The sequence below is a fragment of the Xyrauchen texanus genome, chromosome 45 (assembly GCF_025860055.1).
Source record: "Xyrauchen texanus isolate HMW12.3.18 chromosome 45, RBS_HiC_50CHRs, whole genome shotgun sequence".
Classification (NCBI taxonomy): Eukaryota; Metazoa; Chordata; class Actinopteri; order Cypriniformes; family Catostomidae; genus Xyrauchen; species Xyrauchen texanus.
This window is the reverse complement of record NC_068320.1, coordinates 24,068,940-24,356,751: the sequence shown is the minus strand read 5'-3', so window position 1 is coordinate 24,356,751 and position 287,812 is coordinate 24,068,940. Positions and strand designations below refer to the sequence as shown.

At 38.2% G+C, this 287,812-nt stretch overlaps 13 protein-coding genes across 19 annotated transcripts in view; 8 read left to right on the top strand and 5 right to left on the bottom strand.

Annotated features, from left to right (window-relative positions):
• The first annotated feature begins 5,651 nt into the window (after window positions 1-5,651).
• ntf3 (neurotrophin 3) lies at window positions 5,652-31,221 on the top strand. Its single transcript, XM_052118639.1, has 2 exons — window positions 5,652-5,783; window positions 26,731-31,221. Exons 1-2 carry the CDS (start codon window positions 5,766-5,768, stop codon window positions 27,514-27,516), a joined length of 804 nt encoding a protein of 267 aa, XP_051974599.1. The 5' UTR covers window positions 5,652-5,765; the 3' UTR covers window positions 27,517-31,221.
• Window positions 31,222-33,672: 2,451 nt separating this feature from the next.
• Window positions 33,673-39,847, top strand: LOC127637193 (DDRGK domain-containing protein 1). Its single transcript, XM_052118138.1, has 5 exons — window positions 33,673-33,714; window positions 33,974-34,096; window positions 34,318-34,386; window positions 39,165-39,257; window positions 39,702-39,847. The coding sequence occupies exons 1-5, from the start codon at window positions 33,673-33,675 to the stop codon at window positions 39,789-39,791; spliced, it is 417 nt and encodes a 138-aa protein (XP_051974098.1). The 3' UTR covers window positions 39,792-39,847.
• A 4,747-nt stretch (window positions 39,848-44,594) lies between these two features.
• Window positions 44,595-99,894, bottom strand: ano2b (anoctamin 2b). The gene is given in 28 exon segments (XM_052118549.1): window positions 44,595-47,465; window positions 48,779-48,884; window positions 52,516-52,697; window positions 53,444-53,496; window positions 53,601-53,753; window positions 55,488-55,583; window positions 55,586-55,632; window positions 60,916-61,016; window positions 61,152-61,209; window positions 62,515-62,626; window positions 66,540-66,741; window positions 67,121-67,195; window positions 79,585-79,671; window positions 82,485-82,565; window positions 83,115-83,197; window positions 84,929-85,089; window positions 85,639-85,773; window positions 85,876-85,940; window positions 86,026-86,073; window positions 86,152-86,207; window positions 89,385-89,436; window positions 89,678-89,732; window positions 89,908-90,065; window positions 90,303-90,401; window positions 97,117-97,452; window positions 97,804-97,836; window positions 99,205-99,359; window positions 99,813-99,894. Coding segments are annotated over 28 exon segments (3,201 nt in total). The 5' UTR covers window positions 99,844-99,894; the 3' UTR covers window positions 44,595-47,084.
• A 3,815-nt stretch (window positions 99,895-103,709) lies between these two features.
• Window positions 103,710-113,898, top strand: cd9b (CD9 molecule b). Of its 2 annotated transcripts, none has more exons than XM_052118795.1 (8): window positions 103,710-103,878; window positions 109,826-109,928; window positions 112,118-112,215; window positions 112,323-112,397; window positions 112,500-112,601; window positions 113,010-113,099; window positions 113,204-113,287; window positions 113,428-113,898. In XM_052118795.1, the coding sequence occupies exons 1-8, from the start codon at window positions 103,810-103,812 to the stop codon at window positions 113,491-113,493; spliced, it is 687 nt and encodes a 228-aa protein (XP_051974755.1). In that variant the 5' UTR covers window positions 103,710-103,809; the 3' UTR covers window positions 113,494-113,898. The 2 variants fall into 2 exon arrangements, with proteins under 2 accessions (XP_051974755.1, XP_051974756.1); XM_052118796.1 differs by lacking the exon at window positions 103,710-103,878 and adding an exon at window positions 106,900-107,067.
• A 155-nt stretch (window positions 113,899-114,053) lies between these two features.
• Window positions 114,054-115,408, bottom strand: LOC127637635 (small lysine-rich protein 1). 2 transcript variants are annotated; one of them, XM_052118798.1, is made up of 3 exons: window positions 115,119-115,408; window positions 114,822-114,869; window positions 114,054-114,707 (listed from the first exon to the last, which is right to left on the bottom strand). In XM_052118798.1, exons 2-3 carry the CDS (start codon window positions 114,822-114,824, stop codon window positions 114,450-114,452), a joined length of 261 nt encoding a protein of 86 aa, XP_051974758.1. In that variant the 5' UTR covers window positions 114,825-114,869; window positions 115,119-115,408; the 3' UTR covers window positions 114,054-114,449. The 2 variants fall into 2 exon arrangements, with proteins under 2 accessions (XP_051974758.1, XP_051974757.1); XM_052118797.1 differs by having other exon boundaries at window positions 114,054-114,869; window positions 115,119-115,395.
• A 753-nt stretch (window positions 115,409-116,161) lies between these two features.
• Window positions 116,162-149,083, bottom strand: strip2 (striatin interacting protein 2). Of its 4 annotated transcripts, none has more exons than XM_052119046.1 (22): window positions 148,998-149,083; window positions 143,316-143,385; window positions 140,017-140,091; window positions 138,251-138,385; window positions 137,194-137,314; window positions 132,023-132,091; window positions 131,330-131,436; window positions 131,070-131,197; window positions 128,772-128,960; window positions 128,269-128,319; window positions 126,391-126,623; window positions 125,837-125,902; window positions 125,639-125,702; window positions 125,221-125,292; window positions 125,064-125,138; window positions 122,591-122,688; window positions 122,304-122,430; window positions 118,610-118,710; window positions 118,455-118,521; window positions 118,225-118,329; window positions 117,956-118,160; window positions 116,162-117,634 (listed from the first exon to the last, which is right to left on the bottom strand). In XM_052119046.1, the coding sequence occupies exons 1-22, from the start codon at window positions 149,022-149,024 to the stop codon at window positions 117,384-117,386; spliced, it is 2,436 nt and encodes an 811-aa protein (XP_051975006.1). In that variant the 5' UTR covers window positions 149,025-149,083; the 3' UTR covers window positions 116,162-117,383. The 4 variants fall into 4 exon arrangements, with proteins under 4 accessions (XP_051975006.1, XP_051975004.1, XP_051975005.1 ...); XM_052119044.1 differs by having other exon boundaries at window positions 148,908-149,053; XM_052119047.1 differs by having other exon boundaries at window positions 117,431-117,634; window positions 117,945-118,160; window positions 148,908-149,053.
• Window positions 149,084-161,474: 12,391 nt separating this feature from the next.
• Window positions 161,475-206,795, bottom strand: LOC127637216 (putative adenosylhomocysteinase 3). The gene is made up of 17 exons (XM_052118166.1): window positions 206,438-206,795; window positions 173,835-173,943; window positions 171,551-171,694; window positions 171,019-171,119; window positions 169,881-169,983; window positions 169,695-169,789; window positions 169,493-169,599; window positions 168,776-168,892; window positions 168,519-168,582; window positions 167,682-167,770; window positions 167,391-167,461; window positions 165,781-165,875; window positions 165,455-165,553; window positions 164,434-164,502; window positions 164,139-164,217; window positions 161,951-162,071; window positions 161,475-161,860 (listed from the first exon to the last, which is right to left on the bottom strand). The coding sequence occupies exons 1-17, from the start codon at window positions 206,753-206,755 to the stop codon at window positions 161,854-161,856; spliced, it is 1,788 nt and encodes a 595-aa protein (XP_051974126.1). The 5' UTR covers window positions 206,756-206,795; the 3' UTR covers window positions 161,475-161,853.
• Window positions 206,796-207,035: 240 nt separating this feature from the next.
• On the bottom strand, window positions 207,036-216,363 carry LOC127637217 (transmembrane protein 209-like). 2 transcript variants are annotated; one of them, XM_052118167.1, is made up of 15 exons: window positions 216,304-216,363; window positions 215,770-215,947; window positions 214,027-214,085; window positions 213,805-213,936; window positions 213,404-213,624; window positions 213,084-213,288; window positions 212,825-213,000; window positions 211,625-211,696; window positions 210,655-210,751; window positions 210,448-210,573; window positions 210,208-210,305; window positions 208,929-209,043; window positions 208,575-208,672; window positions 208,421-208,494; window positions 207,036-208,249 (listed from the first exon to the last, which is right to left on the bottom strand). In XM_052118167.1, exons 2-15 carry the CDS (start codon window positions 215,904-215,906, stop codon window positions 208,195-208,197), a joined length of 1,665 nt encoding a protein of 554 aa, XP_051974127.1. In that variant the 5' UTR covers window positions 215,907-215,947; window positions 216,304-216,363; the 3' UTR covers window positions 207,036-208,194. The 2 variants fall into 2 exon arrangements, with proteins under 2 accessions (XP_051974127.1, XP_051974128.1); XM_052118168.1 differs by having other exon boundaries at window positions 215,770-215,928; window positions 216,304-216,356.
• A 15,979-nt stretch (window positions 216,364-232,342) lies between these two features.
• Window positions 232,343-244,354, top strand: LOC127637220 (G1/S-specific cyclin-D2-like). Its single transcript, XM_052118170.1, has 5 exons — window positions 232,343-232,843; window positions 233,578-233,794; window positions 236,272-236,430; window positions 237,674-237,822; window positions 241,859-244,354. Exons 1-5 carry the CDS (start codon window positions 232,649-232,651, stop codon window positions 242,018-242,020), a joined length of 882 nt encoding a protein of 293 aa, XP_051974130.1. The 5' UTR covers window positions 232,343-232,648; the 3' UTR covers window positions 242,021-244,354.
• A 2,404-nt stretch (window positions 244,355-246,758) lies between these two features.
• LOC127637221 (fructose-2,6-bisphosphatase TIGAR B-like) lies at window positions 246,759-248,709 on the top strand. The gene is made up of 6 exons (XM_052118171.1): window positions 246,759-246,855; window positions 247,159-247,196; window positions 247,299-247,420; window positions 247,583-247,660; window positions 247,762-247,872; window positions 247,969-248,709. Exons 1-6 carry the CDS (start codon window positions 246,824-246,826, stop codon window positions 248,386-248,388), a joined length of 801 nt encoding a protein of 266 aa, XP_051974131.1. The 5' UTR covers window positions 246,759-246,823; the 3' UTR covers window positions 248,389-248,709.
• Window positions 248,710-268,516: 19,807 nt separating this feature from the next.
• LOC127637224 (fibroblast growth factor 4B-like) lies at window positions 268,517-270,797 on the top strand. Its single transcript, XM_052118174.1, has 3 exons — window positions 268,517-268,865; window positions 269,334-269,437; window positions 270,621-270,797. The coding sequence occupies exons 1-3, from the start codon at window positions 268,517-268,519 to the stop codon at window positions 270,795-270,797; spliced, it is 630 nt and encodes a 209-aa protein (XP_051974134.1).
• A 9,089-nt stretch (window positions 270,798-279,886) lies between these two features.
• LOC127637222 (fibroblast growth factor 23-like) lies at window positions 279,887-281,421 on the top strand. Its single transcript, XM_052118172.1, has 3 exons — window positions 279,887-280,133; window positions 280,259-280,362; window positions 280,913-281,421. Exons 1-3 carry the CDS (start codon window positions 279,893-279,895, stop codon window positions 281,342-281,344), a joined length of 777 nt encoding a protein of 258 aa, XP_051974132.1. The 5' UTR covers window positions 279,887-279,892; the 3' UTR covers window positions 281,345-281,421.
• A 2,166-nt stretch (window positions 281,422-283,587) lies between these two features.
• The window catches only part of rad51ap1 (RAD51 associated protein 1), a 4,983-nt gene continuing 758 nt past the window's right edge, over window positions 283,588-287,812 (top strand). The window contains exons 1-9 of the mRNA XM_052118169.1: window positions 283,588-283,783; window positions 283,993-284,036; window positions 284,155-284,299; window positions 284,425-284,531; window positions 285,957-286,034; window positions 286,199-286,267; window positions 286,400-286,552; window positions 286,679-286,861; window positions 287,012-287,143. Of these exons, the coding sequence (XP_051974129.1) occupies window positions 283,767-283,783; window positions 283,993-284,036; window positions 284,155-284,299; window positions 284,425-284,531; window positions 285,957-286,034; window positions 286,199-286,267; window positions 286,400-286,552; window positions 286,679-286,861; window positions 287,012-287,143 (928 nt within the window). The 5' untranslated portion in view covers window positions 283,588-283,766. The remainder of the gene's footprint in view (window positions 283,784-283,992; window positions 284,037-284,154; window positions 284,300-284,424; window positions 284,532-285,956; window positions 286,035-286,198; window positions 286,268-286,399; window positions 286,553-286,678; window positions 286,862-287,011; window positions 287,144-287,812) is intronic.

Genomic DNA, 287,812 nt, shown 5'->3' with positions numbered 1-287,812 from the left:
GGTAGACATCCCATCTATCAAGAGAAAGCAGGAATTGAAGGAGCAGGCACATTGTTGCAGACTCAGAAGACACAAGTGAGTCCACACAGCTGTAAACAACAGACTCATTGTAGATGAAGATGAAAGTGCTGAATAATAGGACTAAAAGACAGTCTGCAGGGCTTAAAGTATAAAGTCAATGGCTGTGGAAAAGTAAGCAATGTATAGTAAGTCTCCTGCTGTTCTGTTCAACCCTAGCCCATAAATGTGAGACGAATACACAGCAGTAAATTCCTCCGTGTTCCTGTGATATATGTTAAGACAAGTTATGTAATGATTTTGCAGAAACCTCATATTAAATGTTCAACAAAGATAAATCACCCACGCATTGAAATCTGATCTTTAGCACATAAATCAGTTTATACATCTCAATTACTCACCCATGTAATACCTCAAATCTCTCTCGGAGAACAGTTCAAATAAACGCAGTGCAAATAGACCATCACACTTTAAAACTAAAGTATATAAATATTGAATTTGGCAATAAGCGAACTTTGCACGGGCTGTTTAATTCAAGGCATATCAAATAGGAACTCTTCATTGAATGTATATACTCAAACAGTCTGGGTAAAATGCTGTTTTGTTACACTTAGTTACAGAGCTGTCAGCAGGGAGATTTATTGCATAGACCGTTCAAAAGTTTCCTCGTCATTTAAAGCAAAATAAAGGAAGACACTTAAACAGGGAACTCCTTAACCAACCACCGGTACCTGCTTTGTGTCTTTTTTGTTGCTCTATTTGAATGGCAGCAGCAAGCTATGTACACTGAGGCTAGCATAAGCTACAATTATTGCCAGGAAGGTGTGTCTCACAGTCCTCTGTAACAAAAAAACACACCACCTGGCCCAACATGAGGGCTGTGGTGTCACTCTCTTGTCATTACTATTCAAAGACATTTTGTACAACTTCAAGGTGACTCAGTCATTGGCACACAAGAGGAAGGAGCATTAAAGGAAAAATGCACGCTTAGCAGTTGGCTCTTCCACAACTGTCATTTACCTGTATGTCTCTTTCCACAGGAATGAGGATTTTATGAGGCTTTGGAAGTGCACCACAACTTCCCCAATTCATCATATGACTGATCATGCAAATAGTCTGATACGTGATTCTCAATCAAGCTACGGCAGTATCTGTTGTGATTTGTTTATAAAGAATTTCAGCCTACTCATTTGAGTACAGCTACTGTCAAGCTGTTTGCGATTGCCAAATAGAAAAGTATCAGTCATCATTATCAACATTGAGTTTTATTGAGGAGCCATTGTAAATCTTAGATGTTTTGTGGTGAAGAGTTTATTTTGATTGTCTTAAAGTCCTTATGAATCGCTTAATATGCAGTTTCTCCTGTGTTGACATATTTCCTATTGAAACAGGAACATATCGGAGAGATTATCCTTTTTAAAAAATAGGCAATAGGCTTTTGTTTGTGTCACAGCCATGAACATGATTTGCTACTTGTTATCGCTTGTCAAAAGCAGGTGGTATACTGTAAAACGTTTTAGGAATTTTAATGGAAAAGTGTTTAAAAACACTTCAGGGAAAACTGTTCATTGTTTATATTTTATTTAACAAGACAATGCATGTAATTTTACGGTAACATATTGTAAAAAGAAATTACAAGTAAAAAGTATTATTTATCTTATAGTTAACTGTGAAAAGTTATATTATGTTTAATAAGACAATACATGGTGTTTTAATGTTAAACTATTGTTAAAATTACAGTGAAAAACAAACATAACTATAATGTGTGACCCGTCAGATTTGATTATATTTTTTTTTTATATTTATGTTTCTTATTGTTGATATTAGTTATATTGTGTTTATGTTCAATTTATATTGTGTGTTTTTTTTTATTTTTATAAATGTAGCATTATTTTAGTGTCACGTGTGTTACTCAGATGGTGTTTTTGTGTTTGTGTGAGTGACATACAGTATTTATAGCTACATATTTATTAAGTCAACATGTGGCCATCGTGTGTTGGCTATTGTGTTACTATGGTAATTAACAATACATTTAAAAGTGCAAAGCAGATTTTTGTTGTTCCAGTATATTAATATTATATAATTTAATGATATTCACTGATAAGCCAAAACATTATGACCACTCACAGGTGATGCAAATAACGCTGATCTTCTCCTAACAAGGCCACATTTCAAGATCTGTGTAGATTAGATGATAAGCGAACAATCAGTTCTCGTAGTCAACATGTTGATCGCAGGAGAAATGGGCAGAAGTAAAGACCCGATGACTTTGACGAGGACCAAATTGTTATGGCCAGACGACTGGGTGAGAGCATCTCTGAAGAGGCTTGTGGGGGGCTCCTGGTCAGCAGTGTTGAGTACCTACCTACAGTGGTCTGAGAAGGGACAAACCACAAACCGGCAACAGGTTTTTGGGCGCCCAAGGCTCATTGATGCGCGAGGGCAACGAAGGCTATCCCATCTGGTCCAAACCGATAGAAGGTCTACTGTGGCAGAAGTCACAGAAAGTTTTACTGAGTATTACGGGAGGAATGTGTCACAACACACAGTGCATTGCACCCTGTCCACCATTGAAAGCGGCTACAATGGGCATGTGAGAGTCGGAACTGGACCTTGGAGCAGTAGAAGAAGGTTGCCTGGTCAGATGAACACCATTTTCTATGCGCCATTTACCTGGGGAAGTGATGGCACCAGGATGCACTGTGGGAAGACAACAAGCCAGTGGAGGGAGTGTGATGCACTGGGCATTGTCTGCTGGGAAACCCTGGGTCCGACCATTCATGTGGACGTCAATTTGACATGTGCCAGCTACCTAAACATCAGTGCAGACCAGGCACACCCCTTCATGGCAATGGTATTTTCTGATGGCATTGGCCTCTTTCAGTAGGATAATGCATCCTGCCAAACTGCACACATTGTTCAGGAATGGTTTGAGGAGCATGATAAAGAGTTCAAGGTGTTCAACTCTCAGTCCAGTTGAGAATCTGCGGGATGTGCTGGACCAACAAGTCCAATCTATGGCGGCTCCACCTCGCATCTTACAGGACTTTAAGGATCTGCTGCTAATATCTTGATGCCAAATTTCATAGGACACCCTCAGGGGTCCTGTAGAGTACATGCCTTGGCGGGTTGCTGCTGTTTTGGTGGCACGCGGAGGACTGACAGCATATTAGGCGGGTGGTCATAATGTTTTGACTCATCAGTGTATACAGAAGAAAACTGTAAAATATGCAGTACATGCACCAAAATGACATCCTGTAATGCCCTAAACATGGTTACTGTATTTTTAAAGTAAATTATTGGCAACCACAGCTGCCAGTTTTTTTACAGTGACTTTTATAGGATTTTTTTCTTGAGGATAAGTGTATTGAGAGTCATCAATATTTTGGCCCATTTATATTGCAGTGTGTTTATTTGTATTATTAGCCTCTATATGCATGTGTTTGTATTTGTGCAATAAAAATAATTACATCAGCAGACAGTGTTTATTTTCAATTTGAAGGTAATTTCTACAATAAAGCGTTAGAAATACTGTTTTGGCACAAGCACTTAAGTTCTTTAAATAACCATTTTTGACTTAGAAGACAAACATGGGAGACAATTGTCTTTGCTGACTGCTGGGACAGAAACGTTTCAAATGTGTGCCATGTATAGAATGAGACCGGGCATGGGAGGTACCGTCTCGAGAACACAAACATGACTGTTGTGCCTCTTATTTCCCTTTGAATATTGATTGTCCTAGTTTGTTTGTTGCTTGGCAACATACAGCTGGCAGTTAATGTTTTTTATAAATACTACTGTATGATACCCGATTGTCATCATTGCAATGCTTGCAGTCAGAATGTAAAGACCTTTAAACTTCTGCTAAACAAACATCTTAAACAAAGAGTGAATGAAAGAGTGACTAACAGAAGAAAAGAGAGGATTAAAGTGGGGTCATGAATGTTTCCTGTCACATCAGCCTTGCCCATTATAAAATAACACACTTTGTCAAACTGTACTTACACTAGACATATATTTTAATGATTTTGAATCATACAGTTTCTAATTTATACTGTATATACATGGTCTTCTGCTGTTGTAGCCCATCCATCTCAAGGCTCGACGTGTTGTGTGTTCTGAGATGCTGTTCTGCTCACTACAATTGTACAGAGCGGTTATCCGAGTTACCATTGCCTTTCTGTCTTCTCAAACCAGTCTGGCCATTCTCTGTTGGCCTCTCTCATCAACAAGGTTTTTCAGTCTGTTATTTGGGGTTAAAGGGAAATTGTCTAAATATAGAGAAAATGGTTATAGGGCAAAATTAGGCAAATATTTTTGAGACCGCAAATTTAGATGATCCATATTCAACAAACCCACTCCAGAAAAGGGTTAAACGTTTCCTGTCAATATCACATTCAGCATTTCATAACAACTCAAGTATTCTATGAATAAATGAATCTCCTTTGTGATTGGATCAGTCAACTGTGAGCCCAATTTGAACATGACAAATGTATTCGCCTTGAACAAAACTGAAAATGATAAATAAGTATTTTTAGTTTAGTTATTTAGTCATAGGTACAGTCAGGGTTGGGAGGATTACTTTTTAAATGTATTCCACAGATTACAGATTACATGCTGTAACTGTAATTTGTAATGTATTCCGTTAGATTACTCAAGGTCAGTAACGTATTCTAAATATTTTGGATTACTTCTTCAGCACTGGTAGATTTTTTCACTTGTTTTGACTATAAAATCTCAAAAGACAAAATACACATGTTAAAAATACATTCTCTGAAAAACCTAAATATCTTATGTAGTGTTGCTTCTAAAACAAGATCAATCAAATTGATCTTGTTTTAAGGATTTGTAGATATTTTTATAGGAAAACAATTCAAAAATTATGATCCATCGTGAATTTCTTTATAAAAAGATATGATCGTACTGGTAACGTGCATGTAAATGGCTAGAAATAGCATTTTAGCTTAGCGTAAAGCTAACAATTTACACAAGGTTTATTTCTATTGTTTCTGCTCCAAACTTACTTCAAACTTACTTCTCTGTCTGCTCGTATGAATGTAGCACATCATAAGAAAGTGTTTCACCGCTGTTCAAATGCAATTTGGATCCCATCATTTATAGGTACATCTGAAAGGACTAAATATTAAATGTAACAAATGCCACTAAATGACAATAAAATGTAACTGTATTCTAATGACCAATTATTTAAATTGTAACTGTAGTGGAATACAGTAACTAATATTTTGTATTTTAAAAATGTAATCCAATTACATTTATTTCGTTACTCCCCAACCCTGGGTATAGTATATCATATTTCTGTATGGAAAGTTTCATACCATATAAATATACATGAACTAAAGACCATTCAATTATTAAGCATGATTACAGTGTTTATTAATGTTATTAACGAAAGTATGAAAGTAATTATAAAGTAAACAAATGCATGAATTTGGCTAAGGAGAACAGCATAGCACAGCAAACCTATAAGCCATCTGTCTGTGCTGGATGCGTACAGGAGAGTAGAAGATTAAGTTTGTTGAGATAGAGAGAGAGAGAGAGAGAGAGAGAGAGAGAGAGAGAGAGAGAGAGAGAGAGAGAGAGAGAGAGAGGCTCTGCGCGCGCTCTGCTCGTCATTAAGAGTCTCAGCACCCACCGCGCGCTTTCTATGTGGAAACTTTCAAAAAAAGGATTCTTTATAAACTCATCACCTTCATGTCGGCACTGCTGAATATTTCCTCACCGATGCTATGGTTACCTTTATTACGGTATGTATTTTGAGAACTTTGTTTGGTCTAAATACTTCCATGGGTCGTTTGGTGTGAATCTGAAGGCTCTTGGCACGGTTGCGCATTTGCGCTTGTTCCCCAGTAAACATTTTGCGTTCTTTGTCAACTTTTTAACTTTAACAAGTTATTCGGTTTAAAGGGACAAGGGTCCACACTACTGTTTCTTGCAAAAATGTCAAATGCATTTGAAACCTTATGGGGGAAAAAATAATAGTTTAAAGGTTTATTGTGTATCTGAAACTCTCGGTAAAGTGTATTTGGGAAGAATGTGAACAGCTATGCGCTGCTCTTAGCCTCGAGCTGAATTGAAAACCAGTACGTGCAAATTCATTACTTACCTTTCACGGAGAGCTCTTCTTTTTTACGCAAAAAAACAATAGATTGCCAAGACAACTCTCCTTTCACTTCCTACAGTCTTTTATCACGATTCTTTTAGTTCATCTAACTCTATATAAAGGTATGTATGTCTGTCTAGAACTGTATATAACTTCTGTAATCTATACTTCTGTAAAACTAGATATCTGTATATACATGTATCTGTAACCTTATATATTAAGACAGATTTGTGTGTGTGTGTGTGTGAGTGTGTGTGTGTATATGATATACAAATGCACTAGTTGAAAATAAGATGCATTGATTGACACTAATTAAAGAAAAAAGTTGAATGTGAAGTACTTTAAATCAATCAAAAGGAAATGGCATTAAAATAGACTTAGATATTGTCTGAGAAATGTTTTGTTCTTTGGTCATTCCTCTGAGCACTGACTGAGATAGGCAGGCAATCCCTAAAATAGATAATCCACATAAATCTGTGGAGGAGACGGGACTGTGCCCTCTGAACCCTTTGAGTTTGTCTTTGGATTCAAGTGATGCTTCATATTGCTCGATGCGTTTGTTTGGAACAACTCATTTGGAAGTCGCAGGCATATGTTTCCCACTTGTGCAGTTGTTAGCCCTCTCAGTGTGTGTGAGTGTTTTTCTGCTTATGTTAGCAGTGTGTGTCTTGTGCAGACATGCTCCTCAAACAAGCATCTGTCAAATAAAGGATTTGACACAAGACATCCACCAACGAGGAGGCTAAAGTTGAATTCAAATGTGTTACTGGTGAGCGTGTCCAAATAAATTTGGGACATGATTGTGGAGAACCCTTGGGACTATTTGAGGATTTACTTTTTCCCTGGTCTGAAATCATTATGGGATTTACTAAATGGCACACATTCCGATTTTTCTCTATCCCACAACTGTAGAAGCTGCTATTTTGACTGCTTGTTAAGTAAGATGGATGTTTATTTTATTTTGACTTGTTGAAAACCAGTGGATAGGAGCAAAAAGCTAGACTCTTTATTTAGTGTATGTGAATCAATGCCTTTGAATTTAAGATTAATTTAATTTAGTTTATTCATTTTCCTAATTTTGCTATGTTTTTAAAGGAATATCCTGGTCCTACACAAGTTAAGCTCAACCGATTATTACAACCTATTATTGATTACCACAAAATGTATTTCGACTTGCCCCTCCCAGGGGCGGAGCCAGGAGTTTTTCAAAGGGGTGGCCAGGCAGGGGCAAGCGATCAGTCTGTGGTGGCACAGAAATGTTCGGGCAGCATTTTTATATCGTCGGGGTGTGGGGGGGATCAAATGACACCCTGGATAGAGAGGCTTGGCAACCTTGGTGTGCGCACATGTTAAGTTTGTACATTTGTACAGAGATGATTTCACCTCTAAAGAACTAAATTGTGCCAAAAAATGACCAAAAAAATTACTAAAACAGCGATTGCGAGTGGGGTGGCCAATGGTCTATCGTTGCTACGGCCACTCCTGGCCACCCCCTAGCTCCGCCACTGGCCCCTCCTTTTCTTAAAAAATAAATAAATAACTTTACACAATAAAATCAAGTTAACACACATATTGTTTACACCTTGTGGCTATACTTTTGAAACGGTGAGTATTTTAATGTTTACGGACTGGCATCATTCACTTCCATTGTAAGTGCCTCACTGTAACCCAGATTTTTGCTTTATTATTATTATTATTATTTTTTTAAGGAAAGGAGTGACGAGTTGAAAATAATTTTGTGGTAAACAACATTATGCCACAAATGCTGTCCATTGAACTTAACTTGAATTGATCCTGGAATATTCCTTTAAGAGTATCTATTTGCTGAAAATGTAATTAACCAGTCCCAGACACAAACTGTAGCACAGGTCACACACAATATTCCACTAACAGGATAATCAATTCAATAATGTGATTTTCTCCTTTATTACTGCTGCTTTGATGCTCAATTCTACTTCCAAACTCGTGGTAGCACTCTTTAGTTTTAGTGGGTAGCTAAACTGCCATTGCAGAATGTGACTCAAAACAACAGCAAGAAATGTTGGCTAGATATTCAAGCTCCATTAAGGGGTCTCATCATCTTTATCATAGGTCACTCATACCCAAAATCTATCTTGGCCTTTTTTGGTCACTGTGTCTAAACTGTGGGAAATTCACTATTGTGACCATATATGGCTCTCTATGATGCACTTATTATACACTACCATATGTATCCCACCAAATTATGTACATAGCATAATCGGGGTCTAGGTTGCATTTGTCATTAACAAATTAAATGATTTGTTTCGTCTTTATAAACATGTTCTAGCTGTCTCTCATATTTGAGAAAGCATGCTAGCATACACTTCAGGGTCTAAGCTGTCACCATACTGCATGGAATGTCCCATCATCTAAGTGACAGATGGCAGCCAGGCCTAAATACATCATTTATCATGGCCAGGTTAAAAAAAAAAGAGCATTTCTTTGTAACTTACATTTCTTGGTAACTCTTAATTTTTCACAGTATTTGTTATTCTATAGTTAAAAGTGATAGTTTAACAATACGGCATACAGTTTAACAGAATTTTTAATAGCTTCTCTATCTCGTTTATTGTATTATAACTTTGCATTGATATTGTCTGACACTCAGACTACTATGGAGCTAGAACAATGACTAAAGTATTTCAATCTGAAATTTGTTAATTGTAAAAATTTCAAACAAATATTTCGGGTTCAATACAAGTTAAGCTCAATTGACAGCATTTGTGGCAAACTACTGATTACTAAAAAAAATAAAATCACAATTCTGGGTTACAGTGAGGCACTTACAATGGAAGTGAATGGGAGCCAATCCATAAACGTTAAAACACTCACTGTTTGAAAAGTATTGCCGCAAGACATAAACAATATGCATGTTAACATGATTTCAGTGTGATAAAATCCCTTGTATAAGCTTTAGTCAGTTTTACAACTTCATTGCCATGACGGTGTCTAAAACCCTTAAATGATTGTAAACAATATGATTTAAACAAATTTACAGCTCAAATAGAGTTCTACATTTTTCTTAATCTGATTATCAAATTTCCGATTCAGATACTTTAGTCATTGTTCTAGACAGGGAAGCATAGTACTGTTTGCTGGAATTCCAAGACTAGGAAACTAGTGCTTTTATAACGGAAAGAAATGTTGTGCTTTGCCAAGTGACAAGAACAACAGGGCCTGCTTTGACACGTCAAGGAAATATAGCAGAATTTGGTTGCACATTTCTGTGAGGCTATAAATATTATTTTGGGTGAAATCTTTACTATTGATAGAAGTCTAGAGTAGTCTAGGTAGTGTAAAAACCTACAAATTGGCCCCAAATATTGGTCGTTAAGAAGCTCTGTCAGCCAACTACTATAACTAATAAATTATTACATGAGATATTTACTTAAAGTAGAATAAAGGTACCAGAAACATTCAGCAGCTGGCATGTTAATGGTGTTTGATATGTTGGCCCCATTTTAAAACCACACCCCTCCCCAAAACTGAATGTTCTGCTGAAACTTTAAAAAATATTACTTAAATATGGATTGGAGTCATGAGCTGAGTTTTCATTCAGCTGATTTGTCTTGACTAAGGCTACATCCACATTAATCCAGATACATTTCAAAACTGTGTTTTTGTTCTCAAACGCTCTCTCTCCAAACTGCCGTTTTCAAGCATTTTCCAAAAGTTGCTCTCCACACTAAAATGTATGAAAATGCTTAAATCCCCTTGCTACGCATGTGAAAAATCGCCATTCCATGTACAGGCTGAAACGCAATTGTCCTCGTTTTTCAATGCGGGACAGCAATTCTTGTAAACTTTGTGTCGCCTATGAAGGAATGCATTTTCAAGGTTGTACAAAGTAACAATTAGGTTTAAAAATGCTCTCAAAGTGAATTACAGGCACAATAACGCAGCCACAATGTGGGCCGCCATCTTGATTGTTTTGAGTTGAATAGAACACATGACTGTGTCACATGACAACAATGACATCTCCGTCATCCCCATCCATATTACAATGCAAAGTCTGTGTTTTATTCAAATTTATCCTCTTGGAAGAGCGTTTTCGAAAAGCTCAGATTTTGCTGTCAAAAATGGCATTTCAGTGTGGATGAAAGGCCAAAGTTAGAGAAAAATATGTGTTTTCAAATGGAAACGTATTAGTGTGGAAGTGGGCTAAGGGCATTTACAGATCTGTAGCTTGTTTGATTTGTTCTCAAAACAGGTGCTTAAATTGTTACAATGTTGTGTTTACTTCTTGGTTTGCTTTCACAAGGCAATATTTAAAAACCGACCAACATTTTGTTAATAAAATTGCATATGTGAGCAAACTGTCCCTTCATTGTTCAGAATGTTTCTGCGCTGTTCCGGGATTTAGCTCATACATCAATATACCTGTTAAAAAGATATACCTGTAAAAATGTGTCAACCGGTACAAATTGTCGAGTATTGTTTATGTCACGGTTATGCAAAACGATGTTGCATGCTACAGAATGTGCGTTCCAGTCTGAGGTTGTGCTGCAAATTAACACTATATGTTACTGGAATGGATAGAAGTTGTAAAATTTACGTATGGTTATTTTTATGTCATTAGTAGCTCTTCCATTATTTCTGCATTGAAAAGTGCCTGTTCTCACCATCACAGAGCTCTCTCTCCCGCTTTAACAGTGTCCTACCCAGGGCTGGACTGGTAATCTGGCATACTGGGAATTTTCCTGGTGGGGCGACGCACTTTGGGGCCTATCATGGGTGGACTGGCCATCGGGAGATCCGAGCAGGCAGGTGGGTTGGCTGCAAAACGGGCCGAATGGGCAGCGATAAGCTAAAATGAGCTGGCGCGTTATGCAAAACGGACCATGAAATTGGGCCGTGATATGCAAAAAAGGTCAGCGAACACCAACCCCTATCCAAAAGAAAGAAGCGATCATACAACAATTACCTCAAAAAAGATTAAACTCCCATTTAAACCTGTGCTATATACACATTTTTATAAGGAATTGCAGTGACATGCTGACCTAGAGCTTTCTTCTCCACAGATCCATCAGGTGTGGTTTTTATTGTGATATTGTTTGGTCATTGGGTCGGATTGCATTGCAGAGTTCTTTTTGCAATCGGACCGAGACTAGGTACACTACTACACTACTGAGTGGGAAATGGCTACACCTTTGTATCATTGAATCCCTGACAAAGTGCTGTGGCCAACTGCCAACCCCCAGTCTATCAGTTTACATCAAAACAACTGTCTAAAGCGATCATGTTATCAACTCTTAGATGTGTTAATTACACTAACTGTTGTGTTTAGCCAGTGCCGCATCAAAAGCGAGAGATCATTCTGTATTTATTTGTCTATAAAAGGCAGCTTAATTGCTAATCATTCCCAGTCTTTACACTAATAGTCCGAGTTCTGTTTTGTGGCACTAAGACGGAATATGTGTTTAATAAAGACACCTGACTGTACATCATAGTCTCGTGACAACTCGTAATAATTTGTACGAGATGGTGAAATCGTAAGATATCCTACGACTTGGTACATTAAGTTACGACTTTTATTCCAATAGACACCAATCAACAAACAGAATTACAAATCGATACAATACAGGCATCACATTTTAGCTAGCTAGTTAATTTAAGAAAGGAAACATGTGTGAACAAACTTAGTAACTCATTCCATATTTATTGGAATATCATACATGATTTACTGATTTATGTCAATAAACTGAATTACATTTCAGTCGCTTTGTTCCAAACTCAATGTTTTCTTTCTTACATAGTGCAAAAAAAATGTCCCGATTAAAACCATGGTTGGGTTGAATGTTTGGGTAAGGGGTTACACTTTATGGCTAGGTCTGTATGGGAGTTACATTTGATTTTCGATTTTTCTCGATGGGAGTAAAAGTTGTTTTAGTATGACAAATATGTATACTAATATGTTTGCCATCTCGTACTATTTTTATGACTTTTGATGAGACTGGATTGACTAGAGTGGCGGTGGCGTAGTGGGCTAAAGCACATGACTGTTAATCAGAAGGTTGCTGGTTCGATCCCCACAGCCACCACCATTGTGTCCTTGAGCAAGGCACTTAACTCCAGGTTGTTCCGGGGGGATTGTCCCTGTAATAAGTGCACTGTAAGTCGCTTTGGATAAAAGCGTCTGCCAAATGCATAAATGTAAATGGATTGGACTAAACAATAATTGCTCTCAACAGTTTCATGTTGTTGTTTTTTTATTGTAAAGAAAAAGGACCTTATATTTATGGCCGACTTAGGAAAATGTTCTTTCGCCAGTTGTGATACAGATGGTTATTTATTGGAAGAAAAATCCTTTCCAAAGTGTAAAATTGGTTGATTGTTGTTTATTAATACTCTTGAGGGACAGAGAGGGAAACTATAACAGTTACAGATTGCTCTGAATGGAGTTGTTATTGGTCTTACAGTGCCAGCAAATTCAAGGCCAAAAATAGCCTAGCTAGGCATGATGACAGTTGAGAATGCATCGGCTGCCGAAATCTGACATGCACTTTTTCCAGTTTTGTTGTATTAGTTTACACTTGTCATAAAATGAGCGATTGAATGTGCTGTCAGATAATCATAACTTTCCAGAAATACATGCTGTAAACACATGCATACTTAATACATGTTAAGGGAGGTGTTTACTCCAGCTGCCAAGAAGGTCAAACAGCTGCAATGTGTCCCCTACACTGAACACTCAGTAAATGACACACACATGAGGCTACAGGCAGTGCTAACGCAGCAATCCCGAACTATAACTTCCTTGATCATCCAGGAGAACCACATAATTACACATATCTGTCACCTGTCGACAAATTTTTTTATGTACATTGTCAAAGTTCAGTTTTGTCCAGCCCCTTTTGAATCTGTCTGTAATTTGAACAGCATGGAGTCACACTTGGTTGTATACGGTCTCACAGAAAATCGATATGTTAATACCGAATGTTCTAGTACACTGACATCGACCACTTTCTGCTGAGTTACTGACAAGCGCTATCTCCCATCAGACATTTTTACATCAGTTCAAACTTGTTTTCTTTTGATTGTGGCACAACTGATACCAGGAAGTAATCAGGAATTAACATAAACAATTATGAGTGTGATTCGGAGGTTTCCCTCTAAAATGGCCTTTTTACTTCACTAACGGTTAGGTTTAGGTTTTGGGGTTTGGGTTAGGGTTAGGGCATATGGTTAATAATATATGCATTCCTTTAGACTTTATTACATGCTTTGTAACTAAAAACAACCTGCTTTACATTTAGCTTTTGGCCACCACTCTGTGCTCACATGTGCTCATATGTTCAACAATACTTCCAGCTTTGGCCACTGGGGGCAGTGCTTCAAATTCCAACAAGCACAGATCTATTTACGCTGAAGAACTTTTAATCTACTGTTGCCGAATTCACAGTGAGATCACTGTTATCAATATATGGAAATACGAAATGCTTAGTGTGAACTGGAGCTAACTAATGTGCATGTGTACGAAATTTGTGCTGAAAGTTTACATATTCCGTCAAGCTTTCTATATTAAAAGACCGAAAATCTCATTGCACATTTGACAAAACCCACAAAAAAATCTTCACAGCGGAAAGGTTTGTCTACTGAAAGTAATATGCAAAGTGAGCATGTTATACAGAACATCTGCATACGTTTCCTTGATTGTAATAAATGCCACCACTTGCTCTTGATGGCTTTTCAAACACTGCAGGTCACGTCCTAGAGTTACAACCATTCTTCACATCTCAGAGTGTAAACCAAGATGTTCGAGCAGTGTTCCTTTCACTCGCTGCATAACTCCAGATGGAAATGAGTGTATGGTGTTCAGTGGTCAGAGATGGAGTGTGTCCAGACGGGGGGTCTAGTCCTTCTTTTAGGGGAACATCTGGAGGCAATTGCACAGCATTAGGGTTTAGACGCTCTTCTTTGAAAATCCCGGGTGGATTTCGTCTGCTGGCATGCTGCCTCTTAAACCATCCTGAGTCCATCAACTTGGTTAGCTCTCCAGAAACTCTAGGAAATATGTTCGTCACAGTGTCATGTCCTCTTGATTGATACCACAATATGTGTTGTGTGGCTTGCCATTTTGCATGACAATTTTAATGTGCTAACAACACATTCCTAAAATTTCTTAAAAGAATAGATCATTGTGCCCCAACAATAACCGTGTGCCTAAGGGGAAATTTCTTTGATTTAGTTTCTATAATACTCAATAAGCCAAGATCTCGCTCCATGTGACTGAATTGTTTAAAGTATACCAGTGTCCATTCATTTAAGGCAATGATTGACTGTAGATTGTATAGCTTTAGGACACATGGCCCATGCATATGCTTGAGTTCTAATACTTCTCTCAAGATTACAAACGCAGTCTGAACAAAGCTAATGCCCTCAAGAATGGGCAACTTATCTACCCTTAACAGTAAAGGTGTGCTAATGTAGAGTGCCTCGATTTAGCTTGTCGTGTGCCTGTGGTTTATTCTGATTTGAACATATACCATATTTTGACCATATGAACCAATAGACCTACATCAAATATTTTGTGTAAATATATCAATGTGTACATTTACATGAACACCACTTCGATGATAACTACCAGAAATCAGTTTATTCGAAAAATCCGACAATGGAGGAAAACTGCTTTTTTTGATACTTAAATTCATTGAGTTATTTTCTGCTTTTGACGTCAAAACGTAAACAGGCATGCACACAACACAAAGCCGGTAAGAACTCTGGTAAATGTTTACATTTAAAGTGAAATCGGGGTAATGGGAAAAAATGTACATTTGTTGATTGGTTTTTGCTTAAACCGTTTATGTCCTTACCCCAATAAAGCAACGCCGTTTAAAGGAAAATTCTGGATTCAATACAAGTTTTGCTCAGTCGAGAGCATTTGTGGCATAATGTTGATTACCAAATAAATACATTTGGACTCATCCCTCCTTTGTTTTAAAAAAAGCAAAAATGCATGTTACAGTGAGGGACTTAAAATGGAAGTGAATGGGGCCAATTTTTATTTTTGGCAGATTTAAAGGCAGAAATGAGAAGCTTATCATTTTATTAAAGCTTTTACATGAATTCTTCTGTTAAAAATCATATGACGTGAAGTTGTTTAAATCATCATTTTTGTGGGATTACCTCATCATATCAATGAAGTTGTAAAATGAACATAACGGTACACAAAAAGGGTAGTAAGCGATCATATTACACTAAAATTATGTTAACATCCATATTTTTTATGTCTTGTGACTATACTTTTAAAATAATGAGTATTTTAACATTTACAGATGTCCCCCATTCACTTCCATTGTACAGTAAGTGCCTTAAGATGTTTGAGGGACAAGTCAAAATAGTTTTTTGTGGTAATCAACATTATGCCACAAATGCTGTCGATTGAATTTGTATCGAAACCGCAATATTCCTCTAAGACGTTTACATGACCTCACACGTTGTCAGCTTATTAGGAATGTTCAGTATAAGAACGTGCATGTAAACACACTCAGTATGTCACAAATCATCCAAAATAATGTGCGTGTTAACCGTCCAACTGTAGTATCTCTCGGTATCTTCAAGTTGAGGTGTACAGTCAGTGGATCTGAACCATGTGTTTAGTGGTGCAGTGGGTGGTGTGAATGCCATTGCTAATCTCGAGGCAATCCTCTAGGAGTTAAAAGCTCAGGGAGTCGTAAGCCTCCTTGGCCAGTCTTAGATGATTTGCGTAGGTGGTGAAGAAGCCCCAATGTCGAGGCCACTGACACAGTGCTGTGAGAGATTAACACCTGTCGTACATTAACATGGTCCTTTTCAGATGCGCAACTAAGAACTAACTTTATTTGTAGTTGAAAACAGACCATATATGCTTGCGAATTATGTCATATGTTATATTGCTACTCTAAGAACCATTTGGCATGAGGAAAGGTTTATTAGGAAATGTTTTTGCTGGAGTCAACGTGCCTAGATTCAAACCAAAAACAACAAAGCCAGTTTTTATTCAGACTTCTTGCAAATTTTTGGAATGACTTCGTTGGTGTATCTAAAAAGAAGGATACCTAAAGTGTTTATGAGGATTAGTCCAAAGGCAAGTGGAGAGCTGTGCATCGAATGGCCTAAACAAGTTAGATAAGGCACCGGATTTTGACGCCTAATGCTTCTGTGTCCTGAGATATGGGTTCACAGGAAGTGCTTTTTTATGTAGTTTGATATTATGTCATTTTAAAACATTGGACTGTGGCCTGATTAGAAATAAAGACCCTATTTTTCCAATGGCAAGAGCAACTGCTTAACAATCTTAAAGAGATGGCCCAAAGGTTCATGCATTGATCACAAGATTCAGGATAAATAAAAAGTTAACTGTGTTAGTAATTGCTTAGCTCAAACATATGGTGGGGGGAAGAGTCAGTTGTTTTAAATAAAGGGAATTTCTTTAAGTGTTATTTCAGAGGTAAATTTCTTCTCTGAGGCAATGGATCTGTGAGTGCTTTAACAATGCTCTCCTGTGTTTGGCAACCACGTAACATTTAGTACAGAAGGTATTCTTTGCCTTAACCACGTCAATGTTGGTTCTCGGCTGAAGAGGAGCAGTTGTACAGTAAACACGTCCCAAGGTGATTTAAGAACAGTATCCCACTGATCTGTTGAAGATCATTCCACTCCTTGAGCAATTCAGACATACCCGACATACTTGTGATGGCATTAACAGCAGAAAATATCTCGTATATGTTATATTGCATAATTTTCATAGCCCAAAGTCATCACAGATGTGTCGTACATGGTGCTAACATAGCTAACGCACTGTAGAACTATTACGTATTAGCACAGACGCAAAAACGACTGGCATCCACATTGGAATGGCTGAGCTTGTATGCGCCCAACAGCTAATCATTGTGATTTGTGTTTTAAAGGTAAAATAGTGTGTAAAGTCTTATTTCATTATCTTGTCTCTGACTTTTATGCAATTTCATAATTATTCAATGTACATGGACCTTCCCTGACCATGTTTAAATGGATTATGGCATCAACAAGTTTCCGAAGAAAGCAACCTAGAGTCTATTAGCTGGCCTACCAGCTGACCAACTCCAATCACATGAACTTACGAAGAGTCTCATTCCAGGCCCTCAAAACAGTCTGGTAAGGCTTGGCTAGAAGGTTGTCTGTGGAATTGCCACTAAGGAAATGGTCACAGTCATTCACCAGTTAAGCGCATCCATTCATGTCCCACTCGATTTGGATCAGGCAGATTAACAGCAGTAGTTTAGAGTCCATGTTGATCACAGGGAATGATTTATAATGCAAGTGGGCCCTGCAGTCACTTTGCCAATTTACTCCGTTTATGACCATGACCGTTGTACCAAATGTACATTTTTTATCCAATAACAAACAAAATGTAATTTAGGCTAGGTTCAGTTTGAGGATGTTTGCTAGACCAGAGTGCATTGGGTACTTAAGTTTGTTATTTTTTCCTGACTTGAAATTGAATTGAAGGATTTATTGAAGTCCACTGTGAGTAGGGACACTTTATTGAGTTTGGATTATGCTTTATTGTGTACTTCATCTGGTTAATGATGAGAGCTGTAACCGTGAAGACCTCAAATATCCTGTGTACTTCTGAGACAATGCAATATTCATTTATTTATTAGAAAGCTGAATAACTTCTGTAATTGTGCACTGACCATTACCATATGTCCAACAAAATTATTTAAAAAACGTAACATTGTTGACATAATGCATAAAATATTACCATGAATAAATACAGTTACACTAGTTACCAATACTGGCGCATACTGTATATGCCATTATGTGACAAAAAAGTAATGTCACTATCCAAGTGTATATGTATTTTTAGAGATGTTATATAAATAAGGATTCTCCCAGATGCAAATGTGGAAAAAAATGGTTAATAACCATCCCATTCTCTTCTCCTTTAAATGTCACCCAAAAATGGAAATTCTGTTTATATATATATATATATATATATATTCCGTATTCCGTAAACATTCTCTTTTTGTGTTCCTCTGAAAAATAGTAGCGTATGGGGTTGATACGACATAAGGGTTAAGGCTGTCAAATGAAAATTCTAAATTCTAATTTTCACCAAATTTAAAATAAAAAATGCACATAGCATATATGCACAAAACTGTGCAACCGAATTTTGGATGTGTGCCAAGCACTGACAATGACTTCAGAGCAATCGCATTTTTGCACTAAAAAAGTCTGGATGCAGTGCAACAACTACACTTCAACAGAACGCAGGTGTCTCGAGACCCGTTTTTAAAGGTTGAAGTTTTATTTAACTTGACACAGCGTCTAAAAAACATGTTTATATGTATTCATTGAGCATTCTTATGGACTATGGAAACAATTTAATACCAAAAAGTTCTTCAAATTTGGGTCATATTTAAGAGTAACAATTGGAATTTAGTTACTCATCCTTGCTGAGTAAATAATGACAGAATCTTAATTTTTGGTTGAACTTCCCCTTTAAAGGTTGGTTGACTGATGGTAAAGACAGCTTCTCTTGATATAATCTGGCAATTTGTGACCAGCTGTATTCATATCTTAAAAAATCATGGAAAACCTGGAAACATAAAGGAATTTTAATATTGTAATTTTATTGAAAGTCATGAATTTTAATAAAATTCAATATCTATAAAATGATATATAAAGAATATCTTTTTTTTAAAATCCATAAATAGTAGTCACAAATGATTGGAAAAAGTCACGGAAATACATTGGTCAAAAGGTGTGGGATCCCTTTACATTACGAGTTTACGTTAAAGTTGACTGGTGAAAGTACAAAGCCCTACAGACTACCTGAAGGAGAGTTAGCATGCAGCTTTGTAACGTATTTTGAGATATAGCATATGCTAACTTTAGCATTAGACTCTGGGTCAGTGATCTTCTATGATTTGTGATTTTAGAAGATGCACAAAACTACCATTACATCCGTCTCCCCATCTCGAGCTTCTTCTTTGGCACCTTTATCAGGAAGTTTGAGCTGCTGTTCATCCAGGCGAAGACACTTAACCACATCTGTTCCCCTATGAAATCTGAACTTCCTGCATTTATGCAGCATGACAGAGCGAGAGAAATATGTCACGTTTTGTAAGGTCTAAGAGATTTTAATGTGAGTTTGAATGTATTGTTAAAAGAGAAAAGCATTTGGAATGGCCCTGTGCCCGGATCAAACTTTAAACTGCTGTTACTTTAGCGAGGGATCGCATTAGCTGTGCCTCCCAGAAGGTCTTTCGCAATGTTTGTAGTGCATGAAGACATACAGCTAAGTATATGAGAGCAGTTAAGAGGATGCAACGGATTATCTCTTCAAACGTGGTCGAAAGAGAATCAAGTGCATGTGTTTCTATCAGATCATTTGTTGTGCTATATATTACATTTTAAGAGAGCTAGGTAGACTTTAATGTGACCGAATTGCTCATTATGGGTAATTTTTACAGCTTAATGAAAAGGAAACCTTTTAAAAGCTTACAGGGCGTATACAAACATTGCCAAGCATTTGATCGCACTTAAGAGGATGAAAAAGATTACAGGTATCTGTTGAACCCTATTCTAGAGTTCCAAATAAATTTCCACCCAGCATTCACCTGAATGAGCCTAAATGGGAAGAATTATTGACGTATATTCCAGTATCTTCTGCTTTTGTACACTTCCTCCTGGAGACATGCATTTAATGGGGATCAAGATGCAAATCAGTTGTGGATTCATGAGCACTATACAAGAGCCAAACGGTTTGTTGATCGTAATTAAAGCGTGCATGGGAATGTTACCAAGAGAGACAGCTTGAAGTAGTTCACTGCAAAGGCGTATAAACATTACAGCAAATCTGTAACCAATACACACCTTATGGATTGCCTGGTGTAGTTACGTACTTCTTACATTAACGTCATGTATGACCACAGCAAGTTTGGGAAGAAGCATTTATTTATTTTTTCCCTAATAAAATTCACAGTTGGCTTGCCAATTGTGAAGCTACAGACCTGTAAACCTCTTTAAGAGGGTTTTATCACAATCTAATATGTAGGCTTATGAAACAAATGCTTGTGCTCATTATTTTAAATGTATACTTTCATTATCTGCAGGTTTACTGGCTGACAATTAAGTAAGAATTGTATCTATTTTTGATTAAATAATTTTGCTTTTGGACTCCTTGCTCTCCCCGTTACAGCTCTATCAGTTTTGCGAATATACTGATAATTCCTATTCATGGGGGGGTCATTTTCTTTAGTCCCAATTTCCTGACATTATCCTAGCAGTGATGCAGTGACTTTCTGTATGCTCCAAGAAGTTGCTGTAGAGTCAGTCAGCCGGTCATTAAAAAAATTTAACCGTAAAGGCAATAAAATCTGCTGCTTTTGAGTCATTTTCTACTCCACTGCCTGCAAGTTGACTTTGTCGCATTGCCCTCTTTTGATGCGTTATCTTGTAATTGCAGTCATCTTTTCAGAGTCATCCCTGCCAAAAAAAGTTACATTACTGACGCTTACTGACCGATAATGAGGACGGAGTGATAAACCATCTCTGAGCACCGGGGGTCAGATTCACACCCCCTCATACACACACGCTTCCTGACCAAGAATTTATGCGTGGACTAAAAAAAATCTCAATTTCAGTCTTACACATCTACAAAACAACAGATGTGAGGTCAGTTATCAAATGCTTAATTAATTGCACTGCTGAAAGGATGGCTTTAACTTCCTGTCATAGACAAACATTTGGCTACAACTTAGTGGATCTTAGTCAGGGTAGATGCCATATTGATTTTGACACAAATGAAACCTTTGTGTTCATTGTTTAGTTGATGAAACTTTGAAAATACATCTTTAAAAAAAAACTATTGTTAGTGGACAATTGTTGTAAAAATTAGATGTGACCTTTGACCTTAAAACAGTACAACCCATTGAATGGACTGCATGTGTATCCCTTCTCAAACTAAATATGGTGTCTATCCTGACTAAGCACTATTGTAACTGCATCGGCAAACCAGGGACAAACAATTTTTCAAGAAATGCAGGTGAACTATTAATAAACTCGATGTCATCAAAAATTCCTGCAGAACAAGGAGTCTTTGTATTCATCACCAAAGTATAATTCAATACCGAATGATTTATGTAACAAGCTGAACATCTTTTATAGTCCCATGACACTATCATCCACCCAACCCATCTCTTCCAAAGCCCAGTATCCCTTGGTTTCTTAAAAGAGATGCATTAAAGGCAGCTTAAAATATCACAGAGTACAGTGGATATTTATTTTCATTAGCCACCAGCGTAACCCGAAATCTCTTACAAAACAGCCCTTTGATGTAACAGTTGTAACCCCTGACTGTCTGCAACACTTCTGCCTTCCTCTATCAGTGTCATCATTAGTCTTCATTCTGTGCACTTTACACTGGGGTATGTAGTTTACTGCCACTTACAATTTGATCACTCTGGGTTTGATGCTTGGATGTTTTCATTTTGTTTTCTGGCGCCATTGCTCACATTTTCTGCAGATTTGCGGCTGCACATACTGGTGATTCCAAACACATAGTGAAAACAGCTCATCTGAAGCAAAGGATGAAAGCAATAAGTGAATAACTACATGCACATGCAAGATATTAAAGAAATATTCTGTTTTCAATACAAATGAAGCTAAATCGCATTTGTGGCATAATGTTGCTTACCACAACAAATTATTTTGACTAGTCCCTCTTTTTCTTTTAAAAAGCAAAAAGCATTGTTACAGTGAGGCACTTACAATGGAAGTGAATGGGGCCAATTCCTGGAGGGTTTAAAGGCAGAAATGTGCAGCAAATAATTTGTTGTTTAAACCTGTAAAGGTATTATGGAAAGGAGGAGGCGAGAACCGGCTTGACAATATAAATTATATTTTAATGTAAATCTGAAACCAAAAGACACAAACACACACATATGATGGACAGCTGCCCGTAAATGCTCTCTCACTGTCGCACCACTGTCCGCGAGTCGGCCTTTATCCCTCTCAGAGGCTTAATTAGCCTGAAAAGGAACCGGTGTGTAGAATCATGACCCGGCCCGCCCTCCGCCCTGTCCCAAAACCTTATTCAGAGCATCCACCAAAACTGAACATTCATTTATATCTGTGTGATGAGGAGGAGGGTGGGGCCGGGCCGTGACTACGAATACCCGGCCCCCAATCGGGCTAATCAGCCAAGGAGAGGGATGAATGCAGCCTGATATGGCAGCTGCGTGTGGCTCTCTCTCTCTATCCCGAACTGCCGTATCCAGCTGCATTTATTCCTATTCATGGGGGGGTCATTTTCTTTAGTCCCAATTTCCTGACATTATCCTAGCAGTGATGCAGTGACTTTCTGTATGCTCCAAGAAGTTGCTGTAGAGTCAGTCAGCCGGTCATTAAAAAAATTTAACCGTAAAGGCAATAAAATCTGCTGCTTTTGAGTCATTTTCTACTCCACTGCCTGCAAGTTGACTTTGTCGCATTGCCCTCTTTTGATGCGTTATCTTGTAATTGCAGTCATCTTTTCAGAGTCATCCCTGCCAAAAAAGTTACATTACTGACGCTTACTGACCGATAATGAGGACGGAGTGATAAACCATCTCTGAGCACCGGGGGTCAGATTCACACCCCCTCATACACACACGCTTCCTGACCAAGAATTTATGCGTGGACTAAAAAAAATCTCAATTTCAGTCTTACACATCTACAAAACAACAGATGTGAGGTCAGTTATCAAATGCTTAATTAATTGCACTGCTGAAAGGATGGCTTTAACTTCCTGTCATAGACAAACATTTGGCTACAACTTAGTGGATCTTAGTCAGGGTAGATGCCATATTGATTTTGACACAAATGAAACCTTTGTGTTCATTGTTTAGTTGATGAAACTTTGAAAATACATCTTTAAAAAAAAAAATATTGTTAGTGGACAATTGTTGTAAAAATTAGATGTGACCTTTGACCTTAAAACAGTACAACCCATTGAATGGACTGCATGTGTATCCCTTCTCAAACTAAATATGGTGTCTATCCTGACTAAGCACTATTGTAACTGCATCGGCAAACCAGGGACAAACAATTTTTCAAGAAATGCAGGTGAACTATTAATAAACTCGATGTCATCAAAAATTCCTGCAGAACAAGGAGTCTTTGTATTCATCACCAAAGTATAATTCAATACCGAATGATTTATGTAACAAGCTGAACATCTTTTATAGTCCCATGACACTATCATCCACCCAACCCATCTCTTCCAAAGCCCAGTATCCCTTGGTTTCTTAAAAGAGATGCATTAAAGGCAGCTTAAAATATCACAGAGTACAGTGGATATTTATTTTCATTAGCCACCAGCGTAACCCGAAATCTCTTACAAAACAGCCCTTTGATGTAACAGTTGTAACCCCTGACTGTCTGCAACACTTCTGCCTTCCTCTATCAGTGTCATCATTAGTCTTCATTCTGTGCACTTTACACTGGGGTATGTAGTTTACTGCCACTTACAATTTGATCACTCTGGGTTTGATGCTTGGATGTTTTCATTTTGTTTTCTGGCGCCATTGCTCACATTTTCTGCAGATTTGCGGCTGCACATACTGGTGATTCCAAACACATAGTGAAAACAGCTCATCTGAAGCAAAGGATGAAAGCAATAAGTGAATAACTACATGCACATGCAAGATATTAAAGAAATATTCTGTTTTCAATACAAATGAAGCTAAATCGCATTTGTGGCATAATGTTGCTTACCACAACAAATTATTTTGACTAGTCCCTCTTTTTCTTTTAAAAAGCAAAAAGCATTGTTACAGTGAGGCACTTACAATGGAAGTGAATGGGGCCAATTCCTGGAGGGTTTAAAGGCAGAAATGTGCAGCAAATAATTTGTTGTTTAAACCTGTAAAGGTATTATGGAAAGGAGGAGGCGAGAACCGGCTTGACAATATAAATTATATTTTAATGTAAATCTGAAACCAAAAGACACAAACACACACATATGATGGACAGCTGCCCGTAAATGCTCTCTCACTGTCGCACCACTGTCCGCAGTCGGCCTTTATCCCTCTCAGAGGCTTAATTAGCCTGAAAAGGAACCGGGTGTGTAGAATCATGACCCGGCCCCGCCCTCCGCCCTGTCCCAAAACCTTATTCAGAGCATCCACCAAAACTGAACATTCATTTATATCTGTGTGATGAGGAGGAGGGTGGGGCCGGGCCGTGACTACGAATACCCGGCCCCCAATCGGGCTAATCAGCCAAGGAGAGGGATGAATGCAGCCTGATATGGCAGCTGCGTGTGGCTCTCTCTCTCTATCCCGAACTGCCGTATCCAGCTGCATTTATCCCTCTCCTCGGCTGATTAGCCCGATTGGGGGCTGGGCGTGCGTAGTCATGGCCCTCCCCGGCCCCGCCCCCCTCCTCGTCACAATCTGCTTAAGTCAAAACCAAGTACTTCTAGGTGATAATAGATAAAGATAGTTGTGAAAAGATATTGAAAGGTATTAACAGTTAGTTCTGATCTTCGAATCTGATTGGGCGAGAGACATTTCAGGAGTACTGATGTCTCACACCATCAGCACTCAGACGGTTAACTCTTTCTATCACTCTGCTCCGTTCTAAACTAAAATGTAAGAGCAGCACAGATTCATCACACTTTTATGTGTTATTAAGGATATTAATGATAATTATTGAGATGATTAAACTACAGTCTAAAATGACTAATATGCAGCTTAATAAATGGTAAGCATTTCCAGAAGAAAATAACAGGAAAAAAATCTAAGTTTATCTGTATTAAGCTGATTACATGAAAACAGGGATATTACAATAGTTGTGGAGCATTCATATGTCTTTTTAGGATAAAGGCTTAACAAGAATATGGACCTTAACAAGAAATGTATGATCATGTCCACATGATCTGGTTATTCATATAGATGGTTCAGAATGGAGGATGAGTAAATACTTGTACTGATTGTATAAATGATTTAAAAACAATTGCCACCCATGTCATACCAAGAAAGTGAAATTAAATTAAAAGGATAATTATTCAACTGATAATTGCCTAGTGAGGTATAGTGAGGCCTAGTGGTTGGATATAGTTAAAAGACAAGCAGTTACCTGTAATCACTAGCATTAAATAAATAAAAAGAACCAACTCTTACCTTATTTAGCATGACAATCCTAACCAAAAATCCCATGCTACATATTAAGTACAGCTATTTTATCTCAGTGCAATATACAAAATGACACAAAACTTATTTTATAACATCACTATATGTGTAGTGCAGGGCTGGATTGGCAATCTGGCATACCGGGCATTTTCCCGGTGGACCGACGCACTTTGGGGCCAATCAGGGGCGGACTGGCCAGCGGGAGAACCGAGCGGGCCGGTGGGTCGGCCGCAAAACGTGCCGAATGTCCGCGATCAAAAATGCCACCGCGTTATGCAGAACGGACCACAAAATGGTGCCGTGATATGCAGAAAAGGACAGCGAACCAACCCCCAGTTTGGCCCAGTTTGGCCCAGTTGTCATGTAAAAACCAGTGCAGATTTCTCTTCCCAGTCCAGCCCTGGTGTAGTGTTCACTAATGAATATCTATTGCTTTAGCAGACTCTTCTTATCCCCACACCGTCAAGGTTTCCACAAGAAATTTAGCACTTAGTGGTTTTGGTCTCATGTTGTTGCGCTCAGTCATGAAACCGAATGTATGCACCAGGCGCTCAAATAAATATTCCATAAGGGAGGCCCCTGCATACTTCCTCATGTAATATTTTTGGATGTTACTGCAAGCCATCTCTTTCCGCACTCCCATCAACCAATGCTTCTATGTGTCTGATGCCATCCAGATGCATTGAAGACATGCCACAGCAAGAATAAGCATGTTTACATGCATGTTCTTGCACCAATGTGCTCATGTAAACCAGTTTTTTGAATAAGATGATTTTTTGAAGTTATCAGCATAGTGGTGTGCATGTGAACACACTTAAAGGAATACACCAGGTTCAATACAAGTTAACATTAATCAACAGCATTTGTTGCATAATGTTGATTACCTCAAAAATACATTTTGACTCGTCCTTCCTTTCCTTTAAAAAAAAGCAACATTCAAGGTTATAATAATGCACTTTCAATGGAAGTGAATGGGGCCATTTTGGGGCCTTGCGTTGTCATGGCAACAAAGTACACAAATAAGGTTAGTAAGCAATTTGTATCATTAAAATCATGCTAACATGGATATTGTTTACATCTTTTGGCAATACATTTGAAACAATGTATATTTGTTCTGTAATGTTTACGGATTGGCCCCATTCACTTCCATTGAAAAGTGCCTGACCCAGTATTTTGCTTCTTTTTTTTTAAAGGAAAGGCAGGACAAGTTGAAATACATTTTTGTGTCAGTCAACATTATGCCACAAATGCTAACGAGTGATCTGAACTTGTATTGAACCTGGAATATTCCTTTAATTAGAATTCTGTTTTGTCACTGGATCAAAAAAACTCAAGTTGATTTGTTTGCCAGTATCAGGACGCTGAACAAAAACAGAAACTGTTTTGCCACTGTGTTCTTACAAAAGTGTGTCTCCACTGTCTCCACAGATCTTACAGGTGAATCTAGTGATGTCCATCTTGCTGTACGTGATGTTCCTCGCGTACCTCTATGGTATCTCAGCCTCTTCGATGGACAAGCAGCAGCCGACACAAGATCCCATCAATGCGCTGATCATAAAGCTTCTACAGGCCGACATCAGTCGCAGCCGACAGAAACAGGATGAGGGAACCCTGGATGCACGTCCATCCACCACTTTGAACACACCTGCAGTGACCAACTACAAGGAGAAACTTATCTCACCCACTTATGAGCCAGTGACGGACATCTCCTCGGAACTGCTACGTCAACAGAAACGTTACAGCTCGCCGCGTGTGCTACTAAGCGACCGACCACCTCTGCAACCCCCGCCGCTCTACCTCATGGACGACTTTGTAAGCAGCCAGGATGCTAATGGCAGCAACAAAACGCGACAGAAACGCTACGCTGAGCACAAGAGCTACAGAGCAGAGTATTCGGTGTGCGACAGCATGAGTGAATGGGTGAATCGGAGCACGGCTGTGGATATTAAAGGACAGCAGGTCACCATTTTAGAGAGCATCAATGCGGGACGCACAAACCTCAAACAGTACTTTTACGAGACAAAATGTCGGACGGGCAAGCCCTTTAAGGGCGGCTGCCGCGGTATTGATGAAAAGCACTGGAACTCACAGTGCAAAACCACGCAGACTCATGTGCGTGCCCTCACTCAGTATAAATCGTGGGTGGGTTGGCGCTGGATACGGATAGACACATCGTGCGTGTGCGCGCTATCGCGTAAACACCGCAGGACGTAAAAAATGCGCAAACCGACATATTGCGCAACAACTTCACTGTCTTTCTATTTTTCCCTGGTGGGGAGGGGGGGGGCTATAAATATATAAATTATTATTTAAGTTATGTGGAATGCATATAGTTTATACATGTCTGTGTATAATGTATAACATGCTTGTTATTTATTTTAGTCGTCTGCAAAGGAAAATCTTAAAAAAAAGAAAGAGACTTCTCATGCAATGCCACTAAGCTACAGGAGCATTACATGGTGAATCTATGTGCCTTGCTCAAGTATCAGAGTCATACAACATTGGGAACAGTTGCAATGAAAAAGTCAATATCATATTAACTTCAGTATTGTTCAAGAAAACCAGTTTTTCTACAGATACAGGCTGCCAGTATATAGTATCCTCTTCATGTCCGGGGAAACCAATTACAGTCGAGATATTGTCATATTTTTTATGCAAAATAATATGTAAACATACAGTATGTGTATATGAAAACTGCATGAAATACCTAAGAAATATATATTTTTCTATCACTCATATTTTACACTGTGATGTTAGTGGTTCGTACAGAACACAAAGACTGATGGATAAATCAGTGAATTATCACTAGCAACACAAACCACTTTGCATCACTGGAATATTTGTCACAAGTCACAATCCCAGCAAGATAATGAGCTCAGCACCAAAACAAAAAAACAGACCAAAAAGTGATATATAAGATTTTCGTGAGAGTCTGTGAGTCTGGACCGTATTTGTTTCTAGTTTTGATGGTGGACTAAGAGATGGCCTTTTGAAGTAATGTATTTAACAGGATAGTTCACCCAAAAAGTTGAATTCTGCCACTCACCTCATTATTCTAAACCTTTATGACGTCTTTTATTTTAACATGAGGGTGAGTAAATGAGAGTTTTCATTTTTGGTCGAACTATCCATTTAAACTAGTGCAGTGTTGGTGAGATCATTCACAACAATACACCAATCATAAGCTGTTTTAACAGCTCAGAGCATGTCCATTATAGAAATGTTATCGCCTTTACCAAGTATGGCACTCGCTGACATAGCATAGCAGCAAAGACGTGAATTAGTGCGATTACAGCCCAGCAATGCAGAGTAGGGTAAAGTGGAGACAAAGCATCCCTCATTGTCTCTAGTTCACCATTGTGCTGCCTATTACTCTTAAAGAAAGCTCCTAAACAGATGGAGGAAAGTCTCCTCCTACAAGCCGCACCTTCTAAAGCTCCGCCCATCCTACCAGAGACCAATCTGTCCACCACCAGCTTCAAGATAGTCAGACCCACCTATTTTCAATTGTACACCACAAACAACTGTAAATTTGGTGTGAAAAGAAAAGTGTAAACCAACCCAAGGATGAATAAGAGTTGCAAGTAAACAAAAGGACAGCAAAATGGGCCATTGCTAATGACACTGTAGACTTACACAGAGGTAAAGCTGCCTTAAGATGATGTACATACGTGCAGAGCTGGGATTTGAACATGTAATCTCCCCCTTAAGAGGGTTTCCCTCTTGTCAGACTCATCTTAGAAGATCAGCATTTCGCCGGTGCACTATAAAAATCTTTTCTCACTATAAGTTTATATAAGGAGACCCACTCAAACATTAGCATGCTAGCAAGTTATGAGACAAGGGATTTCTGTGCATAAGATTTAAATTCCTGGAAGGTTATATCTGGAGTAAACTTTTATTCAAAATGTGTGTCTGTTAAACCAGGGAATCAATTTTAGATATGTAAGAGTATATAAGGTTTTTTTGTTTTGTACAGGTGCACAGTGGATATTATATACCCAAGAAAACATGTTTGTGAGAGGCGTAGAGAAAAAGAGTTTGCGGTCATAAGAAGAGCAATTTAAAAGGCCAGGCATCTGGTATCGGTCACAACTCGACGTTTATTCAAGCTTATCTTTGTGCTGCATTACCCAGGTCACTTCCGATTGGACAAACTGTCCGAGTCTCTCCAAAGAGTGTCACGTAAAACCTAAAGCGTAAATGGTGTTATTTTAGGTCACTTTCAGATCATATTTATTTATTAGCAGGATATGCAAGAATTAAGTCAGTGTGCTGTCATACAAGGTCAAAATGCAGTAACTATGGTAACTATGAACTGAGAAAAATGGCTTCACATTTAGCCAGTTGGCTTTACTGCTGTTTTAACACTCTCTGAGCATAGTTGAGCCAAACGCAACTTGGTCTCATAGAATCGTGTTACTATACCTACATTTTTAAAAAAATATTGTATGTGTCTTGTACGTATAGCGGTGAAATAAATACTAGAGGTGCTACGACAACAATGAAGTTTATTCCCTTTAACACATCACAAGTAAAATGGCAGATTATCAGGTCATAAACACTTTTCTCCCTGTTCCTCAAACTATGCTGTCTTCTGACATCTAAACACTTTTACTATATTGTATGACTTGTAAGGCCATTTTGGCATTTGCATTACATGACCAACAACATTTAAAAGCTTGTTTAAGTGTGTTCAAATTGCACAGTAGCTCAACCGACCGGGGTACAAGTCCTGAAGAGCACACGAGTCAACACGTGAGCCGAAAGTGTCATAGTAGCACCAAATATTATATGGTTGCTTCAGCAATTGGATTTGTCATCTCACATTTGCTTTTTATGACACTATTGGTTAGGTTTAGGTTTAAAGGAGCAATGTGTAATATATTTACTGTACTAAAGCATTAAATTATAATAATATGTTATCAGAGATTTAGGAAACATGCTATGTTGAAATACTGACTTCTCCTTCACATGAGACATAATGGTGCATTTGAAAGTAAAAGTTGTGTTGGACTAACATAAGGCACTAACTAATGGACATCTGATTGTTTTAAAAACTGTGATTGACAGATTTAGTCAGAGACCAAATATTGGGTTTGATTTATAACAGAACCACAGACCATCAAGGACACAAACACACCTACATTTGGATTCAATATTCCGGCTGCTTCTTGCTTCTTTAATTTAGCCCTCCATGGAGACATTGTAGACACACTCGGATAAAACACAGGAACTCAATATATCCCACATCTCCCAATTGGATTCTGCTGGGACTGTCCCACGCAGTTTTCCAAATGCATTGCCTTTTCTGTAAAACAGATTTTTACACTGGATTGTGGAAACAGAGAAACCCTAAATGATTTTGACATGGCTCATTCCTGTATGATGTTCACTGGAACATTCCCATGTATGTTATGCTGTCTGGTGATGTATTTATGACCTGCTGGTGTCATGCATACTGTGTAGGAGTCTTGCTGCTTTAAACCACTGCAACCAAACCTTATGATGGACCAATGGCCATTTCTGAAACCCAAGGACATGTTCTCTGTTTATGCTGAAAACAGTGCCAAAAACACATCAACTTATATTTAAGGACTAAACACTTCTTAACATCTAGACATGAAAAATTCCTCTTCGGTATGTTAAACTATGAGAAAAGACAAATCATTACTTTAGTAAAAAAGATTGTTTGATGGTCAATGTTTAGTGAAGTAGTTTACTTTGGCTGTACCCATAACCCATTGTTTGTATTTGTTTGTTTTTGAGAGTGGGAGCGAATTACCTATTCCATATTGGTAATGTCTATTCATTTTTCTGTTTTCTCATGCTGATACTTGAAGGAGTGCTGTTTATCTGACCAACAACATCTTTCTCTTTCTCTGCAAGGGCCTTGCAGTCTGTGTGAGATTTGTCTGAATAAAGTGTTTTTTTTTTTTATCTTCCTGCTGATTACGTCCTTTTGGAAATCCATGGGATTATTTCCCACTTTGAAACATTTCAATCAATCACAAATGGAAAGAAATTAGCCACAATATTTTTCAGTGTCAGGCCCGAAAACCATTTTCTTAAATTCTCATGAGATCAATCTGTGTGTTTCTAATCAAACCAAAATAAGCATTGATGGGTGCTCTTCAAAAAGTGACCTCGGGAAGGCACGTATAAAGGCTTCAGCAGCCTATAAATACAGCAAATCGTTTGCCAGGGCCCGCAGGAAGAAAATAGTTCTGGGCAATGGTTAATTAGCATTTAATCCTCTTGCAATGTGTTCTGAAGAGCAAAGACTCTCCTCTGAGACAGAGCGATCTTGTACAATCACTGGTGAAAAAGAGGTGTAGGGATAGTTAAACAAGGATAACAAATTCAAACTGACATTTTGCTTTGAGTCAGTATTGTGGCAAACTGTAATGGTGAAGTATACAAATAGAATCCCAACCAGATTTGTTGTAATGAAAAACTCTGCTATCATTGCATTAATGTGCTCGGATAAAAACAAATGCAATGTTCAATCAATATGTGATTGATGGTAACACTTTACAATAAGGTTGCATTTGTTAACGTACAATGAAACTAACAATGCTTTAACATCACTTACTAATCTTGGTTAATGTTAATTTCAACATACACTGATGAGCCAAAACATTATGATCACTCACAGGTGAAGTGAATAATGCTGATCTTCTCCTAACAAGGCCACATTTCAAGATCTGTGTAGATTAGATGATAAGCTAACAATCAGTTCTCGTAGTCAACGTGTTGAATGCAGGAGAAATGGGCAGAAGTAAAGACCCGATGACTTTGACGAGGACCAAATTGTTATGGCCAGACGACTGGGTCAGAGCATCTCTGAAATGGTAAGGCTTGTGGGGTGCTCCTGGTCAGCAGTGTTGAGTACCTACTGACAGTGGTCTGAGAAGGGACAAACCACAAACTGGTGACAGGTGTTGGGTGCCCAAGGCTCATTGATGCACAAGGGCAAGGAAGGCTATCCCATTTGGTCCGAACCGACAGAAGGTCTACTGTGGCACAAGTCACAGAAAATGTGAATGATGGTTACAGGATGAATGTGTCACAACACACTGTGTATCGCATCCTGCTGCATATGGGGTTGCAGCGTGAAGCATTAACATGTTTCCATTGATCATGGTATAAATGGGGGTGTACTTGCTTGTTTTGATTATTGGGAGGATTACACCCCCCATCCCCCTGGAATCTACGCCCCTGCCTACCTCAATGCACATATTGTTCAGGAATGGTTTGAGGAACATGATCCCCAGATTTCAATCCGACTGAGCATCTGTGGGATGTGCTAGACCAACAAGTCCGATCCACAGCAGCTCCACCTCGTAACTTACAGGACTTGAATGATCTGCTGCTAATGTCTTGGTGCCAGATATCACAGGACACCTTCAGGGGTCTTGTAGAGTCCATGCCTCGGCGGGTCGGTGGCAACAGCATATTAAGCATATGTAAGCACATATAGGGTCATTATGTTTTGGCTCATCAGTGTATACTAATATATTTTTAAATGAAAAGTTGTACATGTTAGCATTAGTTAATGCACTATGAATTATTATTATTTTGTTTTTCATAAATTAATAGTAAACAAGTTTAATAAATGCCGTAAAAATATATTTTTCAATGTTAGTTCATGATACCTACTGAACACTGAAAACAGTGAATTAGGCTGATCCCACATTTTGAACCTGGTATGGATTCCTAAGATTCACTGGCATCACTGAAAATAACTGTGACCTCTGCAACATGATTGAACTTGTGAAAGGGATATGTTAAAAAAAGAACTGCACACATTAATGCTGATTTGTGATCAGTCTTACGGTTTTTACACTTAAGAGTTTAGGTCAGGGAAGCTGACTGTCGATCAGTATAAAAAGAAGACCTGTTTCAAAAGTGTGAAGAAAGCATATTGACACAGAATGATTCAATTAATCAAAAGTGAAGGGACACTGGATTTTATTAACACCACTGTGGTTGTTTTAGCAGCCCTGTGCAGAAATAGCTATGATGTCTTTTGTACTTCGTCAGGGTTTATTACTATATGTATGAGGTTTACCATCCCAGAGTTTCAGAACAGAAACCGAACAAGAGGATTACGCAAAGAAACTGGACGCTTTCAGGACCCCTTCAGTGCAGGTGAGCTAGCCGAGTTATTCTCTTTAGAAACACAGGTAAACATGGGATTGCATTTAGCATGAAATTGTACTTCAAATGAACTTATGTTTGTGCAGCAATGCAGATTTATATGAAAGAAAAGGACTGATGTGCAAATTACTTAGTCTAACATGAATCACCCAAAGATGCCCTTTATTTTCTTTAACAATTTGAATTTCTCTTTTCTACATCTTTAGGATGGCTAATGGGAAAAGGTTTGCTCAAATTCCCATGTCTAAGGTACACTTGGGGATGGGCTGTATTTCTGTTTTGTTATGTCTTTATTTTATACAGTATCTATTCCAGAGAGGATGCAATTGACAACATGATTTAACCATTTGTGACAGACCACCTGTAATTAAACTCATGAAGGTTTTGACTGCAAAATTAGCTTGAAAATACTTGTCTACGACACTGGATGTGATATGTATTATGTAAACAATGAAAAAGGCTCAATTAGTGTCTCATCTTGTACTTTTTCATTCTATCCATTGTGCAGTGCATGCGAGACATTTGTAAAGAGGAAGACTATGCTTTCTTAAACAGCCTGGGGAAACAGGACAAGAGTCCAGAGGACAACACATTTCAGGAGAGCGAATGGCAGGACAAGAAAGAGGAAAGGGTATATTTCCATCTGATTTCCTACCTTTTCCTATACATTCTCCTCTACTGGCTTAACATTTGATTCTCCTGAGAAGTGTTGAAAATTATGCATCTGTTGTATCAAAACAATGCATGGCAGATTGGGGGAGTGTTCACCTCTAAATCAGGTTTTTATGTTTATTAATGTTGACTGTCTTATTCCACAACTTAGCTGTTCTGTGTGTTCCAAAAATCGGTCAGGTTCACCGTCGTCAGGAGCGAGAGCAGCTGGAACGAGAGCAGCAACTTGAGATAGAGGAACAGCGGAAGGTACGTTGACTTTACAATGTCAAAACGTCTCTGCAGGCCGTCTATTTTGATAATACTAACCAGATCTGTGTCCACCAAACGCAGCCTGAGTCTGTCCAGGGTCGACATGCCCGCCTCATCAGACTTACATTGTCATGCTAATTTTGCTTGAGGGTATTATGTCTGCATCGTTCCTAACTTTGGTTGCACATGCAATAATCTCTGCTTTGCCAGGTAATACAGATGGCCCATCTATGCACAGGTAACAGATAATGTGTCATTTGTGAAAGTGAATACTGTAAAAGTCGTTGTTGTAGTGCATCTAGTGTCCATTTCACCTGTAAACTGCCATGATACAGTATGAACAACAAGCCACAATCAAATCATTTGGCAAAACTGTAGGTATGCTAATGTGATTTTACGAGACCAGCTAGTCTTTTTCAAGTGCTTATAATATCAATCCACCACACCATTTTGTTTCACAGTGGACTGTTAAAAATCCTGTGCACCCTGACCCCTGGAAGTTAAATTACAGTCAGACAATGATGAGAACTTACAATTTTCAGAAGTGCTTCCTAGTTTTGTGGGCAATATGCATCAGTTGGTCTGCATATGGACTAGGAGTTCCTACAATGTAGCTCTTATGCAGGATGCTACACACGTGTTTTTGTGACCGATTATGAGCTCCCAGCTGCACATGGACTACTGCCAGCAAAGCACGTATCTAACAGCCTAGCATGAGGTCACTGACGGACAGTCGTGTTGTTGTTGTGCACTTAGCTGTTGTCATAATTTAACAGCTTGAGGAATTCCTGCAACGCCTTTTTTTAACAAGGTGCTTACTATGAAGAAACCCCAATGGGATTGTGTAAAAAAACATCTAATTGATCTACCACGCTCAAGCAAGTATTTCAATAGCCTTGGATTCTGCCCTACTAATTTCTTAAAGCTACAAACGGACAGTCCACCACTCTCCCTTCCTTCCTCTCCAGCTGTTAGGGTCTCTCGGCGAGTTTCCAGGTTTGCAGAGTGTCCATCCGCTGATTAATATACGACAAGGTCAGGGGAGAAGAGCTTACCCTTGTTTCCCATGTGCATCTTATTAGATCCTGTTATCATTCATACATCTACAAACAACATAAATAATGCAGATCTCAACAGATATCCCCTTTCTACATGGGTTTGTGAGTGTGTTACCAGAAGAGAACAGTCTGTGACTGTTTCAATCCTCTTAGGATGAGATGATTGAGCCTTTTTTCCCCCTTATTTGTTTGAATAGAAGGCGATGTCTTTCAACGTTTTCCATATGCTTCGCACATCAAGGTTTAGTGCATGGCCTATAGGAGCAATAATCACTTTAGACACAGGAAGTAGCACCCTCAGAAGATCTGACTGAAAGCTTGGATAGTTGGATAGGTCAGATGTCAAGCCCAGCCTCATACTTTCACCCTTACATAAAGCTCTGCCTCAGCCTGACACTGAATCAGCCTGACATGGATAGACAGGCATGTCTCGAAGCAATCCAAGAACAATTGTGTTCTTTTTTTAAAAACATCTGAAAGGAGGCCTCTGGGAATCTGGGTAGCTCAACAAGTATTGACGCTGACTACCACCGCTGGAGTCGTGAGTTCGAATCCAGGGTGTGCTGAGTGACTCCAGCAAGGTCTCCAAAGCAACCAAATTTGCCCGGTTGCTAGGGAGGGTAGAGTCAGATGGGGTAAACTCCTCGTGGTCGCGATTAGTGTTTCTCGCACTCAATGGGGAGCATTGTAAGTTGTGAGTGGATCGCTGAATCGGAGGCAACTGAGACTTGTCCTCCGCCACCCGGATTGAAGTGAGTAACTCTGCCACCATGAGGACCTACTAAGTAGTGGGAATTGGGCATTCCAAATTGGGAGAAAATGCGATTTAAAATATATATTTATAAAAAAGAAAAGAATGGAGGCCTCTGGTCTTTGCTTTTGGGTTCTTCTCTTGGGTGAACCCAAGAAGAATCTTTGCATATCTATTGGTAGGTAATGTGAAAGGGTTCTATAGTGCGTCACCGTCTGGTTCCAGAAGTAAAATCCCATTCATTTTTTCCATAGGGGAATTGATTATTAACAGTAAATTACAAACCTTTAAAGATTGACGTTATTTTTTTAAATATTGTGTTTAATAGTAGAATTCCTGCTGAACAACTACTCTACCCATGATCTTTAGGGAGAAAATCCACCAATGGACCCTTTTCACACATCTGCATGCAGCAAAGTCGTCATTGTTGGCTAAACTTGAATGGCGGTGAATGGGGGACCACAGCAAATACAATTTTTGCTTGCCCATTTGTTCCAACAGCAAAAGAAAAAATCTACAATTATGCTTTCACAGCTTTGCAAAATAAGATAATAAATATAGAGCACTGGACAACATCAGTAAGAAGAGAGAATAGACCAAATTTTCTGTCACTCTCTCAGCATCTTTTCAAAGTATTCCATGGTAATATAATACAAAGTATAATGTTATTAATTTACACTAAATATTTTTTTAAATTGGAAATATAAAAGTTTGCTACATTTCTGTTAAAGAAGGCAGAAACTCGTTATAAAAGGTATTTTAAAAGGGTCCATCAGAGAATTGCAGCAAACAAACCAAGGAAAAAGCAGCGATCGCAGACTTCCATGACTTACTGCAAATGACGTATTAGAGTCTGTCTCCTTATGCCGAGTTTACACTACACGATTTTAAGCCTGATTTTCGCTCGCCAACAGTTTTGTGGAGATTGCCGACAAAAGCATGAAATCATTGGCAAATCAGAGCTCGCTCCAGTGAGCAAAGATTGCAATGTATGAACTATCAAAGACACGATCTGAGAGAAGCGCCGACTCGTCGCCGATGTAAGCGAGATATCTAGAATGTTAAATATCTGGACCTGTCTGCATTTCCAAATCACACAATGGGAAATGTGTTTTGCATTTACATTTATGCATTTGGCAGACGCTTTTATCCAAAGCGACTTAAGAGTCCTTATTACAGGGACAATCCCCCCCGGAACAACCTGGAGTTAAGGGCCTTGCTCAAGGACACAATGGAGGAGGCTGTGGGGAACGAACCAGCGACCTTCTAATTAATAATTGTGTGCTTTAGCCCACTACGACACCACCACTCCATATTTTGACTGAATACGACTACAGCGTTGACATACAGCCAATGAGAGAGCAAGAAACAGGGCACGGGAAGTTTCAGTGGGAGGAGTCCTGATGTACTTACAACAGAACATCAACTAGCATGGCTGCGGTATCAAGAAAGTCTCATTGGACTGAAGAAATGGAGGAAAAATTTGATGTTTCCTCTGAACTGTACCACAACCGGGTGGAGAAAGAGAAGAGTTGGAGAGAAACTGCCAATTCTCTTGGACAGTCAGGTCAGCAAATAGGAAGATATTTCAGTAGGAGGAACTTTTTCATATTTCAAACAATAAAATATATGATGCCTTTAGGTGATTAAAAACATACACATCATATTCTGAAATGCATAACATATGATCATGCATTTGTTTTCGTATCTCGTAGCACTTCTCGCGTGTACTCTGTTGTGAAACGTAATTTGGAGTCCAGTCGTCGGGGATTCGTCAATAGTGAAATATGTGTTCACCCCTGTTGCCGATTCGTCGGGTAATTTGAAAATGCTACGATTTCCATGACAAGACAGACAGTTGTGTAATATGAATGGTACCGTGATCCGATGTCTTTGAAAGTTGTGTAGTGTGTAGGAGGCATAACACTCTCAAGCTACTTCATTCCCTCATTAAAGATGGTAAGTACACAGTCTTGTACCTTTTTGTCAGATTATACTTTTATAATACTTTTTAGCTTCAAATAAAAGTTTGTAATGTTGTGATCAGAGCTAGTTGGTTTGGTCCATGGCTTAGTATGAAGAATTTTTAGAAGTCCCAATGGAAAATGAATGGGTAAAATACTTCCGGAACCAAGACGTCTGGGGAAAAATGGGTGGGCACTGTTGCGCTGTATTATTGGTACATTTGAATTGAAAATTAAAAACATATGATTTTGAAATACAAGAATTAGACTTACTGTAACATTGTACTGACATACATTTTATTAAATTGTATTTATTAATTGTCACTGTAAAATGACACAAGTATATGCAGGGCCGGACCTAGGGTTTTGGGGGCCCTAAACAAAAATAGTGTATGGGACCCTACAGGTTTCTAGAAAATTCTAGTTAATTTAGAAAAAATATATGAAATGAAACATACTACGTTTCATTGATACGGTTGTGTGTTTTGTTGATTTAGAGTAATTGATGGGCAAAAAATACCCCGAACCAATCACGGGCCCTAAACAAATGTTTAGGTTGTTTATTGGGTCGGGCCGGCCCTGAGTATATGAACACATGGCCATACACAGTTAACATGTTAATGCCTATTAAGTATTTATCAATTTAGCCCACCCTAATGAGAAAAAGTGAAGTAGTTTTCACATGTGACAAGCAAATCATAAAAGAGATGATTTATGGTACGTACATTATGGCGTACAGTAGCAAAAATTGCCTGTTTGATTCTAAAGATCAGAGAAAGATTGGAAATGGTTACGTAAAACCAAAACTGCTGTATTTAGTGCAGAGATACCAACATTTAATGTGGACTGAATACACACAAATGAAAAATAAGAACCCTTTAAAATTAGTGGTCTCATAACAAGAGACTCATCCTATTGCAGAAGCATTCCCTCACAACACCTACCACACAATGAGAGTGTCCAGCTGAAGTGTAAACATGTAGTGTGTCATATCTTTAACAGAAGAAGCATGAGAAGTGGAAAAGTCATGTAGCTGAGCTAGCAGTGCAGCGTGAGGCCATCCATGCAAAACTGCACCGACTACGAGAATTCAGGGTGAGCTAGTTCAAACAGACAGACAGACAGACACAGACACACACACACACACACACACACACACACACACCCTACCATTGTTCACAGTTGCATACATATGTGAGACCCAAAATTAAGACTAAAACTGACCAGATGTTGAATGTCTAATGCAAAGTATGCCAACCAATCCCATACTTACTTGACTTGCAGCAATGGACACACACAGATTACATCTAAAATGCATTGTTTTCATAGCAGCTATGATAGTTATTCATATTCCTAGCAAATAAAAACAAAAAAACTCTTGATATATTGATTAAATGATTAATAAACTGGCTTCTTATGTCTTGAAAAGCCTAGCGCTGTTATCATGTGAAAGTCGAGTAAGATTTATGATATTCAGCTGTTTCTGTTAAAGCACAGAATATATGCCTAACTAATGCATCACTCTCTGTCCCTTTCCAGGACTTTCAGAAGAAAGTTCTGCTGCAGGATTTGGGTCAGGATCCTGGTTCAACAGACGAAACAATCAACCACCTCCTAATGAGACTGTAACTGTAACTTTAATAAAAACGACTTACTATTTCTGTAAGCAATTTGACATGTATATTGTCCCTACTAAAAGACAGATGTCACTGAAATAGGTGTCCTCATTTTGCACGTTTGGGATTCCTGACATCAGACTGACAACATGTTTGTGGAGGGCGGGTTACGAAATGAAGTTGTGCGGTTAAAGTTTTACAAGTGGCTTAAATTGCTTACAGCACCTTTAAATAATAATAATAATTAAAAAGCAATTAACTGTCCTCGCTCACTTCATATATTTATAGTGCTAACAGAGCAGCTTTATTTGATATATTGCAGGTGTGGACTGGGTCAAATATCTTCTATAGATGTGTTAATCTGGTTAAACCTGAGGTGACAGAACATGTGTAAGAATAACTTCAGTGAAATCTGATCTCTACCTCTTCTAAGATGCTAACTGGTGTGAAACTCATTGTCAGACAACAAGAGTTGAGTGAGTTATGGCTTATTCAATGTGCAAAATGATTAAATAACAAACTCACTGACCCTTTGGCAATAAATCACATCTATTGACATAATCTGTGTCACATGTCTGATATTATTCTGCAATATTGTAGTATATTGTAATCATGTATCAATGGACTGTTAATCACATGACATTTTGGAGAGGGGCAAAACTTTTTTTATTTATTTCATCTTTGATCTCAAGCACAAAAGGTGGTGATGGAGACTGATATAAAGAAAAATAGATAAAAAGAGAAAGGAAGGAATTGAAAGAAACCAGTGGTACAGGTCTAGGTCTAAAGGGGAACACAGGAGAATCATGTTACAGCGTGTCTGACCCTTGAGGGCAGGAAAATGCCATAGTCTCCAGTGTCCCACATTGTCAGCAATACACACAGCTTTGCCTCCTGAACAACTATACAGAACTGTACATCACCTCCATCTGCTCTGTTTATTTCATGACAAACACACTAAATGGACTACGTGTAACGGGGCAGTGCAGGTTTAATTTATCCTGTCCTCAATGCATGCTGCGAAACACATTTAAATGAAATGCTGCTTGTTGAAATGCTACGTTAAGGTCGATTTGTGCTAGAGTACTTTCCAAAACAAGCATTCCATGAAATAGTTACAGGCAATTCATTACGCAATCCTGCAGCACTCCATTAGAAATGAAACATGCATTTAAGATTGTCCTGCCAGCTTTACCACACATCCATCTCGCTAGAGGTGATGCATGTAATGTTTTGAAGTTGTTATTGCTCATTTGACTCTTTATTTTTATTTTGTCCACATTGTGGCATGATGGCTATGTGTTTCAAGGTTGTGACCCTACAGTATGTAAGACTATGTTTAGTATAGCATACTAAAATCACTGCATGGTGATTTTTAAACATCTCATTCTTTACAAATTATTGCTTGATAGGACTTGCAACAGTTAACATACTGACATGCAAAATTAAAAAAAAATGATTTGCAAGATTATAACTGGATCACTCACTTGCAATGTGATGAGGTCATGCGACAACAATATATAAAATGGTTTGCAAAGTTTATTGTTGTATGATGCATCTTTCACTTACTAATTAATAAAAAGAATAGTAGTATACAGTGTACAAATAGAAAGCTAGTGTACATTTCTGACTAAAAATACCTATCACTAACAAATCAGGTCGTCTGAACGTTTTGTTGAGTTGACTATGGAATGTGCCATTGGCAGAGCTTCCATAGAAAGGCACAATGGTGCGATCTTTAAGTGTAGCTAACACCTGAAACCATGTGAATCCCTGGCGTGTAGCAACACCAGATAAAAGCCAATGCTTCAGGCCATTAAGGAGAAGAGAACCTGCATGCACCCCTCAGTGCCTCTTTAATCCTCTTACACTATGCTTTATGTTAAGTATCTCTAAACATAAAATCTGCATAAAAACAACCATTTTATGACAAGCAAGTGGTAAAAACGCAGTAGAAATTGAAATGTGCAGGCGAAGAGTAATTATATTGAAATTACACATGAAACTATGTTTAGGGGGCCCTGCTGTGTGCAACTTGCCAGGCCTTCTGTTTCTTTGATAGTTTATTGGTGCTTGCTCAAGCTGATCTTGTCAAGAATTCTTCACATATTAACAATGCATCGGCTCCAACATGTTAAATAGCTGCCCTGTGCATCACCTCACCCGCCCTGTGATGAATGCCCAGTGGGATGGAGAGAGGCAGGTTTGTGTCACTGACCTCATTCCAAGTCCCCTGCTCATCTCCATGTGCAGATGTTTAATTCAGAAACCATTATATCTGACATCACACTCCCAGCATGCTCTAATGCAGCATTGCATGTCTTCGGTATTACTGATCGCTTATATTAGTCACTATTACACACTAGCCAAAGCTTCTGTGCAGGCTGAACGGATGTCATGCATAACAAAGATGAAGAACACTGGTTCGCCAATCTGTAAAACAAAGGCTTTGTTACTGAAGTCAGAGAGAAAGAGAACAAATCCTAATTACGGAGTAAATCTGTATCACTGCTCTATGTGATGAAGAGAGGCTTTGGGGAAGATTACGCAAGTCATCAACAAGACACTTCCGCCTGAAGCATGTGGCAGGTGGGATTGCTATTGTGCAAGAGGAAGAGTTTTTGAGGACACTTTAATGACAAGAGAATGCTTCTTAAACATTACACAAACATTTCTTATCTGAACGTTCCATCAGGAGCTTAATTTGTTTTGGGATTTTTTGCGTGCGCGCGCCAAGTTGCATCACTTTTGATTTGAAAGTTTCAGATATATTTATGACTCATACCTCTTTATTTGGTCACAGAGTGTTATAGGCTATTGTTGCTGCATTTTAGGTGGTTTTACTCGCTGTAAATATAGTGGGGTGCAAAATTATGAGACCACGTTTATATTCTGGGATTCAAAATTATTTTAAAACAGCAAATACAACTTTTAGGATTTAGAAAAAATTAACGTTGGACTCCAAAAACTGTCATGTTTTGGGCCGGGTTCGGATTGGTAATTATTTAATTATTTTTTATAATTATTAATATTTTCATAATGCATACATATATATATACAAACACTATATTTATATAGTCCACATTTATTTAATATATGTTTTTTATTTTATTTAAAAGTAACTTGTTTCGCACACATGCTCTAACTCACAGTCACGTGCAAACAGACTATTTAGTCTTTTGTGCATCTACGCTGTTTTTCAGTTGCTTTTAAATGTAAACACGCACTGGATGGACGTTTTTGACATGTTTTTTTCAGAGTCTCATGCAGGACCGTTGCATTTAGACACTGTGTCTAGTACGGAAAAAAGCATCTCGAAACACCTGCGTCTCTTTTATTTGTTGCGCTGCATCAAGCGCAGTTGTCGATTCGATGTTCAGCTGAAGATCAGGTTGCAAAGAGTGACTGTGACACAGCATTACAAGTTGTTCTTCACCCAATCAAGTTTCAGCGCTTGATAAACACTAGGCCAACATTTCCCCCCTTTTTAAAACTGTATGTTTACTGTTACTACACACTTACGAGCAACAAATGTACTTGATTACAGAAGATATTATAAAGAGAGTTAGCGACTTCAGGTTGAGTTCTATCTTAAAATTTGACGGTATACAGCTCGGGTCGGGTCACACGGTCTCGGGAAATACCCCTGCAAACCTCTAGTAAGCTACTTACATCACCTCTGTAGTGGCCAAAGGAGTAACAAAATACTCCTTAAAGTGTGATATTTCACCCCCCAAAATATTCTCTCATCATTTACTCACCCTTATACCATCCCAGATGTGTATGACATTCTTTCTTCTGCAAAACACAAATTAAGTATTTAGAAGAATATTTCAGCTCTATAGGTCCATACAATGCAAGTGAATGGGTGCCAAAATGTTGATGCTCCAAAAAGCACAAATGTAGCATACAAATAATCCATAAGACTCCAGTGGTTAAAGCAATATCTCCAGAAGTGATGATATAGATGTGGGTGAAAACAGATCAATATTTAAGTAAATTGTTGCTATAAATTCTTCTCCCTGCCCAGTAGGAGGCGTATGCATGACGAAAGTGAATAACCAAAAACACAAGAAGAAGAATGTGAAAGTTAAAGTGGAGATTGACTGAGTAGGGAGGACAATTTATGGTAAAAATGTACTATAATATTGATCTGTTTTCAACCCACACATATCATATTATGATTAAACCACTGGAGTCATATGAATTACTTTTATGCTGAGCTATGTGATTTTTGGAGCTTCAAAATATTGGCACCATTCACTTCCATTGTATGGACCTACAGAGCTGAGTAATTCTTCTAAAAATCGTAATTTGTGTTCTACTAAAGAAAGACACATCATATACATACGGGATACCATGAGGGTGAGTAAATGATGAGAGAATTTTCCTTTTTGGGTGAACTATCCATTTAACCTTTCAGAACCCCCTCGCACCAAAAAAAACAAAAGGTTGCATATTCCATTCTGGTAAAACCAAACTTTGTAAGCATGTATGTCAATCTGATTACAACTTTGTAAAGGCATTACAACTTTTCCGTATAAGGGGCGTTCACACTGGTAGCGATATTCAGATAAAAAGTTGTAAGAGAAGTAAGAGTTGGCAATTCTCAGTGACACAAGCGACTGTTGGTGATGCAACAAAGAAGATATACTTTTTTTTAATAAAAATTAAAAACACAATTGAAAAAAAACAAACTATAAAATAAAGTAAACTAAAATACATTTTCATGAATCCAAAACTAACTTGAATAAAATGAACCAAATGAAATTACCAAGATTCAATTTTAGTTTTTAATTCCCAGCATATTTATTACATATAAAAAATGCACAACCTGCCTTCATTAAAAGGAATATTCTGGGCTCAATACAAGTTAAGCTCAATCGACAGCATTTGTGTCATAATGTTTATTACCACAAAAAGTAATTTCTGCTCATCCCTCCTTTTCTTTTAAAAAGCAAAAATCAAGGTTACAGTAAAATACTTTCAATGGAAGTGAATGGGGCCAAATTTTGGAGGGATTAAAGGCAGAAATGTAAGTCTTAGGATTGTATAAAAGCACTTAAATTATTCATCTGTGAAAACTTGTATATTAGCTTAGGCAATTTGAGCTGTAAAGTTGTTTTAATGGTTGTTTTTACGTCATCAAGGCAATGAAGTTGTAAAATTGGATAGAACTTTACGCAGCGAATGTTAGCAAGCAATTTTACCACACTAAAATCGTTTTTAACCTGCATATTGTCTTGTGGCTATATTGTTGAATCAGAGTATTTTAATGTTTATGGATTGGCCCATTCACTTCCATTTTAAGTGCCTCGCTGGAACCCAAATTTCTGCTTTTTTTAAATAAAAAGTAGAGGCCAAATCGAAATGCATTTATGTGGTTATCAACCTTATGACTCAAATGCTGAAGTTTGAGCTTTACTTGTATTGAACCCGGAATACTCATTTAAACATGAACATTTCACTCGCTAGCCCCAAAATCCTAAAACTAAAATAAAAACAAACTAAACTGAAAGTAGAAAACACAAAAAAAAAGCTAAAAGTGAAAACTCGGGATTGGCATTTCAAGTAATTTTGTAGTCGAGTGTTTTGAATTAACACATTCAAAAAAGTAATTCTTAAATTCAACCTTCAGCCTTATAAAACATTGATGCATAAACAACAACGGCTAGATAAATAATACAAAAAAAAAACATTTGCACTCACACACAGAATCAAACATTTCAAGTCTTCTGAATTGATAATCGCTTTAAATAATGACAGAATGTTCTTTTTGGGTGAACTATTCCTTTAACAATGTCATGAAACCACAGCACTAACCAGTCAATCGAGTTTTAATGGCAGATTTATTCAGAAGCAGTTTCATCATTACCCATGACAGGCAAAGGTAAATCAAATTGCAATATTCGAGTAGTGTTTTTACCAGTCAATTCTACTATTGAACTCAATTACTTGTGACATCCCTAGGGAAAACTAACAAAAACTAAACTAAACTTAAAGTACAATGCAAACAGAACAGTGTGAACGCCCCTTTAGTCTAACAAACAACCTGCGCAGCTGCTAGAAGTTAGGAACACAAATTAATTGACCCCAGGGAATCGTAGTACAAGGCCTTGAGGGCAAGAATGAGAATCCACCTGCGCATAATTGGGATTAAATATTTATTTTTCTGCATGAGTATTACGTCCTATGAGGCATAGAGAATGATGATTTGATGGCCAGATGTTGGCACACAACATCCATCCCTGCTTCCCTGTTTTCCTCCCTGGATGACAGTTACCCCCCACCCTCCCGCACTGGTGACGGCAAACCCACAGGAGGATAATAGTTGACATGGCACAAAAAGACCAGCTGCTCCACAATCAATTATACAGCTAACGCTGTGTGATCTGAATCTACTGTAGCAGCCCTGTACATCAGGAGGGATAGCATAAATATATGGATTGACAAAATGTATGAGTTTAATTACATGTTGCCTTAATCGTGCTTGTACATTGGAGTTCAGTTCATGTGTTACATTACGAGAGGGCTGTATCTATAAAAAGACAAAACAGTACATTTCCGCCACATGTTTGAGATCACAGAATACGTTGTAGTTTCATTGCACGTTAAATTTGTGTTCTTGCACCTTATTTAAACTAACATGTATCATACTCTTTATTAAATCAAGAACGGTCATATTTATTAGAACAAATACAACCTACAAGTGATGCTGTTACCTGAGAAAATGAAAGGTTATTATTTGCCATTATATGCTACATCTCATGAACATGTGCAAAGCACTTTGCTTTTGGACAGCATTTACAGATTATGCAACGTCTGTATGTGACTCCTATGAGTTTGTGCCGACAAACACTCATTTAAGACCAGATCAGGAACAGATCAGGGGAGAAAATATTCCAAGGACTTCAAGTGGCCCCCTGGATGTGAGACCATCAGATTCCAGCATCCGTTTGCATTCTGGTGCTTGTCAAACGCCAACGCGTATGGAAAGATTGCATTTGCAAGCGGTCCTATTGAAGCTCAGCTCTGTGGCAAAGTTTATGTGTCAGATGTCCCTCAAAACAGACATCCGAGGGTTCAAAAACCAGACATGGAGCCTGTAGACAGACATTGAAACATACAGTTCAGTAACCAAAAGAAGAGCGACCTTGTTCCACGGAAAAGAGGGCACCATATTCCTAAAACTCCAAACACAGAGCCTCAAACTTCCCTCCCAATCCAAATCCTCAAATCCAGCGCTCAGATATTCTTAAAGTCACTCCACCGGTAGACTCACACCCGTCCTCTCACCCGACCTCCCTCACACGGCTGTATGCTGGGTGATGTCACTGCGGGGAGACATGGACATCTGACGGGTGAATTGGCTGAAGCTTGCCGCACGAGGTCGGGTGCGAGGGGCTGTGGCGGCCGGGGGTGGGGCTGGGGCGGGTGCGGGAAGGGCCGGACCAGAGTTGGTTTGCTGGAAGAGCTGAGAGGCTTGATCTGAGACCTGCAGCTCCTCCTGCTGTTCTTGAGTCAGGTCTTTGGAGAACAAGCTCTGAATAAGCTGTAGCTTCTCCTTTTCCTCATTCAAGAAGACATCCACTAGAAGGGTCTTCTCCTTCTTCAGCTGCTCACTGATGTTCTTGGGCACGTCTGGGATCACCCAGGCCACCAGCATGCTCATGGTTATCACGAGGTTCTGGAAGTGTGGGTGGAAAAAAAAATATCAACCACATATGTGTGTGTAATACATATATATATATATATATATATATATATACACATACACACACACACTGTACATTCAGGGTGAATTCAGGTGGGGCAAAGGAGGTCATACACTTCAGTGGCCATGAAGCTTCCCAGGTGTGAAAAACATATATATATATATATATATATATATATATGTTCCATTCATTAGATGGAAAGAACTTCTACACACCAGATGCTTCTAAGACATATAGTGCCTGCTCACAAGGCACATACTGTATAGTCATGACTGGAAAAACAAATATAAAACCACAGACTAAGTAATTATCACTAATGGATGCTCTTGCAAAAATGTCTTGCTGACTTTAACAACATAATCACAATAACCAATAGATTATCGGGTGAAACCCTTAAAGGTATAGTTCACCCCAAAATGAAAATTTGCTGATAATTGAATTACCCTTAGGCCATCCAAGAAGTATCGAAATTTCTTCCCTGAGGTTGAGTAAATTATCAGCAAATGGTCTTTTTTGGTGAACTTTTCCTTAGTTTCATTGTCTTTTCATAGAATAGTTTCCACCCACAGCTGCTGACAGCAACATTTCTACTGAATTACAGCATTTATTTTCACCAAAATATAAATGATTAATCCTAACGTGCAATGGCTTAAAGCATGCATTTCCATTTATATGTGGTTAAACCGTTTACAGTATATTGCTAAGGAAGCTATTCCAAAGGCTTTGCCATTTTTCTTTGGTTTTTGTGACTTTCATTTGTTAAGTTGTTGTTTTTAGTTTTTTTTACCATTAATGTTCCTGGTTCAACACACATTAGTTCAATCAACAGCATTTGTGGCATAATATTGATTACCACAAAAACATTTAGACGTCAATTTAGACATTGGGCCGGCTGTGGTTCAGGTGGTAGAGCGGGTCGGACACTAATCGCAGGGTTGGTGATGACTCCACATCCTGAAGTGTCCTTGGGCAAGACAATGAACCCCAAGTTGCTCCCAATGGCAGGCTAGCGCCTTGCATAGCAGCTCTGCCACCATGGGTGTATGAGTGAGTATGTGTGTGAATGGGTGAATGGGACATAGTGTAAAGCGCTTTGGTAACCACTAAGGTTAAAAAAAATGTGCTATATAAGTGCAGACCATTTACCATCTAAGTTCCTCCATTTACCCCAACATTTTCTATTGTAGATTTCTGGTGTTCATTATAAGAACTAAAACTATTGCATGGAGCATTCAGGAGCTTTATGATTTAAGGGTAGCTGTAAAATAAAAAAAACATTCTGTACCTGGAACAATATGACGAAGCCTAACCGAGCCGCTAGCACCGACCAGTACTGTTTGGAGAATTGGTAAGGCTCAGACGACCACGGTGGTTCTCTGTAGTCCTTGTACCTAAAATGAACAATAAGAACAAGACTCTAAACATTCCCGAGTCATTCAAGGCATATTGGTCTCCAGTGAGGATCTGTGTGCTGGTTGGCACTACAAAAAAACAGAAAATGTAAAACATATGTCCAACACATTCTTGCAGAAGGCCACAAAGGGCAAGACAACAAAACGCCACTATTAATCATGAGGAGATTTGAAAAAGATGTTTTTAATGTGGAAAGGAGGAAAGTTCTTTGTCTTGGAAAATGCAATGTTTTCCAATTTGGGATGCACTTATTATGTGAAAGTAATAAGACAAGTTATCATCCTAAAATTTAAAAAGTGGCAGTAAATATTTTGACATTTTTGAACACTTAAAGTTAAAAGTATCAGTATTTGAGAGCATATTATGAGGTCTGCTTCGGGACAGCTTTTCCAAGAATAACAACGTACGACTAGTTAGGTGCCGTTCACAATGACGTGTTTTTGCGTGCGTCTGCGCTAGGCTTGGGATCAATGGCTTTTTCACACATAGATAATCAGAAGAATTTCCTGATGATTATCAATATATCTGGGGATTTTTTTCAAATATATATATAGGGCTGCTCGTTGCACAATAGTCTCTTTAATAAAGTGTGAGTGGCAGAGTAAATTAAAGGGGGTCGCACACCGGATGCGTCTGCGGACGGCATGGCGCATTCTAAAATTAGAAAAAAAAATATTTTCTAAAATGTACGCACACAACACCAGCGCAACTACGGTGTGCAACTCGCACAGTTTTCCATTAAATTTGAATTTTATCCCCCAAATCATTATCAAACAACATTTGTTGAGACATCTGCATTCGGTTTCATTCACAACTTTTGTATTTTCTTTCAGCTCAAGTGTCGATTCGGTGTTCTGAGGAGTTCAGTTTGCAACTTCAGAGGACTTTGTGTTACTGTTGCGACAAAGTTAAAACGCTTGATTAACGGTAAGCCAATGTGTTTTCTCCTATGTGATGAGGGGCCACTGTGCCTTGTTAAAACCGCTCCAAATGTTGCCTATGATGATTGAATAAAATACAGCCTAATGCAATTAACTAACATGCTTGGAAAATAAATTATAAAGAGAGTGAGCAATTTCGGGTATGGGCTTCAACTAAATGCCCATGCAGACCTCTCAGCATATGCTTGAAAAGTGTGTTTGTGCTATAATACATTTGATTTCATTTTTTCTTATATATAATGCAAAAGACATTAATACATTTTAAAGTGTGGCTTAAGTGTCCAAATACTTTTTGGAGCCACTATATTTAATATTGACATTTATTTATTTACATTTCTTGGTACATTCTTGGTAATAATGATTGAAACTGTAGAGCATATTGAGACTATTTATACAAGGTCAAACTGCATTAGCCTTAATTCGTTAGACCAGAATGTTCCCCAAAGTTTTTATTTCCTTTTTTCAATTATGAAAGGTAAACTACGTTTTCAAGACTTCATGGCCATATACAGTAATCTAGCTGGAATGTGTTGGTTTTGATTTCTGCAGACTTCTTCAGTTATCTTCATCTAAAGACTTGATCCCTGGGCTGAAGTCCTTGTTTGGTTATAGTGGTGCAGAAAGAGCAAATATGGTGCAGTAAAACACAGGCTTGATTTGAGTCTTCATCCCTATTTTAGAACACAGACAAGCTCGCTTTCTTGCTCTTTTTCTATCTTTCCTCCTCTGAACAGACAGACAGAGGGTCACAGGAATCCAGACATCAGATTGCTACTTGTCTCTTTGGTCAGAACAACTGGTGTCCACTAACAAACGAGTGTAATCTCTTTCTCAACTGCCTGGACCAGAAAAAGCAGACATGGTCTGATAACAGCACTCTCCTTGACATGCTTCTGATATGAGTTATGAAGGCCGCTCAAGATAATCACTGCAGTGTTGAGATGTCACACTTAAGGGTGATGGATTCCCATTTAGAAGTCCACCCTGGAGAGATTTGGATGTTCTCAGTCCTACTTAGTTATCTACATGATTTGGATGTTGGTTAAATGGGGTTTGCTTTTGTGAGATTAACAAAGAGAATTCTTTCCAGAGAAATGATTAACACAATTACAATCCCCATCAACAACAGGAATAGGAACAGGAACAACAGCGTTGCTTCACTGGAAAATTGTTTGCTTACAAAACCATCTAGACCCACACAGAATCTGTGCATGCTTTTTCACTTTTCTTGTGCAGATTGTGGAGGAACATCAGCTGACTTCTGAAGAATGGACTACACTCTTTGGAAGATTTATTTGACAAAAACATTTTGAGTGCTACGCCCTTATTGGTAACTGAAACATCTAATAAACAAACACTAAAAGGGGATGTGTAGGTGCTTTGTGAACCGTTTAAATTCTGCAGAAGCCTAGTCAATATTACCAGGCTTATACAGAATCTGTGTCCGCAAACTTCCATAGAATCGGAACGCCCATCATTCATCAAATTCTACATTATGCCTTGTTGTATATTTAATATTTTGTACCAATTTTTTGGTAATTTCTTTTACCAATAATACTTAATTGTTTCTGTGTTTTCAGACAGCAAATTGTGTGCCCTTTTACTCCATTTGCCATCTGAAAATACAAGAAAAAATATGGTTGTTAAAAAAACCGTGGTACTCACGGTTAAAATTGACTGCCCATTGAAAATTAATGGGAAAGACCAAAAAAAACAGAGCAATGTTTTTTTTAAATCTGTCAAATACAAATAAATAAATCAGCCACAATGCAACAGACAGAAATTACAGGGTAAGACTCAGGACAAAACACACGCACACACACATAATGCACACACAGAACAAGGGTATGAATAAGTGGAGCGTTATCGCCTATTTTGGTCATTGTTGGCATTGTTGGCCCCCCCCCACACACACACACACACACACACACACACCACACACATACATGTTTACAAAATAAATGTTTACTAAAGAAAGTTTGAAATTGCTAAATATTTCTGATTTATACTCTAATTGAATTTTCTGAATTTTGCAGTTAGTTTCGGTTTCTTGATGTTCATTTTCTTGACATTATTCTGCATTTACTTTTTTATGATTTTAATTAATTATTCATAGAAAAATGCTTATTCTGTGTCTTCTATTTGTAACACCATGGTCAGGTTTGATGAGCAGCATAATGGCATAACTTCAACTTCAAAATACGTTTTAAAATGTTAAACTTTGACAAATAATAGTTTGTTAATGACTAAATCTATATCCAAATACATATCTTGTAATAAAATATACAATTAGGTTACAACAAGCCATCAGACTACACAGTACAGCAGGTGGCTACAACATCTACTGGCTGGTACTGGTATGAAATGGTTCAAGGTTCATGGTTTCAAGTCATGTTATTTATATTTTGTTCACCAGATAGCAGCAATCTGCCTCCAATTTCTGTCACATTCTCATATTTTCTTCATGTTTCAATTTATAGAACCATAGGAGGGTTAATTCGATTTCAATGTACTACTATAATAAGCAAAGTAAACAACTCTTCCGACAAGCACTCTTGTTCATTAGCCTAACTGTTGGTCGTTTATGGCAACACAAATCTGGTGCAATAGCATAAAATGTGCGGTAACAGATGTATGTTTACAATAACAATTATTACAAGGATCTTACCTGCAGACTGTGATGTCTTTGCCAAGACTGGAGATGTTTGGTATAGTTCCTGCTTTAAAGTTGCTGACATTGAAGAAAGAGAGTGTGTGGTTGATGAAGCCATGCATGGTGCCCGTCTCGCTGTACATGTACTGGTAGACCAGGCGAGGGATAAAATCTGACGTGAAGGAGATGACAAATGCCTGAAATGATAACACAAGTTTCAAAGAGCGAGTGGGGAAAAACTACCATTAACTGCATCTAACGGAGTACATTATGTAAGGTCACTGATAGATTCCAGACCACTAAGGAACACACAAAACTCAAGGTAATCCTCACAGAGAGTAGTGCCATTCACAAAGGGTAGCATTTAATTGGATTAGAAGGGCAATTTCAAACTCTCACATTAATCGAATGCTTGACTTGTGAAGATAAACACAGCTGGAGTCAATCAGATTTCGGGCTACTGAGTAAATATGGCTTCCTTAATAAAAGTGAGACTTACTCTCAATACTCTTCTCATATTGGTAACATCACATCAATTAAAGTAAACCTGCTGGGGCTTTATAGTTCATTTTAGAGTATGAGAGCCAAGCACGAAAGATGTCTGCAGAGGAACTGCCTGAAATAATCTTACAAAACACAGTTTCACCCAGTAAAGACTGTGACAAATCAACTGTGGAGGTGGGGAAAAAAATGGGATATGAATTGATTTCTTTTATCAATAGCGTACAAATGATGTATAGAAACAATATTGGAAACCAGGCTAGGCCACACTAGACATTCGTTTATCCTAAGTTCAAAGAAATCATATGAACACTACAGGCTAATGAAAACAAAAAGATCTCTTGAGAATTGGTACAACATGGGGCTTTTTGGATCCCTCTTCCATAAAGAGGACTTGTATGACTAGCGTGTCTAAAGTAGGAGAGTAATAGCAGAAACTCACATTGATGATGACTGAGAATTTGCCCATACCACTCAGAATGTTGTACCAGATACCTATGCGATGAAACATGATTTCAGAGGTTACATTAGAGGATACAGGGGGTAACTCTTATAGAATTGACAGAATATATAAATTGCTATGGTGAAAATATGTTTACCAATATCTTTAGCCCTCACGGCATCCGGCCTTCGAAGCTCTGTGACAAACTTCTTGGCATCAAGACGGATCTCAATGACGTTGTTTAGGAGGGCAAAAAGTGGAGCCAGTGGGAATGAGGCCACAAATAGTGACACAAAACCAAACTGAATAACTGCAGAACGATAAACAAACAAGATGAAGTTTATTTCATGTTTATTTGGTCAAAAACAAGAAAGTAGCAGCACATGAACACACTCACTAAGACAAACCCTGAAGGGAGAAATACTCATACATTGACAGGACAGTTCACTCCATGAACTGCATGCTGATTTGGACTCTTACAAATGTTTATATGGGGTGACGGGGGGCGGGGGGGGGTTGCGTGATATGAGCATGAAGCGATCATCTGTGTTCCGCAACAGCTTTCGGGTCCTTGAATAATATACAATGTGTGAGTAAGTGCAGACGGTGGACTTTCTGGTGCCCTCCTAGGGTAAGATGGTGCCCTAAGCAGACTGCGTAGACTGCTTATAGGGAGTGGCGGTACAGTATGCAGACAAAATAACATCTCCATATATTACAAAATGCATCAGTACAATGGGGAAGCGTTAACTAATTTGATGCAGTGACTGTGTCGAATGTTCAAGGAACACAGCCTTACCTAGAATGGGTGTCAAACATACAGCTGATTATCTGTCAATCATCAACACATGCAACATAAGCCTTGTGGGAAACAGCATTTCCTTCATTGGCTTGATTGACACTTGGCTTTTTTTCTTTGCAACAGCCAAACAATGGCTGAGAGAGATCATGCTGTTGGGTATCCTACAAAAACATCTAACGGCGTGTCAGATTGACCAGGTAGACACATTTTCTCGTATCTTTAACAGTATGTAAGTGGAGCTCTCACTAAGGGTCTTCAGTTCTTCTGCTATCCTTCCAATCATTTCTTTGTTCAACAAGCATTTGTAAGTGCATCTTCAATGGGCAAACATTTGCAAGCTATTTTACTTGGCTGTGGATAAAAGCATCAATATATTTTTCAGAAAAGAATCACAAGTGCAGGTATTCACACGAACAGGTTCTGAGAGGCAATTACGCAACTCGCTGGCACTCTAGAGACTCAACTTTAAACAAAATTCCCACATCAAACTAAGCTCAACCTCAAGATAGTGAACCACAATCTACTTCTCAGATCATACAAAGAAAAGTATTCTGCATCAGAAAATTAGTTCATATAACCTGTGCACTATATCCCAAGAACATGTGTGCTATATTCCAAGTCTTCTGATTAGGGATGTGTACTGATCTGTTTCTCACCAACACCTATCATATTGCTTCTGAAGATATGGATTTAACCACTGGAGCCACATGGTCTAAGTCACCTACAGAGCTGATACCTATCTGGGATGGCATGAGGATGTAAATGATGGGAAAACTACCCATTTAACGCAATGTTGTCATTATGGGATTAATAATGGTCATTCAAATTTGCATTGGTGTTCAGATGTTTGACATGGTGTCAAGTGGCTGTTTACCCACTAGAGTTTCAGATCTTTTGCAGGTGCCTTCATGTGAACTCGCATAAACACTGAGTCAGTTGTGTATCACTGTATTCCACATGCTAGTGAATGAAGCCCCTTTTCCGATTGTACACAGCTGGACAACAAATGGCGGGCTATTGGTCTCATTCATAGACTCATTCATAAGTTTTACCTCGAAAATATTTGTGAACTTTAATAACTATGCTTTAGCGTCTTTCGTAAAACAACAACACTGGGACGTGTCAAATGTAGAGATGTATGCATTCCAACAAGCTGCGACAGGGGATGATTTAGATTAACCAGATGAGTTCATCCTGGGGAAGCTGTACTTTCACTTTCACACAGAGTCATGTGACACTCACTCATCTCCATGTATTCAGGTGTGAGACCGTCAAACGGCTCCAGGTCGTAATCTTGGTACCACTGTTGGCGGCGTCCCGGCTGCTCCATAATCTCCTTGGGGCCCGTTCCTTGTCCTTCAGGGTGCGACACAGCTTCTTCAGCTTTCTAAAGCAAGGCATTGGAAAAAAAAAAAAAGGGAAACATACTGTAAACAAAACTAAATCTTGCTGTAAAACTGGATATTTTCCAAAATGGCCCAGATTTGATTGTGAGTCAAGTGTCTTGTTTGTTTTCCGAGAACTAGATATGTATCTTACACAAACACATGGTTCATCTAAATGATGTGTGCTTTGTTTATATTTACTTGTGCTTGCTCAGGCAAGCATGACTATTATGATTCCTCATACTTAGGATTGGCGGATTTTCAAAACCCCACCCTAAGTATTAAAGTTTAGTGCTTCACTCATCCTGCACTTGTCTTGTTCCGTCATCAATGACACCTCAGATCATGTTCATTAGGTGGTCGATTAAATGGGCATATAATCCCATAGATTTAGAATGAAGGTACCAAAGCCATATCTAGGGACCTGAATATCAGACTTGGGGTTCTTTTGACCTGCTGACCACCCAGAAAACCCTAGCAACTGGATAGCAAAGCGCTTACAACCACTCAGCACCACAGATATACATACATAAATGCAGCATTAGCGCTTGTTCCCATGGACGATGATTTGTCGTCAAGTCCGCCATATTGGAAAGGTCAAGAGCCATCGGTCAACCCATGAAAGTGCATTGACAGGTGAGGTCTGCAACAGTCGGGAGTCTTTTACAGGCAATTGATTGATTTCACAAGATTTGATTTATTATAAACATCAGACAATATTGCAGATGATGTAAAATTTCCAAATTAAACAGAGTATTGATCAAATTTTCTTAAACTGTAATAATGTCGACGTAACACTGTGAACCCTAAAGACCCTAAAACGACCAAAAAAAATGTAGAGCTCAAATAATTTATAAAAATTAGTTTTAACTGAAAAATGTATGCAAGTGTTTTTTTTATTTTTATTATAAGCTTAACAATTTATGCTTTTAAACCATTCAACAATTGGCCATTCACTTCTTTTGCAAGTAATTAACACTAACCTCAAATATTTTTTTTAAGAAAAGAAGGGACGAGTCAAAATAATTTATGTTTTGTGGTAATCAACATTATGCCACAAATGCTGTCGATTGAGCTTAATTTGAATTGAACGCTGAAAATTATTTTAAGTCATATAGCACAGATCACTCACATTGTAAGTACTCTCCAAATTGCAAACCATATTAAACAAGTAGACTAAACTTTTGATTAAAATGAGAAATAATTTCGGTGTCATTTGTGTAGTGGTCTAAACCACATAACTGGTAAACTGGTAATCAGAAGGACGCTGGTTCGATCCCCACAGCCACCACCATTGTGTCCTTGAGCAAGGCACTTATCTCCAGGTTGCTCCAGGGGGGATTGTCCCTGTAATAAGTGCACTGTAAGTCACTTTGGATAAAAGCATCTGCCAAATGCATAAATGTAAATGTAAATGTATTGTAGTCTATAGTTGACACGCATATTCATAAAGCCCTTAAATTATTTGGTATTGCACAGATATTAAATAACGTCCACTATTCATAATTGCCATTAAGTGATCCAGTCTTCTGGTCATCCATTGATATTCAGAGTTTTACAATAGTTACTACTGTAAATAAATCCTTCTGGATGCAAAATATATGATGTTTCCACACTAAAGCATCCTTTGCTGCACTCTGAGGCATCTCCTCCATTGACTCACATACAAACAGGTCAGCTTGTTGATCGTACCAAGATGGCAGCGTAGCTGACGTATGCTCACTAGCCGAATATGGTAGCTATGTATATAAGAATATGTATATATCTATATAAGAAATTGCATAGCAACGCACTAACAACCACCCAGATCACCTTAACATTGCGACATGTTTTGCTTGTTCAAGCACCAAAATGTAAAAAGTTTGTGAATTCTATCATCACATAAAAAATCTAAAACTAAAAAGATTTATAAATAAAAGGTTAATTTTTCTTTGTGTGGTTCAATTCAGTAAATTCAGTCATGTGAATGAACTTGAAATAGCAAGAATCTTGGCCAGACATTTCATTATTTGTATGGCATAAACACACACAAAAGCCAGGAGGATGCCTGTCAAATCTCGCTATTTTAGGACACATCTGACCACAGGCAATGTTCACTTTTTTAAGTGTCTGTTCCAGCCTGGTCAAATGGAAAGGAAACAATTAAATCAAGATGAAACCCCAAAACACAAACAGAACGACTGGAAGCCCAACATGTGTCACTCAAGTCTCAAAAACACCTGACAATATCATAGAATCAGTGGAGATCACCCTAAGTAACTCCCAGAGTGTTTGGGAGCTATTCCACATTTAAAGAGCCTCTTATTAAAGACACAAAGGAAAAGTTGCTTACATAAGCAGGCAAATGCCTAGGTTTAGGAAAACAAGGAAATTAGAAATAAGAGTAATAAAAAGTCGTAAAGCTCAATAGCTTGATGTAACAGGATCTATTTGACCATTGATGCATGCCAGCAAACATGTCCATAAATTTGCCAATTACTGCCATGCTATCCAGACCACAAAATACAATTTAACGTAATTTTATATGAGGTTTAATTCCACGTCATTAAAACAGGATGGAATGTGAAAAAGCCTCGCTCTGGGTTATAGTCCTTAAAGTCCTTAAAGGGATAGTTCATCCAAAAATGAAACTTCTGTCATCACTTGCTCACCCTTATATTATTCAAACCTGCATGACATTGAGCATTAACATCATTCAAAAGTCTCTTGTGTTCCACAAAAGAAGGAAATTCATACAAGTCAATTATGACAGAATTTTCCTTTTAGTGTGATTGTTATGTTAATGTTAGTTTGGAGTCATTGGAAGGCCAAATAAAGTAGGGAAAATGGTCCATATCTCTTTAGTATATTAACATTCTGAATAAAACCCTTCAAATGCATCTGCTGCATTATTTAGTCTCCAAAACTACAGCCCACATTACTATTTAATGCACGCCTTTGTATCATAAGTGCTTTCCTCCATCCGTGATAAAGCGCTCGTTTACCAGCTGTTAAAATGCATTTGTATTCAGGAATGCGTTTTAAGACACACGCAGAAACCCACTGACGGCAAGGACTGATCAACGCCAACTCAAGCGGACATTAAAAAGGACACAGCCCCCTTTTTAAAACATCTACAGCTCTATTTTGTGCATTCACATTATTATAATGTAGTTGGATGGCATGACACTGCAGTCTGTTGGGAGATTAGATGTGCAATGTAGGTCAGGTCTCTGTGTGGAGGGATATCGAGAGCTCCCGTCCCCTCTGGCCTTTATCGTGGTACATTTGCACCAAGCTCAGTGTGCTTTTCCCATGAAAAAATTAAAAGGTGAGTATTTATAGAACTGGACGGAAGAATGACTTTGTTCTTTTTTCATGGGCTGTACTGCTTTTTTGATTTGCATTCTTAAAATGAACTACTTTGTGTTTGGCACTTGTTCCTCGTGGACTAGCCACTCAGAACCACCCAGAGCATGACAAAGACTTCAGCGAGGTCAAACAGCGCCACTCACGAGAGATACCAGCCAATGGAAATGGCACACAAGGTCAACTGCAATGACAAGTTCATGGAACATGGAAAATACTTATCTTTTGCACTACAGCTGTGTTTATGCATGATTATAAATAAATGAAATCATTAAAAAAACTATACAGTCATGACATGAATCATTAAATCACTAAATAAACTAGTTGTTAAAGTAAAATAGTTTGTGTCCATTTTCAATTGAGTTGAGTTTACAAGAAATATTTTACTGTACCAAGCTCAGCCAAAGATGAAAAACAACCCCTGCCTAACTCACTAACCAGAAAGTTCAAATAAATACACTTTGAAAGGTGACTCCCACTGTTGTTGATTGATGTGCCAAAAACCACAGCCCTGAAAATAAAAAAAAGACACTAAGCTCATGCTTAAATGAACAATAATCCCAAAGATAATGCTAAAATGAAAATGGCCACAAACTTGTGCAAAAATAAAATCAAAATAACGGGGGCATTTATTGATTTAATGATTTTAAAGTTATTTAACTATTTATTTAAATGATTTAATTTAAGTAATTTGGCCCTCCTTCATTTAAAGCAATAAGAACCTGCTTAAATATATTATGCTGTTATCTAGTTGCATTGGCAGCATTTAGTGTAAATAGTTTTGCTCAAATGCTGTTTAATGCGGTTGCTCTAATTAAGATCCTTATTGTTTTTGTGGCAGAAAAATACAGCTCTGATTTAACAAAATACATTACATGCATACATTACATACATTACATGCTGAGCCGCAGGGAACAAAAGACACATGCCCAGAGCATTTTCACACACCTATACCGAGGGAGGTCAGCTCAGTTTACAGCAGTCGCAGAAGTTAGAGCAAACCGCCTGACAAAGATTTGGAAATAAAGTCAAGCGGTAGCATTCTGAGTGAAATGCTGAATTATAAATAAGGGTTCTTCTGTTATCAGATAATGGATCTGTCACGCAGTATTCGTGCACCAATGAGATTTCTTAAGAATAGAGTGAGTTTTTGATTTTTAAGGAAATAGATAAGGTAAAGGAACATAGAAAACAGATTGTTTCTGGTGTTCTTCTGAAGGACGAGAGGAAATGGGTTCAAAGGGATTTCCAGAGAACAAGAGTCCACTCAGAGGTCCATTCTGCAACCCAAAGGAAATCACATCCTAGATTTTTTTTTATATAATTTGGTATGCTCAGGCATTACAGTGGGCATACAACACACACAGCAAAATACTGTATATACAGGCCTATGACACCACACCTAAACTTCTCTCACTCTCTTATTATTAAGGTTTGTCTGTATGCGTTTTTATCTGTATCTGTATGCAGCTGAGATTCGTCCTTCACCACCCGGATTGAGGCGAGTCACTACGCCACCACGAGGACTTAGAGCGCATTGGGAATTGGGCATTCCAGATTGGGAGAAAAAGGGGGAAAAAAAAAAAAAAGAAAAGAAAAGAAAAAAAATCATTTTTTTGTAATTTAGTGCTGACGTGATCCATCACTTGTGCAAACATGCAAAAGGAATCTAGCCAATTAGACAACAAGAAGAGGCATGGGGATAAAGTCTGAGGGCATAGAAAGAGTGCAATAAAAGGAAGTGGAGAGAGGCAGGATTGGGGGGAAAAAATTATAAAGTGATGCAATCTAATGATTTCCTGTCAATATATACGCCTACAGTAGCTGAAGTAGGATGTAAAATATCTACCGTTTATATGAAAGAATGATCTTTCTAAGGTTTCCTGGTAAACAAGCTTTTGGAATAACGTAATCGGACCAGTATTTGAGGAACTTACGGAATGCCAATCTCGAAGATGTTATTCTGAATAAGCTGCTTCCCCAACATAATGATACTGAGCTGAATGCAGAGTTCAATCAGGCAGCCTCCAGGAGCACACTGAAAGAGATGTTTTCACAGTTACATACTACTGAAATTATGTCACAACCATCCATACTGAAGAAATAGTGCTGAAAATGACATTGGACGCAGCTGGAATTCTAAAGGGACACATGTATGCAAACCCATACTCACCTCTTCCATACGGTAGTCATTGAAGACATAAACATAGTCACCGGGGCGGCCTGCAAACCTGTAAAACCCCAAGAGCAATGGTCAGTGCTCCCTAAGGTCTCTCCCTAAGAATGAAAGTGTCCAGGGTCACATTCCTGTCTTATTTGAGGTCAGATGTGTGTGCTGCAATAAAAAAACTTGCAGAGGCAAATGTGTGTACTTATAACCAGAAAAAGAAAGCCCTGGCTCTAACTCACTCAATATCTAGCACTCAATTCACTTTGTGAATTGTCTTTTTAGTACAGCATTTGTCCCATAAAATTGACAATGCAATAAAATTTGTTAGAAATTAAGGGGAGCTCAGGGCCACCAAAGTGACAAAAATGCCATAAAATATCAGATGGTGTTGATTTAATTTTATGGGTAATAGCGCATTCACATACAACACAAACGAGCGTTTCGCGCAGCAATGAATGGACACGAATTCGCACTGGGCAGCTTGAATGACGTGACTCGAACATGCAAAATCGCTTTATTTGCAAGAAATTCGCTTGATGCGTGGTTGCGAAAGTATGGAAGCCTTAAAAAAATTGTTTTTCTCTCTTCAAAAAAAGGAATGCTATACCAACCTTGGCCACCAGGGTCCACTATCAGTAAACATGTAATCTTATGCATTTAATGCTTTCTCTGTTGATAGATATAAGATTACATGTTTACTGATAGTGGACCCTGGTGGCCAAGGTTGGTACCGCATTCCTTTTTTTGAAGAGAGAAAAAAAAAATTTGAAGAGAAAAAAAAAGATTTTGAAGAGGAAAAAAAAAAACATTTTGAAGAGAGAGAGAGAGAAAATAAATTTCACCGTTTTTTTTTTTCACCTTGCGGTTCAGGGCTTCTGTATGAAAGCCTAACAGCATTGAGATTGTCCGGATGTTACTGACGTAATGACATAGTAGCAGAAGAAATCTGGAAAAATGGATGAAAACCAGGCACCCGGAATTGTATGACACAACGTCATTCATGTACAAAGACCGGATGAAAAAAAAGACATCGCTTGGAGGAAAGTGCGCGAGGAAGTTGGACTACCAGGTGAATTCTGAAAATATGCGCGTCTACTTGATTCCAGCTATTGGTTGTATTTTACTATGAACCAAGTCGTAGAAGCCCCGCCTCCTGTCCTTTTCCGGAAGAGAATTGGGAGTTTAAACACAAATGTATAATCCAGCGCTCAAACTCGCTTCACGTTGTATGTGAACGCACCATAAGATTAAATATATTCACAGTCTAATTATTAAAATGGAGAACTAGGTACATTTATTTATTCATTAAAAGTACAAAAATGCCCCTTAATAGAAAAGATAGTTTCTGACACTGCTCTCCACCTACCTCCCTTTGAAGAAGGCCACGTAGAAGATGGGTGCATAAGCATTCATGAACTTCAGGAGGAAAGCCTTCAGAATCAGACGCTCCTCAAAGTTCGTCTCTGTTTTGGGGATCTCTGTACATGAATTCAAAAGCAGTTGGGGTTAAGACACGAGGTTCTGAATGAGCTGCCCACAGTTTCAATAGTCTTAAACCTCCTTTGATGTTCTGACAAATATAGTAAAAAGGAGTCGCTTGGAAATGTCTTTTGACACTTTTCACAACATCTTTCTCTTTAGCAATTTCTCTTAGGTGGGGTTGAAAGTTGTGAAATTAAGCTCCTCAGAAGTGTTCCGATAAAATGTTGGGTCAAAAGGCATAAACTGAGCCTGGATTACAAGGCTTTTTCCTTCTAAATCTTTATCTGCATCAGGACGGGGCTGTGCCAAAATAACATTGCCAATAAATGTACCTTATTTCCATAATGCATTCATTAATAGGTTCAGATAGGGAAAGCGCCCAAATTCCAGTTGGCCTCATAAAATTTAATCAGGCTTGAAACCGTGGGTTTGGAAGTAGGTTAAAGCACCAGGGTGAGCCGTACTCAGTAGATTGATTGTATGTGGTCAGACAGTGAAGTGAGAGTGAAAATCTATGTCTTATTTAGAAAGCGATAACACATGCTTCCGCCCTTTCCTTCCCTACACATCCACAGAGACTCTCATATATTAAAACATCTCTTAAGAAAATCTCTGTGATGCTTAACTGACAAGCAGAGTTTTCTCCAGCGCTCCTGGAGCGGCAAAGATGAGCTCAATCAAACATTCATGCCATGTGGGTGGGTGGAAAGGGGAAGAAGGGACATCAACAGCAGATGTGCCGTTAGGAAATTGACCAAAGTCACCTTTGAGGTTTATTTAACCTTTTCATTGAACGTATGTCATGGAATGAGGAGCGCCGCCGTACAAAGGCAAAACTGCCCAAAAAAATATTTTTTTTTTAAAATGGCTTCAAAGTTTAAATGATTGTCCAGCCAAATGGGAATTTTAAAACAGTCTCACTCCATTTTCTCTGATTCAGAGTAAAGTTGAGCCGAACCTGACTTTCGGAAGACGTATCATAGTCTAAGGTAGGGCTGGGTATTGATGCAGATTTCCCAAATCAAATTCGATTCACAAACTCTTGATTCAATAATGTCCATTTTGCTTATATATGAAAGTAATTATCTCTCTGCTAATGCAGGTAATTATACAGAGGACCTTCTAACTAGGTAAATTACGAAAATATTCCATCCATCCATCCATCTTCTATAGCCATTTGTCTGGAGCATATCCCAGCGGTCCAGGGACGGATTAACCACTGGACCGATTGGGCCGTTGCCCAGGGGCCTCTAAACCCAAAGGGCCCCAAGCTCAAAATCAATTATTTATTTGTTTTGAGATACCTATTATAAATCCACATGAATGTCAGCCTTATGTGAACTTCTATTTGTTCAGCCGAATGTGTGCTGGACCGCAGGAGCACAAGCACAGACACTCGAGAGCACGTTCAGGGAATCACAGATGCAGCACATTTATTTGAAGGACTACAGAGAACAGCGTCTGCTTTACAAAACACTGTCAAACAGAAAGATAAGGTGCAGTTTACCGTGGCTGTGTACAAAGCTGATGGTTTAAATTCATATAAGCGACAGCATTCATGCAACAGTATAGAGGACTTCAAAATGTTGAAGTCCTACATGCATTTAATGTGTAATACACCAAATATGTGCAGGGTAATATTTTGTAATATTTAGTTAACCGTGAGAATTCACGAGCGGTTATTGTGTTATTTGTCGGGAGTCAGGACTCGGGAATAAAGAGCGTTTATTGCCATGGATCCATCAAACACAGTCTCAGACCTCAGTGAGCTGCAAGCCTAAATAGCACAATACATAGATGTTCAAATGATAAAAATCACATTAAAGTTGAACAAAAATCATCTCCGTCACTGCCTGCAATATAGTAGGCCTATTCTTAATAAGTGGAAAATGCGTAATTCTGCCAGGGCAGGTTATGTTTCCATGAGGCAGTGAACGCTACAGATTATAGGACTTCTTCGTGATGCTTTGATTTTTAAATGATTCAGCATTTAACTTGGGTAGGCCAATTATTGTCTGCACAACAGAGCAAAAGGGGGAAAAACACATTGGCTTACTGTTTATAAAGCGCTGAAACTTTTCCAGGTGAAAAATCTGGAATCTGGAATCATGTGTAACAGTCATATTAAGTCCTCTTTGCAACATGAACTGAGCTGCAAAAGCTTGATGCAGCGCAACAAATGGTGAAACAGAACACAGGTGTCTCGAGATGCGTTAGTTAAATATTGAAATGATGTTTAATTTAACAGTGAGTTGCAGCACAACGATCAAAGACATCCGACCAGTGAGTGATTACATGGCCTTGACACACATGTGAACAGCCCGTAACTCGCCCTCTAGCCTACTTGAAAGACCGACTCGAACCTTGCCCAAAATCTGTAGGTTTGTCGGGTATCATCAGGTTGAAGACACGTGCAGAATAATCAAATAGTGATTTTGATATTTGAATACCATGCACATCCCTATTAATAATGCATGAAGGTAAGCATCCTGTAGCGCATAAAAGTGAACGTAGTCACATGACACGTCATGGGGGGCCTCCACAGTGTACCGGCCCATGGGCCTCTCAGTTCTTAATCCGTCCTTGCAGCTGTCTCAGGCCAAAGGCAGGGAAACACCCTGGACAGTTGGCCAGTCCATCACAGGGCAAACACACACACAGACATACACATTCACACTCTCACTCTCAACTACAGGCAATTTAGAGTTTACAATCCATTTGTTTCCTGCATGTTTTTTGGCTCTGGGGGAAAACGGAGACCCGAAAAAACCCACGAAAACACAGGGAGAACATGCAAACTCCACACAGAAAGGCCCTGGGTGAGCTGGGACACGAACTGGGACCGTCTTGGGGTGAGGCGACAGTGCTACCCACTAAGCCACTATGCCACCCATATGAAAATACAAAAATCATTTTGGTCACATTTTAGCTTTTAAAAATGTACATATCCATGAATTCCAGAAATACAAATTAAATTGCATATATCATAGTGCATATATACATATACACCGATCAGCCACAACATTAAAACCAGCTGCCTAATATTGTGTAGGTCCCACTCGTGCTGACAAAACAGTGCCAACCTTTGTTTTTGGCACCATTTGGAGTAAATTCTAGAGACTGTTGTGTGTGAAATTCCCAGGAGACCAGCAGTTACAGAAATACTCAAACCAGCCCATCTGGCACCAACTAATCAGCCAATCATGTGGCAGCAGTGCAGTGCATAAATCGTGCAGTGCATAAAATCATGCAGATACAGGTCAGGAGCTTCAGTTAATGTTCACATCAACCATCAGAATGGTGGAAAAATTTGATCTCAGTGATTTGGACAGTGACATAAAAATATGACAAGATAAAAATTATACTGCAAGATATAAACAGAAGGAGAAACACAGATAATCTGTATATAGAAGAAGATATAAGATAGATTTATCTAATCCATTAATTCAGTATGTTGGGGATTTCTCCGCTTGAGCTGTGTTGAGTTGAAAGCACAAATACAGGCAAAATTAACCACTTAAAAATGGAGTGAATACCTCATTTAAATACATCCTAGTTATACATGAGTTTAATCACTATATTCACAACATATATGTAATATAAATACTTGTACTTTACCCTCAACAACAAAACTTTACCCTCAACATACAGTGAAAGGATCTCAGTGCTGAACCGTTTTCATCCAGTGGCAAATCACAGACATTTCTAGTAGCAAAATGCTAAATTTGGTCGCATATGTAAGTGATTTACACACATTGTAGAGGGTTGCGCACAGGAACAACATCGTTCATATGATGCATCGGAAAATATATTTTTACCCAGTCCTATTCCAAAGCCTAGAATATGCATCATGTATATAATATATGGATTGGTCCATATTTATATGGACTATGTTGAATAAAATCTCACCCAGTTCTGTAAGCCAGACAGCCACCATGCCGTATATCTCATCTAGAATGAGAATGGCCACCAGATTGATGATGACAGCAGTGGTTGTGACGGTCACCCGCACGTTAGACTTGACCTCTGGATCTGGGCTCATCGCCATGAGGGCGGAGATTGTGATGCGGTAAATGATAACACTGAACACGGCAGAACATGTCACTCCAAACTAGAGAGAGAGAGAGAGAGAGAGAGAGAGAGACCAGTAACAATGTGGAGTGGTGGTGGCATAGTGGGCTAATGCACACAACTGTTAATCAGAAGGTCGTTGGTTCAATCCCCACAGCCACCACCATTGTGTCCTTGAGCAAGGCACTTAACTTCAGGTTGCTCCGGGGGGATTGTCCCTGTAATAAGTGCACTGTAAGTCGCTTTAGATATAAGCGTCTGCCAAATGCATAAATGTAAATGTAACAATGGGGGCAAATAAAAGAAAAAGACAAATAGAAGAACTTTGGTGATGCACAAACTTGCGCCAATAATCTGATTTGTTAATATGTCTGTGTAAACATGAATCCTTTGCACCAAACAGAAGATACACTGCTCACCATGAAGAGAATGGAAGAAATGTTGATAAAGTATCCAGGTAGTCTGTCCCTCCATGTTAGCTTCTCGTGTCCAGGCTGTGAAGAGAAAAAACATTTAAAATCTAGGTGAACTGGTTTGATGAGGGCTGTGTTAATTTTGTTCCTACTGAAAAAGGAAGTTTGGGTGGGACATATCGAAGGGCTTGTCCCTTTTTCTTTAGTTACATTCATATTTTTGGTCCACTGTCCTGGGAAGAAAAAGCTTAAACTGAGTTTCTGTTTTACTTCAGTCATGTTAGCACGTGAGGTATTTGGATGGGGAGGGGAGGTATTTGGATGTCTTCATGTAAAAACATGACAACATTAGGGCCATTAACATATCGCCTTCCACTAATGTGAATAAATCCGGCCAATCCGAGTGACCAAAATAACCCAAATATCGCTTTTAATTCTTTCTGCCACCTTTGCATTAGTAACAAGCCAATTCAAGCCAAAAACAAATGCAATAGCCAATAGCACAGCCTACATAAGCAGCAGTGGAGTGAGGGTGGTCTGTTCCCATAGGGGAGAGTCTTTCTTCATTGTGAAGGTTAGGACAGCTGACCAAGACATATGCGTCTCTGAGGAATACACGTTGAATTGACATGACAAACAAAAGATATTCAGATTCTGTTCAGGGGAATTTGCAAGGAAAAGAATTAGCAGGCCACTGGAATGTTAAGAGCTAGGTTGTATGCCAAGTTGAAAAAAAAATCATTAAAAAATATCATTACAATTTGTTTTTCTCAGAATTTCAGAAACATGCATAAACTTTTTTGAACTCCATCGCTGCCTCGCTGTTTTAGTAGCTACCTAACTAAAAGGGAACCATCTGAACCCTTCATAGGGAGTAAGTCTGTTGACAGTCACTTATATTTGCCAAAAAAATGGTGATCATCACTATGGAGTGGTGGTGGCGTAGTGGGCTAAAGCACAGAACTGGTAAGCAGACACCAATGTGTCCTTGAGTAAGACACTTAACTCCAGGTTGCTCCAGGGGGATTGTATAATGGATATGGATAAAAGCAACTTTGAAAATTCAGCAGCAACGGATGCAAAGTTGAAACTTCGAGCTTCGCTTTGAAATCTTGATGGAAGCGTAATGCTAAAGCTTCACTCCATAGACTTCAATGTATTTTGAAATGCTGATGCAAGTCATGTGGAAGCCCCTTAACACTCACAGATGATTTCAGAAAAGTTTGAGATTAGAATAATGCTAAGTGGTGCTTTATCATTTAGCTCCCTCCATTAACACCTTTGTTTGGCGCCCATATGCATTGCATAAATTGCATATATAGTTTGTGTGCCTTTGGTGCCAAGTTAACAACTTGATACATTAATATGCACAAAAAATACATAACACAAAAATATATTCAATACTGAAAGTTTTCACTTAAAATAGTTCCATCTATTCAAAAATTATTCTTAACATTTTTCTTGATGCCGTCTGCCATCTCATATTAGAGGTTTTTCTGTGATGGATGCATGCAATGCTAATTCATTCAAATATGGAACCGCCTTTGCGATGGATGCCGTTTAGTTAGTCAACTCAAAGTTTAAAACAAAGCCAATCGCTTACATTTTTGACAAATAAAGATTTGGATAGTTTTGCAAGGACCCGTTATGAATTGCTGTCAGTATATCAACACAATAGACCAAAAACATCCTACTCATGTAATTGTACTCATTAAGAAGCAAACACCACAACCTAGCACTAAGTAATACAGTGCATGACTAAACCTTGGCACCCAAGAACTTAGAACAGCGCAACACCCAGACTTTAACCAGGCACAGATCTCAAGATGCCACAACTTTAGGGTCTCCAGAAAAACGATTGTAGGTCACGCCATGATGCCACTAATCACTCTTTCACAAGCCCTCACCACATAATGAGAGCAGTTACTGCTGGCCTGTGGTCTCACCGGTTATCTACTCTTCATCTATATAAATGACTTTATTTGGTGACTCTCTTAAAAGGAAAATCTGAGAGCGGTTGCGCTGTGTGACAGTAAAAGAGTTCACTGGAAGTCTCACATTATTTGGAACAAGGACAAGCAGTGGCAACTGTAAAAACTATGGCCACAAATACACAGAGAGGTACCACAAGAACAGTACGTAGTAAGAGGTTAAGTGTAGTTGAGAGAACTACAATCTTATTGGTAGCCGAATGTGTTATAAAATATTTTTTATAAATAAAGGGGGATTTTTAAGAATCTGCAAAGCCTTCTAAGTATTTCCACAGGCGCCAATTCTGAGCAGGTCTAAAAATAAATAGCCATAACAAAAGTTGCCTGACAAAAGAATACAGAGGAACGGCATTAACCATTTATGTAATCATCCCCATAATGACAACTGTAAAACAGGAAGAGAGAGAGATAGAGGAAAGTTTTGAGATTTTAAATTAACACTTTTTTAAATTGCAGACTTACGGTATCAAAAATGCATATTAGCATTCAGACAAATGCAAAAAATTTAAATAAGATTAGTGATAAAATTGGAGCATGCAAAATGTAGAAATTCATCCATATGATACGAACAGGCCCAAGAGTTGTTTCTGCCAATTCTTTTTTCCTTTAAAATGGCCTATTTCTTCCGTTTTATCTATCTTCGTATCAAATCACTCACTTTAAAAAAAAAAAGGTATAAACTCCAAACCTATTGCAAACGATTGCTTGCGTGATAGTGGACACGAGGACACGTCTGTAAGTAATATGGTAGATGTAGATCATTGGGTTAACTCAAGAGCTCGGTGACAGTGCAGGGTTAAACATTGCACCGATGTGGGTTACCACAGACACCCCAGTGTGGGACAGCTGTTAAAGGGAGAATATCACTTTCTTAAGCGTCCTGTTCTGACACATCCAGATATCAGTGCTCCGTCATATCCTAGTTCATATCCCGATTCCCCTCTTTGATCACTACTTTTATTTCAAATAAAGACTAAACTGATTAAATTAAAGTGTTAATCTCGTCAATGAAGTTCGCTGACATGAAGTTTAACGAAGACAAGACCAAAAAGATGCATCGTGACGATGTAAAATGTAAAGGGGCTATAAGGCACGAATTAGGATTCAGCCAATAAAGGCCTATTATATGCCTTATAATGGCAAACAAGTCCATAAATAGTCACTTACAACTGCAATTAAAGTAATTAATTAAGGTCTAATTTCTGATCCTTAAAGTAAAGTGTTACTGTTTATTTTTTGTTGTTTTTGGTCAACAACTGACTGTAAAAAACATAAAATATTTAAAAGACATTATTCAATGACAAATGGATTGAGAGGATCTCATCTTTGGACACATTACACGAGTGAGTCAAATCAAACTCTCAACACACCATAAAAGGATTTCAGTGCTAAACTTCTATGGCCACTATACTAAATCACTGTGACCAGCTAATGGCTAGCCACAGATATTTTTTAGTCACATAGTGCGAAATTTGGTCACATATGCAAGTGATTTACTGGCATTGAAGAGGGTTGCAACATATAGATAGATTTTGTGATTTAAGAATCAAATAATTCAGATGCATCAGACCATCTATACTTTTTACCCAGCCCTGTTTATGACATCAATGAATCTGATCTGAAAACATTCTCAAAGTTTGAATTAACTTCATTGAAGAGACGTCGTCTTCACACCAACATGACAGCACCCACACTCATCTGTCCAGTGGTTGGTTGTAAATGTCAATGGGCTCAGGTTTTGTTGAGCATATTTACCATACGCTCACTCACAAACACGCGGATACACACGGTAGGATGACACTTAACCCTCCATTGGGCCCACGCTAAGCCCTTTGGAAATTAGTGACAGGATCACCAGTGTGGGGATTTCTTCTATGGCCATATGTCGCTTTGCAGAGATTCCATGTTCACATTGACATCACTGTACAGTCTGTTCTGTCACCCCCCCACCCACACCACCATATTCTAAGCCACGAGGAACCGGAACCATGCCAGCGCCCACGCTAGCCTCCCAGAACACATAGCTTTGCCCCTGGGAGTCACATTCAAAGCTTTAACCAATACAAAAATCATTACTGGAAGGATTGCATTTGTTTTCTGTACACACACAGATATACATCCGGTGAATTTCTCAGGCTGGTGAACTGACAAAACAACTTCTTGGGTCATTGAGTCATGAAAGAGCCAGAGATCTTTTACAAGTGGCTTGGCAGGGCATTGTATTTTGGGCGTCAGGTACAGAAGGGAATAATCTGATGTGAGCCCCTTCTGACAGATTTTAAATCCCTTTAAAACACACTCATCTCCTTACAACTCCAAGAGACCACCACACCAGGATTAAATACAAAGAAACACTCACACACATACATACACAAGTTGGTGCAGCTATCCTGATGAGGACGCTCCATAGACATAATGTTTTTTATACTGTACAATCTACAGATTCTATCCCCTAAACCTAACCCCCACAAACGTTCTGCATTTTTACATTTAAAAATTTGTTTTTGTTTAGTATGTTTAGCGATTTGAATTATGGGGACACTAGAAATGTCCTCATATACCACATTTATAGCATAATGCCCTTGTAATTACCAGTTTGTAACCTAAACAAAAATTGTCCTCATATACCACCCAAACCCGCACGACACACACACACACACACTTTGATCAGTGGTGATCTTTCAAATAAATGGTCTGCTGAGAAGCACTGGAGGCTTTAGATTAAGTATAGAATGGATGACATTTAAAGACAAATGTAAAATTAAATTATGTAAAATCATGTATTAAAGGTCTCAGACTTCCTGCTCAGACCTTGATATGATCATGATGATCAGTCACTAATAAAATCATAAAAATCCTCCATCACCCCCATCACCATGGTCACAAAGCCACTCTGAGAGCTTGAGACTTTTGAACCCTGTTCAAAACAGCCAGTTATAACCAGGATCAACATTGAGATTACGCATTAATGTATCTAAAACTACAATAAAGCTCCAGAAGGGAACATGCACACTAGTTGTGCCAGTCAGACTAGACTATAGCTGCTTCAAAGAACCATTGAGAATCAACTGATTTCAATTGGGATAGTGTAAAGACATAACCAGTATTCAGGGGCATAGCATTCGTACAGACCCAACACATATTCAGGGTTGGAGAGTAATAGAATACATGTAATGGTGATTACATATTTAAAATACAAAATATGTATTCTTGATAATTTTTGTATTGTTTTCCTGTACAATAAAAGAAGGATTAAAAGAAGAAGGATTGTCCCTTGCATTTTTAGGCAGGGCATTTTACGTAATGCTGCCAATCAAGAACGATATGCCGATAAATAATTATCATTTGTCATATAAATTATCAAATATAACCTCATCTCCAGATTATTATTTTAATCAACATCAATGCCGATAAAAAACATGGATATATATGAGCATTGTTGAAAGAAACTTTGTAGAAATGAACTGAGCCATGTTGATTAGACTGTCTGACTGATGGCCTGTTATGAAAGGGTTGTTTCGGCTCATGAAACTCACCTGTGATTGGCTGGATGGTCGCTCAATCAGCCCAAAATAACAAAACGCAAATAATACTATATACAAATCCACCATTTGGACTTGGTATGAGTTTAGCTTGGAAAACTGCGGGGGACAAAAATCACCTTTTAAAAAAGTGTGGGGGACGTGTCTCTCACGTCCCCCGTGGCTGCTAGGCCCTTGCAAGTAATTACAGTAATTTTAGGTGGACCCTTATAACACATCTTACGCATCAATAAAACAATCCGTCAGAGCTTCCTCTAACATGAAAGCGGCCTTAAAACCTGACCATAGAAAAAAACTTTTTGGTAAATAAATAAACTTCTGAAGAGAAAAAGGCACAAATTAATATCTTGGTTTTAGCAGTAAAACTGTTTATCTTTCCCTCACAGGACAGACCCACACATTCACATTGGAGGAAGCAAACTAAACTATCCTTTCCAAAGATAATGAGTTGATGAAAATATTAATATGTCTAAAATTAGCCATGCAAGGTTGTGCTGAATTTAATTAACAAACGCCACTAATGTCATATGTCCTAAAGATAGATGCCAAGATGATATAGTTATGTGATCAAGGCTTTTAAAGAGGGAAATATAAGTGAAAACCAACCCAGGCATAAAAGAGAAAGGGTTTGAGTGTCCTGTGTCTCCAGGAGATGTGAGGACATTGGTAAATTTAGAGGTTTGGCGCTCGGCCCAGCATGAGAAAATGCTTCCATACACTCCCTTGCCTGGAGTCTAGCGCTCTCTGCTGGTCATCCTGTGTAAGCCAAGCAAACAAACATTGTAGACGTGGAGAGAAGTGTTGGAAAACTGCACAGAATCAAATTCCCATCTTCTAAACTTGGCACAGCAAGTATTCATCAGGCCTGTCTCTTTTAATCTCCCACAGAAACCGTCACAACCAAAAATGTTCCAGTTGAAGCATTTGATAAACATACTCCTCAGCTCGTGTTAAACAAAATAAGCAGTCAGATTCTTAAAAATACATAAAACTCCCTGACCCTAATAACTTTCATCACCCGCCTGCTTTGCCGTCATCCAGAACCGCACACACAAACACACACCATGTGGCCCTCATGTGCGCCTCTTAAATGAGAGATAAGGAGGTTTTTGCTAGACTTTCTGCCTCTCTACTAATTATTGGTTTATTCAGAGGGGTTTTGGGACCTTGTGGCACACAAATGAGCAGTGTAACATTGAGAGGGGACTGACTGTGGTCTGTACTGATGACTCTTCCTTATTTGGTTGGTGGTGAAAACATTCTAGGTTATAGACTGAAAAACAGTGGCATGGTTTAATCTTTAATTACTTGGGCTATCCTGCAGGATTTATCACCCACATAAAAATCACCTTGTTTACAGCTTCTGAGGGTGATAAGAATATGCAATTATCTAGTTTTTAATAACTTGCATATCTAAGACCAAGCTTAGAATATACAGTTGAAGTCAGAAGTTTACATACACTTAGGTTGAATCAATAATACTCATTTTTAAACCACTCCACAGATTTCATATTAGCAAACTATAGTTTTGGCAAGTCGTTTAGGACATCTACTTTGTGCATGACATGAGTCATTTATCCAACAATTGTTTACAGACAGATTGTTTCACTTTAAAATGACTATATCACAATTCCAGTGGGTCACAAGTTTACATACACCAAGTTAACTGTGCCTTTAAGTAGCTTGGAAAATTCCAGAAAATTATATCAAGCCTTTAGGTAATTAGCTTCTAATAGGCTAATTTGTGTCAATTGGGAGGTGTACAGTACCTGTGAATGTATTTTAAGGCCTACCTTCAAACTCAGTGCCTCTTTGCTTGACATCATGAGAATATCAATAGAAATCAGCCAAGACCCCAGAAAACAAATTGTGGGCCTTTACAATTTCCAAATGCCTGAAGGTACCATGTTCATCTGTACAAACAATAGTACGCAAGTATAAACACCATGGGACCACGCAGCCATAATACCGCTCAGGAAGGAGACACATTCTGCCTCCTAGAGATGAACATAGTTTGGTGTTAAAAGTGGAAATCAAGCTGAAGGACACCATCCCAACAGTGAAGCATGGGGGTGGCAGCATCATGTTGTGGGGTGCTTTGCTGCAGGAGGGACTGGTGCACTTCACAAAATAAATGGCATCATGAGGAAGGAAAATTATGTGGATGTATTGAAGCAACATCTCAAGACATCAGCCAGTAAGTTAAAGCTCAGTCGTAAATGGGACTTCCAAATGGACTATGACCCCAAGCATAACTCCAAAGTTGTCGCAAAATGGCTTAAGGACAACAATGTCAAGGTATTGGAGTGGCCACAAATGGATTATTGGCGCTCCCCTACCCAACCGGCTAGAACTGTACACATCCAGAGTGATGAAAAGGGCTGGTAAAATCACTCTTGACCCCCATTCATCCAGCACAATTCCTCTTCGAACTGATGCCCTCTGGCCGGCGCTACAGAACACCAGAACATCCAGGCACAGTCTTTTCACTCAGGCCATCCATCATGAACAGTTAAAACTGCCCCCAAAACTTTCCTTTGGTCAATACAACCATGTGCAATATTCAATCCATCCATTCTTACTTATATCCATATTTAATTTATATTATTTTATATATACTACCTCTTCAATAGATTACATCACCTGCACATAACAGTATATCTGTATATAAAATGTCATTTTTATATTTTACATTACATTGTTGCGCTATTGTACATTTCTCTTTTTTATCTTATTATTTTTTACGTCACTATATGTATATGTTTGTATACATGTATTTGGATTCTCTTGCACTGGAAGCTTCTGTCACCATGACAAATTCCTTGCGTTTGTAAGCATACTTTCAGATTCAGATTCTGGTCAATTTCTGACCCACTGGGAATGTGATGAAAGGAATAAAAGCTGAAATAAATAATTCTCTCTGCTATTATTCTGACATTTCACATTCTTAAAATAAAGTAGTGATCCAAACTGACCAAAACAGGGAATGTTTTCTACAATTAAATGCCAGGAATTGTGAAAAACTGAGTTTAAATGTATTTGTATAAGGTGTATGTAAACTTTTGACTTCAACTGTACATTCTTGATTTAAGATTCTGAGTAACATCTAGGGCAGGACTGACCGTGGGCCATGATATCTGGGACAGAGTTGCTAAACATAAGAATGAGAAAAAGCGCCATAATGCAGGTGACAGATAGAAATCTGTGACTTTTGGGCAGAAAGACCCTAAAAAAAAAAATCACAAAATAGGCTACAAATTAGGTCAGTGGTACCTAAATATGACTTGCGGTCTAAGACTATCCAATATAAAGTAAAAAAAAAAATAATTTGTGTTAATAAGAGATATAAATAAATTATGAAAACAGACAACATCACATAGGCAACAATTAATGTTATAGCTGAACATTTCACACCAGAGCAAAATCAAGTACATGCATTTAAATTGCACTCAATTCAAGGATACAACTTTTTTTTACCAATCAATCGTGACAATATAGGTTTAATACTATACAAAACTGAAACCCTCGCCAAGGGAGAGTTTTGACTATTGGCATAAAGTCTGGTCCACTTCATAGCGTATTTTGACCAAGAATCACCATCCGAACACAATGTTCCGAACAAGCTATTTTCTGTGGCGTTTAGAGCAAGCCAATCTCAAATCGGACATAACTAAAAGTGTATCCTGACTCCTAGAAATTGCAAAAAGCCATCCAATCAGATTGGTGGTCTAACCACTCAATTAAGGCAATAAAAACTCATAGTCAGACTTTAAACCAGAATTAATGTTCTACAGACAGTGGGTTACCCTGAGGGGCCATTAGAAGCTTGAACTAGGTTCACACCTCACCTACTGTATGTGCAGAAAGAAAATAAATTAACTTGGAAAAACACACTTATTTACTGCATTTTATAGAAATGACTTGCAATATACAGTGGAACCCAACTTTCTGAGATCACTAGTGAAATGTATTCTATAAAGCCTTGTTCTAATTTAATATGAGCCTAACAATAAGACGGAAAGATTTCATTATAAAAAATGTACATGAATTTCTTAGTGTGATATACAGGGTTGGGAGGGTTACTTTTGAAATGTATTCCACTACAGATTACATGCTGTAACTGTAATTTGTAATGTATTCCGTTAGATTACTCAAGGTCAGTAACATATTCTAAATATTTTGGATTACTTCTTCAGCACTGGTAGATTTTTTTCACTTGTTTTGACTATAAAAACTCTGCCAGTACAGTAAAACAAAATACACATGTTAAAAATATATTCTCTGAAAAACAAATATTTTATGCAGTGTTTTTCTAAAACAAGATCAATCTAACTGATTTTGTTTGAAGAATTTTTAGATATTTTTACAGGAAAATACAAAAATTATTATCAAGAATATGATTTATGCCCTAATATCAAAGGTGTTACTAGAAAAAAAGAAATTATGATCCATTGTGAATTTTCTTGATAAGTAAATATGATCGTGCTGGTAACATGTGCATGTAAATGGCTAGAAATAGCATTTTAGCTTAGCGTAAAGCTAACAATTTACACAAGGTTTATTTCTATTTCTTGTGCTCCAAACTTACTTCAAACGTATCTCTGTCTGCTCGTATGAATGTAACACATCATAAGAAAGTGCTTCAACCGCTGTTCAAATGCAGTTTGGATCACATTATTTATATGTATACATGTTTTCCATGTGAAAGGACTAAATATTAAATGAAACAAATGACAATTAAATGCAAAGTAATCTCTTCAGTAATCTAATTACTTTTTGAATGTAACTATTCTAATTACCAATTATTTAAATTGTAACTGTAGTTGAATACAGTTACAAATTTTTTGTATTTTAAATACGTAATCCCGTTACATGTATTCCGTTACTCCCCAATCCTGATGATATTTCCCTTTTGGCTTTAAAGGAATGTTCTGGGTTCAATATAAATTAAGCTGAAAAGACAGAATTCGTGGCATAATGTTGATACCCACAGAAATGTTTTTAGTAGTCCCACATTTGTTTAAAAAAAAATAAATAATAATAATATATATATATATATATATATATATATATATATATATATATATATATATATATATATATATATATAGTTTATTAATAAACAAGAGTTAAAAAATATTTTGGGGTAAATAAACATTCTACAAATACTGACATGATCATGATTAATATTAACCTGATCAATGTCACAAATTATTTTTTTTTTGTCAGTGACCAAGAAATACCGCAAAATCTCTACAGTACGTTTATTTCTTTATTTTTGCATTTTTTTTAAATCCCAATACTTTAGTTTATTTCCAAATTTAAATTAGGCTTCATTTTAAATCCCAGATTTTCAATTTGGACTTTTGAACAGCACTGCATTTACTACTGGGACCTAGAAATGTTAAATATGTTGTTATCAGCTCCAAACGTTGGCGAACGTGAATCCAACATGCCAGACTCTGATAAACTAAGGTGCAAGCTAAACTATCTAATTGTATTAGCCTGAAATGCTCCGTCCTGCCCCAAGAGGATTATAGCAGTGAGAGAAGAGAGTATTGCTAATGACGACGACCTCATAGTGACCACCCCACACCAGCATCCACCCAGCTGAGCCCCTCTGACAGACACATGGGGCTATTTACAAATTAAAAGGGGCTCAAATTCTCTCACCAAAGGTGTCTGTCCGTGTGTGCATGAATGGGCTGCAAGTCATACTTTTAAAGTTATTGACAGGAAATGGTAATGTGATAGCAGAATAGAGCAGAGTAAGATATCATAGTGACATCATTTAAGTAAAAAGAACTTTCGGAGTAAAGGCAGAGCTGGATTGCTGGGTCTTCTCATCTTTCAGGGGTCACAATGCAGTTCAAAGAGATAGTTTACTCCAACGAAAATGCTGTCATTATTTACTTTGAAATAATAAGATTGAGGCTGTAAACATTCTAAATGACATGCAGAAAGCACAGACCAATCAGCTGTGGGCTCGTGTAGACTTCGGCAATGGCTAAATGTGTCCTACTTTATTTTCAACGGATAGCCATTGGTATAAACATCGACATACATTTTTTCTAACATCGCTAAAAAGTGCTGAGTGACAGCCTAGTGCGTCTTGGCAGGTAATTATTGTAAAAGCAGTTTGTTTTAAGTGAATGTAAACAGGCCGGACAAAAAAACGGACATGGTCAAAAGTTCGGATCTGTACATTAAGCATTGCAGTGTAAATGAAATAGATTAGTAGACCAGATAACTGAAACCTCACAAGCTGGCTTTAATGTAGTAGTCAGAAGTCATTTCAATATTCACGGAAGAAAGATTCACACAAATGGTAAGTAAAATCATTTTAAGACTAATAAAGTGGCTGGAGTAGCTCTGCTGCATGTCGTCAATACAAGAGGCCATTCAACCACTGTCTGTGCTATGTGACGTGGACACAATGTAGATAGCTTCATTGAATAAAATGGGATCTATTTGCTTTTGACGTGCCACACCGCTCACGTCTGCTGTACAGAGGGTGTTAGATGGCTCTTCCTGCCCAAGTGGGTGGTTCTAAGCCAATTTAAGCTGCTATACACTCTAGACCTTTGCAGTTTTAGTCAAAGGGAAAGCTACATGAGACTATTTTGGGGCTTGGCAGCCATACTCACAATGAACTGCGTGAACATTCTTCAACATTGCTCCTTTAGTGTTCCATGGGACATATAACAGCATATGGGTTTGGAACAACATGATGGTGAGTATATAAAAGCTGAATTGTCACTTTTGGCTGAAATATTCCTTTAACAAAGACCAGAAAAGATATTGGAGAGCATGTTAGGGACAGGGGAAAGAACCTTACAACCGCACAAAAAGGTAGTATTGTGGAGTTGAACACAAGCAGGTGGAAACAAGGCTCTTGAGATATAGAGGCGAGAGAGAGAGAGATAGAAGCATTTACCGGATTCCCAGCAGCCATGGCTGACAGTAACCTCTGTCTCCATTTGTCCTTGCCCAGCTCTCCGCTCTCTTCCACACCTCTCTCAGACTGGAAGACACAGATCCTAACCATCAAACAATCGCTGACAACAGCCTCTAGCTAACAATGCAAATCAGACACAACTATAAAGATTTTTCCTAAATCACACCACCCTCCCCTCTTCATCACCACCTCTTTTGCTTTGGCATCACCATGCAAAGCCTACGAGCCCCCAATGCACTGGTGCCAAATGCTTAAGGCCACAGCTATGCATGATGGGAAGGCTATGCAAAAAGCCCTCATAATTTGGCACCCTCTTTAATGTCGCAACAACCATGGCAGTTCCCATTTTGACTCTTTTCAATAAAATACAAAGCATATATGTACAGTTGAAGTCAGAAGTTTACATACACTTAGGTTGAAGTCATTACTTTGTGCATGAACATGAATCATTTTCCAACAATTGTTTACAGACAGATTGTTTCACTTTTAATTGACTATATCACAACTCCAGTGGGTCAGAAGTTTACATACACTAAGCTAGCTGTGCATTTAAGCAGCTTGGAAAATTCCAATAATGTCAAGCCTTTAGGCACTTAGCCAATTAGGCTAATTGGAGTCAATTGGAGGTGTACCTGTGGATGTATTTTAAGGCCTAACTTCAAGCTCAGTGCTTCTCAGGGCATCATAGGAAAATCAAAACAAATCAGCCAAGACCTCAGAAAATAATTGTGGACCTCCACACGTCTGGTTCATCCTTGGGAGCAATTTCCAAAGGCCTTAAGTTACCATGTTCATCTGTACAAACAATAGTATGCAAGTCTAAACACCATGGGACCATGCTGCCATCATACTGCTCAGGAAGGAGACTCATTCTGTCTCCTAGAGATGAACGTAGTTTGGTGCAAAGTGCAAATCAATCCCGTAACAACAGCAAAAGGACCTTGTGAAGATGCTGTTGGAAACAGGTAGACAAGTATCTATATCCACAGTAAAATTAGTCCTATATCAACATAACCTGAAAGGCTGCTCATCAAGGAAGAAGCCACTGCTCCAAAACAGTTACTAAAAAGCCAGACTACTGTTTGCAAGTGCACATGGGGACAAAGATCTTACTTTTTGGAGAAATGTCATCTTGTCTAATGAAACAAAAAAATGAACTATTTGGCCATAATGACCATCGTTATGTTTCGAGGAAAAAGGGTGAGTATTGAAAGCCGAAGAACACCATCCCAACCGTGAAGCATGGTGGTGGCAGCATCATGTTGTGGGGGTGCTTTACTGCAGGAGGGACTGGTGCACGTCACAAAAAAGATGGCATCATGAGGAAGGAAAATTGTTTGGATTTATTGATGCAACATCTCAAGACGTAGGCCAGGAAGTTAAAGTTTGGTTGCAAATAGGTCTTCCAAATGGACTATGACCCCAAGCATACCTCCAAAGTTGTGGCAAAATGGCTTAAGGACAATCAAGGTACTGGAGTGGTCATCACAAAGCCCTGACCTCAAATCGATAAAAAAATGTGAGGGCAGAACTGAAAAAGCGTGTGCGAGCAAGGATGCCTACAAACCTGGCTCAGTTACATTTACATTTATGCATTTGGCAGACGCTTTTATCCAAAGCGACTTACAGTGCAATTATTACAGGGACAATCCCCCCAGAACAACCTGGAGTTAAGTGTCTTGCTCAAGGACACAATGGTGGTGGCTGTGGGGTTAGAACCTGTGACCTTCTGATTAACAGCCCTGTGCTTTAGCCACTACACCACCACCACTCCGAGTTACATCAGTTCTATCTGCAGGAATGGGCCAAAATGCCAGCAAGCTTGTGGAAGGCAACCCAAAAAGCTTGACCCAAGTTAAACAATGTTTAGGCAATGCTACCAAATACTAACAAAGTGTATGTAAACTTCTGACCCACTGGGAATGTGATGAAAGAAATAATTCTCTCAACTATTATTCTGACATTTCACATTCCTAAAATAAATTAGTGATCCTAACTGACCTAAAACGGGGAATGTTTTCTATGATTAAATGTCAAGAATTGATTTCTAAAGGTATTCAAATCATGTAGAAAATGCTATATATGCTTTTCCCCTTTAAGTACACTCCAAAAAATGTTGTCTTATGTTCCAGTAAAAATATAGAAACATCTAACCCGATCTCATGAGAAGTCGTTTGTGACCAGGAGGAGGGCGTGTTCGGGCAGTGATGGAGCATGGTCGCCGCTGAACCGGCTGATCAGCGGGAGAGCGAGATAAGGGGCAGCCGGAGGCACCGGTTCGAGAGAGAGACACAACCGCGTTGCATGTGTGTCTGTGTTTGTTTTAAGTTAAGTTTCTGATTAAACTTTATGTTGACTGTTCAGCCAGTTCTCGCCTCCTCCTTGCCGGTCCTTTTACGGTTACATCGTAATAATAGTAAAAGACAGCAAACTCGTGAGAAAGTTTGCTCATGCAAAAACATACAACTTTTTATTCAAAAGAGAAAAATAAACCATCAATCAATGAACCATGATATAAAAATGTATCTTAACCTTTAACCCTAACTTATCTATTATTTAAATATTAAAATAACCTTTGTGACATACATCAGTCATTTTTATTGCATAAATACAAACTGATGTTCCCTTTCTTAAAACGAAGTGTTAGGTAAGAGGCTAGCTTGTATCCATTTGAAATTCTGTTGAAAGGTTGAAAAAATGTCCCAGGATATTTAACGATTTCGCCATTTCGTACGAATTATTACGAGACTATGAAAACTATCGTTGAAACATCCTTAAAACAATATACATCCATACAACATACCCCATTTGCAAATACTATTTTTCGGATATTAATAGGGTGTTTAATTATTTTTTACTAGAAAACTAGACATGCCCACCTCATTTTTGCTCTTCTTATTTTTCTTCTTCCTCTGCCTCTTCTGAAGCAGTATCGTTTCATATTTGGGTCTGGGGTGTTCCTAGAAAGAAAAGGACAAAGAGCAAATTGCTTTCCTACTCAGTGCAAGACCCAGTGGACAGCCAAAGATAGAGCAGTTTCAAAACATTCAAACCGGTGAAAAATCCAGGTCAACACAAGGACAAATCGCAAGGGCAGACTCAACATCTCAAAGAGCAATATGCAAATCTCAGAAGAGAGTTTCAAATAGAAAACGCAAACCTTCGCTTTTTCCTGGCGGGAAAGATTGCATTTAGAGAAACAACAAGTTGAGACAACAAATTGGTGATTCCATTGTTTCTTAAGAACACAGAAGGTGACATTCACATACAGTGTTGGGAGATAAACATCAATTCTAATAGATAGCGATGTCACCATTGTGTCACATCATATAATAGTCAGCATTACTCATTTTCAGTTTTGTGACGGTCAGTGTGGAGGAAACGCGGTGTCATTGTAAACGGCCTTGTAATGCAGGTTTGACATATAAACACAAACTACTGCCTTCTCTTTGGTTAGAGCTCTGATGTAATGTGACTGTGTACATGTGTGAACGTCCTTGTGAACGCACCTCCTCCTCCTCCATGCCTGTCAGATCCCAGCTATAGTTCAGACTGATCTGTCTGCGCTTCCAGTGCTCTAGAAACATTGCAGCTAAAAGAGAGAGAGATACAGTATGAGCACTGACAACAAATAATACTCAACTGAATTTGCCAGATATGGCCTCACCGGAAAAACAAAAGATGAATTCAACTAGGGCAAGATTAATATCCTTATATAGGACAAATCACATCTACAAAACCCTTAAATGGTTAGTTCACCCACAAATGAAAAGTATGTCCCTCATGTTGATTCAAACCCATATGACTTACTTTCTTCAGTGGAACACAAAAGGTGTTGTTCGGCAGAATGTTTACGCTGCTCTTTTACATACAAAGCATATAGTGATCATGGGCTGTCATGCTTTCAATCAATTACAATTTTTAAATAAAATTACTTTATATGCGGATTAATAGAATTAATCACAGTGAGTCTCATATATCAATATTCGCTGAAAAAGGCCCCCAAAATGTAAGTAAATATATAATAATCAAAATAATTATAATGTATAATAGTAATTCGGATAATTCAAAGACTTAAGATTGAATTGCTTTGTTGGTAGGACAATTACGCAGGCATGAATAATTGCAAATTTTTACTTGTTATTTGCACTGAATAAACAAGTTAAATCTACATCCGTAATAAAAACAATGAAAAATGCCACACGACTGCTTTATGTCAGGAACACACTGAAATTAAAGTAATTATTCATGACAGAATTTTCATTATTGGGTGAACTATTCCTTTGAATCCTCATAAGGCCAAAGAGAAAAGACATAGACAATGTCATTGGATGACTAATTAATATATGACATCCTAATACCTACATACAAACAGATACATTCTCTCTGCACTCTGCTGGAGGTCACTTTATTAGTATTAATGTATAGCTTCTGCTACCCCACACAGGTGTGAAAGACAGGGCAGTGTCAGGGATTGAGTGGCTTCACAATGCCACTATCATCCAGGCCCGGAGACAGGGACAGTGAAAGGAAGAGGTAATATTACTCTCTGGCCATTCAACAACTCTTTATCTCCATCACTATGGAGACCGCAGCACTTCTGCTCATTAATGCTACCCCTGCTTGAGCTGCTCTCATGTTCAACAATCTACAGAATACTATGTATGAGCCAGCACTGCAAGTAAATACAGTAAGTATAGCATTGTACTAAAGTGGGTAGTCTCTAAACATACAATACCATTTAAAGAGTGGACACCTGCTCATCCTTTATTATTACTGGTACAACTTTCAGTGATTTGATGTCATAACAGGGTGAAAAGTGTTTTAGAACTGATAATCTGCTGTTTTATTTGTGACATGTGAAAGGTAGTAAAAGTGCCTCTAATGTTTATTGCACCGGGAAACTGCCGCAATACATACAACAATCTTTTAGCAAAAAAGTATAGTAGCGTGATTCTATGAGATCAAGTTGTGATAATCATAATGTCATAAACACTATGAAATAACACAAATGGAAAAATGGAAATTATTCCATTTCACACTTGGTCTAGATTACAGCTCTCCACATCGTCTCTCAACTAACATCACGAGGAGCAGTGGGAGTATTGAAGGAGATCTCATGTATGTTGGACACTTTTCGGCTGGTCATCCATTACAAAATAATGATAATTATAATAGCTTTGTAAAGCAATTCATTCCATTTTCACTGGTTGTGTATGAGAAAAGAATTGAACTATTGCTTCCATCTATCTATCGCTTGGCTACATTTAAATAAGGCAAAGCTGAGCAAAATAATGAAATGTGAGGGCTTTTCAGGCCGTACCCCAGAGGGACATGAAGATGGCAAAGAACACGGTGGCAGGGTTGTCAAAGAGATGGCTGGCACGCGCTGTGCCACACGCTGTGCTCAGATGCCAGTAATCACATGACCGATCACAGAGGGGACACATGGTGAAGTTCTGATCTTCGTCACACATCTCCTGGCTGGTAGAAACACACAAAACACACAAACATATACTCAGATAGGGCTGTGCAACAGTCCAACAGAATTAATTAATTACACCTGTGATATGGTGTAGCATGTTTATCCATCAACGTCCCTCCATGTCTAAAGTATATATTAAAAATGCAACACTATTTTATCTTGCAACGCTAGAAAACGGTTACTGCACTGGAATAAAAGGTCTCATTGCAGTCTCAAAAACAAAATGGACTGGCTCACCATGCACTCAATAAAGACACAGTTTTCCCCTGTGTTTCCTCTGGGATGTTTTCAGTTACAACTTATGCTGATTGCATTTTTAGATCGCAAAACTTCCTATGTTGTCACCTTGTTGAATTTCTTTGAATTGCAATTCAAATTCAATGGGGTTTGGCCAGTTCTACTCTAATTCCAACACATGAATAGGAGCCAAGTCTAAAATTCAGAATCTTTCCCAACCCTGCTAATCACAGTCTAGTACTAGTTTCAACCTGGAAGCTTTCCTTTGCCCACTCACAACAGTGCCCTCTGCGGGCATCAGTGGTACGTACCTGGGTATGTTCGTTTCCACAGTTGCCCAGCCATAGAAGAACACAATGATGCCCACCACAGATGCAGGCATCAGCAGCTGAGTATAGAGACCAAGCCAGGCAAAGTAGAGACCAATCTTCTCCCCAAAGTACTTCCTGAAGTAAAAGGTTATAACACAAGGAAAACATGAAAGTGTCTAGGTGTGTACGGCATATTGCTGTTAATGTAATACAATGTGTTAAAGTGATTATGGATACCTGATAAGATCAACAGGCTGATACTTGTAAAAAGCACCATATCTCGCCCATTCATCTTGTAACAACTGAAACAATGAAAAATACTGAATGTAAACAAACGGCAAGTTTAATTTGATATATTAAGCAAACGTAAACACAATAGCAATGTACCTGTCTGTCATTCTTTCCATCGGCTTGTCCAGTGGGCCGAAAGTCTCCCTGTAATCACACAACACAGGTAAGTGGACAGGTACAAAAAAGAAAGGGGACGTAAAGGAATCAATAAAAACAACTTACATCATGTAACGGGAATGCTGAATCATAAACTCCATTAGCTATTAGCGTGGTGATACCTGGAAGGCAAAAAAAGAGAGCACCTTAAAATACTCAACATCACATTTGGGAATAATGATTGACTGCTATTACTTTACAGTGACCCAACTTCTTTGCTTTTGGAAAACCGAAAGCCTGAGTCCTCAAGGCGGAAGACAGCTGACATGTGGAACACAGGCTTTAATCAAAGTAATTAATCAGTCCTCAAAGGAACGACATGTACGTTCTAGTGATTAGCCCTCAATTAATAAAGTAGCTCCCCAGCAACAAGCTGGAAAGTCCTATACTACCCATCAGCACCCCCCCACCCCTCCTCAATGGACCCGGCTTCAATTTGGATCCCAATCCCAGAACTTTTTGACCCAATTTAATGAGCAAAAGTATGAGAGATGGAAAGAAAAAGAGAGATGGGAAAGGGAGGGGTACGAAGAGAGAGAAATAAAGAGATCCCTTCTGCTAGATAGCCTCGATCTCCCAGTAGCCCCTGGCGGTCCGTCTGCATGGTGGAACAGTCCAAGAGAGCATATGGCATGGGCTTGAGCTGCACTATGCCCCCATCCGAAGCTAGCCAATTCCACCATCGGGCCAGTGCGAGCCAGAGCTATCAACTGCTCAGCCGGGGCCAGCAGCCTCGGACCTCGAGACCAAAATCGATCTGCATTCTCACCATCGGGCCAATAGCCCCACAGTGTTGCCCTAAAACCCGCTATTGATACGCTGCCCTGATGCTAACGTAACACAACCTGCCCATCCAAGCACTCAAAATGAACACAGATTTGTACTGTGACTGCAATTCTTTTGACTTTTTCCCGAACCTTTACCATTACGCGCTTGTTATACAACTTGGCAACTTCAGCAACAATATACTTAACTACGTCGTCACACATTTACATCAGCCCAAATGTTAAGACTCTTGATTTTGTCTACTGACGATTCTCCAGTTTCCATTGATTTGTTGAGGATGTTTGTCTGTCTTTCTGTTTTACTAAAATATGCAATGTAGTTTTTTCAGGCCATAAGCCTGTTATTTTTGGTGTCTCTTTCCCTTATGAAAAAAGTAAACCCTTGCTCGCTTGTCTCATGATATAAACCTTGCAACAATTGAGCATTTTGCAATTTCATCTAAAAAAGCTTCAACCACTTTCACACTTGAAAGCCCCCCATCTCACATGAGTGCAGAGGCTCTGCTCACTCCGTTTAACTCCTCTTGTTCCACTATTTTAAACTCTGTTGCTCCTTGTAAGGTTAAGCGTGATAAACCCAAATCGAAACCTTGGTTGAATGATTTTAGTCATGATCTTAGACAGGCTTGCAGGAGAGCGGAGCGTAAATGGAAGAAAGACAGGCTCCAGGTGTCTTATGAAATTTTAAGGGATTCTTTGTCAAATTACCAGAAAACAGTTAAAGAAGTATTTTTCAGACATAATTGCTAAAAACTGCCCTAGGCCCAGAGTTTTATGTAACACTATATATGCTGTTATTAATCCCATTGATACTGTCTGTCTCGATATGTCTTCAGATACCTGTGAACATATTCTTATCTTTTTTTGTTAATAAGGTTACTGATATTAGATCGCTTATCTTATCTCCAGCCCATAATACCTCCATTCCTTTTATATGTCCAGTTGCTTTTACTCAGTTTGAGACTATTTCTTTTCTAGCACAAATAGTTGACCATTTGAAACCTTCAAACAGTCCATACAACATTATTCCATCTCGGTTTCTCAAACATGTTTTTGATACTATTGGGACTAGTATTCTGAATATAATTAATAGTTGTCTTCTAACAGGGTCTATTCTGGCATATTTTAAACATTTTATACAAGGCTCTCTCACCTGTGAGGTTCCCCAAGGGTCCATTCTTGGTCTCATTTTGTTTTTGCTGTATATGGAGCATTAAGGTAAATTTTTAATAAACATGCCATCTCTTTTCATTGTTATGCAGATGACACACAAATGTATCTGCCACTGAGAAAAACTCTGAAGAGTGCTTTAGATTCCTTACTGGCCTGTTTGGATGATATTAAAGCTTGGATGTCTATGAACTTTCTAAATCTCAATGGAAGTTAAACTGAGATTGATTTGAAGACTCTGGCATCATCAGATCTGGGCCCTTTGTCCCCTTTATATAAACCAGTGTACTGTTTTACAAAAAGAGCCTAGGTGTACTGTTTGATAACAGATTAATTCAGCTTTTTTCATTTGAGATTATTGGCCAAAGCCAAGGCTTCGCTTTCTTTTATTGATTTTGAAAAAGCAAATTCGCCTTTGTTTCCACACAACTGGACTACTGTAATACTCTTTACATAGGAGTAAACCAGTCATCATTGTCTCATTTGCAAATGGATTAGAATGCTACAGCTAGGCTTTTGACAGGTACATGCGAGCAGGATCATATTTCCCACATTTTTGTCTCTTTTTACTGGCTGCCGGTCCACTAGAGAATAGATTTTAAGCTCCTAAAGTTTGTTTTTAAATCGCTGAATGGGTTAGCCCCACCCTACCTTTCCAGCCTCCTACATATACACAAGCCCTCAACGTCTCTTAGTTCCACTGAAGAGAGAACGTTAACTGTACCCAGGTCCAGGTTAAAGCTAAGGGGTGACTGGGCTTCTGCAGTACTGACCCAAAACTTTGGAACAGATTGCCCTAGTACATAAGAACTGCCCCTTCTATATCCAGTTTTAAACACATTTTTAAGCTGTGGCATTTGGTCCAATATAGTTTTGATACTAATTAGTGTTATTAATAGTTTTACTGTTGTATTTCCTTTTCTGTTTTGTATCATTTTCTGTATTTTAATACCTTGTTTTATATTTGATTATTGTATAACACAGTGGTCAACCGTCTGTTGTTTTTAATCATGCTTTATAAATAAATCGACATTGACAAGGTAAGCTGGTAGCTAGATATGAAAAATTGGGGAATGAGTTTCATGTTGCTGAAACATCTGACGTGACTCAGCAAAACTCCACTTTTGACATTGACCCCGACTCAATCCTCTGTAGGCCTTATTTGGTCCAAGGGTAATCGGCAGGCCAAAGTCTGAGGTACGAAGAAGCCCTTAAAGTGACAGTGGGAACGCACTCGCACAACCTCATTTGGGCCCGATGGTGGAATCACGGCTATTCTGGGCTTGACTATCCTCAAGATTCCCTCAACACTACTCTTTGGATATGGATTAACGCATTACTAACCCATGGTTTGGCAGGTCCGTGTGCAGGCTGTTCTCCTGAGGATTTCATACACCTAGGAGAGAAAAAGAGACAGAAAGAGTGAGAGAGATACAAGCAAACAATATACCTGAAAATTGTTCCCGGAAACCTCTCGGAGGAATTTGTTTCCTAGAGCGTCGCCTAGAGACGGCAATCTCCTGCTGGTAACAAATAACTTTTGTTCCCTCTTGTATACCGTGTTCTCTGCTCAAATATCACATTGTACCTGGCCAGATGAACAAAACCACCTTCATGACAAAGCAAAATACACTCACTATTCGGCTCCTTGTAGCATTGTCGAAGAACGTGTCCTTTGAGTTTATGTTGTACCTAAAAATAAAGCCAAAAGCTCATGAGTCATAAACAGTAATTACAAAGAATCATTTGGCAATCAGTCAAACAAATCTCATTCAATCCTCTAAGAAGAGTGATGCCAGAAAATCCCAAGTGGCCCTTGGTGGCATCCCAAGTAATCCCAAATACCCCAAACAAGTGAGATTCTCACAGGTGGAGCTTGTCCCGGGAGAAGCAGTGTGAGAGGAACTTGGTCCGGCTATGCTCTTGCTCCTGGTGGGGGACATTTGGTTGAAATGGTTGATTTATCTTCCTCCACACTTCATTCATGGTGGCAGCCAGACCTTTATCTTCTCTTAACTCGTAACTCTGATTAAGAGACACAAGATCCGTTTTTTTTTTAATAAGCAAAAGGGAATTTAGCACAACAAATACAACCAACAAATAGCATTGTACATTTCCCTCTCTCCCTTAAATACATCACAGACACCCTAAGTAATACATGCAGGGACTTCTGAGGGGTTGTGGAGAAAGCACTCAAGGATATCCCAAGAGAGTCAGGTCTTGAGACTAACAGAGGGCTCTGTAAAGCCTGCTGTATCTCACCTTCTTGGTGGGCACCTTGATCTTGAGAAACTCTGCCTCTCTACTCAACACGTGCCAAGGCGCATGAAGTCGGATAAAGGCATGACCATGGACCTTGTTCTGGGGGAAAAATTTAAGAGAAAGGTCTTCAGAAGTCAATATCCTGCACAGCTATAGTTACAATCAGAGAAGCTTAAATAATGCTACCTGTCAACTTATCAATATTACAATCAAAAGCAAGAGACATACTTAATTGATTAAGGCCAATTTAGTCAAGATACAAGTTCTCACCGCCCATATTTCAAATCAGTAAGATTAAAAGGCATGCTTAAAAAAGGTTATTTTCTTGTCTCTTAATGTGTTAAAGAGTGTTTCTTCAACTGTGGATTTCATGAAAGAAATTACTTGTTAAAAAAAAATAAAAAATTACCATTTTTATCATGTACTGTATGTGTTTAATAGAATTCTGGGGTGGAAGTGACAGTGATGGAAATACATTTTCTTAAATTATTTTAAATAAAATAGCTGATTCCTTTGTCTTTCTAAGGCTATTTAATAGATTACATTTGATCTACCCTAAAAACACACAATTAAATAATATTTTTAAACTACTTGCCTCATTTGGCAAAATTAAGCTTGATTGGAAATGACGACCAATATACATACTCAGCTCGTAAGTCATATTTACCTTGAATATTTGTTGTTTTCTTCGAATATCACTTGTCTCATATTTCATCTAAAGAATGCTTTTCTCCAACACTTTTGTTGACTTGGTTAACAAGTACACTTACTTTTGGAAAAACTTTATAAGGAGAAAAACAAATTTGAGGTGGAAATGACAGAACAATTCTGGGACAATAGATAGACATTTTCACACAATAGATATTTAAATGGTTTATGTATATTTCACTCAGTTTACATTATCATAGTTTTAAACATGTAATGTTTGGGAAAAGGCTAAAAAAGCAAATATCTATAAATAAGTCATTGCAAAAAGTACCTAAAATAAATGAAGGCATGGTCAAATGTTTCCAAATCAGTTGTTATTAGACTTTCATATAACAAAAAAAAAAATAACAAAAAATAAAATCAAACCCTGGGGCATGAAAGTGCCCAAAGTTGAAGAAACACCCCAAAACTAATGGGGAAAACAATAACAGCAATACACTAAAATTGGAATCCAAGCAAGAAGTTAGATTTTCAGTGAAGCTGGCTCAGTTTCAGGATCCAAATTTTATATTTTATATCAAGGGCGACCCACAAAGAGAACCACAATAGTTTATCATAAAAAAGTAAATAAAAATGTAACAAGATGTCTATTCTGACACCTGCCTAATTTGGCTAGCTTCTACCAATTGACAGATATTTATTTATTTATTTATAATACATTTAATGCCATATCAGCATCAATAGCTATTGTCATGGCAAGACCAAAGTAGTTTAAGCCAAAAAGTCGAACAAACTTTCAGTTTGAAATTTTGTCAAACCCACATCCCAGCCTTTTTGAACACATCCAGTAAATATTTTTTTGAATAATACCTTGGGTATACAGTTTGATCATGTCTAAATTCAAAAGGAAAAAAGGCTGTGCCGATTGAAAAGTTCCTTTGTCGTGCACTCTCTATCTGTTCTTGAGCTAAGAGCGATGCATGGGCCTCGGCTGTAAAAATTTAGCTTTGTCCTAGAATACGGATGCTTGGGTGTTGTTGTCCAAACACTATTGCTGCAGACACACGACTGTCCATCTTAGACCTATCTGTATACAGGTTTATTGAGTGGAAAACTGCATCTTAGCTCTAAGAATTACCAACTGATTACATTTATGCCAAAATAATGCCGTTTGATTGGACGCACAACCTTTGACACCAACCAAAAAAGTAATATGGCAATTGTTTTCTCCTCGCTTTCTATACATGATAAGCCCATTTATTCTGCCGTCCTAACTATACACAATTATATGACGATATAGCACTGTCAGTACAAACTGCAACCTATTGTGTGACCCACCAGTTGAGAATCACTGGTTTAAATCGTCCTTTTGAGGTGGGACTATTCTAGTTCTAGATTCTATCACGCCAGTCTCATGCTAATGCATTTAATGTGTGTGATAGGGTTATACTTGTATATCTGAAACCTTTATACACAATGCTAGGCTTCCATTATGAGTGCATTACTGTAGTGTAAATGTTTGTTTTGGTTTATAAACACCGCCCATAAAAAAACAAGACTATTAAGACAGCATCGATGTCAAAAGAGTGGCAGATTGTCATTAAGCTCATCAGAGAGTCCCTAAAGAGGGACTATATATATTACATAAACTTGGGGGGGTATGAAAATGATCTCGTTTTGCAAGTTGTAGTCATGAAACTGAACACTGAAGCTCTGTCCAGCCCATAGAGGGATGACAGTAACTGTATCTGTCTGACAGTGGTCAGCAAGGCCATCTAGAGAAGCAGTGTAAAGAAAGGGGGATGAAACTAAAAAAAAAAAGAGACAGAGATGAGATGAGAGTGATGAGACATATAGAGATGATGGAAACCGGAGGACATCTCCTGTGTTCCAACATTCTGGGTGCTTTTTGCTCTGCTCCCTCCACACACACATACACACACACACACACTCACACTCACAAAGGAGAGATAAAAATAACTTGTGGATCTAAAAAGGTTAATTAGGCTAAGATATTCCAATTAGTACTTTATCTCAGCAGGGTAAGGCAATTAGGTCGATTTGAGCACAGTCTGAGTGGGAGCCATTGCTATGGAAATCGACTGCGACTGACATTTGAGGGGCATTTGAGACCCCTGAACGGAAACGGCTCCTCATGGCAGGGTGAACCCTGTATTTGACATTTGGCATAATTAAGTGAAGCAAAGAGCTGAGAAAAAGAGCTCTCGGTGTGGCAGCGATCCCAAGATTAAGATCAGGATTCAGGCTCACACCCTGAAAAGTGATGATGATTCAGATGTTGTTACTGACAGCAGAGATGCTCATAACATACTGACTTTTTAATCACTCCTTTCCACAAACTGTCTTTACAAACAATGCACACATTTTCTGACCTTTTTTGGCAAAAAAGGTGTTTCTTCCCTAGTAAAGCATAGCCCTTACAATGCCAAAGTTGTGGATTCAATTCCCAGGAAACATACTGTTAAAATGTATAGGAGAACTAGACACTAGTTTGGAGTGGTGGTGGCGTAGTGGCTAAAGCACAGGGCTGTTAATCAGAAGGTCGCTGGTTCAAACCCCACGGCCACCACCATTGTGTCCTTGATCAAGGCACTTAACTTCAGGTTGTTCCGGGGGGATTGTCCCTGTAATAATTGCACTGTAAGTTGCTTTGGATAAAAGCGTCTGCCAAATGCATAAATGTAAATGTAAATGTACTTAAACTAGTAGTTTTGCTGACAAATATGGTTGTCCGATGTCATAAAATTAAGAAATCAAGTTGGAAAAAATGTACTATCCGTCCGTGTTGGTTTAATATATTTTTGAAAAGCTTTTTCGAACAAATTTTTTTTTAATGATTTAAAAAAATGTCAAGTGGTGTAACCATCGATTAAGGTATTATAATACATTACTTGCTTCTTGAATACATGCTAGTGTACACAATCTTTTTTTTTTTTTTTACAAAATATTAGTTTTGTAAATATTTTTGGCAAATATCCAGAAATTTTTAGTCACATATATGAAGAAGTTTTCTTAAGATTACTCCATTTGACCTGAACAAAACATGACATTTCATAAAAATGTCAAAATATCTGATTTATTTTTACTTTGTACACCGGGTGAGGGTCTAAATGGTTTGTTGGTTACGCAGCATGACTTGTTGATTTGGTGGAGAAAGTTTTTCAAATATTAATAATTTATCTATTTTTTTTAATGGTTCCTTTAAAAATAAATGGTCTGCACTTATATAGCGCTTTTTTAACCTCAGCAGTATTCAAAGCATCTCATTCACCCATTCACACACACATTCACACACCAATGACGGCAGAGCTGCCATGCATGCCGCTAGCCTGCCATTGGGGCAACTTAGGGTTCAGTGTTTTGCACAAGTACACTTCAGCATGTGGAGTCATGTGGGCTGGGAATAGAACCACCAACCCTCCGATTAGTGGACAACCCGCTCTACCACCTGAGACACAGCCGCCCCAAAAATGTCTACTTTTAATTAGACTTTTTTTTTTACTATCTCCAGATGGTTAGACCACTTACACATTTTTGATTTTTCCATGTATTCTGAATGACTTAAAAGATACAAAGAAAGAAAATAGAAAAAAAACATGTCATTGAAGCTAAATCACCATAAACCGTAGGACTTATATTCCCAACGGTTTTGTTATTATTTTTATTATCTCACTAAAAAGCAATATGTGATCCATCAGACTGGATCCGTTCAGACAAACAAACATTGCAAGCACTGCCACTGGAACATGATGCCAGCTGCATAGAGCATCCCCTTGAGCATTCAATATATTCAAAACAAAAATTCACTCCCTATAAAGTCAGTCCACTTAGCAGCTCAGGCATAACATCAGACACCAACATGAGGCCAAGCCTTTTCCACAAATGCTGAACACGACCGAAGTTATCCAAGACGGTGTATCCGTCAGGGTGACCGTAAACTGTAACCATGTACTGAGATAAGATTGTGAAGACTGCCAGGTGAGAAAAGCTTTGAAGGTGTGACTTGACTCTGTGTCCCAATTCAGTCTGTCTGCAATCAAACTTCACTTAACAGCTGAATAATTCAGAGAGCCTGATCACAGGTATTTGTAGCAGTCACAGAGCACACCTCAAAAGTTCAGCCTGGGGCAAAAGATTATGTAATGACACTAATGATTAGCTCAGCAGTTTATTTAGGCTTATGAGTTATGAGATTTAAAAAATATCAGCTTTGGCGATCAGACAAGACAGAAGATGATTTGAACTGCTTTTATTTAATGATGTTGATTATAGAAAAAGCAAGTTTTACAAAACTTGTCACTACATGTACATTTTGCCACCTTACTAGGTTTCCCACAGGGAAAGGATGCTGCAGAGTACATCTATCGAACTGTAATAATTCCAATCATTAAACTTAATGACATGAAAAAATGTCAGTCTTAAAAAAGGGGTTGCTGTAAAATTAAATGATAGACAATCTCAAATAGACAACTAGTAAACCGTTATATTTAGAGCAGAGGTTTTCTCCTGTCCAAGCTAGGGTACAGTTAACTCTGTGTGCTGTCAAAGGCTGATTCTCAGCTCATCGTGAGAGAGTAGACAATCACTACTATTACCAGCCTGATAATCTTACTTGGCTTCACAACTCAAGTCTTAGATCCTAGTCACCCTACAGATACTCAGTGCAAAACAACACACCAACATAGGCCGTCTGACCCCTTACCAAAACACTTAACCCAACAATACATTTAAATAGAAAAATAACTTTGTGTACCATGGAAGAAAGTAAACATCAGGGTTTGGAACGAGAAGAGGGAATTGTATTGCAGGTTATTGACATGCATCAGTTTTTTGTACAACATAAATAAATATAGAATGACTAACCAAATTTGTTCAGATGCTTTCTTAAGATAAAATGTTGGAATGAGGCTAGCTAAAATCTTGTGCTATATGGATAACATTCATACATTTTCATATTGCAACGAGTTGTCATGAGACCAAAAATAAGTCGCAGGTCTGTTCTAACGCTAAACGATGCCAAATACAATTAAAAGTGCAACCATATAATTTTGCATATTTAGGCTAGCAAAACAAATATGCACATCAACCTTTAAAAGCAAGGGAAAAAACATGTCCCTCTGTCAAAGGCTGTACATCAATTCAAAACGCTGTATTTTTTCATAAATGTATCTGTCACTTGGTAACATGGCTAATATAGATACAACATTCTGCCCAGTATTGGCTCCATGTGTTAGGCTGGTAAATCACACTTCTGCTGTTGTGCATTTACAAAACAGCCAATGTTAAAAATGTTGCATCCTGTTGAGAAATACATTTCATGTTTGATTTTGAGGACATTTTTGGTACTTTTGCACAATAAACCATTTTGGTATTGTGTTTGGGTCCTCACTTGATGTTCAATGTAAAATCACGGTCCTGAAGAAAACCCAGTTGCATAAAGAACGTTTTTGATAAGGCAGGAGTGAATGCCAGTTAGCTTTAAGAACTTAGAGAGTTCACCTGGTTCCCAAGATGGAAGATAAAAACAAGATCACTAGCAACAGATGAAGAGTTCATTTGGGACCATTAATAATACTAGACAAATACACACAAATTACTTCATAATGGGCCATCTTTAAGAGTAATGGCTTACATAAGAAAACAATAATACTTGGATAATTCCCAAGTTGGTCTGATGTCCTGTGAAATGGTAAGTCTTTCCAAAACAACGCTGCATAGTAGAACATGAAAAGAGTCCTGGATCAGACAGAAGAGGAGACCCAAATATACACGTATCGTCAACTTTGATAGTGACACATAGATATAAATAAGAAATCAACCTTTTGAACTGCACTGAGAAATTAAATAATCATTACAAAACCACTATCACAATCCTTCTTTCCTAAGACTCCTTGGTTAAGGGTAACAACAATCACTCTTTAAGGTCATGATTGATATTGTTTTTAACAGGGCTCCAATCATCTGATCTAAAGTGTCAGCTTTGTGTGCAATCTGAAACAGATGTGGACCATACAAGGATCAACCATCCCAATTGGATGCATGTGTCAAAAGCCAAGTCCATGTGCATCATAACACACCATTTAAAGAAGCTCAACAGAAATGTTCCACTAAAAGCGCAAAAAAGATCTGCTCAGCTTCCGCTCACCTCTTTATCACTCTCAATTTCCAGCCCTGCATCTTTTAATTTGCTCTCAAACTCCTCTCGGATCATGATCTTCTCCCCATCGGCTGGGTCTGTTGGTCCAATGTTCACCACCACCTCCGCGGGTTCATCCTTCCCTCCCTCTAGGTCTTTGTCCTCCACTCCTAAAGGATAACTACCATTGGAGATGATGGACAGTCTATGTTGACTAGGGGACCCCCTGACAGAGGAACGTTTTCGGTAGTGGTAGACCAGCACATAGTCCACTTTTCTTCGGCCATCAGCGAAACACAGCCGTTTGCGAGGGTCCTGGTCCATGTCCATGAGGTTATTGGCCACCTGTGCAGGTGAGAGGAGAATACAATGTGCCCAGGCTCAATTCATCAGCAGTGTGTGGGCATATCAAATTCAACTCAGGAGAACAGTGCTGGGGGGGTGTATGGTGAGGACAGATGTAGGTCAGACTATTGCTTCTTAATTTGGCTGCTCTCAATACACTTACATTTAGATTGAAAGTGTGGAACTAATAGACACTGCATTGATGCCTGTTACTTCTGGGTTATCCTTTTTTTTTATCATTTACTAGCAGTAAAACTAATACTAACCTGTCTGTGTATTACAACTAGCAGTAGTAGTAGCAACAGTTGTTGGTAGTAGTTCTTGAAAAATCAAATGCATACTTACATGTACCTTGTTGTCACTTGTTTGAAGCATGTTGTCACACTGAAGGAAAAACACAAACACTCGATGAAGCATCAACAGTTCCTCTGCGTTTCCAGCAAAGTGTCTGTTTTACTGGTGACATGCCCGTTTCTCGTGCCAGCCTACGTAGACACCAGCATCCATCTTTCACAATGTTTATCCATCGATCTCGCAAAGCATGAAATCCATCCGTCTGTCTGATTTTGGCACCGTTGGTTGGGAAGCGCAAAGCTTTGGTTCACGCACAACAGAACGCATCTCCACAGAAACTTCTCATTCGTCTCTTTCTAATTGTCCCTGGAGGGATACCTGCACGTCTCCAAGCGCCAGTGCGCATCATTAACACGCCGGAGAGGCGTGCATGCGTGCGTAAAGATGGATTTGCTAACAGGTTCAAGAGCCATAACAAATACACATCCGTTTTTGGGACTACACTATGGACCTTTATCTACTAAACAGCGTTTGTCTTTTTTGATTTTTATATGTAATTTTGAGCCATATATGAATCCCTGAAATAAAATAAAATAAAAACATGAAATTATATTTGACAAAAAAAATATTAACCTTTTTTTATTATTATTGGAGCATTAAGATTTATGACATTATTTCCATGACAAATTTTCAAAACCATAAATGCGTCTGCGTCCCTAAATGCGTCAAATGGTATAATAAAGATAACTGCTTTCTCATTATTGACATAGGCTACAGTTTCACACTAAAATAAATACTGCCATACAATGTTTTTAAATTAGCAAAATTGAAATACAAGACACTGCCACATTTAAAAATGCACCCTTTTTTTCTTTAAAAAAAAAAAAATATAATAATTTATGCATTTCAGTTTCAATTCAAATGTAATTGTGTAATTCTGAACTAAATTAAATTGATAAAACATTAAATGTTAATTTTTTTTATTCTACTTTGTTTAAGTTTACTTGATGGAACTTTATTCAATTAAAATGCATAAATCTTAAACTAAAATAAAAAAGCAGATGTATAATCCTAAAAATATTACCTTCCATTTAAATAGCTATTTTGTCGCACCTCATTACAGTAATGGGAATTAGATTTGTATTTATTTATTTATTAAACGGTAAGGGGGCACATCTGTCATTGGAAAACAAATCTCAATCACAGAAAATTTGCTTCATTTACTTAAAGCTACGTTTCTTTGTACTTTTGATACACCCTATAAAGTAGGCCTATCCTTAGTGGTATATGTTCTCTTCTTACTTTAAGTGAATATTCAACATATAGCATTGTAGGTATTATTATAGGCTTTTAAACCCGTTATATTTGTCAGAGCCGTATCTACAATCACACAACACATGAAGATTGAATAGGCATATGAATTGCTGTATGCATGGCCAGGTTCAACAGGCTACTTACATGATCCAAAGACTCTTCGATTATGTTAAATGGATCATGAGTGCAGCTGATGGAGTCACTGTCAATTGCAGGTAGTTCCTTAAAATCACTGTAAATAGAGGAGGACTCGCTCAAGGCGGTGCTGATGACTCCATTCACCACACAGTTACGCGTCTCTGTTGATAGGAAACAGTCAACTTTTAATGGGCTAGAAATTAATATACCTCCATTTGATATTTACGTTTATCTAACTTTGAGAATACATTATACTACATATAGTATTAATGGTGCAATTACATCCCCAAAAAAGTCATCAAAAGTTGAAAATCTTACAAATGTAACCCATTGATCACAACCTGGGTAGACTACATTACGCAATAGGCATATGAATAACTGAATAATCAATAACATCTCTAGACGTCTAGTTCATCCATTTGCTCTCCATTTTTATACATATACAATCTGGAAAGCTAATTATAGTTCAATGTTGTGTTGTCAACAGCATGATATCCGTTCCGTCAACGCGTGGTGCCTTCGGGTGCGATCCATAACTCATGTTTGGAGTTTTTAAAACACTGTCGGACGGTGTGTTGCCAATTATCTGTGGACAAGGGGTTGTGATGACTTACCGGCATACGAAGGGGATCGACACACGGCCATGTCGCCAGCGAGCTGAAGCGCAATCAGGTGTGGGAAGATTTCTGGTGAAGGCGTAAAATCCCCTCCAGGCTTTGGCCAGGCTTAATTTAATACCATGACTGGTTGAGAGAGGGCTTATGATTGTGCCAAACTTTGACTAATTTCCAGGACCTTCTGTCACGGATGAATAAAGCCCACTATGACCACCCCGGTGCACCAGGAGAGAGGATTCTGCATTGTGTAATTATGTATTGCTGCTGTTGCCATGTATTGATAAAGTAGAATGCTGTCTTATTCATTGCAATCATGTTGCACATTATAGGCCCACCAGCCTTTAATATAATGCCGTTTCATATACAGAACCTCGGAAGCCAAGTGAAACATACGTTTGAATGCACAATTACCATGCTTTTATACATTTCCAAGCTGCAGATGGTTCTACACTATACAGTAGCCTATATAGGAAGCCTGCATATTCTGATCAGTGAAGACAGGAATTTCCTCCATTCAGAAACAACACTTATATCCCTCACGAGCCCACCCACACAGCTGCTCTCGATTTGCTTGATTTCTTCTGGGAAACAAAAATGGGGAGGATGTCACGTTTAACTCCTCAAAGCATGCCCGTTAAATCAGCCTTGATGCTCTCCTTCATTTCACGCCCTCTGTAGACATATGATTTTGGAGGTTACAGTTGGGGTGGATTTATATATGCATGCATTTGTATTAATTCATTATATAAAATACGCAGTGTTGTGCATAATACACAACCTGAATGAAGTAATGATCCTTGGGGCTTCCAAAACACTGATGAAGGGCTCTTATTCATAATGCATGCGAGTCAAGGCTATGTCTTAATAATAAAAATGGAGTGCAACCAATAGCTGAGTGTTTCTTATTGACCCATGTTTAAACCAACATGGATGCTTTAACTTTGTTTATTTGTGGACAGTACTGAAATAGCTACCATATAAGTCATTGGCGCCCTCTTGTGGTATTAAATAAAAACACCATTTGGACTTGCTTTGATAAATTCATTTGAGTTTTAGCATTGTGGGCCCTCATGTGGCCAAACAACCAACCTTAACCATCCTTAAAAATCTCCCCTTATTATTGGGGGGGTCTGACGACCACAAGAGGGCGCTAACGAACCACTTTGACCCAGCACCACCCTCCAGTGCAATGTCCTGTACACAAAAGACCCAGTTTTCAAAACGGCTTTTGTGCAAGGAGGAACAGTGTTGTGTTGAAGACAGAGATCCATTAAATATTTTCACATGCGGCCTCAAATCGACCTTTATTTGTCATAATGCCCCTCTCTCTCTCTCTCTCTCTCTCTCTCTCTCTCTCTCTCTCTCTCTCTCTCTCTCTCTCTCTCTCTCTCTCTCTCTCTCTCTCTCTCTCTCTTTCTCTCTCAAGGGACAGTTTTAGGACCTTTCTCATACTTCTAGCACTTTGTTTTTATGAGTGTGAGAAGTCATGGTCACTGTGTGATTAGTATGTCTTTTGTAACGCCAGTGTATGACTAAAACTTATGCAATATGTCTCTTGTACAACTCACAAGAGCACGTTTCATTATGTGACATAGATGTCGAAAGGATTTCATTACATTGATAAAATATGTGCACATATTCCAGATTGCACAAATGTACCAAACATGAAAAAAATGAAAAAATGATGTATTGTGTTTACAAAGGTATTGGTTGTTTACTCCAAGTCTTGTGTCCGCAAGGAACTAATTGTGTGGAATTTCATACCTAAATGATTTGGCTCTATTTGTGTGCAGAGGCTATTGAATAGAATGAGCATCTGGGATGCTGAGGTGAGAAATATGCACTGTAAAATCATTCCTGAGTTGTGACTCAATTCAGAGCCATCTGTCTCAGTTCACCCTTTGCCATTATATCGACATGACAAGAGCCTTTTAAAGTGTACAGACATTCATTTTCACTTCATTCCATAAATGTAACTCAAATATTCGTATGTGTCCCTGGAAGTTTGATTGACAGGCATTGTGTTCTGGTTGCAGAGGGTGCAGTACATCACGGACAGAAATGGATGAATGTCAAAACACTGGGGGTTGAAGGAGTGTGCTGCTCCGACCGTGACAATAGGCACCATTCTTCTGCACCAAACAGTGCTGCTCCAAACGAAACTGTCATTGTCACTGTACTCGCCTCTCCAAAACAGGCATCACCAGCTTTGGGAAAAATCAATCAAAAGAAAGAACTTCTATAATTAAACAGAGACAGCTTCACAAAGATGTTATAAACAGAACTGCAAGTTTTGCAGTGAGTAATACATTGCATAAGGTAGCTGTGCATGGCAATTATCTGCATTAGTGTTGGCCAAAAATGCCACATGTGGTATGTGATGTATTAATAAATATGATTTAAGCCATCCGCAAGTTTTGAAGATTTAGTACCTAGACATTATACACCGTTATAGAGGAAGAAACAGCAATAATGATGAGATGTTCTACTGTTTGGGCCTGAAATAGCTGATGTTTGACTGTGAGATGTGGACAACATCCTGTAATTATGCAATCATTTCTGGGAGAGGATAGAGTGTCTGCTGTTCTTTCACGAGACACTTGTCAGTGTGAGGTTTTGACAAAGTGTAAACATTTATTTTAAACCTCTGATGCATGAATCATAAAATCACAAAAGAATGCCAGGTTCAATGCAAGTTAAGCTCAGTCGACAGCATTTGTAGTATAATGTTGATTATCCACAAAAAATAATTTAGACTCATCCCTCCTTATATATAAAGAGCAAACTTTGAGGTTTCAGTGAGGCACTTACAATAGAAGTGAATGGGACAATGTTTGGAGCATTTAAAGGCAAAAAATGTGAAGCACTTGCATTAGCTCTTCTGTGTTAAATTTGAGCTAAACCGTTACATTGTCATGGCAACAAAGTTGTAAAATTGGATATAAGTTTACACAGAAAAGGTTAGTGAACTATTTTATCACATTGAAATCATGCTAACATGCATATTGTTAACAGTCAGTAATTTAATGTTTGCAAATTGGTCCCGTTCACTTCACTTGCATTGTAAGTGCCTCACTGTAACCCTGATTTGAGCTTCTTTTTTTTTTAAAAGAAAGGGATGTCAAAATGTATTTTTGTGGTAATTAACAAGCCACAAATGCTGTAGATTGAGTTTAACTTGTATCGCACATACTTGAATTGTAATATTCCTTTAATGCTTTTCACTTAAAAAAAAAGTCCCTGAACATTAATGGTGAATGTAATAATTATTCCACCCCCCCTCTCCTCCAAACAATGATGTATTATGAGAGAGTTTCACATCTGCACACTGCAATAGATTGCAAAGAAGATATGAAATATTCAAGTGATACATGGCGCATCAACATTAGAAGAATTCGTTATTGCACTGTTGTGTTGTGCTGTCAAATATCTATAGGATTATGATTGATTACCAACTTAAAATGAAAAAATATATATACAGAGACATGTCACAGAAAGGTGTAAAGTGCCATGTTAATACTCTGATCACAAGACCACCAACTCTTCTTGGCCATGGGCCATAATCCTGTGAGCTCCACAGACTAAGAACAAGCACAGAGGGAAAGACTGAGGTCATGACAGGACAGACTGGCATGATCAAGCATGTGTTATCTGTCTTAATTGAGCGTATATAAAAGTACAGTACAGTTGTTGATCATTTCAGTGCCACTAAAGCATAGGCTACCGACATGAAATGATTAACGAGGAAAGAAAGAAAGAAAGAAAGAAAGAAAGAAAGAAAGAAAGAAAGAAAGAAAGAAAGAAAGAAAGAAAGAAAGAAAGAAAGAAAGAAACTCCAGAGCTTCATTCTCTCACAAGAGGTGGGAGTTTACCGATATAAACAGTCACAGCCCCTCAGGGCAGCAGCAGTAGACACAGACGAGCAACAAGTACACACACACACACACACACACAGCTCTTTCGGGATTAAACATATACAGACTGCATTTAAATCATGGCAGCGCTGTCAGGTGGAGAGCAATGCATCAAATACATGTTATTCGCCTTCAATTTCGTGTTTTGGGTGAGTTTAATACACTTTGCTTCTGATTGTTTAGTTTGCTAATGTTTATTTAGTGCCTTACAAATGATAGCTTTTTAATTGTTTTCAACACATTTCTGATAATTGTGTTCTTTTTAATTATTTTAAGCTTAAAAAACCATAAAGTTGTAGGCTGATATCGGCTAACGTCGAACGTATTACATTTATTTGATACTTTTGGCGTTTTGAAATAATAACGGTTCACTCTCAGAAGCAACCTATTATGGTAAATTATTGGCTTATTAATATTAATATTACGTAACGGAACATTCGGCCAGTAGGCCCATTTGATTGGCTGAGAAGAAGACATTGGACTGTGAGGTTACCAAGTAACGGCAGTATGAGATCATTAATATTCATGAGGCAGGCCTTTGCCATAGTACGATTCGCAAATCGTTTACTGAGCAGCAGTGTCTGTATGTGTATGTAAATGTGTCGGCGAATATGCTGTTTGTGTTGGCGCTTGCAACAGTGGGCGGGGTCCAAGCTAAACGTTACAAGAACAATTTAGCAACTTAGTGGCATTTATTTCCAAAGAGCATATATGACACATTTGTGCGTAATAGTAATGAGTCATGAAATATTTTGAGAAGTTCGTGACCCAAGAAAACGGAACATTCATACAATATACGCAATGTGTCACGAGAAGAGGAACGTGACTATGTTTTTCATATTAAGCAACTACAGCACTGAGCCATCACATAATTGATATAAATAGTTAAAGAAACATTCCGGGTTCAATACAGGTTCAATCAACAGCGTTTGTGGTTGATTAACCTATGCGTAATTTTAGGTAGGGATGAATAGATGTCCCTATCAACTTTCAGAAAATCAGAAATGTCCCGACCAACATTTGGACAATTTTACCACACAGAAAATATTTTAACTTTATACTACAGTTTGCATTTATTTTTATTAAATGTTCTAAGTATAGTCATTAATCTGTCGATTATTGTCATACCTCTTCTAAAGTGGTGCGTTAACGGTGTTGTCACGTGTCAACTGTTACTTTTCCCAGCGCTGTTCAGGATACATCAACCACAGTCGTTTGTATGATTTTGTTTTCATTTATTATTATTTTCTGGAGATTACACGGGCAGGTTTCCATTGGTATTTTACATCCAATCCTGAAATTAGAAGATTTAAACAAGTATACTTTTCGGTGAATCCAGGGTGTGCTTAGTGAGTCCAGCCAGGTCTCCTAAGCAACCAAAATGGCCGGTTGCTAGGGAGGGTAGAGGCACATGGGGTAACCTCCTTGCTCTCGGTGGGACAGGTGGTGAGTTGTGCATGGGTACCGCAGAGAATAGCGCAAAGCCTCCACACGCGCTACGTCTCCGCAGTATCACGCTCAACAAGCAACGTGATAAAATACACGGATTGACGTTTCAGAGATGGAGGCAACTGAGATTCGTCCTCCACCACCCGGATTGAGGCACTCACAGAACTGAGTCACTACGCCACCACAAGGATTTAGAAAGCATTGGGAATTGGGCCTTCCAAATCATTGTTGTTGTGGGATTACATGGTTTAAATTGTTACGTCGTCATGGAAACAAAGTTTTAAAATTGTATAGAACTTACACAGAAAATTTGGTTAGCGATTTTATCACACTAAAATCATGTTAGCACACATATTGTTAACGTCTTATGGCTATACTTTGGAAACATTAAGTATTTTAATGTTTATAGGTCGGCCCCAATTTTAAATTCCTCACTGTAACTCAGATTTAGTTTATTTTTTTAAAGAAACATAGGGGTAAGATGAAAAATAAATTTGTGTGGTAATCAACATTATGCCACAAATCCTGTTGATTGAGCTTATATTGTATTGAACCCGGAATATTCCTTAAAAGGGGTCATGATATGCCTTTTTTATTATTTCAATATGTTTCTTGAGGTTTATTTATAATATTATAAAACCAAAAAAAAATTTATAACCATATTCAGTCATATATTTGTAAAACATGATGATTTTTCACCCTCATTCTGATCATCTGTCTGAAACACTCATTTTTGGGACTTGATGGCCACTGTTATGATTGGCTCTCTGCTCTTCATTGACCTGCACTCTCCTTTCCATCTCACTGCTAGTGGCGAGCTACGGAAGTGATAATGTAAAGTCTGCGTTAATGTGTTGTTGTGGAGGCAATTACATGTAAACGTCTACCACAGTGTGATATCACAATGTGGAGGAAGAAAAGAACAAGTCGTTTTGGCAGCTCGGTTTCAGCAAATGCTGTTTTTGCAGCGAGGACGAAGTTTTCATAGTACAATGACCTCTTATATGTCAAAAGATTTGATTCCTTATGTCATGACCTCCTCACTTTTGCCCTAGGAATGAAATTTGATAGCACATATAAATTACAAATATCAGAGAAGCCAAGTCAAGTGAAGCAAATCCCCTGCTTTACCTTAGAAACTCTGAAACAAGTGTGTTCACTTTACATCCAAGCAACCTTATCCCTAATGTGCATCTCAGACACTGTTGGATCTTTTGGACTGTCTAGACTGAGATTCTAAACCACACCCATCCTCAACGGGCTGCCTTCTACCTGACCTCTGTCTCTAAAACCTGTTTCTTCCCTTCTTGAGAGAGAAAAAGACATTAAGCAAAGGGACAATGACTGTGTTCTGAGTTCCCAGTGGTCCTGAGGTGCAGCTTGAGTTACTTCTCACACAAACAAGAGAAGTTAAACCCGATCAGCATGCTGTTGGTGCAGGTTTGGCAACTGAAGTGCAAAAATATCTAAAATAATTTGTACTTATCCATCCCATGTATATAGTCTGTGCATATGTACTCCTGGTTTGACTTTGGATTGTGGTCAGTGCTTTTCCACCAGACCAGTTATTTAACTAAGCGGTTTGTAAGCACTCATCTGTGTCCTGCCTCCACACTTCCCACTGAAACAGTAAATCCACCCCTCCTTTTTGCTCCTCCTTCCAGTTCCTCACAAATAGGCCAGGTAAGGCAGGCCATAGGAGGGTGTGACCTTCTGGAATTTTTTTTGTTCACTCGCCCTGTCTTAAAGGTGGGAAAGAAGCACATTTCAGGCACTCCATATCACTTGTTTTCTCTCGATACTGCACTGAATTGTATAGTTGAGCCATGGCCTCAGGTGGACTTCAATGTATCAAATACTTGCTCTTTGTCTTCAACTTCATCTTCTGGGTAAATATTTTTCCAAACTTACCTCAACACATGTTAATTCAGGTGAATATTTGAGGAATAGGTGTGTAGATCCTAAAGAAAAATGTAAGAGTGACTTGACTTAAAGTGTGTAAAGCCTGCTAAAGATACTTGTTTGGAGGTTTTATATTCTCTTTGTTTGTTTCCTTGCCTGATGGATTGTTTCGTTTTCAAACGCCATATATCCATATCAGAAACCGTTCAGGTCAAACTTTGCTCTTTAATAAAAAGTTACTTGAGGTACTTTTCTTATCTTGGAGCTCTTTATGTTGTCTAAAAGTTTTAATTAGGCCATGAAATATGGCTTCCCTTTTACTTCTGTTTAAGCCTGTTTATAAAACTAGATGGAAAGAAGCTGTGGTAAAGGGTGTATTTCCTGAATGATAGAATCTAGGTAAGTCAAATATAGAGTGATATAGGGCCTAGTTGTCACTTAGAAAATGTATAACTCAATGGTTGAAGAGTTTTAGTAGTGACTGCTTTGTTTGGACCTGTCAAACCTTAAAAGACTGAAAATATGTTCAGGAAATGCAAAAAAAAAAAAAATTAAAAAGCTGTTTTGAGCTTGAATGCAGTACATTTGCAAACAAGAGCTGAAAGATGGAATGGATTGAAGCCATTTCAGAGAAAATGCGTACATGCTGATGTAAAACTAGAAATCACATTGAATCAAATCAAACTGATAATGGCAAAAATAAGGTTCTTTTATAGGCTAATTGTACCACTTGATATTTTGGGTTAAACGGAGATTGAAAACTGACCTTCGTGACTTGACTAAAAGGTGTCTTTGTGTTTAGGCCTATGTTAGCATTGTAGTGAATGAGCAAATACATAATGCTAAATCCACCTATCCCAACTAACTCCCGTTCTGTGGAAACATAAAGGAAATGTTTGAGACTAGCCACAACACCCCTGACATTGACTCACAGTGACTCAGAGCTCAGGTTTGTGACTGCATTTTCCACAACAGAAAATGTTGGGAGGGGGGTTAGCTAGTTTCTGTGGATTCATTTCATAACTTTCTGTAGATTCATTTCATCACTGTTCAAAGAAAATGCACAGACCCACCCTTTGCAAAAATTCCTAGAGTGTTGTACGAGAATGAAACGTTGAAGTACGTGCTCACAACAGTTACATTTATGTAGATGCATAGTGGCTTCTGACCTGATATAAGAAATGCCTTCTCTTACTGTACATAAATTGAAAAAAATGACAACCTATAATCAGTGCCGTAGCTAACTAGACCCAGGCCCACCCAGAATATCAGAGATATTTTTTTACTTCAATATAAAAAATAAAAGTTGGGTGAAAACTTGTTCCATCCATTTTTAGGCCCACCCAAAAATAATTTCCTGGCTACATCCTTGGCTATAATTAAATTATTTACTAAAGCTGTTAGCACCCCTATGTGCAATACAGTGAGTACCAAGAATATAAAACCTTAATCAACTTCATGCTTATTGCTTGTATAACATAAAATCATTATGATAAGACACTGAATAGGAATTAAAGAAACTAATCTAACACAAAGTAATGGAGTTTTTATGGCCACATCTGAACTAAAGCGTTTTCAGTTTCCTAACGTCATTTTCCTAAGTTTACGGTAATGGTGAGCATCTTCGAAAAGCTCAGTTTTCGGTGGAGGAAAATGCTTTTCCAGTGTGGATGAGAGGCGTAAACGTAGCGAAATTTAAGTGTTTTTAAATTAAAAAGTATTAGGCCATGTCCACACACATTTTATGTTTGAAACCTTTGTTTTCAGTGTCTTTAACCACATCGTTTGCAATAATGGAGATTGTTTTGGTGTTGGAAAATGGCATTACAATGTGGATGAGAAGCAAAAACATATCAATTTAAAAACTAAAACGTATCAGTGTGGACGTGGCTTTACTGAAAGAGCAGTCGGAAATAAAGTAGTTACAAGCACTTAAAGGATCGAGCAAAGTCATATTTACTAATGGGAAACTCCAAATTGTAGATGATACCAGAGTTGCCGACTTGTAACGTTGGAAGTGGCGCATCGACATGAAAGATAATGGAAAGCAACAATTTAGCAAAATTTCAATTTCCGTGCTATATTTCATTAGTAATAATTTGTTTTGTATGACATTTGTGGTTTCCAAGTGAAAGACACCTGGCACATTAACATACATACGTGCGTGCGTGCGGTGTGTGTGTGTGTGTGCGCATGCGTGTGTGTGTATCTGCATTTTAGATCTGATGTTACAAGAGATTTGAACACCGCTCATATAGACAGAACTGAATGTCAGAAATATCTGTTTTAGCTGTAAAGAATTATAAAGGGTTTCTGTTAGCCGTGGGTTGTTGATTAACTTTAGGCTGTGAAAACATGTAGGAACACCATGATTACAATGCAGTGTTTGGGGTATTAATGGAGCGTGACTAGATACATTGTGTATTTTTGCTTATCTCTTATCATCAGTGTTTGCTCCGTGGAAGTGAGTCGGTGCATTTGGTAGAGGGCTAGCAAGACTATCAGGTTGATCAGCTCGCATGGTTTCACAGTTGTTTGATGGCATGAATGCATTTTCTCTGATTCCTTTTGGACTTGATTCTCTTAGAACGAAAGTAAAATATCCTCACTTCCTGTTTGTTATGCCCTAATGCCAAGCTTGGCCTGCCACTATGCTTCCTTTATGTAAGTGCTCAGGTTGGCAAAGACTGTTATAAGATGGAAACATTGATTCAGTTCAAACTAAACATTATTTTCTTTTATCAGCTTGCAGGTACAGGAGTTTTGGCTGTTGGAATCTGGCTGCGTTTTGATGAAAGAACAAAAGGACTTTTCACTGGAGAAGGCTCCCCGTCTGTGTTCTACACTGGTAAGATCTGGCCTCCCAACGCCCTCAAAACAAAATGTCTAAATCTGTTCCCCATCCTGAGTACTGCATAGCCCAGTTTTTTTTTTTTTTTTTTTTTTTTTTTAAACTGTTATCAGTGTGACAGAAATCAACACATGAATCTCTGCATCACATGCCTACCCTTATTGGCTGCATGTCTTTGTTGGCTAGTGTTTTGGTATGATGGTAGCCATGGGAACAGGCCACTCCCATTTCCAGATCAAACCTTGTCATTTGAATGGTGTGCCATAACACCTTGATATATGAAAATGTTAAATGATGGATGTGAATTTACAAGTGTAAAACAGAAAGCCAAGAGAGTTGTACCAGTTAAATGTTTTTATTTCATGATCTAATCCTTTTGACTCTAACGTTAATGCTAAAAGTCATGTGTCTTTACAATACTTAAATTTTTTTGTTTTAGACATATTTAACCAATGCTTAACTTCATACCAAATAGCTTTACTGCACTAGACATGTTTTTGTAGACCATTGCTAAAACATGTCCAACATGAAAGCATGAAAGGCCGTCCTATTCTTCTGTAGGGTGTGTTTGTGTATATATATATGAATGACTGAATTCCTTGCCAGCGTCGGTTGTTAGCTGAGAAAGACCACAAAATGGCACCCAGCAAAATATAGTTTAAAATGAAAACCAACCCTTTAATAAAACGCATCACTCTAAGAGAGTAAAGTAGTGACAGGAATGGACCAGTGCTGCTGTTTATTTGTTTCTCGTGTTGAGTTTGTTAGGTTTGTGTCTGCATGGTTTATTTCGGGGCAGCTCTGTTCGAGTTATAATGGCAGTGTTGTTTTGGATGAGGCTGTGTTTGGCCCACACGATGCCAGCTCTCTGCGCCTTCCCATCATCCATCACAGAGCTGCTTTTCTTCTCTTTGCCAACAGAACCCACATTGTTTTCTTCCCCACATTCTTTTGTTTTGCCTTTTTGTTTATTTTCCATTCTCAAGCATTGTTCGAAGGATGCTTGCCCATTACCATCCCAGAAACATGATGAATTCAGTCGGCAATGGTCTAAATGCAGAGGTCTGAAAAATGGTTTGAGTGACAGAGGGCTGTTCTGCAATGCCAAACATCCTAATGAAGCAACTACTGTATCCATAGAAACGTTGCGACATCAAAGTGCAGTTTTTGCATATTTTGCATACTTCTGTTTTCACTGTTCCCATTTTCTGAGTTCAGGCCTGAATTGGACATACTCCATATTAATGGCTGTAGTTCATCACCTCTTTGTATTACACCCATAATTGTGGTCTGCTTTGACAGAAGACACTTGTATGTTTGTACATTTGTTGCCCTGGTTTACAAAAAGAATGAAATCTACTCAAATACACACAAAAATGCACTCCCCCTGTTTTTTTGTTACTGGTGCTCACTATAGTCAAGGATAGCATGCCAACTAGCATTAGTGCTACGGATGCAGCATGTAAACATTACAAATTCCATATTATATACTGCATACATATTTCAATTATCATTGAGTGGTTGCAACAACGTTTTTACTTTAAGTAGTTTTCATTTTTTGAATAAAGCAGAAATCAAAATATTTCTAGAATATGCAGCCTGAAGCAAATGACCATTTTAGTGACAGATGCAGAACTATTAAAGTATAAAGAGCTCAAACCTATAACAATAGGTTCGATCGCTTGAAAAATATACACCGCATATATTTTCATAATGGTTTATTTATTCACCTCTCATCAGTCTAAATGCCATTATTTCGATTTACACCGTTTATAGCATACTAATCCTACTATGGTAAGGGATGAACACCTGCCATGTGATCTCTGTAATACCCTCCTCTTCTACAGTCCAAATTTGAATATTGGAAAGCAATTATATAACACTAAAATCATGTTAACACATATCGTTTACGTCTTGTGGCTATAATGCAAAATACTCCAAACAATTCCGCTTGTATTGTACCTGGAAAATTCCTTTTAATGAATTCCAATATGTCCCAAAATATGGGAAAAACAGAACTAAATGCCCCAGATTTCTGAGATACCTGCTGTATACCCTAATAGCAGATAGGCTATAAGGGTAAATGGTAATAGTAAAATATATATATATATATATATATATATAATGTGTGGTGTTTTTATATAATGATTTTTCATTATTTATTTTTTTTCTCTCTCCTACTTCAGGGGTTTACATCCTTATTGTGGCAGGTGCCGTCATGATGGTGGTCGGGTTCCTCGGCTGCTGTGGAGCAATAAGAGAGTCATCATGCATGTTGGGACTGGTAATTAACAGATCATTTTGCTTTGCACGTGCAAAGTCTTTGTAGAGCGACATTTCCATATTTTTGCTGATGTTCTTTTAATATTATTTGTTTCTTTCTGTCTCCAGTTCTTCATTTTCCTGCTGATCATTTTTGCAGCAGAGGTGGCTGCTGGAATCTGGGGATTGTCCAATCAGGACAAGGTGGGTGATGTTCATACAGATGCTCTATGAAATGAGTCTTTTTGGGGGTTTTTTTTCCTCCTGTTACTCAGTGTCTTCTGTTCTTTCACTCTTCCTTCTCAGATTGTGTCAGATGTCCAACAGTTCTACACGGAAACATTCAACAACTACAAAGCCACTAAGCAGGATGCATTGAAAGAAACCCTGGTATTGATTCAGTTTGGAGTAAGTATCAGTGTTTTCTCATTAAAATCTAAACAGAAATGAAACTAAAGGAAAATACTACTTTTGTGACTCAAAATAAAGTGTGTGTGTGTGTGTGTGTGTGTGTGTGTGTGTGTCTTGTTTATTTCTCATATATCAAATAATATAACTGGATATATTACTTGCATTCAGATTTTAACTCTGAAAAATGTTTAAGGTAAAGAGAGTGGAATGAGGGCCTGGGTCACTAAAGACCCAAGTTATGCATTTAAGGTTTAGTTTTATAATCAAGATCTATAATAACCCTGGTAAGTGTTCCTGTTCATGGTTTTTATAAACCAAAACAGTGAAACCATTTTTAAAAAATCATTAGGTAAATGATCAATCCGCTTAAGTTTATCTGAACAACCCTTTTCTGTGTCATTTTAGTTACAGTGCTGTGGGCCAACAGGAACGGTAATTGATGGAGCTCCTGAAACCTGTCCGAAAAAGGAAGGACTTGAGATCCTTGTCACTACGGTACCAGAACCTCAATAAACAACAAAATAAGACTCCTCAGAAAGTGTCTTTCCATGTACAGTACTGTGTAGACTGACTTTATTGCTGCTTTTATTTTGCCCCAGAGCTGCCCAGCTGTTATTAAGGAAGTCTTCACTTCGAGGCTTCACATCATCGGAGGAGTTGGGATTGGTATTGGGGTGATCATGGTGAGTAAATGTTTTAAAGGTGTAATGCCCTGCTCCCATGTACATTTTCACTGATTCTGTTAGTTTTGAACCGTGAAGCTTTGAAGCTCCAGAGCTCGTTGTGGAGAAAGATTGTATTTTTTTCTTTCTCTCATTGGCAGATCTTCGGGATGATCTTCAGCATGCTACTGTGCTGTGCTATCCGACGAACCCGGGACATTGTATGAGCTGTCCTTGGCACAACAGCCTGTTTTCTGCTATGTATTTATCTTTTTGTGAAATGTATGTGTGAGTCACTCCCCCTTTTATCTTCTAACAAAGCCCAGCATTAAACAACCAAACTAAATCTGTTACAGACCGGGCATATACTGGGCAGAAGGATTAATTGCTGTTGAGTACCTACATATTAATGGCCTTGTTTAGTCCATTTTAATTTTTTGGGTGTTGATTTAATATTCACATTTGCCTGTTTGAATGTGTGTGCAAGCTTCTGATTGTTTTGGTAACATTTTATGAAATGGCCTATTTTATTGTTTATTTTCTCAATGTTCCAACATTGGTGTATGGAGCAAGAGAGAGGGAGAGAGAGAGAGTAACAATATGAAATTACAAATAAAGTAGTTGATAACCACTCTCTGAATGAAAATGAATGATGCACCACATTGCCCTTTGCTGTTTTATCCCAATTTTATTGTTCATAAAATTTTTTTCAAATATCAAGATGTACCTCTTCGTTTAGTTTGTAAAACATTATTGCCAGTAAAATTCACAACATAAATCCTGTAAATGAAACATTTTAGTGTAGCAAAGAACCAAAAATACCATTGCAATAATGGTACCATGAAATTAAGCCAATAGATTGCATTGGGTCACTAAAAGTGGATTATTGCATGACTTTGAAAGTCTTTAAGAACAGACATTATAACTGAATCTTTGACACTTTATACAAAATGTTCATCCATTTATTAGTGGCACCTTAGAGATCAAAGAGAACTCAAACAGCTCCATAATTAATTTGCATGATAAAACTAAAGCTTCTTTTGATAGTTGAAAGAACTGAAAATGTTTTGTCTAATCCCACTGTGACTTTTTGTTTTGTTATATCTACAGTTTTAAGAAGCAAATATATATATGCAAAGTGAATCTGCACATAAAAAAAGCTTGATTGGCACAAATCTACATTTCATGTTTTGCTTTTTCGTTTTTTCCCTTTTTTTCCTTTCTTCGTGTTGGCTCCAGGCCAGCCAAAGCCTCTAAACTCCAAGCAGTCCACAGCATTATGAGAGATGTAGTAGACGTTCTCCATTGCAGCAGGACTCAGAATATCCGCCTCCGTCTTTTTAGATTTGGCACTTATAGACCTTTTCTTGGAAGATTGCTTCTTTTTGCTTTTGATGGCAGGTCTGGCACTTTTAGACCTTGACTTTTTAGAACCTGGAGGCTGTGAAATGTACATTATGAGGGGAAAATGTTGGTATATAGAAGATCTGGTGTAATAGAAATTATAAAGGATTTTCACCCATTTTTCTCTTTTAGCAAAAAAAGTATTTCTTACCATTATTCAGTGCCTCCCTCTTACACAATAGTTAGATGCTTGAATACACTGTGGGGAAAAAAGTAATTTAGTGGAATCAATCATGCTGTCAAATGTGATATCACCTCAATCATCCAAACCAAGAAATAAATACAGTTTCCTTCTTGAACATTTTAAAGATGTCTGCACGGGTTGTACATGTGATCATTCCACATGCATGCTAAACTGGCCCTTTGAAGTATGCATCAGGTTTAGCTAGATTTTAAACTTTGATTAGAACATTTTTGAAAACCAACTGTAAGAGAAAGACTGTCCTACCAGAGGATTGCCGTTCCAATTCAGTGAGTCTCTCTCTCTATTTGGGTCTTCGGCTGTGTTTATTTGGGGTTGTCCTGGTGATCTCAGCCATGGGAGTTTCTGCATGGAACTCGTCCACCCACACCGGCTTTTCGGGTTTGTCAAGGATTGTTTTGTTTGTTTTTGGTGCCACATCCACATAATGTAAGCTCCTAAAACACATAGAAAAACCACTTGGTAATGTATTAGTACTTTAGATTTACATTCATATGCAGATTCGTAGCAATACCTTCCTTGAATTATGACAAGCCGGTTAAAAGTAACGTTTACATTTTTTTTTAATTTTTTTTATTAACGTTTATTTTATAAAATGCTGTTCTAAAACATTGGTCGGCAAATGTTGCTAGCTAACCAATCAAATATATTGTCCCCAAGGGGGCAAATGGAGGAAGAAAGCTGAATCCCCGATTAAGCTACATTAAAATCTCAGAACGCTTATACACAACGTTTATAACTATAATCATATAAAACTATTAATTACAAGAATTTGTTACTGACACATTTTTTATTTATTAAATATGCGTCATTATTGTCTATGAATTTATTAAATAAACCCCCCATACAATAACCATAATTGATTGTAATTGGTCCACCCTGAACAGCGCTGAGAAAAACAACAGGTTCCACGTGGACAGTGTCTACTGTTGGGTATAATCTTAAAGTGACATGCATCGCAAAGAAAGCTGAACAAATTTAGGATTCCAGGATTGGTTTTAGTTTGAAAAAACCCGAAAAATCCAATCAGACTTCATTATGATTAAGTAGCGTTAAGATCTTTCTTTATCAACTCCCTAATTTGATCCTGATTTTATCATTAGTTGACAAGTGGCAGTGGTGTAATTCACACAAATCACCACCGGAGGGCGTTTGTAGGAGTGTAATTCACTCAAAGCGACACATCTTGTGGCTAGTGAAATCAATTGTATGCCATTGTCCAATTTTGATGGATCTTTTTACTCATATGACAATGATACCAAACTGTAGACCAAGACTGGGATTGATAGACCTCTTTATAATTTATTAGACTTTTACATAAATTCACAACAATCACTTACAGTGTATTTTGTACAGGTACAACAAATCAAGTGTACATATAAAACGTGGTGGTGCTGTATTTGGCGTGATTCATCATAGGTAGTTTAAATCAACAGCACCTTAATTTAGTACAAAACAATAGGAATATAAAAACAGATAAGGAAATGACATTGCAAGACAAAACCCTGTACAAACAAACCCACGAGTGAACACTGAAGTGCAGTCTGTGTGAATAATCTATATTTAACACTGAGAAACAGAACAACTTGAAGTAGTGTTGCACAAAACCTTGTCATATAACCTTGACAGAGAATAAGACACAATTAACAAAGAGAGTGTTAAAAACCAGCACCGTTTATTGAGTGACGTATTTTTAGTGTGGGCAACGGTAAAGTCACCAAGGACACTTTGAATGTGTATTGTGCTGCTCATGGGTCTCTGTGTGTGGTGATGTGCAGTGCTACATGTGGACAAAAAAGAACACTAACACACTATAATTATAACAATCTAATAATTAACACATCAACTCATCAATTAAACTGTGGATGAGTAAATTCATCTGCCAGAGACCCTGCCTCAGAATTATGGTAACAGGTGGAAAAGGTAACAGTACCTTACAAACTCATGAACGTCTTTATATTTAAATCATGTTTAAGCACAAAAGCTGACACATATTTTTAGAGTTCTACACAATGAGTGACCATATAAATAAATATGAACAATTTCAGGATAGTTTATACGTTAGAATACTGTATTTGTGTAGATATAAAGTGTGCTTCAGATATTGGAGAAGATACTTTCATTCCATAAACAGGATTTCATATATATGCTCTTTACACATACTTACCAATCGAGAGTCACCATTCCATATAGCGTATTCACGTATATATCTGTATTTACATGCATTCATTTACAGAACTGGAATGGTAGGCCCGATGCTTTGAGTATTTGTGTGTTAATTATGAGCCCACAGTAATTATGTCAGTTCATTAAGGACCAAAAGTGTCTTTCTCACACAAACAGCACATCATTAAAGGGATAGTTCAGACAACAATGACGATTCTGTTATCATTTACTCATCCTCAGGTCAAACAGGTCATTCTGTTTGGAGCAACGTGAGTAAATGGTGACAGAATGTTAATTTTTGGGTGCACTGTCCGTTTAAATCTGTGATAGTTGTTAATAGCTGCATCACTGGGCCTGTAGCAGACCTTCCCACTGGATTGGCTGGGAAAACACCTCTCTTTCTAGCCACATCTCGTAGCTGTAATGGAAGTCTTCCGGCAGGTCGACACGCTGACCCAAAACACTTTGGAGGCAATTGTCTACTGGTGTAAACTCGCTGTTCTGATTCTTATCGTAACGGCGTGTGTTGAATTTCTCTATGCTCTCTCGAAGCGCACACTCCTCTGCCTGGAAGTCCCATGGCCGAGCATCAATGTCTGAGAGAAGAGAATAAAATATAGAGAGATGACAGGTATGAGCATAGAAAGCAATGGGAATATATAATGGGGAATATTATGACTCATGTGTCACAATAGAAATGACTGGCTCAATCAAGATGCTCATTCGTTTTAATTTCTTATCCGATACTTTTATACAAAGTAACTTAAAGTACACCTATAACATTACCTGAAGCTACCAGAGGTATAGTATCGTGACAAATGGCACAATGGTAGTTCATGGATCAACCCTGCTAAGGGTTCCACGTCACATCACCCCTAATTTGATTATTTACAAGTTTCAAAGAACCTGATTTTTACCATTCCCATACGCCCAGTCATCGTTGAGCCGATGTCGTACTTTCTGGTAAATGGCAGACATGGTTTTCATGTTGCTCTTTCTCCACTGGCGTCCCAAATACTTAGTCTGGATCTTGAGGAGTTTGAGAACGTAGAGTTGCATCATAGCTTGTTTGACCTTTAGTGCCCTCTTGAGGATTGGAGCAGACTTAAACACCACAAGCATCTGTGAAGGAAACAATGATTGTATTATTTGTCTTATTTCCAATTAACTGTCAAATCTCTCTCACCATAGTTCTGGAGTGTTTCCACTTGGTGATTTTGTTTAGGATCCGAAGTAGGTTGATGCAGGAGAAGAGATTACGCCAGCAGAATTGATTACAGTCACCAGCTTCCTGTTTACACATATACACACGCCTTCAAGAATTGTCATTCAAATCTCTTCTGTGACCTTGTTTACAGTCAAACAAATGCTAGAAAATAAAAGTAATGTTTTGTAAATGATGTGAGAAGAAATTACCAGACTTTCAGCTGTAAGTTCAGGCATTTCGTGAACCACACAATGTGGAAAATCCAGGGCACATATACTGCCAACAGAAAACTTGACATGTTTAAAAACATCATGTACTCATACACATGTTGGATTGATTGAGTGCCGATCTCAATGTCCTCTACCTGTTCTTGGCACTGATGTAAGACATGATGTTCTGGTTGAAGAATTTCAGGATGAGAGGGATGCAGTTGGCAAAAACCAGATGTTGCGCCACATATTCAAACTATTCAAGACCAAAACAAAACAAGACACATTCATTACATCTAATCATTTCATCTAAATCTGTGGCGGCTGTGGCTCAGATGGTAGAGCGGGTCGGCTACCAATTGCAGGGTTGGTGGTTCAAATCCCGGCCCACACGGCTCCACATGCCGAAGTGTCCTTGGGCAAGACACTGAACCCTGAGTTGCTCCCAATGGCAGGCTAGCACCTTGCATGGCAGCTCTGCCACCATTAGTGTGTGAATGTGAGTGTGGATAGGTGACTGGGACACAGTGTAAAGTGCTTTGGTAACCTCTAAGGTTAATAAAAAAAGTGCTATATAAGTGCAGACCATTTACCATAACTTCCCCCCATCTCTGATGGGCAGGAGGCCTGTTTTCATTTGTACTTTCCTCAAATCCATTCATCATTTTTCACAGCTGAATCTGATACGCACACTGAAGTGTGATTTGTTTACGGATGTTCTCCCAATGATCGCCACATTCTCAGTTCATCACAGCTTTAGACGTTAATGGGCACATTATGCCAAAAAGCACTGCTACAGAAGCAGAACAGGGCTCTGTTACCCAGAATTAATGGCACATCAGCTCAGCAGGATATCTGTCAGCACATCAGCAATGCTGACTGCAGTTCTTGTTGTTTAATTTGAGCGAATGAGGGATTGAGTAAATGAGAGCGAGGGAAAGGAAAGGTAGATATCTGTGATTTAATTTTAGTAACTGATTTTTTTAGTGCTGAATTAAAGCGTTCACTGGAAGACCGAAGACTTACTGTGATCCTTCAGGTCATGTATGAGAAAGGGAAAAAAGTCACAGTGCAATCTAATGATCAAGACTGATCCCACTGTTATTTTATCAAAGTAGGGAGTTCATCTCATTACTAAGGACAGGTTTTACTCCTCTTAACACCTGCAGTGATCTATATTGCCACTTCCAGTCTCCTCGAATTGAGGGCACCACTATGCCCCACTTAAAACCACCCACGTTAATTTTTCATAATCGTTGTCGCGCTCATCATAAAGGATTAGGCTGTGCTGACAAGATGAAGCACATCACACTTTTGAACACTCTGTTCTTCACAGTTTTTTTTCCCACTTTATCGTGATGTAATGTTTCTGTTTCTTAATTCGTTCTGCGTGGATTTAATAAACATGCATATCGTTTGATGTAAGAGGAGAAGCATCTGAGAGTGGGTTTTTCTGGCTCTGCTGAAGAAGATGGTCTAGAATGTTCTCTGCGGTGTGAACTGCAGTCGGTACGAAACAGGAGGGCCCTGAAGTCTGAGACCACTTGTGAAGAAGCTTTGATTTGGCATTCTTTTCATTGCAAATTTGAAAAAGTGTAAACGCATAAGAATTTTAGCAATACTGGACTAAGCAGATAAGGCTTTGGAACATATAGTGATATTATTTGGAGAAATTAGCTTTAGCTAAATAAATCAATATGTCATGAACAGTTCCAGGTATTTCCTAATTCCTCATAATTTTCTACTTTGCAGTATTTTATAAAGGTTTTATCAAATTTTTGGAGTTTGCACACTGGAGCTTGCAGGCTTCCAGATTTGCACGTAGATATAAAAAATGTAAGCTTAGCATGGCATGAACTCCACAAGTTTATGCAAATCCCGATGATCCACGTTCAGTATTGGTTGTAATCTGATTACAAACTATTTTATTGCTGTAATCCAATTACCTTTTAAATTATTGTAATAAGATTACAGTTACCAACTGTGGCAGGGCGGAGTGCGGGGCCGGGTTGTGATTATACACACCCGGTCCCATATCAGGCTAATTAAGCCTCCAAGAGGGATAAAGGCCGATGGCAGACGGTGGTGCAACGAAAGAGGGAGTGTCCCCATGAGTCGCCGAGAACGCTGAGGGGCGTTTTGACCACCGGGGGTCGTGAGTCTGACTCCAGTCCACGCGGGGAGAAGCGGCTGTCGTCCGCCTGATAGGGTGGAGAAGTGATCGAGGACCATGCGATGGTGTATCGGAGAACTGGCGAGTAGGTTTTTTTTCTTCTTCATCTCTCTCTCCTCTCTGCGTTGGCCTTTTCCCTCTCGTTTGAATTTGACAGTGTTTTTTTAACTACACCTGTTACAGGAAGTACCCCCTCCCCCCATTTTAATTATTTCTGTTTCCCTCCCATTGTCCCCTCCCTCATCCCGGTGGATGGGGATGACCTTCTGGCAGACTGGGCTTAAAGCACATCCTCCCCCAGGGAAAGGGGGGGGGGGGTGTACGTTAGGCCGGGGGCTCCCCAGCCTGAGAGAACGAGTCCGGTCCCTTATCAGGCTAATTAAGCCTCCGAGAGGGATAAAGGCGGAAGACAGACGGTGGTACGACGAGAGAGAGAGATCGTTTACGGACATGTCCATCATGTGTGTGTTTGTCTTTTGTTTCAGTTTTATATTAAACTATTATTTATATTATCAAGCCGGTTCTTGCCTCCTCCTTTCCATTAAACAGCGTTACACCAACTTTATAGGGATTGTTCACCCAAAAATGAAAACTCTGTCATCATTTACTCACCATCATGTCATCCCAGACGTGTATGACAACCTTTCTTCTGTTGAACACAATGCGTTATGATAGGTGTGGCTGAGAAACAGATAAATATTTAAGACCTTTTTTTACAATCAATCTCCACTTTTACATTCTTCTTCTTTTGTTTTTGTTGATTCGCATTCTTCGTGCATATCGCCACCTAATGGCAGGGAGAAGAATTCTTAGTAAAAAAGGACTTATATATATATATTGGTCAGTTTCTCAGACACACCTATCATATCATTTCTGAAGACATGGATTTAACCACTGGAGAATTATGGATTACTTTTTTGCTGCTTTTATGTGCTTTTTGAAGCTTTGCATTTTTGGTCACCATTCACTGGCATCGTGTGGACCTACAGAGCTGAAGTAGCCTACTCAAATCTTTGTGTTCAGCAGAGGAAAGACAGTCAAACATCTGGGATGGCATGAGGCTGAAGCATAAGAGAATTTTCCTTTTTGGGTGAACTATTTTAAGCACATCATTTGGGTTATACAATTTTCCTAAATAATATTATGTATGTAGAATACATTTAAAACATTAAATGTTTATATAAGTATGTCTGTTTGCGTTCCTGTGACAGCTGAGGAGTCACTAACATGTCATTGTAAGTGGGAAACGTGGGGTGCTAAGAGTTTAAATAATGCTACATCTAAGCAGCTATGTGTCAGTGTAAGTCCAAAATGACACAAAGGTAAACGTTACTGAATGCTCCTTTAAGGAGGAAACAATAGACATTATTTCAAATGGTGTTCTCAGTCATTTGGTCCCCATTGTAGGTTCAAAACAGACTCTAAATCCCCCCTTCAATTTCAAATAGCCTATGAAAGATTTGCCTTTTTTATGTATTCAAGCTATCCTGCTGTAAGTGCTTTGCATGTCTCATTATCGTCTCTCTCTGGTTCTCTCTTTCGTGCTCTTCTAATGAATGGTGTGCTTTAACAGTGAGCCTATCAGCAGAGTGCAGGGGCAGTTGAGTACAGGAGATCAGAGAGAAAAGAGGAGAGAAAGGAAAAGGAAATCAAGAGAAACAGAGGGATGCTCTGACCTGGTATATGTGGTTGAGTTTGAAGTGTTTGAGCAGCAGTAGCAGGAGAGCAGAAATGGCTTTGACGATAATCTCCTTGTGTCTGTTGACATCAATGCCCAGCTTCATGCTCTGGAGGACAGTGATTCTGTTTTAACACAAACACATGAAGGGTTGCCTGTATGCCTGAGAACAAACCACAAACCGCACTGATCTTTTCACACACCTTTTAAACACACAAATGAACATGTACACAAATAGACATCGAACACAGAGTCCCAGTACTGTGTATGTGTGTGCAGACTTACGGCATCTCCTCGGGCAGAACATCGGCGAGGATGTTGATTGAATCTGTCTTTGCTTTAGAGGTTGGGGCAGCAGCCAGAAGCAGCTTCAAAAGTGCGATCTAAAAAGAGACTAACGTTATTACAACATTCCTAAGAGGTTTGTCTGCAATGCACCACTTAAGCTACAAAATCCTCCTTTAAAAAATACAAAATGTTAAACCATCAAGAATGTTATCACATTAATTACATGACACCCTGAATAATCAACTGAATTAATCACAAATAATCGCAAATATCAATATTTGCTCAGAAAAGCCCCTAAATTAAGATAATTCAAAGACTTTCTAGTATTGTGGCAGATGAGTAAAGCATTGAATAGACTTTACAAAAAGTTGCTTTAGAAGTCAATATATTGTTTGTTTGAGGGATTTTTACATATCACTGGACATATGCCTATGAGTGTCCTACATTCCTCAGCAATTCATTTTGCAATCAAATTTACCAATCTGCCGAGGCAGAAAACTAGATGTAGGTGCTGTTCACACAGGACACATGCCGTACTGTATGTAATGGTGTCTGGGCTAAAGTGTCATGCTCAAGGCCACAATGGGGATGTCTCATGGCTTGTAACACTACAAACTTTGATTTGAAGCAAAAAGTATTTGAAAATTGGACAAAAAAAAAAAAGGTAGAAGACTGTATTTTACGCATGAGGCAATAAACTACAATCCCATGAAGCATGGCAAAAGACAATCAAATTAAAAGAGAATATCAAAAATTATTAAGTATACAAACAATACATTTTAATTTCATTATTCAGATATGCTATGCAATAATATTTTGGTAGTATCTCTCAAGTAGTTGAGAGTGTAGGGAGATCGATTCGATCACGTTATTCACAGTGTGTCATTTTGAAGAGGAGGTGGGTGGGGCTGGGACGTGAGTGCGAACGGCCGCTCCCCAAATGGGCTAATCAGCCAAGGAGAGGAATAAGGCCGAGCCGGATGCGGCAGTTTGGGAGAGAGAGAGCCAAACGTAGCTGCAGTTTATGTTTGTGTCTTTTTGAGTTTTAATTAACCTGTTGATACGCACCACCTTTTTGAGCACAAACCATGAAAATGGCATACCTGAACTTAAATGGTTGTATTTTCTGAACCCTTTGGAGTATGGACACAGTTTTAGTATCTTTTGAAAGAAGACACGTTGGGCTTCAGAATTAAAAATGTTGTTATTTTTTAAAGTGAGAAGCTGAAGGTTATAGAAAAAGACATATAAAAACAACCCAGAAATACAATGTTCTCAAAGCCACATGTCTAAAGAAGTTATGTTTCAAATTTGAAGATGATCTAACAAAAAATGAGGTTCCTGCAAGATTTTTTCTCTGAAAATCGCTGGAAGTGTTCAGAGTAAAATTAAGGTGCCGCCTAACAAGACGACACAAAATCTGACTGCACTGCTTGGCTTTTATGAATAAAACTATGCTGCATTTTTAAAAATAGACTTTGGAGACGGGCTTGTTTTGTTTATGAGACTCTAATATATAAGATCATATACAGTTTTACAACATGAATGCTGCTCAGATTGCAGTTTGTTGAAGAACGATGACGAAGGGTAATTCTTTCAGGTGAGATCTCATGTAAACAATGGAGAATATATCAATATTTCTCAGATTTATCACTTTTATGGACAAAAAGTGCTATTGGATGTTTTTCAATGAATGCTTGTCATGGACAATTGACCCAAGTGTGTTGAACTGGATTCATCTGGCGATCGTGTTTTCATAATAAAGATATGAAGTCCCGTTTTGATATTCCATGTTTTCATTTGTACTCCTGCACAAATAACTAAATTGCTGTTTCTGGAGCATTGCTATCATGAAACAGAGATTGGATATCAATGTTGAACCCTTAGACCTTTGAAAAGATGTATCATTTGTAAACATTTATTACATTTATAGATGGTAAATTATATATTAAATGTAAGCAGTGTGACATCACTACCGCGTGCGGGGGAATTGCGTATCAACAGGTTAAAGATTATTTTGACTGTTCAGCCAGTTCCTGCCAACTCCTTGCCCATTTTAAACCCTGTTACAGTCATTAAAGTGTGCGGTCGCTGCAGGGCTCGTTTGGTGCACTATGTTTACTGCGATTCTCTGATTGGTAGAACATTCTCTTCAGGATCATGGGTGGTGTAGTTCTTCACCAGAAAGTCTGTTATTCAAGACGATTTGTTTTTATTTTTAGACCAGGTATTTTTAAGCTTTGACAATCGATAAACACTTTGCAGCTCACAGTAAGTCTGTCTTTAAAGGTTATCGTTAATAATCAATTCCCCAATTGAAAAAAACTAATGGGATTTTTACCACTGGAACCAGACTGTTGCGGGAATATATAATGGGAACTATGAGCACTATGATGCACTTCAATTAACCAGTGATATAGTCAAGCACAATCTGAGTGCATTAAAATCCATTAAACAAAGGACCACTTACTACATACTGTGAGAGGCTGGGCAGCATTCCAAAATATAGAACCTCTGCAGGTGTCTCTTGCACTTCCTCATCCCCCTAGCCAATCAAAAAAGTAGATGACTTAGATTGGCAGCTGAATGAAGCAGTAATAAATGCAAATCAAATCTGAGCAACTCACCATAGTCATGGGGCACTGCTGTAGCTCATCCTCTCTCTTGATCTGGACCTCTGCTATGGAGACATACTTGTGCTTGAGAGAGTGAGATAGAGAGAGAGTGGTGACCGAGGAGGGTCTAATCTAGACTGTGATTGGCTAAAAGAACCCCAATAGAATATGTAGACCACTGGATTCACTTCAGCTGCATATCTGTGGCAGCACAGCTGCTTATCCAATTGTTCAATACATATCGAAAGATAATTAAAAATTGCCAACGCACAAGTAGCCAAGAGAGAATTCATTAATATTGTCTCTTATAAACAGAAATGGCAACAATTTTTGTTTATGTCTCTACTGACAATTAATCTGCTAGTCGACTACAAAGGAGGAAAACATAGGGATGAGATTTTTTAAGGAAATGTGTAATAGAAATCCTTACCAGTTTAAGAGTCTTTACACTTTCGTGTATGGGCCGGGGCAACCCAACCAGGGTCTCAGTGTCACTGTAAAATAACATCAGAAAAAGAGAATACACAGTCTAGAGTTAACAATTAGGCTAATGATGATGGTGACCATCATCATTATTATTCTTTGACTCAAATCACTAATGGGATAGTTTAAAGAGACAGAGACTTACTTTCCCAAAGTGAAGCCAATAAATTTATTTCTGCTGGTCTCCAGGAAGTGTTCAATGTCTTTCTCTCTGTTGGAGAAAGTGGGTAATTGACTGCATGTGTCTGTTCAGCTATAGACCTTATTCAGGGCAGATGGGCAGAAGCCACAGAGGTAAAAACCGCATGGCTTTTCAAATTATCAGAAGCATTCAATAGTATGTTCCTGTTGATCCGTCTCTAAATTTTTGGTTGGCAGATAGGGTATTAAAAATACAGATATGTATAATTTATGTGAGCATCTAGGGTCATGTTTCTCTGGACTAGCCAGTTCAAATTAAAATACAGATTTGCATTCAGATTAAAATTCTGACTCAGATATAAATTCTGTAACTTTTAAAATACCAAGGGGCTCAATGAATCAATAGATGTATGAAATGCAAATAGTCAAAGTAAAAACAGTTTATTGATATTCTTACCATGCAATCGAAAAATCTTCCCCTTGACAATGATCTTCTGTGAGATCTTCTGTGCTGAATTAGCTACCAAAGCTGCAGGCATAAGCTTCTACCTGTCTTACCTGACTTTGGGGGCCCAAGGCAGTCCCTTGGGGAAGGATACTCTCTCAGTGGGGGGCCGCAGTGGTGGTGGTGGGGGCGGCGGTTGGATGATGACGTCTCTGTCGAGGGGGTCAACCTCTCCCTCAATGCCACTGTCCACGTCCTCTGGGTCTTCCTCCTCATCCCGGGTGTCATCATTCTTGAAAGGGTCCCGTTCATTGTACGTGTCCAGACTGTCCTGCTTGACCAGGGGCTGCAAGAGAAATAGGAAGTGTAATAAAAGATAAATATGCATTGCTTTGAAACCTAAAACTGAGTCTCTTTGGGGGAATAAAGCCATTTATCAAGGCCCAAATCCATCAATTAATAATTATACTTTAATTACGCAGAGTGAATCTGATTTACTATTTATTAAATAACTGCTTTTCTGAGAAATTTAATTGTAAAGACTCATATTAAAGGAATATTCTGGGTTCAATACAAATTAAGCTCAATCTACAGCAAGTTCAGCGAGTAAAGACGCTGACTACCAGGGACTACCGCGGACTCCAGCCAGGTCTCCTAAGCAACCAAATTGGCCTGGTTGCTAGGGCGGGAAGAGTCACATGGGGTAACCTCCTCGTGGTTGCTATAATGTGGTTCTTGCTCTCAGTGGGGCGTGTGGTGAGTTGTGCATGGATGCCATGGAGAATAGCGTGAAGCCTCCACAAGCGCTATGTCTCCATGTCAACGTGCTCAACCAGCCGTGTGATAAGATCAGTGGATTGACGTCTCAGACGTGGAGGACAAAATCGCTTACCTTTTCTGTGTAAGTTATAACCAATTTTATAACTTTGTTGCCATGACGATGTAATGTCAACAAACCCTAGAACCCTAAAATGACTGTAAGCATGACGATTTAAACAACTTAGCTCAAATAATACATACCTTTTCACAGAAAATTGAATGTAAAAGCTTTAATAAAATTATAAGCTTCACATTTAAACCCTCCAAAAATTGGCCCAATCTCTTCCATTGTAAGTGCCTCACTGTAGCCTAGAATTTAGCCTTTTTTAAAGAAAAGGACGGACGAGTTGAAATAATTTTTTGTGGAAATCAACATTATGCCACAAATGCTGTCGATTGAGCTTAACTTGTATTGAACCCAGAATTTTCCTTTAAGATCACACAAAATAATTTGCAAGGATTCCTCTGCTATTTCTTATTTTTCAGCCAGCCAAGTATAAAACTGAATATGTTTACTATCCATTGCTTAGAGCTTATCACTTAAAACTACTGTTCCTTAAACCTGTAAAAAAAAATAAGCATCACAAAACCTTAAAGAGTCCGACACATTCAAGATAAAACACTGCAGCTTCTTTTTTAACATTCCTGTTGTGCAAAACATTTCAACAGTCACAAAACAATAGTTCTTAACATCGCTAGTGTTTCTTCAAACGGATGTATGGCAAGATTCAGAGCAAGCATCAGGCATGAGGTGCATTAGTGGAGTGCCATCTTCCCAGTGCAGTCAATGTATGAGTATATTTGTGGGCAGCACTGAGGCAATGAGCAAAGATGACTCAGCTGTGATTGAGAAGAAGCCATTCTGCTAGCTAGTGGGAGCAAGAGTGTGTCTATATGGATCTCATTGACTGAGAATATGTGGAAATGGAAAGAGAGGAAAAGAGCAGAGAGGGAGAAAGTAGGAAGGAGAGAGAGAGAGAGAGAGTCCTGCGTTCACCATGTCCAGTAGCCCTCATGGCCAGCTGCATCTCTTGGAACCATTCTCTCCCCCAAATAAAGTTGAACAGAAAAAAACAAAATTTAACAAATTGTTGTGAAGGAGAAGAGAGTGGAGGAGTGCAAGGCCAGCCCACAACAAAGAGAATGCACAAAAGGGTTTTTTGGGTAAAGACCTGTTTCTTGGCATAGGGACTGTCTCCTTCCAAGCTATCAACAAAGGCACTCTGTAGGGACACAAGGAAGAGACGGGAATGAGCAAACAGGGAAAAGAAAATCCAGAGAGAAGAAAAGTATGAAAAGGGGAGAAATGAGAAAGGGTTATAGAGACCTTACAGAGAGAGAAAGATAGAAAGGAAGGAGAGGGGTAAAAGGTCTGAAGGCAAGAAACCCTGACCACAGGCATATAGTCTTTGTGCAAGTTTTGCAGATTGAGTGTACTGTAGTATTAGTACAGTGATAAGCACAGATTGGACAACTTAAAATATTGGCTTAATAGTTTTATACACATAAGAGTTTGTGTGTACAGTATAGAGTGTGTGAAGAGACCTGAACTCATCCTGGTATCTCCACATGGTATATGATATTAGCTTTTATTAATGTTGAAGCGTATTGAACCATTGCTTGCTGGTGCAACTGCTTTGAAAACCATTTACATATGAATGTGTGTTTCTCATACCCTGCGACTCCTGCGTCCTCTCTTCTGCTGCTGCTGTTGTTCGATGAGTTCCATGGCCGAGGCTGGAGGGGAGGCGGCTCGCATATTTCGCACCACCTTAATGCTGTCCTCAGGGGGGGGCAGTAGATTAAACCGCTCTCTCATTCTCACCTTCATCTCCTGCAGCTCCTCGAAACCTCCCAATGTGAACTGAGAAGCACAACAACACACACACACATGCAACAATCAATAGACAGAGCACTATTGGTATGTATGCAGGTTTGTTGCTAACTAGAGCCACACCATCTGATTTATAGTGGAAAGAGTACATGGTAAACACAGTGTTCGCATTAAGCAAATGTGCATACCAAAATTGTCTACAATTATATACATAAAGATTATGAAGTATCTTTTGTAAAATGGAATAGAATAGAATAAGCAGTCATTTATATATGGAATGAAAAGTAATAAAATAGAATAAGCAATCATCTATCAATGGAATGAAACAGAACAGAATAAAATAGAATAGAATAAGCAGTCATGCATCTATAGAATGAAACAGAACAGAATAGAATAAACACTTATCTATCTATGGTATCTTTTGTAGAACTGAATAGAATAAGCAGTCAACTATAGAATAGAAAAACAGTCATCTATCTATGGCATAGAAGCAGTCATCTATCTATCTATAGAATGAAGTGGTATAGGGAGAAACTTTGAGTCACAATTGCTCATTTCAGGGGTGTGCAGAAATTAGTACTTAAAGGATTAGTTCATCCCAAAATAAAAATTCTCTCATGATTTACTCACCTTTAAGTCATCCCAGATGTGTATTTCTTATATTTTTATAAGCACATTTCAGCTCTGTATGTCCATAAAATACAAGTGAATGGGTGCTATCAGGCTGCTGGCTGTTTGACGTACACAAGCCATATTTAGTCAGCATACTCCAGTCGATCAATTAATGTCTTCTGAAGCAAATCAGAATCTGAAGGACAGATCCTAGCTGCCTCAGGATATGCTTCAGAAGACATTAATTGATCAACTTGAGTCGTGTGGATTACTTATATGCTGTCTAAATATGCCTTTTGGACTGTCAAACAGCCAGCGGCCTGATGGCACCCATTCACTTGCATTGCATGGACATACACAGAGATGAAATGTGCTTATAAAAATCTTAATTTCAGTTCTGCTGAAGAAGGAAAGATACACAAGACATACACATCTGGGATGGTTTAAAGGTCAATGTTGAGAGAATCTTAAATTTCTGGGTGAATTATTCCTTTAAGTAGTGGTTAGCACTGAAGCGGTAGCGCCAGCCCTTCTAGTGTGTAGCCCTAACACTGGTAAAGACCTGAGTCTAAATGCAGGAGTCCAATGAGCAAGGACCCTGACAAGGCAACATGCACTACACTAAGTTTTCCTTTTTCTCTTCTTTTCTTATTCTACTTCTATTTCCTTTTAATTAATGCTTGTAAAATATATATTCAGTTTATTCCTGTGGTTTACTCTAGGCGAAAATCTATACACACACATGTGGGAGAGGACGTACTCCAGAGCACCTAAGATTGCTTTGTACTGCCACATCATAGCCCTTCTCTTTCTCAGTTGAATTCTGGAATTGCCAGTCAGCTGTCAATAAAGCTGACGTCATCCCTGCCTTTGCCAGTCAATCAAAACTCAATGTTTTAGACAAGGATCAACGCAGACAACACTGTGACTCCCTCAGTCCTCTCTATAGACTTCGCTTTCACCCACAATCCTCGTCTGTCTGTGCGGGGTGGAAATTCACTCCTCTCAGACCTCTATCATGCCATAACTGCCACTAATCCTGCTAAAATTCACTTTTTGGTCATCCATTGTCCTCCAGGACAACAAGGCAACTTCATCAAAGAGCTAGACATGCTGCTATCCTCATTCCTTGAGGATGGCGTTCTGCTGGTGGTCCTTGGAGACTTCAACATCCACCAGGACAAACCTCAAGCGGCTGACTTCCTAGCTCTTCTGACCTCATTTGACCTTACGAGAATGCACACCCCTGCAAACAGAGCAGGAAAACAGCTAGATCTCATCCTTACATTTAACTATATCTATAATAATCTTCTTGTTAATCCTCTGCACATCTCGGACCATTTTTTCCACTCAGCCCTCCTCTAATTGCTTTGGATAAAAGCATATGCTAAATAACTAATTGGAAATGTAGAATAGAATAGAATAAGACGTCATCTATGGAATGAAACATAATAGAGTGATTATTGCTTCTATATATAGAACAAAAGAGAACAGAATAGAATCAGCTGAAATTCTGATGAGACTGACCAAAATGGTCTTCCACAGTAGGAGCAGCACTTTCTTCATGGGGAAATGGGGCGCATTCATGCTGCAAAACTTGGTTACCATGGTGAAGAGGAGAAGGGCAAAGGGCTCGCCATTATAAAGGGGTGAACCTGAGAGAGGGAAGGAGGTTAATCACTGCACCATAGAGAAGGTCAACTGCCAAACACTGTAAATACTCTCTCTCTCTTTACAGAATATAGTCTCTAAGACTTAAAGACACACTGACTTCAAGTCTTTCTCACCCAACTCTGTTTTGAAGGCCTCTCTCGCTGCCTTCCTCTCTGGGTTGTCACCCTCCATTTCCACACGAATGGTCTCCACCATCAAATATATGATGCTTAGTAGAACCCTTCATAACACAATACAAAATGCATTTATTGTTTACTCTGTGTGTTTGTGTATGCATGTGTGTGTCTTTATGTATTACTTTGACTGAGAGTGAATATTATCATAGTCGCTTTATGGCAAGCCATTTCACTTAGCGGTCACATAGCGATTGGCTCTTTTAACTGTATGGCGGGACTACAGCTGCCATTTTTGGAATTATGATTTCTCCCATTCATATGAATACAAGTGGACAGTTCATACCCTTAAAATGTCACTGATATTATCACCTCTACAATCAGCTTATGCAAGCAGTATTACAGAAAAACAACATATGGATTGACTGTATAGATTTAGTCGAAGTGAGCAGTTACAGCAAAATGGCACCAAGATATTGAGTATCACAGTAAAGCACTCAAAGATATGTAGCCAGGTGAGGCTGCCCAGGTCTTCTCTGCAAGTCTCCCACAAGACGCCAAGAATACATTTTGATGTAAATGTGATAAGTGGATTGTGGGCTGGATGAGGTGAGGTGATGGAATGAGAGTGCATGTGTGTCTGTGTGGGAAAAATGATTGCAAAGTTTGAATTAGTCCCAAAGGGAATCTTACCTAAGTTCAGTGCTGTCTGCCAGAGATATAGCTGGTTTTCTTACCGCGCTGCTGCATGCCTGGTTATTTCTGAAATAAAAGGCAACAATAATAAATCAAAATGTATATTTAAGAGCACTCTCTGGACTACCTTACATAACAACTGCGTCAACAGACTCATTACAACCAGCCTATCTTATTGCAAAGCCACAAAGAGCACCTGATAAGCTACCTCCCAAAGTTAACCATGAATAAGGTGTGCTTGGCTGAATATGAACCAATGCTAAGAGTAGCCAGAGGGCTCAAAACTAATTATTCAAATTATGCTGTTGTAAACCAGAGAAGAAGCTGAGCTGCTGAAGAGACAGCAGTATGGTCTCTGTGTGGGCTGATGAGAGGAAGTACAAAGCCATGAAATCCCCCAGGCAGAAGCTTGAGAGAGGAGAGGCAAGGTGGCCAGAGTTTCTCTGAAGCAGAGATCACAGGCAGACCACACTGCTGCTCTCTTAACAAAAGAGAAGACAAAATGAGAAAAAGAGGGGTGGTAGTACAGGAAATAAAGAAAGACCTTATTATGAAGAAAAGACAACAGGTGCGAGAGGTATTAACACATTATACCTGTATGTGCATTATTTTGTTTTTAAATGATGTCTTTTTACTTAGATACAGTGGATGAAAAGTGTCTATCATAATAATGTTTAAAATTTTACATGTTATTGTTACATACACCTAGAATTTAATGTTTTCTGATGAATTTGTAAGTGGTGTTTTGCATGCAAAATGTATTGCCTTCGTGCTAGGGTACAGTGGGTGGTTACCAGGGTGTTGCTATGTAGTTGGTAAGGTGTTGCTTACTGACCCAAACCAAAAAAGCCCACCCCGTAGTCTCTATGATATCCTGGTTACAGTTGGAAATCATACGAAATTTAACGATTCCAGGTCCAATAAAGATTACTCTTAGCGATTCAGGCTCTTTATTGGTTCCAAGAACAATTCCTTTAGTATTTTTTAATAAAGAAATATTTGGAAATAAAAAAATCATTTATTAATGGATTTACTGCCCTTGTAGCCTGTTGCCAAATGATGAGATGATTTCATATTTCAACAGAACATATTTTTGCAAAAGAAGGGTTTACAGGCTTTTTAATTGTGTTAATTCATCCTTTTTTTTTTTTTATCATAAAATACCACTAATTACAACAAAAGTCTTAATGTGCATCTTTAACTACAAATTGTCATATCAACAACCATCCAGTGATCACTCTGATTTAAGTCATATTTTTTTAATGAATTACAGGCAGAAGAGCGTCAATTTAAGAGTTGTCCAACTGTCACGTGAGAACGCTGCTTTGCTACCGTTGCTTTTGACAACTAGCGTCCTAGTACCTTTGCTGACAGCAAATTGTATTTTTATTTTTATTGCATTTAGATAGAGTCGCTTGTGTCCACTGCAGCTGATTGTTCAATCATTAATCATTAAATCAAGTTATTATAGTTACCAACTTTGTTCACTTTCCTTACATGCTTCTCAACAAATTTTGTGTATTGTTTTCTTTTGTAAGGGGATTTTTGGCCAGATATTCACTTAGTTATGAAGATCATGGCTATCTGTTAGTAAGTACATACAGTGCATTCAGAAAGTATTCAGAAATCTTCATTTTTTTTTTACATTTTGTTATGTTGTAGCCTTATGCTAAAAAGCTTTAAAGGGTTAGTTCACCCAAAAATGAAAATTATTCCATAATTTACTCACCCTCAAGCCATCCTAGGTGAATATGACTTTCTTCTTTCAGCCAAACATAATCGGAGTTATATAAAAAACATATCCTGGCTTTTCCAAGCTTTATAATGGGAGTGAAGGTACCAATATTTTTTCACAATATTTTACACTCCATAGCCCATACTGACAAAGCAAAAAACAGATTTTTGATAACTTTGCAAATTTATTTGACATAAGCATTCAGACTCTTAAATCAGTACTTAGCTGAAGCACCTTTAGCAGTGATTACAGCCTCAAGTCTTTTTGGGTATGATGCGACAAGCTTTGCACCTGGATTTGGGGATTTTCTGCCATTATTCTCTGCAGATCCTCTCAAGCTCTGTCAGGTTGGATGGGGACAGTCAGTAGACAGCCATTTTCAGGTCTGTCCTGAGATGTTCGATTGGGTTCAAGTTTGAGCTCTGGCCAGGCCACTCAAGGACATTCTCAGCATTGTCCTTTAGCCATTCTTGCATTGTCTTGGCTGTGTGCTTAGGGTCATTGTCCTGTTGGAAGGTGAAACTTCCAGCCCAGTCTGAGGTCCTGATTGCTCTGGACCAGGTTTTCATTAAGGATATCTCTTTATTTTGCTGTGTTCAGCTTTCCTTCAACCCTGACCAGTCCCCCAATACCTGCCGCTGAAAGAAAAAAACAACCCCACAGCATGATACTACCACCACATATGCTTCACCGTTGGAATGATATTGTGAAAATGATGAGCGGTGCCTGGTTTCCTCTAGACATAACGCTTGGAATTGAGGCCAAACAGTTCAATCTTCATTTCATCAGACCAGAGAATCTGGTTTCACACAGTCTGAGAGTCCTTGAGGTTTATTTTCATGTGTCTTTCACTGAGGAGAGGCTTCCGTCTGGCCACTCTTCCATAAAGCCCAGACCGGTAGAGTTGCAGTGATAGTCGTCCTTCTTCAAGTTTCTCCCATCTCCACAAATGATCTCTGGAGCTCAAATAGAGTGACCATCGGGTTCTTGGCCATCTCTTTTACCAAGGCCCTTCTCTCCTGATTGCTCAGCTTGGCCATTCGGCTAGCTCTAGGAAGAGTCCTGCTGGAGGCCACTGTGCTCTTGGGAATCATCAATGCAGCCGAATTGTTTTTGAAGCCATCCCCAGATCCGTGTCTCAACACAATCCTGTCTCTGATCTCTGTAGGCAGTTCCTTTGATCTCATGGCTTATTTTTTGCTCTGATATGCATTTTCAGCTGTGAAACCTTATATAGAGGGGTGTGTCACTTTCCAAATCATGTCCAGAAATTGAATTTGCCCCAGGTGGACTCCTTCAAAGTGTATAAACCCCTAAAAGATGATCCAGAGAATGGATGCATCTGAGCTAAATATTAAGTGTCATAGCAAAGGGTCTGAATTCTTATGTCAATGTGATATTTCAGTTTTTTCTAAAACTTTTCTATGAAGTTATCATAAATCTGGTTTTTACTTTGTCATTTTGGGGCATGGAGTGTAGACTGGTATAGTTTTCAAAATCTGAAAATAAATGAACTGGGTCTGAATAATTTCTGAATGCACTGTAGGTGGAATTCTCAATCAGGGCGTAAAGAAAATATTATATGCTTTGGCAAAAATCAAAATATACACATCTGCTATACCAATGGTATTAATGATTCCACTGTTACAGTTTATAGCCCTTGGCTAGTTAAGCCCCATTAAAAAGATCATACAATATGTCGTCTTGATCGTAGACATTCTCTCTGTCAATCTTGTTGAGCAATGTAATAACGTTGGATTGGATTACTCTGTATGCTTAAATATGTCCTCAAAACAGGAGTAAAAGCTGTGCACAAATACAGTGGTGTGCCATGTTTGTTTGAGGGCAGGTTAGGCAGTCACGTAAAACTACCATGTAGCCACGTAACCCGTTATGTCACGTTTAGTTTTCAAGTCAGTGTTTTTAAAGCAGGCCAGTATGTGATAGGCTCCAGATTCCCCAGCTGAGAACAAGTCAAGCACAAGCTTCGGCATGAGAACCAGTGAAAACATTACACGTTTCTAGAAAAGTGATATCTGTTTAATGCTGTATATTCAAAAGAACCCACTCATAACAGTAAATCGTTCGGAAATCGGACTACACTGGACTGATAATGGTGCTGAAGTGTTTGAGTGGTGCAGGAAAAACTGTGAAAGGATTTTCACAGTGTCCCATCCACATATGCAGAATAATGCTTGTTTGTCATGAAAATCATTTGTTTTGGTATTGAAACCAATGGAACCGGTTCTGAACAAGAACCAGTTCTCAGTTCCAAACCCTAATTCTGGTCCATATGTTTTGCTTGTGTTCCTCCTTTAAAGTCGATTAGATTCGATTAGATTCTTTTGCCCAATTCATCGTCCAACAGGCGATAATCCTAAATACGATCGCTAAGAAAAGCAATAGCATGCTGTGGGGATGGGGGTGTGGTCATGTGCCTGTTTGCGGGAGAAAGGGAGGGGTCTGGCTCGTCAAGCTGGTTGGCATAATTTCTAACAGCTGTTAGAGAGAGACCTCAAAAGCGCGGCCACGCTGTGTGTGTTTATGTTTAAGTTAATTTATGCATTTAAATTTAATGTTGAATGTTCAGCCAGTTCCTGCCTCACATTTGCTCATCCTTTACCTGTTACACATGCCTTTCCTCATCAAGCTGCACAAGCACAAATGTAGGTATCATTCATGCCCGTAGCACATATGATGGGGGCAAATTATGTGTCAAATTTTAATGCTTAAGGATTTGAACAAAACCTAAATGCAATAGTAAGTAATAATGATGCTTGCCTTCACATAATAATACTCTGTGCATTTAGCTGAATAAAAAATGCTGAAATTGAAGTGTAACCGGCTCGCTGTGCCACCCAGGCAGCTGCTACAGTACCCAGCAAGTATTAAGAAACAGAAAAGAGAAAGATGTACGTCTCATTAGGACACTGCCCAGGGGATCTCCAGGGGACACAGAAACCATTAATCACTTTTACACACACACACACACACACACACACACACACGCTTGCATATAAATGTGGACTTTTTTACAGTATATAAAGCTAACTATAATTACAATAAACTAACCCCAACCCGCACCCTAAACATAACTCTAACAGAAAAATGTTTGCATCCCACAATGTCCCCAAAGGGAGGTTTTGTCTGATTTTGCTCACCTTTGGGTACAAATTTGGCCCCAAACTATAGCCAGATATGTACACACACACACAAACACACACGCAGAGTCATGACCGAGCGGTTTCTAACCTGTGCTCTCAGAAACAAAAGAATAAAAATAGAAGCACTGTTAAACACTTCCTCTTGTGGAGATTCACTCTCTCTGTCTCTATCAATATCTAAACCTTTAATCTGTCTGTCCCTGCCTTAAGCAAACGGTCAGCCATCTGAACTCAGGGAATGATGCATTCTGGGAAATTAGCACACTCACTCTATCTCCATGCTGAGGAGTTCCAGTAAAGCGGTGAAGATGCCCATGTCGTAGAGGAGGAAGACATTGTGTCGAGACCAGTAGAGGACGTCTATCTCTGTGTCACACTCATCAAACACACCTATTTGGATGGACAAATGGACACACACACATTCTCTTATTTCCACACAATGACCATTACTTTGTTAAAAAGAAAACCATGTTCATGCTAACTTTGTTATTATTTAATATAGTGGGGTCCAAAAGTCTTGCTCCAGCAGAGACCATGAGTGAAAATGCTCCTATTACCTAATTTAATATAGATTTTTAAATGAGAAATGAAATACTCAGAATGACAACTTGAGTGAATATTTCAATTGAAAATGAGAGGGGGTGGTAGCTCAGCAAGTAAAGATGCTGACTACCAAAACTGGAGTAGCAAGTTGGAATCCAGGGTGTGCTGAGTGACTCCAGTCAGGCATCCTAAGAAACCAACTGGCCCTGTTGCTAGGGTGGGTTGAGTCACATTGGATTAACCTCCTTGTGGTCACTATAATGTGGTTCTCGCTCTCGGTGGGGCACGTGGTGAGTTGGGCGTGGATGCCGCAGAGAATAGCATGAGCCTCCACATGCGCTACGTCTCCGCGGTACACGCGCTCATCAAGCTACGTTATAAAATGCATGGATTGACCATCTCAGAGTGTTCATTTGAATAGCCCCGCCTTAAAAACATATGTAATCCTTGGGATGAAAGAGGGAGCGGCTGAGGTCAACACTGAAAATTGTTACTGTAGTTTGCTTTTAACAACAAAAAGATTAAGATGACATGTAACATTGTTGAGTTACTGGCTGTGGAAAAACTGCATCTCTGCACATTTTTCCAATGTGGTCTCAGAATTTTGGACCCCCACTGATTATTATATTATCTATTATTTTATAGTATAATATAATAGAACATAATATTATATTACACTATATATTACTGTATTTTTGAGTTATTATGCAATATATTTTTCTATGTACTGTGTGTATGTTGAGTTATGTATTGCTGTATAATTGCATATTTGAATTTTTGTACCTTGGGCCAAATACAGGATGGCTCTAGACACTTTGAGTCTCTTGTCTCGATCTGTGACCTCCAGAGCATCAAGGAGTCTCATGACATACGCCCTCTGCTCCTCCATACTCAACTCCATCCACCTCCTTCCCTTCACTGAGTAGAGAACAGATGTGTTTCAGAGAAGAACTGAATCTCTGTTCTCTACACTTAAATGGATTTTGGCAGGTTGTTCACTTTCCTTAATTAAAATGAACTAAAGCGACATAATTCTAGAACATTTTGTCTTTAATTAATTACATTAAAGTCAATTAAAGACTCTAGTTGACTTAATCAATTTGAGTATTGAATATTTTATTAGCATCGATGAAACTGGCCAGGGGATTTCCATTTCCCAGCATGCTTTGCAGGGGACTGAATGTTGTGACCATATGTTGAAACTAAGTGTTATTTTATGCATTTTTGTTCAGTTTCACGGTTCAGTTATATCGTTTTTTTAAATTAGTGTTTTTTTTGGCTGGAGTTTGGGGGAGGGGGTACTGTGGTGAAGACTGGTGCTTCTGCTTTGGTTGAGAATGGACTGGCACTTTCAGGTGATGTTTGATTTGAATGCAGCTTATCTCTTTAAGCAGTTGCTATGAAACTGCAACAGTTTCACTGTCCTTACATTTGCTCACCTGGCATATACCAGTGATTAAAAAAATATATTAATTTGGACCATGAGACAATTAAGTAAATAAACCTAAGTAAATTAATCAAATTAAGTTGGATCAACATAAAAAAAAATACGTTCGATAATTCTGATAACGTTGAATTAAACCAAATATATTGCATTGATTTGACATAATACAACTAAATTATGTTGGTTCAATTGAACTGTTTTAAATTGGAATGAAATAGATTAAATTGCTTGTAAAACTCACTCAAATTCAATTAAGTAAGGATAATGACTTCATTTCTTGAGCGTATAGGTCATTTCTTAGTCATTAATAACACTCTCATTCATTCAATATTAATCATTTCTGTGTCATTCCTCCCATTCTCTCGTTCACTTTCTCTCTCTCTCTTTTCTTTCACATGTGAGAAAGATTAGTCAGGATTTGTGTTGTTCAAATGATCGTGAGAAAAGCAACACAAATTCAAACACTTGTTAATTCTGTGTGACCTCTCAACGCCTTCAGACCTGAGTTTTACTCAACCGCATACACGAGTTAGGGATTTATGAATGCAAATTACTGTACATACCTCACTCTGATTAAATATGCCCTTGGTAAACTATTTGCCAAATCTGTAGATAGTTTGTGTACACTGGGTTGCTGCTGTAAAGCCTTACCGTCCTTGTCAAATGAAATCACCACGACAATCAAGAGAGCAAACGAGAGAGAGAAAGGTCTGTCAAGGTGAGATGTCCACACAACAGGTAGAGTTAACCCTGAGGCTACACACAAACACACGTTGTAACTACACAAACATTCATTAAAGCTCTCCTTTTCTCGCAGAGAGACAAAAGCCGCACTTTGCTGATGAATCATTTTTGTTCTCTTTCTCTAGTTGTGACAAAGGTGGAAATGTTACACCCGCGGGAGTTCAGTTTATCAGCTTATACTCTCTTGTTCAGCACATTCACAACACCAGGACACTCCAAGTGCTTTCTCACATTACATGTAATTCCAGCACAAAACACACAGAATTTAAACAACATGATTTAGCGTGTTGGGTGAAGCCACTGCAGAAACATATGAAAGCTCTTCAGCTGTTATATACAGTAATGACAATGGCAACATTACCATGATTCTTGAAGTCTTCCTCAAAATAATCCCTGTTTAGACTGAACTCTGGCTCCTCTGTGTAGCTATACAGCTCTGAGTCAAATAGAGAGGGGCAGAAATAAAGAGAGAAGGCTTTTGAAAGTAAAACAAGCACAAAACATTGATTTATCACAGCAAAATAAACTCATTAAACATGGATTGCCATGCTGCATTTTTCATGCAATATAACGATGACCTTTATCATCTTTATCTTTATCAGAAGACTCATCCTCTAAATACTAAAGCAGGTGTTCTTAAACGTTCTCAGCCTAAGGCCCAAATAAAACCATTTTGATATAGACCGTTTCTTGTAGAAATCATTATTATTCTTTTAAAGACCTTTTAACTGAAATTAACCATTTGAACATGCACACAAACACTCAAAATGTAGCTATAAATACGTCTTTGTTGAAACTGAAAAACTCCAGTTTGAACTATAATAAAATATCAAATATGATGCTTTGAGCTTTCTCAAGCATAATATGTTGTAAACCCTACAAACATGTACCATGGCAAACAAAGTTTTTGGCAAAAAAAAAAAAAAAAAGGTTAAAGGTGTAGATTAACATATTTTTTTATATATGAAATGGCATGCAGATATCACCGCAATAGGTGCCATGAAATATCACACCTGTCTCTGTAACAGCCCTAGGCTATGTAAACGAATCAGTCTTTTTGAACAAATCTTTTAAGTGAACGAATCATTCTCGTTCATTTTCATACACTGACTCACTGATGTCTCTCCCTTTCAAAGCTCTAGTTTGAAGCACGAGACTGCTTTGGTGGCTTTTCTTGTCTTTAAAGAATGACTACAGCATGAGCCAATAGCATTAGAGTGCAGGCTGTGAAGGAGCATTTCATTGGTTTGATCCGCTGAATGAATACACCCATTCACTGAACCAGTCGAGCCGGTCGTTTGAGTCTGAAGAAGAGGAGACGTCTCGTTCATGAACAAACTTAATGTACTGGTATACTAGTAAATCACTCATCTTGTTCATGAACGAAGATCTGCATAATGACTGATTGAGAGGAGAGATGTAATTTGTTCAGTTCTGCAAGTGAGTCAATCGTGTTCAATAAGAAGAGAAAGAGGTTTATAAGTAAAATGTCATTCCAATTTATGAATGTATAAAAATGACTGAAGATACAGTTTAAATTACATTAATTACGAATGTAAATGTGCTTCTGTCTACAGTGCAAATATTTAGGATTTTCTTACACTTTTTCTGTTTCTTGGTAAATGTGAAGCCTGCATTCGAAAAATTAACTGCTGCAAAGCTGTAATTTGCAGAAATGATCAAATAATGAATCTGAACGAATAATTTTGGTGAACAGATTTAAAAGACTTGAGTCACTGGGATGAATCAAAATCCCCACCACTAGTGTGTGTGTGTGTGTGTGTGTGTGTGTCTTCAGAGTGCAGGGTTTTGGAAAGGGGGTACACGGCTATTTCAACGGCTCAGTCTGGTGGAAGGTCCAGAACGGCTAAAATCACTTACAGTTAGGGGTATGTTACTACAATAAAATTGTGTTAAAGCTGAAGGATGTAACTTTTTCAGTGTTAAAATACTTTCTTCTATCCCAGCTTAGTATGCAATGACAACTATGAGTAAGCCATTCATATGCTAATTTTCTCGAAATCTGTAAACACTGTGTCTCTGTGGCGCTATCAAAATTCCTGTGTAATGGTGCGTTAACATACAACACGAAGAGAGCGTTTTGCGCAGCGCGATTACATAGAAAGTCAATGCAAAGATGCGAATAGATGCGAATAGACGCGAATTCGGGCGGTGCGAATGAAATGAATCACGCTACTCGAACATCGCTTCATTCGCGTAGAAATTCGCTTGTCGAGAAACCCTATCAGCATTGAGATTGTCTGGATGTCACAGACGTGGGTACCCGAAATTTTATGACACAACGTCATACATGTACAGAGACTGGACAAAAAAAAAGACATCACTTGGAGGAAAGTGAGCGAGGAAGTTGGACTACCTGGTAAGATCTGAAAATATGCGCGTCTACTTGATTCCAGCTACTGGTTGTACTTTACAATGAACCAAGTCATAGAAGCCCCTCCTCCTGTCCTTTTCCGGAAGAGAAGGGGGAATACTCGTGGGTTCTCGTTACTCGTGCGGACACGAGTTTAAACTAAAATGTATAGCCCAGCGGTCAAACTCGCGCGAGCAATGCGAGGAGGACATTTTCTTTGCGTTGTATGTGAATGCACAATTCGTTTTGATAGACCCGTTTAGACCCCACCCAACAATGTTACTCAACCAATGGTGTTGGTGGGACAATCAGACTGTTTATACAACAGCATATGAGGGGCGTATTCGGCAAGCGGTTTTAAAAACATTGTTTAATTTTGCAATTCTGTTCGGTGGTGCTAGTATACCAAATATTACATCAGCTTTAACTTAGTATCAGTCATGAATACAGAGCGATTCTGTCAGCTTCTTACACAGTTTGAAGGAGATACAGTACTATATTCATTTTTGGAAGGTTATAGCATGCCCAGTAACAATAACTGCAGTAACCTTAATACTGTTGTACACTTTTTATCTGGATTATATGAAAAATGAACTCCATTACACACACATACAAGTAAGCTACTTTGTATTTTTAATGTTTCTTCAATTCTTCACTAACTTCTCAACTGTTAAAGAACTACTTTTCGCCTTGTTTTGACTAAATTTTCGGGTGGAGCGTCAGGGGATGTCATTTTATTTTGTTATTAAGAGGGACTCATTATTTTGAACTTGATCAGATAACACATTCAGGGCACTATTCACTCTTTTTGATATTTTGAATAAAACAAACACATTGTCATCTTTCTGTGAACACGGTCAGAGTGACCCGTGACAGTTCGCAGCATGACAGGCCGTGTCCCTGGATCGGAGCATATGATGTAATGATATTGAGTCATATCATATGAAAAAACAGAGACCAGGTTACTTCTATGTGAGTCACAGTAATACAAACCATGTGGACGAGCAAACTGAATGCGATTTGAGTTCCTCTGACAAAATAATTTAAATTTTTATTTAAAAAAACTACAAAACCTTACACTTATTGCTACCCATAGTTTAAGAAATGAAGTAGTAAACACCTGTAACATACACCTAACATTAACAACAGCAAACAGCCCTTAGAATGCAGGTTATTTTCAGTGCCTTTAATCTATTTAAATTGGACATCAATTTGTAGCATTGGATTAATAGAAACTAGTCACATTCTGCCAGTAATTTGTATGTGTGTCTGTGTGTATGACCCACCTGAGAGTTCTGCAGTGAAGCTGTCTGTGTCCCCATATTCAAACTCTAGGTTGGTGGACTCCATGGACCCCTGCGGGACAGAAGCAAGCACTTATTTCACTGGAACAACAAAAGTGAAACATCCTGTCAAACATCCTAGAAGTGTTTTCACTACCTCTGAAATAATGCAGCACGTGCTTTTCCTTATAATTATGCAAATGTACCTTGGACAAACTACTCTAGTGCTTCAAAGACAACAGAGTGATACCAAAAGAGTGACACATGTTAAGGAAATGGGGCATGGATTGGGTGTGGTTCAAAAAGGTCAGCATTTTCGTGTGGATTAACAGTCACTTGCACTGGTCTGTCTCATCATGTGATTGTCAAGTGTCCTGGGGGAGTTCTCTACATGATAACAATTACACATGTTCATACAAACATGCTGTATGTCAGTGAGCATTTCCATCGCCCCAGCATAAACCACACTTACTGAGAAGGCACAAGATCTAGACTATAAGAAGCGTAACTGCATACTAATTGATAGCGACACTTGGAAGCTCAAACACGCACACACTGCATTTAAGTGTCCATACTTCCATCCTAAATAGTATGGATAGTATGAATCCATGCTAGCAGAATAAGATTTGAATGCATCCCAAATCATAGTACATTGAAAATAGCACGGAAGGTGCTCAAATGGAACAATTTCAGCCAAAATGAGGGACATGCCACTGTGCCAGCTAATACGAGACAGTTGGCAACTCTACTCCCATAACACATTTTTATGGTTATGTTATGCAGTGCAATGATGCATTAGGTCTACATTGATTAAGTCTTTTGTTGTTCAAACATTTTGTTGGTCAAAAATGAAGAAATGGATAAAGCTAATTTAACATGTTATATCACAATACATATCCTATTGTTGCATTTTTGTATTGCTATCGTGGCGTCATATACGGTATTGTTACACCTTGACTTACAACAATCAAAAGAATGCATTTTTCCATGACCAGCGAAATAAAAAACATTTTACTGCATATACAGTATAGCAGAAGTGAGCCATGGGATGCAGCCACATCATGAAAAATGGTAACAGGAAATAAGAATGCTGGGTATTCCAGTCTGTGTCCACATAAAAGGATGTGGTGTGCATAAATAACTGCTTACTGTTATCCAAGTCTGCACTTAACTTCTTTGTTACAACAGTAGCTGTTGCAGTTGCAGTAGAAGTAGTGTTCATGATTCTTGCTCTGTCAGTGCCACAGCATACTAAAATGGGGGAAACATATTTCCCAGGCTTCTCCTTCAGAGTCTCTTGCAAACTGGAGATGTGTTACATCCAGGTAGTTGTTTTTTAATCACAGCACAAACAACACCAGGGGAACACACTCTGTGCTGTCATGCGGAGAATAAATGAAGTCAGGAATGTAAAGTTGAATTAGAACATTCCCTATTCTCCTTTCTCCCGCAAATTTTTGCTTCAATTGTTGTGGTGTTGATTCACATTGTTTCTAGGTTATTGATCCGATGCATTTAAAATAATTGCAAAAAGCTTAATTGGACAAAAAAAAAAAACTTTAATCACAAAAACCAAAATTTCACAGTTTTTTGGCCCTGGCACAAAATGACCAGCTAAAATTATTTCACTAATCATATCAGCAGCACCTGGGAAAGTGTGAACGAGTACTAGTCCGGTGAAATCACTCTATCATTCTGATTGGATTATAAGAGCAGACTGATTGCTATAAAAGGAGCGAAGAAGTGCTTCCAATCATTGTGTTCTTGTTAGCAATGGTTACCTCTAAAGTAAGACGTGCAGCCATCATCGCTTTGCATCAAAATGGCCTCACATGCAAGGAAATTGCTGCAAAGAATATTGCACCTGAAAGAACCATTTACTGGATCATCAAGAACTACAACAAGACAGGTTCAACTGCAGTGAAGAAGGCTTCAGGACGTCCCAGAGTGTCCAGCAAGCAGCAGGACGTCTGCTCCTGAGGAGTCAGCCACAGTGTCACCACCAGTGCAGAGCTTGCTCAAAATTGTCAGCAGGTTGGTGTGAGTACATCTGCACGCACAGTGAGGCGAAGACTTTTGGACAATGGCCTGGTGTCAAGAAGGGCAGCAAAGAAGCCACTTCTCTCCAAGTTAAACAGCAAGGACAGACGGAAATTCTGCAGGAAGTAAAAGGATTGGACAGCAGAAGACTGGTGCAAAGTTATTTTCTCTGATGAAGCCCCCTTCCGTCTGACTGGGACATCTTGAAAATCGATAGTCCGGAGAAGAAAAGGTGAACGCTACCATGAGTCCTGTGTCGTACCAACAGGGAAGCATCCTGAGACCATCCATGTGTGGCGTTGCTTTTCATCCAAGGGAGTGGGCTCTCTCACAATTCTGCCCAAAAACACTACAATGAATAAAGAATGGTATCAAAACGTCCTGCAAAAGCAACTTCTCCCAACGATCCAGGAGCAATTTGGTGATGATCCGTGCATTTTTCAGCATGATGGAGCACCATGTCACAAGGCAAGAGTTATAATGAAGTGGCTCGGAGATCATTACATTGAAATTTTGGATCCGTGGCCAGGCAACTCCCCAGATCTTAATCTCATAGAGAACCTGTGGTCAAACAGAAGCCCACAAACTAATAAGGCAAGAATGGATAGCCATTAGGATTAAGATCTGGCCCAGAAGCTGATATCCATCATGCCAGAGCGAATTGCAGAGGTCATGAAGAACAAGGGTCAACACAGTAAATATTGACTCTGCATAAATTGAGTGTTTTTGCCAATAAAAGCCTTTAAAACGGTTTAAACACTTATTGTTTTCTAGTATACCATAGAAACATGTGAAAAAAGTATCTACAAATACTAAGCAGCAAACAACAAAATTTATGTCACCACCAATACTTTTGCCCATGGCTGTATAGCCAAGATATTCTAGACAAGAGATAAAGGGGCGAGTTCACTAAACTTTTGTGCGTGTTTGAGCCGTTGCCTGATCCGCATAATTCCTTAAGGAATTGGACACTAAACCAGCACAAACAATGAGTGAAAATAACCGCACTTTTAATAGATGCGATCCATTCTTAATGAATTACCCCCATTGTGTTATGCAAAAGACATTCACAGTATTTCACCTAATCTGACTTTCTTCCAAGCATTATTTTACAGCAAACGGAAACAGGTTGTCTTGAAGTAGTTCTCTGTAGTCTGCACAGGTATTACATTTAGGTATGATGCTTCTGAAATGTGCGTAGTGTTTGAATTGCCAAATCCCTGATAGTACACGTACAGTACATCCCCCAGATGTCTATTTGATGTGTGTTTACTTATGGAAGATGTATTTACTTTTTTGCTTATTTGCCATACTTATATTAGATGTTTCTTCTCAGATGTCAAAAATTCCTTCAGCAGATGTCTTTGAGATGTTTATGACTTAGAATATGAAAATCTGCTCTTTTTAAGATGTTTATCAGATGCAAATTAGAATATGATGCTCTCCAGATTTTAAACAGCCATCTCAGAGTATTGTGCTATCTGGGATATCTCTTTTTTTCTGCCTCATTTTGCCTAAAAGGTTTGTAATGGTGGCATCTGGCATCTAAACCATCACAACTGGGTCACCATTATGCTTTATGGCAAAACTCAGATGTGCTTTCACATGGTTCTTTTTGAGTAATGGCCTCTTTTTTTTGCCTACAGGCCAGTTTTATGCACTCTTCATCAGCTCTTCATCCTGATATTGCGAGAGCACTTGATATTACTTGGCTGGTGTATCTTGACTCTGCAGCTTTACATCTGCTTTTCATTTATGTCAACTTAGTGCCAGAAATACAAATACATTTAAATCAAAATACAGAAATACAGAAACAAAAATGACCTAAATACATTTTCAAGGCAGTGAATATGAATTATGGGCTAGAAAAATACTTTATTATGGATGTGAGAAAATTAAAGATGCACATATCATCATAATGTATAATGCATAATGCACACAGACAGAATTGTAAATTTTATATTGGTGCGCACGTTACATTAATGATTTCTTTATGTTTACCCGCTTCTCTTTGTATCTCTTCCTCTTTCTCTTCCTCCTAACTCACGCACAACTTCAACACAGTCAGAGGCATTTTATTTTTGTCTTTAGGAGCAGATGGCATTGATACTCGTGTTAGGAAGCTCTAACTGAGAGCCGAGACAGAGAGAGATGGGCTTTCCTTTTGACAGCTGTCCTGACACCTCTACTAAAGTTTACACCCACTTTGTCCTGCCAGAAGTAGAACGGTCCAGAACAGTCACTTCAGATTTAAACCAATGCCAGATATTTATGATCTGACATGGTACCTAAAGAAAGAGGGTAACACTCGATTGACAATGCTAATATGTTTGTTAATGCGATTTAACCTTGCGTTTTGTTGTTGTTATGAAATCTAACATCAAATTCAATGCCAAATTAAAAGTACATCTGAATCCAAACCATAACTGAACTGAACAGCGGTTTACCACTCCTCTACCCCTTGAAGCACATCTCAAAATGGGGGAAACACAACACGGTGCCCTGTGCCAACATGGAGCTACTCAACCGAACATCAAAGGATGCTCACCCTCCCCCAGTCAATATTCAACTCTTTTAATCCAGCCATATAATTTAGCACTAACTCAGACATGTACCTACATACATACCAACACATACCAAAACACCAAGAGAGGGTCAAATCTACATTATGCTCTAGTTCAATTAAGACTACTAAATTGTTTGACCTTTGAGATTTACACATCATTTTGAGGAGTTGGGTGTACATTCAATTCCTCTCCCCACCACTGTCCTAGAACATTTCTGCTGCAAGGAGGCAGGATAATTCCTCTATAAAAATTATTTAAAAAAACATCATAATCAAGGTATTCATTACCATGACTTTAGTTCAACACACTGGAGGATAGATAGATAGATAGATAGATAGATAGACAGACAGACAGACAGACAGACAGACAGACAGATAGATAGATAGATAGACTAATCAAATATAAAAATGTATGTTTAAGGAATGTAATGTAAGGAATATTTCACCAGTAGATCACAATTGACTCTAAAGTCATTTGACCCCTAAAACACCAATATAACATATTAAAGTGTAATACATATAATAATGCATAGGAATTTGCGCGCACCGGCAGGGACGGGTTACAATTGTGAGGACACACATGTACACGAGGAGCTAAATGCATAAATGCTCAGCACACACACGACTGTCAGAATGTTAAATTGTGTATGTACAGTATGCGCATGCACATGTCTATATACAATAACCCTTCATAGATGATAACATAGACAACGCATGCCAATATCCCCCATATAACATCACCCAGTCACATTAGATAAGATTCATAGGGTGAAGGAATTTTTAGCACCATGCATGTCTCCAAAATAACAACTCAAGTCATTTAAAGCCCCCAGCAACAAGCCACCTTACGCACACATCACACACACACACACACACACACACACACACACACACACACACACACACACACACACACACACACACACACATGCGCGCGCGCAAACACACACCCCTCTACCCCTGCAAACTGTCATTGCGCCTCGGATTACCTCCGAATCCTTCTGCTGTATGTTGAACCCATCCCTGTCTGGAGACACAGACTTCTGTCTGTTACTGTTAGTATCATTAAGTAAAGGTACCTCCATGTCGTCGGTGTGCTGCTGCATCTGTCAGGCTGAAGTTCTGATCGCCGCGCGGAAACACTGTCACATTGGAACAGATGCTGCTGGATTCCAAATTCAGAATAATACCCGTCCCCTCCGCTCTCATTGGCCGCTGGGGCACCGACATGGGCGTGGTTTGACGTAACGAGTGCGTCACGCCACGCCCACACCGCACATTCGACCACGAAAGAGCAAGTGCCACTATTGCACTTTGTTAAACTGGCTGCATTACTCTCATCTGGATTTCGAACAGTCCTTTGCATATCATAATGTATGTATTAAATTGAATAAATGTACAAATATGCGTATGTTGATCTTTAAGAAATGAATCAGTAGGCCTACACCCTGATTGTAATAATAGATTGCTTTGAACAATATTTAAAAAATTATCTGTAAATGGGTTTGCTAGTAGTTTTGTTAACAAATACATTATCAACATACATTTTAAATAAGGCTTTATAGCATTAGCTAATGCATTTGGTATTATGTACTAACAATGCTTGTTTTACAGCATTTATTAATTTATTAAAATACTATTTCATTAAAATTAATTCATTAAAATACTGTTCATTATTTCTTTATGTTAGTTCATAGTGCATTAACAAATGTTAACATGTACACATTTTTATGTATACAATGTATTAATAAATGTACAAAAATATTAACCAATATTAATAAATGCTGTGAAAATATTGTTCTTTGTTATTTCATGTTAAATATTGCATTGACTAATGTTAACAAGTACAACCGTATTGTAAAGACTAACCATCATTTCTTTAAATGGATGAGTTGAATGCATATTTAAGGAGCCAAGCTGTCTTGCATTCATGAGGAATTTGCTGTTACAAATACATTTCACACATTTCAAGTGGATTCCTCATGAATTTGCTTCAGAAAATGACACTTTGCAGAGCTGAAATTTTGGCAAACTTTGAACTTTGAAGCTAAAATATAAATTAGTATTGATTTATTTTTTTGGTCACTATATCATTTCCATTTGTGTAATTTCATAGTTTCAAAGACTTTACTATTTTGTCTGAAACGTGGAAAATAGAAAATAATTAAATATGAGTTGGTGTCCAAACATTTGACAAGAAGTTTTTCGAACTGTATATACCAATAATGAACTGTAGTATTTAGCATTTTTATTTAATATGTGTCCGGGTGTGCAATCAGTCTACTTTGTATTATATGTTACATTAAAAACAAGAGCTTGCATTGGTTTGATGTTGATATAAATAATATCCACCCGTCAATCAAATAAAGACATAGGCCTATAGCCTCTAATGCTGTCAGATCTGAGTCTATTGTTTTAAGGACAAACAAAGTGCTATTATTCCCATTGGGCAACAGAGAGAACACACTGGGATTTACAGCAAGAATAAGACACATTGTGGCATTTTATGATGGACCATATTGTGCTACCTCAGTGAAGACAATGAATTATTGATCATTGAGAGTTGGGAGATGGATCTGTCACAGCAGTGTCCACACAAACAATCAACCCAAGTTAGGACGACACTTCAACGAACAGTTTAATTTTAAAGTCTGAAGGATGTCCACTAGAAACTGAACAGGTGTTGACAGCTGAGGTGGAGGTCATGAGGTCCCAATGAAGTCAAAAGTGTTTGCAAAAAACTGTTAATTAAAATTTTTATTTGTGTGATCCAAAGAGACCTGAGGTTTATCTCATTGTAGACAAGGAGATGCAAAGGTCTATACTTCTCTACACAACGCTGAAGTTAATAGAAGACCCTGGAGTGAAACACTGATTAGTAAATATAAGATTTATATGTGCTCATGGTCAATGCAACTTACCCTCTTACCCATTTCGAGGTTAACAGCTTATATGTAGATTATGAACCAATTATTACAGGACAACTTCTTGAAATGCTGTTAAAGTGAAAATCACCAGTGACCTTAGTAGTAAAAAATCTAGGAAATAGTGACAAAGAACAACTCTTTGTAATGTTGAATTATCTCATACATTTATGCATTGAACTTCTTCATTTTCATCATCTACATTTAGACGAATATGTAATGCCTTTCTGAATGCATTATTTGGCACAGGCCTATTATTTTGCTGACCACATCTCTGTATTGATTAGATCTTGGAATGCCTGACATAGTTTCCCTTGGTTAAAAGGTCCCCCCTTGGAAAGCCTGAACTTGATGACAGTCATGCATGACAGGTCAAAATGCAGATAACAGACAATGGCCCTCACTCTCTGATTGTGAATGTGTAGACTGTGTTTGTGATTGGCAACAGCAGCTGATGTCGTCTTTACATACACACATACCCTCAAACTATCACGTGGCCAAAATAAACACCCTCTGTTAGTTCACACTCCAACTTTAACCCTGATCTATGACCTCAGTGGCCAGGAATATGCCAAGCGACTAAGCTTACTAAGAATAAAGTAAGCAGCATTAAAATACCTTGGTTTCTTTTAAGGTATCAGCTTCCTGTTCACTTGCATGATTGTTTAAAAGATGATCTGATCATATTTCAAATAGCTTTATAATAACAAAGCTGTGATAACCAAGTAAAAATAATTGGAGATAATTTCCTATAGGCATAACAACAACTTTCCCCAGTGTATTCATGTGTTTGCTCTTAAAGTGATATCTACCAAAGTATTGGATTTAAGAATTGTATTCCTCACTAGCATGCATAGGCATACATCCATTATGAACACAATGACTAATATTTACAGGCCAACAGATAAGGAGAGTTGAAACACATGGACAATCTTACACCGACTATGACAAATAGGCCAACTACGCATCATGTAAACGCATAAATTGGCTTGTCTTTATCAAAGTAAGGTCATAAACAGCTTAAGTAAAAACCATTCAGCACACAAATTTTGCCCATTAGCCTACCCCAATATCACCTTGCATGTAAACATCTTTAACTTCAAGCCAATGAATATCAGTTCACCTACAGAGGAGTGGTCCTACAGCACAGCATCAGCTACAGTTATCTGGGCATTGAGATCGGTGCATCTGGGGGGTTTGGTCTGGCTGTAAAAGCATTGAGTGAAAAGGCTCAAATGGCATTTTATGCAATTAAATCACATTTCGGCCATATTAAATTACAAATGAAAACATGGATTAAATTATACAACTCAGAAAATATTCAGTTGTAATTTGCAAATAATTTTTTGGGGGTACATAGAGGCACATCCAATAACGGCTGCAGGACTGAATTAGACTTATATCCCCTAAACATTAAAATACAGAAGAGATCTGTTCAATTCTGGCATCACCTCCATCAGTCTGATCACGAGTCTATAAAGGCCTCCTCACCAATGAGATCCCACCAGTGTCTCATCCTCTAAATACACTGGCTCTTAAACTAGCTAATGAAACTCAACCTGTGATTGACTCCAGGTACAACCCTAAAATCATTATTAAAGACATTGAGGAAAATCTAGAAGATACTAATGTTAAAAGATTAAAAACTCAATTTGAACTCCAATGTTATTCGTCCCTAAATAGAACCACAAAATTGGCAAACTACTTATCAATTAAACAATTTAAACAGAGAAAAATCCTCTCAAAATACAGATTAAGTGATCATGATTTCGAAATAGAGAGAGGAAGACATAAGAATGCCTGGAAAACCGAGGGAGCAGAGAATATGCAGACACTGCGACCTAAAGCAAATAAAAGATGAGAAACACTTCTCATCTGTCCCAAGTACCACACTGTGAGAGAAATGTTTTTCCCCAAATTTGAAACACTGAATCCAGCATTCCTTATACTACTATATACTTGGAGAGGACGACAGCACAGCCGCAGCTGCTAAATATGTGTCTGCCATTCACACTGTTAGACATGACTAATTCACTGTATACATTTAATTAATATTGTGTATATTCTCCTATTTTGTACATATATATATATATTCTTTTAAATATTATAATATTCTATTTAATCGTTCTTAGTATTTAAATGTTTACATTTTCTTTTTTTCATTATTACTAACTGTTGTATTTATTATTGTATTATTATCTTATATCTTGTATTTAAAACGGGTTGTATTTACATAACCATGCTTTGGCAACACTATACTCCAATTGTCATCCCAATAAAGATGAATTGAACTGAAATTGTATAATAGACTTTAAAGATGTGTAATAGTAACCACATTCAATAAGTTTGAACTTTAAGGAATATTCAGGGTTCAGTAAATTAAGCTCAATCGACAGAATTTGTGGCATAATGTTGATCACCACAAAAATTAATTTGGACTTGTCTCTGTTTTGTTTATAAAAAAATTAAAAAAGCACAAATCTGGGTTAGAGTGAGGCATTTACAATGGAAGTGAATAGGGCCAATCCATAAACATTAAATCACTGTTTCAAAAGTATAGCCACAAGACAAACAATATGCTTGTTAACATGATTTTAGTGTGATAAAATCACTTAAGCTTTTCTTTGTATTCCAAGTTATTATAAGTTACTAGAAGTTATTCCAGACTTTTTAGCAGGTCAGTCCACTGGCGGCCATCTTTGAATGCACTAGGAAGCTATTCTCTATGTTAAGCAGTGGCATACAAGTGCAGCTCCAATCAACTTGTATGGGGAAAGACTGCAATCTCCAAAACGCTAGGTCATGATTATCAAAGAACATATTTAATATCAGCGGTAAAATCTGTAAAGCTGACAATTTACACAAGTATTATTTCTATTTCTTCTTCTCCGAACTTACTTCAAACGTACTTCTCTGTCTGCTCGTATGAATGTAACACATCATAAGAAAGTGTTTCACCGCTGTTCAAATGCACTTTGGATCGCATCATTTATATGTATACATGTTTTCCATCTGAAAGGACTAAATATTAAATGAAACAAATGACAATAAAATGCAAAGTAATCGCTTCAGTAATCTAAATACTTTTTGAAAGTAACTGTATTCTAAACACAGTTACTTATATTTTGTATTTTAAATACGTAATCCCGTTATATGTATCCCGTTACTTCCCAAACCGGTGTATAGCTAATGATCATGCATGTTCTCGAGTTGATTGACAGAGAGGTCTGTATCTAAAAGTGTGGTTGGCACTATTACCTGTAAGGCGGGACTTCATTTCTACATCCGTTGACCGTTCTAATTTCTCCCATTTAGTTTAAAATAAGTGGCCTGCCTCTGCTAAATAGTGTTTTGGGGCTTTTCCACTGCACGGTTCAATTCGAGTCAACTCGACTCTGCTCGCTTTTGGGGGGTTTTCCACTGTGGATAGTACCTGGTACCTGGCAGACGGTCCACTCGTTAGCGATGAGCAACACAACAAATTATTTCAGGAAGTGTATCAGCTGTTGGCTGCACATGGCTACCACCTGACCTACCAACAGTGTAGGGAAAAGTTAAAAAAAATATTTAAGTGACTACAAGATCATCAAGGAAATGTGGAAGTGGTTCGACCAAATGGACGCTATCTAGACCGGCGAGCAATGGGAGGGAGAGTGTCTATGATGGAGGATGGTACGTAAACTTTATATTCTGCTTGAAAGCTTCACTTTATTTAGCTGACCAGCTACTGGAAAGCTTCTAAAACAACAAGGTAAATTTAACTGTTACACTTATGTAAAATCACAATGCAACAACTGCTTTATGCAGCACAATGAGCTAGTAGCTAATAGCTAGCGGTTGTGTTATTGTTTTGGTCAGTTTGTGTCATGTTTAAGATGATTCATGGCAGTAGAGGCGGCGCAAATATGACGATCAGCCTATAATCCCTCCCATGTTGAGAAGGCACTAAACTGCAATGGAAATGCAAGCTCCGAAAAGTAAAGCGAGTAGAGTTGAGGCGAGTCAAACCGTAACGTGCAGTGGATAAGTGCCATTTGGACCTAATTTTAATTATGTCTTCGTTGCCGTGATGACATAACACAAAAAAATTTAATCCTGTAAAAACGTTACAGCTCAAAAAGTTTTATTAATTAATTAGCTTCAAATTTCTGCCTTTAAACTCTCAAAAGGAGGCACTTTTTTGTGGTAATCAACATTATGCTACAAATGCTGTTGTATAAGCTTAAATTGTATTGTAACTGGAATATCCATTTAATCTTAACTGTGTACGGAATATTATTATTTTCATACCCAAATGCTAGAGATGAGATAAAAAACAAAATATCTAGCTTCATACAATCTGTAAACGCTGAATAATGTGGAATGATTTGCGCTATTTATTCTGCAGTGCGCCACTAGTGTCACCACACGGAATTGCAGTAATAAAGGATGTTTCCACAGAGATTTCTGAAAAATCAGTTTTGGGCAAAAAACAAACATACAAAAAAAAAAAAAAACAGATAGTCCAGCCCAAAATTCACACCATTGGTTGAAGCTGTAACAAGCTAAACAGGTCGCTTAATTCCGTGAAATCAACCAACTAATACAGAGCTAGTCAACTGACTGCCCGCGGGAAAAATCCGTCCCGCCAAATTCAATCATCTTTTTCTGGCCCTTAAACTGATTTTGGAAAATATTTCAGAGCACTCTCTGCTCAGTTCATACGCCTCAGCAATCAGCTGTGAGTTTAACTAGGGTGACCATACGTCCTCTTTTTCGGACCTTAAAAATGCGTCCGGCCGGGATTTCTGAATTTGCGAAAATGTCCGGGAAGCATTATGATGTGCATCTGGTCTAATACTTTATTGTGAGTGTGCGCATGTTTACATTGCTTTAACCCCTCTTTGTAAGTCCCGCCTTCTCGCACGCCGATTGGTCGATTATAAGAGGCTTGCAGCAACTATTGGCCAAATTAATGCCTGTCAATCTCTCCGCTAACTCTCGAAGCGCTGTTGTGTTCGGCTTTAACAGTTGCTTGACAGTAGCAGCAAATGACAGCTGAGTGGAAACAATGCCCAAAGAAAAGTGCAAATTTACAGAAGATTTGCACAAACAAATCCCATGCTTTCTTCCAGGTCGAGATCCGTTGGAAGCAGAAAGTATGACATGTAAAGATGACACTTATGTGTCAGTTGCTAATAAAGGGAGACATATCCAGCTGCAGACCCGCAGCACCACCAGTTTCAGAACCCCAGCGCCAGAACCTGAAGTGAGGGGCGGAGTCATTGACAATGAGACAAGCATGGCGGAGAGCATGGTGAGTTGTGTAACGTTTTTGACATCATGTTGTGAAAAATTATCGCATATATTAAGTTCAGCGTTTATCTGCTAAATATTTAATTTGTGCATAACTTTATCATCTTAATGAAGCTTGAATATGTTGTCATACGTTCGATAAATTTTTGCGTGTTGTAAATGAGCCTTGCGGTGACGTTTTGAAGACATCTTGTGAAGTTGTTAAAGTGTTTGTTCCACGTTCCTCTGTTATATGCATTGTTTGTGAGTTAATGTTACCTTATAGTTGAGGTTTTTTTTTTACGTTGAGATTATTGTGGTGCTTGTAGAGACATTTCGAATGAATGAAGACCACAAGGAAAAGGCCCGCAACAATCTCCTGGAACAGTCAGAAGCCAGAGAGCCCTTTTTATTTCATTTTGTGTTCAGGGATGACATGGAGTTATTTTAGCAAGAATGTAAGGACAAAATGGGCCTGAGAGTGAATTCCTCATTTGATACATTTTAAGTTTAATTTATACAGGATTGTCATGATAAAATGGGCCTAGGGGTGAATTGGTCATTTGTTGTATATATTTTTATTGTTTCTTTTAAAATTATGCTGAATTTTTTAGTTTTTTGACACGTTTTATTTTACATAAAGAAAAATGCATGCTGCACATCAGAGCAAAGTACTCTCCAAAACGTTAGGTGGCGCTACTCGGTTTCGAACGTAAGCTCCGCCCCTCACTTCAGGTTCTGGCGCTGGTGTTCTGAAACTGGGGTTCTGAAACTGGTGGTGCAGCGGGTCTGCAGCTGGATACTATTGAATAAAGGTGCAGATGATTTAGAAGCAAACATTAGCTCTGCGAAGCATAACGGGTCAGCAAAAGGTGAAAGTTCATCAGGTAAATTAACGGACTACTTTTTCTGACCAGGTAAAATTATCACATTGCTTCATTTTCCATGGCTATTCAAAATAACAGTAGGCTAATGGCATCAAATATTTTATTTCAGTACATGGACATTCAAAAGAATGTTGGAAATTGTTATTTATTTATATACATGTTATGCTAATAGAGTGTCTTTTTCACTGTATTAAAGGGTAACTAAACACCTGCTCAGAGTCTGACTCCACCCACTAGAAATATTTGAAAATGCAGGAAAAGTGGGCAGACCCCGGCGGGGATAGAGGGAACGAACCGGGGGCGGGGGGGCACCTGAGACTCGTAGTGACGGATTAATTGACAGCTGCTGTCAGACTCTATGTTATTATTATTCCTCACACGGTCGCAAGACCACATGTACATGAATCTGGCGTGGTGAGCTGGAACCTGCCTACGTCAGCTGTCACCGCGTACGTCACGAAGTACCGCAACAGCCAATAGGAAAATTCAACTGCAGTAGCCACCGTTCAACCTGAAGAGGGCAGCACTCAGACGTTTTTACATCATATATTGTAGAATTAAAACACTTTATACACAAATGTCAAAAAAATTACTTGAATCAATGACCAGTACTAATAAAGCCCCATGCTTACAGATCATTAACTAAAAAAAGTTGGTTTTGGTTTGTTTAAAAAAACAAAACAAAAATATAAATCAATGATGAAAACCAATAATTTTTTTTCCTCCAAAATATGCAATTACATTTCAAAGTAAACATGACATTCCTGATGTGCCAGAGAAACTAGTGCGCCGCCATCTTGAAAATGTTGTCTTGGAACTTCCGTTCTAGCGGTTCTATATAGATGGAGATATCAAAGTGTAATTAGCTAGCAAAGTAGATTTACAGGTCATAGAGTTGTCAATAAGCTATCATTAAGTATTTTAGAGTGTTCAGCAAATGTCAAAACAACTAGAAGAAGACTGGGGAGATTTTAGAGTACTTCATTCACAAATACACAAGGTCTTACCTTCAAGCTGTGGACGTACTGACGTCTGTGCTCATTAAACTCCCAAGAGACAACAAAATCATAAAAAATATTTCATATGACACTTCTGACCATCTTCTCGTCATTTAGCCATCATGTTATAGTTAAGGTAAGCTGATGTTTTGAGTGTTAAACTAGGACAGCTATGCAAGTGTTTTATTTTATATTCCGTTTATAACAATTTAAGCCTCAAACTAATTTTTAAAAGTACAATTGTAATTTTCTTTAATGTTGAACTTGCATGTGTAATAATACGAGCAGTCACTGTTGGAAATTTCATCTACACATTTTAACAAAAGTTATTAACAAGTTGAAAATTGAATTACACGTATTACAGTTAAACATTTGTATAATGGAAAAGTCATATTTAGAGTGACAGAAAAAAAACACCTCACTAACATTTAAGTAAATACTTTGTGTTCCCACACGTTACATAATCGATTTTGATCCATTCTTCTTAGGATCTATAATTCAAACAGGAAGTTAGATGACAAAATTCATAAGAGCGGAACATGGAAAAGGGGGGGGGGGCTGAATAAGGTGAGTGGGTTGATATTGTGAGGGGTCCCTCCTCAGTTTTCATAATTTGTAGTAAAAAAAAAAAGGCCCTAAAATGTTAAAACTCAATACAGTATACCCTGTGTCTATTTTAACATAAATAAACACACCGTATTAAGGGTGTTTTTAAGGAACATTTTACTTGCAATGAAAATGTTGCCCCCCCCCCCAAATGTTTCATCTGGATAATCTGGCCCAAGCAAGAAAGTAGTTGAAGAGCCCTGAGCTAATGACTTATTGCTACATTTTAAGATGGGATAGGAGAAAGTATTTCACCATCAAATTTTTTTATAAGTATCTATCAATAATATAACTGTAAACGCAAAAACAAAATACCGTAGTCGATGATGCCCGCAAAAAAACATTTTTACACTTGTGATTTTTATTGTATTTTCTTCAAGATTACAGATTATTGCTCATCTACCATCACTTGCAATATTTAAACATAGTTTTGACAACTCATCATTAGAGACTTTCTTATTCATAGTGAAGATTTACAACAATAAATACAGACATTGTAGTTCCTTAATGTCAACGCTCATTCTCAACAAGAGGTGCTGGTGTTGATTCCATATGCTCCATGTCGCCACATTGTCAACTGCGATACAGCAACGAAACCCAGGCCTCCAAAGGCATCCGTTTTTGGACACATGAGCCCCTTTAAAGACACTAACATGCACACACACGCATGTATCCTTGCGCACAGGTTTAAACAAAAATTAAGACAATGGGTCTAACATTTAAACCAGATGTACACTAAATGATGTGCTTCAGAACAGGGAGTGTGTGTTAAAAGTTAGCAGATAAAGACACAGATTGATTGAAAAAGATGAGTGATATTGTGGGGATATTGGGTGTCAATATATTTACATTAACACTAATGTAGACTCCGGACACAAACCTAACAACATAATATGAACAATAATTGAACACACTTTGTGTTTGCAGAGAAAGTTTAAAATGCTGTAGACTAAGTTTAGGACATCTTGAGGAGACCAGGTAGTCTCGTGAAAAAAATGCAACACTGTTATTTGCCTTTAGGGTTTTGTTAAAGGGATAGTTCCCCCAAAAATGAAAATGATATCGTTTACTCACATTCATGCCATGCCAGATGTGTATGACTTTCTTACACAAAGAATTGTAGAAGAATATTTCAGCTTTGTGGGTCCATACAATGCAAGTGAATGGTAACCGGATCTTTTGAACTCCAAATCTCACATAAATACAGCATAAAAGTAATCCATACGACTCCAGTGGTTTAAAACATGTCTTAAGAAGCGATGCAATCACTTTGGGTGGGAAACAGATAAATATTGAAGTCCTTTTTTATTTGAAATCTCCACTTTAACTTTCAGAATTTGAAAATGTGAAAGTGAAATTGGGGATTGGTCATACAAAATGACTCAAGTATTCATCTATTTCTCACCCACACCCATTATCTCGCTTCTGAAGATATAGATTTAACCACTGGAATAATATGGATTCCTTTTATGCTACCTTTTTGTGATTTATGGAGCTTGAAAGGTCTGGTCACCCATTCACTTGCATTGTATGAACCAACAGAGCTGAGATATTCTTCTAAAAATCTTTGTCTTCTGCAGAAGTAAATAATACACATCTGGGATGGCACGAGGGTGAGAAAATAATGAGAGAATTTTCATTTATGGGTGAACTTTACCTTCAAGTAAAAATAAGTAGCCCATAGTTTGAAAGGGTATCGGTAACTGTACCATAATGTGTTACGCTACAAAGGGACCGTGAGTGCTATTATAACTCAAAAGAACTTTGCTTTGCAGGCATTCTTTGGGCTAATTCACATGTTACCATCACGACAGAGAAATTCCTGAGCAAAGGAAAGTGACACCACATTAAAAAACAAACGGAGAGTCATTTTGATTCCCTTTATGACAAGCACAGATGACAAAGAGGAGATAAATATCTGCCATAAAGGCATTTAGAAATGTAGTAAAACAAAGGTCCCAATTGTATTATATTTGAATATCCTAGTAACAAAGGCAGCTTTTTCTCCGTAGGCCTGCATAAAGCAAAACCAATGCATGTCCTTCAAATCTCTAAAATGAGTACACAGTTGGTCTTGGCATTAGTTAACATGCACATATCTCTCCCATTGTATTCCAGACTCAATCTGCGGAGGACCTGGAAAAAACTTGGTACCGGATTAATTGTACATTTGGTATCTCATTGATATAAGCTCTACTTCACAGTATATAAAACAAGGGTTTCAAGAAATGTAATATTACACTAAAGAATCATAACATTTAATTGCTTATTTTATAATGACAATAGATCATAAGAACAAAAGTTAAATGGCAGAAGATGAAAAAAAAAAAAAAATTTTTTTTTATAAATATCTTAATATACACCCCTGTGATTACCCAGCATTGTTTCAGCAATAACGTGGATAGATTGAGAGTTAAAATTTCTAACAAGAATACTGGCATAATTTTAGCAGTTGAAAACAGTGTTGAAAGAGCATGTTGCGCTTGGGAGGAAGAGTTTTGTTGCTGATGCCTGAGACGATGAGGCGATTGGTTTCCAGTCTGAGTGAACGGAGGGGATAAGCCCCGCCCCCGAATCGTTCACAAGCCAGTTAAATGTCAGCTTTTATTAGAACCGAGAGCATTTAGAATGCAAAATGTTAAAATTTGTTTGTAAAAATTAATACAAGTTTTAAAAAACAATCAGGAAAATAATTTTTTGAATAGTGTGCTCAACTAAAAGAAAACAACGATTTGAACCCCTACGCTGTTATTCTGTCCCACCCACCATTTCGTATAAAGGAGGGGAAAAATAAAATAATCACATGTAGAAAATAAAAACAGGACCTGTGGCATGTCCATGACTGAATCATCAGGTATAATCACGCATTTTTAGTTTAGTTTTTTTTTTTTTTTTTGCCACATCTTGATAATAGTTAAACAATAAAAGATCTCTAAATGAATTGCGTACAACTGACACATGAAGCTAAGAAAAGATGAAACATTGAAATCTCCATGGAAACGTCGCTAAGTTGCACCACTGGCAGTAGCAGCTCGTTAAATGTTAGCCATGTTATTCTAGCGTAAAATAAATAAACACTGCCGTAGCACTAATTAGCCACGCCCTTCACCCCCCAACCAATCAGCTCAGAGCTTCTCCTTCCCCTCCAAAGGCAGACTCTTAACACAGGTCTGTCTCGCCTTAGTCTGTATGGATTATGGAGTCTTGGTAATTTCTTTAGTCTTCGTTTCCCATCCGTGAATGGGTTTAGTACCTACAACAAAATATTACAAGCCATTTTTAAACAAAATATTAAAGATAGACTGAGGAGTTTAACGTGATGCTTTATCAAACAGCTTCTGACCTGTAATAGTTTGGCTTAAAGGGTCCGTTCTTGTTCAGGCCGAGGTATTTGGCCTGTTCGTCAGTCAGTTCGGTCAAGTGTGCATCAAATGTGTGGAGATGAAGGCTAGCCACATATTCATCTGCAGAAACAACAGTTTAACATTTATTCTTTGGACAACTACTCTTTTGCAGGGTATTACTACAAGGAAGAGTCACACCAACAGAAACTACAGAGTTTGCACCTCAATGATGTCATTCATATTTCAAAAGGTCACATTTAAGAAGACAAAAGCTATCCTAAACAGTGTATTTGGGCTATCTAAAAGACTATGAGGTTTTCTTAATGTATAGTTAGTATAATTAGCCCCTCAAATTCACATGGAAATTATGCAGTGCGCTTTTATATCAAGCATCTAATACAATACCATCCTGGAAAGTTAACTTTTTGTCTTGATCAGCAAGATATAATAGGTGGCTCGTTGGTCTAGGGGTATGATTCTCACTTTGGGTGTGCGAGATCCCGGGTTCAAATCCCAGATCAGCCCAGCATATACCTTGAGGTTTTTGGTTTGCAGCAGGGGCCTTCTTGGATCTAGGTTGTCCTTTTGAAGCACACTGCACTGCAAAATGATTTTTACTAGATTTTCAGCCAAGCAATGCTAAGGTGCTTGGTTGTTTACAGCCTGGTGCTAGTCACACCTAGGTCGCAGTTTCGATCCCCGTACCAAAAAAATGGGCGCATAGGTTAGATGGCTGTTAGATGTAACTTTCTGGCATTATTAACCCTGTCAGAACATTCTTTGACATTAAACTGTTTTTAGCAGAAGTTAATCGTATAAGTGTGGTATAGTGTAAACAGTCATTTGGATGTTGCTGGCATTATACTCTGATAAGGTATAACTATGACTAAGTACTATAATGTATTATAATTGTGGTTACAATTATTTACGAGAAGTTATAACATATTATATGATGTAATATTAGACATTACTAATGCGTTATAATGCCTTTACAATGCATTATAAATATTACCAAATCTTTCTTTCGTCACACCTTTCAGACAAAATATTATGACAATGTATTTTGGAATTTTCATGCTCTTACAAAGCAGCAGATCAATGGCTGCTTTTCCACTATCGGACCATTGCGAGCCGGGGCCATCAACTGGCCAGCTGGCGCCAGTAGCTGATGCCAATGTCACACTTCGCCCATTTCACAAGCAAGGGGAGCTCAAGCTGAGGTATCATGTTTTCTAGTTATCTAGACTATCTAGTTTATTTTGAACGTAAACATTTGCTAGCTAGCAAGATAAATTAGCGATAACTGATCTACTGTAACTGCCATGTCCTGTGTGGTCCCTCAACTAACAGCAAGACTATTTCCCAGTTCACACAATTCAATAAAGTTCACTGAACCATAGAAAGTAATTTCATTGGGCTTTGTCCATTGTGCATTACAACGGATTTGTACTGTACCTGCATTTTATGATGAACTTCTCTCTCTTAATTGCCTGATAAAAAAATGAGTTTCCCTGATAGGCTCCTAGATCTCCCTTTTAATTTTTTATATTTGTAAAGGTGAACTGCAAGTTTGAAAGGAAAAATCAAGAGGTTTGGAGAGGAAAATGACAGAATGATGCAGTCGGTAGAGAAAAGTGGCAGCCGTTTGTGACAGCATGACCTATTTTCAGCTGTCTCTCTCTCTCTCACTCCTCAGGGTCTGTGCAGGATCCCACAAGGATAAACTATACACTGTGGCGCAGAAAACACTAAATCTTTTAACAGGCTGTAGCCCGCTGAAACCATGCTTTCACGGTGCAGACTAAACCAATTACAGCAATTACACTCCTATACAAATAGCCAAGATATAACACAACATTTAAGGATTTTAGTGTGTTACTGTGTTTACTGCATGTGAAACATGTCTTAGTGAAAAATGAGCACTAGAGAACTAGTTAAAAAATATAAATGTTCTAAAATTCGTACATTTAAATGAATAGGTTAATTTATTGCAGTTAATTAAGTATTTTTTTTTTAAAAATGCATAAAAAAGTAACATTTAGTTATGCCCCCTGAGTCATACGTAAATTCCATCATAAGGAATTTTCCTACACAGCCGTTCAATTAGCAGGGGTTGGGAATGGTCTTATTTTGTAAGTGTGTGTGCATGCATGAATTTATATAAATATTAATGGGTGTATATCATACCCATTTTCTTGGGTAGCAGGTACACATCCTGCTTGTAGCGGCCTTCAGGAGCATTGTACAGCTCTATCAGAGCCAGAGCCTGGGGGACAAAGAGCAAGAAATCAGTCACTATGACAACAGCAAGGCTGTGACACACACACAATGCCTGGGGTTCATACACACTCGCTTAACAAACAGACAGAAAAAGCAACCCAGTCTCTGATAGGACCATTGAGTCAAATTGCACCCAAATAAAAGTAGAAATTATAATAATCGTTATAAAAAAGGCTTGATCTTACTTTCCCTCTTTTCTCACCTGGGTAGTAGCAGTGATGGACAGCACAAAGGTAGGAACAGTGGAGCAGCTCAGATTGAGAAGGCGACCCTGGAGAGAAACATACAGTCATTTTCATGTATATGCACCACCTAATACATTGTAATAAACAACAATATTTAGATAAATAGATTTGTACTAAAACACTTTAGTATATGAAAAATGTCGTCATCATCCTGAGACTTCCGTGAACGTTTTTGCATCTTGACACAAAAGAATAATTGAATCAGAGTTTGATTCACTGAAATGGACCGCCTGAATTGATTCACAGAAATGAATCTAACACCATTTTTGTGACTGAAGTTTAAAATCAGATATGTTTTACAACATCTGATACTCGTGAAACTAGTCTAATGACGTGGTCGTTAGGAAACTTAATTGCCTAAAAAAAAAAAAAAAAAAAGCGCATTAAAATCCCTTTTTTCTTTTTTTTTTTTTACTTTGTTAATTCCCGAGCAGCAAGAACATAAATCAACAGACAAGACAAACAATAACTATATATATTAAAATTAGTGACATGATTATGTGAAAATATGTACTTAAACTTCAATACTTTCCATAATAAAGATCCATATAATGGATAAATGGGTCAATATACACAATACAATTGTAAATACAAGCTTTTCAAAATTACTATTACAAAGTTACATTTAAATTCTTTTTAGGACAGGCTTCCTGATTTCCTGGCAAAATGATCACAAATATTATCCAAAGCAAGTTATTAAAAACATACAATAAAAACACACACACACACACACACACATATATATATATATATATATATATATATATATATATATATATATATATATATAAAACATATTTCTACTTCACTTTAACTGAGTTTCAACATACTGCCATTCATTTTTTTCTTTCCTAATTTATGTAATTTTATATTAACTACAATATAAATACAATGTAATAACATTTCAAGACATTGTATGTACATTATACAGCAGAACGGTCACATCTCTGATATTATTTTTTAAGAGCAATCTCTAACCTCTGCCAGCAGCACTAATCTCTTTCCATCCGGCCAGATCACATGGTCCACCTGTGACCTCACTCGCTCCCACGTCAGCTCAGGGGTCCGGAGACTGGCCTGAAACATTTGAAGATGCATTGAAGAATATATACACACACACACACACACACACACACACACACACACACACACACACACACACACACACACAATCTAAAAACGTATGCATACTACTATTCAGTAAACTGTGACTATGTGCACAGTCATACTCCTATTAACAGATATACACACAAACGAATATGCTTTGATGCTGTTTAAAGACAGCTGGGTTGAGGTTTGCTCACCACGTCAATCTCAGTGTTGGAGTGGCCCATGTTGCAGACGATACAGCCGTTCTTCATGCGGTCCATGTACTCTCTTACCACCACGTTCTTATTGCCTAAGGACACCACAAACACAAATGAGAACCAGTGCACAGGAACAGTTTTTTTCCCTCAGGCTATCCATCTCATGAACAGTTAAAACTGCCCCATTGAGCAATAATTATGTGTAATTCACAGTCTAGTCTTTTTATATTTACATACAATATATTCTGCCATTACATTCCCTTGCACTGTATATAACAGATTTGTATTTAGTTTTGCACTATGTATGTGTGTGTGTGTGTATGAGTATATATGTATGTGTGTGTATGTATGTATGTATATATGTATGTGTTTATATATGTCTTAGTGTGTATTCTATGCACGTTATTTTCTATTCAATTTTTATGATTTTTATTATTATCATCTGTCTTGTTGCTGTTTTGTATTGTTTGTACACTGGAAGCTCCTGTTAAGCTACCAACTCAAATTCCTTGTATGTGTAAGGATACTTGGCAGTAAAGCTGATTCTGATCTGAAACTGCTCTGAGACTGCCACAAAATCAGGGAGTCATATCGCTTATTCTCAATTCTCTTATTCCCCCCACTGAACAACTATAAATCAAATGTCCAAAGAAGTTACACTTATCACTCCAAATACAGTTAAGTTTATCTGCTCCAGCAAATAAACCTTCAAACAAAAACAAAACATGATTTTTAAACAACCTGTCTTCTAGTTCTTTACTGCAATAGTGCATATTGGTTGAACACTGTTCTTGTAATATACAGACACAATCAGAACTGTTGTCAAACTGCATTTCATTGAAATTCAAGACAGACTGCAGCTCAGGAGAAACTCTGCAACAGGCATAATAATCTGAGGTGTGTACGAGTCTGAAATGTAATTGACATTAGGGAGAACGATCTATGCAAAAATCACTACAAATGTATTTCTTTGTGCTAAGCACTTTACGGTTTCCTCATTGTGCTATGAATGTTAATGTAGAATGTGGTTATAAAGTCAACTACAAAAGGAAAACTTTAAACGTTGGCTTGACCAGAAACTGCTTAAAAACAAAAGTCTAAGAGTTCTCAGGCATTATGTAGTTTTAAGGTATTATGTTGCATAAGCTGTTGCTTATCTACTGTAGTAGTTGCCAGGTTGGTCTGGATGGTTGGTAGGGATGCTGCTTGGGTGTTGCTCATGGTTGCTAGGCAGTTGCTTAAGTATTTAAGATTGCGATGGATGGATGGATTTAATTTTCATACTGTCAAAGCTTTCAAACTACATAATGCCTATACAACTCTCAGACAGGATGGATGGAACAACAGATAGATGGATGGATGCTGAGTGAGTGGGTGGATTTAATTTATATACTGTTTAAGTTTTCAACCTACATAATGACTATAATACTCTCAGACTGGATGGATGATTTAATTTTCATACAGCCAAATCTTTCAAACTACATAATCCTATAAAGCTCTCAGACTGGATGGACAGATGGACGGATAGAACAACAGTCGGATGGATGGATGAAACAACAGGATGGAAGGCAGTGCAGTCAGTCTTGTAAACATTGAGGTAAATTCACCTGTGCAGGTGATGACGATGTCAGCCTGTCTGATGACTTCATTGAGTTTAACCAGCCTGAAGCCGTCCATGCTGTGTGAAAAAATTTTTTTTAAAAATAAAACAGATTAGATAGGAGTCATTTAAAAAAACAAAACAAAACAAAAAATCCCTGTTGCCATTCAGCAAAAAAAAAAAAAAAAAACTTAATGGTGTGGCATCAAAGATAACAGCACAATTGACAAAATGTATCTGTAATGACAATGCTGTTGTTGAGGAAATGCAGATTCAGGGAAAGTGGCAAAGGACTCACCAGGCCTGTAGGGCACAGATAGGGTCAATCTCAGTGACGTAGACGATGGAGCCCATCGCTTTGAGAGCAGCAGAGCAGCCTTTCCCAACCTAACAACACACACAACAACTATGTAAAACACATACAAGTCCAACATGATTACACAAACAGTGTTCCACATCCAGATCGTTTGTTTCCCCTGAATTCATACAAAACATTTTCCTGAAGTACAGTGACCTCTAGTGGTTGTATCTGGTATCCATCCAGTAATGCAGCAGTACAGTGGAGGTGTGGTCTACAAGAGTGATTGACAGTATCTCACTAATACAGTAGAATACAGAAAACTAGATATGAAAACTAAACCGGGGAAATAAAAAGGGTCCTAAAATGGGAAGAGCTTAGCAGCTCAGATGCTGTTTCTTATTGGTCAGGCTCAATGGGTCTACACTATTATGAGTTTTCAATTAAGTTTAATCAAAGGCTATTAAAGTTGCTCAGTGTCATTCTGGTGTAAGTTATTGTCCAGACTAATGCAGAAGCAGCAAATAGACAGTGATGCCTTTTTTTTGGCATCTCAAGTCAGGATGGACCAATGAACAGTTTGTTGTTACTACATAAGGTTTTCTTTAAAAATCATTAATTAATTTCACGTGGCCAGGTATACATATACATATAAGATACCCTTGCTAATTTGTGTCTATGTCCGAAATCTTCGTAATTTATATATTTAAACAGCTACACTTTTTAGTATATAGCTCCAGTGAGATCAAGACTGTTCTAGGATTTCAATGGCAAATGAAGCAAGACAACTTTGTGTCTCATTGGAAACGGTTGTTAGAAAGCAACTTTTGATCTCACCTCTCCATATCCACACACCACCACCTGCTTTCCACCGAACATCACGTCTGTGGTTCTCTTTAGACTAAAACACAAAACATGATCACGTTTAGTAAAAAAAAAAATATTCTAAACGATATATACTATATAACTGAAAATCTGTTACACTGGACTTCTACTTTATAGTCCATCAACCATATTGATTGTTGGAAAAACTATTAAGTGTGTACAGTTTTCCTATGGATTTTTCAAGGAAAAAGCCATTACGATTGACATACCCATCCAAGATGGACTCCCGGCAGCAGTACAGGTTATCAAATTTCTGCTTGGTCACAGAGTCATTAACGTTCATTGCGGGCACACACAACTTGCCTGCCTTGGACAGCTGGTATAGCCTGGGGAAAAAAATTATTACTATTATGAGAAACTAAAAAAGCATAGAGTACAACTGATCCATGCTCACCATAACACATACTGATATAACTTTAAAGGTTATACAAGTCATTATGTACCAGAACTTGCTTGTCTAAACATTATCACACGTGCCAATTCAACCAATTCCACTAGATGGAGACATGCTCATATGATATGGAAAAATAAGATGGATAGCTCTAAATTATTGTCCAGCAATTAGTCAATAAATGCAGAATATTGAACATTTTCAATTGAATGCACGACTTCTGAAGTGATCTTGAGTTACAGAGATTAAACACAGCACTGGGGAAGGTCATGAGATCATTGCTGTGTTTGTTTTTTTAAAGCTGAAGTGTCATTTCTGTATCACGTACACCACCAAATGAAATTGCAGAAATAAACATTGTTTTCAAAACAGCTTTCTGAAAACACCCCCGTCCGCCGTTGATCAAACAGAGGAATTTTCATAGGGCCTCAGAGACACAGTGTTCACAGTGTTATTAAGCTGTGATAGGAGGAAGTACTATTTAAACACAGAAAAAGTTAAATACATCAGTGTAAACATTTCACAGATTTCTCACCTGTGAACTCCAGTCACACTCTCCTCTACGATGCCTTTGATCTTCTTGAACATGTTGGGATATTTTTTATAAATCCAATGGGTCAAATCTCCTCCATCATCTAAAATCTACAAAACACAATATATAAATATCCTGAAAGGTCATAATATTTCATTAAATCAAGTCTATCAATGTAAAAGTAGAGGAAACAGGTCCAGTTTACCATGTTGGGCTGCCAGCCCTCCACATTAACACATCGATCGATACACCACCAGAAATCATCCTCTGACTCCCCCTTCCAGGCAAATACTGAGAAACCTGCCAGAGAGATTTCAGAGGGGTTAATCAGGGAAAAAAATAAAGAGATGGAATGAGTGGATGATAATGGGAACAAAGGAGACAGACGTACCTCCCTCAGCCAGGGCAGCTGCTACCTCGTTTTGGGTGGAGTAGATGTTACAGGCAGCCCACCTACACTGAGCGCCCAGAGCAGAGAGGGTTTCCATCAACACCTAAAAAAAAAAATATTAGAAAAAAACACAAGCTTGACCATTTACTTCAGAAATATAAGGGTGTTTCTTCAACTTCGGGCACTTCCAGCACTGTGGAGAGCCTCGTGAACATTTTTCATCTCTAACTAGTTTATTTAATTTGTCTACTAACAATGTCCAACAGTGTATGCACATGCATCACAGCAGATTTGCCATTTTTTCTGGAAGTCATATAGAAATACCACCATAATGTAATTTCCAGCACATCTCCAATTCTGTATTGTGTTCAATAGAATTCTGTGGTGGAAATGACACATTTAAAGCGATGACATCCTTTGACATGCTATGGCTAATTTCATAGATAACATTTTATGTATCGTAAACGCACAATTTCTGAAACATTTGGTAAAATTACAGCTTGATTGGACAGCTGCTCATGAGTGACATTTACATTGATTTTTCTTTGTTTTCCCACAAAGAAAAATCAATAGTTTGGTGTGGGACAGACAAATCATTTTCACATGATAAATGTTTAAATGTTATATGTTTATTTCAGATTTTCTTATAGTTTTAAATAGTTTAAATCAATAGTTTCATAATTTTTGTACTGGATTTTCACACTTTAATATTGAACGTCTGGCTATAAGTACCAAAAATAAGTGATGGAGTCCTGGTGAAAAGCAAGATTGAAATTGTTAGTTTGAATTAAAATCAACACCTGGGACCAGGAAAAACCCAAAGTTCAAGATGTCAGGAGACATTTATGCATGTTTGTGTGTACTTGGTCACATATCCTCCAAAATTCTCACAAATATAGTAAAACCTCTAAAAAGGACTTGTGTGGTCCTCACCAGTAAACAAAGTTCATAAATAGGGCAAATAATGTATTAATTATAATGCAAAAAGGATTCTGTTAGAGGTATCATTAAGGTGTTGGAATAATATAGTAATGTAATTAAATTAAGCTTAATTTAAGAATAACACATGAAGAGAAGGTACTCACTAGTATGCATGCATGTTTCAGTGTGTTCGTGTGTGTGTGTGTGTGACACTCACAGCAGTCTGTGCAGTGATGTGAGTGCAGCCCACAATTTTGGCTCCAGCCAATGGCTTCTCTCCCTGAGCTCTCTTCCTCAATGCCATGAGAGCAGGCATCTCTGCAGAGCATAAACATACACAGACACACGGAGATCATTAAAACATGCGTGTAATAACAAATGCCTGTTAAACCAATATACATGGTGATTTTCTCTCGAAAGCCCATGAAAGAGTCATAAACCAAAGAAACGTAAAAAAGTAAGGTCATTTTGAGCTGAAAGTGGCATATAGGCAGGCTGACAGTGTACAGTGAATTAATGCTCATGTGGTTACAAGGGGCCGTCCTGACGTCTCACAGTGCACATTGAACATATGGCCACTCAGCAGCACAGGAAACAATCAAAACATGCCTCGCTCAATTTCACTCTCACAAACAAAAACCAGTGGCTCAATCTGTTGACAAGCCTGCAGACAATGCAAAATCAGCTGACACACTCAAAAAGATTTACAGCTTGTTGGCTAAAATTCAACGCAACAGGGCCCTTCTCACCTTGCTCTGCGATCTCGATCTCTCTGCGTCCGAAATCAGCCTGTTTGATGTTCTTGATGCAGAAATCTCCATTGCCCTTGGAGTTCTTCTGCTGCTTGTCACGGGGAGAGGTCTCATCATCAGAGCTGTCAGTATATGAGGCAGCTGGGGAATTTTATATAATAATAATAAAAAAACATGTAAAACAGAGTGGTATGGGTAGGGATGTGCAAAACTACATATTTTCCAAATCAACTAGTTGGTGAGTTACCTGAATGACTAGTCAGCTAATTACACTGACACACAAATTATTAATCAAATGCTTGAAGACGCGGTGCAGTTATGGTAAAAATGTAATTGCTGTGATTAGTGGTAATGTGACCAACATTAATCTGATTTAAATTGGGATCCACACAGAGTAGTGCTGAGATGAGTGACTGATGAGATATTGAGCTCACCTGTTAGTTTGATTGACACCATGAGTGAGCATATTGAAGGGAGTGAAGCTGAAAGTGCTCATGATCAATCAAACAGTCTCTATCGCTCAACATAATATCTGATTGTCACGACTGACATTACATCACATGTACATGTGGGCGGCTATGTCTGAGATGGTAGAGCGAGTCGGCCACTAATCGCAGGGTTGGTGGTTCAAATCCCGGCCCACATGCCGAAGTATCCTTGGGAAAGACACTGAACCCCAAGTTGTTCCCAATGGCAGGCTAGCGCCTTGCATGGCAGCTCTGCCGCCATTGGTGTATGAATGTGTGTGTGAATGGGTGAATGAGTCTCAGTGTAAAGCGCTTTGAATACCGTTAAGGTTAAAAAGGCGCTATATAAGTGCAGACCTTATTAACCTATAGAAGTGCTAGTTGGCCATTGGGTGTAGTCTTTGCAGTGTGTTCAAGAGCAACTTTTTGGCACAGACGCAGCAGACGTGAGGTGACACCACAGTCGGCTTTTGTCACCGCTAGTTCTTTGATGTTGGTTTGGTGTGTCATAGCCTTAAGACGAAGATTGGCCAATTTAGATTGGTGGCCGATCGATCGGTGCACGCCTAAATAAAACCTAGACATAGTACAACGTAATTAAGAAGAATGCAGCGGTTCTAAAAGTTTAAGTATTTTTAACTTGACACAATGTCTTAAAAAGCTGCAAGCAAAATAAAAAAAAAAAACAATACAAAAAAAACACAGTACGAGATTCACCAAATTGGCCAAAGACGTCTGTCTCTACGCCCTGTGTGACCTCCTGCAGGAATGTAGATTTTCTAGCCCCTAGTGAGGTCTATTCTGCTGTGTCAATGTAATCCTCTTAAAGAGGCCTGCCAGAGAATCTGCATGCACACAGGAAACCCTTTGTTCACATGACTCACCTGACCACTCTACATTAGAACCGTGATGTACTGTACTAACCTAAGGCACACATTTACAACCTACCTTAGTCACACCTAGCCCACCCAACTCATGTTTGACGGGGTGTTTGCAATAACCTCTAATGTTTCCTGTGCGATTCTTTAAGAAATGTCACAAAATGTAAAGCCATCTAATGCAGAAGAATTAATTTCTTTACAAGGCCTCTGCATTATTTACATTTTTACTTGGTTGTTTATTACAGTTTAGGTAGAAATGCTGTTTGAATGCTTATTATTGAATGCTTATATGAAAATGAGCTAAAGCTAAAATCATACATTACAAATATGCATATATTGCAAATATTTTGGCTAAGTGTTTCAGGTTGATAGTGATTGGTCATTTATCTAGAGGCCAGACATTATGGTCTAATATTCTAGAGGGAAAAACTTATTTGTTATACTGTGAATACAATTTGTTTTCATGATCTAAATAAGATTGTATGGCCTCTGTGGGTTTCCATATGCAGGGCTGTAGCAAGGTAATCTGGGCCTGCTGACTGTAGGCCCCTTTCCTATTAAAACATTCTGTTTAGAATTTGTTATGGGCCCCTAGAATTGAATACCACCTTTCACCCCCACTAGCTACGGCCCTGTCCATATGTACGGAAAGACTAATTTTTTGTAATTAATTTAGGTGCTACTATAAACTTGAAATCTCTTTACGGTTAAATCTGTCTCACCAGTGCTGTGTATTTCCATGCAAAAGGTTTCATACAGCTTCATTTCCTTACTGAAAATGAATGAAAATATGGATGGACTCCAGTTGACACACTGCCAATTCCTTCAAATGTGATTTAAGAAATATCTAGCTTTTGTCATAGCACTTTTAAGTATTTTTTTTCATGAATGTATGCATTCACTGATGTTGCCAACTGACATACAATGCCGTACCTGAGCTGTAGCTGTCTGTAGATGACTGTGAGATAGAGCGAGACAGAGATCTGCGGCCGATCTTGGTGGGACGTTTGTTGAACTCCTGCTTCTGGTCTGCAAACTGGATCTGCAGAGAAAAGGGTGGAGAAGAGAGAGAAGAACAGAGTGAGACACCTTAAAAAAAGGTATTGTGCAGAGTTTTTGAGATTGGATTACAAAATAGTCCTTCTTTAAGCCCTTCAAAATAGCCAAATAATCTTTTAACTGTTCTACGATTGTCTGAGCTGTAATACTCAGAGATCATGTTCAACAGCGCTCCAATTACCAAGTGTCAAAATACCAAGAATTGAAAAGCCTTTAAGTATGTAAATAAAGACCAGCTCGAACACAATGCTACTATTCACATATTAAACCAAATACTGCAAACTATGCAGGAATAATCCTTCCGATGCATTACTCAGAAAGTGAGATGGAAATCATTTAAATCCAAGATCCTGCAATCTGTAATCTTTAACTAAACTTTAACTGTTAGGCAGGCACTTCCTTTTTCCCCACAGATAAGGTGCGGCCAATTTAGGCTTTGAGCAAGCTAAATTAGTTTGGCATGAAGCACAAATTCAAGTGTTTGCGCTATCGTAACAAAATCTACTACATCAGCATCCTTTTAGCGTCGTCACCCACTACAGCGCACCTATGCAACTGAAAGTCTCGATCAGCAGTGGAAACTATTTAGAGCTCGTTGTGAAGCAATCATAGATGTGCCGGTAAACTGCTGCAACAATGAGGATCAGGCTGTGTAAACCATGAGAGGATTACGGCATGGTGCCCTGCTGGTGTTAACTGACGTGCCCCACTGGGGGATTTGTGTCAACAGCAGGAATCAAATCTCCCAGCCCCATCAATTCCATCATTTTAAGAGCACCACTCTTATATAATGCTGGGACATACCGGAGCCCAATCAACCTCATATTGAGTGATCGCAGTGATTAATCTTTGGGTTTTAGGTTTAAGCTATAAGAAGAGATGCTTTCAGCAAGTTTGGATGGTTCGATTATAGAACACACTATCACGCAGACGAGTGCAAGGCCCTGACGCGGTCTCTCACAGACCTCGAATCACACAGGCATGTCGCTGCGCCCCGAGCTGAAAGAACTTGCGCGTGATTGTCACTCAGTGGGGTTTTGCAACAATAGCAGTACAGAGAGACCTTGAATCATTAAAAAAAAAACTCCCACAGACTTAAATCTGGCACCTCTTTATCTCTTATCGTTTGACACAAAAGGGCCGAAGGACTTTACTGGAACATTTCAATGTTCAGGAAATCACAGATATTGTGTGCTCACAGAAACGAATGATAAAATGATAAGAGTAACGTTGTGGCACACTTAGATTAAGTAAGAAATGTGGTACAAAACCACAATAGCAGGACACACATCTAATTCGAAGGAGCTACCTTCTTAGGGCATATTGGTTCCGGAGGTGTTTTTCCACATTCATTTCTTCCAGAGGGATTTCATAAAATCCTTCATAAGAGTTCTAAGCCATGAACCAAACTTACCAGCTTGCAAATCTTGATTTGAAGCAAAAAAGTATTTTAAAATCGGACAAAAGGTACAAGACTTTGTACTTAATGGCTTTAATGAATGAGGGAATGAACAACAATCTCAAATTGTAATGAATTTAAAAATATAGATTTTATGTTGTTAATTATAAGTATAGAAATGATATATTTTATGCTTATTGTAAATATTCAGATACAGTATTGTGAAAAAGTCTTAGGCACATAAGATGCTTCAAAATAAAAATAGTCTTAGGATGGTTATTTATATTTTCAGCTTTAGTCTGTCAATAGGAAATATACATTTTTGACTCCCAAACATTTATTTGCAAATAGAATAGAAGAACAGGGAGCAATGCAACAGATGACATGGTCCCCACAGAGCCCCTACTAAATGCTTGAGTTAGTCTGGGATTACAAGAAGAGATTACAAGCAATTGAGACAGCCGAAATAGATTGTAAATAGAACTGTGGCGAGTTCTCCAAGAAGCTTGGAACATCCTATCTGCCAACAACCAAGAAAAACTGTGTCCAGGTGTCCCTAGGATAATTGATGCTGTTTTGAAGGCAAAGGTATTCACAACAAATATTGATTTAGATTTTATGTTTACTGGACTTTGTATGACATTAATTGATAACTGAAAACTTTAGCTTATTTTTGAAGACATTCTCACTATGCAACATTTTCCCAAGTGCCTAAAACTTTTGCACAGTACTGTATATACAAGTATGGAGAGTGTCTCTGCAGCCCCGTTAATCCATGCGGAGCACACAGATGGCTCCGGGTCTATTTCCATTCCAGAAGGTTAAGCATACAGCCCTCGGGAAAGCCTGGAGTGCATCTCACCAGCCAGGGGCCTGAAGACCACCCCATCGCAGTCTTCACTCTTGCCTACTTAACAGAGGGCTCAGAAATCGCTCCATCCTTCTTTTCCTTCAGCATCACAGAGCTGGAAGTGAAGAGCAGCGGAGAAAGAAACAGAGCTAAAAGGAGAACAGAACGCAGCAGGGCAACTGAACATTTATACCAGCTTTACGCGTGACCAGTTCGGACTGATCCCATGGCCCGTGTAGCACAATGCTGGACTGTTTATCTTTGCAGCTTTACTGTCATCTCTCTTTTAATTGTTAATTCTTTACAGTCTGGAATGCTTCTGGTCAGTGTTGGCAAAATGTGTATGTTTGAAGCTTTGAGTTTGGGGATATATGAGGTGATCACTGAGTCTCAGGTACAAGATAATGGAAACATGCCTTTGTTCTTTGTGTCTCATATTCTGAGACCTATGACCAGGAGGGGACAGATCTCATGTATCAGAAAGACAATTTACTCAAGTGTTCTAGAGTTCATTAACCCCACATTTATGGCCAACTTCAAGATAAACTACAAGTATGAGGGCTTCTCACTAGTAAATTTGTGCCAAGACTTTGACTATTATTTCAATATTGTAAAAGAGACATAATACTGATAAATGTTTTATGATGGCCCATATACTGTTTGAAAATAGAGCCAAAAGAGAGAGTCAATGAGCTGGAGAGTGTCCACTTGTCTATTCAAGCTCTGGAGTGTTGGCTTGAAAACATCCTCTCAGTAGGACTGTACACGTTTCCCGTAGAACTGGATGATTACATTATGAGTCAATAAAACAATTAATAAAAAATAAAAGGTATGTCTTGCCTAAAGAGCACTTTAAATATGTGATAGAGCGCAACAGTGCAGGCACACTTTCAGCCACCTTGGTTCAAGAAATTAAATTATTCATTTTTTCCAATAGGATTTCATAAAATCCTACACAAGATTTATAATCTATGAACCAAGACAACCAGCTGCACGGTGAATCACAACATTACAAAATTTGATTTGAAGCAAAAAAGTATTTAAAATTTTAAAAAAGACAAAAAGGTACAAGATAGTGTACTTAACGGCTTTCATGAGGGAATGATGAAATGAACCGAAACTTATAGAAAATGTTCAAACTATTGATTTAGAGCTGTTGATTTTAAGCATAGAAACAATAAAAAGTTTCTTTGTATTAGTAGTTTGAGTGTAGGGGAGACCATATCCACAGTGTGTCATGGGACCGAGCAGACACTGCAGAGCTCTTTTGGCGCACTTTGTTTGGCGCGATTCTCTGATTGGTTGAATCTCTCTCATCAGGATCATGGTTGGTAAAGTTCATCAACAGAAATTCTGCTAATAAACTATTTTTTAAACAATGAAATAGAAATAACTAGGAGAAGCTTCAGCAGAAGCATATACCATCGATTAACCACCTTGGAGCTCATAGTACGTCTTTAAAAGGTTTATCTTCCAAATCAGTTAGCCAAGCTTATGGAGAAAATGAATGGGGTTTTTACTTCCAGAACTCGGATATGGTTTTCATTCAAATGTCTGTGCCACTATACTAGACATATTATTCATGAAGCTAGCTATAAACATATCAATGCAACTGCATTGGCAACTGAAGGACTCTCAGACCATGAGAAACAATTCTCTGGTATCATGAAACAGAGATTGAACTCTTTGGCCTGAATGGAAAGCGCCATGTCTGGAGGAAACCAGGCACTGCTCATCACCTGGCCAATACCATCCCTACATTCAAGCATGGTGGTGGCAGCATCATGCTGTGGGGATATTTTTCAGCGGCAGGAACTGGGAGACTAGTCAGGATCAAGGGAAAAATGAATGCAGCAATGTACAGAGACATCCTTGATGAAAACCTGCTCCAGAGCGCTCTGGACCACAGACTGGGGTGAAGGTTCATCTTCCAACAGGACAACAACCCTAAGCACACAGCCAAGATAACAAAGGTGTGGTTACGGTACAACTCTGAATGTGCTTGAGTGGCCCAGACTTGAACCCGACTGAAAATCAGATCTGAAAATGGCTGTGCACTGACGCTCCCCATCAAACCTGATGGAGCTTGAGAAGTCCTGCAAAGAAGAATGTGAGAAACTGCCCAAAAATAGGTGTGCCAAGCTTGTAGCATCATACTCAAAAAGACTTGAAGCTGTAATTGGTGCCAAAGGTGCTTCAACAAAGTATTGAGCAAAGGCTGTGAATACTTATTTACATGTGATTTTTTTCATTTTTAATACATTTGCAAAGATTTCAAACAAACTTTCATGTTGTCATTATGGGGTATTGTTTGTAGAATTTTAAGGAAAATAATTACATTTAATCCATTTTGGAATAAGGCAGCAGCATAACTAAATGTGGCGCTGTGAATACTTTCCGGATGCACTGTATATATGTATATATGTACAGTGCATCCGGAAAGTATTCATTGATCCATGACAGATTCTGAAGAAAATTATCTTTTGAGTTCTGTTACACACATTACTTTAACGGTATTGAATGTACATCACAGTAAAACATTCTACAATGTGCACCAACATAGATATTAGGTCTGTCTCTCACTCTTGGAGCAGTCTACAGTGTTTACAGACAGCCACAGTATAATCATTTCCCTGAGTCCGACTAGCATCCACATTATCTTACTGCTTTATACATTGGATGTGTGCTAATTTTGAAACAAATGAAAAATGAATAATAAATGCAATGCTACATGAAGTGACGGCTTACATCATCGGTGTTGTGGGCGCAGAACAGAGGTCAAAATAGAAGCCGACTTATCACGACCCCGCAGTGACTCTTTTAGATTGCTGTCATGGTGACGAAATCCAAGGCTGGTGTGCCAGGGGGATTGTTAATTTAGGATACAGTGGAACAAGTTGGTAATTGTACTGGCATAATGGTGGCACTGGGAGGCAGTGTGTTCAAAGAAGCACCCAGAAAGGGTCTCATCTACTGCTTGGCTTATATCTTGGAAAGCTATTTTTTATGGGCACAGCTACAGACAGGAGATTAGACTTGACAGAGTTGAAAGGAATTGTTCATCTAAAAATGACATTTCTGTCATAATCACCCTCATGTTGTAAACCTAATAAGCCTTTATTTTCCCATGAAACATAACTATTATTAAAAAAAAATGTACTTATGCAGCTCTTGCTATATGACAGTTCATAGTGACCGGGGGCTGTTAAGGTCCAAAAATGACAAAACGCCATAAAGGTAGTCCATATGACAAGTGCACTATATTATAAAGGCTAGGATATACTTTGTATTTCTGCATGCCATTCCATATCACATTGTCAAACACTCAGACTTACAAAGTATACTCTAGTTTTGACTGTGAGCCCATCCGGACACATTTGACACATGCGTACTATGACTGTTTTGTGATACTCTACACAGCAATGCAAAATAATCTACTAAATTTCTTCTTTTATGTTCTATTGAAAAAATAAAAGCATATGGCTTGTGATCACCAACATTTTCATTTTTAGGTGAACTATTACTTCAACCCCACATTAATAAATGCAATAAGTGCAGATCTGCCAGACTTTGAAGCGGAGGGCATCTCTGTACATTTTACATCATCTGAACACAACTCGCTGCAGGCTAGAGCTGTACAGCAACTCCAGAAAACAAATTATTAAAAAAAACATTATCATCCAGCCGAGCTCAGAGACAATAAACAAGGACATTTCAAAGGGAAAATTCATGAGATATGATAGCTTGGAATTTACTCCAGGACAAAAGGTTCCACATGCACACAAATTCTTACATAATCACATTAAGCAAATGTTTCAGCAGGGATTTCATAACTGATGGACATTTTCAGTGCAGACTCCAAGTTAATAGGAGAGGAGAAACTAGTATTACTGCTAGCAGGTGAATAGAGAATAACTGCACAGGAAAGAAACAATGCTAAAAACAAACGGGCTTTAAAATCGAGAAATCATACAAAAATAGCTGAGCATTCTTCCTCTGTCTACGCCAAAGCATAGAAAAATGTATCATGTGCCTGTGATGAGAGCTATTGCTTCTGTAATGGAGCCACTTGAGTGTCAAAAATCGAATGAAAAAATTGATGGAAAGCTTTTCCTGCAGAAGTCAGCGATGAGGGCTAGCTCTCCAGAGAAACAACATGATGCTTTTCATTACAGGAGGGTTGTATCGCCAGTCAGTCAGAGGCCCTGAACGTCTCTGGAGGATCATTAAATTAATCCGTGGAGAAATGTGTGTACAGAGATTCACCTGTCATTTTGTTTTATCCTACAAAGAACCTGCATCGACTACGATACCTGATATTCACATCACATTGAATATTCACAATATACAGTATTTGCAATGATATTGCTGCAGATATCAAATTAAGCAACATTGTGAATATCATTCTACAACTTTAATGTGCTTTTTTTGGGGCATTAAGCTTCCTAAAAAGCGTGTCATAAGACAATGAACGTCACATTATTCCTTCATTTAGTGAGAGAAGAGACCTATTAGAAATAGTTTGGTGGATAGTTCCTCTGTTTGATGGAGAAAAAAAACACAAGCTATTTCAGAGATCATATCAGTGGTTGTTTCAACCGTTAAAAGCTAAGACCATAGCTTTAATTTGACATACTACGATATCTCTGTGGCTATGTGCTCTCTCACACGTTCACAGATGGTTTCATTACAAGCCATAAAGAGACGCTTACAGCGACATCACTTTTTACAGTCGGGTTTTAGGTATGATAAGTAGCGTGGGTAATGCGATACAAAACGGTGAGCCGCTCTGACTAATGATGGCAACAGAAATAAGAGAGCCTGGTGGAACAGACACTGAAGATCATCTCAGGACGCTTAAACTGAGAAAGAGCTTTCAACCATACACATGGCTCAGCTAGTAAATCAAACAAATTAGCTCTACGCTTGAGTCAAAGTGGTAAGTATGGGCACATAGGAATATTCTTCAACCAAATATTTAATTAAAAGACTGCATAGGATTAATGCATGGGTATTACTATTAGGACAGGTTGATAGAATATTCATGATTTCAATGAGCTTCTAATTAGAATAAAGTTTCATAAAGACTGTGAAATCTTGCAACTCACAAGTATGAGAGCATTAAGGCATGACGAGACTGTTTAATATAATCTCTGGTTTAAAGTTCAGTTACAAAAAACGGCACAGAGTACAAACGGTAAGTTTGATTAATTTGTGAATCTGTTCAAACTGTCCATTTAAATAAATCGGTTTAAAACCCTCAATCTTCAATGTTTTATTGGCGTCATCACACAAAAATGTTCATGGAATCAAAGCATCATTCTAGTGTTCATTTAGTGAAAAACAGTGTCGAAAATGTAATACATTTATTTGACTACTTCTGTTAAACTTAGAATCTCTCTGCCAACAATGGCTCCACTGATTTAAAAACAACAACAACAACAACTTTTTAAGCCATTTTATGTCAAACGTATTAAAAAGGCTGAAAAACAGATTAGGGCTGAATGATTAAATTGAAATAAAATAGAAATCACGATATGATGTAAGTGCAGTTCTCAAACCACATGGGTTGCAATTTAATTAAATAGCATGCACTCACTGCTCACTGCATAGCAACACTGCATGCAAGAAAAGAAAATATTAAATAAACATGGACCAGTTTTAAAATAACATCAATAATACTGTTTTTGTATTAGTTATTGTTGTTGGTTGTAGCTAATATTAAGTGGGCTGAGACCCTATCACAAAATGAACAAAAACAGATACAAAGTGAACAGATACAATGTGAAGGTGATGTTAATTTATTACTTTTTTCCCCATCTATGTTTCACTGTATTTTGTATTTATTTAGTCTGGTTCTTTTTAAGAGGACTCAAGTGTGAACTCCCTTTCTTAAACAATATTTCTATTGGCAGTAGAGCATGTTTGCTATTTGTTAGCTATAATCGCCCACTTCTAACAGTTATACAAACCTGACCCAAAATACATTAATGCAACTAAAGGGACCGATTAAACACTAGCAATTGTGTGACAAAGAACACTAGAAGGTGTGACAGGTTATTTGCTTCCTGCTCGGTTGATAGATCACATTGCAGGACATGTGAACGGCGTCAAACATGAAACGTACCAGACAGATTTGATTACTATTTCTCGAAATTCAGCCCTTCCTTTTTTCTCTGTATATTTCAGCAACAAAATGATAGGATTTTATTCCTACAAGGGAAATTTATCACTGGGCATGGCAAGGAGTTTGACCTTTCCAACAATTAAGTGTTGAAAAGCACTCACGCAGTGCAAAGCGTCTGAACTTTGATGTGTTTTTTTCCCACTCTGAGGTACAGAGGTTTGCCGTATTTGAGGTGTCTGTTCAAACTTTACCAGTATTGTAAACAGAAGTCAATCCAATAGATTGTAATGGAAATTCACTGAGTAGTTACCAGGCTCCATGCCAAGCTGTTTTTATTCTATTATAATTACTGTAATAATAGTATATATATATATATTTTTAAAAAAGACTGTTATAGTAATGACAGTTTCTGTATAATGAGTAAAATGTCAAGATGTGTTACGGTTATGAGAAAGGGGTGGTAAAATGTGTCCTGAAAATGTCACATTGCAAAAAATCTTAATGGTCCTAAATGTAGGCTATATATACATATATAAATTATTCAGATAATTAAAATGCATTACATTCTTGTGGCAGAGGAGTTAATCATTGCTAAGACAATACAAAAAGCAGCTTTAGAATACAATGTATTGTTTACTACCATAACATTTAACATAAGCCAATCATTGGCATACAGTTCACAGCAATCCATTTCATAAGTGAAGTTTATTATTCGAGATTTATTATGAGGGCTTGTTTAAGGACCCGTCAATGTACACCTGCGTCAGACAGATGCTTGTGTAGCGTCTTGGAGGCGTTGCGTCATAAACATTAAATTTTTAGGTCACTGTGTCGTTAAATATAGTTTAATACTTAGAACACATCTTGAGATCCCTTAGTTCGAATTTTGCGCTCCAAATGTTTGAAGAAGAACGTGTTTCGCAAGAACATAACGCAGGTTTGTGTTGTGCTGTCTGCGGAAGGGTTGTTTTTTTCACTGTATAAACTCTGCGTTGCCCATACATCTGAAGTTGCACTTACTGCCCCTCACTTAAGTCATGAGCCATCACGTTATAGTCTAGCTGCAGCAAGCGTGAGCACTCATGGGATGAGCATCCTAGCGACTGAGTGTGCACCAGCCTGTTGAAACGTCAGCCTAATCGTTTCAGCTCTAGTGTACATTCAGCAGGTCTTAATGGGAGGGGATGGATATTTCTGTTTTGTATGCATGCCTTTGGATTTACAGATGAATATGTGAAGGAGAGCAGACTGCATACAACAGTCTGGAACACCAAGTTGGATCTTGAAAGGAGATCATATCAAAATAACAGGTTGCCCACTTAAGGTCTTACATCCAGGTACAAGCGACAGAGGCCACCATCACCCAGGTTGTTGCCCAACCAGTATGAACCTGTTCATGCAAGCCCATTCCTGAAACATCCCTGGTCTTTTGGCAGTGCTGTGCGGCAATCATTGTCTCAAGGTCTTTGGATAAAAGGCTTCCATTTATGTGCCAGATGGTGGTGTTCTGACGAAGCACAAAACAGTGTGTGAGTGCAATGTTCTCTCCAATCTCTTCATATTTGGGTTTACCACAGATGCCCATCATGTTCTTTCACAGTTTGCTTATTCAGTACATGTGAGGGGAAAATAAAATCAACCCACAAGAGAAACATCTTTGATAAAAGAGCACAACTGTGGGCTTAAGAGGCAATAAAAGGGGTACACCAACATTTTTATACATGTGCTAATTTACCAAACAGTTGCTGCATCCAGATTATTTGCCAGCCATGTCAATTAATACCTCTGTAGAATTCCAAGAAAACTCCAATGAGAATTAGGGATGTCCACGAGTTAACAACTAATCAAGTACTCATTCTGCACAAGCTAGCTGACTATTAAAAACACTACTTGAATATCGTAAATTAGGGCTGGGCGATATGGCAAAAAATATTATCACGATATTCTTTTTCATATCATTTGCTAATTTTTTTGAATTTCCAAAAAGGTCTACATGGTCTTTACAAAACTGCATTGGGGGCCCAGACACTGCCAATGCAGTGGTGTCTGAGGGATCTTCAATGAAAATGTTGCAAGTTTATCAGTTGAGTGCAGTTGGATATGAATGTTAATACACACACACACACACACACACACACACACACACACACACACACACACACACACACACACACACACACACACACATATAGGGGTTCAGGGGTATCTCCAGAGAGAAACCTTTGAAAATGTAAAAGTCTGAATGGACCATTTTTCTATTTTCATTAAAGTGAGAAAGACTAGACTACAAACTAGTAATTGTTTTGCCTTTCATCCTTGTCAGAGATGAAGAACTCTGAATAATTTCACAAAAATTTGAACTGAAATCTATTTGTTTATTATTAAAGTCTTGGAACATGCAGATTAATCTAAATTTAGAAAGAAAAAAAAAAAGTTATGGTCTAAAGGCGCTCTGGAAACACACACCTCATATTTACGCACATGTGGTTAAAAGATGATGCGGGTGCGGCCCGGGACAGGGCATCAGTGAAGTGCATTTCAGTGCTAGAATAAAATATTCAAGAATACAGCACAGAAAGATCAGATATGATGTACCCGGCACTGTTGTTTTGTCACGCCGCTCACTAGAGACGAGGAGACATTCGCATTCGCTCACTACGCGCCAGTGGAAACATACGACAAGCCAAACTGCAAGTGTTTTTAGCAACACGCATGTCTAGATGTAGAACACAGGATAAATAATCTCCTATGCTGCATCGAAAACATAAGCGGCTGACTTGCTGCCTTACCAGGTAATGGCTTAACCAACAGCATTTGAATAATGAATGGAACTCTTCAGGAAACTAGTCTTAAGAACGGTTATAAAAGCAACATATATTTTCATCCAACCTTCATACACAGCCTGCAAAAGGCAACTTTTATCAGTTTTCGGTTCTTGGAGTCATGCAACCCAACAGACGAGGATCTACTGTTATGGTGTGAAGAAACTGCTGAGAAACTCAGAAGACTATAAATGTGTGTATGTGCAATAAATCTCTTTATATGGGCAGACCGCATTTGATAAAAAGCAAACTTGTTTTTGTGAAATGATAAAAATGTGATGGCCTTCATGTAGACTCAGAGTTCATATATGTGCATTACCCTAATGCCATCAGCATTGGTTTCAACGTTTCTAAGATCAAGGTGAGCATAAATGTTTTTTACTTGTACTTTGTTATTTACTTAAATGTCACAAACATGCAATTCTTGTTATTTTTAACTTGTCTTTTAATTCACTAGTTGCTGAATACTCGTCTACAAAATGCCCATCCCTATTGAGAATCAGATCAACTTCAAGGTGCTATGAGAGACCTTTGAAAAACATGGGATGTCTAAAACCATAATGAGTATGTTTGGATTTTCTCAGTGGCACAAACCATAATATCTATTATCCCTGAATTTAATATTGTTGCCGCAACAAAATGGTTCACTCAATTTCTGCGTTGTTGGCCAAACAAAAAATGTATAAGATATATTTCACCATACAGGCACTATGCCCTTACTGTCATCTGTTGCATAAATACAGAGCAAGAGAAATAGGTGATGGAGAAATAACTAAATAAGTCTATAATGGCTGCGATAATCATCTCCCAGTCTGCTCTCTTCACCATCAACCATAAATGAAACAAATAGAGGTCCCCTTAACCACTGTCAGCAAACTGCATCAGTTTGAAAATGGAGTGCATCATTTACTACAGCAGGTTTGGGAAAAACAAGTGTTCCAGGACTTATTTTCTACACATGAGCTTACAAAATTATTATGAACTTAAATTGATTTTATGTGTCTATCCAGTCAACATTGTGATTTGAGGCAACACAAACTAAAATATAGCAATTGCCTGTTTCACAACGGTTCATATAACTGGCCAAACAGGACAGGGCTTGGGTGACTCTTTCCATGAGCACACGGAATATTGGGTGTAGCATACGATAACTGAGATCCTATTGTGAAAACAAAAGGAGAGTACATGGGCTTTTGGAGTTACTCTCTAATTTTACTATGAGGTCAATTGAAAAGTAATGTTAACCCTTTGAGCTCAACTGCATATGTTGGCTGCCGCCTGCAATGTTTCACACTGAATTTAAAAGCTTACATTCATAAGGGGACTTTTACAGAAACCCCCCAAATAAAAAAATAAAAGAAGATTCCAATAATTCAATCATATGACGAACATAATTTTTTTTATCCCGTCTTTGAAAGCCTGTAATTCAGCCATTTGAAAAACAGTTCCCATGCATATTTCTACATCACAACCACAGGGTGGCGGTTATTTGCGAAGCAAAACCTTAATGGTTTTCGGGACACAAGTAATAACAGTAGTAATAACTGCAGTATAATTGTCACATTGCAGACTCTATTAAACATAATTTGGCAAAACCTCAAAGCTCTCGGTGTTGGAGCCTCCGTCTTGCTAATTTTGGGTTTGACAGCAGATGGTGGCACCATTTTTAGGATCATCAAAGTGTCTGATGCTCAACCACTCTTGTTTCTCTGTGTGTCAGACTAAAAGCAGCTCAAGAGAGGGAGAGAGAGCATGAGAGATGAAAATGAGAAGGATCTTCTTACTCTTTGCTTATTACTCTTATTACAGTCCTCAATTCCTAATTCATAAGAGTACAGCAAGACAGTCAATGCCTGAAAGGCAAGACAACACTCCTAAACCCTAACAAGGCCCCCATCTTCTCTCTCAAGCTGATAATAGCAACAAAACACTGACAATAAAATCCATCCACCATACAGCTACAAGGGATTCATTTTCCTGAACAAAAACATGCAGATCTGGATTTTGACAAAGGCAGAATCCACATATGAGGCGCTGAGATGTGTTTACTGACGTTTTGAACATATTCATTGCAAATGCTTACAAAATGCTAAAAAATTGCAATCTTTCCAACCTCACTACTTTATTATTCATCTAATTTAAGTTGTGCTCTAAGATGAAAAATGCTTTTAATATGCAGTAATGTGGAAAAGGAAGAAACCTCATTTAGCAACTGTTTTAGGTTGGCCAATGGAGCTACTGGGACACAAAATGACCATTTATGCTCAACAAGGCCCTTGAGCTGAAGTGCTAGGATAGCAAAGCATTGCTACACTGATTTATCGACAAAGACAAGTGCTGCAGCATATAAGAGCAGTGCATGCAACCATTACAGGCTTCCATGGGGGTTAACATCTTCAGTTAAAAGTAACCGTTCAAATTTAATGGGACAGTTCACCAAAAAAAATTATCTTAGAATTGTATCTTAATAATAATAAGTCTATTTACTCACTCTCATGTTAAATGATCTCTTTACTATTAAAAAGTTAATTAAACAGGGCCTGACACAGTGATTGGTGTTGGAACTAACAAATCCCAAAGTCAAAATCAAGATTTGTGGTCAATGCCGCAAATGCTGTCGATTGCGCTTAACTTTTATTGAACCCGGAATATTCCTTAAAGCTTGTTACCTGTATGCCGAGTCAGAGAAGCTGGAAATCTCAATGCAGTGATGTTTTTTCCCCATGATGCACAGCACCACTGTTACACACCCTTAGGAGAGAGGATGACATCATGGCCTGTGATGGTCATTGACAGGAAAGCAGGAAATCAACTATCAGCTAATCAATCCACTCACAAAGTCAGCTCCAAAGAATTTTTATAGGTCATTGGCCTGTACAAACAATGAAACCACACACTATTCTGTTGACGAATCACTCTGTCATTACTCGTTCAAACGGTTTCTGACCAATGGTTACATGAACACTGCATGATCAGACTGACTACTCTGTCCCAAGCTCTCTCATCAGAGTTGTTTGGTAACAAATGTGTGACCTCTTTGAGGACAAAGTAACAGGCCACAGCAACTCAAAGTAGAAAGTATTTCCATCCCTTGCCTAGATCAGAGGCATTAACTACAGTATTTGGGCTCCACTCCTTTGATCAACAAAGGTGGTAAATGATGGACTGCAATTTAGGAATCATAAACCCACTACAAAGAAAGCTTAGAGTATGCTGGAAATTACATGTTTTTGTGGACAGGCGTCTGCAAATAGAGCTTTTACTGACCAAAATATATAATTAGGAACACTGCATTGTGCCATAAAAGGTCATTTTTAGGTTTGCCTCATTTCTGGCAAGCTCTTTAACTATTGAGCCTGGCATTGTAACTGTCCTCACAGGCAAAGACTATTTAGTCATTCCATGTCAACTCATCCTGTGAAGTTTTGTTTTATTTATTTTACAAGTGAAAGATAAACATAAATTATGAAGAAAGCCAAATTATTAAATGCAATGGACGAATATTTATTGAGTAATTCAGTATTGTTTAGAGGTGGTCAAAATGACAATTTCACCTATGATTTGAGCAAAACTAAAGCAAAAGAAACATTAGAAATGTGGCAGCGTTATTATTGTATTTATACACAGACATAAGTAGGTCTATTAATTGAAATAGTCGACTTTAGCACCCCTTGTTGGCATTACATTCCAATGGTGCGAATCCAAAAAAGGGGAGAAAAATACTTTGTGTTTTTCCAAAGTTGGAGAGCTTTTAACTTCAGAAGTATTAAAGATAGGCTATCTTAATATCCTTTTAGATTCTGTTCAGAACAAACGTTCCTCTTTATATTATTAATTTTTAAGGCCTAAAATGGTTCCCAGAGATAAGAGGCTCTCAATGTGGCTTTATTTGTAAATTGTTAAATTTGACCCATTTTCAATGGCCGAAAACTATACCATGGGTCACATGGTATGAAGCTAGTTTTTCTAGTCCAGCAAACCAAAGTTTGAAGTACAAATAATGTTGAAACTAGAAATATACATTTTTACTGAATACTCACATAAAACAATAGTCCTGTTTTTATTTCAATTTTCGTGACTAAAAATCTGTGTAAATATAAAAAAAAAATCTATATTAGGTAATTTTTTTGACCAGTACATTTGCTTTAAAATCATGGGCGACAACTGTCATTTTGACCCCCATCTACAAAATAACGGATTACGTGGTTAAATATTGATCCATGGCATTTTGCATTTTATGTCATTTTTTCAAAACAAAAGTTAACAAAATCCAAAATGTAGCCAGGGAAATTTCAGAAGTGTAGTTGATTAAACATAGAATAACACTCTTCCGTGTAAATATCAAAACCAAATTTCTCCTGTTTAATACAGAGAAGACAGCAGAAATGTCCAAATATGAAATGGCTAATTTCGATGGTTATATGCTGATAAATGCAACAGTATGTTGTGAAGCTTGAAGCAAGCCAAACAACTAAAATATGGGTAATGGTCACAATGAAACCATGCATTACAAAAGCTATGGTCTGATGTATTTTTACTGGTAGAAAGGAAATGAAAGAATGAAGGGTGGTATTTTCTTGCCCTTTTGTAAGACTTCACTGTGATACAGCAGTTTTTTAACACAATGAAGGTTCTTTGTGAAGGGCTTAGGGCTGGGACGATTACGTCGACGCAAAAAATACGTAGACGAAAAATATGCGCGTCGATTCGTCAGACCAAAACAAAGATGGCGGCGCCGGAGAGTAGAAGCAAAACGAGTGGCTCCTCAGACTACCAGAAGTGCAAGGCGGCACGCACTCGTTCATCTAAAGTATGGGAATTCTTTAATTTAAAAGGAAAAAATTATGTGATATGTCGTCTTTGCAAAATGGAGATGGCTTTCCATTCTAGCACCACGGCAATGCACCAGCACTAGGGCTGGGATGACGTCGACGCCAAATATACGCGTCGAATTGTCAGACCCAAAACAAAGATGGCGGCGCCGGCGCCAACACGAGTGGATCCTCAGACTATCAGAAGTGCAAGGCGGCATGCACTCGTTCCTCTAAAGTATGGGAATTATTTAATTTAAAAAGGAAACAATTCCGTGATATGTCGTCTTTGCAAAATGGAGATGGCCTTCCATTCTAGCGCCACCCGGGAGCAGCCGCAGATGACAGAGCACCGTAAGTTTTTTTCAACTCCCCACTTTGCACTCGATGTTGGAGTAGGCTATAATACGTTGTCGACACCTAAAGTTTTCGCTTATAGCTATTAATAATGCGCTTATAGCTATGAATGTCGTGAAAAATACATAGAGGACACTGACAACGCGCTGACAGGACCAAGCAGGTAACATTTAATAAAGTCTCAACTTTCAAATTTGGTCATTCAAAGAAAATTAAATCATAAATAGGCCTACTATTTTGTGGCTCTTTAATGTGTCGTGACAGATTGCCTCAGTTAAAGCTGCTCGTGAACCGATCATCTTTTCCTTGGTTAATTTATAGCATCAAATAGGCTAAACATGAATGTAGCCTACATCAGAAGGACTGTTGTTTTAACCTCGGAAAGACGTCAGTACAGTAGCCTACAATCCATTATTCAAATTCAAATCCACCGACGTTAATCTTCTCTCTCCTGACTACTTTGTCGGACAAAAATGGCGTATTATGATTGATTGATCAGATCGCCAGTCAATCAAACTCCCAGCAAATGTTTTTTGTTTTTTTTTACATTTTATACACCCCCACCCCCGATGAAACCGGTATTACCGGTGTTGACACAAGTCGATTAATCGAATCGAAATCGGACTGGAAAAAATGAATCGTTAGATTAATCGTTTAAAAAATAATCGTTTATCCCAGCCCTAGAAGGGCTGGTTTAGGAATCTAAGTTGCAATCCTTCACTGTGAATCTTGCATGTAAGTCCATCCCAAAGTTAACCAAATTAAAAACCTGAGGCACCAAGTAGTACTTTTGTATGGAATGGACAGCATGTTTGAGTTACAGATTTTCATTTGTGCTCTATTTTTCTGTCATTATTTTCATTACTATATAGACATATGTCATTACATTACAGGGCTTGACAGGTAATGTTTCAAAACGTAAACATTAATTCGACATTTTAACTTATCGCGGCCCATTTGGCCCATTTCGCAGCCGAACCACCAGACCCCTCGGGTCTCCCGATAGCCAGTCCGCCCCTGATCGGCCCCAACGTGCATCGGCCCACCAGGAAAATGCCCGGTATGTCAGATTACCAATCCAGCCCTGATGGCATTTGATATGCAAAGAAGCAAGATCACTATGGCTATCAGGCTATTATCATCATCAGAGCGGTTAAGCTGCAGGGTTAAGATGAATATTCATGTCATCCTCATAAAACACCTGTTACATGTCTCATTTCTGGACCATACAGGTGTTTTTGTTCTTTGTATATCAGTCAGTGTTAGTCTTGATTGGGTTGTCTGATTTCATGTTAAATACACATTGTTAATTCACAGATTAGGCCTAATGTCAACCTACTATATATTACACATCACAACCGATTTAGTAGCAAGTCTGTTCTCTCAGCCAATAATCAGATATTTAACTCTGTGCCTAAATCTTTGATCCTTCTTGTGAAAACACTACACATGAGCAAAAGTTGCACGAAAGTATGTCTAAACGGGTGACCGAAAACCCATCATCTCTCCTCCACAGAACTCTTGGTTTAAAAGCACATGTGTAAATGGCAGGACGGCTGAGGTTAATATGATGTATTTATGATTTTATATCTGTAAAGGGCATATATGGGGGCAGTGGTGGCTCAGTGGTTGAGGCTCAGGGTTACTGACCAGAAGGTCGGGGGTTCAAGCCCCAGCACCACCAAGATGCCACTGTTGGGCCCTTGAGCAAGGCACTTAACTCCAGGTTGCTCCGGGGGAGATTGTCCCTGTAATAAGTGCACTGTAAGTCGCTTTGGATAAAAGCGTCTGCCAAATGCATAAATGTAAATGTAAATGTATATGGGATTACATAAGGCATAAATCATTTCTTACAAATTATAAATGGGATTCAATTTTGGGGGACATTGTATTTTTTCTCCCCAATTTGGAATGCCCAATTCCCAATGTGCTCCAAGTCCTTGTGGTGGCATAGTGAACTTGCCTCAATCTGGGTGGTGTAGGATGAATCTCAGTTGCCTCTGCATCCAAGACCATCAATCCACGCATCTTATGTGGCTTGTTGAGTACGTTACCGCGGAGACATAGCTCCGTGGCTATTTGTCATTTTTGTGTTGGGGCCAGTGAAAATTTTGCTAGGGCCAGTAAACATCTGAAGCACTGGCCCAACAGAAAAAACCCTTAACGTTGTGTTACGCCCTAGGACGTATCTTTCTTTTAGTTCCTTGTCACATCTGTGGATGTAGAAGTTGACTGTATATTGCTTATACATTGTCTGTATGTTTTCTGTTGTCTCCCTTGTGTTCTCTGTCATCCCATCCAGGTTAATTTACATCAGCTGCAAGTAATTAAGATCAGGTGCTGAGCAGCTCTGATTGGTGCACTACCAGAAGAACCGATGAATAAAGCTGAGGTGGAAAGTCTGCTAGAGGAGAGACACGTTCCTCCTGCCCCAGCATTGGTAGTCTTTGTGACTTAAGAGCTGTTGTTAATTGTAAACCACCAGTTGTATTTTTATGTTAAACTGTTATCCCACGTTAAACATTATAAGTTCCTTTGTTGGGTGTGCAACCATTTCCACCCATTGGTCTACGGAAGCGGTAGAGAGGTGGGCGCCATTTTCTTCACTATTTAACCTGTTTTCTCCTGTTTATGGCCAGATAGGGAGTGAGGCAAGATTTATGTTGTTAATTTTCTCTTTCTTTGTGGTAAGGGTAAGTAGTTTGTGCCTCCCTTTCAGTTAGACTCATTTTGGCCTGGTCCCCTCTTGAAGACTTTATGCTTCCATTTGTTTTGTATTTATAAGAGGAAAATAAACTTGTTAACTGTCTTAATAACCTGTTGTGGTAGTTGTTGGCTGGGACAGGAGTGAAGACCCCCAAACACGTCTTTTTTTTTTCTTGCTTTAAGTTCTTTATCTCTTGTTAGTTGTCTTCCCGACCCCTAGATGGGGAGAAACATAACAGTTGAGCCCTGCATTACATATAGACATATGTCATAACGGATGGCGTGTTGCTCAAGCAAATTTATAGACAGAGGCTCTTGGAGCATTCAAGTCGTCCAGGGAAGTTCGTATATATGATGTCAGATATTGTAAATATGAATTGATGCGTGTTAAACTGATTTTAGTTAGAAAGAACAGACCCGTTTCGCAATTTCATATCTCTTTTACACTTTTATACTTGCTGGAATAGACAGGAAGCTTTTTAGCACTAATGGCAACACACAAAAAGAGCAAAACCATGCATTAGATGTGTAATTGGTGATTTATCTATCCTTTTTATTACTCGTTTCATTGTACAAGTCTATCGCTTCATCAAACAAATACAATTTTCTCCCAAATTTGGAATGGACAATTCCCAATGCGCTCTAAATCCTCGTGGTAGCGTATTGACTCACCTCAATCCGGTTGGCGAAGGACCAATCTCAGTTGCATCTGCGTCTGAGACAGTCAATCCGCACATCTTATCACGTCGCTTGTTGAGCGCGTTACCGCGGAGACGTAGCACATGTAGAGGCCCACTCTAATCGGGCCCACTCTAATCGCCGCAGCATCCACGCACAACTCATCACGTGCCAAATACTTGCCGAGCTACCCAGGCCCCCAATTTCACCATGATTCTTAAATCAACACGACCCTTACTTGGAACTACTTGGTTCAAAATACAGTACATTCAGTTCCCCACTTGATATTACTTAGTGGTGCTGGTTTGTGGTGTTCATGACATGACTTGAATGTACCATCTGGTCCCACTGAAACCAGAAAGTAATCGCATTTACATAATCAATGATGCATGCGATTCTGAGGTTGCATTTTCACTCTAAAATTACATTTGTACTCCACTGACAGTTATATTTACGGCTGGTGTTTGGGTTAGGGCAAATGGTTAATGAAATATGCATTCCTATTGACTGTATTACATATTTTACAACAAAAAAACAGGTCACATTACAGTTTGCTCTAGGTACCTCTCTGTGGACATTTCACTTGCAAACTGGAGCTCACACTTGCCCATACATTCAACCTAGGGCTGGGCGATATGGCCAAAATTGTTATCACGATAATCTTTTTCATATTGTTCGATATAGATATTTATCATGATATATATTTACACATTGCACTTTCAAAGTTGACTTCTAAACAGTCAAAATAGTCTCTACAAAACTGCACAGGGGGTCCAGAGACGGCCAAAGCAGTGGGGTCTGCGGGATCTTTTACCGTTTATCAATTGAAAATGAATGTTAAAAGATCATCTGTTTGTTCTGAAGCATAGTGACAGCAGTCCAGTATTTGTTGGAATATTTTTACATTAAAATGAAATATTTTTTATATTTCTTTAAATTCAGATACCCAAGTATGGGGCATAGAAGCCCTTGTGACTGTGGAATGATGCTGAATGTGGGTTCAGGGGTGTCCCGAGAGAAAATTTAGAAAAAAATTTTAAAAAAACATTTAAAAAACATTTGTATATTTACATTAAAGTGAGAGACTAGTCTACCAACTACTAATTTTAGTCTTTCCTAATCCATTCCAGACATTCACAAAATTAGAACGGAAATCTATTTGTTTATTTGATTTGTTTATTATTAAAGGCTCGTAACATGCCGATTAATAAAGATACATTTAGAAGGGAAAAACGTTTTGGTCTAAAAGGTGCTTTGAAACCACGTTAACTCATGCGGCGCTTCATGTCTACACACATGCATGGAGAAGAGGCAAAGTTTGCGGAGTGGGACAGGGCAGAAATCTTTGTTGCTAGAGAACAATATTCAAGATTACAGTGCAGAAAGATCAGAGCTGTTGTCCACATCACTGTTGTTCTGTCGCGCTCTTCACTAGAGACGATGAGAGGGCGCAACCGTTGTCATGAAGTCTTGCGGTGCGGATGGAATCAATCCGGTGTCCGATGTAGCCTAATCGTTAGCAAGGCAGCTAGCATTAGCAAGTTCATCCAGTCTGACCCTACGTTACCACTGGAGCATTTGTGAGAGAAGCTGAGAGCGTTTTCAATTAGTTCCTATGAAAGCCGAGCGTCATGCTCGCAAGGTGGGTCGTGGGATTGGCAGCGGTGCGGAGCAAGCTCTCTCCTAGCGCTGTGAGCAGATTTCATCCACCCCAGTGGAAACACAGTCGAACTGCTTGTGTTTTAGCAACACACAGTAAATATCGAAAATTCCTCAAAAGCTTACTGTGGATTTTCTTTATCGTGATATATATCGCTATCGTTTTATCACCCAGCCCTAATTCAACCACAATTCCAGCTTCAGCAACTGGGGCAGTGTTTGGAATTTCGGCAAGCATAGACCTATTTCACCTGAAGAACTTTCAATACAACACATTAGAACAGTTCCTGTATTTCTTTATCTGTCAAATGACAGAAAGTATCTTGAATTATCCATCAATGTTTTTACAATTCTGTAAAAAGGATCATTTCAAACTTCTGAACACAAACACATTCAGAAATAATTTACACCATTCCAAGGACCACAAACCAATCCGGTCACCATTTGTATATGGAATGCCAATTTTGTAAATGGAAAAGCTGTTCAGTAGCACATTCCCAGCAACCTTCTGACCAGTGGTTAATCTTTCACTTGCACAGCTTGAATAAGTGATGCGAATTCACTCTTTCACTCAACATCAGGCAAATTCAAATGTATTCAGTAAGCAAATGTATAAACCACGGATTAAAATGTTCTTATTTCACAATAACTACAAAGCAAAGCTTAACATGTACTATTGAATACATGACTTGCAGCAGAAGGAAAACACAACCACCTGGCAGGCACACAGCTTGGACCTGGTGTTCAAGCTTGCTTCCTATGGGTTAGCTAAACCAGCCATGCAATCAGACAACAGCTGGCAGCCACCAACAGATTTGCCTCACTGATGCCTATTTTGACTGGTCTTTAGCCTTGCTATTATGAAGCTTAGTTGTGATGATAAACCATAACGAGCAAGTCACAGATTGCACTCCAATGGCTTATCAAGCAACGTTATGGAAACAGCAATCTCTTGAGCAGGTTCGCTGGGAAATGGAAGCAACATATGGCAGCACACATTGCACAATATCCTAATGCTCAGTCTGAGGGAAGAGTACAAACATTACATTTATGAAAGAAAAAAGAACAGGAGACCAATCTCAAGGAGAGATCTGACACAAGGACTGTCAAGATTATGACATTTGCCTGATGATTAATTGTCAAACAAATAATTGAGATTATGACGATCAATTGTCTGTTTTAGGGCTGTGGCGATTAATTGTCTAGTTAAGGGCTTTCACGATTAATTGCCATATAAACTGTCATTTTTTAAAGTGTGCTTTTCTTCATACACAATAAGAAGTCATTTTTTACATATTCAACATCAAATAATAAAACAGGCTTTAATAAAAGAATTTAAAATAATAAAACAGGTTTTTAAGGCTTTAAAAACGTATGAATGATACGAAAAATTATGTTTTAAATATTAAAATATTCCTAAATATTTATAATGTGTCTCTTTTTGGTGAAATTTAGTTTTGATAAATTTTACATGTGCAATTTTATACTTGCTTTTTGAACACCTATTTTATAATTTTTTTAATTAAAAATAAATCTATAATTTTGATATATATATTATATTTCAATTATATTATGCAATAGTAAAAAAAAAAAAAAAAAAAAATCCCTAATTTCTTCACTTTCACACATTATTTTAGTGATCTGATTAAAACTACGAACCCTTATTTGTCAAGTAGCAAAAGCCTGTGTCTCCTGCCTGCTTAACACAGCGTGTATGAACCAGGAACCTCTGCCATTACAGGATCATTTAAAGTGAAACCGGAGCTTTCACTATCAACATATACATTTTCGCGGGAGTTTGGTGCGTGTCTTTGCTGATGGTGCGAGCTGCCAGTGACAGCACGCGCATCAGAGCGCTTCACACGCTCTTCAGGACAGGAGCTAGTTTACCTCTGTGGTGCGGCTCAGTGATGCTCAGACTCAGTTCAATGGATTGACCGGAATGTAATTGGAATTTGAATGCCCAATAATTGCGGTTGTCTCAAAAACGTGGTAAGATAAAATAACTCCGATCAGACAGTTATTTAATAATCGCGACACAAAAGTGCCACATCCTACTGAAAGCAGCAGTGAGCTGGCACATTTGTGTTTATTTGGTTGGCATTGGCTCACACACGGTATATCTGTTGTCTCCACATTACATGGAGTCATTATGGCACTTGAGCAGACACTGGGTGATTTCAGTGAACAAGCTGGGATGTGGGTAAGTCTGCATGAGTAAAAGGGAAAACTCAGCTGTGCCCTTTAAAGTGATAGGTGGTCCTGGTGAAGTGCACCATTAGGGTTGCTGCCAAGGACACAGAGATGGGTGTTTGAGAACGGGAGATGATGATTCAGGGAGGGCACTGTTTTCTGTTAGCGGTCAAGGTACCAGACGTGCAGTTCACTGTACTGATGATGAGTCCATCACTCCCTAAATGCATCAGTCGGCATGACCACCATGTTCGATTGCTTGACTGTAGTGCCACTTTCCTTTAGAGCATAATCCAAGTGTACTTAGTTTGTCAGTTTGAGTCACAAATGTTGTCCATTGCTTCAATTCTTCAACAACAAGTGGCATGAATAAAATATGGTGAACCAGGCCTCCAAAGTTCACGGCTTCAGACTGTGACCAAATTACAATTGCTGACAGATGGGAAAACTTTGAGTGGATATGAGTTTATCAAATTCATCTGTTGTGGAAATGTTAATAAGCACATTTACATGGATGCTCTTACATCAACTACGCTCAACAAGCCAACAACATATTAGGCCTTGTAAACGCCTTTAACAGTTTTACTTGAACGGGGTAAGGTCATAAACTTTTTAAGCAACAAAAAAAAAAATCAGGATTTTGTCCACTACCTTGATATCTAGTTGCATGTAAACAACTTTACGGTCACTGTTTATGTTTTGATATTAAAGCAGAGAATAATCAGATTTGAAATCTCATGTCAACGCAGGTTTCCTATATGCTGAAATTTGACAGTTATCGGGTGATTCTCATGAAACGTTTCAAGAAAATGTTCTGGCCCTATTTTACTCCCAAGTCAAAAGAAACAAAAGAAGTATTGTTGTATAGAAATTGAAACCTTTTAAGGGCTATTAAGATCATTTACTATCATTAAGATGTTTTACATTGTGACATTGTTCATGACAGTTCGGCCAATTCTCAAATGCAAAGGATGATCATTATGATATTCACATTAGCGCGACATGAAAAAAAAATATTTAAAATGTAATGAAGAAATTAATTATAGCACAAACTGCCTTTCATTATTGCAATTTTAAATAAAAAAATAGGGATGCAAGATAATACAATTACCACCGATATTTCCGACCATAATTTGACACCGTTTATTTTCTTGAAACTACCTCTGCTTCTTTCCTTCAGGCAGGGACTCGGCATGTATGACAATTAAAGAGAAGCTAATGTTGCAAACCAAGCACTTGTCACTCAGTGAGATCGTTATCATTTTTTTTAGGATTTATGATGATTATTATATCATTAATTATTATGAGGCATGTTTAAATCAGGATCATCTGCTGTAAGTAACAACCATTTCCCATATTCTGTTTATGGAACAGTAATACACAATATGAAAACCTGATCTTTATTAGAACAAATGATTGTGATTAAAACAAGCCCAAAAACAAACACATAGATCTTGAAATAATTGTCACAAAGTGGCATGAGATGGTTAAAGACACTAGTTTGTGAGTGAAACTAATGTGCTTCTTGTATATGACGAGTTGAGACTTTTATAACATTTCCAACTCACAAATATTCAAACTGCATTATGTTCTTACCTTTTCCCGTTAATTGTGATTAGTGGTCGACCAACATGGGATTTTTAATGGCCGATATCCAGAGAGCAGGATGGCCGATAGGCTGATACAATGACTATTTACTATTTAATACAGTAAAGAAGATAAACATAAAATTGTTAAAAAAAAATGATAAAATCTTATTTAGCACTATATTATTTTTATTTTAAATGGTAGACAGCAGTTTCTTCTGATTTCTGTTTAGTCGTCAAATTTTTGCAATTTATTAGCACATGAAGAAATTGATAATATATTAGGAACAGGGTTTTTCCTGCATAGAGAATTACTAGGCGGCCTCCTCCGTCAAATTTCGTGCCGCCTCCGGCTGTCTACAAAACTCTGGTGGGTGCCTTCATGGAAAACACTAACAAGCATTGCACTCGATGTATTGTCATTTGTAACTGCAAATCTCAGCGAAAATAAGAAAAAAATTCCATTGTCGAATAGTCGCATTGTCATTTAACGTAACTTGAGATCATATAAAACTAAAATTATGACAAGCGAGATGAGGAGTGCTGCAGCTAATTTTACAATTCCCTAAACAGCAATAAAATACTTTATTGTAAAAGATAGTGTCGATAGTGCAAATTGTTTATAGTGCATTTCAACATTATGTACGCTGAATTCAGCATATGCTACATGGTCACGACCACATTCACTAGTCACAAAAAAAACTCACTACAAGGGTACTTCTGTGAGTCAGAATGCAAAAGAGGAAAAGTCATCACAGTTGTTCCACTCCTCATAAGAGTTCTCATCTAGAACGTTACTAAGGGGAACGTCCTAAGACTGTAGGTGGCCAATCATGAGCTCAGGCACGTCTATGGTGGTTCTGATATGCGAATGTTGTTGGACACCGGTCTATTATTGTAGTAACACGATGGCACGTCACAAAAGAACATTTACATGTCTCAGACGCTTCACATGCAAACGGCCGATTCGCTGCGCCCTCGCGTCCTTAAGAAACAAATCGGGAAAATGGGAAAAATTAACGGACGTTGCCAATACGGAAAACAATTCGAATATCGGCCAACTTATAGGCCTCTACAGTATATCGGTTGACCACTAATTGTGATCGTATTTTTAAAAACAGTTTTTAATTATCTGTTATAGTATCGGCCACAATGAGCTGTGAATAATCGTATCGGTCCAAAAATTACATATTGGTGTTTCCTATTAAAAAACTATTGTACAACAGCATCTTTTTAAGCATAATACATTACTGAGTGATGGTAATGAGATTAATTATTGAAAATTACGGGAATAGTAAAAGGAAACATCTTATGTCAGTCTAACACTAGCAAATGAAAAACTGCCTCCTAAATGTTTCATTGGGTAATTTCAGAGCGCAGATAAACACAGGCAGGCACAAACGTATAGATCTAGCTCTCTACTTCCATTTCACCATTAATCAAAGTCAACAAACTTCACACCATAGTGACAAATATTTTCCTGTCAACTGCTCTCACCGAGCGCAGGCTGAAATCTCAACGGACGTCATGTGAGCAATGAGGAACTTGGTAATGAGCGAACTGCTACAGACCAAATCACGGTATGTTCCACAAATGTCCTTGGCCTTAATTTCAAAGCAAAAATTTTAACACTCCCCAAAAAAGAAATAGAGGAGTGGATACAAGTAAAAAAAATGAAAGATACAAAACAAAGAAAGAGGTAAAAATCCAATGATAAAAAGCTAGCTGCATTGCTTTTCTACATACTTCGGAGTATCATAGTTGTGGTGGTTGTTGACATGATAAAAGAGACATTGGTGTCATACAAGCTCTGACTCAAGGAAGGACTCTCGAACTGAGAGCCACTCACCAAGATATCGAGTCATGGGAACTTGGAAAGTTCAGGCAAACAGAACTCCACCATATATATCAGCAAGATATCACTGATAAAAAAAATTGTGATTTAAGATTGAAAGGAAAAAAGAAAAAAAAGAAAAAAAAAAGAAAAAGAAAAACAGGTCTTTGCAAGCACCATCTTGACTTCTAGGCTGTTTATAATAAACATGAGGCCTAGTTTCTGTGAAAAGCACAAACTAATTGGGAAATAACCTATATTTATATTGCTCTAAATAAAGAGTAAAACTACCAGTTTTCCTTGTGTTATTTGAGAAATAAAACCACCCTATCACTCACCTTTAAAATTATTATGTACTCTATTGCATTATTAACTAGGGATGCACCGATCCGATACCTGGATTTTTATCGGCTCAGATGCTGAAGCTTTTAGACGGATGGAGTATCGGTCCGACGAGCCCGATCCAAATTCGAAACTGTGTTAGTCACGTTCGTTACTGTCAAGCTCAAAAAATGACATAAAAGACAATTAAAGTACTTTATATGACTCGTGCATTTTATTCAAGGCCACTTGAAGACGTGCGATAGCTCTGTGAATAACAAAAAGCTGTGTTTAATAAGTAAATATATAAAATGCACGCGCAGCTCCAGCGCTTCAGTGAATGGCACTGCTCTGTTCACACAAGGCTATTTTTAGCCTTAACGTGTTGCGCAATATTTGAGTGCTACTCACGAACAACATCTCAGGTGTAGATGCTCAATAATTCGGTTCATTTATAATGTCGCCAGAGGTGCATTTGACAAGAATTTTAATAAGAAGTGAATTAAACTACTGTGAACTTGCCTACAAACAGACACTTACAGGAGCTCCTGGAGAGCTCAGAATGCCAAAATAAAAGAATGAGGGTTTAAAAGGTAAAGTTGGCATCTGCCTGGCATGAGACTCAACCTCAGCCAATACCCGGACACCGATACACGTGCATCCCTATTATTAACGTACAATACCAGTCAAAAGTTTGAACACACTTGATTTAATTTGTTTGTCATGATCTTAATCTTTTGACCTCAAGTTTTATGCTTTATTACTTGACTTTATTTCTGTAGACAAATACAAAACAAAACTTTAATTATTAATTCATTTTTTGTTAAATGGATATGTTGGACCAGATAAAGAAGGAAAAGCAGCCAATAAGTCCCCAGCATACTGGAAACAATAGCCTGCTGTTTAAAAACATGTCAAATATAAGACCGTTTTCATTATCTATACATTTTCTGGTCACTAAATAATTCCTATATTCCACTTGTGCCATTTAATAGTTTTGATGACTTTACTTTCTTCTAATCTGTAGTATATAGTAATGATAATGAACTCGTAGGTGTCCCCAAACATTTCACTGGCAGTGTATAAATGATAAATAATAGCTATTATAAGAAAACTATACCTGGAACATTCCTAGCATTGTAACTTGCAAGTCATGTAAAGGGCTTCCCCCGCATTGTTTGCATCACACCATAAGCCTGTTAGGCATGAGCATCCTGGGAACAAAAGCTTAGTGACATAACCTCACAACAGTGCAAGGCATGTGCAAACCTCACGTCTGATGCCAAAGTAACGGCAGCTCACTCGCTGCAATGGGAACAATGTAAGAGGAGCAGTGTGAACATCTATTAGCACCCCAATTCCTCCTTACACCCTTATAATCTCTAATCCATTAAATGCAAATTTCAGGCCAATGCCTGGAGGTCACAAAGGTCATAACAGTCCTTAGTTGAACTACAAGCCATAAGCACCTACATATAGCTGAATCTGTGATGAGACAGAATACACAGGCATGATACCGATAACTAAGGTGGTGGAAAAGGTGATAACCGATTAATCGGCTGATAGTTAAAACTGATTAATCGGTCTACCTAGTAATAAGTTCCCGCCCTTCCCTCTCCAGTCATTCACTTCACAGAATCAATACAGGTATGTTCAGAGCATGTAAGTGGAGTGGGAGAGGAGCAATCGAAATTTCGCTGGAGCAAGAAGAGCGGCCTCCCACGAGGCGCTAACTTTCCGCTCTCTACAGAATGCGCTACATATCTTGTGTGGCCACATTCATTTCTGTGTGCCTCTACACTGACAAATATCTGGTGTTGACTGCTGTATTAGGTTCAAGATTTTAAACAGAGTGGATTATCAGAGATAAGGCAGCGTTTAAACTCTGTGTGATTCGTGAACTGATGGTGACATGCCGATTTCAACGACTACAGTGCAATGAGAGCACAGAGGCAGTTCTTACGTCTATAAAGTTAAATCATTTTATTAGGCTACATCGGACGTCTGTAAGGTTTACCTTCGATTTGCACGGGATAAGCAATGTCTGTTTAAATCACAGAGATGAGATTGTTGACTGCATTTACACACTGCTGTCACGTGTAACTGACCCATGAGAAAATGTATGCTATTTAGCAGTGCTGATTAATTATGAAGTATTAAACATTACATGTTCATATGTTTCTGGGATTATTAGAAGAAACTGACTTGAATATCTGGCAAAATACAACAGAACTGGTTAAATTAGCAAGCCTGTAATCTTATGGTATACTCTTGAATTAAAAATATAGACAATCTTTTCACATTATGTAATTTTATTTTTGCGAAACGCGGAGCTCAACACAATTTTTCCCATTCACTCTGCTAAAAATCCCAAAATTAGCACGCAACGGTCAGCGTTAGATGAAGTTTTGAAACGCATTTTCACACATTTTCTGGTGTATTCTCAATTACCAACATCCACTTCAGACACTTGGTGAACTTTAGAAACAATTAGTTAAAGAAGATTCACTGATGTTTTACCAACATGTTAATTCACATGGGATAAGAATAACAGGGGTTATTTTTACAGAGTGTTTGATAGGTAAAAGACGCTACTATCATTACCGGTGCGGGAACGTGTAGCCCGCAAAAAGTACATAAAAATTATTGACATGAACGATTAACATGATTACAATCAATGAGAAAATTTGGTAATTAGGTTACATTCGCCCACGTCCCCATATAAAATAACCACGTCCAATTAGGGAACAAAGCAATTTTTTTTAAAGTAGCCTACAACAAGGAATTGTTTGTGAAGTGAAATATTAGTTTGTATGCCAAAATGAAGAGGGATTTTTTTGTACCTGATGCAACAAGAATGTTGACAAATAACTTCTGCAAAATTTCTTTCTACTTTATGCTGCTCGCTCATGAGCGAGGAGTGGAGCGATGACTTTTGAACATGAGCGATCGCACATAAGCAGAGAGACAACTAGCTCCACTCCGCTCACATGCTCCGGGCATATTTTAACAAACACTTCCAGAACAGTGAACGTGCTTTATAAGTGTCTAAATAGACAAAAGATTATATAAAAAAAATGCTTTTAATGGGGCGGCTGTGGCTCAGATGGTAGAGAGGGTCGGCTGCCAATCGCAGGGTTGGCGGCTCAATTCCCGGCCCACATGACTCCACATACTGAAATGTCCCTGGGCATGACACTGAACCCCAAGTTGCTCCCAATGGCAGGCTAGCGCCTTGCATGGCAGCTCTGCCGCCATTGGTGTGTGAGTGGGAATGTGTGTGAATGGGTGAATGGGACACAGTGTAAAGCGCTTTGGTAACCTCTAATGTAAAAAAAAAAAAAAGTGCTATATAAGTGCAGACCAAATACCCTTTCAGATAATCTGAGCCATAAAGTTCATGGTCTTGACACGGTCCACATAAAAAGTCCAGAACACTGCTAGATTGCACTTATATCCAGGCCAATAATTTCCAATAATTACTTTGTTTATAACAACTTACTCTATCTTATGCAATATTGCTTAATTAATACGATAAAGAGTAAATATCTAATTTAAGAATTCCACTTTGAACTATGGACCATCTTGTCGCGATAAGATTGGAAATATATTATTTTATTGTAAAGAGATAAATTCAGAACACAGCCCGTGCCAAGACCTTCCGAGCAACAGCCAGGGCTGATAAGAGTCAGAGGTCAAGCCAAGAGAAACTCGGCGGAGTGATACAGCAAAGGGAAAATTCCCTTAAGCACCTGATCTGTCCCTGGCCACACACCGCTTATGATAGAGAGAAGTGTCAACGGTATCCGCGTATTGGCTGAAGTTGAGTCTCATGCTAGGCAGATGCCAACTTGATTTATTCCCATTAAAACATCATAGTGGGGTGGAACGGACTTTTTAAAGTTATATCGAAAGTGACAACCTAAAAAAAACAGATATAGAGAAACTAAACAATTTTTAATACAATCTGAGACCAAGTTTGTTATTTTTATCACCACAAACATTTTCACATTGTTTTTTGAGAGGGAACAAAAATTGACATTTCAAACACAGAAGATAAATCCATATATGTGCAGTGTTTCCCAATTAAACGTTCTCAATCAGGACACAACCAGGGGCGTACACTGTAACCCCACCAATGTTCAAGCCAAATCTACGCCCCTGCCCACAACCACATGAATGATTTTGCAGAGGTACTAATAGTCAATCTATACTTTCTTTTCTATTCTCCCGAGGGATCTGTGCTTTGCCACCTATAAATGCATTAAATGGCACAAACCGGCCTGCATACATTGAAACATACCTTTCTACTTTTTGAACGTGAAAAGAAAAGTCCTAATTCTTTATGTTGTAAACTCCTGCACAGGAAGCATTGCCTGATGAGTTTAAATGAATGCTGGCATGTCTATGGCCAAAAAGGCAAGCAGAAAAACCAAAGTAACATATAATCATAACCATGATCGCCAAGATAAAGACATCAGACCGTAAATACAAACATTTAATTGCAATGTCCTTCCATAGCTCATCACAACACTCAAATACAAAGGCAAACCAACCTGCTGGCTTTTCACGTTGCATTTTTATCTTAAAACTAATTTTACAAATGACAATGTTGCACACTTAAAAAAGCATCATAACTTTAATTAAGACCAATAACTAATATTATGGCATTATAGAATACTTAACAACCCATTAATGTACAATGAAATGTCATTAATCTTTCATTTTCATTTTAGAATGTAATAAGTATCGCCTACTGAACTGTTATGTTACTGACCCGAAGCATTGCATAATGTTAGTTAATAATAACTATTATAAAGTGTTAGTATTGCAACAAAGAGATGTTTCCAGCAAACTGTCTTTTGCCCCCAGATGAAACGCATGCAGCGCCACGACACGCGCACTGCGGGTCTCTATCAATCATTAGAAACATGATCAAGATCGACGTAGTCAGATACAAACCCTGGTAGATCTGTCAGACTTCATCTGTGTGATAAAGACCGTTCGTTTACAGCTGTTACGGTGCTGAGGGACAGTTGTTAGGCCAGAATCATCGCCACACCGCGGCGGACGGACGCTACAAAACGAGCTCCACCACGGATCACACGTACTGCCCTGTGTCGAATCACGTTACCTTTTTCATCCGTGGGGCCTCGGCCACTGTGCCGTCGCAGTTGATGAACGCCTCGCCGCCGTTCTGCTGCGGGTCGGACCGCTTCATTGCGGACGCCTGTGGCATCTTCACGGGGTTCGGTGCGGCGGCCAACGGGCTCGGCTCCCCCGCCGCGGCCGCCGAGGAGGATGATGACGATGATGATGAAGAAGAGTTATTTTCACTCTTTTTCTCCTCTGCCTTGGGTGTCAGCGGAGAAATAGCGGGGCGAGAGTCTTTAACGGCCACGTCTTTTAATTCGACCTCGGCCATTTTCGCTGCCACAGCCTGGACTGACATCGCTGTGATCCACACGGGGCTTTTTTCCAATACAGAGAGAAGCGACACACGAGCGCATACGCACTGTGCGATGACGCTCCGCGCAAAGCATTGTGGGGCGTGTAGTTCACCTGTAGTGGCGTGATCACGGATCATTATGTTTTATTCGGATGGTGAATAATAATATTTTTCTTAAATATGTAAAAAAAAAAAATAATAATAATAATATAAAATATTTTATCTAGTATAATTAATTTTCAGAAGATAATTTATTCAAAATCTTTAATGTAAATGCCGTTTTAATCCATGACAACAAAATTGCCCTTACAATAGAGTAAGATAGCAGTAATGGTATTTACCATGGCACTGACTTCAAAGGGCACCATAATACTTTTTAGTGTTTTCTTGCTATTGAAGCCACTGTTAAATGTAGAGGAATTTTATTAAATCTATTCCAGATGTAGCACATAAAAAGTTACAGCTGTGAACTATAAAAAAGAATGAAATAGTACTAACTGTCCATGTGCCCATTTAACCATTAAGATCACTCAGTAGGGAACAACACTAGCGTCCAGTGGTTAAATCTGTGAATAGAGTTCAAGGTTTTGTTTGGAGCAAAAAAGAACAACAACGTCAGGCATATATTATTTTAAAAACCAAAGACAAGTTTTAGGTCCATTCATTTCAAGTTTCATTTTAGACAAAGAAAATGCAAACAACATAATTTATGTAACTTGCCATTCAAGAGCAGTGTCACCAGCCCTCCAAACTATAAAGAGATGAAACATGAAAAGCCCTTCTTTTAAACACCGCAAGTAATGCAACATTACTACATCAAAGTCTTCTTAAAACCTAAATCATACATTTGTTCCTCATAAGGATAGTTATTGTAGAATTATGTTTATGGTTGCATGTCACTACATGTGTAACAGATGTTCATGTGTACAAGCGTATTGATCGACTGATATAGAGCAACCACCAGTGCAAAAAAACATTTTCTACTGTGTTTGCTTTATAAAAAAAAAACGTAATTCCTGCCGCACCCACCAAAACCCAGCTAGCCCTTTTACAGTTTACTTATTTCCAATTACAATGTACAGTAAATAGGCTATTATTTACACTCATATAAAACAACATTATTTCCACCCATTCAAATAAAAAAGTAAAACTAAACATTTGGATATGAAGCTTTCATGAAAATTAACCACTTATAAAGTACAAAATCAAAGATCAATTTTAACACTGTTTGAAGGCATAAATACTTGTGAAGTTTAAAAACAATTCTTGTACATTTATAAAAGACTTCTGTGCTCATCTGTATTTGCATTCAAGTTGCAAGTAATGATAATCCAGTCAATGCATCTCAAAACCATACAACGTCTTTATCATTTCCAGAGGGTGTGTACAGTGTTGTCCTCTCAGCGGATAATTCTGATGGCTTTAGTTGTGCCATTACAAAATCAGTCTCCAAAGATCCAGAGTATGTTCACTCCTGAAAGACCTAGATTCACTCTCCTGTTACAAAAAAAAAAAAAAAAGAAAGTGGGGAAGATTTCTTCATATTTCAATATAACACATACTTTCAAAATCCAAAGAAGTGCAGGTAGACTCAAAGTAGAAAAAGCTAGTGTTCTAACTATTTGCGATAACCACTTTAAAGCAGATCACAGATTGATATACACTCACCCGAGCATACCAGATTCCTTGGTCTTAATAATGTAGAGAAACATGAGGATGGTATGGAACAAGTTATTTCTGCCCTGTGAAAACACAAATCGTTAGGTACACAAAGCAGAAGCATTACATAACTGACATTTTGTTTGGAGAGTATCTAATGTACCTTGGGCAAGCTGTAGATGTGGCCCTGGTAAACCAGCTGATAATGAGGGGGGGTTGTGCTACTTTGATGGATGCAGAAGAGGTTCTCATTGGACATGTCTGTAACGTCAGAGTTGTAGATTAAAGATACTGTACGATACTCTGTGCCAACTTGTTTGCCTTTAGGATCCAGATTTTACATCAAGTGGTGATGGTGACCCAACATAGTACCAATATGATTATAGTTCAAAAGTAAAAATGTCCTTCAAACCAAACATAATAATGTATGAATATTACCATGAACTGCATTGGCCCAACATTATGCAAAATCCACCAGTTAAGAACCACTGCTCTATGCGACAGTGTCTGACAATACCTGGTTTGTCTGGTGTCTGTATAAAATGCTGGGATGTAAAGGTTTTTCCATCTGGATACTTAGGGTGTGGAGGGAGTCTTGAGTCCAGGTATGTACACAGCACATGCATCAGGATCTACAACAGAACAGGAAGTGAACTTTTCAAAGATGACTTTACCGTGAGGTCACACAACAGGCAACTATACCTATCTTCAGTTCCAGCACATTTCATTAGGGTTAGGGTCATGATGTTACAATTTGACCCTTTGCTTTGCTTGCGCTTGGGGTAAACTTGATTATCCTCTGATAATTACGTTTTTTTTAATTGACGCAAGGGCATGCAAAGAAAAATTCTATGAAAATATCCTTCATTAGCAAATTCATAGTGCCCCCAACTATATTTTGCAAAAATAATAATAATAATAATAATAATATTATATAGGCTATAAAAAGCTTAATTTGGTAACTATAGAGCACTGTGTAACAGAGACAAGTCTATCATTTCAAAATTAGTCCCCGGTGTGTTTCAGGCTTGTTTAGTGTTAAGAGTCCCAGGTTATGCAACCAATCTTTTTTTTTTAATGATAATTATTGGGATTTTGTTTGAAAAATAAGCTACTTTTGGGATTGTATTCATGTTGGACTCTGGCCTCTATGTCTGTGCGACTAAGAAAATGTTCTAACATTCTCAGAATCGATTTTAAAAAATATCGGCAAATTAATCGGTTATCTGCCTTGTCCCACCACCTTAGTTTTTCGGTCGATCTCTAATTCTAACACACTTCTAAAGCCTGAGAAATGTGGAATGTAAAAATGAAAACTACCATCACAGAAGCATCTTAATATGCATCTTTACTGCTTAAATTCTGGGACACATACAGTAAATAATAATATTTGACTTATTTAATATATTGAAACACTGTACATATTGTACACAGTACTTACATTCAAATTAAAGCAAAGACATATTTTAGAGGTATTAAATAATTTTTATGCACATATACTTTTACAAACAGTATGCACTGTGGTGGTGGAGATGGGGTTTTCGATTCCACTAATGGCACTTTTAGTTCAATTTAAATGAAGTGCTCATAGAGAGCAGTATTTTCCAAAGACAGCAGGTCTTTTTCAGGGTGCCGAAAGAACCCGGAAGTGCTGCTGCCGGGCGTTTGTTCATAAACAGTAACATCATCTATCGGATTCTTGTGAAATGTAAAAATAAATGTATTGCATCTATAATATTTGTACATCTGCTCTCTAAACTGGTATACAAATGATGCAGATTTTCAGAGGAACTCACAGCTGAGTCTGTCGGAAGGTCTGTGTCCCATTTCCGATTCTTAAGATCTCCTCCTCCGTTCCAGCGAAACGAGCTCATGCAGCCACTGTGGGCCAATTCTGCAAGACAAGAAAATCAGAACACTTGTCATCAGGAAACTTCAAATAACATCATCTCTGAATGCAAATTAGAAGGGTTCATATACAACAGGACCACAGGAAAATAGTTTCAGGGAATACAAAATTTGTGTTCTCCGCTTACCCCTGATTCTCTCCACGAGATACTCTTGATTCGGTGTGATGTCCAGATATTGTACAATAGCATTGAGGGTGGGGATTGCAGAAGCTTTGACCACAGCAGCTTGTTTGAGACTGCTGATACTGGCCTCTTCATGACAAAAGAACATCAAGTTTAAAAACAGCTCAAACAAACATATTGTCAAATATCTAGGGAAGTAAAGAGAATTACCGCCAATCTGCAGCTCAGGGCAACCCATCCTCCTGAGTTGACAGTTAACAGATTCCATCTCTCTTACCAGATGTTCGAGAATGGTGTCATTGATCCACTGGAATGGGTACGATGAGTAGAAAGCAATTTACTTTTACAACCATTTTCTTAAAGCAAAGTCTTCACAGATTGTTCTTTTTATAAGCATAGAAAATAATATATTGTACGATGAAAAAACAAAGAAACTCTAAATATTAGGGCTGCGAATCACTTAAATAAAATATAATCATAAAAATATTTACTTTATATTGTTCTCAAAGAACTTGCAAGATGTACATGTTAAAATTCAGTTTTTTGCCGATTGAGTTACTATCAGACATGCTGTAATTAAAAGTGTGGCAAAATTTTCTGCCGCTTTCCAGTGGACTTTTTCAAATGGGGAGATTCAATTCATATCAAGCTTTAAATGGCAAGATAAACTTAAGTGTACATTGCCAATGCATTATAAGACACTATACATACAAATATAAAACAAATTAAATGCTGAAGTTTAAAATCTCAAAATTATTCTTTTCTCTGGCTGCCTCGATCGCACACATGCTGAGTCTCTCTCAGGCAGTTTCGTTTTTGACACTGGTAGCACTGTAGTAAGCATTGTTGGTGATGCAGAGAGATAAGGCAGCTTGCCCACCACTTGCGGGTAAAGTATACATTCTCCATACAGTAAAACTGCTCCTTACTATGCCCGGGACATGTGTCATTTAATGAACAAGCTTGCACTGCTCCACGCAATCGGTTTCTGTGCTAGGATGTGCAATCGAGTTGAGCGTATACTTCCAGGAAATGCATTTATGCCAATTGCAGCCACAGAAAGTGGGGGAAAACATGGGGAAGTTTCAGTTCATTTTTAACTATTAAATCACAGAAATAAAAGCATTACATTTCCCAGCCCTACTAAATATAATTCTAAACATAAAATTAATGTACTCACGTTTCTCAGTTTAGCAGTCCAGCTGTCAATACTTTCTTTTACCACACGACTGGTTGTGATTCTTGCCCACACCTGTAATAAAATGGAAATAGCTTAAACATTTACATTTATGCATTTGGCAGACGCTTTTATCCAAAGTGACTTACAGTGCACTTATTACAGGGACAATCCCCCCGGAACAACCTGGAGTTAAGTGCCTTGCTCAAGGGCCCCACAGTGGCATCTTGGTGGTGCTGGGGCTTGAACCCCCGACCTTCTGGTCAGTAACCCTGAGCCTCAACCACCACTGCCCCATAAACAACAGGACTTTTCCACTGCACGGTACAACTCGACTTTTGGGGGGTTTTTGTGGATAGTACCTGGTACCTGATATTTTTTTTTAGGTTCCAAGCAAGCCGAGCCGATACTAAATGTGATGTAAAAATCCAGCAGATCACTGATTGTTCAGGGAGAATAGTCACTATCAGCGTCACTGGATTTCTGACACGCAACATCAACTCGCTAGTTTTAAAGTTTTAGTAACAGCGATAACAGTATCATTTGTTCACATGACTTTCGAATTGTGAAAAAAGAAATGGCTGTGCGCAAATCCACACCGTGGTCAATAAAAAAGAAGTAGACAGTCCACTCGTTAGCGATGAGCGAAACAAAAAGTCTCTCAGGAAGTGCTTCAGCTGTTGGCCGCACAAGGCTACCAACGGACCTACCAACAGTGTAGGGAAAAGTAAAAAAACGGAAAAGTGACTACAGAACCATCAAAGAAAAGTGGAAGTGGTTCAACCAAATGGACGCTATCTAAACCGGTGAGTAATAGGAGGGAGAGTACGTTTTTTTACGTTAACTCTATACTCTAAATATAAAGCTTCACTTTATTTAGTTGACCAGCTACTGGAAGCTTACTTCTAAAACAACCAGGCCAATTTAACTGTTACACTTGTGTAAAATCACCATGCAACAACTGCTTTATGCAGCACAATGAGCTAGTAGCTAACAGCTAGCGGTTGTGTTATTGTTTTGGTCAGTTTGTGTCGTGTTTAAGAAGATTCACCGCAGTAGAGGCGGTACAACTATGACGATCAGCCTATAATTCCACCCACGCTGAAGAGGCACTAAACTGCAGTGGAAATGCAAGCTCTGGAAAGTAAATTATAAAACACTTAAAGAACACAAATGATGTCTTGCTAGTGACTTTATACATACTTCTTCAGCAGCTTGTTTGGAACCCAATTCTGTATCATCCTTATGGGCAGATGGGGCTTGTGAGCGGCAGGCTGGCTGGTACTGGAACTTCCTCAGGCTCTGTGCGTAATCACCCACTGTACGACTGTAGTTCCAGAATGTTGGACTGTGTCTAGGAGATGCCGATTCTGGACTTCCTATAAAGGAATCAAAATGCTTACAACTAAGGCTACTCCTTAGGACAGCTTGATGCAACTTACTTTCCTCATAAGACTATTACCTAGTTGACTGCGGTGGCTTTTCTCCTCCTCTGAGTGTAAAAACTTCTCTAAAGTCTTCATGTCATCTATGTAGTCCTCCTTTCCTCCGGGGGAGCTGAAGACGGATGGGGATGTGCGGTAACGAGCACGGACGCTGGCGCCCTCCACCGGTCCGAGGTTGCTTGGGTATGGAGAGGAACTTGGCGATGGACTATAGTTCAACACCTGCAGATGTTAAATGATTCATGAGGAAACATTTTGAGTGGGTGCTTGAATAGAATAAAAATAAATAAAAGTACCAATTGAAGAAGCATTTCTGAGTAATCTAAGAAAGACAAACCTTGCCAAAGGCCATGGATGGGGAAAAGGGTCCTCCTGCTGAGGAGGGGCTGCTCAAAGGTGGACTGTACCCAGACACACAGCTGGGGGAAAATTTGGGGCTGGTGCTAGAAGGACGTGTAGGGCTAAAACAAAGCACATTTTGTCCCTGCAGAGGTGAGGACTGGACTGAGACAGGATCTTCCTTCTTCTCTTGCTTCAGAGGTGGAGAGGCCTGAATCCCTAATAGCACAAAAAGTATGGATCTGTTTTACGGAACAGCTTTTTCAACAGCAAAACCAGTCAGTTCATAATTAATGTATGCAAGCATTAACATGGTCTGTTTTTTTTGAGTAGCCTGGAAGATGCAAGATTACAGTGCAATGTCTTTAAAGTGCTACTTTGAAGGTGCAACTAACTCACCTGAGCCAGTGAGCCCCAGAAGTCGATGCTGCTCTGGACTGACGGCGATTGTTGATGGGGACATGGTGTACTTGAAATACTTCCAGAAGTCAAAAAGCGCATTAAGGCTGAACAGGGAGGCCAGAGTGAGCTCTGTGCAACAAAATCACAATCAAAAGAGAAGTCATACAATACAACTCTGTCCACTGCCACCTTTCAAGACCTGACTGTCCATTTACTTACCGATATACCAGATGGGCCAGTAGGTTATGTTGTAGTATCTGCTAAGAAGCTTTCCAGACCTAAAAGTCAAAGTTACTTGGTTACATTACAATCAAAGCTTAAACAAAGTCTTTGAGCAACTGTCCAGGATTGTCCCCTGCGAGAGCTGCTCAAAGTTACGGCTATAGAGCCATGCAAATGCAAGGCAAGTTTATTTATATAGCACATTTCATACACAATGGTAATTCAAAGTGCTTTACATAGAAGAGATTAAAATAAGAATTAAAAAAAAAAATAAGAATAATTGAAACAGTTTAGAATATAAAATAAAATAAAATACAGTACAAACAGTCGGACACACAGTGACACAGTGCTCATTCAGTAAATGCACAGCTAAACAGATGTGTTTTGAGTCTGGATTTGAATGTGACTACTGTAGGAGCACATCTGATCTCTTCTGGAAGCTGGTTCCAGCTGCGGCTGGCATAATAGCTAAAAGCAGACTCTCCTTGCTTAGAGTGAACCCTTGGTATTTCTAGCTGATGTGATCCTAATGATCTGAGTGATCTGTTGGGTTTATATTCAGTGAGCATATCTGCAATATATTGAGGTCCTAGCCCATTGAGTGATTTATATACCAGTAATAATACTTTAAAATCAATCCTAAATGTAACTGGGAGCCAGTGTAAAGACCTGAGGACTGGTGTGATATGTTCATATTGTCTGGTTCTGCTCAGAATCCTGGCAGCAGCGTTCTGTATGAGCTGCAACTGTCTTATGGTCTTTTTGGGAAGGCCAGTGAGGAGTCCAGTACAATAATCCACCCTGCTGGTGATGAAAGCATGCACAAGTTTCTCTAGGTCTTGACTGGAAACAAAGCATCTAATTCTTGCAATATTTTTCAGATGATAGTATGCTGATTTAGTTATTGCTTTGATATGACTACTGAAACTAAGGTCTGACTCTAGAGACACACCAAGATTCCTGACTTGATTTTTAGTTGTTTGACCCCTAGCGTCAAGGTATGCATTCACCTTGAGAACTTCATCTTTGTTTCCAAACGCAATGACTTCAGTTTTGTCTTTGTTTAACTGAAGAAAGTTTTGGCACATCCAACTGTTTACTTCATCAATGCATTGGCACAGGGAGTCAATGGGGCTGTAATCGTTAGGTGATAAGGCTAAGTAGATCTGTGTGTCGTCTGCATAGCTGTGGTAAGCAATTTGGTTCTTTCGCATTATTTGGCTCATTGGGAGCATATACAGGTTGAACAGGAGTGGCGCAAGAATTGAGCCTTGAGGGACTCCGCATGTCACAGACGTCCACTCAGACTTATGGTCTCCTATACTCACATAATAACCTCTCCCTTCTAAGTATGACCTGAACCATTTTAGGACCATCCCAGAAAGCCCCACCCAGTTTTCCAGCCTGTCAAGAAGTATGTTGTGATAGACAGTGTCAAATGCAGCACTGAGATCGAGTAGTACCAGTACTGATAATTTGCCTGTATCAGTATTTAAGCGAATATCTTTTATTATCTTTATGAGCGCTGTCTCTGTGCTGTGATGTGATCGGAAACCAGATTGAAAAAGTATCCATTCGAGACCAAGAATTTGTTCAGCTGATTGAAGACAACTTTTCAATGATCTTGCCTATGAAAGGAAGATTTGAGATCGGTCTATAGTTGCTTAATATGGTCTTATCCAGATTGCTCTTTTTCAAGAGGGGAACACGCATCTGTAATACATACATGTATGAACTCACATTTCAGTATAGATCATCCCTGCCAATGACATATTCAGCACTGCCCAGGCCAGGACCACCTGCCGTGCCTTTTCCTCCCTCCTCATCCTCATGGTCTTGTCGATAAAAGAGGACACGCATTCCTTTGATGGGGTCATATCTGCACTGCTCCTCTACCACCTTGCACACACCAGAAGCACTTATGATAAAACAAACAACAGCAGTATTATTATTATTATTATTATTTATGACACTGACAGCCACAGGTTGGAAATCCATGCAAATGATCATTCCACAGTGTTTCAGTGACTCAAATAAAAATGCAATGCTTTGCTGCATTTTCCGTCATAATGAAAAACTATTTTAGCATTTAGTAGTTTCTTAATATTAATATCAATATCAATGAATCAGCTGGCATGTAAAGTTTCACTATGAGCCATGCATACATGAGGAAAACTTTACAGCGAGACAAAAACACGAAAGTATATATGTATTTGTTATTTCTAAACCGCGCCTAAACTCTATATAAAATAGTTTTTAAAGTACAACACATACTTCCTTGGTCTCAGTCCTCCATAAACGCGGTAATCTCAGCGATGTGAAGCCAGACGAATATCAACAGTGTGAGAAGAACAACATTTCAAAATAAAAGCATCTCACGTGTCAGAGCCCACTATGACCCCCTCATTGCTCCATGGAGATTATAATTTTAATAAATTTTCATAAAAGTTTCAAATTTGAAGTTTACTCAGGAGAAAACATAGTGTCCTCATGTATGTTTCGTTTAAGTATCAGCTTTGTCAGAAACAGAGGGAGGTAGAGAAAATGATACAAAGTTGATCTGTTAAAGGGATTCTCCTTCCCACCCAGTAGGTGGCGATATGCACAAATAAGGCAAATCGCCAACACCAAAAGAAGAAGTGAATGTGAAAGTGGAGATTTAGAGTAAACAATGACTTAAATATTGATCTGTTCCTCACCCACACCTATCATATCACTTCTGAAGAAATAGATCTAACCACTGGAGTCTTCTGGATTAGTTTTATAAAGCCTTTATGTGCTTTTTGGACCTTCACAGTTCTGGCCATCATTCTCTTGCATTGCGAGGACTCTAAAAATCTTCGTTTGTGTTCAGCTGAACAAAAGAAAGTCATACACATTTAGGATGGTATGATGGTGAGTAAATGATGAGAGAATTAAAAATTTGTGGGTGAACAATTCCTTTAAAGAAATTTTGACAAGGCTGTTAAAAATGTGACAGCCTTCCTGCAAACCCTCTTCAAAGCACAAGAGGTCAGTAAGACACCGTGCAACCACTGATCAACATAGCTCAGCGCGTGCAACCCATTTTCCAGTACGAAGAATAAGAGCAGAGTTTTTTCTTTTCTCTTTTGAATTCGATAAACGTTAACATAATTGTTTGTAAAATTACAAAAAATTAAACATTATACAGAAAAATACATATAAAACTTCTTATAACATACACACACACACACACACACACAAAGAAAAACAATAAATAAAAAACCAGGGGGGAGGAAATGTATATTAAACAAGATTAATTAAGTAAGGTGATATCTTCTTTTGGTATATCTTGAACACTGAATGTTGTCATCAATACATTTCTGTACATTATGCAGAATATTATTATTATATCATGGTAGTCATTTCAGGAAACACAGTTTATGTTTATACCTTTTTTAATTTTCCAGCATATCACTTTTCCATTTAAACAAGATTTCCAATATGATATAACCTCTCTTTCAAAAAGAGTGTGAATGGCTCTTTGTTTTTGTCTGAATGATTTGTGACTTTGATGTGGCATTAGAGTTTAAATACCCAATGAAATCTAAATGTAAGGCTTTTAGTCCATGTCTTTTATCTAAAATGCCCTCTATATGCCACTGTTTGGGTTGCCAACTTTTCAGCACATGATTGTGGGACGCTTGAGCATTTTGAACACTTCAATAGACTATTGGTCCCCCTCAAGCATCTCACCAATAACTTTTGGCAAAAATACAGGATGTCTCGGCTAATAAGTCACAGTTGGCAAGTCTACAGTTTAAAAATTTCACTGTTTGCAGATATACAGTAGGCTACATATTTATAATGTACAGTTGTTCCCAGAAAAACAAACCTAATAAAAATGTATCACTCATCTTGCAAACAGGTGCATTTACAAATTGTGGTCCAAAGAAAGGCTCTCTAGCATGAAAATGTATCTTACCTCTAAAAACAACAAATAGCAAATCAGTAGCAAATCATGGTTGAGTCTATTGGATATTAAAAAAAAAAAAGAAGCCATCCCAACTTCCTGTTTCATGGGCTCTTCAAAAGAAGTGAAGCAGGCCTTTAGGGAAACAAATAGTTGCAGTCTGTAACCCAGTGCTGTAACAGGACATTGTCCTTAACATTCCTTTGAAATCCAATAATGTGCCTGTACACTATTACCCACTGCCTCAATGAGGTCTGCATGCATATGACTAATAAAATAGGACTAATCCATTTTTGCATTATTCATTTAATGACTTTTCAAATTGTGAAAGCAATGCTTTTTTTGTGTACCAAACATTTATATGTCAATCCTCAATTTTATGTCATCAAGTCACTGCAGATTCTGTGCTCTCTCCTCCTGTGAGGCACTCTGTCTCATCTGTAGTCTGTTATAGTGCAGTTAGGAGGGCATGTGTGTGTGGGATGACATCATATGCATCTTAGTCTTCCATAATTGGCCCGTTTCCTCCACCGGCACGGAACACAAGTGGAGCCAGATACAAGCACACAGGGATTTTCCAGACGAGGGGCCCTGTTTTAGGGACGCTAAGGGGCCAGGCTGAAACGACTGTAAATGTCACAAATGAATGAAGGGCTTCAACCCAAAATGCAATCTGATCCAGAGTGCCTCTGGGCAGCACCGTTTGATCTGCCTCGCATTCCACCTCTATTGCCTGAATCAGCCAAGACAACAGACATTACACAATCTCTGTGATATGACATTATCAAAACTATCTTCACGTGCTACTGTACTATATTTTGTTAAGAACTCTGTTTTGTTTTGGTGCTTTTTTCAGGTTTGGCTGGTGCTTCCCAACAGTCATTTCAACTGCTCTGCAGACAAGCATTAATTCCACAATCAGAAGCTGATGTTTTTAAAATGGTCCTTTTAGAGTTAACATATACACTCTTAAGATCTTTGGCATTATGGGTCGTGTGGTGCCATGCAAGATTTGGAAGCGTGAACTGTGAGCTCTGTGCACTTTGCTAGTTTTAATACTTTTTGTGTCATAAACTGGTGAGATTCGATACACCCTGTTCCATAACTGTTCTATGAAGACAATATGTCAAAGAAATCAAAATCCTAAGGCCTGGAGACATTAAAAGACACTTCCGTGCTCAAGCAGATGCCCCTGAGCAGCAAGCTAAAAGCCCGGGACTCAATTTGGCCAGTGAGGTGAAAGAGATTCAGTGTCAACTGTTGAACATGACGGCAATGCTGACGAAGGTCATTGCTGACCTGGAGGATCTTTCTGTTATACGTCGATCGATCACTGCCATGGAGATGAAATTCACTGAGTGTGTTACAAGAGTGTCAAATGTTGAGAAAGGATCGATTATCTGGAGTCATCGGAGATGGAATTAGCTGCTAATCCGCTAGCAACCAAGGTTGGATTTGAGCACGTCTGGGAAAAGGTGGAAGACCTTGAGAATCGTAACAAGTAAAACAACGTCTAAATTGTTGGAATTCCTGAGGACGAAGAAGGCTGAGATATGGTGAAATTCCTAGACAAGCACTTTCCGAGTCTGCTCGAAATTACAGGCTATAAGCTGGAAATCGAGCAAGCTCACAGAGTTTCGGCTCGTTGATCCACAGAGGGAGACAGGCCCCGATCAATTCTGGCCAAATTTTCCGATCATCAGATAAAGATCTTGTGTTAGGCAAGGCGAAGAGTAAAGGAAGGCTTTCTTTGAAGAACCACAGTATTTTCTTGTTCCCAGACTTTACGAATTTGACAAGAGAGAAATGTGATCGATTCAAGGAATGCAAGAAACTCTTACATCAACGGAAGGTTGCTTTTGCACTGATGTTCCCGGACAAATTGAGAATAGATACAAAGGATGGCCGCAAAATGTTTACATGCCCACAGCAAGCAATGTCCTTCATAAAGTCAATGACTGAGTAAGTATTTGTGGTTCTTAAGTTGCAGCCGAGTGGGCCTGACTCACTGAACATTCACTTGACTGTTCGAGGAACTGAGCACTTTTTTTGTTTCTTTTTGTGCTGGTTCCGCCTTGCGGCTGAAGTTTGCTTTATGGAATAGCGCTCCTTCGGGACAGTTTGTGGATTAATATGCATGCTATTTGTGCTTATGCTTCCTATTGGCTGGAGTTTGTTTTATAGATTTTCTTCTGGTACGTAATTCTGTCTCACAAAATGTGCATAGAAACACCGGACTTGAGCAATACGATGGAAAAGTTTGTCGCGGGGGCTCACGTAGGCGTACATGGACTGTTTGAGTTTAGAGGGATGCACACCAGTTGGCGCTGCCTTGCGGGGGGTAAATGCATCTTTCCCCTCAGGAAGCTGACAAATTTGGGAAGATATGGGGTGGATATGTTTTCATTAGTGCTAACCAATTAAGTAAATTTGTGACATCTCTCATACATATAGATTAGGTGGGGTTTATCCAGGGCCGTATCTCTTCTGATAACATTAGGCGATTCATCAATATCATGTGGTCAATGGCGAATGATCAGACTTCGGTCGCTGCCATCTCACTTGATGCCGAAAAGGCGTTTGCTACGGTAGAATGGGATTATCTTTTTAAGATTTTGGAAATATATGGGTTTGTAAATACTTTTATTGGGTAGATTATTTTCAGATTATTTTACTCTGGATACGGGCATCCGGCAGGGATGCCCTCATTCCATATTATTGTTCTGTCTTGCCCTGGAAACATTAGCAGCTGCAATAAGAAGGGAAGATGATTTTCCAGAGGTGGTGGCAGGAGGTGTGGTGCACAAACTTTTGCTTAAAGCAGATGATATTTTATTATTCGTCTCCAACCCCATTAGATTTTTAATGCCTTGCCTCCATATAATTATTAATTCCTTTTCTAAGTTCTCAGGATACAGAGTCAGTTGGTCTAAATCCGAAGCTTTGGCTCTTACAGCGTACTGCCCAGTAACAGCTTTCCACCTGGGTGCCTTCCAGTGGCCCAAACAGGGCATTAAGTATTTGGGCATTTTATTCCCAGCAAATTTGTCTGATTTAGTTAGAGTTACATTTTTACATTTAACCCCTTAATAAAAAGGTTTTCGAGCGATGTTGGCAGGTGGGCTTCATTATATTTATCTATGATTGGGAAGTTTAACGTTATTAAAATGAATTGTATATCAAAATGTAACTACCTGTTGCACTCGCTCCCTGTAGATGTCCACCTCTCTTATTTCAAGCAATTTGATAGCATACCGAAGTCCTTCATTTGGAATGGTAAGTGTCCTAGATTACATTTTAATAAGTTACATGAGTCGATTGACACAGGTGAACTAGACCTGCCCAAGAATTTGTTTCATTATTATGCATTCAGTCTCAGACATTTGGCTCATTGGTTGCTTCCACTTGAGAGAAAGCCCCTCCCTGGTTTCGTATTGAGCAGGAAGTTCTTGCCCATGTTTTGCCATTGCAAAGCCTTTCTATCAAACTAATCAGAGAATTTAAGTTACACCCTGTTATCTCGCATTTGCACTCGGTATGGTCAAAAGTGTCCAGAGTGTTTAATTCGGACATTTATTTAAATGTTGCCTCAAGCATATGGCTGAACCCTAAATTATGTATTAATAAGTCCCCTTTCTGCTGGTCAGAGTGGATTGTGAGGGGGGTTACTACACTCTGTGACCTATATAAGAGTGTAGTGTTGAGATCTTTGAAAATTTGGTTCAACATTTTGGTTTCCCTATAGGTGTTTTCAGCTGTGCCACCTGCTCTGTATTGTTTTTGGGAGTAGCACCCCCCATAAATTGGCCGATACTCTGGGAGTGGTGATTATTGCTTTAGGAAAAGGTCATGAGGCATTAGTGTACTACTCCCTGCTAATTCAGAGTCTGGAGCGTGGAGCTTTAACTTCTCTCAAGTGATTATGGGAGAAAGATTAGAACTTGGTATTGGAGGAGGGAGTGTGGGCTAGGATTCTAAAAAACGTCAAGTCTGCATCTAGAGATGCAAGGGTGCGCCTTATGCAATTCAAGATTTTACATAGATTCTATTGGACCCCCTATAGATTGTATAGGCTTGGTCTTAAAGACACACCCACCGGCTGGTGATGCCAATCAGAAAATGGAGACACTATCCAAGTTTTTTGGGGGTGTGTTAATATCCAAGAATTTTGGTTGAAGTTTAAGAGTTGTTTGTGTTACGTTTTGGGCACTCAAATTTTACTTTGCCGAGACTCTGTATTTTGGGTCATAAATTTGGGGGATGAACACATAAAAATTGGATTCTGTCCAGTATAATTTCAAGGTGGATGGAACGTTGAAGGAGCACACTCATTTCCGAAGTGGTGTGCGGAGATGGGGAGTGTGTCAGCTTTCAAGGAGTTGGCAAGTAGAAGGCTTTGGTTTTGGGACTTGTTTGAAATGGTGATTGAGGAATGATTGGGGAGGGATATTAGTGGGGGTTAAATGTTGATTCTATGTATATGTGTTGTGTTTTTCTTTGTTGTGTATTTATAAATCAATAAAAAAATATTAATTGTAAAAAGATCTTTGGCATTATGAGTAGAGTCTTTATGGGGGAGTGCTTTCAGAAATCTTTTACAGACTATAAAGAGTTGTCAGACTTGTTGAAAGGCATGGCCCTAATCTATGCACATTCTTTCTACAGATACGTCTTGCATGCCAACACTGTGATGATGAGACCAATCAAACACAGCTCTTATTACTGACTTCAGTTCTTGTATCAATAGAAATGCACATGCTTTCACATGCGTGTTATCACATCAACATTAGCTCACTGTAGCAACATTTGCCAGATCTACATCTGTTGGTTTGTTTAGCAGATGGACATTGCATGGGCGGCAGTGATGTAATGTAATGCAGCTGACCATGTGAAAGAGCAGTCAGATATTTGGAAGTTTACTCCCAACCACTGTTATAACTAAACACGTATGTTCTTTGAGAGAAATGCATAGACAGGTGCAGTGTAGCTGCAGCTGCTGATACTAGATGATCAACAGTAATGTTAAATGTTACAAGTAATTTGGTTTTAGAAAAAACTGATGATACGGTGGCAAATAACGAACACAATGTAATTGTGTGTAAGTTCAAATGTTTTTTGATGATGCTCTTTATTGATACTTTTTTCAAACAAAAAGTTGTCTAATAAACAAAGTCTGAATGGGACTGAATATGCTGAGTCATCTCATAAATAATGCAAGCATGCACATTGTGCTGTTTACCCAAATATCTGGGGCCATGTTGTCAGCTAAATTGTAAGCATGTATGTTTATACATTAAACTTGTTCTTGACCCAAATTTGGATGAGTGCGTAATTCTGCATGTTTGTTTCGCACAGTTACTCTTCAAATTGCCCTGATGATTCACCTGATTCATCAACTCTCTTATGTTTTATAAGTAGTATTGCCTTCACTTTGATTTCCTACAATAGTGGGATTGCTCTTCAAACACAAAATGAAAGCCTCCCAACTTCCTCTAACTGATGCAGCTGAGCAGCTCCCACTGTGTTATAGAGTGTAATAAAAAATGCCTGGTGATCACCCATGGAGACTAAATACTTTCTTCTATCCTTGTTTAATGTGCATAATCAACTATTAGTAAGTTGTCACAGCAGGACTATCTGTTTGGAAGTGGGGTTGTTCAGGAGACCGAACAGGTCGCATCATTATTTTCGCACTTCCATTCGGTGCAACTATTGGTGCAGAAATTCACCTTTAAGGAACAATTTGTGTAGAGTAACATGATTGCTCTTGTGCCTTCAGAGAGCAATCTTTAGGCCATTTCATGTCCCAGGGATTGATTTTCATCAAAATGAAGAGATTCCAATATTTTTATATTTTTTAGGTTATGTGAGGGTCTCATTGAAATTTAATTGGAAGCTTTTTTACCATGCCTTTATCGTTTATTTTTGATACTTTCCAAATTTCTTATATGGACAGTTTGAACTGTTTTAGCCTAGTACAAAATCCATTCAAGTTTGGTTCAATTCACATCAAGTTTAAATTACTTCACTCAAATTCTAAATTATAATCACCCATTGTGATTATGAATGGGAATGCTTGCCAATTCGACCTAAGCCATGTATATATTTGTGAGCAGAGGATGCTGGTCAATGCACTGATATATTTCCTGATATGGAGCTTGTGTCCGGAACTGGAGAGAGAATTTGATCCCACAGGGGCCACCATAGTCCTGGGAAGAGCTGCCCAAAGATCATGGAGAGCATGACAACAAAAACCAACTTTTCCGCTATTCTTTACTCTTTTATTTGAGAAGGTCATTGCAGACCCGTTTTCACAGACTTTCAAGCAATGACATTATTAACAATGGAAGAACATCTCTGCATCTCTTCACAGAATCAATTGGTGGGAAGGGTCAAAAACCTCTGGCCAAACTAGAGGTCAAACTAGATTTTTCAAGTCGCATCAGTTGTCATTAGACTATCTGTGAAGATAAACTCAAGCAATTTGTGATTCTGTGTGGGAATGAAGTTTAGTTGTAATTTCTTGTATTGAGTTTCACCAGATAAGAACGTGATACCTAATGTGAATAAATATGGTATGGTGTGTTTCTCTGTGAACATGTGCAATGACATATTTGATCTCTATGCCATAAAACATTAGTATTTTTAATTGACCATGGGAAAATCAAACTGCCCATTTTGGTATGGGAAATCTATTCTGAGAGTGTGGGTCAGGCGCTGTGAAACCACCAGTACTCCCACTTTGAGCATGCAGTTATTTTTCTTTATATTTTATATTTTCCTAGTGAGACAAAAGCAAAACACAGTAACTATACAAAAATGAAACTTTGGCATCAAAATTACTTGCTTTTAGTGTGGATTATGTATTTGCTGCAATGTTCAAAAGCTTTCTCTAAATACGAGCATAACTGAGACAAACCCTTGATTGCAACCTGCTTTTATAGAATAATGTAACTATAGGCCTATCCCTATATTTTTGCAAAGGATTGTTATGCGCCTTGTTTTACATATTGCAGCAGTTCCCTGGTGAAATGAACACTATAGGGAGCTACAGCAATAATAACTTTTACCCTCTCTCACGCAAATCACGAGTAAAACGGCAGATTATCAGTTCATAAATGCTTACTTTCTGCCCTGTTCTTCACACAATGCTATCTTATCACATCAAAGCCCTTTACTATAGCACATTACTTTTTAGGTGATACATTTTACCATTTGCATTACACAATCGACTACTACAAGCTTGTTAAAATGTGATCGGTAACTCAGATGATAGAGTGCTGCACATGCAATGCAAAGGAGTGGGCTACAAGTCCTAAAGAGCATGTGAGTCAACATATGAGCCAATAGAGGATGTGGTTACTTCAAAAATCCTGTTTTCCATGTCACATTTGCCTTTTATTACACTATCGGTTAGGTTAGGTTAGGTTTAATATTTAGGGGAGAGAGGTGAATTGTGTTGATTTACGCGATAGAGGGATAGTTCAACCAAAAATGAAAATTATCTCATAATAACCCTCATGCCATAACAGATGTGTATGACTTTCTTACTTCTGCTGACACAAACAAAGATTTTTAGAAGAATATCTCAGCTCTGTAGGTCCTCACAATGAAAGTGAATTTTGAAGTTCCAAATAGAACATATAGCGTAAAAGTAATCCATACGACTCCAGTGGTTAAATCTATGTCTTCAGCAGCAATATGATAGGTGTTGGTGAGAAACAGATCAATATTTATGTCCTTTTTTACTATAAATTCTCCTCCCTAACCAGTAGGTGGCGATATGTACGAAGAAGAAAGTGAAAACAAAAAAAAAGCATGTAAAAGTGAAAGTGGGAAGTAATTGTATAAAAGGTCTTAAATATTGATCTACTTGTCACCCACATGGATGGATTGCTGTTTGGGAGAAAAGTTAACACCACACAGGGGACATTCCACCTCGGAAATGCTAGTTTACGTGTTAAGAAACAATTAATAGAATTTAGCAGAAATGTCACCATATCGATGTAATTTATGACCAATCATAGTCAGAGACAATCATTGCGTATTTATTTATTTTACAAAATGAGGAGTTACTGCGATTTGCGTGGAGGTATAGCAGATGCTCTGGAACAGTTTTGGACAAAACACTATGGATGTGGTCACCAACTTCTTGTTTGTTTAATGCCTTTTCTTTTTGAATGAATGATTACGTAAAAGAGAGTGTTCTAGTGGTCATTGGGTATAGAAACCAGCTCCATTTGGCGATGCTATTGGCACAGAAATTATTTCACCTTTAACAGTTTTAATGAGGGATCAGGGTTCCCCTAACAATTCCACATGTTTTAAAAGTCCTTTCAAATGGATGCCAACCATTTGTCTTTAAGTCTGAACTGCTGTAACAGTGTACACAGCCAATTCCGGCCTATCTATCGATTATGTCAATATGAAGAACTTTGAATATTCAGAGGTCAATTCAAGTTAAGCTTAATCAACAGCATTTGTGGTGTGCTGTTGATTACCACCAAAAATATGATAAAAAAAGATTTATAAAAAAAACCTGGGTAACTGTGAGGCACTTATAATGGATGTGAATGGGGCCAATCCTTAAAATGTTTCAAAAGAATAGCCACAAGACGTTAACAATACAGTATGTGTGCTAACATGATTCTCATGTGATAAAATTGCTTACTAACCATTTTTGTGTATAGCATAATATACAATTTTACCAATGTTTTGCCATGCATTTTTGTGGGAATCAACATTATGCCACAAATGCTGTCGGTTGAGCTTAATTTGTATGGAACCAAGGGTATTCCTATAAAAAGCAGTCTTCCTTATTTGGTTTAAACAGCACATAACTCTGATAATGCTCTACTATGCCTTCTTTTAACTGTTCTCTTTAAACTGGGAGTGGTGACTGGCCTCTTCTGGTTTGTGGTTGTCATCAACACAGTCGAGTGATTCTGCACTGGAATTCAATAAAGCAATAAGCCAATCAGGAGAATTAGAAGCTAAAAGCAATAGCTTGTTCACAGAGGGCCCTTTATGCTGACAGAAGACTCAAGAGACCTCATCGCCATCACACACAGACTGAGAAACATGTATCCTCTGCGTCAACCTAGGCTGTTTTGAATTGACCACTTTGATGTCTGTGACTAATCAGAGGTCTGCTTTGATCTGGGGGCTGTTTAGAAGAGTCAATGACTGGGGTTTTTTGTTTTGGTATTTTAATGTCAGTCTATGCTCCTGGTCACTTCCTTTTGCCATTCAGACAACTGCTGTTTACTGTGAGACTAAATTCCAAAGTGCTGTATATGACCAATCAGCTTCTCTGCTACAATATTGGACCACACCCACGTGGAAGGCTGTGACTAATCAAATCTGTCCAGCTGTACAGTTATCCTTCAGATCCAGAGGGGCTTCTGCTCAGAACTCAGAAATTGAACTTTACATGAGTGCTATCCGGAGACACTAGATTTATATTTGTTTGGTTTGGATAGAGTGTGAATGCTTATGTGGTCTAAAAGGCATTAAGTTTTTAAGTGCCATTGAAAAAGTTAACAAAACACATATAGATGGCAAATGCACACTAGGGCTTTCTAACACACACTCTGCAGTTTCAGCAGAAGATGTCTATATGTTTATGTGAGTTTCTGAAGAGATGTTCCTCTGTTTGGAGATACAAGGAAGTGATCTCACTCTCCAGAAATCCAGCCTATGTGACTTTGCTTATGACTGAAGCCAGGCTTCCCTTTTATATAGGACACCACACCCAATTCCTTTCTCTTTCTCTCTTCCTCTCTTTCTCACACATATCTCAAGCAGTGTAAAATGCCTTGATAATGCAGATGGCTTTCTATTGTGGTCATACCCAATGAGTACTTGTGATAAAATGAGAACACCTATACATGTTTTTTAAACTTTCATAAAACTTGGGGCAAAATTCACATTGCACAAGGCATCATTATTACATTAAAATGATTTGATATACTATAAGTCATGATTATATTACCTTGAGCATTTACAAACACTGATATCCAAGAAATATAGTGTTTACTGCTCTCTGGTATTGCCTTAGAGAGCAGTACACAACTAATTATTCTGTAAGCTCAGTCAAATGGCAATGATTCCTTGGCATTCACTGATTGTGCTAGACTATTTGTATAAACAAACAATAATAACTGTTATTCTTTTGGTATTTCCCAGAACAGGATGGTTTGTTATGCAAAAACAAAAAATACATTTAATGCCACATGCTTTCCATAGCTACATGTCATGTCACGTTTCAAGATACTCTCAACTCATAGGCGACCAGGTCTATACCAGTTTCTGAATGAAGGGTGGGTTTTAAAATGTTATAAAAATATTATAACTAAAATATTATATTAAATATTATGACTCTTTACTCAAACATGATACTAATACCTTACTGAATAGGCAATATTTCAGGGTCTCTGCATCTCCCTCCCTGTCTCTCTCTCTCTCTCTCTCTTGCTCTGGTCCAATGGGATGCAGGTATCTTTGGATCAAGGTGATTTCATGCTTCTACACATTTTCCCAGGCGGCCGAGCATTCCTTTACCTTTGTGCCACTTTTGAGTGTGATGTGGGTTGATTTGTTGTCGTAAGACACACAAACACAACCCCCCCCACACACACACACACACGTTAGCTCAGCTATCTAAATGGGGACATACCATCGGCTTCTATTGTTTATAAAGCTAACTATTATTACTATAAACTAACCCACTCAAAACCCACACCCTAAACCTTTTTCCATATAAGGTCATCCCAAAATGTGCCAAAGGGAGGTTTCGTCTAATTTTGCTCATTTTTGGAAAGAAGTGGGTCATTTATATAAACACTGATGAGCCAAAACATTTGACCACCTGCCTAATATGCTCATATGGATAAAGGTTTAGGGTGTGGGTCTTGAGACTTGTTGTTTGCTTACCATCTAATCTACCCAGACCTTGACATGTGGCCTTGTTAGGCGATGATCAGCGTTATTCGCTTCGCCTGTGAACGGTCGTAATGTTTTAGCTCATCTGTGCATATACACACACTTTAAATATACAGTTGTGAAGTCATTTTAATTACATTGAAGCAGGAACTGACTAGATTCATTATACAGTAATTTTAAAATAATTGTTCTTCAAGAATCACTGATAGTGTCTGCTGCTGTTTTCTTTTTAATACAGTTAAACTCTTTTTTTCTCTTCGCATTTAGGAATGTGAAAAATGTCCAGGAATCTCCCTATTTAAAAATGGGTCAATATGACAGTTAAAGTCTTCTATTGTAATGTTGCTGAATTAGTTCCGCAAGTTAATTAATTTAAAAGATGGATGCTTTTTTGGTTTGAATGAAATTCCTTAATGTGGAATTATGTGGAACTCCACTGCTAGGCCAAAGCAATTTGTGACTCCATGCTAGTGCCTGTCAGATGAATATTTCAGTAATGTATGAACTACATGTTAATTTGAGCCAATTGTGGCTATATGAGTTTTAAATATAATTTTGTTTGTATGTTAGTTTCAGTTTGTCCATAGCAGTGTTTCTCACTGTGCTGTGGCACACTAGATAAGGGGGTGGCCAAGCTCAGTTATTGAACCCCCAAAGCAGACAACGCATCGCATTGTCGGGTGGGAGGTTGATGGTGTTTGATGGTGGTTGTTGGTGTAACGACTTGTGCAAAAAAATTACCCCCAACGACTTGGCAATTGCAAGTGGGGTGACCAATGGGTTGCCAGGCTTTGGTCCATGGTGGCCACGGCAACCCCTAGCTCTGCCCTTGTTTTTCACACAGGTTTTTGTTTCACAAATAATGTCTTTGAAAAAATATTTACAAACTGTAAGAGATATTGAAAGTCTCATAATTGCTTTCAATTTAATATTACCTTATTGTTTCAGAGTATCAGAGAGTCAGAGACCCTAGTGATTGAACTAATTTAAATTCACCAAGAAAATGCTAAGACCTAAACATAAAAGTTTCTCTCTCTCTTCCAAATAGGTTTTCAATGTTTATAGTGCATACCTCCCGCTTTTTTGCATGACAAACTCATTAAATCTTCCCTTTCAGCCGCGCTTGTCATGTGGAGGGCAAAGCGCCGATTGATGCTAGCGTTGAACAGCTTTACAATGACGAAAGAACATCCTTCTTCTTCTTCTTTCGGCTGCTCTCATTAGGTGTCGCCACAGCGGACCATCCGCGATCTGCATATTTTCCTTGGCACAGTTTTTTTTACGCCAGATACCATTCCTGACGCAACCCCCGGTGGTTGGGGGACTCTCAATCTCACCTATGGGGCAATAACCCTAACCCTAACCCAAAACTCTGAATTATTATTATTAGGCTATTATTTTCATCTTTTCTAATAAAAGTCATGCTCAGCAGTTTAAATCTGTTTTAAACAATTTTTAAATGATACCAAAGATCTGCTTTGTGTTTATCATTTTTAAACATTCTACTGAAGTCAGTAGATCTGTAGTCATGCAAGTTTTAATGAAGGAGATCGAAGGGAAGGACGTTATTGAAACTCACTATTATTGTTTTCTTTTTGGATGAAAAATCATGTCCAAACTGAAGGAAAACTATAGATCTGCTTTGTTCTTATAATGCTTGAATACTATAAAGTCTCTTGGTAGATTTTGATCTTGAACCACTCAAAATGATTCAATGACTCACTCATAGCACATAGGATGCTCATTCGTCGCCACCTAGAGATATCTCCCTAAGTGGTCACCAAACTAATCAATTAATGAAACTGATCAAATTTGTGACACAGATGCAAGTCACACCAGGCTTATTCTCCCCGGAAAGGATGTCCGTGGACCATTGATTGTCTCACCTTTTTCGCCCCTCACAAGTTTGCATCTCTGTAATTTGCTGTGGCATTGCAAGAATTAATTTGCAAGAACAAGTCTACAAACTAGAAAAGAAGCAAATTTGTTGTTTTTCATTATCTAATTACCACCTGTGACCTCATTAATATACAGCATACTTACTGTATGTGACTTGGGTTTTGAGAATAACTGAATGTCAAACATTACAAGTAAATACACAACTAAGACGTACAGAAAACATGGACAAGTTCTTGAAATGGAAAACTATTAATGATGGTTATGTGGAATATAGTGGTGTGCCATGGTATTTTTTATTCATCAAAAAGTGTGCCATGGCAGAAAAAGTTGAGAAACATTGGTCTATAGTTCTGTTACAGTAACTTTATAGCAGTGCAATTTAACTAGGCTATGCTTAGGCTATGCTGGCTTCACAGTTTAAACCCAGTGTTGACACACAGCCATTTCTCAATTAATGAGGGGATTTTTTCTTGAAAAATGAAATGTGTCAGACAAGAGAACCCTGTTATCTCAGCATTTCTGCACCAGTACAGTTCTACTCAAAGAGACGGTGAGTTCTGCTTCATTTACAGCACATAATTCATACCCCTTTTAAAATGAAAGACCAACTGTTAACATAAACATACAACACAAAAGCCACCTTTTCATCTCTTAGAATAATGAACAATTGTAGTTTGAAGGTTAATGTTATTTCACAATGGAATGGACTTTCACCTTCATCTGTCACAGAGTGTTGCGACTAAATAATGAATGAATATTTGTAAGTATTAATGTTCTGATTAGATGCTATCATTTATACTGTGGTTTCATCTCTCTGGGCTGTTCACATATTACATTTGTCAGTTGTTTCTCACTAATCAACATCTGCTGCAAATAAAAGACAGACATGGGTGCAGGTGGAGCATCAGAACATGTTTTATCATATAGCATAATCTAGCATGTAAGTAAAGACTTGTATCCGGTAAAATTGTCCATTCAAGCTATTTTCTTGCAGTCTTATTGGCTTTCATATTTCACTGTTATGTAACCCAATAAGCCCAACCCGTCACTTCCCCTTTCTAAGGGCCTATACTGTATATACTGTCTTTGTGTCATTCAACTTTTGGGTGCCCAATTTTGCACATTTTTGTAAGTGATTTTGCTAAATAATTGTCAATGTAGGGTATTATTATGGGAATTTCCACTGTGAATGACTCAAGACCATACTAACTCATTTACAGTAAGCATATCACCAGTTTCAACAATGCATAATGTGCAAACACAACTAGTGCATTTAATTGCAGCATAAGTTATCTGGACATGTGCATCTGCACGTGAGTGGAAATAATACAAATTGGCATATAGCCTGTATTAGCCATCTATAAATCTATAACTATGCCCATTTTTTTCCAGGACTTGTTTCATTGTGTACAAAATTGACTTTTGAGGGGTGGTGGGTTGTGGCATATTAAATGATTGGCTAAAACACCATGCATATGCATATGAGTCTACAGGAAGGACAGAATTTGAGCATTTCAGCAACGTGCACGACTCGAGTAGGAGGGACTGGCGTTTGGGTGGTCATGCAGTCAGAGAGTGAATAATGCAGTAAATGCACTCTGATCAACTTCATCTGTAGCCTATGTGTGAGTCTAGAACGAAAGACTTATGACGGTCATTACAGTCTCCGTGATCTAAAAGTGAAAGGTTTATCATTGCAAGTCAATTTAAAGCTGATGATTTAGCTATATTGATGCCAAAGGCAAGACAATATCACCACCTTCCTCTTTGCAGAGTCTCAACTTCATGCATCCGTCACTTTGTAGAGGTAATATTAGTAGATAAGGACGGGAAAATCCCAACATGGAACTTTTTTGCTTGGAAAAGGACTCAAACGTGAGAGCTCAGAGGGATCCCAACATATACTGCGATGAAAGAGTCTTGCAAAGACTTTTAACAGTGGAGGACAGATATGTTCCGCAGAGACCCTATTTTGATTGCGTCCAGAAGGATATTCAGCCTTTTATGAGGCGGATGGTCGCAACATGGATGTTAGAGGTTTGTAATTCAAGTTTTCTTTCGGGAAAACTTTGTTTTGAACTGTTTTAGGACTACACAAAACCAAGAAATCACCAGGAAATGCAATGATGATACCTCACTTCGTGACCATGCAAGCTTTACATGTTAATTTAATAGCAAATACGTGCGTATTTATCTAAAACACGTTCTCTGTGTAAAAGATGAGAGTCTGTGCTTTGTTTACATGTGCAGATTGTGTCGATTTGTAATTTTTAAACTATTTGCAGCCTGTCTAGATGCTCAGTGGTGCAACTAATGTGCAACTACGAGAATAATCGATTTAAATGTATTACGGTTCATCAAAACTTAATATCAATTGTCGGATATAGTACAATTATGGAAGGTGGTGATCTATATGATTGATATTTATGTTGTCACTGACCTCCAAAGGTCGATTATATTTTTTAACGTGACGAATCATCCAAGCAGTCATGTGTGGGCGTCATTCGGCACACCTTGAAATTAATGAAGATATCTTTATCACTGGAAATTCCTCTATCTCATGAGAGAAGTTAGAAATAACATGTAGTCAAGTTACATGCAGTAATAACCTACATATAAGAGCATAGCTATAGCAATGATGCATGCATGACCTAAATATTAGTAAAAGCACCTACATGAAAATAACTTATTTGTCTAGTTTGGCATAGGACAGTTCAATGCACATTGTAACCTGAATTTACATTGAGTTAATTCTGTTTATGTCTCTATAGGTTTGTGAAGAGGAGAAATGTGAAGAGGATGTTTTCCCCTTGGCTATGAACTACCTAGACAGATTTTTAGCTGTGGTTCCCACGCAAAAAAGTTATTTGCAGCTCCTTGGGGCTGTGTGTCTCTTCCTGGCCTCAAAATTAAAAGCATGCCAGCCGCTGTCAGCCAGAAAGCTCTGCATGTACACCGACAACTCCTTTACATCTCAGCAACTGCTGGTAAGAACTCAAGAGCATGCTGACTTCAAGAAACCTTGGGCTGCAGTAATAGTATTTTATGCAAACTCCATATTTCACATTTCCCTTTGTTTTGAGCTGCTGAATAATCATATATTTTTTATTGGAAAAGATTGCAATGACGTGGTTATACTTGGCATTTCTGGTTGAAGGATGACATGAAATGAGTAGAGGCATCTCGAGAAGTTCATTTTGCCCCCTAATGGTTGTTTCAGATGTTAAAACATTCTTCTGGTCTGAGCTGAGATATTCTTCTGGTTTTGGCCTCTGTGGTATGAGATGACATGCCCTATTGTCTCTAAACAGCATGAGAATGGTTTTGAAGATGTTTGTTATACAAGATGTGTGTTAAAGGATCCCGTAGATGGGCAAGAACTTTGTAATTCCACATCAGACAGCCTCTTCTTATTCCAAATGAGATGGTGATTTTAACAACTATCAGAGGGCGTTAGAAATCATGAAATGTATAGATGAATGTTTTGCATTTAGGAAGAAGTGGAGGCGTCTTGCCATTTGTGCTGATTTAGTGTTGCTTTGTCAGGGACTGTCCTTTTCTGAAGAAGTTTTCAATAACTCTAAGAAATCTTTCTCCCCCTGTTCAGTCACCAACACACAAAATAGGGTGTAGAACTTCTCACTTTGGGTTGTTCTTCCCACTTATGTCTCTGTTCTTGAGCTTCTCAGAAAAGCAGGTGAAACAAAGCAAGCCGTGCACGTGCGGGGAAGGAAGTTGAGCGTGTGCAGGGAATGCAGCATCTGGTTGGTGGAGATCAAAGACAAGGGGCGGAGCTTTGCATGTTAGTTTGATTGACTGCAGCTAAGATGTCATGACACTTGGGCTAGAAAGATCCATATTTACTGAGCAGCCTGACTCATTTTGTCTCTAAACCTTCTTAGTCTTAAAGAATCCTCTGAATTTACAAGTTAGAGGATGCGTTGAGTGATGAAAAGACAGTGTCAGTAAGCCTATTTATTTCTCATGTTTGTGCATTAGGGCAATTCATGTCTCTCCATTATATACATTTTATGTAATGCTGATATATTACTTCTAATAGAGGTCGACTGTTATTGAATTTTGCTGATAATGTCAATAATGGTGGTGGGAAAGTACAATAACCAATTAACTATCCGATTGTTTTACTGCAGCTGGTGAATGAATGTTGTTGATTTTTTATTTTATTTTTTTACTGTTCCAAAAGCAGCTATTATAGTGGATTAACTGGCAAAAACTATAAATTGTCGACCTCTAGCTTCTACCACACAATATTGTAATTGTATATTTCAGATATTAGGGGGCAAAAATCAAAGTCAGGCATTCAAAGTCAGGCACTCTCTCCATGATTAAGTCAAATGCACGTTCAATGACAAATCGTTTTTGTTATGAATTTCCCTGTATTAAAAATTGTACAGTAATGGTATCAGATGGTAATGCTACGGTACTTTGTACCAGCAGTAGAGTGGTATTGAATAACTACCAAATTAATGTACCATGGTATTAACATGGTACTCCAAGGCACTTCAAATAATACTTTGGTTTAAAAAAAACACATGTTACTTTTTAATCATTTTTGTTAATTTAATCTTTTGCAAACTCAGGCCCATATGAAATCTGGCCCTGTAGAACCTTGTAGAAAGCTCCACAGATCTTTCACAAAGGCCTGTATTTGTTTATTAAACACATTAGCTAATTTCATTGTGATTTCAGCTACAAATAAGAGTTAACATATGTTTTAATCTATTCTGCAGAATCCCAAAGATTTCCCCACAAAATCACAGAAAATGTGAAACCAATTCGCACATTTTTTGTTGGCCTGTACATAACTGAGAAAATAACCAAACCTATCTGCATCCTGTATAGTCTGTGCCAAAAAGGTGGTTTGTGAGTAATACAGTTGCTGTATTTTATGTGACATTCATGTCATACTAGAAGATGTATTTGGGAGGCCAGCAGGGGGTGCTCATATTGCAGTCTGTGTCCTAATGCCCCAGTATAGTGACAGGGACACTATACTGTAAAAAGGCACCGTCCTTCGGATAAGACGTTAAACCGAGGTTCTGACTCTCTATGGTCATTGAAAATCCCACGGCATTCTTGTAAATAGTAGGGGTGTAACCCAGGTGTCCTGGCAAAATTCCCCCAATGTCCCTTCTCAATCATGACTTCTTAATAATCCCCATCCATTAATTGGCTCTATTACTCTCATTAAACTCTCTCCTCTCCACCAATAGCTGGTGTGTGGTGAGCGTACTGGCACACTATGGCTGCCGTTGCATCAGCCAGGTGGATGCTGCACACTGATGGTGGTTGAGGAGAGTTAATTTGTTCACTGTGTAAAGTGCTTTTGAGTGTAGTGTCAGAAAAGAGGTATATAAATGTAATGTTCATTCATTCATGTTCACATCTGTTTTTCTTTTTCTCTCTCCCTGTTCCATATATGCACCTCGATCTCTCTCTGTTGGAGTGGGAGTTGGTGGTGCTAAGTAAATTGAAATGGAACATGGTTGCCATCACCCCTCTTGACTTTATCGAACACATCCTGCACAAACTGCCCTTACCCAAAGACAGACTCGCGCTGATCCGCAAACATGCACAAACCTTCATCGCCCTCTGTGCAACAGGTAAGAGTGCAAGAAATCAAAGTGTCGCACACACTAAACAACCCTACACATTTCAGTGACATAGTAAACTGGCTGCATTCATCAGAGATATGTAGATTTAAGTGAAACAGATAGACTCAAAAGGTTCTAAAATGTACAAAATAAACAGTTCAGTTGGTTTAATTTTGATCTGTTTGTTACTGAAAAGTAACCAGGCAACCAAGCGGCAGTAAGGGGGTATTATTTCGCTGAAGCGACGATAACATGACCTACTGGTTTCTATGAGGGTTTGACCTTAGTGAGACAAGTTCAGAAGATCTTTATACTAGTCTGTATCTCAGTGTTGGGCATTTCTGTGGGCATTTCTAGAAGTGTAAATATCCTTCCTGTATGATCTAAATCAGTGGTTCTCAACCTTTTTGACACCAAGGGCCCCCATTGTCCAAGACAATATTTGAAGGCCCACCAAACAGGCCGATATTTCCTCTGGTACTTGTGTATGAACAGAACCATATTTATCACTTCAAGAGGCCCGACAACTAATACTTCTGCGTGAAAGTAGCTGTTGTGATGCCTTGTTTTCTGTGTCTATATTAAAGTTTTGTATATCTAACTGGGTGTGTTTATGTGGCCCTGCATCTGTTCAAGAGACTGAGGTCTGAACACAAGCCAACCAAACAAGTTTTTGGGGATTTTATTATTGTTGTCCTTGCTGTGGCAGTTACTCATGGGATGTTTATTCAAGGCTGACTGTTGCATCCTCTGCATCTGAAAACACACTAACTCCAACAAAGTAGATGAAATGAAGCTCTTCCTGCATGGTCTAGTGGAGGTTTCCTCCCTGACTGAAAAGCAAGAGCCCATTCTCAGGATTTCAAGGCAGAGGATGAGGGGAGTTGTGCCTGGAACCTCAAAGCCCTCAGAGAGATGAATGGAGGGAGGAAGGAGGAGTGCGAGGAGGAGGAAGGCTCTCCTTGCTTTTCATTCGCTGCTACAGGAGGATTTAAGAGTGGTAGTGATGTTAAAACAGCTCTCCTATCTGAAACTAGAGAGTGCGTGAACGTCGGGTTGAGGTCTGTGTGCAATTCAAAACAGATGTTAGAGGCAATAAGACCTCGTCCCTTAGACAACATTGACTGTATTATCAGAATCGTTATTTCAACGGGAAGTTATTTCAAGGTGATTCACAGGTGAGTAATGTTCTAGCGAACTCTCTGAGCAAGTCACTGAGGTTTTGGGATGTGTGTGGTTGTTTTTTTCTTAGATCAGAGCTTCACCATGTTACCTCCTTCCATGATTGCCACAGGAAGTGTGGGTGCTGCAGTATCTGGCCTTCTGCCTGAACAGAGAGAACAAAGTCTGTGGAGGGACAATCTGATGGAGCTACTGGCAAAAATCACCAACACTGAGGTGGTGAGTGTCTATGGTCCATCATATCTACATACTGTAACAAAAACAAAACAAATCCAAAGAGACTAAAATGAACCTGCCAAATTAGGCTGAACCGAGAAAATGTACCAGCCATAAATATTTCTTTCTGGTCATAAAAATTTATTTTGCAAAATGTAGTTTTTTGTTTAAGAAGTTTACTAGTCTGATAATTGATATGCAGAACTGATATTTACTAGTTGTTTTATTTGTGCCTTTTTGCACAATGGCAACCAAAAATCAGCTAGTGCGTGCTAGGGCCAGTTGTGTTCCTACTGTCACTTCCGGGGCTTCATTGTGCCACCTCTGGGCTTTCTCGGGGCAATGACCTTTGGCCCGTTGATTACCCTTGGACCAAACAAGGCCAACTGTGGAGTGAAGCGGGGTCAATGTCAACGGTGAAACCTCGTCAAACTTGGCATTGTTGTGGATCCATTGTTGTGTATTTCCAGAGGTTCTGGGAAAAATAGTATAATTGCAGGTACATTACAAATCTGTTAAGATGCTCAATGGACAAAGTGGTGCCCAAAGAAAAAACCTTCCATGGTTACAGTCGGTGAGTTTTCAATGCCAACTTATCTTGCTAGCTAGCTAATGTTAACAAATGACAAATTCGAGTTTTAGGGCAACGCTGCAGCTATTGACCACATTTACATGCACTTAAGAAAGCGGCATTCTTGTTTACATTATGTTTCAGAATGCCGCTTCCTTAAGTGCATGTAAATGTGGTCAGTAGCCGCAGCATTGTCGTAAAACTTGAGTTTATGTCATTTGTTAACATTAGCTAGCTAGCAAGATAAGTTGTCGTCGACAACTCGCCGATTTCCTAATGCCATTTAAGGGATTAAGATAAAGCGGTTTAACACATCCGATTTCTCCCAGAGAATGCGGGCGGCTTAATGTGGTCATGTAAACACCTCAGTGCTTTAGCCCACTATGCCACCACCGCTCCACAGGAGTAAAGTGTATGTCGCTTTTTCCGTGAATATCAATTAGAACGCTACTTTCTTGCAATAACCCACTTTCTGGTGTCCATGTAAATGTAGTCACTCTCACTCACAACAGAGATGGCTGATCATCAAAAAGGTAGCAATCGTGGCGCAAAAGTATAAACATGAGAAGATTTAAGATGATAGATTGCAAATCAAAGATTCAAATATTTTTTTTCAAACTTTTGAGAATGAGGTGAAACCAGGAATTGCAACCAAAAACAGGACTCCTCAGAGACCTAATATAAAATCCCAGATATTTATACTTACAAATAGGGCTGGGCGATAAAACAATATCGATATTTATCACGATAAAGAAAATCCATGGTAAGCGTTTGAGGAATTTTCGATATTTACTGCAGTTCGGCTTTCTCGAGCTGCGTTTCCACTGGGGCGGACGAAATCCACTCAAAGGCGCTCTCAGCGCCGGAGAGAGCTTGCTCCGTACCGCTGCCAATCCTGTGATCCACCTTGCGAGCATGACGCTCAGCTTTCATAGGAATGAACTGAAAACGCTCTCAGCTTTGCTCACAACGCACCAGTGGTAACGTAGGGTCAGACTGGATGAACTTGCTAATGCTAGCTGCCTTGCTAACGATTAGGTTACGTCGGACAACGAATTGATTCCATCCGCATCGCAAGACTTCATGACAACGGTTGCGCCCTCTCATCGTCTCTAGTGAAGAGCGCGACAGAACAACAGTGATGTGGACAACAGCTCTGATCTTTCTGTGCTGTAATCTTAAATATTGTTCTCTAGCAACAGTCATGCATCATTTCTGCCCTGTCCCGCTCCGCACACGTTGCCTCTTTTCCCTGGATGTGTGTAGACATGAAGCGCCGCATGAGTTAACGTGGTTTCAAAGCACCTTTTAGACCAAAACGTTTTTCCCTTCTAAATGTATCTTTATTAATCAGCATGTTACGAGCCTTTAATAATAAACAAATCAAATAAACAAATAGATTTCTGTTCTAATTTTGTGAAAATTAATTAGATGTCTGGAATGGATAAGGAAAGATTAAAATTACTAGTTGGTAGACTAGTCTCTCACTTTAATGAAAATATACAAATGTTTTTTACATTAAAAAAAAAACTTTTTCAAAATTTTCTCTTGGGACACCCCTGAATACACATTCAGCATCATTCCACAGTCACAAGGGCTTCTATGCCCCATACTTGGGTATCTGAATCTAAAGAAATATAAAAAAATATTTCATTTTAATGTAAAAATACTGGACTGCTGTCACTATGCTTCAGAACAAACAGATGATCTTTTAACATTCATTTTCAATTGATAAACGGTAAAAGACAGTAAAATTGGTAAAAGATCCCGCAGACCCCACTGCTTTGGCCATCTCTGGACCCCCTGTGCAGTTTTGTAGAGACTTTTTTGACTGTTTAGAATTTATTTTTTCTTCTTTTCTTCCATCAACTTTGAAATAAAACAAAAAAGTGCAGTGTGTAAATGTATATCTTGATAAATATCGATATCAAACAATATGAAAAAGATTATCTTCATAACAATTTTGGCCATATCGCCCAGCCCTACTTACAAAGAATGTTTTGGGTTAAATCCAAGTTAAACTCTATTTACAGTGTTTGTGGCACAATGTTGATTACCGTAGAAGATCATTTCGACTCATCCCTCATTTTCTAAAGGATAAAAATCACGTTTAGTAAGGCACATAATTAAAATAAACAGGTCCAATACACAAAACATTAACTACACACTGTTTCAGCCATAATACTTAAACATAATAGGTGTTAACATGAATTTAATGTGGTAAAATCACTTAATAACCATGTTGAAAATCCTGTTTTATTTACTCGCCAAAGTACATTTTTGCTTTCATTTGACGTTTGGTGAGTGATCAGTTCAATTTATTTGTTAAGTCAGACTGACAGGATAATCATGCAGTGGGCCAACATGTTCTGTAAAGTTGGGAATTTTCAAAAAAAATGGAGCGAATTTGTCACTGCAAATCTGAATGCTTTTTTCCCACTTTTTGCATGTTGAAGCTATTGGCATTTTGCCCGTGACAATCTGCGGACATGAATGAGTGGCAGAAATTGTGTTTAGCAGGATATACACTCATGACTATATGGAAATGGAGAGATATGTGTCATTTAAGGAATGAGTAAGTAAGTGAATGTGTGTGTGTTTATTCACTGCAGCAATGGCAGTGCGTGTTTTCAGAGCTTGCGGCGAGACACAGGCCTCTCAACCACATCTGTGGATTAAAGCGCACAGACACTCGCATTCTTACACAAACCTACTTTTATTGCATTCGGGCTGTTTTTAAAGTCTCACAGTTAAACGTTTTGAATAAGACCCAGGGAGTAAACGGCCCATTTAAAAGCTTACGCACACACACTCACTCATAACGTTTAACTCATTCTTTGTCTCTCCTCAATGTAATGTTAATATTTTTTCCATCTTAAGTCTTGGAAAAAACACCACATGTCTCCGTTAGCAACCACTCCTTCCTGTGCCTGTACAGTAGTTGTCAGGACAAGAAGGCCTGTTGTGGCAGTCTCAATAGGTCCAGGGAGAGAACAACCTGTCAGGTTTCAATTATCCCGAGAGAGACAGGAGTTTAAGACTAGATCATTCGGTCTGACCTCTCACATCACTGCAAAAAAGTGAAAGACACAAGCTATTAATGTTGTATAGTTTGAAAGTGTGGTATGTAGTTTTGACTATTCAGTTGTTTCTCATCAAACCTTATCGTATGCTTTCATAACAATCATGAGTCTCATGGAATAATTTATTAGACTTCTGAATTATACTTTTGCGTTCTTTTGAAGCTTGAAGAGGTGCTCACCATTAACTGGCATTTTATGACATCACTGAGCACAAAATTGTTTCACAATTTTTCCCTTTGTGTTAAGAAAAAGAAAGAAAGTCATTTAGGGTTATAACAGCACAGGGGTGAGTAAACAACGATTGATTTTACATTTTTGGGTGAACTATCCCTTTAAGAGGAAACCAATATAGGAATCAATGTTATTTGGTCCCTCTCTGTTGTAGGACTGTCTGAAGTCATGTCAGGAGCAGATTGAGCAGTTGCTGGCCAATAGCCTCAAAGAGAGTCAACATCAACAAGCACAGGACGGCGACGCCACCAAAAACGGGACACAGTCTCAGAACCTGTCCTGCACCCCTACAGATGTCCGTGATGTCAACCTATGATGTCACTTCCTGTTCATATCACCACACTGCCTTAACATACAAATGAGATATGATTATTATTTTGTTATTGTATTTAAGATTTATTTCAAAGCCACATTAGATGACTGAGACATGTCATGTTATTGGTGCTGCTGCTGCTGCCTCAAATCTGCTGGCAGTGGCATTTTACATACTTGAATTTAAATTGAATCGGCCACAAATCATAATTAAATAATGCAGTTTATTGGACATTATAAATTGTACTCAACAAAGAGCATACATTGTATTGGCTATATAGCATACATCTGTATTGTTTATTATAAGGATTATATAAAAATTATAATTATTATTACTGTAATGCTTTTTTTTTTTTCTCCAGTAGCCGTTTTTTTAAACTTGGTAAAATGGGGTCCGAGTGTATTCCCAGTACAGGATATTTTAGAGGAAAGAAACTAGCAGATTTTATATATATCATAGGATTTATTTACCAATGAATCTCACTGCATGCAATAAGCATAAATAATAATTTAGTATGCATGTTTCATTCCATGCAAACTGACTATAATAATCTCAGAAGCACACGGGTATTTCGGTTGGACACTAAGTATGTAGTGAAGGTTGAGTAAAGGTGTCGTAGGCAAGGAAGAAAAGAGGTGGATTTTAGGATTTAAGATGGAACTGGAAAGTTCACACACGTGATTGTAAGAGTGACTGATGCCGAGGACAGATTGACTGATGAACATGGTTCTGTATCATTAAGATCTGTAATCATTTATAGTTTATTTAGACTATGCTTTGCTTAGTCTTGGTTGTTGTTTGCTCATATTTAGCTGGTTTTATGTTTTAACAGCAACATGTGGGATGGAAACAACGCTGAAGGGATTTAATGTTGTTTAATATTATGAACGTTTTGAAATCCTTAGCAAAAACACAATACAAATGCACTTTCAGTGCTCACCTCCCACTGGCTATCCGTGGCATACAAGAGGAGGGCAAATGATTTCTAAGGGCTTTTAATTTGTTGGATTGCTTTTCTTTTAAGTTATTTTAGTTTTGGGGCTGGTTTCCCATATTAGGTGTGATTGCGGGTTTTAGTTTTAAATTTAGACCAAAAACTGATCAAACAGTCAGCTGCCATAGACATGGTGAAGTTTTAAATTATAAGATTAGTTTTTTGTTTTTGTTTTTTTTAGTTGTGTTGAATTCATGTCAGCATAGATAGGACATCATCAAATTTATTTCACTCTATTTTTTATATAGACTATATTCTTTTGTCAAAATATCAGTCCTCTACTTGAACTGTTCTCATAGACTATGCCAATAATCTTTCTCTGCCTTCATTAGTTCATTCTTGCACTTTCTTAGGAAATTGATTTCATAAGTCAGTTTGAATTTTAATAGTGGACCTAAAAGTTACTATGAGGTGTTTGAGAATGTTTACTTAAAGTATAAAATGTGTTGTGACATAAGACCAATGTGCCATTCAAACACAACCATACAAATGAACATGTTTGGGCTCCAAGTTTGAATGAGAGTGTTTTGTTCATTTTCGGCTGAAATGTTTTTCACACGTTTGGCTTTCCAATCAGTTTGTGTTTGTGTGCTATCATACCAATTTTTAGGTTCTTTTATTTCTATGTAAACTTGGTTTGAACTTGTGTTCGAGTGCTGCTAAAAGAAAAAAAAAAAGAAAGAAAAAGAGCTATCGCATACCTTCATTTGCTTTTCTGTGTTGCTGCTGTATCATATACTTTGTGTTTTTGTTTCTGCTGGAGATGGTGGTTGCATGTCTGTTTTCTGTTTGCATTCACACTGTCATTTATCTTTCAAAATGTCTTCATTGACATTTCATTTCAGACAATGCACCTGTCCACTGCCATAATACCTCACAGTACTTTAGTCGGGAAGTACATGGCAGAGAAGAAGGATTTAAAAAAGGGGGGCTGGGGGGAACACTCTTTAACTAGTCTTCTTTTCTTTTTTTTTTCTTTTTTTTCTCTACATGTTTTGCCTCCATGTTAATTATTTCATTGGCTTGTCAGATTCACAAACCAAAAAGCTGTAAATGTACTCCTTACTCCAGTCTGTTATCAGATGTTGGGTAGACTGGGGAAACACATCATTTCAATACAAAATATGTCTTTATTGTTTGTGTATAATGTTAAGGCAGCCACATGTTCATAGTGCCTTAAGAGGTCCATCTCCAGACCCCAATATAGCCTATCTAAAATGTTCAGAGGCTTTTGAGCAAAGAGGCTTTTTTTTTTTTTTTTAACTATACGTTTGAAAAATTACCTCATTTTGGCCTATTACAAATTCAGTTCAATAAATCCCAATTCAAATAAATTAATGTGTGTTTTTTTTATGTTTTGTTTTTATTTAAATTTCATCTCTCTCTATCATCAGTATTTCTAAATTGCCTAAAAAAAAAGTCAGCTTTGGTAAGGAATACTTTATTATGTGGGGAAAATTCAGCAGTTTTAACTGTAATGCTCGTGAGAAGTCAGAGACAAACAGGAAAGGAATTTCTGATCATATGTAGCAGTGCACAATGTGAAACGTCACTGCCCTCCTGTGGTGATTTTGACGAATTACACGAAATAAACTAGGTTGACAGGGATTATTGTGAAGAATTTCCTTTTGCATTACAGGTTACACTTTTTAATTAGTAATTATACTTTGCATTGTAATAAGATTATTAAGGTGTAATTTAATCATCTTTTAAGATGCAGAGATCGCCTGTTAATCAACTCAAGTCAGTCCACCATTTTTGGAAAGATCCCGGGAATTTATTTAATCCAGCCCGCGATCTACTTGAATAGGGAAAGACCGACATCTCCAAAATGGTCTATCGAGATTACAATCAAAGAACACAATTCAAATCGGCTATAATATTTGACAACACTAGAATCATACATTGTGCTTCGCGTTAGATTACGCTACAAACCGCACTTTTCCAGGCTTTTGTAGCTAATGCGCATGCGCGTTCTCGAGTTGACTGACAGGCGAGGTCTGTACCTAAAAGGTGATTGGCTCTTTTACCTTTAAGGCGGGACTTTCTTTCTCGATCCGTTCACTGTTAGGGGTTCCAATTTCTCCCTTTCATTTTAATAAAAGTTTAAGAAGCACAATGTATGCAATTGTTGTCAGATTTTACTGCTGATTTTAAATAAATTCTGTATCGTTTAGTTGTTTTAAATAAATCAAAGTAATTCAAATTATTGCGCTCTGTTATTGACTCCATGTCACACACTCAGCGCATGTAAATTACATCGTCTCTTCTATTGGGAATGCACATAGCTTTATATAAATTCTTACTGCCCTCTACTGGACTAGATGACATCAATAATCATTCCACCCCTTTACTTTACATGATAAGAAATAAGGAAAATTACCAAGATCTTTTAACACACATCACCACACGTACATAATTCCACTACATACCAATGAGAAGACAAGAATTAAATATCATCACAAAAATAGTCCACTCAATTTCATCGCATCTAACCATGACATATTATACAGTTTTTTCTTTCTTTCAATTATTTGTTTTTTTATTGTTATTGTTTTTTCTTCCATGATGCCGGCTCTATAGGGGCGGCTGTGGCACAGGTGGGTGGTAGAGTGGGTAGGCTGCTAATCGCAGGGTTTGCGGTTTCATTCCCGGCCCACACGACTCCATGCCGAAGTGTCCTTGGGCAAGACACTGAACCCCAAGTTGCTCCCAATGGCAGGCTAGCGCCTTGCATGGCAGCTATCCCGCCATTGGTGTATGAATGTGTGAATGGGTGATTGGGACACAGAGTTAAAGCGCTTTGGTAACCTCTAAGGTTATAAAAATTCCGACCATTTACCATCTCGTTCTGCAAGTGGTTTCAGGCTCTGAGCTGTCTTATCATGGTACACTTTTTGCTTCAATTTCAAAAGCTGCATGTCACAACCCGTCTGTAGAGGCACATATTTCTCATTGATTTGATAGACTCTCTTGTCCAGTTTAAATCCTTCACAAGCCCTGTCTCCTAAGAGAGACTCAAGCCCATTAGGAACTATAACAAACATCAGATTCTGAGTCTTTCCTTTCACTTGAACCTTCAGCCAGCACACTCCATGTGTCTCAATCGATTGTCCATTGTAGGCTTCGAGTGGGACTATACGTCTTTGAATTAAAGGTCTCTCTTTAAAGGTTTTCACATCCTTGATGCTAATTAAGTTAGCCTTTGCCCCAGTATCCAATTTGAAATGCACAATAGTCCCATTAACAACTAAAGGAGCAATTCACTTATCCAAATATTGTACCTGTGCATATTTTACCTCTTGTTGAAACGCCGTCTGAACATAAAATTAATCACTCAACATGTTACTATCATCTGTGTCAGCCCCTACTCTGTTTTCCCTTTTTATCTCGGCCTCCACAGAGTTGGTTTCTGTATCTTTGCCTTTTTAATTCTTTGCTCGGAGCATTTCAACTTCAGCATGAAGAGAGGCCATCCCATGAACACCAGCCCACCAGGTAAATATGTGTGTCATCAGAAACAGCTATTAATAATAATCATGTGTATCCTACTAATAATACAGAAGGGTGAAAAACGTATTAAATAAGTACAAAAACAAGAAACAGTTACAGATCCTGTTCCTGTAACTCCAGTCAGAAAAACTCAATGGCGGCCTCCTGTGGATATATGTATGAATTACAGTTGCGGCAGTGTACTTCCCACGAATCACCACAGGAGGGCGGCAAAACGCAATTATATGGTGTGACGTCGTTTATCCGCAGCACATTGACTCGTGAACCAGGAAGAGCCGGTAACACATAATAACGGCATCATGCTGACATTTGCATTAACAATCGTCCGACAGTAAGTGAGCCCTCGCATATTCTGTATGCATGCACAAGAATGTTGATATTTCTTAATTTACTTGAGTGTTCACATGAGTGTTGTTGGGGTAGAGGATATGCACAATTTATCTGAGCATCAAATATGCTCAGTATGCTCATTAAGCTCATCATCACATGTTTTCAGTAATGTTTTACCTTGCAAATTCTCAACATGTTTTATCTTTAGTCGATCCTAATAACCGCTATATAAGTACTGTATTTAGATGTCATGGCAAGTCAGCTGTCCCCTCTAAAGTGTGTAACTTTGTGCTCTGTTTCTTAGTGGTGAAACACAATATAACAGGGATAGGTTGCTTCAAGGTAAGTTAATGCTCAAGTGCATGGGTAGGCTTTACCTTTAAGGTCAGTTCACCTTGGAAGTGTGTTGATTAAAGTTTTGTCACTAAATGTTTGTGTGTGTAGGTCAGGGCATTGACACACCGCTGTCGGACACAGGACATCAGCAGGCAGCAGTAGCTGGCCATTATCTCAGAGATCTGCATTTCACTAATGTCTTTGCCAGTAACCTGCAGAGAGCCGTTCAGGTGTGTGTGACTGTTACTATGTATGATTTTTCTCAAAACCCTTTTTGCTGTGACGTTTGACTGATATCTTGTTAACTGTTGCTATTTATGTGGAACAAATAGGAGACGCCTTTTTAAAATTTTCCTTTATAATCCTCTCTTTTTTTCTCTCTCCCTTTTAAGACGGCTGAAATAATTTTAAGAAACAACCTTCATTCTTCTGCTACTGAGATGGTGTTGGATCCTTTACTCAGAGAGAGGGTGAGTGTCCACCAAACATCCATTGCTGTCTCGTCCTGGGCGCATAATAGTGTGTTAATTTAACCCCAGCCCAATTTGTTTCTCTGTGATGTATTGTGCAGGGGTTTGGTGTAGCAGAGGGAAGACCTAAAGAAGATCTGAAGAACATGGCTAACGCAGCGGGTCAGGCCTGCCGAGACTACACCCCGCCAGGTGGAGAGACGCTGGAACAGGTAGGTCTTGTTTTCGGCCTACACAAATAGGTTAAGTAAAATCTGCTATTACTTGAATTGAAATGGAAAAGCATGTTTCTGTATGTGTGTATTCAGGTGAAGACACGCTTCAAGAAATTCCTCAAATCCTTGTATCAGCGCATGTTAGATGATCACGGCTCACCCAACCCATGTTCTGCATCCATTCCCGGTCCATCAGAACCAGAACAGCCTGTGATTGCTGGACTAGCTAATGATGGAGTCCATGTAGTACCCATCCACGCTCTGATTGTCAGTCATGGGGCGTTTATCCGTGTGTCCATCCGCCACCTAGTGGAGGACCTGCAGTGTGCTGTGCCAGCAGGCCTGAAGATGAGCCAGATATTCTCCCCATGCCCAAACACAGGCATCTGCAGGTTCATCATCACCCTGTGCAGAGAAGAGAGCAGCCCACTGGCCACCCACATCCAGTGTGTCTTCATCAACAGAAAAGACCACCTGAAGGACATCAAAAGCTCTGATTACCATCAGAAGTAATTATCCCGTATACAGGTTTATATGATCTGGTGGTACAACAACATGGCCAGGGAGGAAAGCACATTTATGTGTGTGTGATGAATGTTTTTAAATGTATAAGTTATTCAAGTGCAGTGATAGTTCATATTATGCCATGAAACTCTTATTCATCTTGTCAACTTTATGAATGTGAACAATCTTACGTTCTCTGATATCTTTTTGATGTCCTCTGGATTTATATAAGCTCTTTAAACTCACAGATCTGTTGTTTTAGTCTTTAAAACACTAAAGTATTAACACATACTCATGTATATGTACAGTAATAAAGAGAATGAGTGAAATGTGAAGAAAAAAAACAGTCCATTTTGTAGTGTTTTTCGCATACTTAAAGGAATAGTTCACCCAAAAAAGACAATTCTCTCATTTGCTCACCCTTATGCCATCCCAGATGTGTATGACTTTCTTTTTCAGCAGAACACAAATGAAGATTTTTAGAAGAATATCTCGGCACTTTTGGTCCATAGCAAGCGAATGGGTGCCAACATTTTGAAGCTCCAAAAATTTGCATAAAAGTAATGCATATGACCAGAGCAGGACTGGGAAGAGAAATCGGTCTGGGATTTTACATAGCAACTGGCTCAAAAGTTGTTGTGCGGGTGGGGGGTAGTGTTCGCTGTCCTTTTCTGCATATCGCGACGCCGTTTTGTGGTCCGTTCTACATAACGCGGTAGCTCATTTTAGCTTTTTGCGGCTGACCCACCGGATCCCTCAGTTCTCCTGATGGCCAGTCCTCCCCTGATTGGCCCCAAAGTGCGTCGGCCCACCGGGAAAATGCCTGGTATGCCAGATTACCAGTCCAGCCCTGCATATGACTCCAATGTTTAAATCAATGTCTTCAGAAGCGATTTGATAGGTGTAGGTGAGAAACAGATCAATATTTTTACTATAAAGTCTCCTCCCTGCCCAGTCAATCTCCACTTTCACCTTCATATTCTTCTTGTGTTTTTCAAGCATACACCCCCTACTGGGCAGGGAGAAGGATTTGTAGCAAAAATGTATTGAATAATGACGTCATACCACTTCTGAAGATATGGATTTAACCACTGGAGTCATGGGTTACATTTATGCTGCCTTTATGTACTTTTTGGAGCGTAAACATTTTGGCACCCATTCACTTGCATTGTGAGGACCTACAGATATTTTTATAAAAATCTTCATTTATGTTCTGAGAAGAATGTCTGGGATAGCAAGAAGTTAAATAAATTATGAGAGAATTTTCATTTTTGGATGAACAAATTCCTTAAACGATTTGGACGTGAATGGGGCCAATACACAAACGTATAACCACAAGACGTAAACATTATAGTGTACATAATTAGCACACTAATATATTAAAAAACTAAGACGCCACAACAAAATTACCAGTTTCTCTGGATTTGCTATTTATAAGTATGTGTTTGAGTTAAACTAACATTTTGTTTTATTCAATAAAGTACTGACAACATTTCTCCTAAATTCCAAATAAAAATATTGTTATTTAGAGCATTTATTTGCAGAAATTGACAACTGGTCAAAAAAAAAAAAAAAAGATGCTGTGTTTTCAGACCTCGAAAAAAGCTAAGAAAACAAGTAATCCCTTTTTTTTATCCCTTTAACATGATGTGGGTAAACTTTAGAAACAGCCTGCATTTTGTATGCACTGACCCCATTCACTTCCATTGTAAGTGCCTTAATGTAAACCCTAGCAATGAGTGAACGTTTCCTTTTAGTAATCAACATTATGCTACACGCGCTGTCGATTGAACCTGGAACATTCATTTTACTTTTATGGGCCAGATGATTGGCATCTGGTGTTTTACCCAGTAGATGTCGCTGTGCTACTGACCTCTAGACCGTGGAGGAGCCAACCTGGTGATGGAGAGAACACGACACGTCTTCGCTGCCGCCCACTCTGACAGGAAACAATCACCAACTTTGGTCCCTTATTTTCTCCCTGCAGACCGGCGATGGAAACTTAGTGATCTTCTCAGGGTTGTCATTTTCCTGCCGGTAAGTGGGCGGCTGTTTGGTTGGGTTGGTCACGCAGGGGACCTGGACAGCTAAATGTTCTGACGTTCCGCAATCCAAGCAGACGATAGACTAGTCTGTGGCCGCACATTCTTCAACTCCTACAGACGCACCGAAAATATCTGTTCAGACAAATCACACATACATGCTTTAGCACACATACACAATGAAGGTGTCTACATTGCCGATATATTGCATTCTGAGCCCTTATTGCAATGCAGCTTCAGGTATGACTCTGTGTGTTATTGTATAAGATGTGCACGTGTGGGGTACATCTTTGCTATAATTGCCTAAATATACAGGGAACAAAATTAAATAAAACCAGCGGTTTTATTTAGTTGTCACGCGGTTTAGACACCCAAACAAAGTCACGTGCTCACAATATTCCCACTGTAAACCAAAACTTAAAATATACACAAAATAGGATTTTTTTTCACGTGACGTTTATTTTAGAAAACTTTTGCATGCATTGTAAAGCATTGCTGTAAGACACGTATTGTGGAATAGGGAAGAAAGCATTTATTTATTTATTTATTTTGGAGAAAATGTCTAGGGTACAATGGGTGATTTGATCTAATATTTAATCATTTTTAATGCAGTTGTAGTTAATGAGAATCCCAGAAATGATCACATTTATTTGAAGACAATATGTTTTATAGAAAAGATGTTAGAAAATGCCAAATGTGATTGAAATGAAATGAACAGTTGTTATTTTGAAAAAGCATTATCTTAATTTGTTACAAAAAAAAAAAAAAAAAGCATCTTTCTATCTCAAAAAGGTTTGCATAAGTTTACAAATTTTGTCCTATAACTATTGTCCCATATCACTATAAACCCCTGGGGGCCGCCTTTGTTTCCTAATTAAAACAACCTTCAGTTATTCTTTATTTTCACAAAAATATGTTGCTCCATCAATATTCAATAAAAATATATATTTTCTTTCCTTAAGATGTGCCTTTAGCCCCATCGTACCCTCTGAACATGTTTAACAGAGTAATCCAAAATATGTCTTTGGTACATAACCATTTAATTAGGCAACTTTAGTCTGTTTTGTCCCAAATATTCTGTTTTTTTGTGCATCTGGTTTTTGGAACTCACAGAACATCGGGACGTTTACAAATATGGACTGAACTGATCTTTTCACCTTGTTGTAATTGCTAAACTCCTGTATTGCCAGCTCTTTTATAATGAAAGCAAAGTTTATAGTTCTTAATTTGCGTTATTTATGCATCTTACAGCCGAATAGTCCAAAGTTATCCCTGGGGCAGCAGAGCTACGGTACAGTCTAATGGGAAGGCGATTTGATGACACAGCAAATATCTCATGGGACCTGTGAGATAAGCAGTCAATACAGTCTGTTAAGCACATTCATTAATCACACACAGAAGGAAAACTAATGCAGCGTAAAGAAACAACATCATCCTTACACTAATTATATCACAATCCAATTTTCCTTACTGTTTTGTTTGGGATTATGGATTTTGGATGTTATGTATTTAGTGAGTGAATCTCTCAAAAACTGTTAAGATCATGTTGTTAGTATGTTAAATCATCCATGCTGACTGACAATGCCAGGAATGTTAGATCCAGTCTCCTATTAGACCTCTATCTCCTTCAGAAGATATCCAAATATCAGAGTTTGGCATTTGGCAGACGCTTTTATCCAAAGCGACTTACAGTGCACTTAATACAGGGACAATCCCCCCCGGAGCAATCTGGAGTTAAGTGCCTTGCTCAAGGACACAATGGTGGTGGCCATGGGGATCAAACCAGCAACCTTCTGATTAACAGTTATGTGCTTTAGCCCACTACGCCACCACCACTCCACTCCACTCCACTCTTTATGTCTAACTTAGATAATACAACACACAACATAAATTAAACAGAAATAATAATCATAGAAAGAGCAAGAAACAATATAAAAACAAAAGTAATTGGTAACACACAATAAGATGTGTTTGTTAACATCCATTATTGAAATAGTTAACATGAACTACTAATAAAAAATGCATCTACAATTAAATACAATTTCCTTAATAGTTCATGGGGTCCGATGGGGGAACAGTTTTCTTGAAAATGTTTGCAATACATGAAATATTAATGATCCTTAAATAATTAAAGGCGTAATTAATAAATATCTTTAAGTACAGATTAATTCAATATTTATTAATTAATTTTGATTTTGACTTAAATATATGACTTGAAGGATCTAATTAGAGATTTTTAATGGCAACCTGAGTATGTGTGTGTGTGTGTGCGGCATCAAGAGAGCAAACATCTGTATTGTACTTCATTTGTTTCTTTAATTCTTTTGCATTAATTTGATATATTTAATTACATATACTGTATACTTATAGTCTTATTTTACTAATTTCTTTATATTCATTTGATATACTCAAATTTACTGTAACAATTTACAATAAGGCTCCATTTGTTAACATTAGTTAAAGGGATAGTTCACCCCAAATTAAAACAAATCTCTCATTTACCCCCTCATGCCATCCCAGATGTGTATGACTTTCTTTCTTCTGCAGAACACAAAGAAGATTTGTAGAAGAATATCTCAGCTCTGTTGGTCCATTCAATGCAAGTGAATGGTGGCCAGAAATCTAAAGGTCCAAAAAGCAGATAAAAGCAGCACGTAATTAATTTGTCCTTTTTTTTACTGTAAATCTCCACTTTCACTTTCAGATGTGAAAGTGAAACGAAACAGGTGCCACGTGGCTTTCAGATGTGAAAGTGAAAGTGGAGATTTATTGTTTAAAAAAAGGACTATTGTATATATGCTTCTGAAAATATGGATTTAACCACTGGAGTCTTATGGATTACTTTTATGCTGCTTTTATGTGCTTCTTCAACCTTCAGATTTCTGACCATCATTCACTTGCATTGAAAGGACCTACAGAGCTGAGATAAGAAAGAATGTCATACACATCAGGAATGGCTTGAGGGTGAGTAAATGATGAGAGAATTTTCATTTTTGGGTCAACTATCCCATTAATAACATTAGCTAACATGGACTAACAATGAACAGTACTTTTACAGAATTTATTAATCTTGGTTAATGTTAATTTCAACATATAGTAAGTATAAATAAAAAACTTTTTTTGCAATTGAAACTCTGTGATTCAGCCCTTTTCATACTACTGTCTCCTTAAGATGAATCGCTAATCTTGTATTATTCCTCTTTTGTAAGTCGCCTTGGATAAAAGCATCTTTAAATGAATAAATGTAATATAGTAATGCATTTTTAAAATCCAAAGTTGTATATATTAACTTAAGTTAATGAACTATGTATTACATGATCTAACGATGAACAATTGCATTTTTATTAACTAACATTCAAAAAGATGAATACATTCTGTTAAAAATATATTGTGCATTGCTAGTTTATGATACCTAATGCATTTACTAATGTTAATGAATGGAACCTTATTGTAATGCTTCATTTTCTTCTTTTAATGATTTTGGGGTGAAATGTGACCTGCAGATGTTTTCGTGAGATTTACCCAAATTTCCTAAGGAACAGCCATTTTATCTCTAAAACTGTATGAGCTATGTTTAACTCTACTGTATGTATATCTCAAATATCACAATAAGAAGGGTTGAAAAGGGCTGAAGAATGTAAGGTAACATCCTGTGTGATGACATGATCATGATGGAATATGTGGTGATGAAGATGTATATTTATAGAGTGACTTCAGAAGCGGTCATGCTAATGCTGATCTCCTCAACGTAACTTTTTCAGCTCATAATTAGAGGTGTTTCATTTGCGGTTACTGATTGTATTTCCTGTGCTCTCTATAAAAGGCCCTGAGGGCTGGACCGGCCTTTCGGAAATCCGGTTTTTGAGGGTTGTGGAACGCTCCGGTGCTCATGTAACCCAGAAATGGCCTGAGGTCAGTTTTCCTCAGAATTAAACCACAGTGTGACCACACTGGACTGTGCCACAGACCTTGTGGGTAGAGAAAGCTCCGTGGTGCATTGTGTTCCGGAGTTTATTTTCCCTCGACTTCTGTACATAAACTGTTGCTTTCAAAGACTTTGTTTGTGCAGAACATGCACTATTGGGCAGCCAGTGTGCTAATTGCCTAGATAGGAAGAGAGAGAGAGAGAGAGAGAGAGAGAGAGAGAGAGAGAGAGACTATGAAATCTGCATGTGTGTGTGTGTGTGTGTGTGTTCATGAGTGAAAGGGTAAAAAGAGAAAGACGAGTCAAACTGCAACAGCCACATTATCCAGGTATTTGTATATTTAAACCACATTTAAAATAGTTTGTATATCATTGCATTAGATTCGACATTTCTCAGATATTTGTCTTTAAAATAAATGCCAATTGGTTTGATAGTTTATTATCTAATGCAATGACATTCGTACATTTTTAAGTGTGGCTTAAGTGTTCAAACACTTTTAGGGGCAGCTATATGAGGAGATTTTATGGCTCTCTCTGCACACTAAACATTCGATTCTGTGAGCTCCACTGGCAAAACACTCCATATATCTCAATATTTTGCAGACACTCATTCTTAAAACAGCTGGTGGTGGAGCAGTGGAGCAATTAGCTGTTGAAATAGATATTGTGTATCAGTGCCGGGCAGATTAAATGCATCCTGAGTTTCTTGGACAAAACAGATTGTGAATTAGAAGCTCTAGATTTTTGTGTATGATTTATGCATCTTTATTAAACAGCTTCCTAAAACACTTGATTCTGATCAGTCAGTTGTAGCATATGGTCGAATATCATGGTATAATGGCCACAAAACTGTATAATTACTCATTGTCCCAGGCAACCAATTTCCTATTAAGTTGTACTAGTTTCATGTCTCTCGTATCATTCTGTGGTCTCTTTAATAATTCTCAAATCAATATTTCATATCCATTTATTTATTTTTAAAGTAGCAGTTGTACTTAATAGGATTATGGTGCTACTGTTCTCATCACTGTCGACACCGCTGACACCGTGATGACAGACAATGAGGTGATATAAACGGCATCAAAGGTCGGTGTGCCTCAGACACAATTCAAATAGTCACATTGCTTTCTTGGACTGTAGTATGAAAGGCATTAGGCTCATTGGGAAGCTGGCCAGTTACTGAACTGTACATGTGCATGTGTAGGTCAGGTTTTTCTATCTTTGTTAGTGCCAAATGTCCTCACAAGGATATTAAAACTTGAAATGATCTGCGATTCCACCAGATGGTCCCCATGAAGAAAACATTTACATTTATGCATTTGGCAGACGCTTTTATCCAAAGCGACTCACAGTGCACTTATTACAGGGACAATCCCCCCGGAGCAACCTGGAGTTAAGTGCCTTGCTCAAGGACACAATGGTGGTGGCTGTGGGGATCGAACCAGCAACCTTCTGATTAACAGTTATGTGCTTTAGCCCACTACACCACCACCACTGTGGAAAACAGTCTTTAAATGCAGAATGGTTTCTGTAAAGAGGTAGGTGTACGGATTGGGTATAGAAACTATAATTAGACCAAGTCAACATTAGGGTGAACACAAGTCAACTAAATTATTGCAAGAACTGTTATTTTATAGGATATACTGTATATTGCACTTGGTGCTCCATATTACAGTTACTTAGTCTTCACATACACACACACTGGAATCAGCACTACAGACAGAATTGATCTATTTAATATGTTTACGCTTCCGTAATACCATGAATTGAATTATCTTAGATTCGTCTGCTTGTCTTTTCACGACTCACTTTTGCCAAACATGCAAACAAAAAGCATGAAAATATACTCTTACAGTATATTTTCTTACTCTTAGCTGCTATATTTTAAAACCAAGAATATGCTGAACATTGGACTGATGGATGACAGTTTACAGTTTTCTGAAAGTTAGCAGTTGTTCATGGAGTTATGAAGACTTTCCTTATTCCGAAAATTCTTGCTAAAGTGTTTAATATTTGTCTAGGACGTCTACAACAACAGTTTTGTTGTCTTCTTTCCGGAGGGTGTGATCTGTGCAGACACCATTCCAAAATGAGTGACAATGTCTCAGTGCTGCAATGCAGTAAATGAATAGCCATTGCACAAGACAGGCGACTTCCACTTTTACACCAGCAGAGGGCGATGACTGTAAAACCTCAACTTTTTAAAGTATTCATATCATGAGAAATCTTGATCTTTTGATATAACTCAGCCTGATGTGCTGTGAAACTTCCTCCCTAGTCCAAAAATAGCATTTATTGAAACTCATTTGCATAAATGGCTGAATCTTAACTTTGAAGGCTTTCTGATGTCAGACAGATGAATACATCAACACATGATTATTCATGTTTACACTTCAAGAAGCCTATTGGCCTCAAGTCATGGTGAGGTAATAAGGACAATATATACACACTATATATGCACACAAATCAACATTATCATTCCTAAAAACCAACTATAAATAGAGCTGCACAATTAATCAAATTGAATAATCAAGATCACAATTACAGCTGTCACAATTAACTAATCATGAAAAATGTCAATTATAGCAGTCCATGTGTCAAAAATTACATTTTCAATGTAATGTGTGTTATTGCAGTGGTTGAGCATCATAACCAGTCACAAACAAGTCTGTCGCTCGCCTCTTGAAATAACAGTTTCATGCTTCTAAGAGGGTCACTGTCAAGTTGACCATTTAGGCACTGCCTGTATTTACTGATTAATACAGCTATAAGTTCATTTAGAAACAGTTCTTGGCTTGTTTTGAATGTGTAGCCTAAATAAAGAATATGACTTTGTTTGTTGTTCCACCCAAAATAAGTACTTTTAGGCTATTATTGGTAAGGCTGAGTAAAAATATAGATTTTCCGATGCATTGCAATCTTCATTTGAATGATCTTGCTATAAATTCTTAAATCCCAAGATCGATGTTTTACTCTGTGCAACACTCTGCTACAATGAGAGGAAATCAGCCAAATTTTGCGCTATGTGACTAAAATGTGTATATTGGTCTACTGGCTGATAAATGTTTACATTTCGCTTATTAGTTATTGTGTAGTGTAGTGGTGGAGTATTCAACAGCATGATCCTTTCATTGCGTGTTGAAAAGTAAAAGTTGTTCCGTGTAATGTGTGTCCAAAACGAGATCCACGCGACCCATTTGTCACTGAATAATGTCTCTTTTAATGCCCTTTCTGTTCTCTACAGTCAGCTGTTGATCAAAAACAGCAAAAAATAAACATTTAATTCTAATCAGTCATGGCACAGATAAAGCCATTGGAGTCACTCGTTAACATGCGCTCATTTACAGACGCTCATTACAAAAATGATGGTTTTATTAAAGAGACGGTAATGCTTTTAGCACGTGCTCAAAAAATCTATGTAAATACTTGTAAATAGCACAAATTATGCAATTAAACAATAAATATCGTCATCTTCCTAAAATAATGTCCTAAGTCATTTTTTCAGGTGATTTTACCAGAGGTGGCAAGCATCATGAGGAGATGATTTAGCCAAAAAAATATTTTATTTTAGGAAGGTGATGAAAAAAATTGCATATCAAATATCTTATTTATTGATCGAATACATGGATTTGTTCATTTTTAAAAAGCCAAAATGTGATCAAATTGATGAAAAATTCATTAAATATAATTAGTAAAATTAATATTTTCATAATGTACCTAGTTTGAAGGTCCCCTGTACAAGTAACAGCATTAGCTGGGAGTTAATTTCTTTAATATTTAGGCAAAGGGATATTATATCTGAAATATACCCATATGAATCAATATTAAATATAAATCGAATCACAGAGAGTTTGTGAATCGGAATCGAATCGGGAAATCTTAGATATCAATATCCAGCCCTAATTATTTGAAATTAATCGCAATTACAAAATAAAGGGAAATAATCAACCATTATGATTTTTGTCAATCATGCAGTCCTAAAATATATATATATATAGTGATATAGTAAAACTATTTGTGCACATTAAAAAAATATTAATAATAATTTGACCCTTTAAATGGTATGTTCACTTCTGACTTAGATCCAGAGATATTTTATTATCTTCTATGATGTCAGTTTTTGCCATGTGTCAAGTGCAGGAATGCACTTTGTCTTTGCAACATGAGAGAGAATGTCTGCCTTAAGATACGGTATATTAACTAATGCAACTGTAGTACACTTTCACAAGGCTTTTTCAACACACTGAGAAATTGCTTGGGAAACCCTCTAATGAAGATTCATGTCTCTAGAGGAACGTTTTGTTGCCTCTCTGCTTGCTTTAATGATGACTAATGAATGTATTCCCGTTACTGTGTCCGTAATGATACATTTATTATGTAAATGATTGCTACTGCAGTGCTTATTGGCACAGGGATGGAATCTGTGTCCCCTTTTACCCTTTATGTGAACGTGTGTGTGTGTGTGTGTGTGTGTGTGTGTGTGTGGCCCTTTATTAGACAAATTACCGTGATCCACACACAGTGCTGTCTTGTCTTCTGGTGCAGCAGTTGGTTCTGCCATTGCTGAAATGACAGAATGGAAAACAGGGATACACCCACCTTACACCAGCATCAGAGTCGAAACGCCGCTCTCGCCTGTAGGGAGTGAGAATGTGTAAAGTGGCGCACGGATGTCTAACAGAATGCCTTTCATTCCAGGGCTGGGCAGAGGGAACTGGGTGTTGGTGTAGTGTTCTGGGGAATGCTGGGGGGACTGCTGGGGTTGAGTCTTGCTGATTCAGCAGAAACACGCTTCAGACAACGTCATACTGCTCTTCCTTCATTCCTAGTCAAACCAAAAATACTTCAAAACAAAAATGCCCTCTGACTCAGTTCTCTTTAGTGACATTTGCAGCCCAATTCTGTGCAAACAAGTTATCCTTAAAAGTTATGTCTTAATGTTAGATTAAAAAACCTATTTCTGGATGGAAATCATATTATCACAAAATTTGTGATCTATTACATTGTATTTGTTTTATCACAATATTACAAGATGAAAGATTATAACGTTACATTACATAACCATACATTTACAAGCTTTGTTGACCATGGTCAATTTGCGTGGTAGCTTAACTGAGAGTGTTCCACACTGAACGTGAGTTGACAGGTGAGCCGAAAGTGTCATAAAAGCACCATAACATGACGTGGTTGCTTCAGCGGTATGCTTTCTGTTTGATCCTGTTGGTGGTTTAGATTTTTTTATTGATTTAAAACTTTAACCTTCAAAGGCTCATCTGTTTTGGAGAACATTAAACTTACTTTTAGTGCCACACAGTGGACATTTCACCTCCGCTGCTGCAATACGAATAAGGAAATGTATAATTTTGCAAAAATGTTGTCACAGTCTGGTAATTTTCTTAAGATGCAGAAAAATATTTGTTTACTTTGTAATTGATTTGTAGAATTTTCCTCTGCACTCAGTTTCTCACTTTCTATCCTGTTAGTCATTTGCATTGTCTCTTTAACCCTTCTATTGGCTTACGGTCATTTTTGACCCGTCATATAAATACTGCATAGTTTTAGGCACTGGAATCAAGATAAGTAATTTTTATTTGTATAGCTCCTTTCACAACACTTATCATCTCAAAACAGCTTTACAGAAAATAAAACTGCATATCTATAATGTCTTAGTCGTCACTGTGTAGTTTGATAAAATATGATTGTGAATTGTGATTCAAAAATAATTAAATTATAATTGCATCTAGAAACCCAGTGAGCAAGCCGAAGGTGACTGTGGCAAGGAACACAAAACTATGTTGGTTAATGGAGAAAATAAACTTGGGAGAAACCAGACTCACTGTGGGGGCCAGTTCCCCTCTGACTAACCTCATGAATATAATGCCAATATTACTTATGTTTAGTGCAAGTCATGGTTTAAAATGACTAAACTACGTAAGTGTTACTGGTCAGTGTTTAAACAAAGATTTTGTATGAACCGCAAGATGAATGACTAATGTCTTTGAAAGTTCAAATTGTTGCATTGTCCTTTGTTACTTTGCTGATGAAGGCTTTTGTTGGCAATTGATAGTCTATGTATTCTATTATAAGAGTATAGTCCATCATTAGACCGAGGTGATGCAGGCAGAGATCAGTGAGGTGCATCGCAGTTCAACTGGCCAGTAATTTCGGTGAGGTCTATCCTAAGTCCAAGGTTCAGGCAATGGCATATGATGTATCCCATGTCTTATGGTTGGAGTTGGCATCAGTTCATCCTCTGAAGTACATCGTAATAGACTGAAGTGGTGTTTGGCTGGCACCGTTTACATTTAGTCATCATCACTCAGAGACACGTAGCAGTGGAGTCCAACACGAAGCGGGAATGGAGCTGGATCCAGCCGGTTCTGGTGACCTCAGGATAGGGGTCCCAAAGTTGAGCCCGAGAAACAAATAGAATAATGTTAGCATAGATGCCATTCAATTTGTTGCAGAGTTATAGATCATGATCAATGTTTCTGGTTTCTGGTACCGGCAGACTAAACTAAAGCAGCCTTATTGTGGGTTGGAGGATAAATTAGGTGTATGCCTGGCTAAATAGATGAGTCTTTAGTCTAGACTTAAACTGAGTGAGTATGTTTGCATCTCGAACAGTGTTAGGGAGACTATTCCATAGTTTAAGAGCCAAATATGAAAAATATCTTCCTCCTTTTGTGAATTTTGATATTCTAGGAACAATTAACAGGCCAGAATTTTGCAATCGTAATGAACGTGATGGAATATAGCATGGTAGAAGGTCACTTAAGTACTGTGGAGCTAGACCATTAAAATATTTCTATGTAGTTAACAGAATTAAAAAATTTATGCAAAATTTAATAGGAAGTCATTGTAACGACCATAAAATGGGGCTAATATGACCATATTTCTTGGTTATAGTCAACACTCTGGCTGCTGCATTTTGAACCAATTTAAGTTTATTTATTGATCTTGCTGGACATCTTCCCAGTAATGCATTACAATAATCTAGTCTTGAGGTCATGAATGCATTTATTAGATTTTCGGCATCAGCAACAGAGAGCATTTGCCATAATTTAGCAATATTTCTTAGGTGAAAGAATGCTGTTCTACAAACATTGGATATTTGATTATCAAAGGACAGATTGGAATCAAATATAACACAAGTTCTTCACTGTTGAAGACGATACAACTGTACATCCATCGAGAGTCAAATTATATTTTAGCGGCATGTTTTTAGAGGTTTTTGGTCCAATAATTAGTACCTCTGTTTTGTCGGAATTGAGTAGAAGGAAATTTCTGGCCATCCAATATTTGATTTCATTGATGCACTCTGCTAATTTGGAGAATTGTTACATTTCTTCTGGTTTTGAAGAAATTTTTAGTTGGGTATTGTCGGTATAACAGTGGAAACTAATTTTACGATTCCTGATAACATCTTCCAGGGTAAGCATATACAAGGAGAAAATCAGAGGCCCTAAAACTGGTCCCTGTGGCACTCCATACTTTTACTTTTATTTGGTTTGAATGATTCCTCATTTACATAGACAAAGTGGTAGCGGTCTGCTAAATAGGACCTTAACCATGCTAATGCAAGTCCACAAATGCCAACATAATTATTTAGCCTATTCAAGAGAATGTCGTGATCTATCTTGTCTAAAGCAGCACTAAGATCTAAAGGCACTAGAAGTGAAATGCAGCCACGTTCAGATGATAAGAGCAAGTCATTTGTATCTCTGATAAATGCAGTCTCTGTACTGTGATGAGGCCTAAATCCTGACTGAAATTGTTCGTATGTACTATTTCTCTGTAGAAATTAACATAGTTGTGAGGAGTATTTTCGACATAAACAGGGGATTTGAAATCGGTCTGTAATCAGCCAGTTCTCCAGGATCAAGTTGTGGTTTCTTAATAAGCGGTTTGATAACTGCCATTTTAAAGTTACTTGGGACATGTCCTAAGGATAGCGAGGAGTTAATAATATTAAGAAGAGGTTCTGAGATTACAGGGAAGATTACAGACCAAAGTGTGTGTGTTGCCCATTGTATTACTCGAATCCGAGACAGTATCTACCAACTTCTCTTTCTCACTGACCTCCAATAGCATTTGGATGTGTGTATCTAATTCATTAACCTTCTCTGTCAACCTGACTAATTCCTTACATTTATCACATGTGAATCCCACATTGCTGATGGAAGAAGCTATAGTAAACATGTGACATGCAATGCAGGAAGAAATAACATGAGCGGATACCATTACTTACCGCAATTGTTTGTTTTTGTTGTTGTTGTTGGTTGTTCCTCAGCGGTAAGGGTTTGAGATTGATGTGAATCCCTCACGCAATTGTTTATTGTTATGGTTGTTCTTGATAAGTGGTGCTTTGAGGTTGATGCAATAATCTGTGTAACATCGAGGAGAAAAACGAGTGTGCGCTGTAAAATGTGCGCAGTTTTTCTAAAAATAGAAAGCAGATGCATGTGTAAAGTGTAAGCAGTTGAATAACGATAAGACAATAATGTGGGGGAAACCGGATGCTTGCTGAAAAATGGCAGATGTTAAGGTGTAAAAGATGAAAACCGATAGATAAGCGATGCTAAAAAAGCTAGAAGGCTACAAACACAAACCCAGATGTGAGCTAGGTGCCAGCAGCAAAAGGTAAAACACACACTGATGAAAAGTAGACAAAAAGCAGAAAAACCCGAAACTGACAAAGGATAAAACTATGAACGTATGAGTATAAGAATAAGCAATGCTTAGCATGCTACAAACACGTGCAGCATGCCATCAGCCACAGGAACAGCCCTAGATGTTGCGACAAAACATACAAAAGAAAAAAGAAAAATTAAAAGAACTTTGGACGTTATTTTCTCCAAAGACATTAGATGGCAAACATAACTGTTACAGCACCTTCCTAAACCCCTGTAGCACAGTACAAATTGTTTGAAATTAGGGAAGGAATTGATTTATTGATATAGCCTTTGTGGCATTGTACAGTAATCACAAATTTATGCATTTTAAATAGTTTTCATTATGGGTCCAAAATGACCTATAGGACAAAAGGAGAGTGCAGTTTCTTAAGACAATAGGAGGGTTAAATTACTAAACCCATATAAGACCCATATGGTTGATATATGGGTTAAAGTACTAAACCCATTTATCAACCATATGGGTCTTTTGTGTGAGTTTTCTTATGATTATCAGTCTTTAGTTGAGTCTGCCTAAAGAGGAGCGCATAGAGGACAATTACTCACAGTCTGATATCACTCTGAGGAACAGTGACTCGTATAGCCGGATAATTGGTGAGAGGCGATTTTATTTAAAATGACGATGCACTTTTCAGCTCACAAAAAAATAACCATACAGCATCAGACTGTTCTCAAACAGAGAAATAACAGCACAAAAAGCTTAAACAATGTGATTCCGATCTCTCTCAGCAAAAATAATGTGACCTTCATTTTTTGGGTGGACAGAAATTTTGCCTGAGTCATTGTGCTTTGCGTTTCAGCTGTGCTATAATAGTGTGTGCCTGCAGGGGTCAGATACACTGTCCTATCTAAAATCCCTCCTCTCCAGAGTTCCTGACAGCTCATGAACACACTGTGCTTTTAGTGCTGTTCTTGCAGCTCGGCCTGGCACACAAAATCCCCAACGGCAACTTTACCTCGGCAGAAACCACTTTACTACTTTCTTTTTTTAACTGATGAAAACCACATAAAGAATATCAGTTACTATATGATGTTCCATTTTTTTATTTTTAGAAACTCCATTTTTATAGTTGCAAAGTTCCATTTTAGGAAAAATGCTAAGGTTATCCGAAGGCTGTATTGCCAGTTTTCCATGTTTAATTATTGATCAGCTCTGTCAGCAAACTTAGGCCCTGACTCGTATCCATCTCTGCCTTTCCACTGGACACTTTCACTCTCGGACTGCCAGCTTTATTTTCAACAAAGTGCCATCATGCAGATTCACAGATATACAGACCAGCTAGTCCTTGAATGTGCAGCACTCTAAACAAACCAAAAGCTGTATTTAGTATGGTTTTCTTCAGTAGGATGTGGATGGGTACCACAGCACAGCTGCTCTCCCATAGAGAATGCCATTTGTGCACTGTGTTAAATGTTAAAGTCCACTGATGCCCCTTGATGTCATGTGCGAGTAATTCTCTCCCGGATTTCATCGGCTCTACTCAGCTGTCATGTCTATGCCACCTAAACCCACGTTAATAAAAATCTAATTGAAAGGATTTGAAACCGCGGTAGATCCAGTTACGTGGTCTGTGACATCCCCGCCTTGCTCTGAGCCTCTTGGTATGACCATATCCTTCATAACTGTTATACTGATACCAAATGTGTAAGTAAGGAGAGATGGAGATGGACTGTGCAATGGACAAAACGTTGTGACCATGCCCATATCATTTGAATGTGTTTATAATTGTTTGTGTGTGCGCATCCATGCTTGCTAACGAAGCAAGCTATTTCTACCTAAACAAACCTAATGTTTTGGTGTAACCTAATGTTTTCAGGTTGATGCAGTGATGTTAAATAATATATTAAAATAATCAGCCAGTTTAGCTAAGTAGTACCCATTTGATTGCTTTTAACAGTTTGACTCAAACCAAGGACTTAAAATCCTCAGACTAATTTATTAATCAAAGCTTTTGCTTGTCCTCAGGGAAATAAGTGAGGAAGTCACAGGCCATTGAATCCAATCTGAGGTCAACTGAACTGATGTGCAGCAGATGTTATAGGGTGTGTCATAATCTGTCTAAACTTGAGAGCTAATGACAGCTGAATACTGGAACTCTGACACATTTCTGCTTTGATCTGGTTTTGCTCTGTTATCGAACAGACATGTGGAAACCATTTGAATTATGCCGCTGGGTGGCTCTGCAGTTACATCGACGCAACTGGAATTATATGTGACGTTATATATTTATCTACATGAATATAGGCGTAAAGGTTTGTGGCAGATCCTGCAATTTCCTGTTGACATCGCTGATTTTGATAATTAGGACTCTAAATGCTTGGCTGCTGAGTTACGGGGTCTTTTGATATTGATTTGAAGTTTCTTTGCTAATTACACTGTCACTGTTTGACAAGGTGTGTGATAACTTTTAAGAGCTAATGACTGAATGCAGGACAGCAGGCATCCCACTCAGCTACATATGTCATGACGTTTAATGCTAGGCAATGCATTTCTCTTTAGAGCAACCTGCATGTGTGACTGACAGCAGTCACTCAACTTCAGTCTGTGCTAAACTGCTAATGTAGTACAAATTCATTTTAAAGTGCAATATTTCAACAGCAAACCCTGAAAACTGAGTTTCATCACATGATGATGCCTTGTTCCCTTCAGTTGACCAAACCCCACACTTTGGGTAAAAGACATACAGGTGGGTTGTTGTAATAGTGTTACAGGGCAAAATGTTTCAATTTATGCAAATACTTTTTGAGTAACGTATTACCATAATATTTAATCATAATACCACATCAGAGAAGTTTGCACTATTCACTGTTAATTTCAATCACATTTGGCCGTTTATAACATCTCAAGTATTCTATAAACAAAATGAATCTCAATTGTGATTGGATGAGCCAACTTTGAACATTCTTCATAACAAATCGGTTACCCCATTTAAGAAAAAAAAATTGTTTTATGGGGGGCTTTAGCCCCTGCAACGAGGGCTTTTTACCCCAAATACTATCCTTACAATATCCTCTTATTGGATAGTTATTGAAAAATGTTTGATTTAATCACCTTGAACAAAACTGAAATTACAAATAAGTAATTTGTCTCAAAATCTATATAAAAATGTCAGAGATTCTCGTTAGATTTATAAATATGCTCCATTTATTACTTTTTAAATGTTAGATCAAATTACCTTAAAATCAACTTTTGTGCATTGCACGTGAGGACCTAATGCATCAGATCAATTTGCAGTGCATAGTGACATACAGGTGTATAGGAAAGTGCTGTGGTAGTTTTTGTTTTATTTGTACTGTGTAGTATTTTGTATTTAAAATACAAAACCTGTTCTACAGCTAAAAACATCTCGCTTTAAAACTTGCTTTTGCTGGTTTCTGCTCATTGCACCTTGATGACATGAATTGAATTGTAAAATACACTCACTGAGATATTGACTATGGTCCTAATAAAGTGCCCAATATGGTCTTCTGCTGTTGTAGCCCATCTGCCTCAAGGTTCGACGTGTTGTGTGTTCTGAGATGCTATTCTGCTAACTACAATTGTACAGAGCGGTTATCCGAGTCACCATAGCCCTTCTGTCTTCTCAAACCAGTCTGGCCATTCTCTGTTGACCTCTTTCATCAACAAGGCGTTTCTGTCTGCAGAACTGCCACTCGCTGGATGATTTTGGTTTTTGGCATCATTCTGAGTAAACTCTAGAGACTGTTGTGTCTGAAAATCCCAGGAGACCAGCCTATCTGACACGGTCATGTCATGGTCCAAATCACTGAGATCACATTTTTCCCCCATTCTGATAGTTGATGAAAACATTAACTGAAGCTCCTGACCTGTATCTGTATGATTACATGCATTGCACTGCTGTCACACGATTGGCTGATTAGGTAATCACATGAATAAGCAGGTGTACAGGTGTTCATGATAAAGTGCTCAGTGGGTGCAAAAAAAAAAAAAAAAAAAGATGTCAATGTTTATGGTCATATTACTCAAACGGATTTTAAAAACAACCAAAGGGAAATTAGTAGCTAATCATTTCATGTGCATGGGGAGGCCATAGGTGATGAATGTTATGTTTCAATGGCATGATTTTGGTCCTTAAAGGAATAATTCATCCAAAAAAATGTTTTATCATCATTCACTCTTATCCCATCTCAAACTCGTATGACTTTCTTCTATTTTAATATTCATCTGTTTCTCACCCAAAGTGATTGCATCGATTCAGGAGACATATATTAAACCACTGGAGTCGTAAGATTAATTTTATGCTGCGTTTATGTGACTTTCAAAGGTCTGGCCACCATTCACTTGCATTGAAATGACCTACAGAGCTGAAATATTCTCCTAAAATCCTCGTTTGTGTTCAGCAGGAGAACGAAAGTCATACACATCTGGGATGACATGAGGTGAATGGTGTAATTTAAATTTAGATTTTTGGGTGAACTGTCCCTTTAAATGTTTGTAGGGAAATATTAGTGCTAAAACTGGAATTAATTTCCCCTCACATCCCAAATGGGCAGGTAAACTGCTGAAATAATGTGATTGGCGCTTTCACAAAACCAAACAACAGCGCCTCCCCAACTGTTACTACAGTCCGGTATCACTGTACTCTATGCGCACCTGGGGAACCGCGTAACGAGGCGCAGCATCTGCTGACGTCCGGGCATTACGCGCAGTCAGAGCATTCCCGTGTAGGTGCGTTTTCTCAGCATCATCACCGCGACATAAAAAGCGGAAGCCTCCCGGAAGATAAGAACATCCCTCCACCGAAAAACAGCGCAATTTTCTGGAATCTTCTTGTTGCGTGAACTTCCTATACAAACAGCCTGGGGTGTGACATACAGGGGTGCCATTGCTCTCCGGTGACAACTGGACTGTTTTTACACCATCCTGCTAAATAAGGAAGCAGGGCTGTCAGACATATGACCACCGTCCCGATTTGGGCGCTGCCAGAGTGCCCATCGCATCCCATGATCGCGAACAAGCCGTCCAATAAGGCTCAGCATGCGACCCCCATTTCAAATGTGGAGTGACAGCAGCGTCCCATCATCAGTTCAGTAGTGTTTGCGGCACGGGGCAGTTCTTCTGGTCTCTTGCAACTTTCTCTCTCTCTCTCTCTCTCGCTCTCTCTCTCTCTCTCTCTCTCTCTCTCTCTCTCTCCCCCTCTCCCCTCTCCTGATATGATGTCATGTAAGGATGAGGGTGCTTGCTGACGCGCGAGATAGGAATTTTGGCGAGTGGCATTCTCCACGACCTGAAGCTTAGGAGCTGCAAAACATGGTCACCACCTTCTCCACCACCACCACAAGTTGTGTCGCGCTCTCCCCCCGTTCTTCTGCTCCTCTCAGCTCGGGCCACCGACCCGAGGTCCTGACCTGCCTCGCTAAAATAAGCCTGCAACACCATGCCGAAGGAAGAAAAACAAGAAGAGTGGTATTTTTAGTGCCATTAATTTTGACCACGTGCCCCGAAGGTAAACCGGATGGCCATTGCGCAAAGGTTCCTCATCAGTATGTCCTGCGAGGCCAACGCGCAACACTGGCCAAGGACTGCTATTTTGCTCTTGGGATTGCTCATACTTGGGATCGTGTCCTCCAATCCGCTTCCAAGAATGACTAACAGTACAACTTTATTGGAGAAGCGATGGGAGAGCCTCTTCTCCCGGTCCATGCTGGGAATTTCTGGAGAGAAACCAGAGTCGAACTGGGAGAATGACTATTTGCTGGGCATCAAAAGAGTGCGGAGGTTGTACTGCAATGTAGGCATCGGGTTTCATCTTCAGGTCCTCCCTGACGGCAGGATAAACGGGGTTCATATTGAGAACCAGTACAGTGAGTGCATCCATCCATCCATCCATCCATCCAGAAATGACATGCAATAATTAACGGCACATAATCTGAGCGGAGCGCTCCATTACGACGAGCTTTATTCTTTATATGTAACACTTGTGTGCTCGCAGAGTCAAGTGTCTTTAAGGCAAAGACAAATCTATTAAAAAACACAGTATCCCTTAGTGCTAAATAACTGTCCTGGGCTTAAACATGTCATGAATTCTGGGACGGATATAGAAGCCAACTTATTTTTACACCGGCTCCTTCTGCGGCCCAGAAACGTTTAGAACATGCACGCCTGAAAGTGTGAGTGATGTTCATCATATGGATGATGCGAATGAATAATAATGTTGTGCGCATCCACCTGCAGAGGTTCCACCCACCGCATGCCTTTTGTTCTGACGCTCGCTTTTTTGGAGCACCCGGAGCCGCTTGATTTTGTGTAACGTGGTTTTTCTGTTTGATTAGGTCTCATTGAGATTTCCACTGTGACCAGAGGAGAGGTTAGCCTGTACGGTGTGAAAAGCAAGCTGTTTGTCGCAATGAATAGCAGAGGAAGGTTGTACGGCACGGTAGGTGTGCGCAACTGTTTCCTTTCATTCCTGCCTCCTCTTAATTCATTGGCTGTGCATCCCTGAAATCCAACATTGATTGTGTGTAAAACAGCTCTTGTTTCTCAAGATTGGTTGTCCTATGTTCATTTATAAGTAATTAATGATCCATGCATTTTGCACGTGAGGCTGCCGCGCGACTAATAACAATGGCACTGCCGCACGTGCATAGAGTGCATGGAAGTGCGCTGCATTTAATTATTCATACGTTATAATGCTCTCTGGTTTGTTGAACCAAGACATTTGCCACAGCTGTAATGCTATTGCAAATTATTATTAAATGCATTACATGGTGCATTAGATTCCAGGCACAGTGCCAAAGACCAGCGGCTCAATTGCGAGCACGGGCAAAGGATTATTCCAATAACTCACATTAAGGCTATTAACAAACGCCTCGGTCTGTTTCAGTATGCTAGGTCATCGATAATATTGGTAGTTTTATTTATCAGAAGGAGTAGTCGCATGTGCATTGGCACAAAGTCTCAGGTAATGTATAGTTGCTTACTTCAGAGCATCTATAATGTAGGCAAAAGTAATTCATATATATATGATTTATCTTATTTTTCAGTCACACTTTTTATTTGTGCATTGTTTTTTAGTATTTCTCAGTACTTATTGATAATATAACTATACTGAGAAATACTAAAAAACAACGTGTGCCTGGTTTGAACCTGATTGTATTTACACATCATTTATCAGGACTATTATAAATTATTAATAGTTTCATAATTAGCAGTATGCGTCATTGTATTAATTATGTAGAAATTAACATGGTCCACTGTGATGTAAAATGATACCCAGTGTATTAAAGGGATAGTATATAAATAATAAAGTTAGACATAAAGAGTCTTGGCAGAAGTTTTGGATAGGTGTGATAAGCGCAGTGCTACATTTATTGGTCCCTCGAGGCCTGTTGGTGGATGACAGCTCTATCCAAAAACTGCAGTGAGTTACAACATAATCTCCTGGAGAAGAACTGATAAAGTAGAAATACTTCAGAGCAACAAAAAAAACCCCTGCTGATTATTATTAGACCTTTATATCAAGTTTTATAAGTCAATTGTTTTGATGGTCAAGTGGAATCTGGCTAAGCACTTTCCAGTGAATGCTGGTATTCACATATCCTCTCTGGTCCTCCTTTCAGGCTACCTTTAAAGATGAATGCAAGTTCAAGGAGACCCTGCTGCCAAATAACTACAATGCCTACGAGTCCTCTGTTTACAAGGGATTCTATATCGCTCTCAGCAAACAAGGCCGAATGAAGAGAGGCAACAAGGCCACCACGGCCATGACGGTCACCCACTTCCTCCCTCGAATATGAGCAGACTCTTGCAATAATTCTTCATTTGCACTGGTCTCCCGAGAGATTTAAAAAATGACTTATGGACATACAAGGAACTGCAAGAATGTCACCATAGTAGTACTTATTCTTTTTTATATGTATATTTGGGCAGGTCAGCTTTTTATTAGAATCTCGGAATATGCTATCCATTGCTGCTTGCGTATTTTATATATGATTCATTTTGGATGTGGAGGCTCACATAGCCTTTCTTTCTGTAGTCAGGTGCTTGCCAAGTAGGAAACAGACTCTGGGGTGGATGACGGAAGTCCTTGGATTTTTACCGTGAAATTACAGTTTTATTACCTCAAAGAGCTACCTATATGATTTCAAAGGGTGCATGAATGCTTGTTTATTTTTAGTTCTGAGCCGAGACAAGCATAATGAGACCTTGTTTTTGTTTTTTTGTTGTTTTTTTTCTGTTTTCTCATGCTGTGGGATTTTGTGAGCACTTGATCTCTCTTGCATTCCCAAACGCCGCCCCTTTAACATGCATGCTCGGAACGCCCCAGGGCGTCAGAAATAGGGCTGATATGTTTGCCAGGGCCCCTCGGGGACTCTCCCACGAGGCCCCCGGAGAGGGGGGGTGGGGGAGGGGTGTGCATCTCTGCTTTATTTTACTTTTCTCTAATTAGAGAACGCCGTGTCTCACTTTGAGCTCGTACGAGAGTGACTCATTGACACTAATCCAAAGGCTGCACTGTCATCTCTGTAGCTCAGCATCTTCTGTTGTCTATGAAGTGGTTTGGAAATGAGGTGAAACATTATCATTTCACCCTATATGAGCTTAGAGGCTGTAGGTTGTATTTGTTGACTAGACTTTCTTATGTTTTTGCAATTGAAATGAATCTTTTTGTAAAGAAAATACAAAAAACATGCAAAAAAAAGAAACACAAGATAACTACAGGGGAACTGATGCAAGTGCACACTAAAAATGATTCTGCCCACAAACTTAGACTTGGCTGGTTAAAATGTACTACTGCTTATCAAAAGAAGCACTTGAAAAAGCTTTAAGCATCGCTGTGAATGAGAAAGTCTTCTAAACCAATGAAAATACTGTAAATACTGACTGTGCACTGATAAAGTCCAGTAGGTCGGAGCTTTATCGCTTGTTTCTAAAGGCAAAATGTGTTTCAGATTGCACACTGCCATCAGCGATGGTATCTGATTCAAGGGGATACGTGCAGTATATTTGTTTATTTTTGCTTCTGGTGAAAGTGTGAGTGCGTGTGCACCTGTCCATGTGGATGTCTGTGTGTGAGTCCTGGTAAAGGGGGCAGTGTGTTGTGTGTCAGGGCTCTTTCCTGTTGCTGCAGAGGCACTGCAGTGGCACTCAGCTTTGCTGGCTTTGCAGCTGCTCTATGCAAATGTAATTACAGGGCAGATGCCGAGTGGCATCCAAACTGAGGGACAGTCACTGTTTTTTATGATTTCGGTCTGTGTGCCTTTGTTTGCATCAATCTCTGTCACCAAATGTTGCCCCACCCTGGAGAGACTTTTTCTTTAAAGGGAACTGGAAAGGAATGACGCTATTTTAGAAAGACTTATGGGACAACATAGCCTGGTTGTTTGTTCAATCCGTTTGAAGTATGTGGGTCCTAGGGGGTTGAATACCTGAGCAGAGGCCACGTGGTGGCATCTAAAAAAAAGCCGCAGTGCACAGAAACCTTGAAATTCCAGTAGAAGCACAGGGGTTCTTTCCGGTTTTCCATCCAACTTTAGTTCATGGTCATAGCCATGCAAAGACTTCTAGGAATAGTTCACTTAAAAATGAATATTATAAAACTATTTATTCACCCTCATGTCCTTCCAAACATGTTTACTGTTATTTTTCTGTGAAACCCTAGTGAGCGGATTTTTGAAGAATCTTCATACAGCACGTGACCAAGTCTGTCAAGCTCCAAAAATGACAAAAACACCCTAAAAGTATCATAAAACTAGGCCATATGAATTGTGCAAAAAACTTGTGAAAGCCATCCAATAGCTCTTTATTCACTGAAAATCTTCAAAGCCTCAAATCTCATTTGAACACTTGCGTTTTTCCAACGTAGTCTTAAGACAACTCGCAATGATTCAAACATGATGATGAAATATACAATATTGTATGGCTTTTTTCGTGTGAAAAGATACAACTTATGAATCCGTTTCCATCTAGTATTATGATCACTAGTGATCCGATCACATGTGGTCAGGTGAGACACATCGCTGTTTACATCTTGTTATTTAAATGCGTCTCCTGTGACCACTTGTGTTAACATTTGGAGGGTAGGGTCTCTGTTTCATGACAACATACATCAATCCCTATGCTACTGTGTTACTGCATGATATATAAAGTGCAACAAAGTCAGAAAAAACAAAGCGCGGAAAAAATGATGTGGTTGAAATGTAATCTAAGCACAAACGCAACATGTCAAGCAGAATTATCCGTTATTTTAGTGGATTACCTCCATTAAAGGAGATTTAGGTGTTCATGCTTGTCATCTGTGTTGATATCAGACGCACTAAAGAAGATCTGTGAAGCTCCCGTGATGCGTATGTATCCGCTTTTTAAAATGTTCAGATTGGACAGTTATTTCCTTTTTTTAAAGCTGCTCGTAAACTCTTGTTTTAGCGCTGCGATTGATTGACAGATGAGGGGTGGCGCTTCACTGCTGCTGAGACGCATACAGGATGGATTAGGGTGTACCAGGGCTGGACAATATCTCAAATATTTACAATATAATCGATACCATTTTGCTGACTATGTAAAATTTACAAATATTGTGAATATCACGAGGATTTTAATGTGCTTTCGGTTTGCCATTATGTTTCATAAAGAGCTCATCAGTATACTAATTTCACGATCCTTCAGGGCAGCACAATTAATGAAAATAACAAAAATGGCTCATTGATCCTCAAAAGGCTGTGATTTAAAAACAGATAAACTGTGTGTGATTCAGAACAAACCGGTGACACTCTGATCTGTGTGCACGTGCATGGCGGCCAGGGCTGGACTGGGAAGAGAAATCGGCCTGGGATTTTACATAGCGAATGGCCCAAAAATGGGGGGCTGCATAACGTCGGTTATGTGGTCAGTTCTGCATAACGCGGCTGCTCATTTTAGCTTATTATATTCGGCCCATTTCACAGCCCGCTCGGTTCTCCCAATGGCCAGTCCGCACCTGATGGGCCCAAAAGTGTGTCGGCCCACCGGGAAAAAGCCCGGTATGCCAGATTACCAGTCCAGCCCTGATGGTGGCGCTCTCAGATCAGTTCATGTGCATTGTGAAATCAAAGCAAAGCAGATTCAAGCATTCGCGCAATTCGAAAGATTAGTAACAAGATATTATACAAATCTTCGAATGTGGCACCGTATAACAGAAGAGTAGATTACAGCATTTCAGGAAATGCAGAACATTGTAAACCGTCAAATACTCATTGCCCTTTCTGTGGTGAAATAAAAGCTCCTTGTGAAGTTGAAGTAAATACGACAGCACTTTCTGTGTCAAAATAAAAGCCCCAGGTGGAGGTAAACAGGACAGAAATATATTACTTTTGCAATGCAAATCTAATAATCAGAATAATAATGATAATTCAGAATTACATGATAATAATCATCCTGATGTGTCCCACAGTAATAATTTAGTATTATGCAACGTTCAACTGGGGCTTCAAAAATAAGTAATTGAAGTAGCTTTGCACAAACATTTGAAGGTAAATAATGCTTTTTATTAAGCTACTATGTATCATTGTATATGCATTCATTCTCCCATGTGTTTTTTTTATTTATGAAAAATTAATTATTATATTTTCATTTAACGTCTTTAAAACATTGGCTACAGTGGCTGTTTGGATGAAACGATGGTTCCTCTGATTAAACACTTTTGAGCCATTTTAGAGCAAATACATAATTACCACATATATATCGAACATAGTAAATTAACTGAAAAATATAGAGATATATATCACCCAGCACTAGCGTTTACCCTTCAAATGTGATGTGGACACATGCGATTTTGACCACATTTGTATGTGGTTTCTGTGATCTGATCACAAAACAGTTTAGACCTGTATTTAGGGCTGACCACATGTGATCGGATCACCCGAAACGCATCTTAATACCAGCTGGAAACGGGGTCTTAGACCAATCAACAACCCGAATTTCAAATTGATACAATACAGGCACCAAATTTTAGCTAGCCTCCTATCCAACACTTATCAAAGCATCTGTGAACAAATTTGGTTACTCATTCTATATTTATTTATTTATGTAATACAAAGGACTATTGTATGCAAATAACCTGTGATACGCTTCCTTCCTCTCGTTCCAAACTCTGATGTATTCTGTCTTCTATTGTACAATGGGAAATTATTTTGGTTTATGGTTAATGGCGTTATGGTTAGGTTTAAGTTTGGTAAATTCAGGAAATTTGAAATAAATTTTTTTTTTGGTTTGTTTATTTTTCTCTATGAAAGTAAATGTCGTACGTTTTGTGATTTCGCCATCTCGTACTATTATGATTTTTGTAGATTGTCTGCATTTTTTGTCCTTTTTTGGAGCTTGACAGCTATTGCCACTATGAACTGTTCTATGAAAAAGAGCTGCATGAAGGTTCTCCAAAAAAAAGAAGAGCATAGATGTTTGGAACAGCATGAGGATGACTAAATAATGATATAATTTCATGTTTGTGTGAACTATTGCTTTAACCGAGGGTCAAAATGGTCTGGTCTGTGTGCCATCCTGGATCTTTAGTGGAAGTCCAAGGCAGGTTCATATTGTTCAGTGAGTTGTTGGTCTGGATTATGTGCTCTCTCCTGCTCAGTTTAGCTTTTTCTGTGCAGTGTGCTAACAATTTTTGAGGGTCACCATGAATGTATAATCTCCTCACTTGATTGCATCTACGTGTTGGGCTGACTCCTTTATGAATGAATATATCAGGATGCAATGACATGATACTTCAGAAAGAAAAAGGCAAAATTATTTCTGGCCTCTGCCAAGCAGCTTGTTCTGTGGTCTTGATATGTGAAGAAATGTTTCAGCATTCAGTAATTGCTTTTACATTAGCACATTTCTCATCAATAATCCTTTGGGGTTTTACAATAGTGCCATCAAGGGTAATATTACAACTGATGTGCCTCAGAATTCATTGCACTGTGAGTACCAATGAGACTTACACACTCACTAAAACACATTCATAAGACGTATATGTAGGTATTTACAATCAACAATCACAGCTTTTCATAAACGAGTCTGTTGTAAGTAGGTAATTTAATTAGGAACCATGAGTGATGGGCATAGTCTAAACCATTTGCAATAATATTTGTTTAGATGAAGGGTGAGGAGAAGATTTTTTTATCTAAGGCTACTTGATGTAGAGTCAGATGAGCTGTTTCTTTACTATTTGTGAAGACATGATCCTTGTCTGTGAAGAATGAGTGATGTGCGTGAACATTCGGGAATCGGAGCCATCTCAAATGCTGATGTCGCTTGGATTTATAACAACAGCTGTAAAAATGTTTATTGGGTATAGAATATAGACACCAGTTTCCTGGTAGAAGCTGGAAGCTCAAGTTTATGAGAATAACGTATGTGCACATGCATGACTGCAGGCTTCATGTTTTGGAATCTTTGGAGCTATGAATGGCTTCCTTTTTTAGGGGTGCGGCATTAATCATTTAGTGTCACTTCTGGTGTGTTTTTATGTCACTACCAAACTACGTACTTTTGGTTAAAAGGTAAACACAACTAAAAAGGAAATGACAGTGATATCCAATTTCAAATAGACTCATGCACTGAACCACAACCACAGAGCACCTGATAACAACAACAAAACTATTGATAAAAAATAACAAATAGTTATGATTTATTTATTAATACTCTGTTCATATCCAAAATATTTTCCTGAAGAATCGTTTAATAATAGGCTGCAGTTGTCACTCTGCATGCCAGTAATATTTGCGCTGTCCAAGATTTTTTGGGTTGTGTGCTTTTCTCTCTTTTTGGAAGTTCTGTACTCTCTCTGAACACATCACTCACCCCCTGCCTTAGTTATGATTTATTGCAATGATTATGTGACAGTAGGAAACAAAACAATCACTGATGCTATGTATGAAAACATATATTTGTTCTTTTATTTTTCTACGTATGTGCTGTGCACAGCAGTTTAATCATATTCCTGTTGATAATAAAACTTAAAAGAACCTTTTTCTTTTCTTTTTTGTTTTTTTGTTCTTTTATTTCATGTGTCTGTGTATTTGTTTCTCACTTTTTCATTATGCTGAATGTAGCAAGTATAGTGAGCCATCTTGGTCCTTGGTTGGACAAAGTGTGCCCAGAGTTGATTCTAGAACATTTTTGTAGAAACAACTTTCACTCTCAATCATGCTGTCAGGATGTCACAATCATACAGGATCATTTATACAATATGATACAGTTAAATAAACTACTTGCAACTAATTCATAATCTTCTTTCCTGTCATCTTTTTTTTTTTTTTTTACATTTTCGCTTCTTTCACTCGAGGTGAAAAGTTCATAAATCCAATCTCCTGTTTTTCAGATAATAAAAAGCAACCATATGACATCCATTAAACAGTTAATTAATCTTTCATTGTTTAATTAACTAATAATACTATCAAGCATTTACATGAATGTTCTTGTCAGACTATCACGTGCCTATATTGTATTGTATAATCAGATGTAATTAAAGGAATTTTCCAGGTTCAATCAAGTTACGCTCAAACGAAACCATTTGTGGAATAATGTTAATTATCACAAAAATTTTTTTTTTACTCATCCCTCCTTAATTTAAAAAAGCAAAAACGAGGGTACAGTGAGGCACTTACAATGGAAGTGAATGTGGACAATTTTTGGAGGGATTAAAGACAGAAATGTGAAGCTTTATCATTTTATAAAAGCACTTACATTAAAATGAATAATTATTGAATTATTTGAGATGTAAGGTTGTTTAAATCATAATTGTTAGTCATTTTAGGGTTTGTTGACATTACATCGTCATGGCAACAGTGTTGTAAAATTGGCTGTAACTTTACAAAGAAAAGGTTAGAAGTGAATATCACATACGAATATTGTTTATGTCTTGTGTCTATACTTTTAAAATGGTGAGTATTTTAGCATTTCCAGATTGGCCCCATTGACTTCCATTGTAAGTGCCTCACTGTAACCCAGATATTTGGAAAGTCGTTTAGTACATCAACTTTGTACATGACACAAGTAATGTTTCCAACAATTGTTTACAGACAGATTGTTTCACTTTTAATTGACTATATCACAATTTCAGTGGGTCCGAAGTTTACATACACTAAGTTAACTGTGCCTTTAAGCAGCTTGGAAAATTCCAGAAAATTATTATAAAGACAATTAGCTTCTGATAGGAGGCAAGACTACCTTCAAACTCGGTGCCACTTTGCTTCACATCATGGGAAAATCAAAAGAAATCAGCCAAGACCTCAGAAAAAAAAAACTGTGGACCTCCACAAGTCTGGTGAGCAATTTCCAAATGCCTGTATGTACCACCTTCATCTCTACAAACAATAGTACGCAAGTATAAACACTATGGGACCCCGCAGCCATAATACCGCTCAGGAAGGAGACTCATTCTGTCTCCTAGAATTGAACTTAGTTTGGTGCGAAAAGTGCAAATCAATCCTAGAACAACAGCAAAGGACCTTGTGAAGATGCTGAAGGGAGGAAAGGATTTGTTTCCATTAATCATGGTATAAATATTGAGGGTTTGTTCTTACTTGGAATCTACACCCCTGTAGACAAGTATCTATATCCACAGTAAAACGAGTCCTATATCGCCATAACCTGAAAGGCTGCTCAGCAAGGAAGAAGCCACTGCTCCAAAACCACCATAAAAATGCCAGGTTACAGTTTGCAAGTGCTCATGGTGACAAAGGTCTTACTTTTTGGAGAAATGTCCTCTAGTCTGATGACACAAAACTTGGTTCTGCCTGTAAGAGAAATGAGAGAAAAAAAATCAGCGAATATTAAAATACTTTAGTTCTGTCTGGAGCAATGGGCCAAAATTCCAGCAGCTTATTGTGAGAAGCTTGTGGAAGACAACCCAAAATGTTTGACCCTAGTTAAACAATTTAAAGGCAATGCTACCAAATACTAACAAAGTGTATGTAAACGTCTGACCCACTGGGAATGTGATGAAAGAAATAAAAGCTGAGATAAATAATTCTATCTACTATTATTCTGACATTTCACATTCTTAAAATAGTGATCCTAACTGACCCAAGACAGGGAATGTTTCTACGATTAAATGTCAGGACTTGTGACATATAAGTTTAAATGTATTTGGCTAAGGTTTGTAAACTTCTGACTTCAACTGTATATGTATATTACAATCCAACATTTTAAGGTTATATAAAAATAATAAATAATATGTATGAATAAAAAATATGTATATAGGATAACTAGTTTGCATTAAAAACAGAGTTTAAATTGAATTTACAATGTATAATAAAATGCATAAACTACACACTTGGGAGTTCATTTATTATTATTATTATTATTATTATTATTATTATTATAGTGTTTAAAGTTATTGCGCCTTTATTGTCTGAAATAAATGAGGCACATGCTCCCTCTGCTGGCCAACATGAGGAAGTTCAATATGTGTTCAGATGGAAGCGACAATTGATTATGTAAACTAGTCCAATAATAATAATAATAATAATAATAATAATAATTAGATTAGAGGGTCCTAAATACAAACTTGAGAAAACCAAATGGTTCCAAAATAACCATTCAATAATGAACCGAGAGAAGTCTGTCTATTCCAAGTTGTTTTCTGTTCATGAGTGAAGTGTGGGCACAATAAAGTCTTATTTCTGCAAAATTGACAAAGATAAACTAATTATGGTTTACCGGTCAATTACTTTCATAACAAACAGAAGGTGGGCATGATGCAGGCGCCCCCTCACATCCTCTGGCTCCGGGGGCGAGTCAGTGTTGCGTAAAGGATGGCATCGAGGAGTGGCACAGGATGAGTTTAAATAGCTGCGCTCGCAAACTTTAACACAACACAATTCAGTTTTCCAAACTGATTTTTATGCGCGCTGTGAAGATGCGTTGCGCACTTTCCAACCTGCAAATGCTGCACTCCTCTCTTCTTGCATTGTGGCTCACAGCTCTCCAGGGATTCAGACCTGCGGATGCTGCTCCCAATCCTTCTCCTCTCCTGGGCTCCAACTGGGGGAACCCGCGAAGATTCATCCACCTCCAGACCACTTCAGACTTCAACAACTTCTACTTGGAGATCAGTCTGAACGGACACGTGCGCAAAACTACAAACCGAGGCTCCTACAGTGAGTACACAGTTCTTAATAAAAGGGAGGATGATATTCAGGGGACAACAAATATTATTATTATTATTTTTTTTTTAAATCTTCATATTTTATTTGTTTAATCCTATTTGCATTATTTGAAACAGGTGTAATATTATTAAAAGCGGAGAGCAGAGACCGTCTTGCAATATTTGGGGTCAAAAGTAACCGATTTTTGTGTATGGATGCAGGAGGAACTCTTTTCACATCTGTAAGTACCTATTCATCCTGAAAACAAATAATATGAGTTGAACTTAAGGGGATAGTTCACCCCAAATTAAAAATTGTCTCATCACTTACAATGTAACATGACTTGTTTTTCTTCTGCGGAACACAAACGAAAGATATGTTGAAGGATATATGATGTTTTTGTTCCATACAGTGCAAGTCAATGGGGTCCAAAAAGGACAAAAAGGCAGCATAACTGTAATCAATACGAATTGAGTAGTTTAAGATATGTCTTCTGAAGCGATAGGATCAGTTCTGGGTGAGAAGCAGACCAAAAATGTAACTCATTCACTAGTTCTTTGGCCGTTCATGAGAGAAGCTCTTTTGATTTTGGGGTGAACTGTTCCTTCAAATACACCAAGAGGGGCTCCAGTGCCTGTTATAAATTGTCAAACATTCTGTTGGGACACTCTTTACAAGTTACAGCACAAATGCATATTGGAGGCATAGTAGTAAGCGTAAAATGTAAGTTCAACTATAGCTTTTTGTTTTTAGTGCTTGTTCACTTATTTGAACCTCATTTTGCCCCCTAGACTGTCTGCAACAAGGAAGACTGTCTTTTTCATCACAAACTTTTGGAAAACCATCGCGACGTGTACTACTCCACCAAGCACAGCATGCTGCTAAACCTGGATGGGGCTAAACAGGTGTTTACAGCCGGCCAAAATCTCCCTCAGTCTTCTCTCTTCTTATCAGAGAAGAACACGGTTCCACTAGAGCGCCTTCAGCACCGGGAGAGGAGAAACCGGCAGGTGAATCCATCAGACCCACTGAATGCGCTCCGGAACGGAGAGGCATCAGACTCCAGAGCAGTTCAAGAGGACGATGGGGACTTTGACTTCGAACCATCAGAAGGTCGCAACATCTCCAGAGAAACCCTCATTTCCCCTTCCGATGATGACCCTTGGGATCTCCTTCATGAAATGAGCCCCAGCAGCCCTCGGATCTCAGGAGTTGTCGGATAATGTTAATCATTCTCCATGGAGTGACTGTGACCCGTCGCTGGTTTAAGTTAAAGAGAGTGGCACCAGAATATTTTCCATTACAAATAATAGCTTTTAAGGACTTTTATATCTTCAGACTCTAGAATCTGTATCCTACAAACCTGCACATCTGAAAAACAAGTCGAACAACTCACTTAAAAATAGTATATATATATATATATATATATATATATATATATATATATATATATATATATATATATATATAAAAATTTACTGATGGATCCTGAAAACAATAATATAAATGTTTTAATAAAAATCTTTTTTTTTTTTTTTTACATATATTTATAATTTTTTTCACCTGCCAGCCTAAATTTGTCACTGGTGCTGGACACCACCTGTGGACAACAATTGTCAACCTAAAAAGTATTTATTTATTGAATTACATATAAATGTTTATTTATGGTATTTATATGGATGCTTGGAGTGTTAGGTGTGCAGGAAAATGTTATATTACCCATTTTGCTTGTTTTAAACGATATACATAAATTAAAAATGGTTTCTTGTTTAAAGAAAATGTTGTTTTATTTCTTTGCTTCTCAGTGAACCTTAGATCCATCTCTTTAGTTCATCCCATGTGTTATCTGTGGGTGCTGCCCTGTTGTGGCTGGACTGGACTTTATGATTTGTTTAAAAGGAAACAGCTGGTTAGCTGGTTTAACATTGACCTTGTCATCCCAGGCGCCTGTCATTAGAGGTGAACACTGAGAATCAATCTGTAACATCAGTCTGGTTTCCAAACTAAGAATAAACCTTTGCACATTCTGTTTTTGTTTCCCATCTCAAAGGCAACACTCTTTGGTTATTTTGGGGAAAAAGGAAGGGCCTCACACACAACCAGCCTTTAAGTTACAGTATACTGGGACTTGCTTACAGGAAAGCTCTGAAGTAAAATAGGAGATAGAATATGATTTTGGAGCAACATGTTTTGAATTTATAATCATAATAATATTTTTTTGTTTGATCTCTCGAACATTTTGTAAAAAAAGAAATGGTACCCAGATTGTACATAAGCACCGCCATCAACCCCATGTATGACAATATATAAGACATATATATATATATATATATATTTATATATCTCAAAATAAAAGAAGGAAACAACATACACTCACTAAAAACTTTTTATATTCTTATAACTTTGGCAAAATATTGACATAATATTAGTTATTATTTGTAATATGCTAACAACCGTTTTAGGTGTAACCCAATTACAAAGTAATTTTTTACTTTACTTTTTACTTTTTAGTACAAAATGTAGTGTAAAACGTTACATGTAAAATTATTGTAATCAGATTACATTTACTGACACAATTAATTCAATTACTTTTAAGTACATAGGGTTATAGGGTTATGCTTATTTCTAATATATTATATATATATATGGTACCCTAACGAGTCATTGTGAAGGAGAAATGTGAGATATTGAGTGTATGACTTGTGTGTAACATTGAACAATAAATACATATAAACATATTTTTTTATTTTTTGAGTGGAAACGTTTTTTAGAAAGTAATTTAAAAGTAAAGTAATTAGTAATGTGATTACTTGTATTGAAGTAATTAATAAAGTAAAATGATTACGATTTTAGATAAATAATTAATAATTTGTAGTGGACTATTTTTAAGTAATTTACCCAGCACTGGCTAACAAACAATTAAAAAGCTTGGGCCTACAGTCATTTTCTATAATTGTTTTTTTTAATGCTTACATGTTCTCGTCACTTTTGATTATTTATCTTCTGAACAATAAATAAAATATTTGATAAATGAAATAAAATTATTTGCTTCAGCAATGTGCGTACTGAATAAAACTTATTAAAAGTAATATAACTATAACTTACTATAAAAAATATGAATATAAATAATGTATATAATCATAAAATAACTAAACGTATTTAGTTTTATTTAAACAAAGAAACAAACAAACTTAATGCGCGTGACAGAGTTCTAACTCCACGAAGACTTCAATTGCAGAATCTTATCCGCAGATTCGACTTTTATCTAAACTCACAAATAAATAGTGATCTTAGCGAAAGAGACTTGGTAGAAGTTTCACCAACAATAAAGACAATCTAAATAACGAGCATGTAAATAATTACAACATTATTGACAACTAATATATCGTTAAACTGAAGACGCGCTTTTGACGAATTGTAAATTCGTATAATTAAATCAATTTCTCCTCATTTGTTTTCAGGCGGGTTGCATGAGAGTGCAGCGGTTCACACAAAAACATGCGCAACCAACTTTGATGTCAAACTAGACCGTCTAACTGCCTATTATGCATTTTACAAACCGCTGTAGGGAAATAAAGCAGCAGTAGTTATAGGTGTTCATAGGCATACAGTGAGATTTCATTCACTCTTTTACTGATCTGGAGAATGGACCGACCGTCCAGGTTCGTATTATGAAAATTTTCCCAGATAAGTTCCTCACTTCAATGCAACATCTAAGCCTTGGATGGGAGTTGTCATATCACGTTGTCTTTGTGCTTGTTGCTGTATGCAGATGATGTTTATAATATGTATGTTCTTGTTTCTGCCATATTTGTTCCGATGTTTGTGCAGCACTGATTTTTTTTAACTGTTTTTGTGTATCTGTCAGCAGAAATAAAAAGGCTGTTAACTACTCATATTTCCAAGATGATGACGGTGAGAGATATCATTTAATTTCTGGATATGACTCTACACATGCTTAGAACTTTGTAGTGTTTACATAATCTTTCAGAATTAGTTGTGTACAGTTGTTGTTTTCTTGTTTTTAATGCAGATGAGGATTTCGCATGTGTGAAACCTCCTCCCAAAAAAGCTCGGGTAGTCATCAAAGACCCTGATTCAGAGGGAAGCCAAAAAACTACAAGTGCATCTAAAAATCGTGTTGTTGTTGATCTCACTGAGTCAGAAAACAGTAAGAGGTAACATCATTTAATACTATTAATTCTTTGTTTCCATGATTTCTTACCAAAGAACTTCACTGAAGATCCATTGCGTGTATTCTATAAAAACACCATTGATTACTGAATGTGATTTGATATTTTAGGGGGTCTCTGGATGATAAACTGTATGATAGGGATTTGGAGGCAGCTCTAACATTGTCATTGCTAGACTCTTCCATTAAAGAAGAGGGAGACTTTGCCACCAGTACAGGTATGTATTTAGTGACATGAATGTATTTTTTGCCTATTAGTGAAAAGGCTCCACTATAAAGTTGAAGTCAGAAGTTTACATACACTTAGGTTGAAGTCATTAAAACTATTTTTTTTTAACCATTCCACAGATTTCATATTAGCAAACTATAGTTTTGGCAAGTCGTCTAAGACATCTACTTTGTGCATGACATGAGTCATTTTTCCAACAATTGTTTACAGACAGATTGTTTCACGTTTAATTGACTATATCACAATTCCAGTGGGTCAGAAGATTACATACATTAAATTAACTGTGCATTTAAGCAGCTTGGAAAATTACAGAAAATCATGTCAAGCCTTTAGGTCAGTTAGCTTCTGATAGGCTAATTTGAGTCAACTGGAGATGTACCTGTGGATGTATTTTAAGGCCTACGTTCAAACTCGGTGCCACTTTGCTTCACATCATGGGAAAATCTAAAGAAATCAGCCAAGACCTCAGAAAAAACAATTGTGGACCTCCACAAGTCTGGTTCATTCTTGTGAGCAATTTCCAAATGCCTGTATGTACCACCTTCATCTCTACAAACAATAGTACACAAATATAAACACTATGGGACCACGCAGCCATCATACCGCTGAGGAAGGAGATGCATTCTGTCTCCTAGAATTGAACTTAGTTTGGTGCGAAAAGTGCAAATCAGTCCTAGAACAACAGCAAAGGACCTTGTGAAAAGACCCCAAGCATACCTCCAAAGTTAGGCCATCACAAAGCCCTGACCTCAATCCGGCACATCTGAAAAAGCGTGTGTGAGCAAGGATGCCTACAAACCTGACTCAGTTACACCAGTTCTGTCCAGAGGAATGGGCCAAAATTCCAGCAATTTATTGTGAGAAGCTTGTGGAAGTCTACTCAAAAAGTTTGATCCAAGTTAAAAAATGTAAAGGCAATGCTACCAAATATTAACCTCTGTGTATATAAACTTCTGACACACTGGGAATGTGATGAAAGAAATAAAAGCTGAAATAAGTCATTCTCGCTACTAGTGGAGTGGTGGTGGCGTAGTGGCTAAAGCACAGGGCTGTTAATCAGAAGGTCACAGGTTCTAACCCCACAGCCACCACCATTGTGTCCTTGAGCAAGGCACTTAACTCCAGGTTGCTCCGGGGGGATTGTCCCTGTAATAAGTGCACTGTAAGTCGCTTTGGATAAAAGCGTCTGCCAAATGCATAAATGTAAATGTAAATGTACTATTATTCTGACATTTCACGTTCTTAAAATAAAGTAGTGATCCTAACTGATCTAAGACAGGGAATGTTTTCTATGATTAAATGTCAGGAATTGTGAAAAACTGAGTTTAAATGTATTTGGCTAAGGTGTATGTAAACTTCTGACTTCAACTGTATGTTATTATAATTATATATATTTTATTTCTGTGCCCTGCAGATGATCATGTCAAGTCTGAGCCTTTTCAAAGCTCACCACCTGCTCTAACACACTGCAGTGCTGATGTCAAAATTATAGGTAATAATGAATACTACTATTATATTTTTTACTCCGTGATAATACAAATTATTTAACTGTTTACTTAGAAATATAGTTTAAACAAATGGAGCCTTATTTGACATTTTCATATCAAAATAATTCTGTCAGTATTTTTAATGAATGTCTCCTCTTTGATCTTGTAGATGAAGGTCAGCCATGTCTAGATTCCCCTCCTGTTCTGTCAAACTGTAGTGTTGATGGCAGTAGTTTAGGTAATGCAGGTTTGTTTTAGTCTTAATCTGTCAGATATTAACTTGAGAAAAGCATCTGTTATAACAAAAGCCCTGTATTCTGATATTTTGACTGTATATGATCATATTTTGAAATGTGCCTCTGTGTTTCAGGGTTGAATATGATCAGCAGTATGCAAGCCTCCCCTCAAAATGTTCCCAAACAGATAAAAGCCTCTACGAAAGCAACAGAGCAGCAGAGAAAGCTGCTAAAGGGGGAGAAGGACTGTGGAGAAGATGAAGACTACCAGCCGCAAAACACACCAGGTTAATTTTAGTTAATGCATAGACCTGGACAGGGACCTTCATTGCAATAATGAAACCAGCAACTTTCTCTGCTACGTATTTCATGTAGTTTGTAGCACTACAGTTTTAGAGTTGTTCCTGTTACAGATTCAGAAAGCGATGCAGACTTCACCGAGAACGAAGAGAGTGAGGACGAGACGTTCACAGTGAAGAAGAAAAAGGAGAAGACTGTAAAACAAAAAACTGAAAAAAAGATCCCACAGGCAGCAAAAGACAAGAAAGAAACAAAGGAAAAAAGGCCGGTAAAAGCTTCCAAAGCAAAAAGCACAGGTAATGTTTTGTCTTCAGTGGCAACACTAGATGTTTCTAGTCTGAGTTTGTCATATTCTTTTTAGTAATTAATTTGTTTAATTGTTTTTAAATGTTCAGTGTGTACATGTTAGTTGATGAATTACAATCTGGTTTTAATCTCTTTGACAGCCTCCATATCACTGATTAGTCCAGCTGTTCCTGTGTCTGGACTAAAGAAGACCGCCACTTCTCCACCTCTATCTAAACCTGCACTCTGCTCCAGTCCTGCAGGGGGCAGATTGTCAAAGTGGAATCCACCTGGTGAGATTTATAGCTGAAATTAGGGATGGGCGATACCGCTTATTCTCTTTTCGATCCGATACCAAGTTCTTTTAGGCTAGTATCGCCAATATCGATCTAATAAATCGAATTTCTACGATTTGTTTGGATAAAATTATTAACTTAAATTATTACTTCCATTTTGTATATATTTATAGGCCTAAGCAGAAAATTATTAGGCTGCTTTGTTTACCTTTTAAAAATTTGTAAGTATAAGCAACATATAGAACCACAAAAGTAACCATAGATATTATTATATGGTTACTATTACTAAAACCAAGTTACCATATGGATACTAGAGTAAGACTGTAGTAAACTATTGTTAATTATATCAAAACCTTGGTTACTGCCAAAAACATGAAGAAAAAAAACATGGTTACTACAGTCGTGGTTACTAGTCATGGTTAATACAATATTACTGCAGTAAATCCATGGGTAGTTTTCATAAGGGTATAATTTATTAACGAGGATTAAAGATCATTGCCAATGTTTTAACACCTGAATTTAAATAAGCCTGTAAAAATGGTCACACAAGCCCATTATAATAAATGTAATATCTAGGTTTGTCATTACTTGGTGTGAATAACTCCCAGATGCAGTTTTTCTGTCATTACCTCAGGGAAGCACTGCCCCCTCTTTGAACGAGCGCTA

Coding starts and splice junctions, on each gene's coding strand:
- LOC127637193 (XM_052118138.1), top strand. CDS start 33,673: ATGGCTAATGGGAAAAGGTTTGCTCAAATTCCCATGTCTAAG. Junction 33,715..33,973: donor CTCAAATTCCCATGTCTAAG/GTACACTTGGGG, acceptor TCCATTGTGCAG/TGCATGCGAGACATTTGTAA. Junction 39,258..39,701: donor ACCGACTACGAGAATTCAGG/GTGAGCTAGTTC, acceptor GTCCCTTTCCAG/GACTTTCAGAAGAAAGTTCT.
- cd9b (XM_052118795.1), top strand. CDS start 103,810: ATGGCAGCGCTGTCAGGTGGAGAGCAATGCATCAAATACATGTTATTC. Junction 112,216..112,322: donor CATCATGCATGTTGGGACTG/GTAATTAACAGA, acceptor TTCTGTCTCCAG/TTCTTCATTTTCCTGCTGAT. Junction 112,602..113,009: donor TGGTATTGATTCAGTTTGGA/GTAAGTATCAGT, acceptor GTGTCATTTTAG/TTACAGTGCTGTGGGCCAAC.
- LOC127637635 (XM_052118797.1), bottom strand. CDS start 114,824: ATGGTAAGAAATACTTTTTTTGCTAAAAGAGAAAAATGGGTGAAAATC.
- strip2 (XM_052119044.1), bottom strand. CDS start 149,024: ATGCAGCAGCACACCGACGACATGGAGGTACCTTTACTTAATGATACT. Junction 137,315..138,250: donor CATCCTGTATTTGGCCCAAG/GTACAAAAATTC, acceptor CCATCCAAATAG/GTGTGTTTGATGAGTGTGAC. Junction 128,961..131,069: donor TACTGTGGAAGACCATTTTG/GTCAGTCTCATC, acceptor TGTGCTTCTCAG/TTCACATTGGGAGGTTTCGA.
- LOC127637216 (XM_052118166.1), bottom strand. CDS start 206,755: ATGTCAGTCCAGGCTGTGGCAGCGAAAATGGCCGAGGTCGAATTAAAA. Junction 171,695..173,834: donor TACAGACAGCTACAGCTCAG/GTACGGCATTGT, acceptor AAAATTCCCCAG/CTGCCTCATATACTGACAGC. Junction 164,503..165,454: donor GATTAGTGCTGCTGGCAGAG/GTTAGAGATTGC, acceptor GTTTCTCTCCAG/GGTCGCCTTCTCAATCTGAG.
- LOC127637217 (XM_052118167.1), bottom strand. CDS start 215,906: ATGACCCCATCAAAGGAATGCGTGTCCTCTTTTATCGACAAGACCATG. Junction 210,574..210,654: donor CCCTGAGCTGCAGATTGGCG/GTAATTCTCTTT, acceptor TTTGTCATGAAG/AGGCCAGTATCAGCAGTCTC. Junction 208,250..208,420: donor AAGGAATCTGGTATGCTCGG/GTGAGTGTATAT, acceptor TTTTTGTAACAG/GAGAGTGAATCTAGGTCTTT.
- LOC127637220 (XM_052118170.1), top strand. CDS start 232,649: ATGGAACTTTTTTGCTTGGAAAAGGACTCAAACGTGAGAGCTCAGAGG. Junction 233,795..236,271: donor TACATCTCAGCAACTGCTGG/TAAGAACTCAAG, acceptor TCTCTCTGTTGG/AGTGGGAGTTGGTGGTGCTA. Junction 236,431..237,673: donor CATCGCCCTCTGTGCAACAG/GTAAGAGTGCAA, acceptor TTTTTTTCTTAG/ATCAGAGCTTCACCATGTTA.
- LOC127637221 (XM_052118171.1), top strand. CDS start 246,824: ATGCTGACATTTGCATTAACAATCGTCCGACA. Junction 246,856..247,158: donor GCATTAACAATCGTCCGACA/GTAAGTGAGCCC, acceptor TCTGTTTCTTAG/TGGTGAAACACAATATAACA. Junction 247,873..247,968: donor GTGGAGAGACGCTGGAACAG/GTAGGTCTTGTT, acceptor GTGTGTATTCAG/GTGAAGACACGCTTCAAGAA.
- LOC127637224 (XM_052118174.1), top strand. CDS start 268,517: ATGGCCATTGCGCAAAGGTTCCTCATCAGTATGTCCTGCGAGGCCAAC. Junction 268,866..269,333: donor TCATATTGAGAACCAGTACA/GTGAGTGCATCC, acceptor CTGTTTGATTAG/GTCTCATTGAGATTTCCACT. Junction 269,438..270,620: donor GAGGAAGGTTGTACGGCACG/GTAGGTGTGCGC, acceptor TCCTCCTTTCAG/GCTACCTTTAAAGATGAATG.
- LOC127637222 (XM_052118172.1), top strand. CDS start 279,893: ATGCGTTGCGCACTTTCCAACCTGCAAATGCTGCACTCCTCTCTTCTT. Junction 280,134..280,258: donor TACAAACCGAGGCTCCTACA/GTGAGTACACAG, acceptor TATTTGAAACAG/GTGTAATATTATTAAAAGCG. Junction 280,363..280,912: donor GAGGAACTCTTTTCACATCT/GTAAGTACCTAT, acceptor TTTGCCCCCTAG/ACTGTCTGCAACAAGGAAGA.